This window comes from Phymastichus coffea, unplaced genomic scaffold (genome assembly GCF_024137745.1).
Source record: "Phymastichus coffea isolate CEN01 unplaced genomic scaffold, Cenicafe_Pcof_1.1 PCOF00005, whole genome shotgun sequence".
Lineage (NCBI taxonomy): Eukaryota > Metazoa > Arthropoda > Insecta > Hymenoptera > Eulophidae > Phymastichus > Phymastichus coffea.
Window position 1 is genome coordinate 6931183 of NW_026706816.1, and position 288358 is coordinate 7219540.

The window sequence follows — 288358 nt, forward strand, 5'->3', positions numbered from 1 at the left end:
ATTTCACGCCATATTAGTGATGTAAGTTTTACAATTAAGTCTTACGATTAGCTAAACTTATTTCCTACAAATATCTAGGATGAAGAAATGCTGTAAATTGAATTCATGCCTGAGATAGAGCTATCTTTAATAGAAGAAGTTAGGTTCAACATTCTATGCCGTCAGATTTTTTGGCCTTTCATAACAATACTCCATGTTTGTCCTAGTTTTATTGTAAAACACTTAAAACCAATAGTGTAATTAATCATTTTACACTTTTTGTCATAAAATATTTAAAAACTAATAACGTTAAGGAAGCCTACTTCGATAAGCAGTTGTACTATTTTTAAGTATGCCACTGACATTTTCAATAAAATGTTTCTTCTGAAATATTAGCTTGTTATTTAATAAAAATTTTCTGTTACAGCACCTGAACAGTTCAACGTTTTCAACTAATAATTTGTATATCCGAAGGACTTGATTTCAACTTTCATGTGATAATATTATGAAAACTCGATGTCCTATAATATGATATGATAATGGTTTGATAATGATATGATATGATTATGATAATAAGTTATTTATAAGAGATTCCTGTCATTTGAATCTTTTAATAAAAATAGTAACTCATCTTTGAAATTCTGAAAAAACTGAGCACAGTCTAGTGAGTGGTTTCAGCTTCAACTGAAAATGAAACATAGATTATTGAAAACTTATATTCAGGGTGCATGAGAGAAAAACATAATATTTCCCTTTTGATTTATAAGTTTTTCGATTTAATATGAGATTTTAGATTACTACATATTTACGATTAATCCTACAAACTAAAAATGAATTCACTTCAGAAGCTTAGCAGATTTTTCTAATTTACGTATTGTATTTTGTATCTGCTGTATTGGTTTTTAAATAAATGTTGAATTAATGAATGTTAAATTTTGTTGTTAATATTTTAAAATAATATAAAATTTTATGAAACTATGAATTAGTGTTTTATCTTTTAACTAGATTTTATTTTTTGAACTAGTATTTTATCCTTATGTCACTTTCATTTTTTTAATCATAATTATGAAAAGATAGACGATAAATGAGATAAATATTTATCATATAATATAAAGATTAAATATTTTGAAATAATAAAAACCACTTTCAGTATCATAGAAAAATAGCAATGAAAAAGTATTCAATAAAATTTAGCTAATTCTATAACTCGCTAAAAAATACATGTACATGATTTTATGCCATCACGAAGTAACGTGCTTTAATTGTTCTTCTTGTTTTTTAACTGCAACCGCCGCTTCAACTAAAATATGTAGACATTCAAATTTCTTTATATCATTGTCTAGGGAAGTAGAAGATTTTCCATGATCAATGGTTTTAATTTCTTTTTGCTCTTGAATATTGTAAATACCACGTGGTAGGTCACTGTTATATGGTTCATTCTTTTCTAGTTCTCTAGCAAAAGACTTTTGTATAAGCACAAGTGACGATTTCCTGAAACAAATTAATTTAACATAAAAACATTATGTAATTTACACTAGATGTAGCTATTTATTTTTAATTTATCCATTAACCCATTAAAATCTAAGCCAAGATATCCTCAAATTAACTATAGCAACCATGCAACCATGGCGTATCTGAAAAAAATTACCTATGGTTTTACTTTTGATATTTGCAATTGTTCATAAAAAATATGTAAACAAATTACCAAAAATTTATTTATTTAAAATAATGAATAGAGGAAATCGATTCCATGGGAAAAAATTTGTAAAGAAATTACCAAAAATTTATTTATTCAAAATAATGATTAGAGAAAATCGATTCCATGGGAAAAAATACGAAAAAAACCTTTGTAACACTTTCTTGTCATAGTTTAATTAGTTAGTGTTATATCGTTATAAACCATTTCATTTTATACAAATGATTCGAAACCCTTCGTATCTCAAACAAAATTTAACCAAGATAGTCATAAACTAACTATTGCATCTATGGAATAGCTAATAAATATTACCCATGTTTTTTCTATTGTTATTTGCTATTGTTTATAAAAATTTATTTTTTTACTTTTTACTATAAGCTTATTTATTTACTTTTTGTTTATAAAAAGTTATTGAAATAACTGTTCACAAAAAATTACAAATATGAAATTTTGAAAATTCTTCAAAATTTTCGGAAAATGAAATCATTTTTTCAACAGAAATATCTCCGGTTCTGTTCGTCTTAGGATAAAAATTCTGAAAGCAAATTAAAAGTGAGTAAGAATACTTTCTGTGATATGCAGTTTTTTACATGTATCACTTAGGGCTTATAATTATTTCGTGTTATATTGAAAAATGTAAAAAATAGAAGGTTAACAGCTCCAGAAATTAGAGCAGAATTAAACGAAAACAGAAATATATAAGTATTTTTTGTAACGGGGGCAGTTATCTAAAAAAATGAGAAATTTATTTGAGAACAAACTCCTACGATGCTGAACTAACCGCCGCTCAGTTAAACACGTATGATAGTACGTGTATTCGCCTTTACGTCAGATGATTATGCTTAATTGTCTTCTATCGAACAGAGTTGAACTCACCTTAAGTCACGTGCCTTGTGACACTCGATGAATCTTAGGCGACTTTACGCCCAATCCGCTTAATCCCCTAGATGTAATCGGATTAAAACCTAAGCCTTTTACAATTACTTAAGCTAATGGGAAAATTAAATGACGTAATTGACGAATAAATTTGACTGACTTTAATTAATAAAAAATAACTACAGTCTTTGTTGGGCCAAAAGACTAACGCACGCGAATAGGATTTTACAATGAATAATGTTCGGTGAGAGAGAGAGAGAGAGAGAGAAGATTTGAATTTTAACCGCGAACTAATGCTCGGCGCGAATACAGAAAAAATATCGCTATTACGATTGCTATTACGATCGCTATTACGCTACACGCGATAATGAAGGGAGGTGCACCTACCCTGCGGTGCAATTACGGTGATCAGCCGTAATTGTTGATGATTCTGAATCAACTCCCGCTGCCCTCCAAATTATCAGCTGCGCTGCCTAGATCTGCCTTTATCCGCTGCAATCTGCTGCTACCGTACCGCTGCTTGCTGCTGCAATACCGTCGTTGCACACACGCACGTAATTGTCCCAGTAAAACTTATAATCACTCGGCGAAACAAGGTGCAAAACAAAATCGACGGTATTAACACGTAAACAGCTGAGGCGTAATTGCTTATTCAAATGATCGCGCGCCCCCTCTCTCTCTCTTAATTGTTTTAACTAACGCGCGAGAAGCAGAATCGCGAACGGATCGATTAATTGAATAGACTACCGTTGCATTTAATAAAAATTATTGTTTGGCGGCTATATACAGCTGGTCAACTCCGTCGAGTCACTGCTAAAATCCACTTCTTCATAACATTGACCATAAAAAACTAAAACGTTTATATTATTGAGTTTGAACTCTAAGATACATTTGTAAATTATATTTTCAAGAGTAAGTAAGAAGTTGCCATATAATAATGTATACTTGAAATATCAAATAATAATTGTCTGTGACTTACTAGTAGTGATTGAAATAGTCTTATATTTACATCAACAATCAATTCTGAAACCTTTGAAAATTAATCAATCGAAGTCGAGCTGCGAGGATAACAACCCTCGGTGACTTGCGATAAAAAGTAAGTGGATTTTAAAGACAGTATGGAAATTTAATTATCACGCAATGAACAGAGTCTGATTCAAATCAGTTCAATATTTCGGTGTGTCCTTTAAATTTCTTTAATTTGAGTATTTTCGCATCTATCTAGGAAAGGCCACACAGCGCCACAACAAAAACTTAGCTGAGGTTCTAGGCTCTAATATTATAATAATTAAAAGAGATAGTCTAAGGCTACTTTTTCTCATAAGAGAAATGATCTTGTGAGTTGAGCTATCATGTAGCAAGGCTGACCTTTGAATAATGAATCTCAGGAAATAGCTAAGACCTAATTTCATGAGTACAGTGCTCGCGCTGCTAAGATCGGTAGGATTCCCTTTTTGCCGCAGCGACGAGCGAATTTATAATTGGCTAGCCTCTATAACGCTATTTTCGCCAACTTGCACAAACTTTAAACAAGTTTTATCGCGCATGCGAAGTGAAAAGTTTGTGATTTAGAAAATTGAGTTGAAAATGCTGAATTGTATGATATAAATTATTTCTTATGGAAAAATCGCCTCACAAAGTTATATACGACTAAAGTTAATTAAATGAATAACTTAAAATCTACATTAAAATTAGTAGAATTTTTTACACCAAAATATAATTTATGATACACGGAACATTATCCAAAATCAAAATTAACAATCGGAATTCAAATAATAATTAAATAATGAATTCGCAAATTGTTTCTTTTGCTATTATAAAATCAACAATCATATAACAATCGTTTTCAATAATTTTATAAGTATGTACAATTAGATCGCTACCTGACAACTTCATTTTAAATATTTAAATAAATTATAAATTTTTTATTTATTGATAACTCTGTTAAGAAATCAGTTATCAAAGTGTCGAATTCTTGCTTCTCTTTCTTAAGATGCTAATTTTGTTGTATCGTATTCCAATTCGTATCGTATTTGTTTTGTGACGGTAAATTCGGCACGCGAGCAGACAGAACGCGCGCGATTGAAAATGAACAAGTGAGGGACTAACCATCATTACGTTCGCCCGTGGTTACGACGCCAGCTACCGATACGCGAGCCGCCAAGACCGATATCGACAATAAAAGTGTCCGAACCAGAGACCGATACCAGTGACCGCTGCTATCGAGTTGTCCGGAGTGCTGACCTGAGCCAGCAGAAGCGGTGCCATTACCTGTGAAGCCGAACGTCGGCGTGCGACGTGTTTCGCCATCGAGGGCGAAACCACGTGTGCCCGTGTTCGCTGCCCGCGAGCAGGAAAAATCAGACTTTTCCTGCAGTGAGCGTGCGAACCATACTTTTCGCCTCCGTACGTCTGCTAAATAAAGGTAAGCTGGCCAGCTTAATTTCGCGGTCGCGATTCGAATATTACTCAACTAATCACTCGAAGCGAAACGTGCATGTAATAGCTCTACGGACAAAGAGCAACGAGCGTCCCGACACTGCATGTTGTTGTCGAGCGAGCGCCGATGTAAACATAAACACGCGGGCCGATTCTAATGTAGCATTTAAAAGATAATAAAGAGTTTTCGTACATGATATTAACAAGTAATTTCGAAGCGTTCTCTTTGTATTCGTAGTTAGTGGTTGACTGACACCTGTTTCCCCCTTGCTCTCCGACTTCCCTGTTTGATATAGGTGATTACGAACGTATTTACGCGATCGCCTCAATAAAATTAATCAAATGGTAAGCAACCCCGTTACAGTTTATTGTAAATTTGTTCGTGATATTTTCTTGTAAATTAAATTATGCTAAGTATTATCTAATAAATCATTATAATAAGTTTAAATTCGAAATTAGAACATTGAAGTTGATTGAAAAAATGCTTTTGTTCATTTTAAAAGCTTGCAATTGTCGATTTTGTATAATAAAAAATAAGTTTCTCATGCCTGTGACATTATGCCCATTATATGGTCTTGATTTTGATCAAGTCACCTAATACATCTAAGCGAATATGTAAAATCGCATCTTAGATTATATAGCGCTTTTTTTCAATTTCGAATATGTAGCGGGTTACCATTGCGCAGTGAAAAGCGAAAGAAAAGAACAGATCAGACTAGATCGTTACAGAACACTAATGTGGGCATATAAATATTAAAGTTAGACTTTTGAAGTTAGGAAAATTATTTTGTAGGCTGATGAATCAAAATTCGATCTTCAATAGTAAACAAAATGTGTACATTCGACGTATAGGTCAAATTCTCATGACCTTACCTTTGACCTTGGAGGTCATGTACTACTGAGGACAGTAGATAATTTTCATCGGAGAATCGAATTATGCATTCAAGGAGATGGAAATGTTTTTGAACAGTTACTGTAACAATTGACTAATTTAGTAAATAAATATAATAAATGTTATTTTGGTAAATAAATAATCACAATTATTTATTTACCAATTTGATTTTTGCCTATATTTGAGGTTATGTGGCACCACAACATTATCTATACGAGGTCTGTCCGGAAAGTATCGGGCCTACCTTTATATTTTCGTGCTAGCGTTATTCTTTATCATCTGGTGGGTGGCATCCTTCAAAGTAATCCCCACTTGATTGAATAACACGGTTCCATCGATGTTTCCACTTTTCAAAACAGTCCTGGAACTCACTTTTAGGGATAGCCTTAAGTACACTCGTCGCATTGTTTTCAGCCGTTGTTTTGTCATCGAATTGGTGTTCTTTGAGTGGTTTTCTTAGTTTTGGAAACAGCCAAAAGCCACAAGGGGTTGGGCTATGTCGGGACTGTATGGAGGTTGTCGAAGCAATGCGATATTGTGTTTGATTAAAAGCTGCTGCACAAGATTGGATGAATGCACTGGCGCATTATCGTGATGGAGAAGCCAGTCACCACTTTCCCAAAAGTGCGGCCGTTTCCTTCTTACTGCATCACGCAAACGTTTCAAAAGTATTCTTTATTGATTGTCTGACCTGTTGGTACATATTTGTGATGTACAACACCTTCACAATCGAAAAAAATAATCAACATTGACTTAACATTGCTCCGACTTTGACGTGCTTTTGTTGGTCTTGGCGATTCAAAATGCTTCCACTGTGAAGATTGTTGTTTTGTTTCAGGATCATAACCATAAACCCATGATTCATCACCTGTAATAACTTTTCTAAGCACATTATCGTCATTATTGACCATTTCCAGATTGTCCAGAGCGATTTCTAAGCGAATGTTCTTCTGCTCTGCTGTGAGCAATTTTGGGATGAATTTCGCACACACGCGTTTCATTCCTAAATTTTCGGTTAAAATTTCTGAAATGATAGTTTTTGGTATCCCAAGGTCTTCTTCTAGTTCTCGCACAGTCATAGGACGATCTTGTTCGATTGGAACTCGCACCCGCTCAATATTATCTGCGGTTTCTGTCGTCGAAGGTCGGCCGGAACGAGAATCACTATCGACAGAAGTGCGACCAGCCTCGAACCGTTTATATCACTCTTTTATTCGTGTTTTGCTCACATACTCGCTTCCGAAGGCCTTTTGCATCATTTCAATAGTTTCCGAACTAGTTTTTCCGAGTTGAAAGCAAAATTTGATGCAAATTCGTTGATCTTGTTTTTCAGTCATTTTTGACAATATCAAAATCCGATGAACGCGAAAAAGGCACTGTAAACAAAGACACGCTGCGCATGAACTATATGTCCGGCAGGTGTCAGTAAGTAACCAATAAACCAAACGACATCTTAAAGAGCCTAGCCCTTTCAAATGCCGTTGAGTTTGCTCAAATAGCATTTTTTTTCTTTGAGATAATGCATTTAAAATTTTTACGATTTCATGAATATTGTACCTTTCAAAACATATGGCTTTGAACGTTTTGACGCCGAATTTTATGTCAAGCAATTTCAATCAACTACTGTTCTATCAGAAAATTAAGATATATACAAAAGATAGGCTAACCCATCTTTAACCTAAATTACATCATCCCCACAAACCTTTACAATTCTTATAAACTACCCCTACTAAGTCCCCAAGTTAACCCAACGTACCCTGAGTAGACCGATTTTAAACAATTGTTTTTCTACAAGAAAATTAGAATCTCAACCACAGATAAGCTAACCCATTTTAACCATGATATACCTCATCTCCGCAAACCCTTACAATCCTTATAAACCACCCCTACCTGAGGAGGGGTATAACAGAGACAATGTCAATGAGATATTCATTTTATTACAGAAAAGCAGTTAATCAAACTCGCTTTACCAAGGGTTAGGTGGGTTAGCCTGCTTAGGAGTTGGTCGGGGTAGTTTATAAGAGTTGTAAAGGTTTGTGGGGATTATGTAATTTAGGTTAAAGATGGGTTAGCCTATCTATTGTATATATCTTAATTTTCTGGTACAACAGTAGTTGATTGAAGTCGCTTGACACAAAATTCGACGTCGAAACGTTCAAAGCCATATGTTCTGAGAGGTATAATATTCATGAAATCGTAAAAATTTAAAATGCATTATCTCAAAGAAAAAGTATGCTACTTGAGCAAACTCAACGGCATTTGAAAGGGCTAGGCTGCTTCTTTAAGATGTCGTTTGTAGTTTTTGTGTATAGGTAATGTTGTAGTGCCACATAACCTCAAATATAGGCAAAAATCGCCATTTTCGCACTTTTAGGTTTGGTATCTCAAAATTCTGACGTGCTGAAGAAATTCTGAGGTCGAATTCAGTTTCAGCGCCAAAAATTCTTCCGGGAACCATGGGTGGTTTGCTTGTGCAAAAATCTTGTCGGACTGTGTAATCAATCAAATTGTTTCTTAAATATAATTTTCATCAGAAGTGTACACTATAACGAGTGCGTTATCACTCGTTATGTCTCTCTCTCCCCTACATAACAATAAATATATCATTTGATTACATAATTTATCCCATTATCATGTGACCCTACTTTCAGCAGCCAAGAGCAGGCAAGTGGGACAGAGAGCGCGAGCTAAGAAGCCCGCGAGGAAGAAAGGGAGAGAGAGAGAGCTACGCGCCCTGCGCGCGTCATTGGCCAATCACGCATCGCGACATTCCGCGGCACGCGCGAGGGCGCGAGAAAGCGCCGACCGGCCGAAAAGCCGGCAGAACAGAGAGCGACCTTCCGAGCGAGCGCACGTGCCTGCCTCGGTCGGAGAGGACCTCGCCGACGCACAACCGATCGCCTCGCGACCACGCCGTCACGCTCTCCCCACGACCAAAACCGAGCTTGTGCTTGCACGTGCGTGTGTGGACGGTGACCGTGACGTGTTACCGCGGACCAGCTTTTGCTGCCCGCTTCCTGCCAGCTTTTACTGCCGCCGATCTAGCCAAGGCCACCGAGCAACGCTTCGACCTGTAAGTGCTAGCTCGTACCTTTCTCTCTCTTGTGCTCGCTGAATGCTTCTCTCTCTCTCTCTCTCTCTCTCTCTCTCTCGCTTGCGCTGCGCTGCGCCTTTGTATTCTACTACTATTCGCTCATTAAAGCTTGTACTATTTAACGCGACGACTTTCGTTCAAGCTAAAACCTAGCCCTCAGCCTTTCCCACGTACTCCCTTTGCACGCCGCAGGGAACTTTCGTGCCCTCAGCCCGGTCGTATCCACGACGCCGCCGCGGACCCATCGGCCTTGACGCCGAGTAAGCGGCAGAAACTGCGCTATCGGGCCGGGCTTCGCACAGCCCTCAAGGAGCCCGCAACTCGCTGCTCGTCGCCGAAAGATTATTCGCACGCCCTCCCTCTTCCTTGTTTAACGGGGAAATCGCGAAGGCGCATACAAATCCCCGTTATAACACTACAAAATAAGTGTGGGAAAATTTCTAACATGGGGGTCACGGAATTTCTAATCCACGCCACACGTATCCATACACGTCTTCACCAACTGCATTCTTACTGCCACGCGTTCAGAGATTTCGGTGTGAACCCAGACTCACCGACGTGTGAGTAACAATTGACGTGCAGGACAGCAGCCAGATCGTCACAATAACTGAACGAGTGAGTACCACCATTTCCTTGTCTTGGTACGTCGATTGTGATCATACGCTTGTGCCAATCCTTTTTATTTTGATGTGTCATATACAAGCTACACATCCTCGACTCTCTGTTGCTCTCTCTCTCATTCACCTTTTGATTACGTCGGCTGCTGGTACGTTGAATACTTATACGATTGTATATAAAGGATATTGACATAATTTATATAAATGATATTGATTATATGAAGGTAGAGAGAGACATAACGAGTTTAGAAATGAACTCGTTATATATTATAGTTTCTCTATTATTCAACCAGGTATTTCTTTTTTTCATGTACAACCCTTTCACACCCGTAGATCAAAACTAATAAGGTGCATGAATTACTTTTCATCGTTATTACGCAAACACACATTTCGTAGCTAAAGAACAATCTGGTCTGAATGATAGAAAATAGTTTTCGTTACAGTAGTTTTTTCGTAGTACAGAATAAACACTCGGCTGAGAAGTTATCGATGCACACTAATATCAACAAGCATTCGCATTTGTTGATCACGCGACAAGTAACGAGAAAAAGAAAAAAAGAAAGAGAACAAAAAATACGTTGTTTTAATTTAATCGTACAACAGCTTACTGATATCGTTCACAGAAAGGGAAAATAGGCGTCTTTCTACCTTTTTCCTGGTACAGGTGCTGCAGACAACCATGCCACTGATGACTGCACAAGAGTGAAGGTGGTATTGATTATTCTAAAAGTAATTCTCATTAATTATTCCAAAAGTATTCTATACCGTTACATTTTCTCCTCCCTGTTTTACAGTAAGCGTAAGACATTCCTTTAAAAACCTTATATCGTGGTTAAAATGGGTTAGTTTATCTGTGGTTGTGATTCTAATTTTCATATAGAAAAGCAATTGATTAAACTCGTTCTACCCAGGGTTAGGTAGGTTAGCCACCATTAATCTATGGTATATATCTTAATTTTCTTGTAGAACAGTAACTGATTGAAGTCACTTGACACAAAATTCGATGTCGAAACGTTCAAAGTCGTATGTTCTGAAAGGTACAATATTCATGAAATCGAAAAATTTAAAAATGCAATATCTCAAAGAAAAAATAAGCTATTTGAGCAAACTCAACGGCAATCGAAAGGGATAGACTGCTTCTTTATGTTTGTAGTTTTTTGTGTATAGATAATGTCGTAGTGCTACATAACCTCAAATATAGACAAAAATCGCCATTTTCGCACTTTTAGGTTTGGTATCTTAAAATTTTGACGTGCTCAAGAAATTCTGAGGCCGTATTCGATTGCAGCGCTAAAAATTCTTCGAGAAACCATGTACGGATTGCTTGTGCAAAAAATGGAGGTATTTTTGTAGGAGTGTGTTATTTAAGAAAAGTTTAATTTTCTTGTTAGTCTTCTTTTTCAGAGTCGATTGATATGAATTCATTTTTCAGTTCAAACTTTGTAACGAAGAAATACGACTGATAACATGGAGGGTTATACCCGTGGCCGTCCATATAATTTTTTTAAAAAGGAATGGATTCGGGAGACGTGAACGCTTAGATGGCTAAATAAAATACCAGAGGTGTATATTAATCGTGTGTAAAACTAATGCTAGGACAGTGATTGGTAATAGGCGAATGACGATATCACTCAGTTAAATGAAAATCTTTAATTACAAAAAAAGAAAAAGAAAAGTATTAAAATAGAGGGGATTAAAGCAGCGACGATAATCTGTTTAATCGCGTTGATAGGATTACCAGCAATATGCTCGGTAATCTTTTCTTTCTTTGTCTGACGAACACACGACTGACGGCTTGTCAGTCACAAACACATGAACGCGATATTCGAACACACGCAAAAAGAGAGAGAAAGAGAAAGAAAAACATGGGCACCGACCTTCGCGACCAGGTGATCACCTCCTGGGTGCTGCTCTTCCTGCTGTTCTCACTATCGCTACCACTGTTACTATCAGTTGATGTTCTTGCTGCTCGCATCCAGTTGCTGGCCGTTGCCACTCTCTGTCCACAGATAGGTCGCACGCACCCTCTGCATGGATTCTCATCGGAATTCTCATACGCCCAGATCATCAGATGTGAGTCCGTAAACGTACAAATAAAAAATCTGACGAGGTCTCGCCCAAAAACGGAACTCAAAAACTCGTCGAAAAATTGGCGGCGCGCCCTATCCGTTTGTCTAGCTCGAACTCAATCCCCAATTCTCTCTCTCATCGACTCTTTAATCTCGATCCCACGTTCACCATCTCTCTTCATTTGCAGCTATAATCAATCATTCCATTGCCGCATCTCGAATAGAGAAAATCGGCATGACAGAGCATATTTACATTTTCGAGCTACTAAATGAATTGGGTTCATTGAACAAACCGTGATTATCTATTATGTATAATCTAATTTTTGGACCAAATATTGGAATATTTAGTTGAAAATATTACAAATCTTAGCTGTATATTATACCTATTCATTCTTCAATTGTGTAATTATCTAATAAAATACGTATTAAACCAATACGTAATGAGATTAGAGTTTGCTGTCTCTACCTCAAGAAATTTTGTTTTCGTTTTCTCTGTTCACATGTATCAATTCCGATGAGTTTGCTCATTTATATATATTTGAAATTTATATAAATTCTCAATTTTACTCGGAATAATAGTCGAACACATAAATACTTACGTAATAATTATTTCGTTGGGGTTGTTAATAATTTATATTTCATGTTTTTACTCGAATATTTGAAATTCTATCGGTAAGTGGAAACCAACAATACCACAGATTCTCCTCACTACTATTACCATATTGTTTCTAACTTATTGAAATTTCAATTGTCTCGATTTAACCTGAGACATCTACTCCTTTCTCTCCTCTTTGCTCTTGAATGGTAAACGTGGAAATCTAGAGTCCTTTTTGAAAATCTTACTCTTATGACTCATTAATATGATCTTGGCTCATATAAATAAGTCATATAAATGAGTCATATAAATGGCTATTCATATGGCTCAATTTTCTGTTTCAGATAATCACTCCTTAGTTTCTAGTTGACTTCTTAACTATAACTCATTACACTCCTCACTCTTACTATCCTCCCTAGTTGCTAAACTGTGATAGCTGCTTCCACCTCATATTTACTTATTTAATACATTAGTTTAATTCCTTTTAACCGTAAATTAAAAACTCTAATTTTACTCTTTTGTTTGTTTTGCGTAGGTTAGAAATATTATTAAGTTTAGTCGACGTATTATTAAGAACACACGGATGGGTACAAAATTACATGATAAAATTCATTGTCGAAGGGATAACAATTTGTAAATTTCAGGGAGTTTATTTAAACACATTTATGATTTTTGATTTGGTATCAATTATTTAATTAACAAGAATTTTTCATTTGATTATCCCAATCCACATGTAACAGAGAATTTTAGTTATGCGTTTATATAATTTGTGATCATTTATTAACGCAGAAGACTAAAATAGCTAATTAATGTACGAGGTGTGTTCAAAAAGTAACGAGAATTTTTAAATTTCGCGGGTTTGGAGAGTCCGCTTGTATAAAATTTTTTTTTATTATGTTGGTACACATGCCCCTGAAGTACGATAAAATTTTCAGCAATATTCATTGCTTACTTTTTAAGTAGCAGCCGCTAACGTTAGACGTGTTTTTCGAGCTCGGCGATTTTCGTTTGTGAAAAAAAATGGATCAAAGAATTTGTATTAAATTTTGCGTAAAAAATTAAATAAAGTGTAGTAAAGTTTGTCAAATGTTAACAAAGGCATATAGTGAGTCTGCTATGAGTAAAGCAAGGATTTATGAGTGGTATAAGCGTTTCCAAGATGGCCACGAAAACGTTGAAGATGACGAACGACCCGGACGCCCAAGCACATCAACAACCGATGAAAACGTGAAAAAAGTGAAAGAAATGGTTATGAACGATCGCCGAATCACAATCAGAGAAGTCGCTGATGATGTTGGCATATCAGTTGGCTCATGCCATCAAATTTTTTCGAATGTTTTGGGTATGAAACGTGTGGTAGCAAAATTCGTTCCAAAATTGTTGAATTTCGAACAAAAACAACGGCGAATGGAAGTTGCTCAGGAGTCGCTAAATGAAGTCAATAACGATGCAGAACTACTAAAACGTGTTATAACAGGTGACGAAACATGGGTTTACGGATATGATGTCGAAACTAAGGCTCAATCGTCCCAGTGGAGGCATTCTGGATCGCCAAGACCGAAAAAGGCTCGACAAGTGCGGTCGAATGTGAAGGTTATGCTCACTATGTTCTTCGATTTTAATGGCATAGTGCATTATGAATTCTTGCCACAAGGTCAAACAATCAATAAGCAGTACTACCTACAAGTTCAACGTCGTTTGCGTGAAGCAATTCGAAAAAAACGCCCGGATTTGTGGCAAAACAATTCATGACTTTTGCACCACGATAATGCGCCTGCTCACACTTCATTGCTTGTTCGTGAATTTTTGGCCAAAAACGAAACTGTAACGATGCCTCAGCCTCCATATTCGCCAGATATGGCTCCATGTGACTTTTTTCTATTTCCAAAAATAAAGAGAACATTAAAAGGCCGTCGTTTTACAAGCATAGATGACATTAAAAGCGAATCGCTGAAAGAGCTAAAAGCTATTACAAAGATCGAGTTTCAAAAGTGTTTCGAGGATTGGAAAAAGCGTTGGCATAAGTGTATTGTATCCGAAGGGGACTACTTTGAAAGCGACAACATTAATGTAGATGAATAAATAAATATTTTTTTCATAAAACGAAAATTCTCGTTATTTTTTGAACACACCTCGTATGTTCCGAGCTCTCTTCTATCCTTCCACAGAATCTGCACTCACTTTCTTTATACCCTTTCGCCCGTTCTCTGCTTATGTTCCCACATCTTATTCTCGCCCATTGTTCTTTTATCCATCCCGGAGTCTTCTTGTCCCTCCAATAAGCCTCTTCCTCCACCGTCTCTTTCAATTTTTTATAAAGTTCGTTATATGTTAACCCGTCTATTTTGCCCCACAGGCTTTGTAGTTCTTGTTCTGCTTTTCTTTCTAACCCACTCTCTAATTTACCATTTATTTTTTCTACTTCTTTTTTGTCCCGTGTCATTTTTTAAATTTCCCCATTCCCTACCCCTTCGAACACTATTAGCACCCTCTTTCTCCATTTTGTCGGGTTCTTAATTAGTATGTTCCTTACTTCCTCCGCCAAACAAATTTTTGGCCATCTCCCTTCTTCCGTTTTTTCTATCTCAACTAAATACTCCATTGCCCTCCTTGCTGTCTGCAACTCCATCGACGTCCTACCTCCTTCAATGGCAACTATATAATTTGGCATGTTATTATTTAATCCCATGGCCATTTTTATAAACTTCCTTTGTACCTTCTCTAGAGTTTCCCATTTCTGCCACCTCCAATTCTCTACTCCATACAAACATCCCGCTTTTATTATACTGTCCATCAGATATAGCCTTTTCCTTAGATTTTCTATTTTTGCCCTTTTTAAAATATCCCACACCGCACTAATAGCCCTACTTGTTTTCTCTGTTATTTTATTTATATGTGTCGTATTTTCATTTTTTTGAGTAAACCAATACCCCAAGTACTTTAATTCCCTAACTACCTTCACCTTTTTGCCTTTGTATAAAAAGATTTTCTCTTTACCTATTTTTCCTTCACAACAAATCATTATCTTAGTTTTCTCTATATTAACTTCCATTCCTATTCTCTCACTGTAAATTTCCGTTTCTTTTAACATTTCTCTCATTCCTTCCTCGTTATCCGCCACGATTACAATGTCGTCCGCGAACTTTAAGCTATAGAATTTTTTCCCTCCCACTACCTTTCCTTCTATTTCTTTCTTTTCCCAAATATCAGCCATATCATCCATGAACAAACAAAATAGGTTAGGACTTAATGGGCACGCCTGCCTTACCCCCTGATGCGTCTCGAAACTCACTGATAGCCCCTCCCTAGTTATCACTTCATTCTTTGTTGATTTGTAAATTGTTTTTATCATTTGCAACATTTTCCCCTTTATCCCCTTCTTTTTTTGTTTTCCCAACATTTTATCTCTGTCTATTCTGTTGAATGCGTTTTTGAAATCAATGAATCCTAAGTACAATTTCCCTCCTTTCCTTTTTAGTTTATTGCCTATAATCGAGTTCAATACAAAAATGTGCTCCCTCGTCCCTCTTTTTCCTCTAAATTCTGCTTGACTTTCCCTAAATACCTTTCTGTTCTCTGCCCAATCACTGATTCTTTTGGCCATTATTTTCGCCGTTAGTTTATAGCTCACATCTAGTAGTGATACCCCCCTATAATTTTTAGCCCCCTCCTCCTCACCGTTTTTGAATATTAGGTAAATTCTTGCTATTTCCCATCTCGCTAAAATCTCGCTCCTGTCCCATAACACAGCTCCACAAAAAAAAATGAAAGTATTTTCCCCGATATCTGACTGTATGTTCTTTATGTTTTTGAGGTCGCTGAATCCGAATCCGGGGTCCGTTTGACTCCATCACGTCAGGGTTAAGGGCATTTGAAGGTCAAATTGCGAATCGACCCGTTAAAAAATTTAAAAAAAATTCATAATATATTTTTGGGATTCCTGATTCCAGTTCCAATCTTTTTTGAACCTCAACATGTCAGAATCAAGGTCAAACGGAGGTCAAATCATTCAAATCGGATGATACAATATTTTTGACTCCAGATTCTGAAAGAGCGGAAAATTTTACGTCCGAATACGTAGTAACTTTTTTTTTAAACCGACTTCTGTAGGTCGCGTTGCGGTTATCCAAAATAAGACTTAGATATCTATTTTTGGAATCTGTTGGCAGCGGTTTTTTCCATGTGTTTGCATCCAGGACACCTCCCCGTGGTGACGGCGGGCAACGGAGTTGTCTCGCTATCCGGCAAAGTTCCTGGGTCATGATACTCATACCGTCATGGCAAACACACCGGAAAAACTTACGATGCAGGGGGTCGGAACCCCAGTATCGGCGGCTGGTCAGGGTGAGAAAGCGGGCCCGCAGGCGTCGTCATCATGCGACCGTAGCTTTGTTAAGGTGGCTAACTTGGCCTTACCAAAGTATAAAGCTACAAGTATAGCCAGAACCTCTAGACATGAGCATGACAACCCGGAAAAACCAAATTATTTTTGTTACGTTTGTGCTGCATATGCACCACCATATAGCCGGAAAAATATCACTCGTGCTGTGCGTACTGCATACAGTTATTGTTTTTCATCAGAAATATTGAATCAAGATGAGAATTGGGTTCCACATGTCGTTTGTCTGCGCTGTCATAAAATGTTGCTGACATGTTATATGAAAAAGGACCTTTCAAAGTTGGACTACTCTGTATCAGTGACATGAAATATGCCAGAAGCAAAACAAGACTGTTTCTTCTGCAATACCATTACTCACGGATACAATAGGAAAAATAAATCAAAAATCAAATATATTTTTACCGATAAAGTAATTCCAGCTGTTTTGATTTCAAAAAATAGTGGTAATGCCAAGAATCCTGTTGTAGACGTCCTGGCCAATGAAGAAATAGGTACCGAAGAAGTACAAACAGAGGAAAGTGACAGCGAGATAGAGACAGACAAAGGAAGTGAAAGTGACGAAAACCAGGATGAAAGGAATAAGGAGCCTGAAAAATTTACGCAGAATGAATTGAGTAACTTAGGAAGAGAGTTAGGACTTTCAAAGGAAGCTCATGAACTTTTGGCTTCAAGGCTGAAACAAAAGAATCTTTTGGAAGAAGGTGTAAAGATTTCAATTTATAGGAACAGAGACCAAGAGTTTCGACGTTTCTTTACTAAAGATGATACAGTAGGATTGGTGTATTGCAATGATATCAACGGACTTATAAATAGTTTCAAAGTTAATGTCTACAAGCCGAATGAGTGGAGACTGTTTATAGATTCTTCTATTCGCAGTTTGAAAGTGATATTGCTCCACAATACGAATGTACTGGCTCCAATACCCATAGCTCACTCTACACTTCTCAAAGAATCTTACCAAAATATGAAAATTGTTTTAGAAAAAATCAATTACAAAGAACATCAATGGAGAATCTGTGGTGACCTCAAAATCATTGGAATTCTTCTTGGGATGCAGAGCGGGAATAGTAAATACCCTTGCTTCTTGTGCCTTTTTGACAGCAGGGATCGTCAAAATCACTACATCAAAAAGGAATGGCCAACGAGAAATTCTCTGCAGCCTGGATCGTCCAACGTCATTCAGCCGGCTCTTGTAGATACATTAAAAATTTTAATTCCTCCACTGCATCTCAAACTTGGTTTCATGAAGCAATTTGTCAGAGCTCTAGATAAAGATGGAGATTGCTTTAGATATATAGTGAAAAAAATGCCCAAACTCAGTGAAGCCAAGCTAAAGGCAGGCATTTTTGATGATCCACAATCCGAACGCTCTTCAATGATCCCAATTTTACATCTCAAATGACAAATTTAGAGAAAGCGGCATGGACTAGCTTCCATGCAGTTTCTAAGTATTTTTTTGGGAACAATAAAAGTCCGAATTATAAAAAACTAGTAGGTGTTATGATTGAAAACTATAAGAATTTAGGATGTAATATGAGCATCAAATTGCATTTTGTAGACTCTCATCTCGATTTCTTTCCAGAAAAATTAGGTGATTTCAGTGAAGAGCATGGAGAGAGATGTCATCAAGACATGAAAGATATGGAAAAGCGCTATCAAGGAACATGGGGTATAAATATGATGGCAGACTACTGCTTGAATTTAAAACGAGATATAGAAACAGTTCCAGTAACACCTAAAAGAAAACCATTACGTAGATCGTTTGAACAAAAGCAAGTCCGTTATCACAAACGGACATTAAATTAAACGGACATTACGATGTAGTAAAAAGGACTAGCTTCGTGATCAGTGACTCAAAAAACATGAAGATCAACTGTCTAAAGAACCAGAATTCTAATCTGCGTTCAATGTTCCGGCCAAAACTAGATATCCAAGTCTTATTTTGGATAACCGCAACGCGACCTACAGAAGTCGGTTTAAAAAAAAAGTTACTACGTATTCGGACGTAAAATTTTCCGCTCTTTCAGAATCTGGAGTCAAAAATATTGTATCATCCGATTTGAATGATTTGACCTCCGTTTGACCTTGATTCTGACATGTTGAGGTTCAAAAAAGATTGGATTTGGAATCAGGAATCCCAAAAATATATTATGAATTTTTTTTAAATTTTTTAACGGGTCGATTCGCAATTTGACCTTCAAATGCCCTTAACCCTGACATGATGGCGTCAAACGTACCCCGGATTCGGATTCAGCGACCTCAAAAACATTAAGAACATACAGTCAGATATCGGGGAAAATACTTTCATTTTTTTTTGTGGAGCTGTGTAATTCATTGAAAATTTCTATTATTGTTTCTATCCAATTATCCGATAGTCCCTTTATGAATTTAATGGAGAGTCCGTCCTGGCTCGCTGCTTTACCATTTTTCATTTGTTTCAAGGCATCTCTACATTCTTTCTCACTTATCCTCTTATTTAACCTGTCCTCAACCTCCTCCTCCTCTGATCCCTCATTCATTTCTCCCTCCTGGTTCGCGCTTCCTCTCTCATTCTCGCTCCTCCTCTCGTTCATGCTTCTCTCCCTGATCAGGTTCCTCGTCCCTTCCCCTGTTGTTCCTAGTAAATTCTTAAAGTGTTCGGCCCATTCCTCTTTTTTAATTGTTTTCCCCATTCTGCTTCTCTTTGGCCTTTCTTTATTTACTATCCTCCAAAATTCTCGCAAGTCCCTGCTCGCTGCCATGATTTCGATCTTTTTTCCGTTTTCCTTTCTTATTTTTCTCGCTATCATCTCTTTTAGTTTGTTTTTCCCTCTTTTCCATAACTCTCTATTTTCTACCGTTCTGTCTGCTCTCCATGCATTCAACTCTTCCCATACTTTCTTTTTTTGCCTCCTTATTTCACCATCCTTGTTTCTACTCAACCTCCCTCCCTCCCTTCCGCTACGTTTCATTTTCAATTTATCAGCTGATATCTTTATATTCATTACCAAATTATTCCATTTCTCCTGCGGTGATTTGCCCCTCATTTCTTCTATCCTCCATTTTTTCCCCATTGCAACCTCATATTCCTCTGCCTTATCTTTCTTCCATATAAGTTTTTCTCTAGCCTACCCTTCCCCTTCCTTCTCCCTTTATTCATTTTTACCCAACTCGACAATTACTGGTAGGTGGTCAGATTCTATCCTTGATACTATTTCTATCCCTGTCACTATCTTTGTTATCCCAATTCCTCCTTCTGTTATCAAATCTAGGACCGATGCACCCGTATCCCCAATAAAAGTAATTCTCCCCTTTTCGTCTCCTTTGCTACATCCGTTTTTTATTTCCGCGTTACAATATTTCAAACTTTGTATTAATTTTAATCCCTCCCGCGTCGTTTTTTTATCCTTCGAATTCCTCCTAGTGTCCCTGTTTAGCTGTTCGCTTCCCACCTTTACATTGAAGTCTCCAGCTATAATAAATTTCTTCCCTTCAACTAAACTCATCTCTATTACCTCTTTCAATTTGCTGCCCATTCTGCTCGTTTTCGCGTTGTTATAAATTGTTATAACATCATTTTTTTTTTCTCCATCCATATATTCCTTATTATTATTCCGTATTCCCATTCTTCTATCTCCGCGTTTTTACCTATCTCTCTCCTAATTCCTATTATAACCCCCCCCCCCCTCCCACTAGCTCTCCCCCTCGTTTTCTCTTTGATTGCTGCCTTCATTTCCCATCTATATTTTTTGTTCAGTTTTTTAATTAAATTTATTTCTTTCTTTTTTGATACCCATATCTCCTGTAATAAAATAATGTCAAACTTGTTTAAAAAATCTTTGCATTTTAATATATTTTTACTCCCTGCTACATTCCATGATACGCATTTATAACCTGTCCTTCTATGTTCGCCGGTCCCTCTGCTCGTCGTTGTTTCTCTTCTTACCCCTTCTGTTGATATGTCCTGGATCTTCCAATTGACACTTTCTTGTTCCTCAACTGTTGCTTCTTCACTCGTTCTGAAACCTATCGTAGAAATGTTCCGTGTTTGCTCGCCGTGGTGTCCCTCTTCATTCTCGCTGCTTCTCTTCTTGTCTTCTGCCCTGAAAAAAAATTCTCTGTTTTGCCTCTACGAGACCTCCTTTTCTCTTGTCCCATAAGCTTATTTTTCCGTTGATTTTTATTTTTAAGTAGCCCACTTGCACTTGTTTTTGTTTTTTCCTTTCTTGCTCTGCTACCAGCCCAATCCATTTTTGTACTTCTATCTCTCTGCATGTTCTATCTTCTTCCAAGCTTATTCCTGTTTTTTCAAAAATCTGCTCTTGTTCTATAAACGCCATTTTTTCTCTGAAATTTTCAAATGTCAAAAGTATTCCTCCTCTCATTGGCCGGATCCTTCTTATTCCGAACTGTCTTCTTGTCACTCCCATTATTATTTCTTCTGCTTCTTACTTCCATCTTCTTCCCGACGTCCTCACTCCTCTGATAAACACATTGTTCTTCCTATCTCTCCTCTCTCTCACCTTGAACTCGTATTCTGAGTTTTTTATCGCATCTGGTTTATTTCTTTCCAGTTCTTTCTCTCCCTCTACGTCGTTCTTGTCCACGCTCGCTTGTTGGTCTTCGTCTGCTCGCTGTACCGCTTCCTCTTCTTAACTTTCGCTGCTTTTGTCTTCTGCTCTTTTATTTATCTGCTCTCCTTCCTCCCTCCTACACTTGTTACATCTAACCGTTTTTTCTGTTTCCTCTTCTATCCTCTCTTTTTCTCCTACTTGTTTTATCAATTCTGACAATTTTCTATCTAACTTCTCTACTGCTACTCTTATCGCTTCTTTCGTCATTTCTACTGTTTGCGCATCGATTCTTCTTTGCTCTTCCATCTCCTCCATTCTAACCTGTAATTTCTCAAATAGCTCTCCTACTCTGTTTCTCTCTTTTTCTCTTGCGTCCGTGCTCTTGTCTGTGTTTATGTCCGTCTCTCGTTCTTCTACTTTCCTTGCCTCCTTTTCTTCCTTATCGGACTCCCCTTCTTTACCGTTCAGTTCCTGTGCGCCTTTTACCTCTTGTTGCTTCCGTATTCTCTCACCTTTGTCTTTCTTCGGGTTTTCTTCTTGTTTTTCTTCAACATCCTTCACATTCCTCGTTTCATCTTGATTAATTTCCTTTGTTACCTCTTCGTCGACGTCTTTTGTTTCCTCCAGCTGCTCAATTATTTTGCTGCGATTTTTTTCAACTTTACCGCACGTCCCCTCATCTAATTTCCTCGGTGGTGTGTGTACTAATTTAACACTTTTTGCGAATCCTATTTCCTTGTTTTCTTCTTCCTTTTGCCTGAACTTTCTTATATCTTTTTCTCCAACATTTTCCTTCTTCTCATTTTCTCCTTTCTTTGGTCTGCCCCGTCACTTTTTTGTCCACTCTTGCTCTCCGCTCTTCGTCTCATCCTTCCTGCTCATTACCACCATAACCGCACTTTTGCTGCTCTTCTTACTTTCACTCATTTTCTTCTTGCATGCCCTTATCTTTCACTTTTTTATCCCTTCTTCGTAGCTTACCTTTATACTCGATCTGTTAGTCCACTTTTCAATTGATTATTCTCTCTTTTATTTTTAATATCACTAACTTTATTGCTGTTCTACACCACACACGTCTTTCCCGTCTGAGCTCTTGACCGGAAGTCCCGTTTTGTAAGTATATATTTTTTCCATGTAAGCTTCCTATCTAGATGTATACATAAATATTAGAAATTGTTGCTTTGCGAAATGTACTTGGCGTTAAGTCTAATAGGTGGACAAGTGTCTTTTCGAAACGTAAACGTCGGATGTATTTATTTACTTTTATTTATTATTATACCTCACGAGTTGAGCCAATTTTGTAGATTGTTATCTATGTAATTTTGTATTAATTCAGATGCTATTGTTGCTTCTGGGTATAATGAGATTTATCACTTGTTTATTATGCTGTTATGATGTTTGGAAATTTGGGAAATCAGTGGTAAATAGCAAGTACAGTGTTGGCCTTAGTACGCTACTCTGCCGAAATTTTGTTTTCATTAGCTGTTGTTTTGATACCTTTTGATTTATTTTGACTTAAAATACTCTATTTTGTAAGCAGATTGAAGTAATTCAGAGTGGCTCTTTAGAAAACATCTTTTTCATTTATGTAGAAGTTCTTTATGCGATACTTTATCAAATGCATGTGCGACATCAAGGTATATACCGTTATAATATTACTTTTCTTCGATAGATTTCCTTGCAGCATCTAGCACTTTGTTTACTTGTTCAATCTTGGAGTGGTTATACTGTTACGTCTTACGACGCATCCTTTTTGTAACAACTGCACACTCGTGAAATTCAAAGCTTCTAAAACTATTCGCACGTCAGCAGAAAGCTGACGAAATGCGAGGTAAATGACACTCCGAAATAAAGTTGTTACACCTTGCGACACATTCTCTTTTGTAACAAATGCATATTCAGGAAATTCAAAACTGCTAAAGTATTCACACGTCAGCAGAAAGCTGACAAAACGCAAAACAAATAGCACTCCGAAATAAAGCCACCGAGCACAAGAATGTATATTCAGCAAAAAACAAAATGTCACAATTCAATACTGACCTGAAAATTAACATATAAAAAGCAATGAACATCATTACGAGTCAGTTGATCAGTAGTCAGTCAGTCAATAAGTACCTGTAAGACTCAACTCCGTACACACTGGTCCGACAATTGGTGATCATTTTACATAATAAACTCACGACTGTTACAAAGTAATATCGTGCAAGTATTATTCAACAACCTATCCTATTCAATTCAACAAGCAGTTAGAGCCTGCTACATTTTATCAACAATTAAAAGCTACAATTATCAAGGTAGTACAATCATCAGACATACATTTCCACACATATTTATAAGTGAGACATATCCGACCACTAGTCAACATATTGGAACGTCTCATTCATTAGCTATTCGTAGTTGATGCACGAGACGTAACAATTGGTTCCGGTACGAAAAATACATTCGATTGAGATAAAGGAAATTATTTTTATACATATTAAAACTTAGTTCTTATTAATGAATTAACGCATCAAACATAAAAGAAAGAGTTCGAAAACCGCGGATATACGAGTAGGCGTCGTATTACAGAAGTAAGCAGCACACGTCACTTTCTTTCATAGTAACCGAATTTCAAAATTGCAATTTTGCAAAATTATGAAACTAAGACAACAGCAGAAACAAGTGACCGAGAAATAATTTTCAGCCAGTAGGTCAAATACCATACGTAGATAGAATTTCCTTTTTTCTTTTCTTTTTCCCCTTTTATTTTTGTCATCTCAATAAGAAATTGTGTTTCCATATACTTCTACCATAATTTTTTGCTAACAATAATTTACCTTATTTTATATATTTTTCCTACTTCATCTATTTTGATTTTGTCGAATTCCCTTTGTTTATCCCGTTTATTACGAAAGTACAATAAATGAGCAAGAAGTCCAGCACAACGAAGGACACATCATCCATAATTAGGAAACTTACGCGATCACAAATCGACAAGAATCCAAAATTAGAAGATCTTTTAGAAAAAGGACTGGATGAGATAGCTTTCAAAAAGAGTAACAAGCTACAAAGATCGCCTATTAAGACCAAGACCCAAGAAGAAATCGTAAGAAAAGAGAAAAACACAGGAGCAATAAAGAAAATCATACCAACAGTTGACCAATTAGTTGATTTAACAGAAAAACAAACAAATAAAACCGACTACACTGATTCAGACAAATATTCACTATTAAACCAGACGTTTGACACGTTTGACTCAGAAAAACACGATAGATATTCAGACATTGGAGGATTTTTAGGTGAACAAAGCCTAATATTAGGGACACCAAAAGATATATTATTCAGCATAAACACAAACGAAGAATCTGTCTACACAAAATACTCATTACCAAAAAACTCTGACGAACCTATTAACCAACAACAGAACATCGAAAATTCAAAAAAAGACATTAGAAAAACAAACAAAACACAATACATAAACGAAAAGGAGAGTGAAAGAAACACTCAGCAAATTCAAAGACAAATTCAAGAAAACCAACGTATCACAAGTCCAGCAACAAACCCAATAAACATGGCAAATTCACACCCAATCAAATTATCACTTAAAGAATTGGTAAATTATGTTCCGGACTTCGATGGCAAAAATATGCCACCCGCAAAGTACATCAGAAGATTACGACGAGTAAAAAATTTAGTAGAAGACCAAGATGAACATAATGTAGTAGAACTATTGAAAGTGAGAATGAAGGGAGAGGCAGAAGAAGCTTTAGGAAACAGCTGTGTAGAAACAATAGACGAATTAATTACAGCAATACGAAGTCTATACCCCATTCAAGAAGACATACACGAACTGCGTGCTAGGATACGAAAAATAACACAAGGAACTACAGAATCAATTATCCAATACACAAATAGATTATGTCAATTGGTATTAGAAATAAAAGAAATATATAAAATACAAGAAACAAATGAAATAGCCAGGAAGAATTTCTACGAAGAATTAGATGCGGACGCAGCAAAATGTTTCAAAAAAGGAATGCGAACGGAAATAAAATACGAACTGGGTAATGAGACAACATTACAAGAAATATCCAAAAAAGCCATAGAAATTGAAAATGACATAAATATTAGAAAAACAACAGATAGTATAACAATTAATAACACATATGCAGAATACAATGATTATTATAGACCTGAATTACCAAAAAAAATCATGATATGTCAAATTTGCCATGACCCCCAACACGAAGCACTATTTTGCCATTCTGCAGCATGCGTCTATTGTAAGGGATCAGATCACTTTTCTAATAAATGTAAAAATTCATTAGACAAAATCAATTTGATATGCAAATACTGCAGCCAAAAAGGACACTCAATAAGCGCTTGCCCCCTGAATAAACGAAGAAATATCCATTGCCAATACTGTCAAGAATTAGGACATGAGGTAGGTCAATGCCCCTACATTGCCGACTACATAAAATGCTGGAAATGTGGAGAAACAGGACATGAAGCCATTAAGTGTAAAAACAAGATCACACAAAAGGTAAATAAATGCGATATTTGTGACGAAGGAAGTCATTCAACGCAAGAATGCCCTGAGGTCTTTTGTAAAAAATGCAATAAAAAAGGTCACTCTATCAAATTTTGCACAACAGGTAAAAATAGATCACCTTATAGAATATGCACCCTATGCCAAGAACAGGGACACGAAGAACAAGATTGTGAAGAAGCGCGAATATATTTCACAGAACAAAGAAATAAATCAAGTTACAAATGCCGATTATGTGATCAATTAGGTCACACAGCAAAGTACTGCAGAAAAATCGCGAATACACAACAATCTGCAAACCCTCAGCAAAATCAGCAAAACTATAACACTTACAATAGAAACCACAACAACGGATACAGAAACAATTTTAACAATGATCAAAGAAAAAAATTCTGCGCTTATTGCAAAAATATAGGTCACATAGCAAGTGAATGTAGGAAATTACAAGCACTAAAAAATTATCCAACTCAAAATATTTCAATCACATGCGAAGGTTGCAACGAAACTGGACATGACATAGATAACTGTGAAAAAATTAAAAGATTACAAGAAGAAAGAATATTTTGCAGAATCTGTAAAGGTGTCGGTCATACAACAGAACAATGTCGCAAACATGGGACAAACTCGGAAAACTCTGGAGCTCCTTTGGGAAGGAACGCCTAAAGAATGAGCAGACAATAAAAACGTTCCAGGACAAAACACTCACTCTCCCAACACAAACAAAACATCACATAGATACATACAGCAAATTCAAAGAAAATATAAAGGAAATAGAGAGTACCATGCTACAGACAGATATAGCTAAAAATAGCACTGATATTAACCAACAAATTACAAATGACTGTACCAAAATATACATTATTAAACTAAAAAACCTGCTCAAGTACATAGAAATAGCCGAACCAAATTCGAATAATAAACAGCAACTACTAGTAGACAGTGGAGCACAACTAAATATTATCAAAAATAGCAGCATTCCACAAAAGCAGTTAAACAGAAATGAACAAATATCTATATCAGGAATCACAGAAGACGCAATAAGAACAATAGGTTCAACACAAATGTATATTGCAGATGAACCATTTGATTTCCATGTAGCACCGGATAACTTCTCTATTCCTTACGATGGAATAATAGGAATAAATGCCTTATCCAAACACAAATTAAGATTAGACAGAGGATACTTGGAAATAAATAATCAAAAAGTGCCATTAAAAGAAATCACTAGCAGAAATCAAACAAACACATTTACAATACAAACCTCAAAAGAAATTAATGAACATCATGACACATGGAAACCCATAGCATTTGATAAAAGATACATAGTAAGCAAAAATGATATTGAAATAAATACGATTACACACAGCAAAGAAGTATCAATACATAAAGATGTAATTCCAATCCTAAATATAATAAGCGACATACAAGAAGAAACGAAAAATAGTACGAATGATCAAATATATGGGAATCCAGAAACAAAAATATCTCAACCTAACTATAACTCAAGCGTAACACAATTTATTGGAAACATTAATAAAGTCCTGGAAGACGAATCCAATGAAACCAAGGAGAACTATACTATTAATGATTATTCAAATTTTTGCGACACATTGAGAGATAACGTTGCAGGAGAGATCGATAGAAAATATGACAAAATGACGAACCTTCACATTATAAATGATATAGAAAATAACTTCAAAAACATCAATGAAAAATTCACACCTAAAGAAACTAATTTAAAACCAGCACATATATTTACAACTACGCACAACGAAATTACACAAAAAGAGACACAAGAACATGAAATAACAATACGACGAAAGCAACTGATAGATACAATAAATTTAGAACACCTGACTCAACGAAAAAAAGAAAACATAAAAAATTTAATACTGTCATTTGAAGACATATGCTGGTTAGAAGGAGATAAACTTGGCCAATGCAACATAGAAGAACACGAAATTAATTTAACTGATGATAAACCAGTATATGTTAAACAATTTCCTCTGCCATATACACTCAAGCAAATCGCATGTGATGAGACAAAAAAGCTAATTACAAATAACTTAATTAGACCTTCAACAAGTGCATTTAACGCGCCAGTATGGATTGTGCCAAAAAAGGGATTAACAAAAGACGGAAAGAAAAAATGGAGAATGGTGATAGATTATCGAAAATTGAATGCAAAAACTATTCCAGATCCATATCTTATACCCAATATATTGGAAATTTTCGACTGCATAGGAAAAAACAAAGTTTTTACCACTATCGATATGGTTTCCGGATTTCATCAACTAAAAATGAAAGAGTCAGATATACATAAAACGGCATTTAGTATCCCTGGCATGGGACGTTTTGAATTCAAAGTATTACCTTTCGGACTAATAAATTCACCTAGAGTCTTCCAAAGAGCACTAACAAAAGTACTCGGAGACCTATTGGAAAAAGGGTTCTGCTACCTATACATCGATGATATAATTATCGTTGCAAATACGGTTGAAGAACATAATGAAAGATTCAAACTCATAGCAGAAAAATTAAGAATAGCAGGATTAAAAATTGAAACGAGTAAATGCAAATTTTTCCAAAAGGAAGTAGAATTCTTAGGCCACATTATAAGTGAAGAAGGTATCAAAACAGACCCAAAGAAAATAGAAGCAATAAAGAAATTTCCTATCCCGAAAACTATCAAAAATATCAGAGAATTTTTAGGCCTAACAAGCTATTATAGACGCTTTATTGGACACTTTTCACAAATAGCAAAACCTATCATAGATTTACTACAAAAAGAACAACCATTTATTTGGACTGAAGAAAGACAAGAAGCTTTTGAAAAATTAAAAAACGCCCTATGCAGAACTCCAGTTCTTCAATACCCAGATATGGAAAAACCATTCATCATTACAACAGACGCTTCAAACTACGCGCTGGGTTGTGTACTCTCTCAAGGAGAGATCGGTGACGACAAACCAATAGCATTCGCATCAAGAATCTTAAAATCAGCAGAGAAAAAATACCATACATACGAAAAAGAAGCACTTGGCATAGTATTCGCAATAAAAACATTTAAGAATTACATATATGGAAACAAATTTACCGTCGTTAGTGATCATAAACCATTGTTATCCTTTAAATCAGCAGACAACAATTCAAGAGTACAAAAATGGAGACTAAAACTGGCAGATTACACAGGACCACAAATGGGAACCGGAAAAAGTCCTTCGGCAAAATTGATACTCTATATGTATTTCGACGCGCTGATTCCAAATCCGAGGTCCACATAACCCCAGCACGTCGTGTTCAAGGACATTTGATGGTCAAACGCATTTACTACGGGAAAACATAAAATCTGACCACGGATTCGGAAAGAGCGGGAAATTTTACGTCCAAATATGTATTTTCTATTTTTTCCAACATGACCCTCCAAGGTCATCTGAGGGTCAAATGACTCACCGATAGATCAAATTCGTATTTCCCACATACATCATCACAACTAAAGACATGCGTACAAATGAGTCAGGTATCTTTAGGTTTCTCGATGCGCTGAATCCAAATCCGAGGTCCACATAACCCCAGCACGTCGTGTTCAAGGACATTTGAAGCTCAAACGCATTTACTACGGAAAAACATAAAATCTGACCACGGATTCGGAAAGAGCGGGAAATTTTACGTCCAAATATGTATTTTCTATTTTTTCCAACATGACCCTCCAAGGTCATCTGAGGGTCAAATGACTCACCGATCGATAAAATTCATGTATTCCATATACATCATTACACTACAGATTTTTAACTATAATTTGGTCACGTATCTTTAGGTATTTCGACGCGCTAAATCAAAATCTGAGGATCCTCGGTCTCAAATTCAAATATGAGTTACGGTGAGAACTTAGTTCATGGTTGTGTTAGCTCTCTTTATGGTTTTCTCGCGCGGATATTGCCAATCGATTCCAGCAATTAAAATTCACCTAGCTTGATATATAGACTTGATTTCAGATAGTGATGTCGATCAAAAAGATTTACGAATGACGCGTTCTTTTATTAGCAAACGATCTGCGGAGCGCTTTTCTTTTGTGTGGAGTAGTAGTGTCTCTTTTAAGAGACCAACAATAGTCTGACATCATGTTCACATCCCAATAGCCTTGATATCTTCTTTCGATGTCTTTGAAGTCTTGGTGGAATCTCTCTCCTTGCTCCTCGCTAAAGTCTCCTAAATTTTCAGGAAAGTAATCAAGATGAGAATGAAGAAAATGAATTTTCAAATTCATCAAGCAACCCATTATTTTGTAATTACCCAACATCTCATTTACTATATCTTCGTAATCGTCGTCTTTATTATTTCCTAAAAATTTATGCTGAACTTCTCTAAAGCTTTGCCACGCGTTGCGTTCCTTTATCGTCATTCTTCTTTCAAATTCTTCATCTCGTAATAGTTCTCTTATTTGTGGACCATCAAAGACTCCTTCGTTGATCTTTGCTTCCGAAAGTTTTGGAAATTTCTCGAAGAGATACATAAAAGCGTTGCTTTCGTCTTGTGAATTTTTCATTGCTTTAATGAACTGTTTGACCAAACCAAGCTTAATATGCAAGGGTGGGAGGATGACTTTATTTGCAGGTATAAGACTTTCGTGTAAAACATTTTTATTACCTGGGGTCAAATTTTGTCGAAGTGGCCATTCTTTTCTCACATAGTGTTAAAAAACATACACTGGACTGAAATAGAAAACATTCTAGCGACAACATTCGAAAACTCTAAAATTAAAATTATCATTTGCCTAAATTACATCGACTACGTAAAACTCACAGCCTGAGACAATATATTCGACCAATATCACTCAAGCGCACTAGGAGGACATTCGGGAATCAACAGAACATGGAATAGAATAAAGAACAAATACTATTGGGAAAATCTGAAAACTGATATAGAGAACCGTATTAAAAATTGTGAAATTTGTCAAAGAAACAAACTAAAAAGAATAAAAACTAGACAACCAATGATAATAACGGATACTCCCATGAAAACATTCGACAAAATCGCAATGGACATAGTAGGACCTCTAAACGTTACTAATAATCAAAATAAATACATTCTTTCTATCCAAGACCTCCTCTCAAAATTCATAATAGTTGTTCCACTCAGTGATCAAACGGCAGAAACAATTGCAGATGCCCTAATTAAAAGATTTATATGTATTTTCAGTTCACCAAAAGTAGTCCTCACCGACAGAGGAGCAAACTTTACAAGTAAAATTTTAAAAGCCATTGCTCGTAGATTTAAATTTGCAAAAATAGAAACCACCGCATTTTCACCACAATCAAACGGCTCCCTAGAAAGAGCACATCACCCCCTTTGTGAATATTTAAAAAATTTTTCTAGTAAAAAAATTGAATGGGATAATTTATTAGAATTAGCCCAATTTCATTACAATACAAGCATTCACAACTCACATAGATTTACTCCGCATGAACTGGTCTTCGCTTATCCACCACGATTACCATCTAGTGAACCATTAAAAACTTCAGAACAATTGCCAACATTTAATAATTATCTATCCACACTTATACAAAACATGCAGGATATTGCATGCTTAGCGCGGGAAAACCTCATAATAGCTAAAGAAAGATCAAAAAAATATTATGATCGCCACATAAACCCTTGCAATTTCAAAATAGGAGATCAAGTGTGGCTCATTAAAGAACCTAAACCGGGAAAATTAGAAAAGAATCAAAACCTGGGTCCTTTTGAAATATTAAATATCACAGACAAACATAATGTAACAATAAATAAGGGTGGAAAACCGAATACAGTTCATGCAAATAAATTAATATTACACAAAAGTATATAAAATGATAAACCTTTCTCTGTTTTAGGACAAACAAATCATGTATTCAAAAATAACGTTATTCATTACATTTTTTCAAATTACTTATGCATACATTGGATATCACTGCGGCACCACAAACACAAACATCACAACATTCTCTCTACTGGACGCTGACGAATGCGACTTTAAAACCGAAACAATAAACTCAACAATAGCAAATATAGAACTTATCCAAGCAGCCGAATTTAGAAATATTCCAGTACATCAATGCAAAATTGAAATCCATCGGACAGTATACCAATGCGGACTATTCGGACGCCTCGAACCTGAACAAAATGGAGAACAGGAATACTTGTATGAATTGAGCCATGAACAATGCCAAACTATCCACGAAACGAGAATTTTTAAGTATGACAATTTTCATACGATTGCTGATTTAAAAATAAACGCCACAACAACCAAAGGCATAGACTTCGCTGGCGATGCAGGAAGCTGCAGCGGCGTAGCCTACGCAGATAGGTTCGGATCATGGAGTAAGGTACTTGTTCAAGGCACAATTAAAATCACATTAATACAAGCCTATGCGAAAATTAGTCTGAATAATGATAAATTACATTTAAGCTCAGGAACGATATGTAAATTTTCAGACACAACTTGCGTAGACTCTGACGGGGGTTATACATTTTGGGACATTTTACCTCAGGAAGAATGTTTTACTAACACTTACGATATTTTATATAAAGGTCCAGTAACAAAATACTTTAACACACACAATGACGACATAATATACATGGTAAACACTAGCGACACGACCTTTGCTTTAACAGCTAAAGACAAAATATTGAAATGCTACAGAGAGTTCACTAGAACAGAACACCCAAAACTCTTTATCGCGGAAGAAAATAATAACTTCAACAGATACAAATTCGATAAAGATACGGTTACTAGCAAAAGCAAGGTTAACATCGATTTATTCACATACGTAAATTCTAAATTTGTATATGTCGAAAAGCATTTGGGCAGACAACTGAACGATCTTTACAGAAAAATCATTACAGATAGGTGTGAAGTAGAGAGGAAAACATTACAAAACTCCCTATCCCTTGCAACCCTCTCCCCTGACGAATTCGCATACAATATCATGAAAAGACCTGGATACATTGCCAGGATCGCAGGAGAAGCAGTTCATATCATAAAATGCATCCCTACTGTAGTGAAGGCACAGCACCTTAGCGAATGCTACAGCGAATTACCAGTAATTTCAGGCAATGAAACCTGGTTTCTTACTCCAAAAACGCATATCCTCAAAAGAAGAGGTACTCCAATGAACTGCAACTCCATCATACCTACATACTACAAAGTAAATAACAAATGGATAAAACTAACACCGAAACCAACGGAAACAATATCACCACAAACACTCAAACCAAACACAAACATAAATTGAAAATTTGAATCCATAGAGTCATTAGCAACTAGCGGCATATACTCACAACAAGAATTAGATCAACTACAACAACAAATAATGTTCCCCATGGAAAAAGCATCTCTGCTAAATATTATAGCTAAAGTGATATCAGGAGAAGGAACAACAGGGAATATTTTTACAGAAAATACACTTGCAAAATTGGCAGAAAGCACATGGAATCACATGTTCAACAAGCTAGTCATGTGCGGATCAATCTCATCAGTAATCATCATGATATTAATAATACTGCAAATAACAAAATTGACAATTGACACCATCATCAGAGGATATACGCTGCACATGGTTTATGGCTGGTCTATGAACCTACTATGGGCCTTCTTTAGCTCAATAACCCACCTGTTAGTGACACTAGGACGACAAAACCACAACAGTATGACAAAAATTAATAAACAAAATGCAGAAATTGAACTAGACACAATACACACAAACCTGAACGACACAGACGTCAAGATACAAATCTACCCTGATACCCACTGTCCTATTCCTCAACAAAACTTACCTCTCGAAACAACAATAATCAAATACAAACATGACCTATTTTCAACAAAAATCTAATTGTCATGTCGTTCAGTACCCCAAATGCTTTACGTCATGGCCACATTTTAAGCGGGGAGGGAAGCGAGATATTCGCTCTAGGATATTAGGCTGAGATGACAAAGGAATTGAAATAAAAAAAAAACAAAGATTTGTTCTTTTTATCTAAAAACAGAAAAAAATATATATTTATTTTTACAAAATTACAAGCATATTCGCAAATATAATCACACTCAGATACAATTGCAATTATACCGGTGGTCCACACTTGGACCTACAATCACATTATAAAAATCACTAAACACTTCTACGCATACCCTACGGAAACCATTGCAATAAACTAACAAACCATAAAAAAATAAGTCACGAAGACCCCAAGTATCTTCGTCTGGCCCATACTCCCCCAGGAAGAAGGCCGTGCGCGTCACTCGGTCGCAATGCCGTAGCGTCCGCACCAATTACCATCTCTGAAACTAACAAAGCAAATAGGAAACAAATTAATCCATATATATAAAAATGAATGTGCCGTGAATGCTGCCAATCCGCAAACTAAAAAAGAAAAAAAAATATATATATATATAACAAAAAAAAAAAAAAAAAAAAAAAAAAAAGCATGGCAACAAGAATTACAATCAATCTTTAATACTTACACAGACCATGAAATAACGTTTCCTTGGGAACCCGAACATCGTAAACTGAAAAACTTGAACTGTACAAAGTCGAGCAACTGCACTCCTTATATACTAAATAAAATGTACATACCACAAAATCTCTGTATCAACCGCAAACTAGTAGCTTTGAATTTCAGAAGTATTTTTATGCAAAACATTGCAATCATATTGCAATGTCTTAGGCCCTGGGGTGTTACGTCTTACGACGCATCCTTTTTGTAACAACTGCACACTCGTGAAATTCAAAGCTTCTAAAACTATTCGCACGTCAGCAGAAAGCTGACGAAACGCGAGGTAAATGACACTCCGAAATAAAGTTGTTACACCTTGCGACACATCCTCTTTTGTAACAAATGCATATTCAGGAAATTCAAAACTGCTAAAATATTCACACGTCAGCAGAAAGCTGACAAAACGCAAAACAAATAGCACTCCGAAATAAAGCCACCGAGCACAAGAATGTATATTCAGCAAAAAACAAAATGTCACAATTCAATACTGACCTGAAAATTAACATATAAAAAGCAATGAACATCATTACGAGTCAGTTGATCAGTAGTCAGTCAGTCAATAAGTACCTGTAAGACTCAACTCCGTACACACTGGTCCGACAATTGGTGATCATTTTACTTAATAAACTCACGACTGTTACAAAGTAATATCGTGCAAGTATTATTCAACAACCTATCCTATTCAATTCAACAAGCAGTTAGAGCCTGCTACACTCATACAATCCAACAAGCAGTTAGAGCCTGCTACATTTTATCAACAATTAAAAGCTACAATTATCAAGGTAGTACAATCATCAGACATACATTTCCACACATATTTATAAGTGAGACATATCCGACCACTAGTCAACATATTGGAACGTCTCATTCATTAGCTATTCGTAGTTGATGCACGAGACGTAACAATACCTTAAACTAAATTAATGATCTGGAATAAGTTCTATTTATTATTACTGGCTACAATTAATTTTTCATAAATTTTTGAAAGTACTGGTAAATGTCTAATCGGTTTTTATAATGTCACTAATTCAGTCACTTTACCAGGTTTCCTGGCTTAGAAATTAATAAAATCTCTGCTACAATCCATTAACCCATTTCTTCCCAAGGCGCCATTTTATAGTCGATTTTTTTTTGACCGAGGAAAACCTCAAAATAATCGAAAATGTATACTAGAAGTCACTTTTCTATTGTAAAATTTCCCGCTCTTTACGAATCTGCAGTCAGAATTAGGATATTTTTCACGGAAAATTACAAAATGGCGTCTTGAATGTTGATGAAAATTAAGTATTACATTAGAATTTTTCTTTCAGAAATTAGTTTCTGAAATTTATAGAATCAGGATGAAAATGTAGATTTACATTGAAAATGTTAGTTCTTTGATAAACCTAGGCATTACGAATTTTCCTGGAACATTTTTCTAAGATGGCGGCCAGCAACAGGTTGACAAGCGGGGAAATCTAAAATTTTCTAAATAAAAGCCGATTTAGAGAATGAATATATACTACTTATACTTTCGATGTCGTTGAATACAATGCTAGTGTCAATTTCAATTTTAAAAAATGGCGGATCCAATATGGCGTCGGTAATACCAAAATCAGTTTGTGTTGATAAAATCGCAAATCTAAATGCTACATTTTGTCTTGAATTTTTAGCACTTTTTCTAGTATTTTCCAAAATAATTGATGCAATAGTGGAAGAAATTATTCATCAAGCGTACCTGTTTTTTCAAGATGGTAAGAGTCAAAACAATTTGCACATAGATACTCTTGACATTGTTCGCAATAAATATTCGTACGTTTCTTGCAGTCATTGCTAGCTTTGCATATTCTTTGTGAAGATTTTGTGGATTTATTGTGGATATGATGATACTCTCTGAAACAAGTATCACAGAAATGAGTTTTGCACTCATAGCAATAAAATATTGTTCTTATGGTACACTTTATACACATTCGTCTACGATCAGGTATTGTGAGTTTCAAATGCTTTGATAACTTTTCAATCGGTTGCTCTAAATAAGACTTTGCAAAACTTTTTGCAAAATCTTTACTAGACATTCTCTTTTTATTCACCACATTGTACAAAATCAAAGCATTTGTCAGTGAAGACTCGATCAATCTACATAAAATAACCCATGTCCATTTCTTTGAACCAATATTCGTTTTTAGATCACTGCAGTATTGATCATGAAGATCAACTCCTCCCATAAATTTGTTGTATGTCTTGAATGCTCCAGGAAATTCAATTGGTACTTTACGTTTAGCTGTTTTATCGAATCGTTCCATTGGAATAGTAGGTGTAACGCCAATGGCTGTAGATAATATGGACACTGGTTTCGAGTCCATTACCGTAATTTAATTTATACCACTGGTTTTATCATGACTTACAACATAAGATCTTCTAACAGCTTTCTTTTTATCTAGTTTATGTTTATCTATCAATGTCTTCTGTTCGGGATTTTTGACCAATGTTTTCGAGTTTTTACTTGATTTATCCAACACTTTTGGAAACATCTCCTTTGTAAAAACACGATCATCTCTAACCGTACCTGTTGCACGCAGGTTTTGTTTTTTCAAGTGTACCAGTAAATCAGGGGATGTGAAAAATCTATCAAAATATAGATAATATTTAGCTACATCATTCTTATCGACCGATGTTAGAAAAACATGAAGCATATTCATCACTGCCAGAGATCCTAAACTGCATTTAGAGAACTTCGTGTCACTTTGACAATCATTTTTTCCACAATAGATATCTATTTCTAAAACAAATCCATTAGAAGTACAAAGGGCCCATAATTTTATTCCAAAACGTATTGGTTTGTCTTTGATGAATTATTTTAGAAGCGTGCGACCGAAAAATTTAATCATCATTTTATCTATTGATAAAGAAGAGCAAAAAAATCCAAACTGTTTTACATTTTCTCTGAAAATGTTTAAAATTACACGAACTTTCCAAACTTTGTCATTATCAGTCTTATCCGAATTTTTCGAAGTTTTCAAATTAGACTTAATTTTTTTAAACAAATTTCTATTCATCGTTTCTGAAACAACATCGGAATGCTATATTTCTTCAGTCGACCAGTAATCTCTATAGCTTTTACGAATATTGGAAGTGGAAAAAATGATAATACCTAAAAATTTGTTGAAATGATCTGGATCTAATTCAAATCCATTTTCAGTTATCGCTTCAATAATGCAATCTCTCATTCTATCACAAAAAAACATTTCAAATAATTCTCGAGGTTCCTTTCCTAGTACATTTTGTTTTATTGCTTCAAAATTATATATTTCTGATTAAAGTTGAACATCGTATGGTCTTTCTTGATCTATCCATTCGTATTTATGTGAGGCTTCTAACTTTTTCTCGTTCGCGGAAAAATTTTGATACACTTCTTCATAAGATAAGGCTACTGCATCAGTGAATCTAGAAGTTCCATCAGCTTCTCCGTCATTATCGAGACCTTCTACGTCACTATTATCATCATCGGGTACCCACATAACTTCATGATCATTTTCATCTTCATCACTATGATCATTGTTTTCTACAACACTACTATCAACACTGGCATTCCTCATCGACTTACGTTTCGGCATGATTTTGCCAGTTTTATGAAACTTCTTTTAGAGTCCGAATCTGATAAATATTTATCTTGAAAAAATACTCGTTGAACAGTAAAGCTCGCCAATTATCCTGAAAAGGACTATTGGAGAGACAGCCGAAGAAAAGAGTGAATATGCTCCAACTATCTTGAAAAAGACCGTTAGAGAAATACGCACTTTTCAATCCTTCACAAGATGGAAAATCTCGCCAATTATCCTGAAAAGGACTATTGGAGAGACAGCCGAAGAAAAAGAGTGACTATGCTCCAACTATCTTGAAAAAGACCGTTAGAGAAATACGCACTTTTCAATCCTCCACAAGATGGGAAAGTTCGCCAATTATCCTGAAAAAGACTATTGGAGAGACAGCCGAAGAAAAGAGTGAATATGCTCCAACTATCTTGAAAAAGACCGTTAGAGAAATACGCATTTTTCAATCCTCCACAAGATGGAAAATCTCGCCAACTATCCTGAAAAGGACTATTGGAGAGACAGCCGAAGAAAAAGAGTGACTATGCTCCAACTATCTTGAAAAAGACCGTTAGAGAAATACGCACTTTTCAATCCTCCACAAGATGGGAAAGTTCGCCAATTATCCTGAAAAGGACTATTGGAGAGGCAGCCGAAGAAAATATGAATATGCTCTAACTATCTTGAAAATACCGTTATAAAATACACACTTTACAATACTCGAGAAGACAAAGGATTTATCCAACTGTAGGGACAAAGAATCCAGAAAAAATATAGTAATTAGATTCGCAATTTTATCAACATTACCTGATTTTGGTACTACCGACGCCATATTAGATCCGCTATTTTGTAAAATTGAAAACGGACATTAGCATTGTATTCAGCGATATTGAAAACATAAGAATTGAGTACCCACTCACTGGTGCTCATCATTTTGGTATTAACGACGCCATATTGGATCCGCCATTTTGTAAAATTGAAATTGACATTAGCATTGTATTCAGCGACATCGAAAGTATAGGTAGTATATATTCATTCTCTAAATCAACTTTTATTTAGAAAATTTTAGATTTCCCCGCTTGTCAACATGTTGCTGGCCGCCATCTTAGAAAAATGTTCCAGGAAAATTCGTAATGCCTAGGTTTATCAAAGAACTAACATTTTCAATGTAAATCTACATTTTCATCCTGATTCTATAAATTTCAGCAACTAATTTTTGAAAGAAAAATTCTAATGTAATACTAAATTTTCATCAACATTCAAGACGCCATTTTGTAATTTTCCGTGAAAAATATCCTAATTCTGACTGCAGATTCGTAAAGAGCGGGAAATTTTACAATAGAAAAGTGACTTCTAGTATACATTTTCGATTATTTTGAGGTTTTCCTCGGTCAAAAAAAAATCGACTATAAAATGGCGCCTTGGGAAGAAATGGGTTAAGTAGGAAAATAGGGTAGACGAAGACAAGCATTAAAATCAATTGTTAAGTATCTTATTGCTATTATAGATCATTTTTTGATTGTTACCTGGAATATTATTAAAATTGGAATATTATTAAAATCGGATGTCTTTTTATTATTAATATTTATGATTAATTGTAATATTTCCTTCATTTTAACTGCTTTAATTGGTAAAATTTAGACCTACAGAATTTATTATAAAGTGTATTTTTTTAATGTTTCTAATGCAATTGTTGGTTCGGTGTGTTTTGTTAGAATTGCTGTGTCATCTGCATATGTTACTGTTTGAATGTTTATGGATTTCGATAGGTCCAAGGTGTATAGCAAATAGTGTTGGGCTAAGAACACTGCCCTGCGATACTTCTGCTTTTATAAGCTGGCATCTTGATTTATTTTTATTTATTTTTATCTGAAAGACTCTGTTTTTTAGATACGACTGTAATATTTTGTAGTGGTGTTTAGGATAAATACTTTTGAGCTCATGCAGTAGACCTTTATGCCAAACCAAAGGCCTAAGCAACATCGAGAAATATGCCAGTGCAATACTGTTTCTCTTCAATAGCATTCCTCATAACGAATACTATTCTATTTACTTGTTCTATAGTGGCATGATTACACTTGAATCCGAATGGATGATCTAGGATAAGTTTTTTTTACTATTATTGGGTTAATTTTTCAAGGATTTTGGAAAACATTGGTAGTAGGCTAATTGGTCTATATGAGATCACAAGTTCTGATTCTTTACCAGGTTTAAGAATCAAGATAATCTCTGCTATTTTCCACTATGTGCTATTCTGGGTAACATTATAATTATTTAGCTGGTAATATTATCATATTCGGGTGCTTTCTTATTTTTAATACTATTAATTATTTGTAATACTTCCTTAATTTTGATTGATTTGATATTTGTACTATCTTGGACCTCTGCATTTTTTCGTAGGTGTGAATTCTGTACAAAGATGATTTGAAAGCGATTTAGCTTTTTCTTCGTCGGATTTTGCCCATTTTTCTGAAGGCCTTCTGATAGGTGGCATAAATGTAACTGTTCTCTTGATTCGTTATGTACTTAGCTTTCCATAGTGAATAAACTGTTGTTTCTGTCAGGCTTAGAGTTTTGAGATATTCTTGCATTTGTATGTTTTTTTTTTTCATATAACATTTTCTTCAGTTCTTTGGATGCTTTGTTTACTATTGTCTTATATTGAGTCGATATGATTTCTGGTATCTTTTTCTCAATGATCTTTTTTCTTAGATTTTTGGACTATTACATTGGAATTGATTTGCTGTATTTTATTGTTATTTATATTAGTAAAACATTTGTGAATAGCTTCAGTTAGAATTAAGTTGAGTGAATCGATATTACTCTCTATGTTATAGGCTGATTTAAGAGAAACATTACACGATATGCATTCCTCGCTGAAGCGAGTATATTTTTTCCGGTCGATTTTAGCGTGACTGTTTAGAGTATTAATTATCTGAGAGGTTGGAGTAATTAATATCGGCGAGTGATCTGAATTTAAGTCTAAACATGATGACACTTTAAAATAATTTTTATTAATTCGTTTTACTATTGCAAAGTCAATCAAATCCGGAAGCTTGTTTAAGTCTGTTGGACGGTATGTTGGTTCGTCAGTGGATATTGAAATATAGTTGTTTATTTGTAATATTTCGTATAGTACTTTGGTAGTATAGGCTATAAAGGTTCTAAGCCACTTTTACCATGCGAGTATTTATTCTTTCCTCATCAGCAATCGGTAACATTATCAATCCTGTGTTATCGACCAATGGGATGTTTTATAGGCAGATTTTTTATCAGCGGTTTCCATTGTAGCCGACCGTTGTGAGTGTGTGTGCCGATATGCAGGCTCCGACGGTCGGTGGTTAGTGACGTGGATAGATGATGCCCCCCCCCGCCCGGCCCCATGCCCCCCTTCCCACCCCCGATGATCGATAAGAGTCAGATTGAAAAAAAAAAAATGATTAATGGTACATCGACGGCGGCGTACTGGCATGATGCCCAGTCGGTATATCTCGTGGAAAGTTCCGGATTTACCGGCGTACTACTCGTGCGCATGCCCCGTGGGATAAGGTTTATTATTATTGGAAAATCAACAAAAAAATCACCAAAATTTTAAATACGTTTAAAATTAAAAAAAAACTATTACTTGATAAAAAAGTATAATTGGCTATTATATTGTAATACTTAAGCTTAACAATTCTTTTTGCACGTTGACTGAGCAGTGTATTGTACGATTCCGGGTTCGCAATGAAATGTTCGTTTAGTTTGTTGGGAAGGAAAATGTCAAACTCAGCCTCCAGTTCGACGACGTCTCTTGTTCTGAAGTTTGTTTGAATTTTTTTCATGCTAGTGACTGTGTAAAGGATTGAAGGACTCAATCCTTTTAATTTCTTCCCTGGCAAGTAGGATGGGGTACGAGCTACAGCGTTGATAGTTTCCATGATGAAGATTGATACCTGCGACATGTAAAATTCCAAATATAAAAAATGAAAAAATCCTATGAGTAATAGTTGACATACAGTTTTTGATTAAAAAGAATATTCAAGCTATACGAGGTCTGTCCGGAAAGTATCGGGCCTACTTTTATATCTTCGCGCCATAGTGTTCGAGCGACCTCTACCGGACAGAAACGTCAACAGTAAAGCCTCACGAATCTATTGGTTACTTACTGACACCTGCCAGACATATAGTTCATGCGCAGCGTGTCTTTGTTTACAGTGCCTTTTTCGCGTTCGTCGGATTTTGATATTGTCAAAAATGACTGAAAAACAAGATCAACGAATTTGCATCAAATTTTGCTTTCAACTCGGAAAAACGAGTTCGGAAACTATTGAAATGATACAAAAGGCCTTCGGAAGCGAGTGTATGAACAAAACACGAATAGAAGAGTGGTATAAATGGTTCAAGGATGGTCGCACTTCTGTCGATAGTGATTCTCGTTCCGGCCGACCTTCGACGACAAAAACCGCAGATAATATTGAGCGGGTGCGACTTGCAATCGAACAAGATCGTCGTATGACTGTTAGAGAACTAGAAGAAGACCTTAGGATACCAAAAACTATCATTTCAGAAATTTTAACCGAAAATTTAGGAATGAAACGCGTGTGTGCGAAATTCATCCCAAAGTTGCTCACAGCAGAGCAGAAGAACATTCGCTTAGAAATCGGTTTGGACAATCTGGAAATGGTCTATAATAATGATAATGTGCTTAGAAAAATTATTACAGGTGATGAATCATGGGTTTATGGTTATGATCCTGAAACAAAACAACGATCTTCACAGTGAAAGCATTCTGAATCGCCAAGACCAAAAAAAGCACGCCAAAGATGGAGCAATGTTAAGTCAATGTTGATTGTTTTTTTTGATTGTGAAGGTGTTGTACATCACGAATATGCACCAACAAGTTAGACAATCAATAAAAAATACTGCGTTCAAATTTTGAAACGTTTGTGTGATGCAGTAAGAAGAAAACGGTGGCACTTTTGGGAAAGTGGTGACTGGCTTCTCCACCACGATAATGCGCCAGCGCATTCATCCAATCTTGTGCAGCAGTTTTTGAGCAAACGCAATATTCCTTTGCTTCGACAACCTCCATACAGTCCCGACATAGCCCCTTGTGACTATTGGCTATTTCCAAAACTAAAAAAACCACTCAAAGGACACCGATTCGATGAAAAAAAAAAACGGTTGAAAACAATGCGACGAGTGTACTTAAGGCTATCCCTAAAAGTGAGTTCCAGGACTGTTTTGAAAAGTGGAAACATCGATGGAACCTGTTATTCAATCAAGTGGGGATTACTTTGAAGGATGTCACCCACCAGATGATAAAGAATAACGCTAGCACGAAAATATAAAGGTAGGCTCGATACTTTCCGGACAGACCTCGTAGCAGTATCTACTGTGAGGGTAGACGAGTCAATGAATCCGTACCTTGATGCTGTCGCATATATAGGGTTAAACCGCTCATTTTAATTGAAGGTGTTGTATCAATCCCTACCTCCACTTCATCTTCCTCATTCTCTAAATAGACATTTTTAGTTTGACGTTGAAGAATTACTGTCAGAAGGGTTGCAAGTCTGACTTAATTGTCGACTATAACTGTTTTTCAACCAGTTTTTAAGAGCCACGACATTTTGAAGTGCATCAATGCTCATGATGATAATGAACTTGAAAGCTAACTATGACTATTAATATATCATTTCAGCTTCTCTTAATTCTTCGATTTTAGACTGAATTTCATTCACATGATTTTGATTGCCTGCTGATGATTCTGCAATTAATAATCTGAGGCGTTCTACAAGCTCATTGGGAACATTCCAATATACGAGTATATAATCCGTACGATTATTAGGTTGTGCAATTTTATAAGGTGACTTCAAAGAAAACTCTCTGCCACTTGGTGAATTATAAGGTGTAACTCTGATCAACTGAGATATAATATCTCGAAATTTTTCATGTGATTGATAGCCTATTTCCTCATCAGGTTAGTAATGCTTTTTATATGTATTCGTTTTATTTAAAATACGACCGACCACGGTGATCGTTTAAAGACTTTAGGTTTACCTGAAATGACGAAAAATTTTGAGTATAGTATTCTATGGTAATTGACCCGTAGAATCCAAAAATAAATGTCCCGAAATCGCATCTGCTCCCCTTTCAAAGAAATATTCAAAAATATCATTTTTTCTTATTTTTGATCAAAAATTGTACATTTGACAGAGGAAAATGAAGTACACTACTTAATTTTGATATAAATAGCAAACATTTTTATTATTCTCGTACAATTCAGTGTTTTATAAATGAAACGAAGAAAATTCTATAACAGCATCTTTCAATCTTTAAGGGTAGGACAAGTCACTTATCAAATTAATTTCCTTTTCTCCCAAAATCGCAAAAATTCTCTGTGTGCAGATTCGCCAGCTTGTTCTGACCATAGTCCTAAACCTTCTGAATGTTCGAAAAATGTTAAATAATCTTTAAGATGCTCAAACAAAACATGTAGTTTCAAAGTGATCGAGACATCTGTTGCCATTACTGCGTTTGCTAGTTCTTTAAGTAATTTGTCTAGCTCATTTATATTCCCAATTTTTCTTGTAGAAAAGCAAAAATCGACTACTTTATTCATGGCCTTGAATGCACTTACGTAAGGTATCAAAACAAATTGACCTACATCTCTATAAATATTAGGAACCAGTAATTCATCGGGTTCTTTTAGTAATTTTCTGCATGTATTACCTTCAAAAACTTCACCGTGATAATTTTTGGATATTAATTTCAGTTTTATTGGCCAGAGTAGTGCTCTTTCTCGACCAAGTAGCGGTACTAGACCGTCCCAAAAAAGATGGTTGACAAACCCTTGCAGAATATGTAGCTCAGGTATAATGCATTTTTCCAGTATACATAAATCATTTTCCTCTACAAACAGTGGCTCATTTACTGTACTGTGGCAATTTTTTGAGAATTTAGTTTTACAACCTAAAGTAGTAACATATTTCTTTCTATCTCTTTTCAAATCTCCATATGTTTTCAGAGCATAACGTTTGTCTCTATCAGTATTATTGATTCTTTCTTTATTGGCTCTCATGTCTGATAAACTAATAAAACAATAAGGAGACGGAAATGTTGCTGTCGCTGTTTGTTGGCCATTTACCATCAATAATACTTTGAAATCTGATGTGAATTTGAACGAAATATCATTTATTTTTATCAAATCAAAAAGAATTTTAATATTTGCATGTGATTCTTTTATTTCTGGCCCAATACAAACTATTATCAACTTTTTAACACTAGTTTAGTTATTGATGGGATTTATTTCATTATAAACTACTTTTCTTCTTTTTTCTAATGGAGGATCTGTAGATACACCAGATATCACGGACATGCAAATTATAAAAAAGCCTTGCCCACCATCAGCCATAATTTTAACACGGTAATCGCTGATAATATTGCGCTTTTCTACTACATGCTTTAATAATTCTTCAGCATTTGCAAAAACTACAGGCAATTTAGTTTTATCATTATTTTTTCCAGTTTCAAACTCTAAAACCTCACTTTTATATAAATCTTTCAACAACTTCGATCGTTCAGTTACATGCATTGCATAATTTGCCGGTATAGCTTTTCTCCCTACAGATTTACGAATCAAGCCAGTCATTTTTTTCATGTGATTGTTGGATACACCTGTGGTAGTTTGAAATTCATCTAAGCTTGCAGCAATAAATACGTTTCTAGGCTAATTTTTTTTTAGCGTTGAGGCATATTTCGATGGGCTTTCCTAAAGTATGAAGCTCTACTGTCTTATGTGCACTTGTATTTCTTTTTTTGTCAATTTTGTTTTTTATTATTTTAGAAGCAATTTGCTCTTGATTTTTATCTGACAGCTTATCTACTAAATTTATGAAATTTTTATATGCAGCTGATGATGAAGTAGTACAAACGTGATTTTTATCTTTGCCTATATTTTTCAAACACACTTTACATAATTGAATTACTTTTTGAGATTTAGATGTAGAATTCTTACATTTTTTAAGCTGTGTTACTTTTGACTTACATGAGCCATACAAACCATTTGATTCGTTTATCTTGTTTCGTTTATCTCGTTTATCCAGTATTTCTTTCTTTCTTGATTTTGCATGATCAGTGCACTTAGCAGTTACGCAGATGTAACAATTACAGTTACCATTCACAGAAGATGTTTGAGCTCGAGTATCTTTCGCCAAGACTATATCTTTATAGTTTGGTATTTGTGAAATTTGTCTTTGAAAATTTCCTTTTTTTCGCTCTTGAAGGGCAAGACGACATGAGACACGAATACTCAGGGGAAATCTTGCATCACTTAGATCATAATTTTTATTACAATACTCTCTTACTAATTTTACAACATTGTCATTAATTAAAAAACTATTCACAGTTTTGTTTCGAAAAACAACTTTTTGCCCACAAGGGCCACACACCTTTTTTCTATTATCTTCATGGTTGCATTTATTCACAGGCATAATTTCAATAAAAAAAGTAAATAAGTCACCGACGAAAATGCTTTTTAAGCCGTCTTAACTACACAGCGAAACAGCGAGCAATGTAAACATAAACACAGCCGATCCCAGAGATAAATAACTAGGAGTATTTGTTTTATATACGGTGATTGAATATGTTGGTATTTAATGTATAACCAATATATTAACAAATATAGTACCTTAAAAATTGTCTAAATTTCCTGCGAACGTTTTTTTAACAATATTGATCAAATATTACCATGTAATAAAAATGTTTACTATTTGCATCAAAATTAAGTAGTGTACTTCATTTTCCTATGTCAAATGTACAATTTTTGATCAAAAATAAGAAAAAATGATATTTTTGAATATTTCTTTGAAAGAGGAGCAGATGCGATTTCGGGACATTTATTTTTGGATTCTACGGGTCAATTACAATAGAATACCATACTTGTAACGGTCCTATATATGAGCTATTTATTAAATCACTGAATGACTGCAACTAGTCTAACGTATCTATCTGTTTAGTCAAAACAATACATTAAGCGGCGCTACCTCACTGTTTACGCGACTGTATACAAATAAAAGTCGAATCAAAATAAACAGCGTGACGTCACAAAATAATAGACATAGATATAATGATTCATGATATTAAGAAAAATATGTTAATTATAGATAATTTTAATATAACAAAGTATCGATTATATAGATTTTAGCATGTAGATTAATAATATTATAACAAAAATCTCATTCAACTATTAAATAATCATGAATATCAAAATGCAAAGTTGATTTATTTATTAACATATGAAATATTAGAAAAATGTAAATAAGTTATATGCAAAATGAATAAGCATAGAACATGAGTAAGAGTTGGTTTCATTAATAACAGCTGAATGACAACTGTTATTAATAAATAAACAATTAATAATTTATTTAAACAATAAGCTATATATAGAACGAAAATATTAAGTTAATACTTGATAATGATAACTTTATGATTTAGAAATCTTAGATAATTAATCTAATAATCACATATTAAGATTAGAAAAAACCGTTACAAATATGAAAAATTAGTCATAATTCAAATGTTATTAATTAATTTAAATAATTAATTTTGGAAAATACTTCCAAAATTAATCAACTATAAAGTTATATGAAATTTTAATAATTTTCTATTGTAAATAATGTAATATCACGTTAATTAACTTTATTAGTTAATAACTTTTGACGACACTATTGGCGATAATTGTATATTGTATAAAATCAACAAATAACAAATTCTGTAAAATTTACATGTGTTAAAAACTTAATATTAATGGTTATTTACTTGTAAATTAAGAAAACTTATTTCTCAAAATTCACGAATGTCTCTCGAATTTTCGATGAAATCTCTCCTGCAATAATAAGCGGGAAAATCTGTGTATAAATAGGCCTACCTTTGCACAGGCTAGCATTCACTTCTAGCCTTGCAAGGTGAGCGCATGAGTCTGAATAAACTTGGATTAATACCTAAGTTCTTTCTCTCATTGTGATTAACTAAGCAAGACTATCCTTTCCTTATAATTTGAGCTCGACTTATAGAACATCTCGCGCTATAAGAAACTTGGGCCGAATTATATCCTATCAAAGAAAGACTTTAGCTCTGCTTATGGGACAATTCGCACCATAAGAAACTAGGGCATTGTCTGACTTTCCTCGATATATTGCACTTACTTATGTATATTTGATTTACTTATTTATTATACTTGATTCATTTATCTATTTTCTTGACAATTAGAGTAAAATCATTGGAAACAAATTCTTACTCATTAGCTAGATTACGAGAGTTCGAATTATTTTATTTATAAGTGATACGAACATCACATACTCAAAATTTTTCGTCATTTCAGGTAAACCTAAAGTCTTTAAACGATCACCGTCGGTAGGTACCTAAATCGTCTTGAGTTACAATGGAGCTATCAGGCTTTTTTTTGAATAACAGTTAAATCAATCCAGGACTTTTTCCAGAAGTATCTTTATCTATAATAATTTTATTATTTTCAAAATTCAATGACAAATCACCAATCTTAAGAGCACCATCTTTAATTTGACGTACTCCACAGATAGTATCTAATGTTGCTACTTGATTTTTCCGCAACATTGATAAATACTTTTTAAGTGAATCACTTTCAGGAGTATGCAATACATCAATATCATTATTTTTCAGTTGTTCATTAGCATTCAATGCTTCTTTCAATCCACTACCATGTAATTTTTCAAATGGCTTTTCCTCTTTTTTAGATAATTCTCGTATGTCATAGCTATCTTTTTCTTCTTTTTTAGGTTGCAGTAATTTTTTACGTTTGGTTTTTCTCTGCTGACTAACAAGGAAACCCCCCCAACCCGACCTCACCGATTTCAATAATCTTTTGATATGTTATAGTTCATCAAAAAATAAGACATACGTATTTTTTTTTATCGGCGGAAAAACACTTTGAGGGGGTGAAAACAACCCTCAAAGTTCACCCCCAAAAATAGATTTTCCAATGTATCTCAGCATCTAATTGATATTTTACGACCAAACAAATTTCATATCACTTCTCATGTGAAAAGCAATCTAGCACATGCAATTCCGACCACAAGGAATGCAACCCTTATTTTTTTTATTTAAAATACTATCTATTTCATGGCTATTTTTATGAAAAAAATTAAAATAACCCGAAAAAAATTGGAAAAAATATTACCCTACATAAAATACAAAAATAAAGTTAATCTATTCAAGCTTTTTTTCAAACTACTCCCTTAAAGTTGAAAAACCACCCCTAAAAAATTGTTTTCAATACATTACAGGTGGTGTTGATAATTTAGTGTAAAATACGTTAAGCATCATTTATACTGTACAAACACAACTATCTCGTGCAGTTTCGACCACAAGGGTTGCAACCCCTAATTTCTGTCATCGAAATTTTTACCTTCTTTGTACCTATTTTTGAAGAAAAGTTCATAATGAGCTTAAAAAAATTAGAAAAAATATTACCATGGATAGAATAAGAAAAAAAAATTTACTTCTCATTTTTAAAACCACCCCTAATTTCGAAAAACCACCCCCAAAAAATTGTTTCCAATACATTACAGGTCCTGTTGATAATTTACTGTAAAATACGTTGTTCATCACTTATAATGCACAAACACATTTATCTCGTGCAGTTTCGACCACGAGGGTTGCAACCTCTAATTTATGTCATCGAAATTTTTACCTTCTCCATTCCTATTTTTGAAAAAAAGTTCATAATGAGCTTAAAAAATTGGAAAAATTATTATCGTGGATAGAATACGAAAAATATGTACCAATTCAAGATTATATCACCCAACAAGACCCAGAACTGGGACAACGTTTTTCCAAAGTATTTTGTTGCGCCGATTCCGAATCTGTCCGGATAAATGATCCATCACCCAGTAGCAATTTCTAAAACTCCCCTTATATCCCAATGGCAATTTCCCGTACTAACCCGCACTATCAGAATGCTTACAACCCCCCCTAATAACCCCCTAAAAACCTCCAATGAAAATGCCGTTAGCCCCCCACTAATAGCCCGAAGACATAGCTGAGCCCCCTTGCAACCTTATGGCAATGCTTGCAACCCACCGAATAACATAATGGCAACGTTATCAACCCTGCTAACTACTGGGGTTATTAGGGGGTTATTAGGGGGAGGGTCTTATTGGGGGGGGGGGAGTTATTAGGAGGTTAATGGGGGGTTATAAGCAATGCCATTGGGGGATATTAGGAGGGTTATTAGGGGGAGGTTTATTACCATCGCCATTCGGTGATTAGGAGGGTTGATAGCATTGCCATTGTTTTTGTTGGTTGAGTTTTTCTCCTTTCTTGTGACTAAAATTGTAAACTGCCAAGTAATATATATTTAATTGATTTTTATATGCGTTACTATAATTCATTCAGTTACCAATTAAAAACAATCAAAAAAATTAGGACGGATTTATTGTTCATACTTCTTACAATAATGATATTCTTCATAGAAGTGCTCGAAACATAATGATTTTTTGCACCAACCGCAACGTTGTCATGCGAACTAATAATAAAATAATATAGTTATCTCCTGTAGCTAAGAACATATGTTATACACGCGTATTCGTTGCACACGCGGGCCGACTGAAGTAGAAGACATAAGAAAGGCCGAAACAAACAAACTGTACGCGGTAAATACATGATAGACCAGAAATGAAATAGAACATAGACAGCTGCAAACCTAAATAAACAATTAAGCGATATGACTCTCTCGGTTCCCAGGATATACTTATTCCTGAAGGAAGTGGTAGGGACTTATCTTAAGTTTGTGAGCCCCCGAGAGGGACAAGCGCAGGCAGTCCTGTACACGATCTCGCCTTGTAAAGACATCTCTCTGGAGCTCTGTCACTTTATAATAAAAGTATTATTATATAACTGCCGACTTCGACGCCTAGATTCCTGCAAGTACCCACACGCGCCTTATAACTCGACTATCGCTACCGCAGCGTGTAAAACTTGCCGTGACATTCATCAAAATTGGATGAAATTTGGTGGCAGCAAGGGTGGAATAAAGAAAAAACGGTTAGAAAAAAAAACTACCAGTAGTATAACCGGACCGTTTAGTCAAGAGGCAGTATAGAGATCGCTCGACTCCGGATTATAACTCAGTTCCCAGAGAAGAGGACAGTCCGAACGCACATTCTCGGCTGATATTGATTGGTGCAGCAGTTCTCAGAGAAGCAGCCGACATCGTTCATCAGCCTACACGCACAAATCGTTGCCGATTCAGGAGTCTCGCAGTTGCCAGGGGAGCAGCTCAACTTCAGCGCACGTTGTGCTCACGGATATATTCAGTGCTACCGTTTTTACGGCCCAACAGGGAGGTCCAAAGGACTCAAGGTACGCAAAAATAAATTTTAATAAGTTCAAAAAGTAAAGAACTTATTGCGCCGCGTTATATTTTGTAAACTGAAGTCTATGATTGAGATATTACAGAGAAAGTTGGCCCCACTTTGTCTGTCGTATCAGTGAGGTTATTTACCTTTCAATCATAAACGCAGTCGTAATTAATAAGCTTTCACACGTGTACATTCACATCACTACACTCGCGCTTGAAAAATAGGTTACACTTATATGCTAGGTCGCGATACTTTTTGTAACTATCGAACTGTCGATAACGAGAGTACAGACTCTGACAAAACTTCCGGAACACAATCCTTAACAGACGTAACTGACCACTCACACGATAATCAGCGACATTCAAACATTTACTTACGACCTTCAAAAATGGATGCTCTTAGTAAATTCACGAAGAAAATAAGCTCAAGCGAAGATATTACCGAATCAGATAAAGAATCACAGCTGAAGAAGGAGCTTTTGTTACAACGTGAAAAAAATGAACGACAGCAGGTGCAAATTGACAATCTATCGAAACAACTCAACGAGCTTATGCAAAGTATACGGAAGGATGAAGTAATAATACCGGCAGCGCGAAGACAGCAGGGAAATTCAGCAGTTGAGCCGCCTTTGCCTTCAAATAATATTTCCACGGGGCAAGATACGTCCACGCGACTACATGTTTACACAGGAATGCTTCGACGGGAAGATCATCAATTTATTCGTGAATTGTTGACTGAAATAAGGGAGTACGACGGATCAACTGACGTATCTGCATTTATAGATCAAATTATAAGAACAAGTAGGCAATTAGACTCTGATCCAGCAATTTCTGCACTAATTAGGAAAGTTTGTGCATCAAAATTAAAAGGAAGAGCCCAGCAGGTAGTAGAAAGACACCAGGTAACCACTGCCGTGCAACTGAAAGAATGCTTAGAAACACACTTTGGCAAGTTAGAGCTTGAATACGATCAACTGTCTGAAATCAGAAATGCTATGAGGCAAAAATCCGGCGAGCCTGTAAAAAATTATGTATATCGCTATAATAATATAAATATGCGAATACAAGTTGCGATAGACGGAGAAGGTGGCGATTATAAAGAAATGCATCGCGTTTATGAGTCCAACAAAGCGATAGAAAAATTCGTACGCGGATTATACCCAGAGGGATTACGACTCGCCGTCCAACAAAAAAATCCGCACACTCTTCCTATAGCATATCAACAAGCCATGTATGAAGAACAACGGAGAAATGAAGATGATAGGCTACGCGCTAAAAATCGTATCGATGCTACGTACGAATACGCCGATCAAAGAAAAGAGCGAGAGAAAAGGGAAAGTCGGCCTAAAGACAGGTATGCGCGCCCAAATAAACACTACTCCAAAGATAGATACGACTCAGCACCAAGGGAAAGATATTATAGTGATAAAAGGGAAGATAATCATCATAGTAGCTCACGAGAACAGTCAACAGACCGCTACCAATCTCGCGATAGAACGCCTCCAAAGGTTACGTTCGAGAAACAAGATAGGCCTCCAAAGCCTACGTGCTCACACTGTGGAGTATATGGCCATGATAAATCTAATTGTTATAGATTAAAAAATGCACAAGGCAAAAATTTTCCGAGACCAGCCTCAAGTCAACACTTGATGAAAGAAGAGAACGCCTCATGGACCGAGGACGACCCGCCACAATGCTTTTGGAACGACATGCAGACGCAATATATCCCTCAAATGGACGACACTGGCATCTATGGCTTAAGCCAACAGGCACAAGAAGACGAATATTAAAATTTTTAGTAGACACCGGAGCAGGCCTCTCAATAATCAAAGACTCAGTACTGGATAAAAAAACTTGTAATCCCATTAAACAGCCGATGCATGAGAGAAAAACAATTCAAATAGTGAATGGACCACATACAATGTACGGCCAATGCAAACTCAAAACTTTCGGAAAGGACTTTATTTACAATGTAGCTGCAGACTCATTTCCGCTTGACGCCGACGGACTTTTAGGCAGAGATTGGCTCAAAAACTATCAGGCTATAATAAATACTACAGACGAAATAATAGAAATCAAAGACGAACACAAAAACATATTAAGTTTTAAGTTTAATAGAGAACTCACACCGCTTCAACCTGGAATAAATATTCTTACTGTCAAAATTAATGAGCCGGACGGAGATTATATCATTACAGATCAAAAAAACATAGTGACGCCTGTAATTTATAACATAAGGGATGGAAAAGCGAAGTTAAGTTGCATAAATAATTCAGAGAAACAAGTCAATATATACACTGACTTACACATAGAACAATTCAAAGAAAACATTTCAATATTAAACAATAACATTCCTAACGACCAGAGGAAAGCGCTTCTACAACAGTTCTATTCTCAAGAAAGTAATATCTATGCAACGCAGGATAGGGACAAACTTATTACTGAAAATACACGGGTTTCACACCTGCCGCAAGAACAAGCCAATGCTATCTTAACACTTGTTAGAGCTTTCTCGGATATATTTCAACTTGAAGGAGATGCCGCCCCTTCACTCGATGACGTATATCACCGAATAGATTTAACTACAGCTCAGCCTATCAGTTCAAAACTATATCGACACCCGATGGCATTGCATAAAGAAATTGATAAACAAATCACGGACCTTGAAGAAAGAGGAGTAATAGTGAAGTCAAATTCGCCCTTCCTTTCGCCCGTATGGTGTGTACCTAAGAAAATGGATGCCTCAGGGGTACAGAAGTATAGAGTAGTAATTGACTTTCGGAAATTAAATGAATACACACTCCACGACAACTATCCGCTACCCTCAATAGATGAAATCTTAGATCAATTAGGAGAAACAAGATACTTTAGCGCGTTTGACCTTTTTAGCGGTTTTTATCAGGTCCCTGTATTACCAGAGCACCGCGAACGAACAGCATTCAGCACCCACAAAGGACATTGGGAATTTAAACAGATGCCAATGGGACTCAAAAATGCACCCGCGACTTTTCAGCGCATAATGAATTTAAAATTGCAAGGCTTAATTGGCACAATATGCTTTGTATATCTAGACGATATCATATATTCAAAAACATTTGAAGAGCACCTGCAAAATTTACAAACTTTATTTCAACGACTGAGGAAGACAAAATTAAAACTACAACCAGATAAATGCGAATACGTAAAGGCAGAATTAGAATACCTTGGACACTTAATTACAAAAGAAGGAGTTTTACCGAACCCAAGTAAGATAGACTGTATAAGGAACTACAAACAACCCGTTAATCAAAAAGAAGTACGCCAGCTATTAGGTCTATGCGGATATTATAGAAAATTCATCAAAAACTACGGTAAAATAATCGTACCTTTAAATAAGCTCATGTGTAAGGACCAAAAGTTTGAATTTACTCATGAATGCCAAGAGGCCTTCAAAACATTGAAAGAAAAATTAACCTCAGCGCCTATATTACGTTACCCAAACCTCGAAGAATTATTTATACTCACAACCGATGCAAGTAACGAAGGACTCGGAGCAATATTAAGTCAAGGAGATTACAAAAAGGGAAAAGATTTACCTTGTGCATACGCATCACGAGCACTTAATAGCGCAGAGAAAAACTACTCGACCACTGAGAAAGAATTGCTCGGAGCCGTCTGGGCTATAAGGCATTTTAGACACTTTTTATATGGAAAGCCATTTATTTTCATAACCGACCATGCACCTTTGGCAGGACTAATCAAGACCAAGTCACCCGAAATCGGATCGAGGATATTTAAACTACTTCTTAAAATAGCTGACTTTCAGCCAATGGTTGAATATAAAAAGGGTAGATTAAATACTAACGCCGACGCACTTAGCCGAGCATTTTGCACTGAAACTCTTTGCAGCATTGTATGGACGCGAGACAGTTACCCTGCTCTCACTATCACAAAGGACAAATGGCAATCGACGCCAGCAACAAAATTATTGAAGGAGTCGACCGAAAAGGGGACTAAAGCGTTAGAATTTAGTGAAGATTTTACCCTACAGGAGGTTGAGAACTCGATCAGTCACCTAAGAATGGTAGCAACATCAAACGGCATTAATCGGCTCTACATAAAAAGGAAACATCGTTATGAAAAACCAGTTGATGCAAACAAAACTATCAAGTCTGCTCCCCTAGCTGACCCGGATATAGCTAGTGAGCAACCTAAGACTACGGCAAGACCATTATCGCCAATAACAAACGATGTTGAAGATTCAGATCTGCCTTTAAAACAACGACTACCTCGCCAGCGAGGAAGGCCAAAAATAAAGTCGCAAGTTATTATGAATAATAAATGTAAAGGAGACGTAATTTTGGAACCTTCTGAAGAGCTTATAACTAATCCACTGCCCGTAGTAATAGACATTCTTAATAAACTCAAAGCTGATGAAACTCTAGAATTCAGAAAAATCGATCACAGTACATCTCAAAAATTAATTCAGAAATTTGCTGAAATGGCCAAGAAAATGAGGCGGCCAACTCTCTACATTAAAAGCACAGAGCAGCAACACGTGAATAATGAAGCTACACAAAAAACACTACTAGGTAGGGCACACGGTGAAACACACTGGAAGCAAGATAAAATGACAATTGAGCTTAGAAAATACTGTTGGGAAACAAAAACAGAGGATATAAGAAATTGGATCGATTCGTGTGAACATTGTCGTAATGAGGAGATAAAGAAACGATTCCGAGCGCCAGGCACACTCATTGAAGCACCCTCAGATATCAACGAAATCTGGTACATAGACCATGCGCAACCAAAGAAATATTTATATTTATTTGTAATCGAAGCACTATCAAGATATGTAAAGGTCATAATTCTAAATAGTTTCGATGAAACCACAGATGCCCTTAAAAACCTATTCTGTGAATGGGGGACGCCTAAAAAAATAATATCCGATAACGGCTCATTTCAAAAGCTATTAGAACAATATGGAGTAAGCCACTATCCAGTTACGCCTCTACACCCTCAATCGAATGGAATTTGCGAGAGAGTTATTGGCACACTCAAAAATAAAGTTACTCGAGCGCTAGAAAACAACCGATCACACATACCTACAGTAATGAGCTACAACAATACAATACACCCAAGCACAGGATTTTCACCTTACGAACTCTTTTATGCCCGTGCACCACGTGAAATGATAACCGGTCCTCTGCTACGAGATATTATCGAAGGAAGATTCCACAAAGCCAATCGAGATAAAATCACCGCAAAAGTAAAGATCGATAAAAGTAAACAGAGAAATAAAAAATTAGTGGACTCACGACAAGCATTAAAATTTAAACCAGAATTACAGCAACAAGTGATGTTCAAGTTAGGGAACGAATATCAAGGGCCGGGAACAATACTTACAATAAATCGAAATGCTAATACCACACAGATATTATATAATAATGCTTTATTTAGACGACATTTCAATCAATTAAAGCCATTGCCTGACGTTTTTATTTCAGATGAGGGAACTCTTAGTGCTACTCAACATATTCATTAATGTACAAGGAAAAATCAGTATAACACATCAATCTGTACCATTGCTGAGACAGAATTTCGGCACTGCTTTTCTTTACGAAGATACTTGGACCATAGTCAATCATATTAACTTGACTGTACTCCTACTTAACGGAAGAGAAATTGAACAGCATTTAGATCTCATAACTACCACGTGTAGTGGCCACAAGTGTCAAGCTAAAGATTTCATTGCACACCAGAAACGCCGATTACGCAGTATAACGCAGAAGTTATCGCTTTTTCAGCCACACCCTGTAGAAGCCAAAAACAGAAAAAAAAGAGGCATATTTAACTTTGTCGGATCAGTCAACAAATTTCTTTTTGGTACAATGGACGCAAATGACGCAGAGTACTATAATCAAGAAATCGACAAACTATATAACCATACAGGGAAAGCCCTGCTAGCAGTAAGAAATCAAACAATATTTATGCAGGATACTTTTAATGAATTTTCGAAAGAATTTCATACATTCAAGAATAACGAGCAGGAATTGTTAAATTGGAGTAGGAAAATGAAATCTGTATTTACAGACTATCAGGCAAACACAATGATACATCTATCACTTGAAGAAATCGACGTAGCGATTGAGGAATACGATAATTATATTACAGAGTTATTTACGGCTATAAACATTGCTCGAAACGGCTTATTATCACCAGCACTTATGAAGCCAGAAACACTCATACAAGGTCTACGTGAAGCATATGAACAAAATGTATATATCGACATACTTTTACCACCTCACATAAATAATTATTTCTCTATTATACAGTCCATGACATTTTCATCATACATATCCAAAGCAGGACTTACAATAGTTACTAAATACCCCATTGCACATGCAGATCCTTATGAAATTCTAAAGTTACGAGCACTACCTTTTGAAAGTCGCTTAAACGTACTTGGATTGTTCGATGTAACACAGCAATACATACTCGTATCAAAGGATAACACTAAATACACGACTATTGATGACGTTAACACATGCTCACGCAATGATCAAGGAAGACTATGCCCAATTCAGTTCTTTCCAAAACGCCTGCAGTCACTAGATAATTGTGAAAGACTTCTCTTTGACGATGTAACGAAATGCCCGCCAAAGTACTTTGCATTATCGCAACCCTTCATACAAAGATTAAACAACACCAGCTTTTACATACTACCTACCGCTGTGATGCAGTTTAGTCTCTTCTGTCGTTCTTATATAAAGGATTTACAAATAGAGCAACCAACTGTTGTACAACTATCTGACGGATGTTTTCTTACTAATGTTGATTACAGACTCGAAATCACACATGACGTACGTACTCACACTGAAAGCTACCCAAAAATAGACATTCCATCACTTCCACAAAATACCTCATCCGTGATTCCTACATTAACCTTACAAACGCACCACTTAGAGAATTTACACACATAAGCGTCAAATTTAAAACAAATCGAGGAGGAGCTTGAATTATTATCAAAGGAACAACGTCATCACTCCTATATCGCTACCGCCGTAGATTACCTGCACTACGCTGGATACATTGCGCTCGCACTTATAGCAATTTATATTAGTTATAAGATAGGGTTGTTTAGTGCCATAGCTGTATTCTTACGATATATTTTTAGACGTCTTACAGGACATTGTTGTTGTCATCATCGTGCATCCACTTCAGATATAGTTACCTACACTCGTTGCTCTAACGTTAAAGCTGTTGTCGATCCGATTAATAATGATATTGTCTGTAACTCTTTTATGTTGCACAAAGTGCCACCACAGGTTGCGAACATATTGTGAGATTCTTGAGGACAAGAAACAGCTTAAGGAAGGGATTGTCATGCGAACTAATAATAAAATAATATAGTTATCTCCTGTAGCTAAGAACATATGTTATACACGCGTATTCGTTGCACACGCGGGCCGACTGAAGTAGAAGACATAAGAAAGGCCGAAACAAACAAACTGTACGCGGTAAATACATGATAGACCAGAAATGAAATAGAACATAGACAGCTGCAAACCTAAATAAACAATTAAGCGATATGACTCTCTCGGTTCCCAGGATATACTTATTCCTGAAGGAAGTGGTAGGGACTTATCTTAAGTTTGTGAGCCCCCGAGAGGGACAAGCGCAGGCAGTCCTGTACACGATCTCGCCTTGTAAAGACATCTCTCTGGAGCTCTGTCACTTTATAATAAAAGTATTATTATATAACTGCCGACTTCGACGCCTAGATTCCTGAAAGTACCCACACGCGCCTTATAACTCGACTATCGCTACCGCAGCGTGTAAAACTTGCCGTGACATTCATCAAAATTGGATGACAACGTATAATAGCCACATTTTTGCATCCTTCTATGTCACAATGTGTATTGCAGGAATCTCCAAAACTGTAAGCAACAGGATTGTCAAAATTTTCTGGTTTTTTAGTGAGGTAACCACTCTTGAACCAGGAATATTTAAAAAGATTAGTATATCTTGGTGAAGATAATTGATTGTGGACTAACGACTGAAGTTTAATGATGTTGTTTCTTTTATGTAAATCCAAATCATAATTCATCAAAATTATGGTATCTGAAAATTGGCGGACAAAGTTCTACCATATGCGAAATCCAAAAACATCAAGTGGCTGAATTTTTCCCGTTGTGCCAGTCGGTATTTTTTTACAATTTATAATTTTATCACGTGGAGTTACAGTTTCTATGGCACTGTCACAATGACCGCTCCAGGAGTCAAGCAACAGCATCGTATTGGAACCTACATTAGGGAAATATACTTTTTGCAGCCATATTTTAAAGAGATCTAAAATTAAAAATCTTATTTGTAAAATCATTTATAATGATATTAATTGTAACTAGATGGGATTATGTATACCTGTAGTCAACTTTCCAGATTTAGATGCTTCTACGTAAACATTTTCGGGTCTAAATAAAGTGGTTTCAACAATGGGTCCAAACTCACCGCTAGATTCCTTCAAAACTAAAAAGAGTGGTGACAGTAATTCTCCTGCGGCTGATATGAGTGGCTGTATAGTATAACTGTGGGTTGTTGAAGAAACTGACTGTACTAAACACTGTATCTGCTTTTCTCCTTCAACCACTAGCGTTCTTCCGGAGTACATTTCCAGTTGGAATCCGCTCTGATCAGAATTAAACACATTATGAATTCCAATTATTCTTATGCCTGCTTTAACATCAGCAATAAAAGTATTTGCTTTAATCGTTAGTTCTGAATTACTTTCTAGTGTTTTCTTGGTTATAAACTTATTTATTTTCCGGGATACTATTCTATGAGCTTTCTTGAATTTACAAAGCCAGTTATCCGAAGCTTTGAATCTTACATCTTCTGATCCTATAATCTTTTGAGCTTGCAATGCCCATCGACGTAGGTCACGATCATGAATGATGTAACCAGCGTCTACTGCTGCTTTAAAATTATCAAAAGTGTACTGACAAATTCTTGCAATTTTTTCTCTATATGTACCACCTTTGTTGACTGTATGAGCCCAACGTTTCAACTGACTCACAGATGAAACTTTCTTAAATTTTTGACGTACACTTTCAACACTTAAATTTTTTTTTTTGCCACTTCTCCAGTATTCTACGGCTCTTTGCTTATATTCAAAACTGACATCTTCATTGTCTTTGGTACAATGGTCGGTGGGTGCTTCGAAATCGTCAGGAAAATGGTGTTGAACTTCATCTTCTACTATTTTTGCAGCATGATCTTTGTAATCTTCTTGAAAATCAAATGTATCTTCAACGATCATATCTACTTCATTGAAATCATTCACGGAATCTATTAAAATGCTTTTAATTCTTTCCGACAATTGAATCTCTTTAAAATTTGTCTCACTTTCAGGTATTTGTAGAGTTTGAAAGTAAGCTAATAATAAATTTAAAACGTTCAGAGCGTTAACTTTCATTTTTTAATCTGAAATAAAAAAAAATATATATATATATATCTTATATATCTTCTATTATATTAAACAGAAGACGCGAAATTCTCCGTGCGTCCGTCCATCCATGCGTCCCCTTTTTTTCCTTATTTTTCCTCTGTATAGGTCTCTTCTGATATCGCTGGGGAATAAGAAATAAACTGAATAACAAATAAACAAATTAGGATAAAAACAAATAAATAAACAAATTGATAAGTAAACAATAGTGATAAACAAACTTATAGAAAACATTCATGAAAAAAATTAATTAATAAATTAAAAAGTAAACATATTAATTAATAAACAATAATAATAAACAAATCAATAAGTAACCAATAATTATAAACATCATTAATTAATAAATCCTCATAATCAGTGTAATTTCAATTTTTTTAATAACAAATATTAAAAAGCCGTAAAATTATTTGCATATAAAAAATAACACAGGCCGACAGAATTTGACAAAAATATTTTACCAAGAACCCGAGTATAGTTTTCCGAAGGTTTTTTGCGCGCTGAATCCGAATCCGAGCTCAGAATTACTCTGGTGGCTCCGGTTTTCGAGATATCCTAACCTTAAAGTGCAAAAAACGCGATTTTTGCCTATATTTGAGGTTATGTAGCAAAGAAAAGAAATTTTTTTTCAAAAAACTGTATACATCAAATTAAAGTATGAGTTTTCTTCTTTCAAATGCCGTTGAGTATGCTCGGATATCTTTTTTTTTCACGAAGTTACACAAATTTGAAAATTTCAAATTTTATGAATTTAAAAAGCACCACATCATTCAGCCCAAGCTATCTAACAAGTAACCATATTAAAGAGCCACTCACCAATTTAAACCAAACTTGGAAATATGACAAAACACTAAAAAATATTGTGAGCATCGTGCTTCTATTTACAAAATGCTCTCTTACGGGTAGAAACCACCCCTGCCAACCCCTAAACAGGCTCACCCACATAACCCTGGGTAGAGCAAGTTTAATTAACTGCTTTTTGATAAAAAAACTCATTTTCTAATCACAGGTATGCGTACTAATATGATCTAGATAGGCCTCATCCCCAAATACCTCCTCAACCCTTTAAAACCAGCCCTCCCAACCCCTAAGCAGGCACACCCACATGACGCTGGGTAGAGCAAGTTAGCCAAGTGCTTTTTATTTCAAATTTGTGTAACTTCGTGAAAAAAAAAGATATCCGAGCATACTCAACGGCATTTGAAAGAAGAAAACTCATACTTTAATTTGATGTATACAGTTTTTTGAAAAAAAATTTCTTTTCTTTGCTACATAACCTCAAATATAGGCAAAAATCGCGTTTTTTGCACTTTAAGGTTAGGATATCTTGAAAACCGGAGCCACCAGAGTAATTCTGACCTCGGATTCGGATTCAGCGCGCAAAAAACCTTCGGAAAACTATACTCGGGTTCTTGGTAAAATTTTTTGTCGGCCTGTGTAATTTTATAGTTATACTTACGTAGTAGGTACTACGAAATACGAATTAACGAAATAGTATCTTATTATTATTTGTACTTATAATCTTATATTCTTATTACTATTTATTATGCTGTTAGTTCAATAGTCGATACAATACGTCCAACAACAAGAAAGTTGTGTTGGCTACTGATGAAGAATTACTTACTCATATTTATCAATCATGAAAATAACAGACAATCGTCAGAGACGCTGATAGTAGGACGTAAATAAAATTCTGATAATACTATCATTCATATACCAAAATTTTTGCGCATCCGAGAAACTATACTTATCTTCTAGGTATACTTATAATATTATATTATTCTTGACTTGTTTTTTTATATAATAAAAGTTATTTATTTTTTGATAGAATTAATAAACGATAGAACGTAAAAAATTTAAAAGAGAGCAACAAAATAGCTATGGAATCATAGCTTATTTGATTTAGAAGAGATTGCAACGATATGTCAGAAACTTTTTTTAGGATGGTTTTTCAACATTGAGGGTGGTTTTGAAAATAAGTTTGAACAGGTAAATTTTTTATTCTTATTCTATCAACGGTAATATTTTTTCCAATTTTTTTAAGCTCATTATGAACTTTTTTTCAAAAATAGGAATGGAGAAGGTAAAAATTTCGATGACATAAATTAGGGGTTGCAACCCTCGTGGTCGAAACTGCACGAGATAAATGTGTTTGTACATTATAAGTGATGAGCAACGTATTTTACAGTAAATTATCAACAGGACCTGTAATGTATTGGAAACAATTTTTGGGGGTGGTTTTTCAACATTAGGGGTGGTTTTAAAAATGAGAAGTAAATTTTTTTTTCTTATTCTATCCATGGTAATATTTTTTCTAATTTTTTTAAGCTCATTATGAACTTTTCTTAAAAAATAGGTACAAAGAAGGTAAAAATTTCGATGACAGAAATTAGGGGTTGCAACCCTTGTGGTCGAAACTGCACGAGATAGTTGTGTTTGTACAGTATAAATGATGCTTAACGTATTTTACACTAAATTATCAACACCACCTGTAATGTATTGAAAACAATTTTTTAGGGGTGGTTTTTCAACTTTAAGGGGGTAGTTTGAAAAAAAGCTTGAATAGATTAACTTTATTTTTGTATTTTATGTAGGGTAATATTTTTTCCAATTTTTTTCGGGTTATTTTAATTTTTTTCATAAAAATAGCCATGAAATAGATAGTATTTTAAATAAAAAAAATAAGGGTTGCATCCCTTGTGGTTGGAATTGCATGTGCTAGTTTGCTTTTCACATGAGAAGTGATATGAAATTTGTTTGGTCGTAAAATATCAATTAGATGCTGAGATACATTGGAAAATCTATTTTTGGGGGTGAACTTTGAGGGTTGTTTTCACCCCCTCAAAGTGTTTTTCCGCCGATAAAAAAAAATACGTATGTCTTATTTTTTGATGAACTATAACATATCAAAAGATTATTGAAATCGGTCAGGTCGGGTTGGGGGGGTTTCCTTGTAAGTGTTGTTTCATCAACCGATTTTTCAAGTGGTTCAATCACAGGCTTGAAAGTCTCTTTGACAAATTTTTCAGTTGCTAATTTGTCAGACTTTAACAAATTATATTTATGTTTTATTGCTTCACGAGCTTTTTCCACTTGACGAAGAATACCAATCTGTTAACTCAATCATGTTGTCAATCTGTAATCTTGTTGCCTACTGTCGATTTTGTGTTGAATGATTTGCATTTATAATGAACTTATCAAAACCTTTTCTGAATCTGCCAGCATCTATTTTTCGATCCTTGTCAATTAAAAGAAAGCTGTAATCTTCTTTTCAACACGAAGAACAAATTTCTGTAAAACATTGGTATGACATATCAATAGTCACATGATCATTATAGATATGACTTAAATTCATATCATCTTGGCGGAAAATTATTAAAAAATTCACATTATCTCTCACTAAGTGTTTGGGTACTTGAGCATATGATTGACATAAGTAAAAGTAATCAACATTTCTATGACTTTCCATACAATAAAAAGCTTTCAAATTATCTTGCTTCTTACAAGCAATGTCATCAAAAATCATAATGAAGTTTGGACGTGCTTCACCTAGTAATACAATGAGATCAGGCTCGCTAAAAGGAAGTAGTCAACACCTTTAATGGGTTCTAGAAGTTGCTCAAGAAATTTGTATTTTGGTTGATTAAGTAACTTAGAATATATGTAAATATTTTCAAACTTTAAACCATTAGAATGAGTTAAACAAGCTAAGAGCGCATTCGTCTTACCACAATTAAATGCACTACAGCATACTGCACGTATGCTGTCTGGCAATAGATCTCCATATCTTTTACTTTCCTTTCACTTTTGTCTGTCAACGTATCAAAATTTATCACAAGAATCTTGAGAGACAGTTCCTCTACATCTATTTCACTCTAAACTTCGAATCAGAACTGATAATCGATGCTATGAAAGAGTGTATTTATAAGTTTTTGCGCATTCACTACTAAACACTCGACCATGGTCGCCCACGAGTGAAAAAAGAAAAGGAAGACTAGTAGAGGTTTAGTAAATAACTTGATAAATAATCTACCCTTTGAGGCTCACATACCAGGTTATCAATATTGCGGACTTGGTACAAAACTATATAAGCTCGAGGAGACATGGTACAAAACTATATACGATTAGCTCGAGGAGACCCTGGCATTAATCCTCTGGACGCTGCATGTAAAGATGATAAAGATCACGACATTGTTTACTCTAAAAATAAGGATATTCAAGCACGAAACATTGCAGACAAAGTATTGTCTGAAAAAGTTTGGCAACGTGTACATAGTTCTGACGCTAACTTAAGTGAAAGAGCTGCAGCATATGCCGTTACAACCATCATGAAAGCAAAATCAATGTTCGGAAAGGGACTTAGCAAGAAGCGTTCTAAGAAAAGGAAGACTTCGTCAAAAAAAAGTTCTAAAAAAAGAAAGACTATAACAATGAAAAAACTTATCAGCATGACAAAAAAATGTATAACTCCTAGAAATGATTCGAAAATTGTTATCAAGAATGCTTTAAACGCAGGACGAAAAACCATAAAAAATGTTGGTGGAAAGAAAAATATTAATTTACCAAGAATACTTCCAATCCCTAAAGTTGGAGGTTTCTTATCAGCATTCGTTCGAGTTTTCGTGGGACTTAGCGCACTTGGATCATTGGCAGGTGGTGCAGCAGGAATAGCATAAGCTGTAAACCGAGCGAACGCTGCTAAAAAACAATTAGAAGAACAGTCGAGGCATAACAAACGTGTTGAAGCTTTAGCTCTTGGTAAAGGTTTATATTTGAGACCATATCAAAAAGGTTTTGGTTTAGCCTTCAGTACAAATAGTAAAGTCAAGAAGCCTAAAAATAAAGTTATTAAGAAAAAAAAATTACAAAGACAACAAAAAAACTTTGATTTAAAACTGCCACGTCGTCCTTTAACAGATTACGATATAAAAAAGTATGCTCATTAATTACGAATATTAAACTTTTGTGGTGTTTTTATGAGAAACTTTACCCACGCGACCACGCGTCAACGAGTGTGCAGTTATAAACCTTGATGATAATTCTGGACCAGGTACACATTGAGTGTCATACCGAAAAAATGGTAAAAATTTCTTCTACTTTGATAGTTTTGGTGATTTACGCCCACCTTTAGACTTCTTGAAATATTTCAAAGTTGATCAAATCAAGTACAATTATAACAAATATTAAAATTATAATACTTACACCTGTGGCTATTTATGTTTAAAATTTTTATGTAATTTGTTAGAACGTTATGAAAATTATCATTTGTATAAATAGTAAGATTGCGAATAAAGAATTCAGTTTTGTACAATCACTCAAAATGGTTAAATCATTGACACTCAGTTTGTCTGGTACATCATGTATACTAGAAACATACTATTTTCCACCTATAGAACTGAATAAGGATAAAACTTATACTCTTGGTTTGGTAGAATTACTTACATTTAATTCGATACAAATATTGATGTCGGATACAATAAGTTCAAAGTTGATGACATTGAAATTGAACTACCTACAGGCAGTTATGAAATTGGGGACCTAGATCGACATTTGAAAGAAAAGTTATAGCCAACAGATATAAAAATTGAAATAAAGCCTAATAACAATACTTTATGCAGTGAAATAATTTGCAATGACCTTGTCAATTTTCGACCACCTAACTCTATAGGACGTTTATTATAATAATTATAATTGACCAAGACGGTAATTTAATAAACCTTAGTAGAGAAGTAATCACGATTTGTTTACATATAAAGAGAGTATAATGGGAATAGTTTATAATGGTAAAGTAGGGAGTGGCTATATAACAACACCGTCATGCGCTTAAAAAGTCAGTCATCGACGGATAGTCAGAGGTCTAACACGTCGAAACATTTAGTTCCTGACAAGTCTCGGGCTGAACATCGTTCGAAACGTCGCATCAAAAAGAAGAAAAAGAAACATCAATAGTTTAAAAAATTAACGTGTATATTTGTATGTTGTTGTCATTTCAAAGATGGAAGAAATACTTACAAGGAAAGTACTCCAGGTGTCCCTCTCCGATTTCAGTAATACTGAGATATGTTGTAGTGCATCAAAAAATGAAAGACACGTATTTTTTTTATCGGCGGATATACACTTTAAGGGGGTAAAAACCACCCCCAAAAGTCACCCTCAAAATCGCATTTTTTTCAATATCATCGGTTCTATTCAACATTTTCAATAAAACAAAATGGAACAGAATTGCCATGAAAAACGCAACAACAGCATATAGGTTTTGATGATAAGGGTTGCAACCCTTAGATTTAATAGGGGTAAATCTGTATTTTTCTAGTATTTTTTTTGAGTAAAATTTTACAGAACTGTTACAAAAATATAAAAAAATGTTTTTCAAATAAAAATGACAAAAAAAAGTTCACGTGTTTCGGTGTTTCCACATAAACTTTTGCTACGAGGATAAACTACTCCTAAACCCTATTATAAAGAAATGTGGATAAATAATACAATAAACGAATCCTCGATTTTGATAAAATTGTGTTATGTTACAGAGCACTGAAAAGTAGGGAATACGTATCTTTAATCAGCTAATATTCACTGCTAGGGGACAAAAACCACCCCCGAAAGTTACCCCCAAAATCATGTTTCTATCAATATATTCGGCTCTATTCAACATTTATCAATAAAATAAAATGGAAAAGAATTGCCATGAAAAACGCAACAACAGTATATTGGTTTCGATAATAAGAGTTACAACCCTTAGATTTAATAAAGGTAAAACTGTATTTTCCTAGTATTTTTTTCGTGTAAAATTTTATAGAACTGTTACAAAAATATAAAAAAATGTTTTTTAAATACAAAATGACAAAAACAAGGTGACCTGTTTTAGTTCGGTTTCAGGAGGGGTCGATCAACGATTGGAGCGATGTGGTCGACTCTTTCCTGGAACTAGACAGACACTGCTACGCAGCACGACCTACAGTGTTACTGGCGACGCTCGACATTAGGAAAGCTTTTAACTCGGCCAGGTGGAAGGATATCTTGGAGGCGCTGAAAAGAAACTTCGGGATCCTACCATACCTGCTTTGGAAGATTATCTAAAAATAGACGGATAACGTACGAGTCGATCGAAGGACAAGTAACGAGATAGGTTAGGGAACGTTCATAAACCACGTAGCCTGACCAGCGGGGGGGGGGGTCCGCAGAAATACTACGATGTGCTACGCGGGGGGGAGGGGTGGTCTTGATCTGAAGTACGTGGTTTTATATTGCTACTTCCTACGCTTGTTTTGCTTTCTAAAAGTCCGCGAAAAATCGGAACCTGCAAGTCCGAGAATGAGCAAGAGAGAGAGAGAGAGAGAGAGAGAGAGAGAGAGAGAGAGAGAGAGAGAGAGAGAGAGAGAGAGAGAGAGAGAGAGAGAGAGAGAGAGAGAGAGGGGAGAGAGACACAGACAGATAGAGACCATACATGCGCAAGCAGGTTGAGATATGCGCCAACACCCCCTCCCTTAGACTCTCTGTTTTGCTTGTATCCACTTGTTTGGCATTTTTAACGTGATTCGGAAAAGCATGCGATGGTCGTTGCGTCTGTTTCAATCGCGTGAGTATCGAGCAGCATTTCACTCGTTCAGTAGCACTCATTCTTTTATACAGTGAGTTTAAGTGTAGTTTGTTAATATTATGTCATTGTACATGAAGCTATTCGAAGCGTATCGAAAATGTCATTCAATCATATCACAACGGTAATTTTATATATTTTCATAAGAACGTATAAATATTAAGAGTATTTTTCTCGTAGATCTCTGGAACAGGTAACTCTGGGTGCTAGTCAAGTAGCTGTAATATCGCAAGACGATAAAAGTAGAGTACCGATTGGTATTACAGCTGCTAATAAACAAGCTCCCTTGTTGATGCATCTTGAATACAAAGTAAGATTGCAAGATCATGACTGGGCTGTGGCACCAAGTCATAAACTCATTCCTAGCGTATATGTAGGTATTAAAATTACTGATGGAAAAATTGGAGATGCCAAAACAGTTAGTTATTCTGGACCAACTTATGTAGCTATTAGAAGTGCCAAGCATTCCTCAAACTCAGCTTCAACGCATGCTTTCGATTTTCGAACAATCTTAAATTAGAATCATTCAAAAAAATACTATATGGTATGCGATCGAAAATTTTAATATATATCAATAAAAAAAAATTGGTAATAAATTGAATTTCATAAATTTTTTATTTTTAGAAAACAATGAAGAAAATACAAATTTTTTACCCTAAAAAAGCTACGTACCTCGTCGATAGGGGGGGGGGGTCGATAAAAAAGCTACGATAAGCCACGTTAGGGGGGGGGGGGGTTAAAAACTGGTTGAAATTAGGCTAAGTGGTTTATGAACGTTCCCTTACCGCTGGGGTGGCACAGGGGTCGATACTGGGACCTGACTTCTAGAATGGCTTATACTATAGCTTGCTTTGACTTGGGATGCCGCTCGGAGTGGCCCTCGTTACCTACGCTGATAACGTGGCGGCGGTGATTACAGAGAGATGTACCGAGCTAGCGGCTGGCGTTGAACCAGATTATAAGACGAGTCGGACGATGGATGACAGACCACGGACTACAACTCGCAACAGAAAAAACGGAACTGATGTTTCTTACGAGAAGACGCATACAGACGATACTACACATGAGGGTGGGGACATGCGAGATGGAGACCAAGAAAGAAGTTAAGTACCTTGGGGTAACCCTCGATATACGAAGATGACCTTCTGGCCTCATATACAGAAAACAACCCAGAAAGCGGCAGAGATGATAGCATCCTTGAGTCGCCTGATGGCAAATACGACGGGACCGAGATCGGGGAAATGACGACTGTTAATGCCGACAGCTCACTCGATCTTTCTATAAATATGGGCAGACTCCCTGAAGACAAAGAAATACTGTAAAACGATGATGATACAGAGACAGGGCGCACTACGAATCGCTTGCTCCTACCGAATAGTTTCTGCGCAGGCTGTTTTGGTGGTGGCTGGCGTAATACCCGTGGATCTTTTGGCCTTTGAACGCAAAAGGATCTACAGGACCAGCACGGACATAGGACGAAAAAACGCAGCAATCGCTGAGCGTGATAAGACAATTGACATATGTCAAGGCAGATGGACAGAGAAACGAGGTGGTAACTGGACGAGACGGGATTTGACTAATACGGGACTTAAGGCTGTGGCTCGGAAGGAAATTTGGTGATGTAAATTTCTACGTCACCCAGCTCTTAACAGGCCACGGGTACTTCCGACGGTACATTTACAATATGAACAGAGTACGAACACTCGACTGTAAGTACTGTGGACACGAACGAGTCGACGCGGAACACACGTTTTCGGCGTGTGACCGCTGGACAAGACTCAGACAGGAACTGGAAGGAACGGTCGGCAGCATCACCCCCGATAACATTGTGGCCGTGATGCTGCGTGAACCCGAATGATGGCGCTTAGTCGCTACCTATACGGAAACTATACTGAGACGTAAGAACGCGGACGGGTGCCTGACAGATGACTGAGCAGACGAAGTGACGCGACGTAACGAGATACGGAGGAACGACACGAACGGACAAACACAGACAGAACCTCCAGTCAGAAGTAATATCAACATAGTCCCTGGGTAGGGGAAGGACACCAAGAACCACGCCGGAGTCCTCACAAAAGAGGCCACCGATGATTGAACCGACCAAGGACTGGCAGACAGTAACACGAAAACGATCAAACAAGACGAAAAAGAAAACGGACGTAAAGAATCGGCCTGACAGAGGGGGACCGGCCCACCGGAAAAGGGGTCTGGCTGTCCTGATCAGGCCGGGCACGGACGCGACGTACTCTGATATAGTACGGAAAATACGGATGACGATCGACCCGAAGAAGAGCCACATGCAGGTGACAACCCAGAGGAAGACGAAGAACGGCTCAGACGAGAGACGGGACGAGACACGGACTTCCGAGTCCACATTTTCGGTCCAAACCGCGCTGAGCAGTATATGGCGGTCTGCGAATTAGAATCGCGGGAAGCCGACGCATTGCTTCGGCGTAGTCGGATCGGAATTGGCTGGGTGCATTGCCGCGTTCGGAAACGACTGACGGTGACAAAATGTTTCAGATGCCTGGGCTTCGGCCATGTAAAAGCTGAATGCACAGGCAAGGATAGGACGAAATGCTGCCGCAAATGCGGCGCATCCGGACATTACGCGACGGAATGCAAAGGAGAACCGGTCTGCCCACTGTGCTCCGAGGCCGGGCATGGAAGCGTCGCCCACCTCGCTGGAAACGGCAGGTGTGCCGTGTTTTGGGCCGCGCAGGAGGAGTGCAGGAGGCGTGCCGGAAGACGGACAGAGTAGTACAAGGAAACCTGAAGAGAAGTAGGACTGCAGACATGCTCCTACCGCGGATAGCCGACGAACATGACGCGGATATTTTGATCCTGTGTGAACCATACAGGAAAAGGATGTCCCAGACATACATTACAACAGAGACCACTGCTATCTGGGTAAGGGGCACCGCTCAATTTAGAGTCTCTAACCGCGGAGTCGGGGACGATTACGTCTGGGCTACAGTCGGCGCTGTCACTTATGTCAGCGTCTACTTGACACCCAACTGCACCGCGGCGGAGTTTGAAAGGAAGGCGACGTTGTTAGAAGACGGGATCAGGGACCTGCCCGGAGATGTCATCGTTGCGGGGGATTTCAATGCGAGGGCGATCGAGTGGGGAATGAACGAAACGAACCAACCGACGTGGACGACTGCTGCTGGAAATGGCCGCAAGGTTGGACCTAGCAGTAGTAAATACGGGACACACGCCGACGTACAGACGACCAGGAATTGGAGACTCCATCCCTGACGTGACGATGACGTCGGACAGAATCCTGCCACGGCTGAGGGGGTGGCGGGTGGTCGAGGACTATACAGCCAGCGACCATCAATACATCGTCTTCGAAGTGGCGGGACGAACAGAAACGAGACAAACGAGAATCCACCAACCCCCGCGGTGGAACCTTAACAAACTTGACCGACAAAAATTTTCGGAGGAGTTGATGGCGGCATCAGCTCCAAGGTCGAAGATTCCTCCTGAGCTAACGGGCCGGCGAAGAACGGAAAGACTGATAGACGAGACGGCGAAATTAATAAACAGCTTGTGCACCAGCACAATGCCGAAACGACGACAGATACAAAAAAGACGGCCACAATACTGGTGGACGGACGAAATTTGCCTGGCAAATCGGCGACGTGCGACGATGGCTGGAGGTGGACCCGAAAGGAAAAACCTTCAGGCCGCGTACAAGACAACACGAAAGACGCTGACGCAAGCAATACAAGACAGCAAGACGCGATGCTGGAGGAAGCTCTGCGAGGGGGTGAACAAGGATCCCTGGGGGACAGGATACAAAATTGTGACCGGCAAACTAGGGGTCCGAGTTGCACCCGAACTCAAAGATGCCGAAACAACAGGACGGATCGTTGACGAACTATTTCCGATGCATCCGATTCGGAAGAACGTGACGGACGACGCTGACGCATCGGTGCCCCCCGTCTTTGCCGCTGAGGACCTCATCATAGCAGCGAATGCAATGAAGACGGGCAAGGCCCCGGGACCAGACGGAATACCGGCCGAGATTCTCCGGCTCGTGGCTCGTCTACGGCCGGAGATACTTCTCGACCTGTACAATATGTGCTTGACGACAGGAACGTTCAGCGATCGGTGGTAAGAGGCGAGGCTCGTTCTTATTCCAAAAGGGAACGGCGACCCTGGCACGCCTTCGGCCTACCGACCGTTGAGTTTACTTGACACTACTGGTAAACTCTTTGAACAATTACTCAGACCGAGACTGACGGACGCGATACAGGCCGGAGGGGTCTCTCAGATTTGCAATTCGGCTTCAGGAGGGGTCGGTCGACGATTGGTGCGATCCAAAAGGTGATTGATTCTTTCCTGGAACTAGACAGACACTGTCATGCGGCTCGACCCATTGTGCTGCTAGCGACGCTCGACATCAGAAATGCTTTTAACTCGGCCAGGTGGGTGGATATCTTGGAGGCGTTGAAAAGCAACTTTCGGATCCCACCGTACCTGGTTCGGGTTGTGGAGGATTATCTGAGAAACAGACGAATAACGTACGAGACGATCAAAGGACAGGTAACGAGACAGGTCACCGCTGGGGTGGCTCAGGGGTCGATACTGGGACCCGACTTTTGGAATGGTCTATACGATAGTCTGCTTCGGCTTGGGATACCACTCGGAGTGACCCTCGTCGCCTACGCTGATGACGTGGCGGCGGTGATCACGGAGAGATCTCCCGAGCTGGCGCAGCTGACGTTGAACCAGACCATGAGACGAGTTGGACGATGGATGACAGAACACGGACTGCAACTCGCAACAGAAAAGACGGAACTTATGCTTCTCACGAGAAGACGCATACAGACGATACTACCCATGAGAGTGGGAAGGCTGTCCTGGTGGTGGCGAGCGTAATACCCGTGGATCTTCTTGCCTCTGAACGCAAAAGGATCTATAGGAGCAGCGCAGACACAGGACGAAAGAACGCGGCAATCGTTGAACGCGAAAGGACGATCGACATGTGGCAAGACCGATGGACAGAAGAACGAGGTAGCAAATGGACGAGACGACTGATACAGGACGTGAGACCGTGGCTTGGAAGGAATTTTGGTGATGTGAATTTTCTCGTCACCCAGCTCTTGACGGGCCACGGGTACTTTCGACGGTACCTCCACAATATGAACAGAGTACGAACACCCGACTGCAAGTATTGCGGACACGAACGAGACGACGCGGAACACACGTTTTTCGGGTGCGACCGCTGGACAAGACTCAGACGAGAACTAGAGACAACAGTTGGCAACATCACCCCCGATAACATTGTAGAGGTGATGCTGCATAAACCCGAATGGTGGCGTTTAGTCGCTATCTATACGGAAACCATACTAAGACGTAAGAACGCGGACGACTATCTGAAGGACGACTAAGCAGACGGATTGACGCGACGTAACGGCGCACGGTGAAACGATACGAACGAACGAACACAGACAGAACCCCCAGTCAGAAGTAATATCAACATAGTCCCTGGCTGGGGGAAGGACAACAAGGAGATGGCGGTTTAGTGGGTAGGCCTGTCTTTTTTTTGGGGAGTCCCACATACCTCCTTAGATATCAAGACTAAGGGGAATCCGCAAAAAGGATTCCGCAACTCCTTGTAAAAAAAAAAAAAAAAAAACAGTAATACTGATAATAGCAATGATAATGAAAAATAATAATAATGAGAATAATATCACAGGCCTGCAAGGTTTTGTTCTTTTGCAACTGAGGGTCATTTTCGAAGTAATTTTTGGCGTAGAATTAGAATCCGTCGTCAGAATTGCTTCATCACGTCAGGTTTTTGAGTAATCGTCCCCTAAAGGTCGAAAAAACACGTTTTTTGGCCATATTAAAGGCTTGATTACATCGTGAGTTTATATTCTTTTCAAAAACGGTTGACGGCATCTTAAATAAGCACTCTTACCCTTCAAAACCCATTTTTCAAATTTAAGATATCATTTTTTTTCATCAAGATATCATCAATGGAAATTTGCCATTGTTGAGGTTTCACCATGAGCTTAAAAGTTCGGCCAATTTTCCTGGAAGAATACGATATATTTCTATACGAAGAAATATATCGTATTCTTCCTTTATAATGATTCTAGAATCATTATAAAAAAAACTAAGAAATATATCGTATTCTTCCAGGAAAATTGGCCGAACTTTTAAGCTCATGGTGAAACCTCAAAAATGGCAAATTTCCATTGATGATATCTTGATGAAAAAAATGATATCTTAAATTTGAAAAATGGGTTTTGAAGGGTAAGAGTGCTTCTTTAAGATGCCGTCAACCGTTTTTGAAAAGAATATAAACTCACGATGTAATCAAGCCTTGAATATGGCCAAAAAACGTGTTTTTTCGACCTTTAGGGGACGATTACTCAAAAACCTGACGTGATGAAGCAATTCTGACGACGGATTCTAATTCTACGCCAAAAATTACTTCGGAAATGACCGTAAGTTGTAAAAGAACAGTGACGACTCTCTATTTTGCAGGCCTGTGTATTTATTATTGAATTTAGATTTTTTGATACATTCATTAAATCGTATCAAATAGTATTATTATGGAATTCCAGACTGTAAATAATTTACTATAAATAGAATAATCATTAGATCGAGAATTCATCTAAAAAACTTTTGACTTACGAAATAATTATAACAATGAAAAACTCTTAAGTTTGACAACATTAAAATTTATTACAAAACGCAAAAGAGGTTGATAAACTAATTTTATTAACCTATGTTTTTTCATTTGCAAAAAAGTATGGACTTTTTGAATTTATAAAATTATATAATTATGAAATTTATGAAACACTTTATAATTTATGAAATTACTATTGAAATAATGCTAATTTATAAAAGCAGAAAAATAAATATTCTTTGATTGAAACATAAAACGATACGTTATTTGTTACATACAAAATGATTGAATAAAATATCGGTAATATGTCTATACTCGTGTCTACGGTAAAGTATAGGCCTTCGGCCTGTCTGGAGATTAGGGATTTGGAGTCGTTTGGTTAAAAAGCACAACCATTTAGCCTATTTGTTGTTTAGGGGTTTAAGGTTTAAGGCTCTTTAGTTCACATGTATAGGCTACAAAGATCACACATTTGTAAACAAGTTTTTATGAAAGTTAAAATTTATTTTCGATATTTCCGACCGCCATATTGGTTCCGCAATTTTTAATTTTGGAAATCTGATAACAGATTTGTAAAGAGCGATCTCGAAAACCCCTATATACAAACCTTCTACAAAATATTATGGATTGAAGTATACTTATAGTTATTTTGTGTTAGGGGTGGTTTACCCCCTTAGGGGTAGTATCTATGAAAAAACCAAAAAAATTAATTTGTTTATTATAGATGTTTATAAAGGGTCTATCCGGGTAAAATGGTCAAAATGCCCTTTGAGCCGTTCGGAAAAGTACATAGGTCATCATGTTTGGTATGTATAGAAACTCATTTTCTCAAATTTTCAGACCCCTAGACCCACTCGTTGCGTGGGGGCCCTATTTTGTGTTTTTCGGTTTTTCGACGATATCTCGATCAATTTTTGAGCTAGGAAAAATTTTTTTTTTGGTTTGGTGGGGTTTTTGAGACCCCATCAAACCGTCCAAACGAAAAAATTTTTGGCGCTAAATTCAAATTTTTATAACGTTCTAAATATTTCAAAAATTTTCTTTTCGAAAATGAAGATATACTCCACCGTGGAAAAAATATATATTGTGTAATTATCTTCTAGAAATACGCCTATATTTTTTTCAAATTTTTAAAATATGTAGAACACCCCTAAAAAAATTAAATTCCATGAAAACATGGTTTTTCGCTTCTAGCGCCGTACATTTAAATTATACGTTAAAATAATTAGCGCCGTCAGATTCTACGTCAAAAAATACATCGGAAACATGTATCACGCATATATCATTAGCACCATTACATCATGAGAAATGAATGGAGTTCCGTCGCGTAGAAACTAAGCCAGGAGAAGGCGCCACGTAATTAGAAAAAATTAACGTGATTAGGATACCTATATACATATTGGCTTAACTATACCCAACAGAAACTATAGCTTTAGTGCATGTTATGTCGCGACTACGTAGCCGTGATGTGTAGTTTTAGAATATGTATGATCATTCATTTATTAGTAATTATTATAGTGACAGGAACTTACCTGGGTTATTATTTGGAGTTAAATTGGCTGCTTAGCTCTATAGCGATGAAATATATATGAGGTCGGTCGGTAATGATGCACGAACACTCGATTCAAGTAATTATTTATTTATTCAAAGACAGAAATGATTTCTCAAAAATAACAATAAGTGAATTATACGTTATTCGGCTGTCGCGCGTCGCGAATCAGCTCGTAAGAACTGTAACAAATTTTAATGTTATTGAGTAGTCGCGCGTCGCGAATCAACTGCCGAAAAGTCGAGTCTTCTGTTTTTATATTGACTCTTTGGCACATATTAATGTGTTGAGTAATCAAAAAATCAAAATGTCGGGCGCCCCAAATTTTCCGACTACTCATCTTTTAATTTCGCTGAGTTTGTATTTTGTAAAAAATGCCGTTCGTCGTTTATACATTATTTCGTTTTTTAATTGATTGCTGATGAAATCAAAATGAAGAAATAGTTACGTCTCGGGACGTAACACCTCCGTGGCTAGATCGTTGTATATCGGTGTGATATCAACGCAAAATAAACAGAGAGAAATGAGAGAGAGAAAAAATAAATAAATAAATAAATGAATAAATAAATGTGCGTTACTCTTAGTTATTCGGCAATCGATTGAAAACGCTTTAATTTTATCTTAATAGTACTTTTAATGTTACGCGGACAATAATACTCCGTATCACGGTATAGTAGAGCTTCATTTCAGGATTCGATATGTATATATATAACGGATTTGTGTTTTTAACTAATGTGATTCTAATGTGAAAATTGGGATATGTTGCTTCTTTCTGGTGGAAATTTCTTTAGGAGTAGGGACGGGGGGTGTGGTGTTTGAGGTCTGATTCGTGAATGGGGTTATTGCTTGTGGGTTCTCATTTTTTTGTTTGTCTATTACTATTTCATCCAATGCATATTCTTCCTCTTTCGATGGAGTTTGGTTTCTCTGTTTGAGTAGTGGTTTGTTTAGTGCCACCAGTAATTGTGTTATTGAACTAAATATGGCTCCTAGCAAATATGCAGAAATTCCATATATAGAGTGTAGAGTATAGCCTCTGATTATTACATTGATTAAACTTTTACCGCATTGAAATATAATGGCCGTCATTATGATGGCAGAACTTATAGAACCAAATTTAGTTAGTTTTGTGATGAACTTATTCCATGTGCTTCCAGCGATGTTGGTTAATGTTTGTTCTGTCAGTATTAGGTTACATACTAATCCTCCCTCTACACTTTCGTCGCCTCGCATACTTCTCGCGATTACGTTGAGGAGTGATGCTTTCTCCATGGGAAAGAGGATGTGATTTTGTAGTTTTTGTAGGTCTTCTTGGGAGTAGATCCCACTGGTTGCCAATGATTCTAGTTCCGTCGGTTTCCATGTTATTTTGGTGGTCGGTTTCAAGGTCAGAACTGCGTTGGTTGTTCTTCTCGGAGTTGGTATCAAATTTATCCATTCGTTTCCTATTTTGTAGTATTGGGGAATGATTGTGTTGCAGTTTATTTCTGTTCCTGTTTTCATTAAGATGTGTGTTTTTGGTGTGAGGTAAAATGTTTCGTTTCTTGAAATGACTGGAAGTTGCGAGAAACATTTGTCTGTATGAAGTAGTTGAACTTCTGTAGGCGTACATTGTATAATATGTACGGCTTCCCCTGCCAGGCGAGCTATGTACCCGGGCTTCTCCATGATGTTGTACGCAAATTCATCTGGTGAGAGGGATGCCAGGGATAAGGAGTTATATAGGACTCCTTTCCAATTCACATTTTTGTTGCAATATATCTATATAGAGGTTTTTTGTTTCGACCCTGAAATGCTTTTCTACATACACAAATTTGCTATTGAAGTACGTGAATAGATCATAGCTAAGTATTCCTTGCTTCGTTTGAATATCATTGTCGTACAAAATATTGAATTGGGTTCGTTCATATATAAAAAGTTTTGGATGTTCAGTTGTTATTAAGATTCTGTTGCAAAAACTCATGTTCCCTCTAGTTGACAATGCAAAGGATACTTCGTTCGTACTTATGCTAAAAATGGTTTCATGATCGGGTGAGCTTATTTTAGTGACCGTTCCCCTATACAGTATATCGTATTGATTTTTGAAACAGTCTTCGTGCGGTAGTAATGACCGTAATAACAGTCTTAATGCGGTAGTAATAAAGGTGTAACCTCCTTCCATATCGATACAATGTTGGTCCGAAAACTTACATACTGTACCCGAATGTAATCTTAATCTATCATTGTTTAATTCGACTGCTGCATAGCTTTCTAATAAGGTTATTTTTATAAGTCCCTGTACGAGAACATCGCTCCACGTACCAAATCGGTCGGCGTAGGCTGCCCCTGAACAAGTTTTACCCTTAACGTTTCCTGCTAGATCTAAACCTACACTTTTTGTCGAGTTAATCCTTAGGTCGGCTATTGTGTGTGCGTTATCATATTTAAAAATACCCGTATCATGTATAGCTTTACAGTTGTCGTGTGATATTTTGTAAATGTATTCTTGGATTGCATTTTCGGTTGGGCCTAAATGACTAAACATACCGCAATGAAAAATTGCTCGCCTTATTTCTATTTTACATTGTATAATTTTCATTGATTTGAATTCCGTTTTTTGTAATAGTTCGATAGTGGCTTGTGTGTTATTTACTTGAATTTCTTGAAAATCGCATTCCTCTGCATCCAAGAGTGAGTATGTTGTAATGGTAGGGTTCGTTGAGCCGCAATTGAAGCCAATAAGTCCTTTGCTTGTTGAAAAGAAGGTGATTATGATTAAGATAGTCATTGATTGTTGCGCCATTGTGTTTCCTGGAAATAGAATAAGATTACTATGCTTGTTTTGCTACGCTTAATTTATTGGCATGAATTGTTTTTGGTTTTCCATTGTAATCGATTACAACACTGCCTTTTTCAGTTATTTTTAATACTTCAAAAGCTCCTAAATATTTATTTTTCTCTAATTTCCCCGGTTTTGGTTCTTTCATGAATCATACTTTATCTCCAATTTTAAAATTTACTGGATTTGTAAATCGGTCATAATAATTTTTTGATTTTTGTTTTGAGATTATTAGATTTTCTCTAGCCATGTGTGATATTATATTCATGTTTTTTATTAAATTCTCTAGGTATCCATTGAAAGTTGGTAATTGTTCGGATTTTTTTAATGGTACGCTAGATGGTAATTTAGCTGGAAAAGCAAAAACTAATTCATGTGGTGTGAAATTGTGATTAGTGTGTATGCTGGTGTTGTAATTGAATTGGGCCAACTCTAGGAGTTCGTCCCAATCATATTTTTTTGATATAAATTGTTTGATGTATTCGCAAAGCGGATGGTTAGCCCTTTCGACAGATCCATTAGATTGAGGTGAAAATAATGTTGTTTCAATTTTTTCGAAATGAAATCTTTTGGCAATTTGCTTTAACATTTTGCTTCTGTAGTTTTGTGCTCTGTCCGTTAGTACTATTTTTGGAGTTCCGAAAGTACAAATAAACCTTTTTATAAAAGCTTCGCTTACAGCTTCCGCTGTTTGGTCTTTTAATGCTACTAATGTGATAAATTTTGAAAGTTGGTCTTGAATTGAAAGTATGTACCGATTATTACTTTTTGTAATATCGAATGGCCCCATTATATCCATGGCAACTTTATCAAAAGTTTTGAAAGGTGTATCTGTTATAATCATTGGTTGTCGTGTAGGTTTACGTTTTAATTTGTTTTTTTGACATTCTATACACATGGAAATTCTTTTTTGTATGTCGTTCTTTAGGTTTTCCCAACAGTATTTATCTTTAATTCTATTATAAGTTCGATTCACTCCCGAATGACCTCCTAATCTCGAAGAATGATATATTTCAAAAATTTTATTTCTCTGGTCTAACTCACATATATATTCAACATGATTCATACAAACAATAGTCTTGATGTTAGTTCCTATGAAAGTATCATTTATGATTTCTTCTATTTCTCACCATTGTATGTTTCTTATGTCAATGTTTTTTGAAATACTCAGCATAGAGATCTTATTTTGTAATAGAAGTCTTTTCAAATTTTTGAACAATTCGGCTAAATCTTGTTTTACTGTTTCCGTCGCTGCGGCAGTGTTCAGGCACAAAATAAATATTTTTCGTTTACTGTAGTTTAATGTTTCCAAATTATTACTGGATAAATTTTTGTTTATTTTCAAACTTTTCTCTGCAAGTATGTTACTCGTATTTTTGTCTAGCCCTTCATGTTTTTCAGAGATTAAATGGATAATGTTATCATTACGAAGTTGTATAGAACTTTTGCTATAAATGACATGACCTCTATTATAATCATTATTAATGCTACTATTTTTTATACATTTTTTATCTATATTGTTGGATTTGTATGTATGTTTCTGTTTGCTCTTTTTTTGAATGCATGCGTGATTTGTAATTTGTTCCTTTTTGTCAACATTTAATGATTTTGTCTGTACTACCTCCTCTAAGTTCTCGGTTCTTTTTCTTTGTGCTCGTGTCATAACACTAATTTTTGGTTCTACCGCAATCCGCGATAAACAGTCAGCTGGACCGTTTTCTTTGCCTGGACGATAAATTATGTCAAAGTCGTAATCAACTAGTTTTAGTCGCCATTTTTGTACTCTACTATTATTATCAGCCGACTTTAATGAAAGTAAAGGTTTGTGGTCTGTTACTACCGTAAATTTATTTCCGAATAAGTATGTTCTAAATGTTTTAATAGCGAAAATTATTGCAAGAGCCTCTCTTTCATAAGTCATATAATTTTGTTCTGTTTTGTTCAAAACCCTTGAAGCGTATGCGATGGGTCTATCGTACCCTAATTCTCCCTGGGAAAGGACCGCGCCCAAACTATGATTCGACGCGTCTGTTCTAACGATGTAAGGTTTGTTAAATTGTGGATATTGTAGGATAGGTGCTTCGCATAGTAGTTTTTTTAATTTATTTAAAGCTTCCTGTTGTTCATTGTTCCAGAAGAATTTTGTGTTTTTATGTAAGAGTATAGTTAATGGTTTTGTTACTTCTGCAAAATTTGGGATAAAACGTCTATAATAATTGCATAGCCCTAAGAACTCTCTAACGTTTTTCGTAATTGTCGGTGTCGGAAAAGCTTCAACAGCTTGTACTTTTTTTTTATCTGGTTTCATTCCATATTCACTGATAATATGTCCCAAAAAGGATACTTCTGTTTTGAGCCAATCGCATTTTTGAGGTTCAAGTTTTAGGTTAGCTTCTCTTAGTTTTTGAGTTATTTCAGAAAAACGTTTATTGACCTCATCCACTGTTTCTCCAAAGATGATTATATCGTCAATAAAAACAAAGCATGTATTGGCGATTAAGTCCCCCAAAATTGTATTAAGAATTCTTTGAAATGTTCTAGGCGAGTTTACTAGTCCGAATGGTAAAACGAGAAATTCAAATCTTCCTAATGGATGTATGCTAAATGCTGTTTTGAAGATATCTTTCGGGTGCATTGCTACCTGATGGAAACCGGATTTTAGATCGACAACATGATAAAATTTGGCTTTCCCGAGTTGATCAAATGTTTCTGTTATGTTTGGAATTAGATATGGGTCAAGAACAGTTTTTTCATTCAATTTCCTGTAATCAATTACTAATCGCCATCTAGCTTTCCCGTCTGCTAAGCTCTTTTTCTTCACTACCCATGTTGGTGCATTAAAAGCACTTTTCGATTTCCTTATTAAACTATTAGATATCAATGATTTTACTTCTTCAATAGCAATGTCCCGTAATTTGTGTGGCAAGGGAAATTGTTTGACGTAAACCGGTTTGTTGTCTGTTAAATTAATTTCATGTTGTTCTATATTACATGTACCTAATCTGTCGCCATCGGCCCAAAATATATCTTCGTTTTCCTCAATAAGTTCTTTCATTATCTTATAGTTGTTTCCGACTAAATCTCTCAAATTTATTTTTTCTAATACTTTTTCCTTGTGGCTTAATTGATTTCCTTCAATTTTTTCTTGTTCTTCTCCTAAAAAATTTATGCTCCCCGCGTATACAATTTCATTTTCATTGACGTTGAAATCTATATTTTCCGTTAGTTCAATACTGTTTGGAAAGTTTTCTAAGTCGAAAAATAAATATTGATATGTTTGGATTTCTTCTGAAACAGTATTTTCCGAAGGGAATTCTATTCCTATATTTTCTTTTATAACCGATATAAATTGTTTATAATCGTAATTGTCTGCATAATCATCCTTTGTGTTAGTCATTTCATCAGTACTCATTTCTACATTTATATCGGTAATCGTGTGTTCTATTTTGGAAGGGTCTTTCTCTAATTCAGCTTCCAAGTTCGTTATTCCGTTGGAAGAAAAAGGTATTAGTAATGAGTTTTTACAATTTTCGATCTCGCGTTCTACTTTTAAATCTTTGGCAGTCATTATTTCATTCTTTATTTTATCCGTTGTTGTTGTGCAAGGAAATGTAACAGATTCGGGGTCCTCTAGTATATTTTCTCTTTCTAGTGGATGAAATTTGTTATTTTCCTCAAAGATTTTCGATTCTTCGTAGTGTTTTTCTTTTTCGTTTTATGTTTTATTTTCCTTATTAATGCCATGTAAAATTTTACTTAAAAATCCCTTTTGTTCTTCTGTTATCCTTGATTCCTCTTTCTTTTTGTTTTCGGTAAAAACGATTGAGTTCATTTGAGTTAACGGTATTGATACAAGTTTTATTTTCCTACTATTTATTTCCAAATAACCTTCATCTAATCTTAACTTATTTTCTTTCAGAACAGGTATGCCAAGAATGCCATCATAAGGGATTGAAAATTCTCTTGGTACAATATGAAAATCAATTAACAACCCATTAATTGTTATTTTTATCAAACCTAATGTTTGAATTGTTTTATCAGTAATACCGGATAATGAAATTTTTTCTGTGTCCAAAATAGCATTTGATGGTATACAATCGCTTTTTATGATATTGATTTGAGCTCCGCTATCTATAAGTAAATTAAAATTAACACCCGAAAACGAATTCGGTACCTGTATGTATTGTAACAAATTTTTTAACTTTAGGAAATACATTGGCATTTTAGTTTCAATGATACTTGTAAGTTCTATATTGCCATTACATTCATTATAGAGTTTCTTTTGTTTGTCATTTCGGAGGCATACTTTATTATTTTTTTCCGTTTTGGTTTGCGACTCATATTGTCTTGTTAAATTTAATGCGTGAGTTTCATTTTGGTCATCAATGTCCATTTTTCGTGTTGTCGTTATTTCGTCTCTTAATTCTGCAGCGAGTGACTTTTTATTTATTTCCTCCGTGCACTCATGTTCGGAAGAATCTATTCGTTTCCCTGATTATTACGTCTGAAACAAGTCGACTCTGTATGATCGGTACGTTTACAAATTGTACAAAATTTTTCTTGGTTATTTTCTAGTGATTTTATAATTGGACATGATTCGACTTTATGACCTGATTCCTTGCAATAAGTACAAATACTTATTTTTTTTTTGCGTTTTTGCGTTTTTTTCTAAAGCTCTCAATTTCAAACAATTGTCAATTACATGATTATTCATGTGGCAATAATCACACCTAGTGTCATTATTTCTTTTCCCAAAATTATTGAATCGTGAGGGTCCGTTATCGTGATTAAAATTTCCATTTCTGCGTTTATTGTCACTAGAATTTGTATTTGAACTGATTTTATTATCGTTACTTCTATTGTTCTTACTATAGCTAACCAGGATTCTTGCCAATTCACAATTATTTGCTTCATGATCTTTTTCTTTACAGATTGTACATATTGCAAATCTACATTCTTTCGTTTCGTCCGCGTTTGGGCAATATTTTACTGAGTGACCGATTTCATTGCAACGCCTGCATGTCCGCTTTCCTTACATTTCCAACATACTTCAAATTCTATAATAAATGGGCATTGTGTAACCGTATGACCCATCACCTGACAATATTGACAATGATTTCCTTTAACTCTGTTAAATTTGCAACCGTCTATAGAATGCCCCTGAGCATTACAGAATTTACATATCAATTCGATCTTTTTATTTACAATTTTACAATTGTTTGACAGGTGATCTTTGTTCTTACAATATACACAAGCTCCTTTGTAACAAAATAAAGCTTCATGGTTATAGTCCTGACAAATTTGACAATTATATATGTGAGTAACATTTGTTGAAGCAGTAACCGAGTCTACATTACTATGAAAGGGACTAGCGATATCGCCCCTCAATAATCTTTGTTTTTTTAAATTTGTTTCAATTTCAATAGCGTCTTGTAAAGCAGTGCCCAAATTAATGTGATTTCCTAATTCCAGACGAATGTCTTGTTGTAAACCTTGTTTAAAAATTTTTAACGCGTCAGATTTAATACTGTTTCATACGTTTTGAAATCTTCGTCAGTTACATCTGCTTCTAACTTTTTCATTTCTTTAATTTGCAAAACTATTTCCTGTAAACGGTTTGCATATGCTAAGACGGGTTCATTTGGTTTTTGGATGATTTCCGTAAATTTCCCATATAAACTATGAATATTGTCAAAGGAGGGAAATAGCTGCCTTATCACTTTGATATAATCATTTATCTTATCTATTTTGATGTTTACTAATGCTTTATAAACTTCTCCGCCCAATTTAATTTTCAGAATTGATATTAAACTTGGTTCATCTAACTCAGAAACAATTGTTTTTACGTGTTTCAATTTTTCAATATATTCATTAGTTGTCATATTTTTTCCATCGAACTTTGGAACTAAATCTGCAACGTATTTAAGTGGTAAACGTAACGGTTGCGTCATTTTGTTGCCTGTTTCTATACCGTCGTTATCGACTTGTTCAAAGTTATTTGTTTGGATAATTCGATTATAGAGTGCTACTTGTCTGGTCGTTCCGTTCGTATTTATTGTACGTTTCGCGTCTTTGCAAATACTCTCTTCGTTACAAATACCACCAATGTCTATGTATTCGTTATTATTAAATGAAAATTCGTAGTTCTGATCAAGAGTAAAGTCCAAATCTAATGATGAATTTGAGTGTTCAAAATTTTGTGTTAATCGTTTAAGTGGATTTTCTACAGAGTTGTTTACGTCCAATGTATTAAATACTTGCACTTCTTGTAACGTGTTTTTGTTAGGTGTTACTATATTATTTAATGCTTTTTCCGTATTTTCCCTACTAATTCCTTTAGGAGGAGAGTGTACCAATTTCCTTGATCGTTTGAAAGGATCTACAACGGATGTGCTCGGTTGCACTATATCACTTTCCAACTCTGGTTTATTTTTTACCTGAAGCCGCGTCAGTCGTTTTGCTTCAATAGGGCTAGAGAGGTTTTTGTTACTCATTAAAATGTGATTTCATTTAGAATGTTATTTTATATAAAACAAACACCCATTTAGTACCGGAACCAATTTGTTATGTCGCGACTACGTAGCCGTGACGTGTAGTTTTAGGATATGTATGATCATTCATTTATTAGTAATTATTATAGTGACAGGAACTTACCTGGGTTATTATTTGGAGTTAAATTGGCTGCTTAGCTCTATCTCGATGAAATATATATGAGGTCGGTCGGTAATGATGCACGAACACTCGATTCAAGTAATTATTTATTTATTCAAAGACAGAAATGATTTCTCAAAAATAACAATAAGTGAATTATACGTTATTCGGCTGTCGCGCGTCGCGAATCAGCTCGTAAGAACTGTAACAAATTTTAATGTTATTGAGTAGTCGCGCGTCGTGAATCAACTGCCGAAAAGTCGAGTCTTCTGTTTTTATATTGACTCTTTGGCCCATATTAATGTGTTGAGTAATCAAAAAATCAAAATGTCGGGCGCCCCAAATTTTCGGACTACTCATCTTTTAATTTCGCTGAGTTTGTATTTTGTAAAAAATGCCGTTCGTCGTTTATACATTATTTGGTTTTTTAATTGATTGCTGATGAAATCAAAATGAAGAAATAGTTACGTCTCGGGACGTAACAGCATGTAGGTATATATTCACTTGTTAATTTATTCTAATTAATTGGCGCCCTCTCGTGGCTTGGTTTCCTTGTGACGAAATCCACAATCCGGAACTGCATTCCCAAAGGGCCGAAGTTAGACGATTCAGGTTCAGGCGTTCCCCTCATTTGAACTGCTAAACGGACGCTTGCTAATCAAAAATACTCTCTTAGATTGTAGACAAAAGTATTAGTAAATATTAATTGCTAAATATTCAGAATTTTATTAATATATGCACACCAACAGTCGAATTAGAAATTGCATTGATCTTCAAAAGTGGGATAGTTAAGAAATGTTGGTAGTATATCACGTAAATATTTATATTTATTTCAATCTACAATAACATGAGTCCAATCCTGTGTAAATAATGTGATGTGCTAATCTTATGAAAAGACTTTATTGATGGGAATTAACAATACCTCAAATACATTGTTCTATGTTGATGTACTTATTGTTGTCACTCAGTGGTACAGCCAAATTTTTTTAGCGTGTGCTAGACATTTCAAAAGGTAAGCTGTGAAACATTTTAAACATGCATTAGGTATATTTCTAGCAATATATACTAATTTTATTTCATGAAAATGTTACAGTAAATTATGGCATGAAAATTAAAAGGATTGCTCGCTTGTTAAAGTTCTGTTTTATTATGTATTTTTCAAAACAAATTCTTCTGTAATGTAATAATTCTTACAAAGTCAAATGCAAGGTTTACTATACTGATCAGTAGATGATAAGAATTTTACGCTAGAATTTAATCAGCGATTATTGCTTAGTAGTAAAACTATTATGTAGAGCTGTTTATTGGAATACAAATTTTCAAAACATTCTGTACAAGGTATATTAATCTAATTACTCTTGTAAGATAATATTTTTATGATAAATGAAAATTAGAAAAAAAATTTTTTTCATTTGTTTTTTATGAATCAAAAATTCTTAAGATCAAAGTGAAAGAATCTAGGTAATATTGAATGTTTGATGATCTTGATTATAAATGTAATTCTTTATAAAAGACGAGTATTTTAGCATTCATTTAAGATTTCAATTCGTTATTTAACACGTTTCGTTTACGATTCTAAATTTTTTATAAACTCATTATATTATAATTTTTCAAGATTTTTTGAACATTTAAAAATTATTACATAATAAAATAAAAAGCAGGACAAAAATTGACGAATCAAATGTATTATAAATAATTATTTGTCAATATTATCAGAAAATAAATAAAAAAACAATAATATTTATTAGAATAACATGCTCAACTCAGTTTTCGAAGTGACGCTTTTTTTCGAATATTTGTAAAAATCACCTCTGTTACCAACCACCTGACTTTTAGCCAATCAGGCATCGGCATTTCGACAGATACTATATGCTGACCTCTATATACCTATTTACAAACCCTATACATCGTATTGTGTTCTCATTTCTCAGCACATTCAAATATGTACAAAAGTTTTCAAATAAAAAATTATGAGAATTCGTTTTGTTAGTGTAAAATCGTTATAAATAATTTCCAAGCCAGATATTTTTTAGCAGTAAATTTTTATAACGATTTTAAACCACCAAAACAAATTCTCATAAAAAAACGCTAAATAAATTTTCTTCACAATTTTTTCCATAGAGATAGGTATAATTCGTTTTACAAAATTACAAAATTTTTTTAAATTTTCACTTGTTTATAACGGTTTTACACTTAAATAGCTTCTTATAAACAATTTGAAAGACAACAGAAAGAACTACGAGTATTTTTTTTTCGTTTCTATACCGTATTCAATAGTTAATTTGATGCTTCGGTCAACAGTTTTGGCCTCTGAGCTTTATGGAATTAATTATTAATTGTAATCACATTAATTATATTAATTAATTTATTAACTACAATCACATTCTTGTGATAGAAAACTGAAGTTTTTAAAAAGATTTTGTTTATTATAATAAAATAAACGTGTCAGATATTTATTGTAAATACATACTTTGATACTCCCTTAATCAGTTTTGTCCTGGACCTTACTAACTTTTATTTTTTATAACAGTTTTCTATTATTCAAAACGATACCAGTGTCATGCAATACCTTTATAGAGTGTTTTTCATGACGAGTACTCCAAAACATAGTCGATGAAGTCCGTCTTTTCTTTCCGTATTAGCTACTAGCGAAATTGACACACTGAGTCTGCCAAACTGGCGCACTCGGTGCGCCAAACTCACGAGGGCGCTGCTGGCCGTAGTGCCGTAGTGGCTCCCAGAAATTGTTTTCCGTGCAGTTGGAAAATCAAAATAAATATACCATGCAGTTTTCGTTTATATTTTTTACAACAATCGCATAATAATAGATCCTTCAATTATTTTAAAGGCAAATCGATTCTCCTCTATTGTCGGCTGGATTATTTTTCTGAAATTCTTTCATTACTATTTTGCATCACTAAAATAGATATATTTGTTGAAAAGCAAAATATTGATTGTTTATTTGTTCTTTACGGATCAAAAACGTGTGAAATCGTTGTATTGAATGTTTTAAGTTTTTCTTTACTGAATTCTAGGAATAATCGTTAAATATTTTATATTTCAGGTGTCATTATGGCTACTTCAACTATTTATAAAAAATGCCCTGGTTGCGGGTTATCCGAAAACAGGATGGTTGGGGGCAAACAAATAATTGAAACAGATGATGAAGCTATTTCCTTGTTCGACTATTTTGCAACAAACGTTGAACTTGGAGATATTTTATGTCAAAAGTGCAGCGGTATGTCACGTTTAACAAAGTCAAAACAACGTAAAATTGAAGAAGCAGAAAAAGTGATAAATACGCCACCGTCCGACAGCCAAGAATTCTCATCATCTTCAGATCCATCATCACAGACTTCAGTTTATAGCCCACCGAAAACTCAAGCTACTGACAATGAGAAAGAAATAATTGAGTTACCTTTCAAAAGAGTTGTTTGTACTCATGATTATTGCTGCCTGTGTCGAAGTAAAACAGGAATTATTAATGTTCCATTTGAAGCCCGGCGACAAGCTTTTGTTGAAAGGGAAATATTTATCCCAGATAGTAACCGATGTTGCCAAAAACACTTGATAAAGAAACGATTTTATGTTGAAGACTTGAATAATTTAAAAGTACATGCGTATTTGTGTACTACAACAGCTGAAGATATTACTAAATTACTCAAAGCTATGAACATCACTTCAGATAGAGAATTACACAACAGAATTGGTGACTTTTCTATCTCTGAACAAAAAATTCGCGCATTCACAGGATATTCGTGGGAACAGATAATACAATTAAAAGAAATGATGGTTTCTTTAAGGAATACCAATAATCGGACGGTCACACAAGCTCTTGTTGTGTTTCTTTTCAGATTACGAACCGGTAATTCAAATGAGATCATATGTTCCATACTTGGACTTGAGCGTCGTCAGCAAGTCTTTGAGTTTTCAAAGTTTATTTTGAACTCCTTTGATAGAGATGTTTTACGTTCGCGCTTTGGCTTAAAAGCCATCAATCGAGAAGATTTGATTCTTAATCATTCAACAATTCTCCTTCAAAAACTTCATAACGTAAGTGACAATAATCTTGCACCGGTTGCTGATGGTACTTACATGAAACATCAAAAGAGCTCTAATAACGAATACCAACGAAAATCTTATTCAATGCACAAAAAACTTCCTCTCTGTAAGCCGTTCACTATATGCACTACAGATGGCCTTGTTATTGATTTATTAGGACCATATTATGCCAAAGAAAATGACGCAACGATTTTGAAAAAGATTTCGGATGACAATGATAGTAGTCTCAAGAAGTTAATGTGTAAAAAAATGATGTTTTCATACTTGATCGGGGCTTTCGTAAGGTAAAATCGCAGTTAGAAAATAATGGATATAGGGTACTTATGCCATCTTTGAAAGACAAAAATGAGAAACAGTTGTCAGCGGAGCACTCAAACAAATCTCGACTCGTTACTATACTTCGTTGGGTAGTTGAAGCTGTGCATGGTAATGTAGCTCAAAAACACAAGTTTTTTCATCATCAATTGGACAATCGCTATCTTCCTGCAGCTGGTCTATACTGCAGAATAATTTGTTTTTCAGTAAATCAATTTGGAAAATGACTCATTACCACTGCATCTACAGAGAATGAGATATTAGGTTATATACTTGACAAAAATTCTAAAGAAAATAGCTTAGCCATAGAAGTAAAATCAGGAAAATATAGTCGAAAAAAATGTTTATTTGTGAAAATAAAATCTACTGATATACAAGATTTTCCTGAAATGACATTAAATGATTTAACAAAATTATTCACTGGAACATATCAAATGAAGCAGGCCATATCCTACTTGACTGAAATGATGGGGGACACAAATGAGTTTGCTATAGGCTATTGTAAAATATCATCTGATCTTCTCAAGGTAGAAGTAAAATCAAGACACAAGGAAAGTACAGTGTATAAATGCTACATCCATTATAAACCAGACACTCTAGGCTGTGCTGGTATTTTACGCTATTACTGTGAGTGCCTTAATGGCGAGAGAACGATCGATTGTTGTTCTCGCGTAGCCGCCGTTATTTACTATTTATCTTAGGCTAGAATGCAATCATACATTGTAAAACCCGCAGAACATCTCAAAAAAACTTATGAACAAGATAATACGATCCCTGTTATCGCAGAAGATAATGATGAGGATTAATATAGATCAATATATTTTTTCATTGTTGTAAAAAGGTGATAAAGTATTTCATTATTAAAAAAATTGTTTATAGAAGATTATATTGGTTATCTTATTATCAATTGAGCATTTTATTAATAAACCCTAAGATAAGGAGAATACTATTTTCTAGTGGACTTTCACTCTCAGCGTTTAGTGAGTAAGTTATATGGCAAATGCATAACAGCATGACATTCAACGTGAAAAAATATATAGAAAAATATATTATAGTTTCATCGTTCGGGCAATTATACGAGTATAAATCGATGATCCAATTCGCCAACTTTGATTTCCAAGTGTACCACATGGGTATACGGTTCCGTCGCAAGGAAACTAAGCCACTAGAGGGCGCCACGTAAATAATAGGAATTAACAAGTGAATATATGGGTAATTCTTGGCTATTTCGATTGACTTGTAACCCTTAGGTTACGGATTTTTTTTTCATTTGGCACAATTGTTGTACACATAAAACTGAGATTTTTCCCAAATTTTGGAGACGATACATTAATTATATCAAAAGTTATTAACAATTAAAGAAAAATGATAAGAAATTTTCAAACGGCTATATTTTAAAAACTAATAAAGATATCGAAGTCGGATTTTTTTCAAAATACTTATAATGCCTTAAAATTTCGAAATAATTACAACAATAAACAATAAAAAATTTTTTTCGAAAGTTATTAACTTTTTGTTTAACAATTGCTAATATCTCAAAAAGTATATTTTTTTTTTGAAAAATTCTTGCTCCTACGTATTCCTGAGGATTTTTGCTATCGAAATCAATCATAAAATTCAAGGGCCCGACATATCGGAAAGCGTAGCCCTAATCAAAAGAAGACGCCTCGGCGTAAAGCTGCGGTAGCGCTCCAGCGGACTCACGGTCGAAAGCAATCTGACACCGAGGCATCTTCTTTTGATTAGGGCTACGCTTTCCGATATGTCGGGCCCTTGAATTTTATGATTGATTTCGATAGCAAAAATCCTCAGGAATACGTAGGAGCAAGAATTTTTCAAAAAAAAAAATATACTTTTTGAGATATTAGCAATTGTTTAAACAAAAAGTTAATAACTTTCGAAAAAAATTTTTTATTGTTTATTGTTGTAATTATTTCGAAATTTTAAGGCATTATAAGTATTTTGAAAAAAATCCGACTTCGATATCTTTATTAGTTTTTAAAATATAGCCGTTTGAAAATTTTTTATCATTTTTCTTTAATTGTTAATAACTTTTGATATAATTGTATCGTCTCCAACATTTGGGAAAAATCTCAGTTTTATGTGTACAACAATTGTGCCAAATGAAAAAAAAATCCGTAACCTAAGGGTTACAAGTCAATCGAAATAGCCAAGAATTACCCATATACCTACATGCACTAAAGCTATAGTTTCTGTTAGGTATAGTTAAGCCAATATGTATATAGGTATCCTAATTACGTTAATTTTTTCTAATTACGTGGCGTCCTCTCCTGGCTTAGTTTCCACGCGACGGAACTCCATTCATTTCTCATGATGTAATGGTGCTAATGATATATGTGTGATATATGTTTTCGATGTATTTTTTGACGTAGAATCTGACGGCGCTAATTATTTTAACGTATAATTTAAATGTACGGCGCTAGAAGCGAAAAACCATGTTTTCATGGAATTTAATTTTTTTAGGGGTGTTCTACATATTTTAAAAATTTGAAAAAAATATAAGCGTATTTCTAGAAGATAATTACACAATATATATTTTTTCCACGGTGGAGTATATCTTCATTTTCGAAAAGAAAATTTTTGAAATATTTAGAACGTTATAAAAATTTGAATTTGGCGCCAAAAATTTTTTCATTTGGACGGTTTGATGGGGTCTCAAAAACCCCACCAAACCAAAAAACAATTTTTTCCTAGCTCAAAAATTGATTGAGGTATCGTTGAAAAACCAAAAAACATAAAATGGGGCCCCCCACGCAACGAGTGGGTCTAGGGGTCTGTAAATTTGAGAAAATGAGTTTCTATACATACCAAACATAATGTACTTTTCCGAACGGCTCAAAGGGCATTTTGACCATCTTACCCGGCTAGACCCTTTTTTCCAATTTTTTAAGTCGTTTAAAACTTTTTTATTATATAAAATTTTTTTTTCGATATTTCTGGCCGCCATATTGGTTCCGCCATTTTTAATTTTGGAAATCTGATAACAGATTTGTAATCAGCGACCTCGAAAATCTCTATATACAAACTTTCTACGAAATATTATGTATTGAATTACATATTTACAGTTATTTTGTGTTAGGAGTGGTTTACCTCCCTTAGGGGTAATATTTATTAAAACATCGAAAGACGTCAACTAAATTTTGTTATTTGGATGTTTAAACATTTTTTCCATTTTTTTTAGTCGGTTTAAACTTTTTTATTATAAAATTATGCCAAAAAATATGTTTTCAATCCCTAAAAAAATAGGGGATGCTACCCTTACTCTTCAAATCACCATGAAATACTTGCTCCTTTTGTAAGAAATAACCTCCAATTTGTTTCACTGAAAAATATTAAATTTAAGCCGAGACATTAAAAAAAAACGCTTTTTGGGGGTTAACTTTAGGGGAGGTTTTTACCCCTTAAAAGTAAAAATTAGTCGATAAAAAAAAGACGTGTCTCTTTTTTTTTTATGTTCTACAATATGTATCAAAATTATCAAAATCGGTGAGTTTCGGTTGGGTACCTTTCTAAGAACGTCGAAGCAAGAGAAAAGAAACTCTATAAAAGATTCTAGTCTGTTAAAATGATACCTAATACTAGAGGTTATCATAGGTTTGAATCAATTAATAAAGATCAAATTGTAACGGTCAAGTGTGATTTGCTCGATTAAAGCATCTGTATGAAGATAGCATGCTCATCGTTTAATGTAAAAAAGTATTAAGGCTCAGAGCATCTTGGACTTTACATAACATAAACAGATGGTCAACTCATATCCAAATAAGAAGCGTGACGTCATAGGTAGCCAGAGCTTTAAACTGGCGACACAGTTTTCAAAACAAAGACCCTTTAATTGAATGGAAATATTATCGTAAGCCTTTAAAGGGACTTATAATTATCTTACTCCCAAAATGGATATAATTTGAACACCTGAATTTTATTAAACGATGATATTTTAACGTAAAAGCATAATAACTAATAATTTAGCGCAACTTATCAAAATAACTATAGCAAAGAAAATTCATTTCTGTTTGACGAACTAAAAGATAGATTGAATTTCATACAATAATAAAGAAACATAGTAAAATGTGCTCAATGGAACAAAACTATTTTAGACCTACAATTAGATATGAATAATTTATAACTTCTATGATAATTCATATTGACAATTTTACTGAAATAAATATTTGTACGAAATAGGATTTTCTCCAGGCTAAAAATCCTATTTCTCCTAAGCAGCTAATATGAGTTAATAAATGTTATGCGTACTGGCGAGGTAGCGGAGATAACCTAAAGTAAATAGCTCCGACTCGCACCTATAAATATGCTCGTCGTATTTGTCTCGAGGAAGTCTGAGCCCGAGGCTTCACCGAGTAGTGGTACGAGCTCTGTTTGAATAAAAATCTAGCTAACACCCATGATGAATAATTCTTTATCAGTTGCAGGCCTTACTTGTCACCTTATCCTATCCTTCATGATTTCGAGCTCAACTTAATAGAGGAATAAATCTCTTAAGCAAAAGTAGCCGAATCATATGTTTCACGCTCCCCAAGTACAATTTTTACTATACACGTCTGTAAGAATTGATAGCGACGCTACTGAGCTCAGCTCAGTAGACGCATCAGTTTCTTTGGCACTTTGCTAAACATATGGTAATAAACGAAATAGAAAGTCTATTTGGAAGACCACATAGTTCCATTAAGCATATTTCACTATTAGAAGAAATAAGAGAAAAGCATAAGGTCAAATAGCTGAATAACAGAGAATCTGATCACTGTTTCAATAACGTTTTTGTTCTAATGTACGATTCTGGATGACATGAGAAAGTGACGTTTCAAAATGATAGTGAGGCCATTTTCTAATGGTACAGATGTTACCATCGTCAAGATAACACAATATCAAATACACCTTCTAATCATTAATTTTTAGAATGAAAAATGTCAATAATGAAGAGATATTAATTAATAATATATTTTTTCATCACTAATTATTTTTCTTATGAAAATTCTACTAACAGCATTATTTCATAAAAAAGATCATTTTTTCTTCTATTAATTTTCATTATATGTTTTCATATTATACTAATAATCTATAATAAATAAATGAAAAAATCTTTACTACTGTCATAGATAAACTCTTAATATAAAAGTAAAAATTATTTTTGATCACATATAGAAATAGGTGATTGTTTTCAAATACTCTCATAGAATATAAATGAATAGAAATAAATCTTTTGGTTTCATAAAAAAAAAAAAAAATAAATGAAAAATCTGCACTTCAAAAAGATTATTATTAGATCCCGTAAAAAGGAACAAAACAAAAGTTTTAAATTTTAAATTTTATTTAATGCTAGAAATGGAAAAATGTATATTTGTGTAAGATTAAACTTTAACCCTTAATTTGCACATCTCATTTTGGCCTCGTAACTGCTCGGTGGGGTAAATCTACCCCAGCCCGAAAAACATCGAATAAATCAGAGAATTTTAGATATTTTGCTATGAAAATTTTTTCTAGTATATTTCAAACCTTTTACTACAAAAAAAATATTCAGGTTAATAATTTTTATTGTTACATACACTGAAAAAAATTGTTGAAAAAAAAAAAAAAATAAATAAATTTTATTTATTGTTAAAAATTGTCTGGGGTAAATCTACCCCACATAGCAGTTAAGGGTTAAGTATAAATTTTTTTTTCTGAAACTATGTTACAAAAAACATTATTTGTAGTATTCGGTAGATAAAACTTGCTCGGATTTAATTAACAAGGGGACATCACAATCTCCGGGTAATCGATTTCACTCAAACTACGTTAGTGACCTTCTTTTATATAGAAATGAAGAATCCTCAAAGGTTCCTCAAATACTCATAGGCCTTCGTTTGAGAGTTATCGGCACTTAACATACTTAATATACGTTAGGTCGCAAGTTTATGCCCCTCTTTTAACGTTAATATCTCTTGGAGAAATAAATCTATTAAGAAAAAGTTTGTTGAAAAATATTGTATTATTGCAAAATTATATCATATATAAGTTTATGAATAAAATCTTAAGTAAAATGCTAATATCTGAAGCAGCTTATTATTTAGTTTATTATTTGACCAAATTTTGTTGCAACATAACTTTAGAACGGTTCAATCTTCTCAAATAATTTTTTTTAATAGAAGGATTTAATCTTAGCTTTCTATTGGAAAATTATTCTATTTTTCTAAGAGTTTAAAAAGGAATTTGAATTGGCGACCTATTATGTATATGGATCAATAACTTCCCAAACAAACTCTATGGCGATAAATTCTTTAAGGATTTTTCATTTCTATTTCTACACAAAAGAAGACCACATACTAAGTTTGAAAGAAATCCATTACCCGGAGAGTGTAATGTCTCTTTGTAAGCTGACTATATAATTCAACATGTTTACATTAAAGAAATCACATATTATTCAGCTAACACACAAAAAACTGATTTGGTACTTTTTTTCAGTATAATTTAAAGAATATTTGGTTAAATTTTAGCTAATTTGGAGTTACCAGAAAAGTTTTATCGCTGTCGAATATTGCTAAAACGGCCATTTTTTATTTTTTCGACCTCCTTTAACAAATCGTTACTCTGTCAATTTTTTACATTATTCATTGCACAAAAGCTTATTATTTTCATCTTGAAAAGACATAAATAATGAGCTTGAGTACGTTCAAAAATATTCATAATTGAAAATTGTGCCGGGCTTCGAAAAGGCGAAAATAGAATAAAATGCTCTTAGTTACTGGCAGTTGAGCAGCTTTCTAATTACATAAACTTATTTGTAATAATGTTTTAGTAAAGGTAAAATACTGACTTGTAATCAAAATCTTCATATCGAGTGCTGAGATTAACAGGAGTTTTCACAGAAATTACACTATTTGAAGATTCCCACGTTCTACAAGATCTTGAAATAAATTCTCCGTTTTCATTAGAAATGTTCGAAATTTTTTTATTTCGACGAGATAATGTATATTTGTGAGGATCATTTCCTTCTTTTCTAATTATCTCTGGTAAAATACGCCGTCTTGCATTGATAAACCAATTGCAAACCTGAAGAAAAAATCATAATAGATAATGTTAGCATCTTTATATATGTATGTATGTGTGTATATATATATTGTGACGGTAAACGTCTTGTTTGCGCTATCGTCTCAATCACGCAGCTGCCTACGAGGGTAGCACCTACCGGCCGGGGAAAACGAAAAACGGGAACTCGGTATGAGACGGGACGGAACGCGCGCGAAGGTAAAAAAACCAGTCGAGGATTAGCCATCCGAACATCTAGCAGCCCAGGAGAGAAAAATACGAATACAAATAGCAAAAGAGTGCGGAAGCAAACCAGCTAATAGTTTACATCGAAATTTTCTCGGTTGTTGCCATTGGGAGTGCGCGTGAAACAGTGCCATCGTAGGCTAACCACGAGATTGTGGAACCCCACGACAGAAGAAACATTTCATAGAGAGAGAGAGAGAGAGACAATAACCTGAGATACCGGAAGCGGCAATACTGATTTGTTCCCCCCTGATAGTGCGACCGTATATCTAAAGTAAGCTGGCCAGCTTTACATCGCGATTTCTAACAAACGACAGCGCTTAATTGCTATCCCCTTGTACCGGCGATTCTGTCAAAATCGGTAGCGTGCATGTGAATTAACATTGCGAACAAAGAACTGTAAGCGAACTAACGATGCATGTTATTGATGCGCGCGCCGTATAAACATAAACACGCTCACAGAAAATAAACTAACTCATGTTTAATTGAAACGGAAATTTATTGTTATCATTATTAATAAGTTGGTTGACTGATCCTCGTTCCCTCCTGCTTTCCGGTTAGCAAACGTGAATATTTCGATTTCGCTGCGCGCATTCCGGTACAATTGCGCGTTGAGCGAAACAAAGAAATAAAACGGATTCCCACCCCGTTACAAAACACACACACAGACACACACACACACAAATAACATTATAATAGGTAAACAAGGAGGTATTTCATATACATCAAAGTAAACATTTCTTCATCTTGTACGCTGTAAATACTAAATCTATCATCAACTGAGATTGAAGACCTTTTTCATAAGTAACTGATGTCGGCGATTTTGGACGGCCATATAGTTGAGATGATTAATGTTCAGATAATATTACACTGACTACCAATGTACACTGATTTATATGACTTATCTCATAAAGAAAAACTGAGCCAATTAATTAGAGCTGAGACATGAAAAAAACAAGTTAATAACTGTAACGTTGCATCGTTTAATTTAGCGAAAATGTTTTTTTTTTGTGTGTGTCTAACGTGTAACTTAAGTTTTAATCTGGAAGTAAATATCAGGAGAGCATTTCGAGCTGAAATAAAGAAAGGCAAAGATTTCAAAGTCGAAACAAATGCTCTTTTTATCCCGCACGTTCTGATTTTTCTCCGAAAAGTCGTAAAGTTTTTTTGAGTAGGTTTAGATATAGAGCAAGGAGGCTGCGGAATTTTATCTACATACTGTGACACGATTTCTCCCAAGAGTTTTCACTTTTAGAAGCCAAAAAATTTCTCATAGGAAAGAAAATTAGACAATAATTTTTAAATAAATGAATAAAGAAAATAACAGAATGATAGGAAAAATTCGCAGCTCCCTGAAACCTCCCGCATATTTTTTGATTAGAGACATAATTTTAGCACAATTAATGAAAATATCCGAAAGTTTTGAAACTACTTTGCCTAAATAAATTAGAAAACTTAATAAATAGGAGGTTAAATTTCACTCGAGGGGAGTGTGGACGTGTCTTGGATGTTAGCGCGAGTTTTGGTGAGAAAGTTAAAGAGGAAAAGTGTTTGAGGAGAGAAATAGAGGTGAAAAGAGCGTGGAGGCGGAGGAGGAGTGGAGAAGAGCAGGAAAAAGCAGATAGAGAGGAATAAAGAAAAAAATAAAGGTTGAGGTTAAGAGAGAAAATCAGAAAGCGGGAAAGGCAGGCAGAGAGGAGGGGCGGTAAGAAGTAAAGGCAGAGACAGAAAAGGTAAAACAGGGAATAAAGGTGGGGTCACGGGTAGATATAGAGAGTCGAATTAAGGCGTACGGGATAGAATGGAAAGATTTGTGACAACAGAAAAGTTAAGAGATAAAGGTGGAAGGTTGAATTAGAAAGGCCTAGAGGAGGAAAAGAAGAAAAGAGTAAAGGTGGTGAGGGGGAGAGAGAGCGGGCAGGGGTTGAGGGAGAATATTAGAGGAGAAATGAGAGAGGCAAAGAGATGCAAGAGTGAGAGCGAGGGAAGCGAGATGGATGGGGATGGGGGAGAAGGATTGGACAACACGATAAGAAAGTGGGAAAAAGTAGTGGTGCAGGAGATATAATGGAAAAGATACGGACAGATATAAGGGAATTAAGAGAGGTATGGGAGGAGGAAAGGAAAGAACGGACAGAAATGTTTAAAGAAATAATGGGAAAAATGGAAAAAATGGAGGCAGAGGGGAAAAGAAGAGAAGAAAGATGGGTGAAGGAAATAGGAAAAGTTAGGAAAGAACAAGAGAGAGAGAAAGAAGAAAGAAAGAAAGAGACGAAAGAAGAAAGGGAAAAAGCAGAACGTAGAGAAAAGAAACTGCAGGAAAAATGGGGAGAGAGGATGGACCAGTTGGAAGAGGAGTGCGTGAAACTAAAAGAAAGCAAGAAGGAGGAAACAAGAAGCAAAGAGGAACAGAAGTAAACAATAAGGAAGAATTAGAGCATATGAGAGAAAAAATGGATAGAGAATGTAGGTTAAACAATATAATAGTGACAGACTTAGAGGGTGAGTTAAGATGGGAAAAGAAGGAAGAGGCAGAGGTCTGGTCAAGGAAGGTACTAGAAATGAAAGGAGAGATAATGAATCTGAGAAGAATAGGAGGAACAGCGAAGAGCGATGATCGAAGAGAAAGAAGGAAAAACATGTGGCAAATTAGATGCGCTTCATGGGAACAAAAAGTAGGAATTATGAAGAAAAAGAATCTGGCACAGAAAAAGATATACATAGATCAGGACTGGACGTGGAAGCAGAGAAGGATAAGAGAGGAAGTAAAAAGGAAAGCGAAAGAAATAAAAAGTAAAGGTAAAGAGGTAAAGATGTGGCATAACGGGGTGAAGTCAGAGGAAGAAGAATGATGGTGGAGCGAGAGAGAGGGAAAAATGGTAGGAAAGGGGGTGGAAGGGTTTCGAAAACAATAGAGATAAAAGAGAGAGAGAGGAGAGAAGGGAGAGAGAGGGGAGAAAGGCAGTAAAAATACTATTCTGGAACGTGGCGGGGGTGAGGAGCATGGAGGAAGACGACTGGGAATATGTTAGGGAATTCGACATAATAGGGCTAACGGAAACCTGGGTGAAGAGACAAGGGGCAAGAACTGGTGTGAAGAAACAACCGAAAGGGTATAGCATAGAGTGGAGGGACTCAAGAAGGGAAGGAAGAAGGGGGAGAGAAATAGGGGGAGGAATAATGGCGGTAAGAGAGAGGAAAGGGATGAGTAAGATTGAATGGAAGAAAGAAAGGACAAGTAAGGTAATAGTAGGAGAGATAAAGATCGGAGGGAGGGAACACATGATAGCATCGGTGTATATGCAACATGAGAAGAAGGAAAACTATGAATACCTAAGCGAAGAGATAGAGGAGAACAGAGGAAAAACAATAATTATAGGAGGAGACTTCAACGCAAGAACAGGAAACGAAGGAAGAGAATGGGAGACAGAAGAAAACCTAGAGGAAATAAAGGCCAAGGATAAAGTGATAAACGCAGAGGGAGAAGAAATGATAAAATGGCTAGGAGAAATGGGCTTAGTGATAACGAATGGGAGAAAAGAAGGAGATGAAGAGGGAGAAATAACATATATAGGAGCGAGAGGAACGTTAACAATAGACTATGTAGTAGGTAACGAGGAAGGTGATGAGGCGATAAAAAGGGTTCAAATAAAGGAAAGGGTAAAGTCGGACCACTTACCAATAGAGGTGGAATTGGGAGACAAAATAGCGGAAGAAAGAAAAGAAGAGGAAGAAAGAATGATAGACGACTGGAGCGAAGAAGGTATAAGGGAGTATCAGAGATGGATAGGCGCAATAGAGGGAACAGAAAAATGGAAAGATATAAAAAATAGAGTGAAGAACGCAGTTGTAAAAAAGAAGATAAGGAAAAAAAGGATAAAAAAAAACTGGTGGAGAAATGAATGTAAGGCAAAAAGGGATAGGGTGATGGCAGAGTTAAATAAGGTAAGAAAAGGGAAGGAGACAGAGGCAGATACTTAGAAGCAAAGAGAGAATACAGAGAGGAAATAAGAAAAGTAAAAGAAGAAGAGTGGCAGAAGAAATAAGAAAAGATAAGACGAGAAGAAAATTCTGGGATAAAGTGAATGGCAATAGGAAGAAAAGAATTGGATTAGATGAAAATATAGGAAAAGAAGAGTGGTTAAAGCACTTCAAGGGACAACTGGGAGAGAAAGAAAAGGAAGAAAGCAAAGGGGAAGAAACCGAAGACAGCGAAAGAGGAGAAGGTGAAGAAATTAAAGAAAGAGAAGTAAAAGAGGTAATAAGAAAAATGAAAAAGAAAAAGGCGACAGGAGAAGATGGTATAGCAAATGAAGCGTGGGTGGAAGGTACGGAAGGCTTGATAAAAGATATGACAAAATGCTTAAACGGAATATGGAACGGAGAAGGATATCCGGAAGAATGGAGGAAGGGAATAATAGTACTAATATATAAGAAAGGGAGGAAAAAAGAAGTAGGAAACTATAGAGGAATAACGCTGATGGATACGGGATATAAAATATATGCGGAAATACTGAGGAAAAAGCTGGAAAGAGAACTAGAAGCTAAATAAACGCTAAGTCATACGCAGATGGGATTTAGGAAGAAAAGAGGAACAATGGACGCAATATATATATTAAAAACAATAATAGGGAAGGAAATAAGGGAAAAAGGAGGAAAACTGTTCGTATTCTTTGCAGACATGAAGGCCGCTTTTGATAAAATAAAGAGGAAGAAAATATGGCAAACAATGAAAGAGAAAGGGATACATAGAAAAAGTAGGAAAAGAATAGAAGAAATATACAAGAAAACAGGGAGTAAGGTAAAAGTTGGAGGAGAAATAATTAGGGAGTTTGAGACTTACAAAGGCGTAAGACAAGGGTGCTCTTTGAGCACCACGCTATTTAATCTTGCCTTCGCCGACCTGGAAGTGAAGATCAAGCAGGTGCAGGAAGGAGGGGTAGTAATAGGAAGGAAGAAAATATGGACAATAGGATACGCAGATGATATAGTGATGATGGCAAAGAGTGAAAGTGGAATGAAAGCAATGCTGAAAAAATTAAAAAGATACCTGGTAGAAAGGGGATTAGAGTTAAATGTAGGAAAATCAAAGATGATGAAATGCAGAAGAGGAAGAGGAAGGGGGAAGGAAGAAGAATTCGAATGGGAAGGTGAGAGGATGGAGATGGTTAAAGAGTACAACTACTTGGGATATGTGATAAGCAGAAATAACGTAAATAAAAAGAGATAAAGAAGGTAGAAGGGAAAATAAATATGGGACTCGGAAAGCTATGGGGGGCTAGGAGAAAAGCTATTTAGAGAAAACTGGGAGCTAAGGATGAACCTGTTCGATGCTCTGGCCAAAAGCGTGATTATGTATTGAGCAGAAATCTGGGGATGGAAGAGATATGAGGAAATAGAGAGACTACAACTAAAATACATAAAGTGGGTATTAGGATTAGATAGAAACACGCCAAGTTACCTAATACGATGGGAAACAGGAAGACAAGAAATGAAAGAAACAGCATTAGAAAGAGCAATGAAGTATGAAAACAAAATAAGAGAAGAAAGAGATGGCTCAATAAAAAAAGAAGCATGGAGAGAATTAAAGAAAAGGGAAAGAAATGAAAAAGATAAAAAGGGTAAGAAGGAGGAGAGAGAGGAAAGGCTGGAAAAAAGTAAAATATACAGAGAGTGGGAAGAGGGAGATGAAATGAGGGAAGAGTTTTGGGAAGAAATAAGAGATGAGCTAAACAAAAAAGATGAAAAAGAACTAGAAGAAAAACTAGAAAAATCAAGATACATAAATGAGTGGAAAGAGCTGAAAGAAGAAATGAAAAGGTATAGTTTAAAGGAAATTCAAGGAGAGAGAAGAATATAAGGCCTGCAAATAAGGGAAAGGTTTAAAATAGGTAATGAAACGAGAGGAAGCAGGTATTGGGAAAAAGAAGAAAATAAGAGATGCAGAATGTGTATGAAAGAGGAAGAAAATTGGAAGCACATGGTAGAAAAATGTGAAGAAAGCAGAAAGGAAGGGGAAGAATGGGAAAAAATAATAATAGGAAGCAAAGAAAAGATAGCGTGGATGATGGAGATAAAATGGAAAAGAAGAAGAAACGAAGAGAAGAAAGAAAATGAAAAGCAAGAAGACGAAGCTGCAAGACCCTAAGGAGAGACGGAAACAGAAGACAGAGAAGCAAGACTCGCAGACACATCTACACACACACACACATACACACACATACGCACAAAACACGAACATACGCGCAAACATAAACATACACATGCATACACACACACACACAAGACACAAGTAACAGCAACTACACAAGCGAGAGGAAGCAGGTATTGGAGGATGGAGCAAAATGGAAAAGAAGAAGAATCGAAGAAGAGAAAGAAAAAGGTAAGCTAGAAGACAAATCATAAGATACTAAGGAAAAATAAGTGAGATTGAGGAAAGGAAAGGCAGAGGGAGCAATAGGAAACAAGAATAAAGGTGTCAAAGCCTTAATAAGGAGAAAGATAGATGAAATGATTAGCAAGAAGGAGAGCAGAAGAAAAGGAAAGGCAAAGGTGAAAAGGCAAAAGAAAGTAATAAAGGAAAAGCTGAAAAGAAAATATGCAATAAAGAGAAAAAAACAAAAACAGAAGAGCGGAAAAGGCAGATCTTGGACAGAGAAAGAGGAAGAGAACATTAATCAGAAGAAAAATGAGAAGAAAAGAGGAACCGGCAGGCGCAGAAGACAGGGACACAAGAGTTGCAGACACACCTACAAATGCACATATTTACACAACACACACACACGCACGCGCGGACTCACACACACACACACACACACACACACACACACACAAAACATATACATAATCAACCACACAAACAGGATACGAGACACAAATAGTAATACAAGAAATGTAAACCAAATGTAACATATAAGTTGTAAATAAATAAACTAACTAAACTAAACTTAATAAATATTCAAGAGATAATTACATTAATAAACAGAAGTATATTAATCCACTATGCAACACAAGTTAAAATTGTGTATATAATGAACAAAATTGATTTCGATGAATAAAATAACGTAAAATAACTTTTTAACGATTTTTTATGTCCAACATTTAAAATAAACTGTGCAGAAATTAAGTAAATCAAAGGGCCAGCAAAACTCGAAAACACAATCTCTGAACAATAAATTAATTAGATAGTTTATACTCGATAATTAATATGAGTTAGGAATATACCAAGTTTTATGTAGACAATTCTGGTCATTTCTGCCATAAAGTTTTGCCACTGCTCCATAACGGTTACGACACTCTCCTAGAATTAGAATCATATCAATTGTCTTTAGGAGCTTAACCGGCCATATTCAAAATTTTAATTTAGAGATAGAATATTCTGTACGAATAGAATTTTTGGTAATTAATCAAAAAATGCTACACCACACATTCAAAACAATATTATTAAAATGAAATGTACATATTCTAGGAAATCTATAAAATTTGTAGGAAAGTGAATGTAAGATTTTTATATGAGATTCTGCAATCTATTATCCATAGAAATTGCCAATTAAATGTTTTTATTTGTTAAAGATATAAAAAAAACTGTAATATAGTATATAATGTTATATCCAATGGTTGCAAAAATAATATAAAAATGCTAAAGAAATCTTTGAGTATCTTAAATATTAAAAGAAAATTAGTTTGCAACGAAATCAAAATGTACTTTTCAGTAATTTCTAGAAAATACTACGTTTATTTGCAAAAAAATAGCCTGAAATAAAAAACTAATACTAAATATGAAACTAATATAAACTTAATATAAAACTCACTTTCCCGTTTTAAAATAATTTTTTTAAAAAAAGATACTCGAGATATTCAGATTTCTTTCGCATTTTTATATTATTTTCACAATCATTGGATATTACATTATGTTATGTGACGGACCTTTTTTTATATGTGCCGAAATAAATTTATAGAGAGGGAATTCGCCTGCGAGAGCTTCGTTTGCGTCGTGCCAAGACCAAGAGCATAGCAATAATATGCTATAGTTAGCAGGATGTGTTCACGCCTCGGTGAGAATGAGTAGAAAAGACCGCGTGTACTGCTGTAGCATGTTGCAGTCAGCGTGTTTGCTGAGGACTAAAGCAGCGATTAAAAACGCGTAACTCGAGAGAGAGAGAGAGAGAGAGAGAGAGAGAATATAATTTCTCTCTCTCTCTCTGAATTAACGTGAGAGTGTGGAGTGTTGTGAGTGACGGCCTCCTGCCACCAGCGCCAGCCTATTCGGGCGTATAGATTATTAACTGCCGTTTGTTTGTTTAGGGCAGCAACTTGTGTGTACCACTGCGTACCTTTCTCTCTCTCTCCCAATTCAGCTTCATGCTTTCTCTATCTCCTTTTGTATCGCCGCTCTTATATTATTTTTGTTAACATTTATTCGTTATTCTAATAAATAACACGCTTGTTTTCTTAACGCGCGTTCTCTTTATTCCGTCCTTCCATCTATCTCTCGACCTTTTAATCTCGCGTTTAGGCCTGCGAGTTTTACGCCGCGACCTGGCATTGGAGCCACGACGCCCCGACAACACCTGACGAGCCGAGCTGTTCCTGCCTAACCGAGCCTGGATTCTTTACTTACATTATCCGCATATCCTCATATATTAACTTTTATGTCAACGGAACAGTTCCCCGATACAATATGTTTGGGTAACATTTTTTTCAGATGTTTTTTCAAAAATAATTTTTTAAACTCATTTTTTGTATATGATTGAAAATTAATCAAATTTTGTAAACTAATTAACATATCCCAGTATTATTTATAATACGGATTTTCCAGCCAGTTTGGTTAAAAATATAAAGTTTTTCTATTTAAAAAAACTATCCCTTGACACCCGTAACTTTGACGGGTTTCATCCCTTAAAAATATTAATCCGCAGATAAAAAACACGTATGTCTCATTTTTTATAAAATATTAAAATATGTTTATATTTCAAAAAAAGATCCCAATTTTATAATGATACGTGGTAAAAGATTTGAAAGTTGGTTACCCCCCTTGAAAAATTCTGTTTAGAAAAAATACATAAATACGTTAACTGAGATATGTATTCATATGAAAAAACATATTTATTTCAGTTTTTTTTTGCTCAAAATTAACTTCTTTAAATCGTTTTTGACGTAATTTTTTATAAATAAATTGTTTATTTATATTTAAAAATTTTGTCAACAAAACAACATTTTTCATCTCTTTCAGTAACATAAATTTGCCATAGGGTTTGGTTTAAAAGTATTAAGTTTTTCTATTAAAAATCCTTAAACCACCCCGCGATTAAAATTTTAATGGTCTGTCTCATGTCCTAGAAAGCTTTCTTCGCTGATAAAAAAAACGTGTGTTATTTTTCAATATTATACAACATACGAAAAAAGACAACAAAATTCTTATTGTATTTCTTATCACGAGAACACTATTACTGGCAGATTTCATTGTTGATCGGTCAATCAAGCTGGGACAACTGTGAAAACTTTTGAGCACGCTATTCTAGCTACTACTTCCTTAGATACAGGTGCGCGCTGTAAACACACATGTTTACAATACTGCTATGTCCTTATCGTATGTATACTATTAATAAACACTGATATTTATATATACATGTGTTTCTCCATTAATATGATTGTGTATGGGAGAATAGAGAGATAAAAATTATTAAAAACAGTCAATAAATAAAAAAAAATTAATTTTCAAAATGCTGGTGTTGAATTTTTTATTATTAAATGTGCATCTGTGGAAATATCGAAAAAATATTGATTTATTTATTAATACCATCAACCACAACCAAAATTATTTTTTTATTTTTTTTGTTTGATAAAAATTTTTAAAAATCGATTTTTTCAAAAAGGGCTCAGGGATTTTTTTTAATTCTTTCTGGGATCTTCTAATTATTAATATTTTTACCGAAATATGCAAAAAAATTGGAACCTGCTTTCAATTTTATTTAAATGTCGCTCAGACCCACCGTGTTCTTGTTAGATAAACTAAATAAAATAGAATCATTCAAGCTCCGTAAATGATTCAATATGAAAGATCATGATGAATGTAGAAATATGATTTATAACAATTACTGAGTTTTTCTGGTAAAAATGTGTTCAATACATGTTCCAAATGGATATCAACTAATATTATAATAGATCGTTACAAGATAAGCCGTAATAGAAATAGTCCAAAATAATATTTAAGTTGTATACAGGGTGGTCAATTTTAATCGTCCTACTAAAGTATCTCGATTAATAAGCTTTTTCTCGAAAAAAGTTTCAGACAAAAATTGTTTAACCTTGAGGGGGCCATGTTTTGGTGATATTGCATTTGACCTTGAACATGCTTTTCCAAGGTTATTTCAAGGCCAATGTTGTTTTTTAAATAGGAGCACCTATTTTCGATGGCTGATTTGGATTCGGCGGAAAATTTTACGTTTACGTAATGTTAGGTAATGTGTGGGGATCTATGAGATCCTCATCCCATTCCCAAGATGATTTCTTGGTCAGCCTTTTATTTCAACGGGAATTCCTATTCTTGATCAAATATTCGCACTCTAGGTTCATTACTACGTTTAGACAAGGTCATTTCTGTGATGTTATAACGTGTGATAAACCACTCGTTATGTCTCTCTCTCTCAAACAACCACTCTTATATATATACTTATATACTTATATTTATATTAATTTATGTAATTTTATGTACAAAGCCTAGAAGTGGCAGCCGCAGCAGACAATAGAGTACGAGGTAAGAGAGAGAGAGAATACTTAATTTGCAACGCGAACTAGCGAGAGGAAGGATAAGCTCGTGCAGATCCGAACCGAAGGCGCGCTGACGTGCGAGAGAGAGACGGCCGCGCGACAGGAACCGACTTAGGTTCGACAGAGTAGGGGAGAGAGAGTGGGGAACGCTCCCGCGACATTAGCTTGGGAATTGCGTCCGAAACGACACGTGCTCCTGCCGGCCGGCTTTCGCAGAGAAGTCCAGATATTACGTATCTTCATTTAGACGTTTGGTTTGGCCCTGCGGCAGTTAAAAGGAGACTTCCCACTGTAATTAGTCTAGAAGAAAGTTACCTATTAAAGATTAAAAATCAAAATCAAAATGAAAGTTTAATTAAAAATTAAAAACAAGAAAATCTTTAAATCAAATTAAATCAAAATCAAAATCAAAACCAAAATCAAAATCAAAACAGATTAAAAGCTAGAAAAATAACTAGCTAATCAATCAAATGTAAATAATAGAGCCACGGGAAACCATGGAGAAATCCGAAAAGGTAACAAAGCTCAAGCTCAAGTCAACACGCACACGCACAAGTACTCACTGCTCGCACTCGAACGCCACTTGCTTTATTGAACGCGCACGTTAACGCCAGGACTAAAATCGAAAGCCACCCTCCAGAATCGCCAGCAGCGATCCCAAAGGAGGAAAAATATAACTAGACATTGCGTTGTACCTTGAAAGCGATATGGTCAACCACTCCAGGTATAACAAGGCGAGGCAACGTAAGCAGGAGACGACCGTTGAGAAACCAGAGCACTGCTCTAACACTCCGGTATCAACTCAGTTTCCCTCGCAACCAAACAATGACGAAAGCAAAGACGATTGCCCATCAGTTAAAAGGTTTAAATTGAACGCACAACAAAACCCCGAACTGGGCCCGAAATTGAGGATCATACAATTGAACCTCAACAAAAGGAAAGTAGCCAACGATGAGCTGGGAGAAATCATGACAGACAGAAATCTTGACATACAGGTGGCACTGGTGCAAGAACCATATCACTGGAATAACGCGATTTTAGGTATGGGCAGCATCGCAGCTATTCATGGAGCCAAAAAAGGCGAAAAGATTCAAGCTGCGATACTTTACAATCCGCACAAAGTCACTGCTACCAAGATTTCTAATCTGTGTGACTCCTACTGTGTTTGTGCACAAGTAGTCGGAGTCTTTGGTGAAATTTATTTCATAAGCATCTACTGCCAGTTTAGCCACAGCAGGAAGACCTATCTTGACAAACTAGCTAAGACTCTCAAGCAATTGAAAGGCAAAAGAGTCTTAGTTGGAATGGACGCAAATGACAAGTCAAAGATCTGGTCTAATACACAGGACAAGAATGGAACAGTCATTGAAGAATTCATAGACCAATACGGGCTAATAGTGGCCAACAGGAGGGGCCAACTTCCAACGTGCCGTAGCACAAGGGGCGAGACGGATATCGACGTAACTTTACATACGTCAAATCTGTCAAACTTCTTAGCTAGCTAGGCGGTGAAAGAATGGACCACCAGTGACCACAGGCCCATAGTGATCGAACTGGATTTTGCCTCACAACCAGCCAGACTCATACGAACCGAAGAAACACTAGAACAAAGGTTTAACATGAGAAAAGCTGATTGGGAGAAATTCGGCAAACTTTGTAAAGTCGAGAAAGAGAACCTAGCTAAACTCCCTTTAAGAATCTCTGAAGACATTGAAACATATGTTTCAAAACTTGAAGAGGTCTTAGTAAGGGCAGCAAGGAACTCTATTCCACCAAAAAAGAGAAGAACGCGCTCTCTACCCTGGTGGAACCCTGACTTGCGAAGTAAGAAGCGAGCGATACAAAAAGAACGCAAAATCGTCGCTCTGAAAGACAAGGAAGGATCGAACAGAAAACAAAGGAAAGCCCTCCAGAGATCACTTGAGAAATTACGTCAAATGAAATCCGAATATGCAATGTCCATTAAAAAAGCCAAACGTAACAGCTGGAGAGACTTCTGCACTATCGAAAGCGAAAAGAATGCTTGGGCGTATCCATACAAACGAGCATCCAACAAAGTCAGAATCTCAAAAGCAATGTGCACGGTTAACTGTAATGGTTCTGTCACAAAAGATTGGAAAGAAACAAGCATGACTATACTAGAAGAATTAATGCCTGATGACGACCCAAGCTGCGAAAATGATACACATGCAAAGATTCGCAGAGATATGCGGGAGGTTCCAGTAACCGGCAACGCAAAGCCTTTCCTAATAAGGGAAGTTGAAATGGCCCTTAAAGCGAACAAGGCAGGGAAATCACCAGGCAAAGATAGAATAGAGTAGGAAATACTTGTCAACGCAAAACCATTACACCGGGAACTGACACGACTTTTTAACGCCTGCCTAAAATGCGGAGTGTTCCCCAGAAGATGGAAAAGTGGAATGCTAATCACGTTGCTCAAAGGGGCTGAAAAACCCGAGAACGAGATTAAATCATATAGACCCGCATGTCTTCTCCCCATAGCCGGGAAGACACTCGAGAGGCTTGTGATTCAAAGAATTTCCAACATTCTAAACAGCTCGGACTGGTCTTCGGAGGATCAATTTGGCTTTAAGGCAAACAGATCCACAGAGGACGCCATCAGAAGACTATATGAAATAGTAGAAGAGGCAGAATCTGATCCGTCGATCAAGTACGTAGCCGCTATTCCACTGGACGTTTCAGGAGCATTCGATGCCTTATGGTGGCCAAGCCTGCTCTCCCAATTGAAAGAAAGAAACTGCCCGAGAAACATCTATAAGCTCCTCCAGAGTTACTTCAGTGATCGAGAAGTAGGCATATATGCCCACTTCGAAGAAATACTGAAAACAGTGACGAAGGGGTGCCTCCAGGGTTCAGTTTTCGGACGGGTAGGCTGGAAAGTCATCTTTGACAAACCACTCCGGTCAATCAGGGACGCAGGATACGAAGTACTAGCCTACGCAGACGACGTGCTTCTTATCATTAAGGCAAAAACACGCATTGACTTTGAAAGACAAGCCCAAGAAATCATTAATATAATGATGGACTGGTACAAGTCTGACAAAATGAACTTGGCAGTACAAAAGTCAGCACTAATATGGCTAAAAGGCCAACTAAGCGAGAGTAGAAACCCTACAGTCAAAATTGGGAAAGACAACTTTAGAACGCACAAAACAGTCAAGTACCTAGGAATCACAATCTCGAAAGGCTTCTGATTGGAAGAACATATTCGAAACGTGATTCAAGACTGCAACAGTATCTACTTCGAGCTAAGTAAAATAGCAAAAGTAAATTGTGGCCTAAAATTCAATTCTATGAAAGAGATATATAATGGCTTCTTAGTATCGAAAGTTACATATGCCGCTGCGGGCTGGTGGCAAAGGACCAACATCAAACAGCAATCTGCTTTAGAAAGATTGCAACGATCGGTCCTTTGCAAAACACTCAAAGCCTACAGATCGATCTCTCATGAAGCAGCACACGTGCTTGCAGCCTCCCGACCGATATCTCTAGAGCTTGACGCGAGAGTTGCAAAGTACTGCGTCAGGAAGAGGGAGATCGATTAAAATGCACGGCATCCAAATTAAATCGGAGGAACTTCGATCGGGCAGACTAAAAATCTCAAAAGCCATACAACTCATCAACGATGAAATCGAAAGGGTATGGCAAGAGAGATGGCAGTCAGCCATAAATGGCAGGAGAACGTACTGCTATTTCCTAGTAATCAAAGACAGATTAAAGAAGAGGTGGCTAAACCCTAACCACTACACAGTACAGTTCATGACTGGACATGGTGCTTTTAAGTCATACCTCCATAAAAGAGGATTATGCGAAGACCAACTGTGTAGCTGTGGAGAAATAGAAAGCGAAAGCCATATTCTCTTTAACTGTGAAGAATTAAGGGAACTAAGAAAGCCATTAATAGAGGCTGTTGAAGAAGAAGGCCACATATGGCCTTGCCCAGAATCAGCCCTAGTATCCAGCAGGAAAATCTACAAAGCCTTTGGAGACTTTGCTAGAAAAGTCATAGAGCCCAGGGAAGGAGTACCCATAAAGAGGAGGAAGCGAAGAAATGTAGTTACAAACTACGGTAGAAAGATGCCGCCTCTTACAAGGTCCCTAACCAAAGGACAAAAACTCGCACAATAATCTAATTTTTGAACCCAGACAAGCTCATAAAGCTTGAAATTTTGAACGATAATTTTTGAACATCAACTTCAGAACTAAATTCTGAAGTTTGAATACTTGAACGCGATGAACCCCGTTTTGACCCAACGACAGAGTTTTGAACCGAATGCGTGGCATGACAGGCAAGAATACTGAAAACTGCCTGGGGAGTCGCCTTGTCGGCTAGACGAGACCCCGCCCTGACATAACAGTCAAAAACCAAATCGAAAGAGCAAATATCAGTATCAGCCAAGTCATAAAACCATTCTTTAGAAAGCGAGATCTGACTTTGGGACAAAACGGGGTAATAACAACCTTTCGAATGACGGATACCCACCAGCGTGAGCGGGGATGACCGAAACGCAATGGGGAGACATACCTTGGTACGTCGAAGCGATGGACCTGTGAGTCGTGGGAGAAATCCCTTAATACAAGTACGCAAGGTAGGATGTTTTTCGAACGCGAGCCCAGGAGGGGGACTTAGTTGGTTGATCGTCTTAGGAATCTTCCTCTGGCTGTCCTGGCTGAGTCTCCATTCTGACATCCCAACTAGGGTTGGCCTCTGCGGGGTAATGGTACCAGGTCAAGCAAATCTCGTAAGATTTGTACACTGCGTGCTTCCGACGCAGTAGACGTTGGGGCAACTAGAGTCCCGTCGCGCCGAAACCGAGGGTCAAGCCTTCAGTTCCGCTCTCCTTGAGCGTCGAACCGTGAAAAGATCGGTACTCCTTTCGAGGAGGTCGCCGCCTTAGATCGAAAAGGTTCCGACTCACTGAGTGCGCCAGGGATGTCGTAGCAAACTTGACTTCCGGATCCCCAATGTACTTGAAAGCGAAGGGGTGAAAGACAGTGGGCTATGCCAACTTATTGGCGCCCAGAGAGAGGGGTGGAAATGTCTTGAGTACGCTATACCACCTTCAAAACGAAAAAGTGTGAAACAACGCATACACTAGCTGTAATTAGTGTAGAGTGTTGCGAGATAGTGTGTGGGAATATTCCAGTGCAAGCTTGCCGATTGTCCCTTTGTATCCGAGCGTTTGATAAGGCTCATCCGTGGCCTCGTACGCATTTGTAAGTACCTTCTTGTGTACCTTGTTTCTCTCTCGCTAGCTAGTTACTCTCTCTCTTTATTGCCGCGCTGTTTTCTATGTAAACTTACAAGCTGTATAAATATCGTTTATTTTATGTAACCCTTTTTCTTATTTACACCTGACTCTACAACTTTCCACGCTTTCCCCGTCGGTGAATTAACTCGAAGACTAGCTGCTGAATCCACGACGCTCCCGCGGGCCTTAAGACGTAACTAAGCATCCGGGCATAGTTTAGCGCGGTTATTGTACACCCCCATCGAGCTGTATAATATATTTATTGATCTCTCGCGAAATAACGCGGGCAAATATCTACCCCGTTATAATGTTTAACAAGTACTTGTAAGTGATTACTACCCCATTCCCAAGGCCATTTTAAGGTCAATCTATGAAAACGATATTCGCAGCCTACATCCATTTTTGCGATTAGACAAGGTAATATGTGTGGGGTACAAGTGACCCCAACTTCATTCCCAAGATCATTTCGAGGTCAACCTACAGTGGAAAATCCTATTTTGAAAACCACTATATGGATTATTCTTGGCTATTTCGACTGACTTATATCCGTAACCCTTAGGTTACGGATTTTTTTTTAATTTGGCACAATTGTTGTACACATGAAAGTGAAATTTTTCCCAAAGTTTGATGTCGATACATTAATTATATTAAAAGTTATGAACAATTAAAGAAAAATGATAAAAAATTATCAAACGGCATTATTTTAAAAACTAATAAAGATATCGAAATCGGATTTTTTTTCATAATACTTATAATGCCTTAAAAGTTCGAAATAATTACAACAATAAACAATAAACAATTTTTTCGGAAGTTATTAACTTTTTGTTTAAACAATTGCTAATATCTCAAAAAGTATATTATTTTTTTTTTGAAAAATTCTTGCTCCTGCGTGTTCCTGAGGATTTTTGCTATCGAAATCAATCATAAAATTCGAGGGCCCGACATATCGGAAGGTGTAGCCCTAATTAGAAGAAAATGCCTCAGCGTAAGACCAAGAAGACGTCCCGCTGCCATTACGACATACACCGAAGCATCCTCTTTTGATTAGGGTTGCAACCCTTACTTTTTATAAGGGTGGAAGTGATTTTTTTCCTACATTTTTGTCTGCCAAAATTGTGAATTTAATTCAATCCTTTTCTAACTTTTTTTATTTAGAACGTCATTAAGAATCAAAGTTGACGTATTTTTTATTTTTTTCTAATTTAAGATTAAACTATTCCTAAATTAATTGTTTTATTTTTATTGAAACTAAGCGCTTTGAGGTAACTGTATGAATGAAATTGATGTAACTAACATTGAATCTGTTCAATGTACTATGCACGACTAACAAAAAGCCAGAAGTATTCATTCATCGGGAGAAGAAACCATTTAAGGGATGGAAACTACTCATCACGTTCACCCCCAAGAACTGTTCTTCTTTCAGTATATTTCCTTTTCTATAAAACATTTTTTCTTGAAACCAACTGAAAATTATTTGTTACCATGTCACAAAGTTATAAGTTATACCACGGATCCAGGGGGTTTTATCTTTTATTTGTCACAAGGGTGAAAGTATTTTTTTTTAATTTTATTCTTGCAAACTAAATGAAACTCCTTTTATTTGGAAGGACATTGAAAACTACAGGTAATGTATTTTAAATTTTCTTTTTAAATTATATATTAGAGGGTAAAGAGTTAAATATTTATTTGAACATTTATTTATTATCCATCCTCTCCAGTTAAATATTCATTTTTATTACAATAGATAGCTACGATAAGCAAGTAGAATTAAATTTTAATAATACACTAGATGATATTCCATATTACTTCTTATTGTTGGGAAACTTATCTATCAACATTATTAATTTTTTTAAATAAAAAAATTTCTTTCAAAATGCATTGAGAATATCGATATAAACTTATGGATTATAAGCAGAGCAATAATGATATTCTTCAAAAAAATGCTTGAAACATAGAGATTTCTTACACCAACCGCAAGGAATAATAGCCACGTTATTACAACCGTCTATTTCACAATGCGTTCCACATGAATCTCCGAAACTGAAATCTACGGAATTTTCAAATGCCTTTGGTTTATCTACAAGATATCCACTTTTATATCACGCATACCTGAATAGATTCTTATGACGTAAAGATGAAAACTGGTTATGAACTAGTGACTGTAATTTGATAATGTTATTTCGTTTGTGCAACTCTAAATCATGATCTATATACATAATATTATCTGAAAATTGCTTAACAAAATTTTTCCAAACACGGAACCCAAAAACATCTAATGGCTGAATATTTCCAGTGGTTCCTGTAGGTATTCGTTCCAGATGGACCGTTTTATCACATGGCGTGGCATGATGCAGAGCCTCTGGACAGTGTCCGCTCTACGAATCAAGTAATAGCATTGTTGTAGATTCAAAATTTGGAAAATATATTTCCCTTAACCATGTCTTGAAGAGATCTGTGAATTTGTCCTTCTTGAATTGCTATATTTACAAGTATGTGAAACATGATTTCACCTGAAATCATTTTTCCAGACTTTGAAGCGGCAACATACACATTCGGAGGCTTAAATATTTTTTGTGAGACAGTTGATCCAAAATCTCCGGTTCGTTCTTATAAAATTAAGAATGAAGGTAATAATAACTGTCCCTATGCTGATATCGTTGGCTGTACTGTATAGCTGTGTGTAGTTGACGAGACAGATTGTACAAGACACTGTACTGGCGTTTCTCCTTCAAGAGCTAAAGTACGACCAGAATGCATTTCTAATTGAAAACCACTCTGATCTGAATTAAAGGTATTCGCAAGACCAATTTGTTTTATTAATTGATTGAAGTCTGTTATAAATTCCATCTCTTTTCCGTGCAATTCATCTCTATTTTCTATGCTTTGTTTTGTTACAAATTTGTTAATTTTTCTAGAAACGATTCTATGGGCTTCTTTAAATTTTTCAACCCAACCTTTAGAAGCTCTAAATTGCACGTCCTCGTTCCCAATCAATTTTGTGCTTATAAAGCCCACCTTCTCAAGTCATTATCATGAATTATAAATCTAGATTGAAGAGCCGCGTTAAAGTTTTCCCAGGTGTAATCGCAAAATCTTTCAATTTTTTCCCGGCACGTACCACCATTGTTAATTTGGTGAGTCCAGCGATGTATCTGTGTTTAAGATGTGACTTTATGAAACCGATTTTGTACTGTTTTAAGAGATAAAATTTCGCTTTTCTTTTCTGCTCCTCCAATACTCCACAGCTTTTTTCTTGTATTCGAAACTCAATGGCTCACTTTGGCTCTCGCAATCATCTGTCGGAAATTCAGGATCAATATCCTCGACAATAATAGCATTAGGTTCCTTCTTGGAAATCTAAAGTAATTTCTACAATCAAATTAACGTTATTACTTGAGTCCATCAAATCTAATAATATTGACTGAAAAAGACCTTTAATTTCCACTTTCTTAATATTGTAATTACTTTCTTCAATAGGTAGTTGTTGAAAATAAGTGAGTAGCATATTTATCACGTTTAGACGATTGATTTTTATTCAGAATGTTAAAATAAACATGAAATGCTGGTAAAAAAAATTATAAATAAAAGAAAAATCTTCAACTTATCTTATCTAGGCTCATAATTAGTCGATGAAGAATATTATATTTACGCATATACTCCATAAAGAATTTAACTAGAAAATAACTTGAAGAGAAAATATTAAAAATAAACTTACATTATATATAAATTAATAAAAAAGAATTATTCACACAAACAGAGAAAAACAAAAATTTTTTGAGAAAAAGATTGTTGAAAATCAAACATGAATACGAAAGTTATTTTCAATACGAACATATAGAATGCCTCATTCAGTTCATTTATTTCTACGCATATTCCAATTCAAAATCCATATGTAGCATTCTCGCATCAATATAATATTTTTCACATGGCTGAAATACTCGTATATGACCTAAAACTTACATGCGTTACTATTCTTAAAATTTTTTTGAGACTTGAAATAATATAAATATGTATATATATTTTTTGAACGTTTCGCAAGAATTTCTTTCGTAGAATAGCACCGACTCACAAAATATTCGATTGACTGGCACCGAATAAAAATATACGTGGTAAGGACATGATGATGAAACTTGCTCATTTTTAGCAGATAAACAAGTTGAAAACATTCCAGTGACTCACACTAGAAAATTCGTTTCTTCCGAATATAAAACTTATGTTAATAATAATATTAATGTAATGCAACCTATGGTCGTAATAATGTTGGAGTAATTAATTGTTCGCGTAAATAATTGTAAACGTAATTATTATTAACTTTACTGCTTTTTTACAATTATAATATTCAAAGAATGTAGAATATTTTTGGCTACAAAATGAGACCTTTCTTTTTAAATATTTAATTTAAAGAAATTAATAACTATTTAAGTGATCAAAAACATATTTTTATTATTTTTGAATATGTTGAATGATACGAATAACTAATTTTTATGTATTGTTTCAATTCGAGAAAGCTTCGTTATGATGAAACAAATTTTTTAGAAAAGCATCATCGTATAAGTATAGTGTATGTAACGGAGAATTAGCGACCATTCCCGTCTGGGTAGCTCGCGACCGTCTGCACAAATTATTTATTCTGGGATTCGGGAAGCAAAAGACGTTCCCACGACTAAATAACGCGTCGAGCATAAACACGTTAAAGGCACAGATTCGAAGTCGGGATGAGGAGTGATACAGCGGCGAATAAACACAACAGCGGATTAACACACTAATCTTTTACTTGTCAACAATCGATTACAATACGGCGATCTTACGCCTATAACTATACGCCTATACTACAAGCGGCACAAATAACAAATGCGAATGCGAAGATGAATCGGTGGCTGGTCAGCCTGTCGATTCCCTTGTTATAACTAAATGTTATAATAAATGCCCGACTAAATACTTTTCACCGTTACTCTATCAATGGGGTAGCCAGCAGATCTCCCGTGCTACCACCCATAAGCTGGCGCCCAAATATGCACGAGAGAGAGAAACAAGAGGAAAACACAGCACCGACCTCGACCTTCAGCCTCGCCGACGGCTGTAACATTCTACAGTGTGACGTCACTGGTGCGCTCCTTCTCGCTGACCGTCTCGCTGGTGTTTGTTGTGGTAGCTGTTGATCTTCTTGCTCGTCCTCTCGCTCGCTCCACAATACTGCTGCCTCAATCCGTTGTTTCGCTCAATGATTGCTGTTGTCGTTGTCTCCGCCGCCTCTCTGTTGCTCGGTACTGCAGCAGGTCTAAACTGTTCGCGCGCGTACCCGCACACCTAGCTAGTTACCCACACGCACCGGTGCCGGGTATCCTTCGGGACACGGCTGGGTGCGACCCAGCCTCACACTCTAATACTCGTCCGTGCACCGGGCATGCCTCCGAAAACGAACAATCGTCGACGACGTCGCGGGGCCAACTCCGGAAAACCGTGACCTTCGGTTCAATCCGCGAGCGCGATTTCCTCTGCCCAAAGCCCAGCAGAGGCTCTCTAATTTTCCGCGATCATCCGCGATTCAAGCGCTCTTTCTCTCTCTTTCTCTCTCCTTCTCTCACTCTCCTTTCTTCTGCGCCATCTCCATCACTCCAGTTGTTAGCTCAACCCGTGTACAGCATCTCGTAAATAAAAATCCAAGCATGAGTGTGTGTACCACACGCACACACTCTCAGCTTGGCGCGGCGCACGGACATTTGCGAGAGCCAGACGGACGAAATCGGCCTAGCCAAGATTCTCCGTTACATGTTCGAGGGTCGTTTGAAAAGTCCGTGCAAAGTTAGAAAGATGGCGTTACTAGTGCGTATCAAGGTTATTTTCAGTTAGTGGCATATCTTGGAAGAGCACACACCAAGTTTCAGCCAGATCGGCCAATTACTTTGCGTTTTACATTCGTTTCAATCAAAGAAATCGAGTGGTTGTAAAAAAATGGACGAAAAAGAATTTCGTGTATTAATTAAACATATTACTTTTTCAAAGGCAAAACACCTCAGGAGATTAAACAGAAGTTTGATAAACATTATGGTGATTTGCACCTTCGATTAGAATGGTTTATAAGTGGTTTCAAAATTTTCGGATTGACCATATGAGCACAAAAGACACTGTACGTTCTGGATGCCCTGTTGAGATTACCACTTCAGAAATCATTGATAAAATCCATGATATGGTGATGGCTGACAGAAGAGTGAAGGTGCGTGAGATTGCTAGTACTGTAGGCATCTCGAGCGAACGGATACATAATATTTTGCACCAACATTTGGACATGAAAAAGCTATCCGCTGGGTGCCGCGATTGCTCACGATTGACCAAAAACGAGATCGTGTGAAGTGTTGCAAGAATGGTTTGCAGCTGTTCCAGCAAAATCCGCAAGACTTTAAGCGTCGTTTCATCACTATAGATGAAATATGGATACATCACTACACTCCTCAGACCAAAGAACAGTCTAAACAATGGGTTACCAAGGGGGAATCTGCTCCGAAAAAGGCGAAGACAATTCCTTCGGCCGGGAAGGTTATGGTGACTGTCTTTTGGGATTCGCAAGGAATAAACTTCATCGACTATCTGGAAAAGGATAAAACCATTACAGGCGAATATTATTCATCGTTATTGGATCGTTTGAAAACCGAGTTGCTAGAAAAACGTCCACGATTGGCCCACAAAAAAGTCCTCGACAATGCGCCAGCTCACGCCTGAGTAGTTGTGGCCGCAAAACTGATGGAGATAGGGTTCCAACTCGTTTCATATCCCCCTTATTCTCTAGACTTGGCTCCGTCAGACTACTATTTGTTCCCTAATATGAAAAAATGGCTGGCGGGGAAAAGATTTTATTCAAACGAGGAGGTGATTGCAGAAACGAATGCCTAATTTACAGACTTGGACAAATCCTATTATTTGGAAGGGATTAACAAACTAGAGCAGCGTTGAATGAAGTGTATAAGCCTAAAAGGAGACTATATTGAAAAATAAAAAAGATTTATTAAAAAAAATCAAGGAGTTTGTATTTTTGCACGGATTTTTCAAACGACCATCGTACTTAAGGATTTATAAAATATTCTATAGAAATGGAGTAATCTTATGAAAATCTGATTTTAGAAGTGAAATTTGATGGTAGTTTTTACTGCTTTGAATGCTATTGGCATATAACGATATACATTTCTCATTATTTTAGGCCTTATTTAGATTGAAATTTCATTCAAAGCGGTTATCATAGCTTTTTGTTAAAAGGAAACTATATATTTAACTGAAGAAGGGCTTATCCTCTTATACGAGGTCTGTCCGGAAAGTATCGGGCCTACCTTTACATTTTCGTGCTAGAGTATTTCTTTATCATCTGGTGAGTGACATCCTTCAAAGTAATCCCCACTTGATTGAATAACACGGTTCCTACGATGTTTCCACTTTTCAAAACAGTCGTGGAACTCACTTTGAGGGATAGCCTTAAGTACACTCGTCGCATTGTTTTCAACCGTTGTTTTGTCATCGAATCGGTGTCCTTCGAGTGGTTTTTTCAGTTTTGGAAACAGCCAAAAGTCACAAGGGGCTATGACGGGACTGTAAGGAGATTGTCGAAGCAATGCGATATTGGGTTTGCTCAAAAACTGCTGCAAAAGATTGGATGAATGCGCTGGCGCATTATCATTATCGTGATGGAAAAGCCAGTCACCACTTTCCCAAAAGTGCGGCCGTTTTCTTCTTACTGCATCACGTAAACGTTTCAAAATTTGTACGTAGTATTCTTTATTGATTGTCTGACCTGTTGGTGCATATTCGTGATGTACAACACCTTCACAATCGAAAAAAACAATCAACATTGACTTAACATTGCTCCGACTTTGACGTGCTTTTATTGGTCTTGGCGATTCAGAATGCTTCCTCTGTGAAGATTGTTGTTTTGTTTCAGGATCATAACCATAAACCCATGATTCATCACCTGTAATAACTTTTCTAAGCACATTATCATCATTATTAACCATTTCCAGATTGTCCAGAGCGATTTCTAAGCGAATGGTATTCTGCTCTGCTGTGAGAAATTTTGGGATGAATTTCGCACAGACGCGTTTCATTCCGAAATTTTCGATTAAAATTTCTGAAATGATAGTTTTCGGTATCCCAAGGTCTTCTTCTAGTTCTCGCACTGTCATTAGACGATCTTGTTCGATTGCAACTCGCACCCGCTCAATAGTATCTGCGGTTTTTGCCGTCGAAGGTCAGCCGGAACGAGAATCACTATCGACAGAAGTACGACCATCCTTGAACCGTTTATACCACTCTTTTATTCGTGTTTTCCTCATACACTCGCTTCCGAAGGCCTTTTGTATCATTTCAATAGTTTCCGAACTCGTTTTTCCGAGTTGAAAGCAAAATTTGATGCAAATTCGTTGATCTTGTTTTTCAGTCATTTTTGATAATATCAAAATCCGACGAACACGAAAAAGGCACTGTAAACAAAGACACGCTGCGCATGAACTATACGTCCGGCAGGTGTCAGTAAGTAACTAATAGATTCGTGAGGCTTTACTGTTGACGTTTCTGTCCGGTAGAGGTCGCTCGAACACTATGGCGCGAAGATATAAACGTAGGCCCGATACTTTCCGGACAGTCCTCGTATATACGAGCAATTTAAAAAGAAAATTCGAAATACATTACCTGTAGTTTTCAATGTCCTTCCGAATAAAAGAAGTTTCATTTAGTTTGCAAGAATAAAATTTAAAAAAAAATACTTTCACCCTTGTCAAAAATAAGAGATGCAACCCCCTGGATCTGTGGTATAACTTATAATATTATGGCATTGTAACAAATAATTTTCAGTTGGTTTCAAGAAAAAGTGTTTTGTAGAAAAGGAGATATACTGAAAGAACGGTTCTTGGGGGTGAACGTGATGAGTAGTTTCTACCCCTTAAATGGTTTCTTTGCCTCACGAATGAATACTTCTGGCTTTTTGTTAGTTGTGCATAGTATATTGAACAAATTCAATGTTAATTACATCAATTTCATTTATACAGTTAACTCAAAGCGCTTAGTTTGAATGAAAATAACAAAATTAATTTAAGAGTAGTTTAATCTTAAATTAGAAAAAATAAAAAATACGTCAACTTTGATTCTAAATACCCTTCTAAATAAAAAAAGTTAGAAAAGGATTGAATTAAATTCACAATTTTGGTAGACAAAAATATAAGAAAAAAATCACTACCACCCGAAATCGGTTACTTAGACTTGGTGTACCTTCCTTGTTAGTCCAAGACTGAAGACAAAATCTTATTGCTATGCATATCAACTTCTGTCAATGGGCTTTGAATCTGATACAAGAAAATTCTAATTTTTTTAAATTTGTACTTTTCTCTAATGAGGCGAAGTTCTGCAGCGATGGTCAACTTAACAGACATCACTATCATTATTAGTCAGATACAAATCCTCATTGGTATAGATCGATGAAGTCTCATAGTATGGTGTGGTATAGTAAACGGTTATTTGATCGGACCTTATTTCTTCGATTGAAACGTTCATGCATACAGATATTTAGAATTGATAAAGTATAGGTTACCAAAAATGTTAGAAGACGTTGATCTAGAAACAAGGAAAAGATTATGGTTCCATCAGGACGACACGCCTGCTCATTTCGCACGTATTGTTCGTAATTTTTGGACGTGACGTATAGAAAATAATGGATAAGACGAGGAGTTCAGTCGACTGGCCTCCATGTTCACAGGATCTCACATTGCCAGATTTTTATTTGTGGGGATATCTCCAGAACGTTGTTTATGCATATCGGCTAACAACGAGAGGGGATATGATGGTTCGCATCCGCCAAGCTTATAGAGCTATTCCACGGGCAACGTTGTTAAGAACAGTTGAGAATTTCCAGAGACATTTGAATCTGTACCTCGAAGCAAATGGCGGCCACTTTAAATAGGCAATTCGTGGATAAGAAGTGAGAGGCAGAGAGACTCGCAGTAAACAAGAACCCCATTGAGAGGCACGGGAACTCATGGTAAATTAGCACCTCTTACTGAAACTCCTGAATATTATTTACCTAGGTTGACCTCGAAATGACCTTGAGAATGAGGTTGGAGTCACTTGAAACTCACACGTATTACCTTATCTAAACGCAAAAATGGATGTAGGCTGCGAATATCGTTTTCCTAGGTTGACCTCAAAATGACCTTGGTCATGGGGTAGGAGTCACTTAGACACCACAGACATGACCTTGTCTAAACGTAGAAATGAACGTTGAGTGCGAATATTTGATAAAGAATAGGAATTCCCGTTGAAACAAAAGGTTGACCAAGAATTCATCTTGGGAATGGTATGAGGATCTCATGGATCCCCACACATGGAACATTACTTAAATGTAAAATTTCCCGCCGAATCCAGATCTCCCATCAAAAATAGGTGTTCCTATTTACAACATTGATCTTGAAATAACCTTGCAAAAACATGTTCAAGGACAAATGCATTATCACCTAAACGTTGTCCCCTCAAAGTTAAACAACTTTTGTCTGAAACTATATTCGAGAAAAAGCTTAATAATCGAGATATCTTAGTAGGGTGATTTAAATTGGCCACCCTGTATAATAAATCAGAAATCGATTTCTAAAATTTTGATATTGATTTAATTAAATTTTTCTATATTATGCACTACGTAGAAGACTTACTAGTTAAGAATAATGATTATAATTTAAATATTGAAAACGATGTAATTGAAAACAATTACAATATTAGAGTGAAAAGTAATGAGTCGGAAATTAAATATGAAAATTTTAATATTGAAATTGAATTATTTTAACAAATAATAAGTAGTATTCTGAAATATCAATATCTGAAAAATCGAAAAAAAAATATGTCGATATATTGACGCCATACGAGAAATAAAAAAAATGTTCGCTAACAAGTATCGACATCAATACCATTCGAGAAATAAAAAAAAATATATTAAGGTATGATAAAAGAAATAATACTTCCGACAGTACTTCAGTAGACTAGATCTACAGAGAATACCACTACAAAAAGAAAAAAAAACGCATTATGATATTTACCTCCGTGATGGTGTTGAAAAAATATCAATTATACATATTTTTAATGTAATATTTAAATAATTTTATTAAATCTTTATTCAATTGAAAACATATAACTAAAAAATATAGTTAAACAGTAGGGTAGTCAGCGGGAAAGCGGAGCGGAGTCCGACAAGTGTACTATATATAATATATTTAATGGTATTTATATTTAGTATTGTTAGGTTAATTTAATTTATGATCATTAGAGTATCTTACTAGATTTAGATGAAAATTCCATTAGAGTACATGCATAAACAAGAAAGAGTGTTAAATTGTTTGTACAAGTGTGTGCGTCCGTTTAATGATTGGGCATATGCCGGCTACAGTCTCGTATCGTTCTTATTAGTTATCTTATGCGTTGTATTAATTTTCATGTTGTCGCTAGAGTGACATCATGCATGCCATTTGAATAAATAATGTGTCTTGTTTCTACAACTCCAGTATTACTTACATTACCTGTTACTTATAGATGCTCTATCGACCAACAGGAAACAATATGTAGAACTTTATGCAGATACATGTTTACTCGCACGCGACTTGCTATTGTAATTCTTGATTTTATAACTCACTAGAATATGTAATAATATAAAAATTTAAATGTTATCGGTGTAAATAATTTTTACCTGTAGAATAGTTAAGTTAGCCTCTTGACTTAATATGAGTTTCTCCGAATCACTAGGATAAGCATTATATCTGTGCTCGTAAAGCCATCGCTTTAAGATTTTTACTGAATGTTTAGGTAAATTACCTCGGCGCTTTGTAATAGATTTGAAATTTCCATGATTGAATGAATCAGATTCTTTGTTTTTTGGTAATACAAAACTATGATCAACATCAGAGCTACATTGATCTTCATCGGTACTACTAGGTGAAAAAATCCTTTTATGATCTGAAAATGAAGGTAAAAAAACAATTACTATATTTTATCAATAATAGAAATAATAATAAAAATCAAAACGAGTTTAATAATAATATTAGTCGATACGTGATTTATCCCGAGTAGAAAAAATACATATAATTAAATTAGTTAATTAATACATACAATTAAATTAGTTCATTTATTTTAGTTGTTAAATATTCCATTAAAGTTGCAGAAATCTTTCTTGAGATCTAAGACTTAAATCTATTGTAACGATCCTATCAATGAGCTATTTTCATAACTCACTGAATAACTGCAACCCACTAAACTCATCAATCTGCTTACATTAATTAGCATATTAAACGGCGCCACCTCACATTATTTGATTGTCTCAGTACAAGAGTCAAATTTCATGACTATATAAGGGAAGTGACGTTATATACTTATAGATGTAGATATAATAGTTTTTGTTACTTGATGAAAATATGTTAATTAAGAGTAATTTTGATGAAACAAAGCATTTTTTATATAGATTTTAGAACATAGATTTAGATTATAATAATTTTAATTGCGTTTAATTATTAAATTATATTAAATTTTAATATGCAAAGTTAATTTGTTTATTACATTGTAAATAGTAATTATTAGAATAATGCGAATACTCTAAATTCATAATGAATATCTTAGAAACATGAGTAAGAATTGGTTTCATTGATAACAGTTTAATTATAACTGTTATCAATAAATAAATAATTAATAATTTATTTAAACATAAAGTTGTATATAGATCGAAAGCGTTAATTTTGTACATAATAATGACAGCTTTATAATTTATAAATCTTAATTAATCTAGTAATTACATTATAAGATTATAGAAAAAACCGTTATAAATATGAACATTTATTATAATTCAAATGTTATTAACTAATTTGAATATTTCTATTTGGAAATTACTTCTACAATTGATAAACTATTAATTTTTATAAAATTTTATTAATGTTTTATTGTAAATATTGTACTATTACATTAATTAACTTTTGACGATACTATTTACGATAATTGTAAATCATACTATAACGATCAATAACTACTTTTGTATAATTTACATGTTTTAAAATTTCAGTATTACTGTTTATTTACTTGTAAATTTAGAAAATTCATTTCTCAAAATTGCGTACACAACTCGAAGAGAGCTGTCCTGCGAAAATAGGCGGGAAAATCGGTGTATAATTACGCTGATTTTTGTACAGGTTAGCATTTACTCCTAGCCTTGCAAAGTGAGCGCGTGAGATTGAATAAACTTAGCTAATACCTAAGTTCTTTCTCTCATTGTAATTAACTGAGCAAATTCTCTCTTTTCCTATTGTTATTCATGCCCGACTCATAGAACTCTTTGAATACATCGACGAAGCATTTAGTATTTTTTAGTAACTGTTCTTTGGTTTTTATAAAAAAAATTTAAAGAAATGAATAGTACACAAATAATTAGTACAATAAATGCCATGATTATTTTCATGGTTAATGTAAGTATTTTATGTATATGGGTAATTCTTGGCTATTTCGATTGACTTGTAACCCTTAGGTTACGGATTTTTTTTTTAATTTGGCACAATTGTTGTACACATAAAACTGAGATTTTTCCCAAATTTTGGAGACAATACATTAATTATATCGAAAGTTATTAACAATTAAAGAAAAATGATAAAAAATTTTCAAACGGCTATATTTTAAAAACTAATAAAGATATCGAAGTCGGATTTTTTTCAAAATACTTATAATGCCTTAAAATTTCGAAATAATAACAACAATAAACAATAAAAAATTTTTTTCGAAAGTTATTAACTTTTTGTTTAAACAATTGCTAATATCTCAAAAAGTATTTTTTTTTTTTTTAAATTCTTGCTCCTACGTATTCCTGAGGATTTTTGCTATCGAAATCAATCATAAAATTCAAGGGCCCGACATATCAGAAAGCGTAGCCCTAATCAAAAGAAGACGCCTCGGCGTAAGGCTGCGGTAGCGCTCCAGCGGACTCACGGTCGAAAGCGACCTGACACCGAGGCATCTTCTTTTGATTAGGGCTACGCTTTCCGATATGTCGGGCCCTTGAATTTTATGATTGATTTCGATAGCAAAAATCCTCAGGAATACGTAGGAGCAAGAATTTTTCAAAAAAAAAAATATACTTTTTGAGATATTAGCAATTGTTTAAACAAAAAGTTAATAACTTTCGAAAAAAATTTTTTATTGTTTATTGTTGTAATTATTTCGAAAGTTCAAGGTATTATAAGTAATTTGGGAAAAATCCGATTCGGTATCTTTATTAGTTTTTTAGATTAAAGCTAAAGTACCTTTCGACCGTGAGTCCGCTGGAGCGCTACCGCAGCCTTACGCCGAGGCGTCTTCTTTTGATTAGGGCTACGCTTTCCGATATGTCGGGCCCTTGAATTTTATGAATGATTTCGATAGCAAAAATCCTCAGGAATACGTAGGAGCAAGAATTTTTCAAAAAAAAAATATACTTTTTGAGATATTAGCAATTGTTTAAACAAAAAGTTAATAACTTTCGAAAAAAATTTTTTATTGTTTATTGTTGTAATTATTTCGAAAGTTCAAGGTATTATAAGTAATTTGGGAAAAATCCGATTCGGTATCTTTATTAGTTTTTTAGATTAAAGCTAAAGTACCTTTCGACCGTGAGTCCGCTGGAGCGCTACCGCAGCCTTACGCCGAGGCGTCTTCTTTTGATTAGGGCTACGCTTTCCGATATGTCGGGCCCTTGAATTTTATGAATGATTTCGATAGCAAAAATCCTCAGGAATACGTAGGAGCAAGAATTTTTCAAAAAAAAAATATACTTTTTGAGATATTAGCAATTGTTTAAACAAAAAGTTAATAACTTTCGAAAAAAATTTTTTATTGTTTATTGTTGTAATTATTTCGAAATTTTAAGGCATTATAAGTATTTTGAAAAAAATCCGACTTCGATATCTTTATTAGTTTTTAAAATATAGCCGTTTGAAAATTTTTTATCATTTTTCTTTAATTGTTAATAACTTTTGATATAATTAATGTATCGTCTCCAACATTTGGGAAAAATCTCAGTTTTATGTGTACAACAATTGTGCCAAATGAAAAAAAAATCCGTAACCTAAGGGTTACAAGTCAATCGAAATAGCCAAGAATTACCCATATATAAATAATTATATTTAAATAAGTATATTTAAATAAGTATATATATATATTTTTTCTTAGTTACAGAACGACGTTGAGAGAATAGAAAGGGTTGCGGCCGAAAGAGCTGCGGCCGAAAGAGCAGCGGCCGAAAGAGCTGCATCCGAAAGGGCCGCAAGCGAAAGGGCTGCAGCGCTCGAAAGGGTGGCGACTGAAAGGACAGTAAAGGCCGCAAAATATATAGCTGATAGGGCTGCTAAAGCTACAGCCGAGAAGACGGCGAGGGCTGCTAAAGCTACAGCCGAGAAGACGGCGAGGGCTGCAACGTCTGCAGCCGAAAAGGCTGCGAGGGCTGCGACCGAAACAACAGCCGTAAAAGCAGCCAAAAAAAGATGTGTAAACGCTGTTCCATTAGCAGCGTTTACATCTCTTCCACCAAAGAAGAAATTTCTTAAAGTAAGATTATTTATTGGTATAGAAAAATACATTTTTTTATTTAATAACTAAATTTTTAAAAATGAATATTATTTTTTAGATGAATGTTGCTACTGATGCTATGGATAGACATCCCATGAGTAGCATCGAAAATTCCCTTCCAACGGTAATCATCGCTACCAGCAACAGCAGCAGCAGCAGCATGATTTTTACTACCACTAATACCACGAGCACGCAGAAAGTGTCACCGAAGGTGAAATCTATTGAAAGCATCACGGACCCTAGTGTATTTTCTTGTTTCAATAGGAAACCTACACGACCTACCAAACTATGTAGTAGGAAAAACAATTAAAAAATTAAAAAAAATTTTTGTAATTTAATAAAATTGTATATTTAATAAAATGTATTCATATTAATTAAATAAATTGATTTAAATTACAAAAAAAAAATATCTCTCTCCCTCTCCCTCCTGCCCTTCCTCACTCACTCTCCTTCGAAAGTAGGGTACTCAGTAAACATGCTGACTAGGTGCAAGTCCTAAGATAGGGGGTAGCGTCTCTAGCTGCTTGCTAGGATCGTGCACTGTATAGCCCTTGGAGAGGGGGTAGCGTCTCTAGCAGGTTGCTAGGAGCGTGCGCCGTATAGCCCTTGAAAAGGGGGATAGCGACTCTAGCGTGCTAGACGCATACGCTGTATAGTGTGGATGCTGCTCTCTCTCTCTCTCTCTCTCTCTCTCTGTCTCGCTCTCCTTCGAAAGTAGGGCATGTGGGCCCTTGGAGAGAGGGTAGCATATAGCTTGGTAAGCTATATGCTGCTCTATCTCTCTCTCTCTCTCCCTTTTTTCTCTAAGCAAGCGCTACAGTAGTTTCATTAGATTTCGGGAATCTTTCAACCTCACAGTTGATTTTATTTGAATATTAATTAATAAAACTTATAGAATTTTCGTTTAATTATTAATTTATTGTTCATTCAACTATACATTAAATATAATACAGACTGTCTATAATCTTTATTTTCAGTAGTTGACATCGCTATATTGAAATATTGAGTTGAATTTTTATATGTAATATTGTCAACTTCATCAATACCTTCCATTTCAGATTGCTTTCGTCTAGCTTTTATCCATAAAAACAATCTTTGTGCATCAGTAACGGCACATGCAAAGTTAGCTGGTTTATTGTAATGATATGTACATATTGTTTATGATGGGTAAGGTAATACGCTCATTGGTGGACATCTCATCGCTTTCAAGTTCTAAAATTTTTCTAAAAAAGGAAAAAAATTTTTAATTAATAATGATTTTAATTTCAAACAAAAAAATAAAAATACTTACTTTTCAGATAAAATTTTTTGTAACCATCGTTTCTTTTTTAATCCTTTTACATAAATATTTCTAGAATTATTTAAATGATTGTTTAGTACACGTGCTAAATTTTTATATTGAATATGACCGGATTTCTATAATAAACCATGATGACAGGTTTCTAAGAAATGATTCACTTTTCGACACTTGAAAGGAAGTTGAAACCAATGATATGTTGGTTCGAAGAAAAACACAGTTGGAACAGTATCTACATCTAATGGTAGATATGCGAGATCTTTACAAATAAAAGTCTCGTTTAAACTTTGAAAGCCTTGAAAATCTATTTCGAAATCCATTTGAAAAGATGCTAAAGTTAATGTGAACTCTACTAGTTCTTAAAACCGTTATGAGAGTAGAGGCACGTTTTTGTTCTATATAAAGCCTATACCTCACTATTCGAAAGTAGAGGGCGTCATAGTCACCATACCTCATTATTCGAAAATATAGGGCGTCATAGTTACAATATAGTATCAGTATAGGTAGTTTTTATTAAATTCCAACAATATATATATATTTATTTTCTTTTTTATTGAAAAGCATTGTATACATTGATTACATAATGTCTTGTTCATTTCAAACTAATTTTTTAACATCACCACTAATTGGGTTATATTGTACAATACGGTTGTGTAATATTAAGCAGTAGGCTGCAGTATTTTCAGGAAAATCAGTCCGAGTTTCAAGTTCTAGGCGAACATCGACTGGCGCGCTCTTTAATGTTTCATTTTATTTGAAGCAGTCTATAACTATTAGCGGCACTTTATTAATGAAATCTTTTTTATTGAGTAACGGCTCGTTTTCTTTACCATAATAAGGGTTTTGAAAATTAGTATACATATCGTAGAGAACGGCATACTGATTTTGATTGATATTTAAATTGAGATTTTCATACGGATAGCATTGTGAATTGAGGAATAGCTTCACATTACTAATATTACAATGATCAAAATTACTACAATTAACACTCGCTGAACTTTAACGTTTAGTTTGAAAAGCTAAAATAACAAAGCGAAGCTTCTCCAATTGATTGGAAGTCTTAACACTCCAAACATGCTTTGATGTGCGTGGTAATTTTGGATACTCATACATTTCCCAAGTACGATAACTCATTGTAATTGCACGATCTCGTCCAATCTGATTGAGTAATTTGATTTTTTCTTTGTCTGCAACCATCACATATGACATCAACCATTCAACCTTAGTTGAAGTAATTTTTGATTTTTCTGAAGCATCAGGATTCCTTACTGGAATACTTAAAATAGCATTCAAATCATCTCTTGATCTTGTGAGAATAAGTTCATGCTTGACATTGACTACAATTTTCCGATAATCTTCAGCAAAGCCCATCAACATACTGAGAGGTATAGTAACATCAAAAAAACCTAGAGCATTACATATTAAAACTTTATTGTTATCACCATTCCATCCGGCATTTTCAGCGATAGAGCTCTGACATGGATTGAGTGAAAGCCAATTTTTCATGAGAGTTGTTAAGCCTACATTTTTCACTTTATCAATTTCAATAGCATTTATTTCATATCGTATTTCCTCGAACAAATGACAGAGGGCGTTGTTGACTAATAAAGTGTTCTCCACTGGCGTAGTACCGTCCGCCTTGGAAAACCTACCACAAATATGAATCATACTGCGCGATGGAAGCAGAGATAAATCTTGATGTTGAATTGCTATATGAATTTTATCGCTATTATTGAAACATGATAATGAATAAGGCTGATGCGCATGAACTTCATAATGAGCTATAGACTCATCGAAAGTGACAGCTGAATGAATGTCTAGAATTCCCTCCATATTGTTAATGTTGTTGTTGTTGTTGTTGTTGTTGTTGTTTTATACAACACACTAATATGCACAATATTTTCTTCCACGATTTTCGACGACTTCTAGTCTCAAGCTTTTCAGGAATTGAATGTTCTGAGGTGTGAGCGGTCTGATAGCTCGCTGTTGACTGGTTGCTGTTCGACATTTTTGTCTTTTAATATAGCCTCGGCCGCTCTTTATATTGTAAATGATACCCATTACTAAGATATGGTCTTTATATGTACTCGCACTGTGATGACTTCTCCTCGAAAGTTAACTAGGTTTCCGTCTTGATCAACTATACGAATTTGAAAATGATCAATGCTCCTCACAGTGACTGGAAGGTAAATGACGTGAGAGGGAACTTCTATAATCTTATATCCAGGTGAGACTGATGGGAAAAATTCATGTATAGTATGTACTTTGCGATCGTTTATGTAAGAGCCTGTAGTAATATTACACTCTACACGTAAAGTGTTAATTTTGAGTATAGTGACGGGTAAGTCTGAACTATGTATTTCGTTTTCAATGAGCATGCGTTTAGTGAAGCCTAAAATTGATCCAATAGAATCTTTTGGTTCAAAATGTATTTTTTGACTGCACTGAATGGCACTACGTAAAGTATTATTATTTGGTTTCAGGCTAAACGATATACCTTTAGGTACTAATGCTTCTTTGAGAAAGCTTTCAATATCTTCTATTTCGTAGCTACCAGTCGGTAAAGTGATAGCTTCTTGACCTTCAATGTAAAATTTATTATAGCCAACGTCAATGTTTAGTATTGAATTAAATGTTAATAGCTCAACTAGACCAAAAACGTATTTTTTGTTTGGTATCAATTCGATCGGTGGAAAATAATATGATTCGAGTAAGGATGATGTTCCCGAGAGACTCAATGTTAGTGTATTGTCCATGACAGATTCATATCAAATGACAGTCATTCATCGAATGAGTATTTTTTATACTAGTTATATTTTCTATAGTTTGTATAAAAGAAATTTGAGACAAAGATGGCCGCAACTATATATATTAAAATCTTGATATCTAATATAATTACACATGATTCTATTAACCTTGAGATGAAGCAATAGATCTATAGGCGTCTGTAGATTACCAAAACTATAAAAATACATAACCTCATCACCTTTCTTTTTATATGCTACCCAATGAGTACCTGGTCCCCGTTTATAATATAAATTTACAATAGCTGTCTCTTGATATCGAGGTCCATCGGTAGAGCATCACGCATAAAAACACCTCGAAAATTTGCAGTTTTTAGTAGTTAGTTAGTTAGTTTATTTATTTACAACTTATATGTTACATTTGGTTTACATTTCTTATATTACTATTTGTGTCTCGTATCCAGTTTGTATTGTTGATTATGTATGTGTTTTGTGTGTGTGTGTGTGTGAGTGCGCGCGTGCGTGTGCGTGTGTGTGTTGTGTAAATATGTGCATTTGTAGGTGTGTCTGCAACTCTTGTGTCCCTGTCTTCTGCGCCTGCCTGTTCCTTTTTTCTTCTCATTTTTTTTCTGATTAATCTTCTGTTCCTCTTTCTCTCTCCAAGATCTGCCTTTTCCGCTCTTCTGTTTTTTTTTCTCCTTCATGCATATTTTCTTTTCAGCTTTTCCTTTATTACTTTCTTTTGCCTTTTCACCTTTGCCTTTCCTTTGCTTTTGCTCTCCTTCTTGCTAATCATTTCATCTATCTTTCTCCTTATTAAGGCTTTGACACCTTTTTCTTGTTTCCTATTGCTCCCTCTGCCTTTCCTTTCCTCAACCTCACTTATTTTTCCTTAGTATCTTATGATTTGTCTTCTAGCTTACCTTTTTCTTTTTCTTCTACGATTCTTCTTCTTTTCCATTTTGCTCCATCCTCCAATACCTGCTTCCTCTCGCTTGTGTAGTTGCTGTTACTTGTGTCTTGTGTGTGTGTGTGCATGTGTATGTTTATTTTTGCGCGTATGTTCGTATTTTGTGCGTATGTGTGTGTATGTGTGTGTGTGTAGATGTGTCTGCGAGTCTTGCTTCTCTGTCTTCTGTTTCCGCCTCTCCTTAGGGTCTTGCAGCTTCGTCTTCTTGCTTTTCTTTTTCTTTCTTCTCTTCGTTTCTTCTTCTTTTCCATTTTATCTCCATCATCCACGCTATCTTTTCTTTGTTCCTATTATTATTTTTTCCCATTCTTCACCTTCCTTTCTGCTTTTCTGCCATGTGCTTCCAATTTTCTTCCTCTTTCATACACATTCTGCATCTCTTATTTTCCTGCTTCCTCTCGATTCATTGCCTAACCTAAACCTTTCCTTATTTGCAGGCCTTTTATTCTTCCCTCTCCTTGAATTTCCTTTAACCTATACCTTTTCATTTCTTCTTTCAGCTCTTTCCACTCATTTATGTATCTTGATTTTTCTAGTTTTTTTTCTAGTTCTTTTTCATCTTTTTTCTTTAGCTCATCTCTTATTTCTTCCCAAATCTCTTCCTTCATTTCATCTCCCTCTTCCCTCTCTCTGTATATTTTACTTTTTTCCAGCCTTTCCTCTCTCTCTCTTCCTTCTTACCCTTTTTATCTTTTTCATTTCTTTCCCTTTTCTTTAATTCTCTCCATGCTTTTTTTTTATTGAGCCATCTCTTTCTACTCTTATTTTGTTTTCGTACTTCATTGCTCTTTCTAATGCTGTTTCTTTCATTTCTTGTCTTCCTTTTTCCCATCGTATTAGGTAACTTGGCGTGTTTCTATCTAATCCTAATACCCACTTTATGTATTTTAGTTGTAGTCTCTCTATTTCCTCATATCTCTTCCATCCCCAGATTTCTGCTCCATACATAATCACGCTTTTCGCCAGAGCATCGAACAGGTTCATCCTTAGCTCCCAATTTTCTCTAAATAGCTTTTTTTCTAGCCCCCATAGCTTTCGGAGTTCCATATTTATTTTCCCTTCTACCTTCTTTATCTGCTTTTTATTTCCGTTATTTCTGCTTATCACATATTCCAAGTAGTTGTACTCTTTCAGCATCTCTATCCTCTCACCTTCCCATTCAAATTCTTTTTTACAACTGCGTTCTTCACTCTATTTTTTATATCTTTCCATTTTTCTGTTCCCTCTATTGCGTCTATCCATCTCTGATACTCCCTTATACCTTCTTCGTTCCAGTCGTCTATCATTCATTCTTCCTCTTCTTTTCTTTCTTCCGCTATTTTGTCTCCCAATTCCACCTCTATTGGTAAGTGGTCCGACTTTACCCTCTCCTTTATTTGAACCCATTTTATCGCCTCATCACCTTCCTCGTTACCTACTACATAGTCTATCGTTGACATTCCTGTCGCTCCTATATATGTTATTTCTTCCTCATCATCTCCTTCTTTTCGCCCATTCGTTATCACTAAGCCCATTTCTCCTAGCTATTTCATCATTTCTTCTCCCTCTGCGCATAACACTTTATCCTTGGTCTTTATTTCCTCTAGTTTCTTGCAGTCTATTTCCTTTAGTTTCTTTTTCCTGCAGTTTCTTTTCTCTACGTTCTGCTTTTTCCCTTTCTTCTTTCGTCTCTTTCTTTCTTTCTTCTCTCTCTCTTGTTCTTTCCTAACTTTTCCTATTTCCTTCTCCCATCTTTCTTCTCTTCTTTTCCCCTCTGCCTCCATTCATTCCATTTTTCTCATTATTTCTTTAAACATTTCTGTCCATTCTTTCCTTTCCTTCTCCCATACCTCTCTTAATTCCCTTATATCTGTCCGTAGCTTCTCCATTATATCTTCTGCACCACTACTTTTTCCCACTTCTCTTATCGTGTTGTCCAATCCTTCTCCCCCCTCTCCATCCATCTCGCTTCCCTCGCTCTCACTCTTGCATCTCTTTGCATCTCTCATTTCTCCTCTAATATTCTCCCTCAGCCCCTCCCCGCTCTCTCACCCCCTCATCACCTTTACTCTTTTCTTCTTTTCCTCCTCTGGGCCTTTCTTATCCAACCTTCCACCTTTATCTCTTAATTTTTCTATTGTCACAAATCTTTCCATCCTATCTCGTACGCCTTAATTCGATTCTCTATAACTACCCGTGATCCCACCTTTAATCCCTGTCTTACCTTTTCTGTCTCTGCCTTTACTTCTTACCGCCCCTCCTCTCTGCCTGTCTTTCCCGCTGTCTGATTTTCTCGCTTAACCTCAACTTTTATTATTTTTCTTTATTCCTCTCTCTCTGCTTTTTCCTGCTCTTCTCCAGGCCTCTCTCTCTCTTCTCCACTCCTCCTCCGCCTCCACGCTCTTTTCACCTCTATTTCTCTCCTCAAACACTTTTCCTCTTTAACTTTCTCACCAAAACTCGTGCTCACATCCAAGACACGTCCACATTCCCCTCGAGTGAAATCTCCAGTTTTTAGTATTTTAGCATATTTTCTTATATCATGATCTGTCAGTGATCGATTAGGTAAAGTTACTTCGAGAATTTTTTTTAAACCTTTTCCACTTGAATATGGTTTCAGATGAAGACCATAACCTTTACGAGGTCTGTCCGGAAAGTATCAGGCCTACGTTTATATCTTCGCGCCATAGTGTTGGAGCGACCTCTACCGGACAGAAACGTCAACAGTAAAGCCTCACGAATCTATTGGTTACTTACTGACACCTGCCGGACGTATAGTTCATGCGCAGCGTGTCTTTGTTTACAGTGCCTTTTTCGTGTTCGTCGGATTTTGATATCCCTCTATAAAAAAGAGAACCGAAAAAAGTGATTCCAGTTTATTCGTGATCTGATTGGCTGACAGTAGTCACGTGGAATATGACATAGCGTAGTCGGTAGTAGTAGTGACAGGCGTTTGAATATATTGCAGCTAACGTCAATGTACTATAGTTAATGCGGATGTGTGCATTGTGTCTCATTTTATTGCCGGCTGTTTATAACTTCTATCCAGATTTATAATCAACATCTGCAGTTCAAGGTAATTATAAAAATATTGCACTAATTTAGAATATTTGCTAAAATGTTTTTATTAAAAGATTTTCTGTATTAGAAATTTTATCGTTTCTGTATTAGAAATTTTATCGACTTAAAAAAAAGGTTATGTTATTACGACCACGTGTTTCAAATTTTTAACTGAAAAAAATAAAAGTTTAAGTGTCACGACCACATGCTTTTTTACTTTTAATAATTTTCAAATGAGATTTTCATTATAGTTTTTTATTTGCAGATGGACAGTGAGAAAGAATACGTTTTATCTGACAATGAGCTGTTTGATGACCTTATTGACAAAGATAAGACAACGTAAGAGGCTAATTTTAATTTGTATCTAATCAATCAATTTCTTTATATTTCTTTTTATTTTTTGTTTCTATTTTTATAGTGAAATCGTTGGCTACGTCATCGAAACTCAAGCTCCAAGGGACGTGGGTCAAACAAAACAATTTAGATTGTTTAAATTTGTCCTCACAAATGGAGAAAAAAAAATTTCATGCTGTGTTTGGAATGATGAAATTCCAAAATACGAAAATGAAGTACAACATCATCGTGTAAGTATCTATTAGTATGCAATTTTAGTATTTCAATTTTTTAATCTTTTTTTTATTTTACAGGTTTTGCATATTACAGGGGGATTGACCAAACATGTAAAGTCAAATTACATTAAGTTGAATGAAGGTTTCGTTCCATTTGAAATTACCATTGTGGCCAGCACCGATGTGGAGTATATGGGCTACCATAACGACAATCCAAGCAGAGTACAAAATGGTCCAGTAGCACCCATTCCCATCACTTTTGAAACGGCGAGAAAGCACAAAAAAGCTTTAGTTGGTATGTGATCAGACTTTCTTTTATTATATACAATAAATTATCTAATCTTAATATTCTATTTCAGTCATCACAGGCTTTTTAAAACAAACTTTCCGTATTGTTAGAAGCCGATATGGCGATATGAGTTTTGGAAGTGGTGCCTTATGTGACGGAACTTACAAAATTAATTTGATTATTTCAAATTTTGCGGAAAGCGATATAGCACTTGGTGAAAATATTACTGTCACTGGGGAAATAACTGAAGAAGGTATGTTCAATATATATATATATATATATATTATTAAAATTTCAAAATCGTTTTTTCAGGTGGACTAACTACGATTACTTGCTGGGACATGACATGCATTGAGCGAAATAATAATGTGGATAACATGCCACTTGCTCAATTGAGCAAAGCAACCAAGTTCCCAAAACGAAGAGCTGAGTAAGCACATTTTTTTTTTTTAAATAGTAACTTTTGATAGTCGATTGCTTTCTTTGTCATTTGAAGAAATTATTTTCATTCCTTATGGCTATTCATTATGTTTTTTAACCTCAGTCGACTCTTTAATTTTTTTTTATTGTTTCTTTTAGAAAAAAGTACAAGGGGAAATTGGAGATAAAAATTGCTTGAACTGGTGTTTAGCAAGCAATTTAGTTTGCCAAATTTAACCATTATTACTAAGTATACAATTTTCCATGATCAGAACAGAGTTTCTTACAAAAAAGTTTAAGTTTTCAATTTTTTAAAATTTCAGTTTTCAAAATTAATAAAATATATAAACTCTATTATGTGCATGTTTGTACGTTACATCTTTTGTGACAGTCTGATTATAAAATCATATATTTTTAAGTGACAAGCTGTAAACATTTGTGATTTGTTAGTATTAATCGACCAATTCATTCCATGTTTGGTAATCGCCTGTGACTCTCTAAATAAGATATTATGGATATGTAATGTACATAAATATTTTTATAATTTTCCAATGGTATTAGGTTTACATATTAAGATATGTACTACTTGAATAAGAGGCTTTTTTTAGGTATTAAAATTAAGATTACATTCACACTAAACGTGAGCCACCAGTATGTAATTGTGCCAGTAATATTTTATTGTAGTTAGCGTTCTTTACTCTTACATTATTTTTAAAAAGAAAGATGATTAAGACTGTTTAATCGCATTAATTTATTAATAAATAAATATAGCAAGAGCTTTCTATTGAAAAAATGTTTCCTTTGCTAACATATATATGGTAAGGCCTCTGAACATAAAGATATGATTATTATTGTGGTGAATAAGTGCTCTTATATATGTAATAAGTTTGTAATACGCACATTGATATTTCATAAGGTACTAGATAATGTTTAGACTCGAATGTTAATTTGATTTTTCAAATATTTAAACTGCGTTGAGTGTTGTAAAACGTTATAAATATTGTAGTCCGATTTCAAGTGTTATCCTGTACAATGTGCACTTCATATACATGTGAAACTATACATACTTTCAGTTATGCTCGATAAAAAGCACTCATACTCAAATTGTAAGGAAAAATATTTGTGTTTAATTGTCATCTAATGTAAACTACGTATGATATGTGTAAAATTTAATAAAAATAAAGACTCCTTCCCAATATGCCAATGAATAAAATTTGTTTGTGAATTGAAATTTGTTTCTTTTATATTTCATTATTATTACCATGCAACTTTTAATGAACCTACTATGAAAATCTACTTTAATCCATGAATATATTTTTACATAAAATAGTTCCTTCCCATTCAAAATTGGATTCTATATAAAAAAAATTAATGTTTGCATTGAATACATTTAGATTAGTGCAGACAATTTATGTGTCAAGCTCATGGGTAAAAAGTATATTGTTACGGTATAGAGAACGCAGCGTATGCATGACATCACAATACGGCTCTAGCTGGTGATCACGTTTTCATAAAAAATAATTCGAGGACATTGCACATTAGCAGTTATTTACTAAACACTATTTATTTTCACGATTAGTACTATTTGTACAAAAAAGCTGAATAGTGAGTGAGGCAGAAAATAAAGCTTTCACTGTAAGTATTCATAGAATATCAATTTCATTATTATCCGAGGTATTTATAACCTCAATTAATTATTTATTTTATTTAAAGAGCATTGCTTATCGAGTGTTTAGATTTTTTCATAGACAATATTTACTGATGATGATTGATACATGATTTCATTATGAGTAAACACACAAAATAAAAGGATGCTATCACTTTCATTTACAGATATTCCTTTACTTAAACAAGATAAGAAGAGCATAAGCAAGTGAGACGAATAGACGTTTGAATAAATTGTTGGAATTCACATGGATGACTCGACAATCAAATCTTCTTGATAAGGTACTTTGAAATTATCCTTTTTATTTGTTTTCAATACATCATTTTCTAATAATCAGATTCTCTAAATATTATGAACTTCATTTTATTTTCTCTGTCATACTTTTTTAATGATGAAGTTATAAGTCAACATTGATAAATCTTGATATAAAATTACTCTTTCTTGATTATTCAAGGTGAGTTTCTGGTGAAATTTTGTATTTTTTGTTTCAACACATGTTTAAATATATTTCAATTTCTCAATATACAGTTTCCAAATTTCTTTACTTATTCTGCTTCAGTAAAAGGATATTTTAATACCCATTTGATTCCATTAGTACAATTCTGTATATATATATACTACAATATATATATATACATATATATAGTATATATGTGTGTAATATATTTATATGTAATATAAAAATATATATATATTGTATATATATACAATATATAGTATATGTGTGTGTGTGTGTGTGTGTGTGTGTGTGTGTGTGTGTGTGTGTAATTTGTTTTTGTTAATAAATGTTCCATACGCATACTACTTTCATTTCTTCGAGGGCTCATTTTCGTTGATGAAGGAAGTGTTTCAATGCTTACTTGACATTTTTTACTAAAACCATCCAATCGTAAATTGAAATAAACCATGAAATGTGAAGCAATAAATTAATATTTCACTGATTTTTTCTATTTTAATCATATTTCACAGTTTATTTCAATTTAAGATAGGTTTTAGTAAAAAATGTCAAGTAAGCATTGAAACACTTCCTTCATCAAAGAAAATGAGCCCTTGAAGAAATAAAAGTAGTATGCGTATGGAACATTTATTAACAAAAACAAATTACACACACACACACAGACATATATATATATATATATACACAGAATTGTACTAATAGAATCAAATGGGTATTAAAATATCCTTTTAATGGAGCAGAATAAGTAAAGAAATTTGTTAGGTCATAATATTTATACGTCATAAAATAGTATACGCATTGAATATTTTAAAATTAAGCTTAAGAAAACCCTTATGCTTATAAAATAGACTTTTGACCATTAATAAAATTTTGACAGGTCTCAAACATTCTATTTTTCAAATATATAATATGTTATAAAAATTATGGAAAGCTAGGTACAATTTTACCAGAAACCTACCTTCAGAGTGTAGATGAATAACATAAATCTGGTTATGATCGTAATCTCATAAAAATATTAATATTTCGTTTATCAGCTATACCTGCCTCATTGTATGAATATAAAAATTTGTAGAAAGATGTAATATAACCAGATTTGCAAATATTATAAAGTAATATGTTCATAAAATAATAATTATGTTTTTTTACAGGTTGCTGGAAAATAATCAATATTTATTTTACTGAAATACAGTTACACATTTTTAAATAAATACCAGACAGTAATTAATTGATAATTTGTTATTTATTATTATTGCCTACTGATCTTTATTAGTATATATTTCAATTCTTAATTATTTATCAATAATATTGTATTGTTTGCCGAAATACAAAAACCAAACCAAAGCCAAACGTAAGCCAAATCCAACTATAAGCCAAACCAAATCCAAGTATAAGCCAAACCATATCCAAACATATGCCAAACCAAATCTAAACGTAAGCCAAACCAAATCCAAACGTAAGCCAAACCAAAGCAAAATTAGAAGCCAAACCTAACAATATCGAATACAAAAATAACATTACTAAATTCAATGATTATTAAATATCAATTTAGTTAGAAAAATGAATATTTATAACTAAATTGATATTTCATAATTACGTTAATTGAAAACTTTATATCATACTACTTTCAGCCAATCAGATCACGAATAAACTGAAATCACTTTTATCGGTTCTCTTTTTTATAAACGGGATAAGTTCTGGTGTAATAGAATATTTTTGAACCTTGAAAATATTGGAATAATAGGTTACGTGCTTTAAACACACATTACGATTACAAAAGAGGTAATAACTATCGTTTCCTACTCTGATCAAGTTGATCTATCGTTCATCCGATTAAAATGGGTAGAAAAAAAATAGTACGTACTCTAGACGAAGAAATACTTTATCAAATTCAGAGACGTTCGAGGAAAGCAGAAACGCTGAGACTGCGTCGTCAAGTTGCACGTCAGTCTGTACATGATCAACGTCGAAATACTGTACTAGGGCAAGATTATTTAGGAAAAATGGATTTTTTATGTATGCATTGTAATGCAAAACACTTTGAGTCGGAAAAAGTTGCAAAGAAAGATTTGTCTTTTAATGATTGTTGTTCCCACGGGGCAGTAGTTTTAGATGATACACCAATTTTTCCTGAAGAACTTTCTTCTTTATTTAATGGCAATCATCAAAATTCAAATAATTTTTTTGAAAACATTCGTTATTATAATAACTCATTATCATTCGCATCGTTTAACGCTAATTTAGTTAACTTCCAATCTCGCCGTCTGGGACCATATTGCTTCAAAATTCATGGACAAATTTATTATCAAATTAACACAGCTTTGTATCCTTGCGAAAATGAAAACCCTGCATATGGACAACTTTTTTTCATCGATCAAGATGAAGCTCTTGATGTTAGATTTTCTCAAAATCCTCATCTTAATCATGAAATAATGTTAACGTTGGACATGATAATACGAGAAAATAACATTTTTGCACAATCTTACGCAATGATGAAACAAGAAATAAACGAACAGCGATTAATAATGAATTCTGATAATGAACCTGAATTGCAATTATTATTTTCTTTAAGACCAGGAACTGATAGGCGAAGATTCAATTTTCAGCGAACAAATGAGGTTGCTGCTATTTTCTCAACAACAGCTGATGGTGAAATTCCAGAATCCTATGTAACTATTAGAAACAAAAATACAAAAGTATTACAATGTGTTAGCACTATGGATCCGAACGTGGAACCATGGATATATCCACTTTTTTATCCTTATGGATCACGAGGATGGCATAGAAATTTGGAACGTATTAAGATCAACGATAATGATCCAAGTCGACGAGTAACGCGATTGGCATATACAAAATATAAAATTGCTGCAAGGCCAGATGAATTCAACCCTATTTTATTAGGCCGTCGATTATTTCAGCAATGGGTAGTAGACTCTTATGTTAAAATTGAGAAAGATAGAATTCAGTGGTGCAAAGATCATCAAAATGAAATCAAAGCAGATACGTATCGAGGATTACACGATTATTTACAAAATTCTGCTAATGAAATTGAGGGACAAGTAGGTAATACTGTTATTTTACCATCAACATTTTTAGGTTCGCCTCGACACATGCAACAAAGTTATCAAGATGCAATGGCCTTAGTCGCTAAAACTGGTAAACCAGACATTTTTCTTACAATGACTTGCAATCCGAGATGGAAAGAAATTCAAGAAAATCTTTTACCGGGACAACAAGCATGTGATAAATCCGATATTGTAGCTCGTGTATTTCATTTGAAAAAAAATCGATTACTTGACGTAGTCATAAAAAATAGTTTTTTTGGAGAAGTAGCATCTTATGTTTACGTTGTAGAATTTCAAAAACGTGGTTTACCACATATGCATTTATTAATAACTTTAAAGCACGCTTATAAAATAACTACACCTGATTTGGTTGATAAATTTATATCAGCTGAACTTCCTGATAAAGAAATTGATCCTATTTTATATGAAACAGTAGTTCAAAACATGACACATGGACCTTGTGGTGACTGGTGTATGGTAGATAATAAATGTTCAAAAAAATTTCCAAAAGATTTTAAAAATGAAACCGTTATGGATGAAAATGGTTATCCTCATTATCAAAGGAGAAATAATGGTGTTACTCACGAACTGCCTAATGGCCATGTAATTGATAACCGATGGGTTGTACCACATTGCCGTAAATTATTGGAAATGTTTGATTGTCACATTAATGTAGAAATTGTTTCAAGTGTACGAGCTGTTAAATATTTATATAAATATATTTACAAAGGTCATGATGCAGCTACTGTGACTATTGGAAATGAAAATCTATCTGGAAATTACATCAATCATGACGAAGTTAAGGACTTCATAGAAACTCGATATGTAGGACCCGTTGAAGCATGTTATCGGATTCTTAGTAAACCATTGCAAGATAAAAGTCACTCTATTGAACGATTACCAGTTCATTTGCCAAATCAGCAGTGCGTTATAATTTCCAATAATGCAAATAACTTTGCAGGAAATCTCAGTCGAGTAAGTAGTAAGTTACTTGATTATTTCAAATTAAATACTGAAAATGAAATGGCACGTCAGTATTTATATAGCGATATTCCATCATTTTTTACTTACAAAAAACAAAAAATTAACGTCATTATGGTAAGCAAATGGTCAACACGTAAAAAACATTTCAAATGCATCGGATGAATGTATTCGGTGAGTCCAACACAGCCAGAGTTATTTCACTTACATTATTATTACTACATGTAAGAGGAGCTACAAGCTTTGAATCATTAAAAACAATTAATGGTATTGTACAGCCATCATTTACCGCAGCTTGCCTAGAATTAGGACTGATAGAAGACGACCAAGCAATGGGCTAAAGCAATGGAAGAAGCAATAATATGGATGATGCCACGCAGGCTTCGACAATTATTTGTTCGAATTCTAATACACTGCCAACCAATACATCCAGAACAATTATGGGATAAATTTAAAGACGCATTATCGGAAGATTTCTCACGAAATTTCGATATTGTTATAAGTCATCAAATGGCATACGCTGAAATAAATAATTTGCTGAATTATGAAGGTAAGAGTTTGTCTAACTATCCATCTGTGGATCAAAGAATAGTCACTCATTTAACATTAGAAAACAATGATGAATTATTGCACATAAATTTTGGAGAAGTTGGTGAACGAAAATACCAGTTGTTGAATGAACAACAAAAAGAAATTGTTGATGTTATTGTGGATAGAGCAGCTGGTACTAATAATAATGTCAATAATTGTATATATATTAATGGCCCAGGAGGATCTGGAAAAACATTTATCTATACAACCGTTTATAATTTATTGTGTTCAAAAAATATTGAAGTATCTTTAATGGCCTTCACGGGTATTGCTGCAGTATTACTTCCAAAAGGAAAAACAGTGCACAAGACATTCGGACTTCCTGTACCTATGTTTAGTGATTCATCGTCAAGTATTACAGCACAGTCTAAACAAGGTATTCTTCTAAAAAAAACACAAGTTTTCATTTGGGATGAAGCGCCAAGGGCTCCAAGATATGCATTAGAAATAGTGAACAGAACACTTCAAAATATTATAAACAATACTTTGCCTTTTGGTGGTAAAGTTATGGTTCTAGGAGGCGATTTCAGACAACTTTTACCGATTAGAATCAATGGAACTAGAACGGAAACATTAAACCTTTCCATTAAATATAGTGAATTATGGAAATATTTTATCAAATATAATCTCACCGTTAATATGAGAGTATCACCTGACGAAGTCGATTTTGCAAAATTTTTAATATTAGTTGGTGATGGTACTCTCAATGATCAATGTGACAATTTAACTTTACCTGATCACTGTATTCTGAGCAAGAATGATGATGTCGTCCGGAGTGTATTTCATAAACTAATCATAGAAAAAAATTATGATGCAATGAGTAAATGTGCAATTTTATCTGCTAGAAACGTTGATGTAGATGAATTGAACAAATTAATTACTGATTTACTAGATATAACTACAGAACATATCTATACTGCAATTGATAGTACTGATAATTGCGACAATGGTGAATTTCAAGAAATCGTTTTACCTGAGTATTTAAATACATTACATCCTTCCAGTTTGCCTCCATATGAATTAAGATTAAGGAAAAATTGCATTGTTATGCTCATTAGAAATATAAGTATACATGAAGGTTTGTGCAATGGTACACGTTTACGAGTATTAGATTTTTCGAATCACTTATTAAAATGTCAAGTTTTAACAGGAGATAAATCGGACAATATAGTTTTTTTAAACCGTATCTCATTATTTTGTTCAAATGAGTATCCGTTTACGTTTAAAAGACGTCAATTTCCAGTAAAGTTAGCATTTGCGATGACAATAAATAAGGCTCAAGGTCAAACTTTTGATAATATTGCTGTTGATCTTCGAAGAGATGTCTTTAATCATGGACAATTGTACGTAGCAATGTCAAGAGTACGGTCATGGAATACGCTAAAAATATACCTTGGAAATCATGAGCGACACAGTAAAACCGTTAAGAACTATGTTTACAAGGAGCTCTATTCATAACAAAAATTATAATTGAAAATTAATTGATTACAAGTAAATTTTCACAATTATTATTTATACACTTTGCCACAGACGTATTGTCGGTTAAATTGGAGAGAAAAATGAAAATTTTCAACATAAATTGTGATATAAACAATGTAGAGAATACCAAAAGTCCTAGTTATCAAAAATGACTTAAAAACAAGATCAACAAATTTGCATCAAATTTTGCTTTCAACTCGGAAAAACGAGTTCGGAAACTATTGAAATGATGCAAAAGGCCTTCAGAAGCGAGTGTATGAGCAAAACACGAATAAAAGAGTGGTATAAACGGTTCAAGGATGGTCGTACTTCTGTCGATAGTGATTCTCGTTCCGGCTGACCTTCGACGACAAAAACCGCAGATACTATTGAGCGGGTGCGAGTTCCAATCGAACAAGATCATCTTATGACAGTGCGAGAACTAGAAGAAGACCTTGGGATACCGAAAACTATCATTTCAGAAATTTTAATCGAAAATTTCGGAATGAAACGCGTCTGTGCGAAATTCATCTCAAAATTTCTCACAGCAGAGCAGAATACCATTCGCTTAGAAATCGTTCTGGTCAATCTGGAAATGGTTAATAATGATGATAATGTGCTTAGAAAAGTTATTACAGGTGATGAATCATGGGTTTATGGTTATGATCCTGAAACAAAACAACAATCTTCACAGAGGAAGCATTCTGAATCGCCAAGACCAATAAAAGCACGTCAAAGTCGGAGCAATGTTAAGTCAGTGTTGATTGTTTTTTTCGATTGTGAAGGTGTTGTACATCACGAATATGCACCAACAGGTCAGACAATCAATAAAGAATACTACGTTCAAATTATGAAACGTTTGCGTGATGCAGTAAGAAGAAAACGGCCGCACTTTTGGGAAAGTGGTGACTGGCTTCTCTATCACGATAATGCGCCAGCGCATTCATCCAATCTTGTGCAGCAGTTTTTGAGCAAATACAATATCGCACTGCTTCGACAACCTCCATACAGTCCCGATATAGCCCCTTGTGACTTTTGGCTGATTCCAAAACTAAAAAAACCACTCAAAAGAAACCGATTCGATGACAAAACAACAGTTGAAAACAATGCGACCATTGTACTTAAGGCTATCCCTAAAAGTGAGTTCCAGGACTGATTTGAAAAGTGGAAACATCGATGGAACTGTGTTATTCAATCAAGTGGGGATTACTTTGAAGGATGTCATCCACCAGATGATAAAGAATAACGCTAGCACGAAAATATAAAGGTAGGCCCGATACTTTCCGTACAGACCTCGTACGATGTGGTTTCAAATAAAGTTCTTTAACAATAGCAATAGCTTCCATAGTTTTTTTGTGTCTATGAGCTTCTTTTAATTGATTTTGAGCGGCCTTAGCACTGTTAACGGCTCTTGCTATTGAAGCAGCTCCTCCAGCTAAAGCTCCAGTGGCGCTCAAAGCGGCAAATAATAGAATTAAAAAAGGAAGAGCTCCACCCACTTTACTAGGAATTGGTAGAATACGAGACATATTTATTTTTCTTCTTCCTCAAGCCTTCTTCACAGCTTCTTTATCGCCTTTTATAGCCGAATGAATGACAAAGAGTAATTTATTACTAGGTACAACATTTCTCGAGGCAGCGTTAATAATTTTTTTCAATGCAATTGATAGATTTTTACTTTTTACATGTGTCTTTCGTCGCTGTCGTTGTTGACGATTTTTTAATCCCTTACCACGTTTCTTTCCTCGTTTTAAAATTTTAACACCCATACCAAGTTTACTTTTAACTTTCATTATGTTGGCTACAGCAAACGCAGCAACTTTCTCACCAAAACTACTATCTTTCGCTTGCACACTATCCCAAGCCTGTTTAGCTAGAATTTTGTCGGCTTCGTTTCTCGTCTCAATGTTCTCTCGGTTCTAAGAATAAACAATATCGTGATCTTTACAAGCAGCGTCTAGCGGATTTTTTCCAGGATCATCACGAGCAAGTCGTTTTTTCAATTTAGTTCCCGGCCCGCAATACTGATAACCAGGAAAATGAGCTTTGAACGGTAAGTTATTAATGATCTTATTCACTAAGCCAGCACCACCAGTCTTTCTTTTGTGACAAATGATCATACCTCATCAGAAGACAAAGTCTTAATGAAACTAAAAAATATATAAACAGTCTTTTTATAGTTAGTAGTCTCATTCGTCGTTCGATCGATGACTATAAAACAATATGAACTTCAAAGAGCAACAACTTAAGTTGCAAGTCATAAATTTTGCTAGTGTGATTGAAACGGAAAAACCAGAAAAAAGACATGGTGAACTACTGCCTGACAGTATACGAGCAGTTTTCTGTGGTCCTAGTAACTGTGGGAAAACTAACTGTTTGCTAACACTAATCACACATCCTAATGGACTTAGATTCGAAAACGTTTATGTTTATTCAAAGTCCCTCAATCGACCAAAGTATAAGTTTTAAAAGATTTATTGGAACCGATTGATGGTATACAGTATTATGCATTCAGCGAGCATGAGGCAGTTGTTTCACCGGATAAAGCTAATCCAAATTCCATCATGATTTTTGACGATATAGTCACTGGAAAGTAGGACAACGTGAGAGCATTCTTCTGTATGGGAAGACATAAAAAAGTAGATAGTTTCTATCTCTGTCAATCATACGCTCGCATACCGAAGCATCTCATTCGAGATAATGTGAATTTACTAGTTTTATTTCGACAAGATGACGTGAATATTAAACATATTTACAACGATCATGTCAACTGAGATTTGACTTTTGAGAAATTTAAAGCAATTTGTTTAAAATGTTGGAGAGACGATAGTCATGGATTTATAGTTATTGATAGAGATAGACTAATCAATCATGGTCGATATAGAAAAGGATTCGATTCTTTTGCTATAAATATAGCGGAGTGAACGAATGAAGATTATTTAACTTTAGAAATTACAAGCGTCAACACGGCTAATTTTGAAAAAGAAAAGAAGATGCTCGAGCAGTTATCTGAGATTCGTGATACCGTCAGACATAAGTATCAACTAATAAAACGTGACAAAGCTGATTTAGAAAATACATTGAATGAAACTTTTAAACTTATGGTTGATCCATTGAAGAAACTTGTAGAGGTAGCTATTGATAAAACTAACGATAATACTGAACAGGAAACGAACAAGGAGAAGAAAATTACGTTCGATAAAGTTTTCAAGTCAAAAATAACAGCTGACACTCCCTATAAATCTCGATATTTCAATAGTACTATTAATGACTTAAATTCTACATTACATCCGCTTGATTCTAACAAGGATTCATTTGAATCCGCTATGTCTACTGCTGATGCTGCTAATGATGGTGTTGATAATGCTGATGAAGACGAATTTAGTAAGACTAGTGAATCATCACTTGCTAGAACTGTAATAAATTTAGACAATGTTAGTTCAAATGTAATTACAAAACAACAAAAACAGCTATTGAATGACTCGATTGTAGGAAACTATATTCGACTATTGCATGAACCGCAACAGAAAAGTAATTTAGACAAGACAGTTGGCGTTCGCTTGCATGATTCGGCCATACGAGCGCTGACTCGGTTTGCAAAGCGACGAGGGTTTCCGCGACATCTATACAGCGACAACGGGACAAATTTCGTTAAAGCGAGCAAAGAGCTTAAAGACGCCATCGAAATCATGACGAAGAAAGACACGGGTCAAGTGAACAAGAAAAAACGATTCGCAAAAGAAAATCGGTTCGAATGGCATTTTAATCCGCCGACCGCGTCTCACATGGGGGGAGCGTGGGAACGTTTGATAAGGTCAGTCAAAAACGCGCTGTATCATGCGCTGGACTACTCGGTAAACGATCCGCAAGAGATTAAACCCGCCCCCACCGGAGAAGTACTGCATACGCTTTTAATAGAAATCGAGCACATGGTGAACTCGCGGCCGCTGACGCATGTATCCGTAGATCCGCGAGATGAAGAAGCGCTTACACCTAATCACTTTCTCATGGGTTGTTCGTCCGGAGACTTACCATTTGAAAAATACCATGTAGAGATTACCTGCCCGCGGCGAGCTTTCGTGATGGCGCAGAATCTAGCCGATCGCTTCTGGACAAGGTGGTTACGCGATTATCTGCCATCGTTAATGCGACGTCCGAAATGGCATCAGTCGACCAAGCCATTAAAAATCGGGGACATTGTTCTATTAGTCGATTATCAAGCGCCGCGAAACACGTGGAGAACCGGAAAAGTCATAGAACTATACCCGAATAAGACCGACAAAATCGTGCGAGTCGTGAAATTACATGTAGGAGACAAAGAGTTTGTTCGGCCAGTAAACAAGTTAATAAAGATTTTTAGCGATCTTGATTAGGAGCCTAAGATTACGCGCGTTCTTAGACTCGGGGGAGGTTGTTGAGAACGCTAAAAATATATTCGCCCGCGAGTGAGCAGCAGGCTGACTGCCACATGGGTCAGTCCTGCATATAAATAAAAAAAAGAAAGGCTCGTTCGACAGCGAAGCGCAAATCTTTTTTTTTTTTTTTTTTTATTTATTACTTTAGAAAGCGGGACTCGAGTTCGGGTGCTCGATCGTACAGATGTTCGACAGGACACGTTCAGGTCGGGAAAATGTGTACGCGCGCGGCTGTTCTCCAAATGAAACACAGTTATTTACGACCTCGAGACAATGTGTCGCAATAGCCGGAGAGAAGATTGGGTTCAAAAACAAAAAAAATTAATTAGCCTGCGTGTTAATTTGTCGTTGAATGGTGTGTCTGCGTGGTGTATCTGTGTGGTGTATTTGTGTGGTATGCTGTATGTGTGAGGCCTTCGGGGCTCCTCTCGATACTTGAGTTGACGTATTGCGGGACGAGGCGCCTGATGAGTGTTGCTCGTCGCCGCATAAGCCACCAATACAGATCCGTGCGCACCCGGAGGCTGCAGACCCCTCGAGGAAGCTTAGCTTCCTGAACATGTGGGTCACCCTGGAGGCGGGAAGGGCAAGTCACATGGGACTTGCTCTAGACCGATCGGCTGTCGTACGAGAGCGAGAGAGAGAGCAAGAAGGGTGAAAGAGCGGGGGCGTGAACGACAGCGCGTGCGCCTACGAGACCCTGCAATGCAGCGGTGGGGAGGGGCCTGGAAAATTTGGTCTTCGGCGTACGAGAGTGAAGTAGTAGCCAGTTCGACACCACCTTCGTCTCCAGGAAGTAGCCTTTGTCGAAAGAATTTGTTTCGCGCGATTTACCTGCAAATAAACTTTCTGTATCGTGTGCCTTAATAAAGATAAGAATAATAAATATTCCACCACTGAATTCCTACTCAACCTCACCCCTAAATAACAGATAATGTGATTGTGAATGATAAAGCATTCTGCAAGACGCCTGGATTAATGGAACTTCTCTTTCATAAAGAACCTAATTCTAAATTAATCAGTTCATCGGATATTGAAAATTATATAAAAATTCTTGAAATCACTAACGTTCATCATAAGAGATATGAAACAAATGGAGAATATCGCAATAAGCGTGTAAATAAATTCAAAAAGTATATTGATCCAAATTTATCTTTAAGTTGTAGTGCTAAGAATTAAAAATTGACTATTGATGAAAGAGGTCTTTTTCCTAACTATAAAACAGCAAGAAAAGGAACATTATTTGATTATGTATATTGGGATGATCCAAACGAGCTTGTTAATCGATTGAGATTGCTTATCAGCGAACAAACCGCTGGTAATCCTAGTCATATTAATGAAATTCATTCAATCATTGAAGAATTACGTGAAGCTGGCTATATATATTAAGAGAATCCTAAATATTCCTCAGTAATAAAATGAGTGTTGATGTGTTTGTACGTATATTGAATAAAAAGGAGGGTAATCGAGGTCCTCCTGGTGTAGGGTATAAAATTACTAAAGACGGACAATACGACGTGGATAACAAAAGAATTTCTAATATAGCTGATCCTCAGGACAGAAACGATGCTGTAAACTTACGAACGTTGCAAAAAACTAGTGAAGCTAACGTTGCTACGCTTACGACTACAATAAATAATCTGCAAAAACTAGTGAAGCTAACGTCGATACGCTTACGACTACAATAAATAATCTTAAAAAATCTTTACATATAATAAGAATACAGTTACGATCGTATGGAGAAGCGATTCAATATTTACAAACAAATAGTAATGATAATAATAAGGAGAAAGAAATAAAGATTACGGCGTCTGACTTTTCATTCAATTATAATAAATAGATTGAAAAAATGAAACATCAAACAGTAGTGGATGAGTTACACAAACCAGCACGTCGAAACTATCCTCGTCGAAAAGTGGAATAGATGAGACGTGGCTACTAGAATATAATTAGAAAGCTACTCGTATACAAGAAACTTACTTTTAAGAGAGAATCTAGAAGTCGAATAGGAAGAGAGACTACTGCTGTTACTTCAACCTACTGCTGAATAACTGCGACGGACTGAGGTGTGTTCTCCGGTTTGTACCATGCGTCCCCTCTCTGAGAACTCGAGCTGTCGTAATTTTCCTCTCTTTTCGCCTTATCCCCACTTGAGTAATTTCTCATATGATTCCATTGCCCATACTCCTCCGACTTCAGTCGCCATATCTGCCGTTGTCCCCCCCACTCTACCGTTATCCCCACTCCCTCACTATTCTATCCTTAATCTTTTCCTAACTAAGCTTTCTTCCTCCCTACTATTACTACTCTGTTCTAAGCGACTTCTATCGGAAGTTGGAGGAAGTTTACAACTTTCTTGAGGATTTTCTTCTATTTCTATGATTTTTCTTTTCCTTCGTTGTTCCGCACTCTTGATTTTAAGCTTTGACGTTTCAATAGTTTTGTAATGACCCCATGGAATTGTATCAGGATTTTTATCGAATATACATCGTTTATCATCATATAGACTTCGTGCTAATTTCTGCACTCTTTTTGTTCTTACTTGATGCAATACACTTCGTATATTGCATTGCTCACGCCTAATAATTTCTAATTCCAATAAACAGTTTCGAAAATCTTCATGATCTATTATTTTTATGACAGTATGTGTTTTTACGCCTTTTGCTTTCTTTATTGCTTGATGGTTTTCTATTAGTATACTATACCTTTTTCTTCGAAGTCCAATGAATTCTCTCATAATATTACAATTGCATTCACCTATCATAATACCGATAACTTTTTTATTAATTAACGGCATATTAAACTGATTATTTTCTGAGTTATCTGATGTATCAAATTTTTTGATATCTTCTTTCATTATTTCATATACATCAACATCTTGAAATTTATATACGAGGCTATCTGTATCAGTATAAAGTAATTTTGCTTTATGAGGTAGTCTTTCTTTTATGTACCATAGTGGAAGTCATAAAGTAATGTTTTTGAGAGATCTAACACACAAAGTCCAATGTATATTGGTTTTTTAATACTAATAGACGTCCATGTTAACTGTATTTCTACTAAATCTTCATCAAAGATTGAACTACTATGAAAGTTGGTTTGGGCGATCCGTGCTTCTGCTCCATATCTGCCACTCCATGCACTAATTAATTTAACGTCTTCTCGTTTCCTTTCATCCTCCATAGTCTTTCCATATAGCATTAATCATGAGTTTATAGAATAACTTTTCAAATTCATTTTTAGCTTGTTTTCTTTTTTTTCTGGATTCAAATCTACATGAGTTTTAAGCCACGGCTTTTGATTAAACTGAAGTGCTCTGTGTATTTGTTTTATTTTGAGTCCGTATTTAATAACCTGCTTTAGCGCTCTATAATGAATAACATACCATTCTTTATTATACAGTGTTGTTAAAAGTTTTTTTTGTCTTGATCCGGGTGGTGTGTTATGTTTAGAACAAAGTAGAAGGTCCTTATGTTCGTCGTGTAGTTTTTTTGGACTCTAGATCAACTTCTAAAATATATCCAACCTCATTATTATCGGAAACATTGAAAAAAGGAGGCTCATAGATGTTAGAGACCCACTTAAAATTTTTATATTGTAATGATTACGTCATCGCCCATCCATATAAATTATTAACATCAAAGTACTCAATCTTGCTAGGTTCTTTTTCATTATATTCTGAGCCCATATATTGATTATTAGCTTTTGAATATCTATTACAGCATTGACTAATACCTCGAATACCGTTTTAGATGAATAAAACCACGTCTATATGGGTTAAAAGTTCTAGCTCAATTTTTGTACACTTTAACATAGCATCCCATGTTAATCCAGGAGTAGTATAATAGTGTGCTGGGTCGAGTTGATACGCATCCATACAAGTTTTACGAAAATTTTCAAAAATATCGGACAAGACTAATATGTCAGTTTTTAAATATAAATCAGAATACTGTCCTAAATCAATGATGTCAAATGCATTCCACACTTTTTGTGCATGCTCATAGTCAGTTTCAGAGATGTTGCTATACGAGTATATCACTTGACTATGAAAATCGTCTATAGGTGGTAATTGAGTCTGTTTTAATCTTTCAAAACTGTTAACATACTCATATGGAAAAACGCCTTTTCTCTTCAATAATTCTATTTATGTTTTTGTATATTTATCTATCTTGAATTCATGCTCTACGATATTTAGTTTGGTTAAGTATGAAGCCAGTTTTTCGAGAGATTATGGCATAAAACGAAACGAATCAATAAATCAAAAATTTATAGTACTACCGTCCACGTGTTTTGTGAAAGCTATATATCATTCTTTGTTTTCAGCTAAAACAGTCACATTTCCCTCAAGATCAGAGCTAGTAGCTATTTCTTTTATTATAAAATGAGAATTATATACAGTAAAGTTGTGGAAGACGACTGGTATAAAATAAGGATTCTTATAATTTAAATTACGGGATGCGTGAGCAGCACCTCTAAATCGGCCCGTCAAATGACAATGATCTCTAACTCTTGTTTCATCTCGTTGAAAATATTTTCTACAAATATGAAACACTTTGCTCATCTTGAAATCCATTTAATTACGCCATGAAAGATTAATTTCTATTGCATTCTTATATATTTGATCCATTTCATCTAACAAAATCTGAAATTGTTTGATAATCCATTGTGCGGGTGATTGTTCTTCATTCAGTTTTTTTTTATACATCTTAAAGACTGATTTGGAATCATCATAACTACATTTTATATAAAGCCCCACACTAAAGGCTACATGATCTTGGAAGGATCGTCCATTATTTACTGGTTTCAATAAGCACTCTAAATCAGCATAGATAATAAACGGAACCATTTCTTTTCGATCATAATGATTAAATTTCAGAAGAGGAAAATTAGGTAGATTAACTCTATATTTATTTAATTTTGAACAATCTATCTCATGAATATTCAATTTTTTTTTATTATTAAAATAGTGGAGACAGCGTTCACATAGATAAATTTGTGCAGTATGTTTCGTTACTTGACTTCTAACAAGAGCAGATAAGTTTTTAATCCATACATAGTGGAATTTTAATTTGAAATTATCATTATTATTTGATCTATTAGATTTTTCTTTTTTATTCTCATCAATAGAATCGCTTTGTAGTAACAAAAGATTTACATGCTTATCTTGTTTTAAAGTTGATATATAATAAGGCGAGACTTCAAATTTAAAACCGCATTTTTTTAGTATGTATGGATTTATTGAAATACTATTTAATTTTTCAAATTTAGGAATATTCTTTACCTCAACAGGAAAGTTTTTATCATCGAATTTCAATTCATTCGCAAAGGGCATATAATTTTAAACTCTTTCACTATGAAATCTAGCTGGATGAAGACAAGCAAGTACAGCCCTTTGAAACATTCATTATCTGTATTTTGAACGTTGGTAATTGTTTTTTCATCTGTTATTTGTTTTGGTAGTTGAATATATGAGCCAGGTTTGAAAGGATTATATTTATTTATATTAATAGTAATACCGATGATAGTTTTTAATGTCCAACCGGAATCTTTTCTTGAAATTCTTCTAAATTTTTAAGTATAACATCTTCAATATTTTCTGTAAACCATAATTTAAGATCTGTCGTTCTATAAATAGAAACATTTTCGGCGTTGAAATACTTTACTTGAATGTCCTCTACATTATCTTTTATTACGGTAAATTAAGCTGACATTTCTATATTTATTTTTAGAGTATTATGAATTGAAAGATATTTTGGTATTTGTAATTGTAATAGTTTATTTGCTGCTTTTAAGAATAACTTTATATCTGTATGTTCTTGATTGGCTATGAATGCACATATCCGTTATACATTGGCGGCACCCTTTGTCGGCTCCTTTGTGTCCCAGAACATACATTGCTTATCTACTTATAACAATTATGATGTATACTCCCGGTCAAAAGACCCAAACACTAAATCACTAAAATTTCAAAGATTTACGAGTATATCTTAGTTCGATTCGATTCATTTTATTGACAAAAATAAAATACAGCCATAAACGGGTAGACACCATATTTTCTTACAAAGGTAAACAAGTTATTTATATGCACGTTGACTACAACAATAAAGATATAAAAAGAAAAACTTAATATCTAACCTTAAACTAATACGTTTTCTATAAATCATATGTCATTATTTATTCATTCTATTTAATGACATCCATATTAACCATTAACTTGCACACCTCATTTTGGCCACGTAACTGCTCGGTGGGGTAAATCTACCCCAACCCGAAAAACATCGAATAAATCAGAGAATTTTAGATATTTTGCTATGAAATTTTTTTCTAGTATATTTCAAACCTTCTACTACAAAAAAAATATTCAGGTTAACAATTTTTAATGTTACACACACTGAAAAAAATTGTTGAAAAAAAATATTTTATTTATTGTTAAAAATTGTCTGGGGTAAATCTACCCCACACAGCAGTTATGGGTTAAAAATTATGTTCGTGTTATCTCAAATTTATTTTGTAAGTTAGCGTATACTGCTATTTTTTTATAATTAGGATTTTCATTTCTCTGACAAATTTTCTCTAAATTTTAATAACTCGATGTCGGTGACTCCGCAAAGTTAATAATTTGGTTGAATCCTATATCACTATTTTATTTCTTTTGGTCTTCGTGGAGCAGTTATATTCAGCAGCTTAGATGTATTAATTTTTTTTTAACAGCTTCTAATAGAAAAGATTCCCTATGAGAAAGTAGGATTGTCAGTTTTCTTATTTTCTGCGTAAGGTTTTCACTAATTTATTCTGTAATTTTTACGTATTATTTATAACGTTACTGTAAGCTTCACCCTAAACACTCATTCAGTGGCAATGTTCTGGAATGTGCATGATAGATTGTCATATAAGTTTCTATATCCACGAACTTTCGTAGTTTTGCCGTTACTTATTATTTGTATTTGGATCATTTACTCGTACAATATAATGATTTAAAGTTATTTCTAGGTCATAAGATATGACTGTAATATTTAATGCAGATTGATATATTCAATATCTCGAAAGACTAAAACGAAACCCTCCCCAAAAAGGTGACGAATGGAACATCGTGAATTAGTGATTCGGAAAAATGTCCAACATCTGTTGAAATTTCTTATTGTCGTTTTGTTTCAACAAATTAAGAGCTTTACCATAACTGACAATCGTCAGTCCTTTGCGAAATATATTACTGAAGTCCAAAAATTACTACGAGCATAACTTCATAACATGTAGAGAGGAGTTTGTGATAGTTTAAATGGATTTAAGTAATAACTATTTATCGGTAGCTCTCTTCTCTTAATATTCTGGAAAAATATTAGATTCCAAAGAAAACTATATAACATCATATAAATATGTGTATACCAAAACATATGTGAAGTAGGCATGTTCTTTGAGCACTATGATCTTCAAGCTCATAACCGAAGTCATGTTGAAGCATATTCAAGTGACTAGACAAAACTACATGATCAAAGACCGTCGCATAGTTAGCATTACCTATACAGATGAGAATACGATCCATTTAAAATTTACTGACGCAATAAGGCTATGGATGCTATTAAAAAATTTATCTAACTTTTTAAGATATAACCAACGTGGTAATCTCATTTGAGTCTTGAATCTATAACCCAATATATTTCTTAGAAAGTACCCTACTGAGTAACTTATTGTTGATATAAATGTTTAGGTAATTTGGAACCTTCAAATAATAAGAACCAAAGGCTGTACATACCGTTTGATTTACATCAAGGGATAATCATCTCTCACTAGATATATATTCATTTTAGTTTCAAGGCTTGATCAATTTTGCTTAATACTGATAATTATGATATTGTATTATTTGATTATATAGGAAAATTTTGTAGGAATTTTATTAGGAAAATCATTTCATTTTTGCATATTTTTTGTAATTTTCTTTGAGCTTTAAATTAAATAGTACTCTTCTACATTTCATATATATTTTTTTAATTTTGCAGGAAACCATTATTTTCTCGGTAATTTAAGATTTTCTCTTGTTTTTCTTTTTTATATTTAACGTAAATTTAATAATAATACTTTTAATAACCTACTCATCTCACTGATCAAAGTGTGGCAAGCTATTTCTGGTGCATCAACGGTTATCATTTTATTTCGCTCTATCTTTTAGGCAAAATCCATTAATTTTGTGTAATCAAAACGTTTCATATTTATAAATTCATTTAAATTCACATTATTAATTCCTGAATCAACAATTAACGGATAATGATTAGTAAAAGTCGTATTTCCTTTAATTGAATGAAGTGTAATATCAGTCTTAGCATATACGTTATTAACAAAAGACCCGATTTTTGTGTTGTTAAAATTCGATCTAGTAAGTTTATTGAATAGAGTTTATGGAAGTTTATGGAATACTTGTATTCCATTATGTTCAGTAGTAAATATTATGCATTATTATTCTGTTTTATCAAGTCAATGTTAAAATCTCCTATAATATAATGATTTTTAATAGTTTTGTTTAGTAATAAATATTCATTTACAATTTGTATGAATATTTTTCTGTCACAATTATGATATCTATAAATTCCAGTTACTTTTATTTTAACATTATTCTCAAAAAAGATTTTACAACTCACAGTATTTAATAAATCAGTACATTCATACTGTTATGTATTCTCCTCTAATTCCGAACGAAATACGTTGCTAAGCGATTTTGTTTGTTTGTTTCGTTCGCTTTGTTTTCTGACAGAGCATGTTTTGCATTGAGACGATAAACATATAACTGTGGTTATTTTTTTAAATAAATACATTCTTGTTCTCTTTATAACAAAGTTATTATTATTATTATCTTGTGTGAGTGCACGTGTGAGTGTAACATTTTTGGGGACTCAGCCGGGATTATTCGAGATGTCAGGAAAAACGTTGTGCTTCTTAACAATGACACCGCTGCTCCTATTGAACATCGACCGGAAAAACAAACAAGACCTACTAAAAATACAGGTACTGTTGCTCGCACTAATACTAAAATTGCTCATGTCGATTCAGGAGACGACTCGACGGCTGACGGCTCGCGCTCAGGAAGTAATGTCCGGGTAGTGACTGCGGAGGTTTGGCCAACGCCGTCGACGGTCGCAGATGCCTCGGGTGTTCTGACCGATGAGTTGCGGGCGGTGACTGAACCCGTCTTTACGCCTACGGTGACCGATATCCCGTTGCCACAAGCTACTCTCCAGGAAGCACTGTTAGCACTCAACGATACAAGGGTTGAACTCGATAAGTACCGACGACAACTGGAGGTTATGCAAACCGAACGAGAGGCCGAGCGAACATATAGTAGACAATTGGAAGAAAGATTACAACATCGCAGCGTCGACGAACAGAACATTACGACGGAGCTTCGTCTACGCGATGCTACTGTTGTCGATCATCATCGAACCATTGAGAATCTACAGTCACAACAATGTCTTCTTGAACAACAACTGATCCAGTTCCGTCAACAACTAAACCAGATGAGCTCCTCTTCCTACCTTACTACACAAATTACACCAACAACAAATACAGCGACATTAACAACAAATACAAGTAACACGTGTACACAACAGTGGGGTTAGATAATAGAACAAATAGGGAGGTAAATACACCTATTGCAAACTCAACCAGATCAATTGAAGTAGGGTTAGGCTATAACTTCAAACCTGACACTTATGATGGCACAACTCCTCTATGTGAATACTTAAATCAATTTAATTTAATTGCAAGAGCTAACGGGTGGAATGATGAAAAGAAAATGATAGCATTAGCAGCTTCGTTACGTGATAAGGCAAAAGGTGTATTGAGTAGCTTTACCGATATGGAAGTTTTGGATTTAAAATCATTATTGAAGAAACAAGAAGCACGATTCGGTGAACATTTAGAATCGAATAGTTATTTCTTGTTTCAAAATAGAAGACAGAAGATAGGCGAAGATCTTCCAACATTAGCTGCTGATACCGAGAAACTGGCATCGTTAGCTTATCCTGAATGTTCATTAGAGATTCGCGACAAAATTGCTTATGCTCAATTTATTATAGGTATCTATCATACTGGGATTAGGGAAGTCCTTCAATTAGAGCGTATCACTTCTTTGAAAATAGCTTTAGCTCACGCTCTAGAAGTGAAATCGATCAAAGAAAGAAACAAGATTCCCGTTTTTTGAAATGCTCGAAATTTTCAAAATAACCACAGTTATATGTTTATCGTCTCAATGCAAAACATGCTCTGTCAGAAAACAAAGCGAACGAAACAAACAAACAAAATCGCTTAGCAACGTATTTCGTTCGGAATCAGAGGAGAATACATAACATTGAGTGCACGTGTGAGTGTAACAATACATAACGTTATTATTAAGATTACCATTTATATATATTAGAACTCCATCTGATACTACTCTGTTAGAGGAAGAAAGGTAGAGAATCTGAGAAAAATCTCAGGGAGGAAGATGGACATGAACCTTGCTTTCCGAAACATAAATAAATGGACAAATAATATAAAAAGCATAAGTAAGTATGAAACTAGAAGAATACTAGGAATATCTACTGGACTTTTCGAGCTTCACTGTTATACTCACAAAACAAAATGACACAGTAACCTGTATAGATGATGCGAGGAAGAGGAGGAAACACTACTTCACTTCTTATGTAAGTGCCCAGGGATGGCTAAGAGACAGAAGTGGATAGGTAGGGAGGGTACTGTATCTCGAGTTATTTGAGAAGGATCTGAGAACTATATCTGCAGTTTGCAGAACGATAGGGATTGTTAATTAGATGACATTAGGGGGATAGATATAAATGGTGAAAACTAAGTGCCCCTGAACAGATTTTCTACACCTCAGTTTTTATTATTATCATTATTATTATTATTATTATTAATCCTTAATATTGACGTTCCATTTTCTTGACATCTTAATGAAATCATTTACCCTGTTCTTCGCTGTAGTCTCTGAGGTTTTTTAAGAAGTAATCAAAGCGAGAATATAGAAAGTGCAATTTTATTCATTAAACAACCCAACTTATTGAAGTTTTCCAATAAATTGTCAACCAAAGATTCATAATATTCACTTTTCTGATTTTCCAAGAAAATTCTCTACATTTTTGAAACTTGACCATGCAGACAATTCTGTAGGGGTCATTTTTGTGACAAAATCGTCATCTCTGAATAAAGTGCGGATTTGAGGACGTCAAAAACACCTTTTATATAGGCATAATTTCCATCTGGAAACTTCTCTCCTAAATGTTCCAAACATTTTTCATCCTTGTCTGAAGCTTTAAGAATGTACTTCATGTGTTTGTTTTAAGGAGTGGAAGCAAAATTTCTGTAAGAGTTCTTAAAGGTTCATGGAAGATGTTTTTTACCTCTGGGATAAAAACTGATATCTTTGGTCACTCTTTCTACACATAGTGATTTTTTCTATCTTTACTATCTCACAAGATACAGGGATATCTTGTAATGCCTAACTACTGTTCCAGAATTATAGTTCAAATTTTAAGATCACTGTAAACTTTTATGGGTATTCAATGTAATTAATATTCCCCAATACTATTTTTAAATTCTCATACGTTTCCGTAATTTTTATTGGAAACTGCAGTCCAAGAATCTATGAAAGTTGACAAGTCATTGGCACCAAAAAAATGGAAGTTATTGAACCATTAAATGAAGAATGTGACAGTGAAGAAGATTAATAATTACCAGGTCTTATCAAGTAGCTGTTTTTGTTGTAGCGAACATTATGAAAATGAAAAGTAAATCTGACATGGAAATAAAAATGTCTGAAAAAGGCAAGATAAAGGTATCAAAGAACGGCAATCACGAAAGAAATGTAGAAAAAGTAAAAAACAAATGATATCATTGAAAGAAATCGTAAAAGCTGCTGCGGAAAAATCTATACCTAGTAACCGTTCATTTTTAGTTATTCGCTCTGCTATAAAGGGTGCTAACAAAGCAGTAAAAAAGTTTGGAGGTAGAAGTAAAATACCTATACCACGTATTTTACCAATTCCAAAAGCTGTAGGTGGAGCTCTTCCTTTTTTAATTCCCTTATTTACCGTTTTGAGCGCTACTGATACTCTCGCTGGAGGCGCTGCTTCAATAGTGAAAGCTATCGACAATGCTAAGACCGCTCAAAATGAATTTATAGAGGCTCATAGACATAATAAGACTATGGAAGCAATTGCTATAGATAAGGTATTTACTTAAAGCCACATAATAAAGGTTATGGTATGTATCTCTAGCCGTATACCAATGGGAGAGGTCTTAAAAAAAAGCTTGAAGTATCTTTACCTAATTGTGTACTGACAGATCTAAATATAAATAAATATGCTCAATTAATGAACATTGATGATTTTCGAGGAGTTTTTATGTGTAATGCCTTGCCAGCTAATGGACGTTGCTATTAAAAGTTGGCTATTGTGAATTTGGATGATAAAAATCTTCCAGGTACTCATTAGGTAGCCTACAAAAAGAGAGGAGATGAAGTTACGTATATACTTTGATAGTTTTGGTGACCTTCAAAGACCTATAAATGTATTACTTTATCTCGGAATTGATTGAGTATTAATAGTCATATACTCATAATCTACAAGATATACAGATTATTTGCAAAATATTTTCAATAGTACAATAATAACTATAATAGCATTTAGACGAGAAACTAAATCAGTAACGTAAATTAGTATTCAATAGACAAATGTTACCGCATAACACAGTCGAGAATACAGTCTGAATCAAATTTAATGTAATTTTAATTCAATTAACAAATAAGAGAGTAATACAAATTAAGATATAAGCTCATCCTAATCAATAAAATTTTGCTATATGGTAATATTAACATTACTAGAGAAGAAAATGAGGTGGAGACACAATTATTGAGTAAGGAGAGCATAACTAAATATAACTGGCAATCTTGCAATGACCTGTAAGCCGCTGAATTTTGGGAAAATTGTTGTTTTAATAATAGGTACCCTAATTTGGGGAGAGATTAAGTGACTACGTCTACTGGGATGAAGCAAATGAGCTTGTTGATTGACTGAGATTACTTATAGCTGAACGAGCAGCTGGTAATCCTAGTCATATTAATGAAATTCACTCTATCATTCAAGAATTACGTGAATGAGGTTATATATATTAAGAGAGAACTCTAACTATCTATCAATGAACCAAAAAAAGGGCTCTCGCGGTCCTCCCGACATAGGGTATAAAATCATTGTAGGTGGTTAGTTGAATGCAGAAGGAAAAAAGATCTGTAATATTGTGTACCTTTAGCAAGCTGAAGACGCAGTGAATTCATATTTTGACCCTCAATTATTTCTGGCTAAGGTTTGAAATGTTAACGAAAAAATTGCTTAAGTACAAGAGGAATTGGAGTATGAGTCTGCAATAGTAAATTGTGTAATAGACCATCCGTTGATAAAATGGAATAAAATTCTAGAAAAGAATAAAAATTATATCTAAATCATCAATAAAATAATTATCAAATCATAAAACATGGAACATAAAAGAATCGTTGATGAAGTATACAGACTAGCACGTCGTTACTATCAACGTCGAAAAGTTGATGTACGTGGAATAGATGATACAAAGCAAGCTGATTTTGTAGAAATGCAAAACGATTCGAGAGATAACAAAGGTTTTCGATATTTATTCACTGTCATTAATATATTTAAGTTAAGTTATTTATGTACTTAAACTTACTAAAATAAATATTATAAATTATTATAAACGCGCTTAAATGTATCCGTATGCTTCCCCGTAATATTAAAAAAAATTTCTATTACATTCTTTTTTATATAAACGAGCGCAAATGTATATACGTCTGATTGAATGTCTTATGATCGCGGTATCGGGCGCCGGATTAAGATTAATAGGGATTTGATTATTGACGCGCGAACGGGCCGGAGTGCCCGAAACTCTGACTGCCGCCCGAGTCAAAGGCTGCTCGGCTGTTGAAAGGCTTACATACGGGACAAATTCACCTTGCGCGAATTGTCACTTATCAATATGTTCACCATAAATTTTTTATGGTTTCTTCAAAATATTCGATAGAAGGCATTTTATATAGATATAATAATAGAAATTTAAGATACAAAATATAGAATATTATACCAATATGTTATGTTCTAGTAAAATATTTACGAGATCAGTTCTCAGTTGAGCGACTCAAAAGACTGCTTTATCTGCGAAAGAATCTTAGTTTTTATGGAAGATGATGGTGCTATAAGCAGCGGTTTCGGGGCTGCTTATCTTGAATGGTAATTTAAAGAGGTGAAAGATTTAGAAAAGTTGAAGTTTAAACTGCTACCAGCGCTACTGACAAAGGAACCACCCCAACCCGACCTCACCGATTTGAATGATTTTTGGATGTGTTGTAGTACTTGAAAAAAAATTAGATACGTGTTTTTTTTTATCGGCCCATAAGGGCTTTAAGGGATGAAATCCACCCCGAAAATCAACTCCTAAAATAAGTTTTTTAATATTTCTCAGCATCAAATGAATATTTTTCAGTAAACTAAACATTAAAAAATTTCTTATAAAAAGGCGCTTTTAAGGACATAACATTTATACCGAAGGGTTGAAACCCCCTTTTTAATAGGGGTAAATACACTATTTTTTGTACTGTTTTACGACATATAATATAGTACATCAGTTCGAGTGATTGCAACGGTAGTCGATTCAATTAATCGCACCGTTTGCGATTCTGAATTTCGCGCGTTAGTTCTAAGTATAGAGAGAGAGGGGGCGCGCGATCTTTTAAATTAGCAGTTACGTCTCAGCTGTTGTGACGAGTAGATATCGCCGAATTTTTTTGCACTGTTTTTTTTTTCGCCGAGTAATAGTTTTCCTGGGACAATTTCGTGCGTGAGTGTGATAGCGATATTACAGCAAGTACGGGGCTTCGGAAGCAGTTTGCAGCTGATAAGCAGAGTGAGGCAGCGCAGTCAATTATTCATAGGACAGAGGCAATTGATAATTTGCTGACATCAACAATTACGGCTGATCACCGTAATTGCACCGCAGGGTAGGTGCACCTCCCTTAATTATCGCGAGACAAAATATATTAAGTATTTTGTTCAACCGTTTAGCGTTAATTTTTTTGTATTCGCGCCGAGCGTTAGATCGCGCCAATATTCGAATCTTCTCTCTCTCTCTTTCTCACCGGAAAATTATTTAATTGTAAATCCTATTCGCGTGCGTCAGTCTTTCGGCTCGACAAAGACTGTATAGATTTTTTATGAATAAACTTTGTTAAACTTATTCGCCGATTTCGTCATATGATTTTCCAAATAGTTTAAGAAATTGAAATAGGCTTAGGTGTTAATCCTATTACGTCTAGGGGATTAAGCGGAGAAGGAGTAAAGTCGCTCACACTTCAAACTCATCGAGTGTCACGATACATGTGACTTAAGGTGAGTTCAACTCCGTTTGATAGAAGACAACAAAGAGAAATCATCTGACGTTAAAGCGAATACACGTAATTACATACGTGATTAACGGAGCGGCGGTTTGCTCTGCATCGTGGGAGTTTGCTTATAAATAAATTTCTCATTTTTTGCAAGATCCCCCCCGTTACATGATTTAAAAATCGCACTGATAATAAGAAAATACTAAAATTAAATTCACGTGTTTCCGGATTTAAAAAGAAAATATGTTCAAGGGGGGTTTCACCCCCTAGAAACTACTCCCGTCAAACTATCAGCAGGTTAATCCACCTAACCCTGGGATAAACAAGTTTAGTCGTTTGTTATTTCTTCAAAAAATTTAATCCTATGCATGAGCGACCTACCTCAACTAACCAACCCACCTCGAACTTACCAAACCCCATTAAACCACCCTTACCGAACCACATGTAGGCTAACCCACCTAATCCTGGAAAAAGCAATTTTAGTCGTTTGTTATTTCTTGAAATAATTGAATTTTACACCATAAGCGAGTTATCGCAGCTGAATCACATACCTCTTATCCACCTACCCCTAACTTATTTAACCCCCCACCCTTATAAACCACCCTTACCGAACCACATGCAGGTTAACCTTATATAAATAGCGAAAAATAAATGTATTTCTTGAATAACATTCGTGTTACATAACAATATGTCCCAAGGATAACAAATTTTATGTAATAATTATTATTTTTCTTTCATTATAAATATAAAAAAGATAAAAATATTTAAGAACGGCTTATAAATATAAGATTTGAGACAAAAATAAATTGTAAATAATTATTAACTATTTCGTTTTTTTGAAATTAAGAATAACAGTTATAGTAACAGTTTTTTTTTAAATATTATTTGCATTGTATCACATATAGCTGTGTATGAAAGAGTAATTATTAATATAAGAGTTATTATTTTTTAAACGTAAAGTTAATTCGCAATAAAGAAAAATAACAAGTAATAACAGTTAAAAATTATTAATTTCAAAAGTGGAAGTTTAATGTAGTTATTATTTCTTTTTTAATCATTTACAATTTGTCAATGAGAAAAGAAATTATAACAAATAATTGATTATATTAATAGTTATAATTAGTTATTATAGTCTCAATTCCTATACTTATAAACTGTTTAATTTTTTCAATTTTCACTTGCGGTTTAGTTTACATTTTGTTGGTACTTTACTTTGCTGTACACTTTATCTTATTTACAATTTTGTTTTATCAATGGCTCGAAGAAGATAAGTTATATCAAATCTACGCCCTTTACGATAATAAGACATCCGATACATATTTCATTATTTATAGTGTGACGGTAAACGTCAAGTTAGCGCTAACTACGTGACCTTATCGTTGTCCGTGAGGGCAGCACCTTCCGGGGGGACAAAAATATGTAATAAAGGAATTCGGCACGCGAGCAGACGGAACGCGCGCGAACGAATTTGAACGAGTGGAGCCGAGACCATCCTGGAGTCCGCCCGCTATCGTTGCTATCGTCGCTAATTCCCGTGTCCTCGCCATACACACGCTTTAAAAAACAGCCGAAACTCGTGATTCAGGAGTGCTGCCGCTAAGGAGCTGCCCAGCTGTGAGCCAGAGACGAGAACGAGAGAGAGAGAGTGCGAAAGGTTTCGCCATCGAGGGCGAAACCAGTGCGTGCGCGCGTCCGCGACTCGCGAACACCAAAGGAAAAAGAAACAATAACAGAACTGTGTCGTGTTGTGCGGAGTACCCGTTGTTTCTCCTCGATCGCCTGCAAGTAAAAGGTAAGCTGGCCAGCTTAATTTCGCGACCGCGACTACGTAAATAATAATTCGATCTTAACATTTAATGCGTGCATGTAATGGCTCTCGTAACGAAGAGCGGCGAGCGTACCGGCAAAGCATGTTGTCGATGAGCGAGCGTGCGTGTAAACAAACGCGCGGGCCGACCTTTGTGAGTTAGAAAGATAATAAAGCATCCGATCTATAATACTAACAAGTGTTTTCGTTGATTCTCTCCTCACATGGCTTCCACTCAATTTAGTTAGGTTATAGACGATAATCTGTTGACCGGCGTATGCTCTCTCGTGCTCTCCCGTATTAGTAGTGAGCATTAACGATTCACGCGTGTCCCCTTAGCATAATCACGCGGCATAATTATTAAACGGTTTTAACCCGTTACAATAGTAGTTGAAGAAAAGTCAAGTATTTAAGTTAAAGTTTTTTTATAGTGCTGGATTTATAAATAAACTTATTTCTATATTTACATACAAATTTCCCGAACACGAAAATACAGTACATAACAAGAAGAAAAGTTTTTGTCTACTACGTAAGTATTTATGTCACTTATTATATCTAATTTTATTTAAATATTTTGATTTGTAAACATGTGAAATATAACTGTTAAAAACCTATGATCGAATTCTATCTATAGACTAGGTTTTCTTTTGTCTTTTGTAAAATTATTCAACTACAAAAAAGAGTATTTATATCTTGATTTTGTTTTAGATCAAAACATGAAGATCAATCCTTTAAACGTAGTCAATTTATCATTAGCATATTTTCAAAGTTTACAAATACCAGATAGCGAGATTTATTTCAAAGAAATTAAATTGTCAGAAAAGTTGAAAGAAATATTAATAGATGCCGTGTATGAGTTTAATGATATTGATATGATTGTTGAAGAGACGTTAGATTTTCATGAGGATTATAAAGATACTGATGCTAAAATAATCGAAGGTGAAGTTCAACATCACTTTCCTGATCCTGATTTAGCACCAACAAATCAGTGCACAAATGCTGATGAAGAAATCACATTTGATTATAAACAAAGAGCCGTAGAATTTTGAAGGAGCGGAAAAAACAAAAACTTAAAACTAGATACTGTATAACATAGATTCAACAAAGTTTCATCGATAAGTCAACTTAAACTATGGGCGAAAACAATTAATAAAAATGGAACTGACCAAGAAAAAATTGCGCAAATCTGCCAATACACGTTTGATAATATAAAAGCCGCTATTGCAGCTGGTACGATAGTGCATGATCGAGATATACGGAAATGGGCATTGCAAGCTCAAAAAATTGTTGGCCATGAAGATATAAGATTTAAGGCTTCTCAAAATTGGCTACTAAAATTTGAAAAAGCTCATAGAACAGTATCTAGAAAAATAAGTAAATTTATCACCAAAATACCAATAGAATGTAAAGAAGAACTACAAACTAATGCTGATGCTTTTGTAGCTGATATTAAATCATGTATACCAGAAATCGGCATTGCAAACTTTTATAATTCAGATCAGAGTGGTTTCCAATTAGAAATGCACTCGAGAAGAACATTAGCAGTTGAAGGAGAAAAGCAGGTGCAATGTCTGGCACAGTCGGTTTCATCGACAACGCATAGTTATACAATTCAGCCAACTATATCAGCAACCGGGAAACTTTTATCACCACTTTTTATAGTATGAAAAGAAAAAAGTGGTCTATTCGGTTCCATAGTGGAATATTCATTATTTAGACCAGAAAATGTGCATGTGGAAGCATCTAAATATGCAAAATTAACGACAAGTTAGTATATTTTTGTTTATTATAATTCAATGACATAAAAAAATTTTGACATTTTTTTATTTTAGATCATTTTAAAATTTCGTTGAAAGAAGTTTTTGACCCAAATGTTGGACCTTAATCTGTATTTTTACTCGACTCTTGGAGTGGACATTGCGATAAAACTGTAAGGGAATCGATGCCGACAAAAAAAATTGTTAATATAAAAAAAATTCCCACAGGAACGACAGGGAACATCCAACCACTCGATGTTTATCGATTTCGTATCTGGAAAAACTTCGTTCGACGTTTATCAGATCAAGTAATTTTGATGGACTATGAAATGACTATGATTAAATCTACATTTAAGAAATAACATCATAAAAATGCAGTCTCTTGTCCATAACCAGCTTTCTTCACAAAGATATACAAATATTTTTAAACACGCTTGGTATAAAAGCGGCTACATTACTGAAAAACCAGCTAAAATAGATAACCCTGTTGATTTTAGTTTTGGAGATTCTTGCAATATACATTGCGAAGTAGAAGCATGTAAAAATGTTGCTATAATACGGTGAGGTTGGTGTAAAAGATCATTATGTTTCACACTTTTTCGATAATTATCATTTCTGTAAGGAATTCATTGAAAGATACATTTTAATTTACCAATAAATAAAAAAAAGAAAAAGATGAAAATTATTATGAAAAATCAAAATAAATGTAGTATCGCGTACGATTGCTCTTATGTAAAGATATTTATGTATCTACATACGAATATAAATATATATGTACTCGTATAGATCTATAAATGATATTTAGACCTCGTGTTATTCTCGTGTTTATTTTTAAGAGATATTTCTCGCCATTTTAGTACTATTAAAATAAAATGTATTAAATATATTTTTATTTATCATAAATTATGTTTGAGCTACAGATATATTTTATCAAAAAAAAAATGGGATACCCCGCGTACGGTGTAGAAATCAATTATTTTAAGAAAAAGCAACTGATAAACTCCATTCTCCCAAAGTTAGGTCTATTAGCCTACATTTGGTTGGGTAAGGGTGGTTTATGGGGGTTTGGTGGGTTAGAGGCAGATTGGTTAGTTGAGGTAGCTCAGTCAGGCGTAGGATTAAATTATTTCAGGAAATAACAAACGACTTAACTCGTGATTCCCAGGGTTAGGAGGTTTAGCCTGCTTGTGTTTCAGTAAGGGTGGTTTATAAGGGTGGGCGTTAGATAGGTTAAGGGTAGGTGGATAAGAGGTATGTTATATAGCTGGGATAACTCGCTTATGGTGTAAAATTCAATTATTTCAAGAAATAACAACCGACTAAAGTTGCTTTGCACAGGATTAAGTGGGTTAGCCTGCATGTGGTTCGGTAAGGATGGTTTATGGGGGTTTGGTGGGTTAGAGGCAGGTTGATTAGTTGAGGTAGCTCGCTCATGCATAGGATTAAATTATTTCAAGAAATAACAAACGACTAAACTTGTTTATCCCAGGGTTAGGTGGATGAACCTGCTGATAGTTTGACGGGAGTAGATTCTAGGGGGTGAAACCCCCCTTGAACATATTTTCTTTTTAAATCCGGAAACACGTAAATTTAATTTTAGTATTTTCTTATTATCAGTGCGATTTTTAAATCACTCGAACTGATTTACTATATTACATGTCGTAAAACAGTACAAAAAATAGTGTATTTACCCCTATTAAAAAGGGGGTTGCAACCCTTCGATATAAATGTTATGTCCTTAAAAGCGCCTTTTTATAAGAAATTTTTTAACGTTTAGTTTACTGAAAAATATTCATTTGATGCTGAGAAGTATTAAAAAAACTGATTTTAGTGGTTGATTTTCAGGGTGGATTGTACCCCTTAAAAGCCCTTATGGGCCGATAAAAAAAACATGTATCTAATTTTTTTTCAAGTACTACAACATATTCCAAAATCATTCATATCAGTGAGGTCGGGTTGGGGTGGTTCCCTTGTGAGTCAGTATTTAACACTATAAAATATGGTGAAGGGTGGGGGTGAACTTACGGTGTATATATTGTAACGGGGTGGATTAACTGATACAAAATGGGTTTATTAAAGAACAAATTCCCATGATGCAGAACTAACCACCGCTCCGTTAAACACGTAAGAGTATACGTGTATTCGCCTATACGTTTGATACTTTCGTTCAGATGTCTCCTTCCCAACAGATTTGAACTCACCTTAAGTCACCTGACTTGTGACACTCGATCTATCTTCGGTGTGAGTGACCTAATGTTTATTCGAAATATACCCTAGATGAAATCGGTTTAAAATTTAACCGGTGAAGGAGCCGTTAAACAAAAAGGGAACGAAATAACGTAATGCGACGAATAAAATTGATGTCGTTTATGATTAGAAAACTACAGTCCTCGATGGGCCGAAAGACTTACGCACACGAATAGGATTTACAATTTTCAATAATACGGGGGGGGGAGAGAGAGATATATATATATAGAGAGAGAGAGAGAGAATTCTAAATTCGACCACGAAAACTAACGCTCGGCGCGAACACAAAAAACGGTCGCGATAGACAAAATATTTTCGTAAATATTTTGTCGCGTAGAAAAAGGGAGGTGCACCTACCCCGCGGTGCCATTACGGTGATCAGCCGTAATTGTTGAAGAGAAATAACTGGTGGTGCTCCTCTGGAACTAGCTACGCTGCCTCGATCACGAAGACTGGTGACTGCTGCAATTAATGCTGCTTTTCGCTGCTGCTGCGTTTTGCCGCTATTTCTATTGTCCGCGATCACTCGCGCACGTATCCAAAAGAACCTAGGTAGATAACTTTCATCAGCAAAACGGCAAAACACAGTAGAAAGTAATTTGGCGGTACTCTTACAAGCAACAGCTTAGGCTTAACTGAAACTTTGAACTCTCGCGCGCCCCCTGTCTCTCTTAGACGCTCGCTTTAGCATTGCGAGTGCTACCGAATCGAGAACGTATCGATTGATCGAATCGACTATCGTTGCAATATACAGGGTGAGGAAAAAGTATGGAAACCCCGAAAAATTCGTAAAACCGCATGAGGTTAGTCATGAAACAAAGGTCATACTCTATGTAACTTTCAACGAGGAACCCAACGGTGACCTCTGATTTGACCTTGAACCTCATTTTCAAGGTTATTTTAAGGTCAACCTCATTTTTTCATTTAGGAACCCCTATTTTTTATACTAGAATCAAAAAGAGCGATAAATTTTACGGGTGGGAACGATTCAAGTCCGAAGATATCGTAACTCCTAATCCTCCTTTTAGCGTTATCCAGGAACAACGACGTGGACGTAGAAGAAATCTGTTCCCTTCGGGGTGCTTTTTTATAGTGAGTTCCCCTTACCTCTTACTTTGGGGTGCTTTTTAATAGTGAGTTCCCCTTGCCTCTTACTTCGGGGTATTTTTTAATAGTGAGTTCCTCTTGCCTTTCACGTAAATGAATTTACAACAGATGTTCGAATAGCTCTCCATTCGCTTCTTAACAGTAACCAATCCTATTGTAGAATGATTGAGTTACATTTTGGATCATCTGCCGTGCAATGGCATTAATTTCTTGAACTATTCTACGTACGTTTCAATTCTTCAAGATTTTGTAGATTACTTCTGTATACCCGATCTTTTAAATACCCCCACAAAAAATAGTCCAAAGGGCTTAAATCTGGAGATCTTGGAATCCACTCTACTGTACCTCTTGTACCTATCCATCTATCAAAAAATGTTTCATTTTTGTATTCTCTGACATTTACGCCGTAATGAGCTGGAGCACCATCTTGCTGAAACTATGTATTTTCAAAATCATCACCTCATAAGGCCTAGATAGCTGGAACTATTTGATTTCGCAAAAGTTGATCATAACTTACAGCGTTTAAAATTCCTTCGATAAAAAAAGGACCTATTATTGTATCGCCTACTATTCCTGCCTACACGTTTAATTTTTTAGGATATTGAGTGTGACTTTCTCTCATCCAATGAGGATTTGTGTTGGACCAATGTCTAAAGTTATGACAATTGTTTTCGCCATTTAATTGAAATGTCGCTTGGTCTGAAAATACAATATTTTGTAAAAATGACCTTTGTTTCATGACCAACCTCATGCGGTTTTCCGAATTTTCTGGGGTTTCCATACTTTTTCCGCACCCTGTAGAATACTCTAATGAAACTGCTCATAATAAATTGAGACGAGTGGATAATTGAGTATATATCAAATCTAAATGGAAATGGATTACATTGTGAATATACAAAACCGTCATAGTCTAAAATATCATTTTATTTGCAAGGAGATCGCTTTTTTCATTGTACGGGATCTTAATTTGCGACCTAGTATACTTTTTTTGGAGCCAACATATCATTGATTTTAACTACCTATGAAATATCAAAATGTAAACTCATAGATCGAGAAACATCATCATGGTAATTATTTTATATTTTCAGTATAATAATAAAATTGAAATTGCAAATTAATTATTCTCAACTTTCTTATAGATATGCTACGGAGATCGGGTGCTATACCATACAACAAATTAATAGAAACGATACAGCACTATTTTCAAAATAATCAAAATATTTAGACGAAGGGACTAGGATATAAGCGCTGGTTAAAACAATGTTCAAGAGAAATTTGAATAATCAAACTTTATGTAACCAACACAATTTTACTTTATGTAAAAAACACGTAATCTTGTATGTGCAATGAAAAACATTTATAAATTAAATAAACGGTTGATTGAACGCAAGCAACAAAATATATCTGAAGCAATTCATACAGTCGACCTATGGAGTGGTGATAACAGTTTATATAAAAATCATTGAAATATTTTGAAATAGTTATGTCAACAACCAAACATAAAGATCATCGACAAAGTGTTTTATACTCAATGATAATTAATTTATATAAAAAAAGAAATATAAATATATCAAATAAATATTAAAATAAAATATATATCATTGCATTAATTAATTTATATAATTTTGTATTAAATATGAAATCAATGATATTTATATAAATCAGAATGGAGAAGGGAGAGAATGAACATTACTGAGACTAGTGAGGGCTTCCTTGGGAGCTATCACTAGTCGCAGCAGTGGTAGTCGATCAACTGCACTTCGCTCTCTCTCTCTCATCTTTCTACAACGTAGTAGCGCTACTAGCATCCCTCTTCCCTCTCCATCCTGTCTAGTATAGGACCCCGCACGCTATAGGTATACTCACGCTATGCTACGCAGCGTCCTCCTCCCTGATGAAGCTCCGTAATGCTACGCACTATAGGTATACTCACACTAAGCTTGCTGCATAAACGTGCCATCACATTGTTATCAAGCTATCAATCTATTCATAATAATTAATAATGCAACTGATTAATCCATACTTAAGTGATAGTAGGACCGATTAACTCCTATACATAATTCATTGTAGGACTATAGTCCTAATATAAATTTTTCATTACGTCATCCGCTAGCTTCCCTCCAGCGTGACGTTTCTTGCTATCTCCCCGGTGACATTGACATCATCCGCCAGAATAAACATAGCTATACTACTAACGTTTTATGTTTAAAATCAATTTATATATATTTCCGTGGGGTCATTATAAAACTATTGAGACAGCAAAACTCAAAAAAAACGCTGTAGCACAGCGCAGATAGAGAAACACTTAGGATATTTCTGGAGAAAATATATTTTTGACTGTAGTGATCAGATTCTCCAACCGCTGGCAGAAGTAGCTTAAAACAAGCTATTTGCGGTAAGGAGGAAAAAGAGCATATTGTGAAGCGCATAAGGTTGAAAATAACGAAGAAGGAAGAGAAGAAAAAGCCGGTAACGAAACCGACAATTCGCTCCAGTCTAGCACAATTGTGCAACAATCACTTGAAGCAGCAGTCACATTCTCATCCTTTTCCTTTTGTAATTCTCCAATAATCCTCTAGTAGAAGTAAGTTTTATACACATTGAATTTATTTTGTTGTAGAATAAATTACATAGGCCAACAAAATTTGACAAAAGTCAAGAACCTGAAACCAGACATATAATAGATTTTCATGCGCTGACTTTTAATCTGGGCTTTGAATTGCTCTATCACCCTTGGTTGCCCTCTCTCTCTCTCTCTTCTATATCTTGCTCTTTATAGGCAACATGACTAAGGAAGAAGACAAGGATACTAATATATTACTACTGTTTCTTACCAATTCTTCTAATAGACTGACTTAGGTCTAAGTTTTTCGACGTTTATTTTAGGACGTAACCCTACTACTAAGCTTTTTCAAGCTTTAATAGGATTTACAAATTTTTACAATAATACGGAGAGAGAGAGAGAGAGAGAGAGAGAGAATTCAAATTTCTACCGCGAAAACTAACGGTCGGCGCGAATACAAAAACGGTCGCGTTTGACAAAATACTTTCGCAAGTATTTTGTTGCGCAGAAAAAGGGAGGTGCACCTACCCTGCGGTGCAATTATGGTGATCAGCCGTAATTGTTATTCTGCAAAACTACAGGTGCTCCTGTGGAACCAGTTACGCTGCCTCACTCACGAAGATCGGTTGTTGCTCCAATAAATGCTGCTATTTTGCTGCTGCTTTAGTTGCTGCTGCTGTGGTTGCTGCTACCTTTTCTAGCACCTCGCTATCACTCGCGCACGTATCCAAAAAACCAGAAAAACAACTTTTAGAAAACGACAAGAATACAGTGGAAAATATTTAGTGGTACTCTGAATAACAGCTGAGGCTTAACTGAAAAATTGAACTCTCGCGCACTCACTCTCTCTCCTAGACGTTCTCTTTAGCATCGCGAGTGCTACCGAATCGCGAATGTATCGATTAATCGAATCGACTACCGTTGCAGCATATATACAGGGTGTCCAAAAAGTTCCGAGACACCCCAGTAAGTCCTGAGATATAACTATTTCCGAGGAGATTAAGGTCATTCCTTTAGTAACTTTGAACGAGGAATCCAGTGGTGACCTTGGTTTTGACCTTGAGCTTGAACTTCAAGGTCATTTCAAGGTCAACTTTTTTTTTCAAATGGGAACCCCTATTTTTGACAACGGCAATCGAAAGAGCGGGAAATTTTACCTCCAAAACGGTATTTTTAAATTTTTTTTTCATGGCCTTGAGAAGGTCGATTTAAGGTCAAATGCTTGAAAAACTGCCTAAAAGCGTTTTTTTAAAAATTTTCAAGATATCGAAAAATGACCTTTACAAAATTTGTTCAGACCAGAGTGGGCCACCCAATGCACCAAAAACCTTTGACCGTTAACCTCATTTTGAAGCTCATTTCAAGGTCGAAGTGTTTTTTGTAATGGAAACCCCTATTTTTGACCCCGGATTCGCACGTAGCGCGAAATCAGAAAGAAACATTCAAAACGCAGTGAGTGGAAAAAACTTATCCGGCAAAAAAACTGTACCTATGTCTCTGCTTGCTCCTCATTTAAAACAACTTAACTTTCGGTTTGGATAACCCGTTACTTTATTATTCAAACAATCAAAGGTGACCTTGAAATAACCTTAAAATGATCTTGAAGGTCAAAGATAAGGTCACTGTAACATGCTCCCAGTAGAATTTAATAAATTTAGCCCGAAACATTTTGTAAATGTTTCGCGAATAATATTGGATCTGAATTTCACATGACCTTAGCGATGAACGTCGTGGATCAATCGAAACTCAACATAATACCTTATCCAAACGTCGGATTTCGCGCTATGTGCGAATCCGGTGTCAAAAAGAGGGGTTTCCATTACAAAAAACACTTCGACCTTGAAATGACCTTCAAAATGAGGTTAAAGGTCAAAGGTTTTTGGTGCATTGAGTGGCCCACTTTGTTCTGAACAAATTTTCTAGAGGTCATTTTTCGATATCTTAAAAATTTTTTAAAAAACGCTTTTAGGCAGTTTTTCAAGCATTTGACCTTAAATCGACCTTCTCAAGGCAATGAAAAAAAATTTTAAAATACCGTTTTGGACGTAAAATTTCCCGCTCTTTCGATTGCCGTTGTCAAAAATAGGGGTTCCCATTTGAAAAAAAAAGTTGACCTTGAAATGACCTCGAAGTTCAAGCTCAAGGTCAAAACCAAGGTCACCACTGGATTCCTCGTTCAAAGTTACTAAAGGAATGACCTTAATCTCCTCGGAAATAGTTATATCTCAGGACTTACTAGGGTGTCTCGGAACTTTTTGGACACCATGTATATATTCTCATATAAGAATATAACTATCATGAAAGAATAAGTTGATATAAATTATAAAAAAATTTTCAATTTATTTGTTCATATAAAGAGTTGAACATGTTATATGTAGATGGTTTAAAGTTTTTTATATCCTTCTGAGTTTGGTATAGATTTGGTGTTGGTTGAATAATTTTCAGTGTATGATTTTCCTTGCAAAGATGATTTTGTTTTCTTATCATTTGCATTGGAACTTTTACTAATGTCGGGAAGACGCGATTAAGGTACACTATTTTTCTGCCCCATTCTGATGAAAAATGATTCAAATAAGCAAAGCACGTTATATTGATAGTTTAATCTTTAAAGATCAACCGCCGATAATTTTTTAAATACTTGTAGTGTCATCAAATTCTAATAATTGACTAAAGCGTTTACTAAAAATTTGTTGCCTTCTAAAGTCGATTATTTTGAATGGATAGAAAATTAGGGAAGTAGGAGCAGGGAAGGGGGGGGGAGTAATTTTCACCTAGCCCATCTGCTACTCGTGGTATAAAAATGGACTGAAACTCAGTGACAGTCGCATTTGGTTATACGCATCAAGCGTGTTAGTGTTAAAAAAAAGAAGTGGTAAGAGCTTTCTGTAACACAAAGTTCTCGTGTGATAAAGTGATACTCTGCAGCGATTATGAGCAACAAAGTGATGGACTACAGGTAATTATTTCATATTCGGAATTAATTTACATAATTTCTTTTCATCACATGCATTTTTATCTAGATTTGAACAAACGAGGTTGGATAGCTTCACCTATGGATAGTCTTGCAAGCATGTGCAAACAACAGATCTAGCCGCATCTGGCTTTAATTATACAGGACAGATTGATCGGGTGCGCTGCTTTGAATGTCGCATAGAAATATGTGGCTAGAAATAAGATAATAATCCTATGACAAAACATCAACGACGGGCTGGTCGATGTCGTTTTATTCACAATAAGGTCTGCGATAATGTGCCAATCCGATCAAGCAATGTACGCATACCGCCATAAAGAGGTAGGGATGTTTGTGGAATGTATGAGTTCGAGTATCAGTTTGGGGTATCAGGACAATCAGAGCGCGCAAAGAGCAGCATAACTACAGAGAACATAAATGAAATCAGCCCAGCTACAGCTAGCACAAGTACAGCAACAGCCTAGCCAACTTTAGCATCAGTAAATGACATCACGAAGGTGTTTGCTGAGTTAAATGTAATAGAAAAAATGACGAATGCAATAGTTAGAATAGCAACTGTTTGTCAATAACTTATATGTATTAGTTTTAAAACAATAAAGATATGGAAAGTCATTAAAAAATCAGAACAAGATACAACTGATATCTTACGACAGCTGGAACGCACATGTTGTTTCATGCGGTGCATGTGCAGTAATACTCAATGACTGTCCTATATGTCGCCAAGTAATTACGAGACGTGTTCATGCTCATTTTGTATAAATTTTCTTTAATAAAACATTTGCTATTTAAACTGTACGTATGTATTTTTTACTATCAATCACTCAATTAATTTTCTCAAAAAGGATTAAATATTTCAAATTGTTTATATTAACATATTCATCTCATGATTAAAATCATGTCGAAAAGACTTTTTTTTTAATAAATCAGTATTCATTTTGATTTTAATTTAATTTATATAAACTCTAATACATAAAATAACAGTGTAATTATTAATGATAACTAATTGTATTTTTCACGAGCAAGCATCCATTTCGTGATATCCATGTGGCAAGTGCGTTTTTGTCGATACACGATCGATTTGAGCGACACTTGATGTAGTTACTGCATAAAGAAAAAGTTTGGCTCGGTACGTAACATACTGTCTTAATTCCCTTACAGTTTTCTTAAATGATAAAATTTGGCATATAATTATATGTACATGTGTGTACTTGATTTCTTTCCTAGTCAAATTATTATAGGCTAAAACGAATAGCTCGTAGCCAATCACGTTACAATACAGTACGAAATCAAGTATTTCAACACATATATATATCCTTCATCTATTATCCCTTCCTCATCGATCTTAATAGAGGCTTACAGATATGCCATTAAAATTACATTTGTAACTTCATTGTTAATAATTTGATGTTTTTCTGTTATTAAAGCCTGAAGAGGTCAGCAAATATGCTAACGAAACGTTGCTGAATATAATTAAAAATTAAGTGAATTTCCAGCTCACACATTATAACAAATTTTATCATTTGTAACTTTTTCAGCATAACGTCACAACGCAAGAGCTGTGAAGATTGGTTGTCAAAGTTTGCATTAAACCTTATGAGAATCGGTATAAAAAAATTTGTTAAAAAATAATTTTGTTATTAGTTTACAAATTTTGTGATGAATAAAAAATTTACTTATTAAAAAACAATAAAAATATAAGTAATAATAGGTTCGATACAATAATCAATAAAAAAGTCATTTCTGTAATATGAATGTAGCTTAAGTCTCAAGATATAAACAGAGAACTAGGGTTCTGAATAAGAAAGATAATACTATATAATAATGCACATTTATTTATTAAGAACAGAAATTTTTCTTTATAAAAATATTTTTTAGAAAAATATGTATTGTGAAATAAGAAGTTTTACTCATCGGCAAAACTTTTAGTTTTAGCAAACTTAAAAAACTATTTCATATCATTATCAACCGACGTAAAGAACAGATATATTAACAAAATCAATCTAATTAATAATTTTGATCTCTATACGTTTATGATGTACAGCTCACAACATAACAACTAAACATTGTATAAACTTTGTGAAGGTAAACGTCCGGTTTGCGCTAACGTCTCGATCGCGGGGCTGCCTACTAGGGCAGCACCTATTGGCCGGGGAAAGTAAAAAGGCAACTCGGTCCAAAATGGGGCGGAACGAAGAAAGAAAGACCAGTAAGAGAGTACCTCTGGCATCGGTAATAGCGTGAAGGAATAAGAGAGTACCTCTAGCATCGGCAACAGCGTGAGGGTGTGCGAGAACTGTATCCAGAGATCAAAGAGTGCAGATAGTATACGAACTCGTGGATTGCTAATAATCTGTTGTTGCTTCTATCACGGTAGGATAGCTCATACGCTATCGTAGGCTGACTACGGGATCGGAGGGATTGGTCCGACGGAAGCAGTAGGGCGATTGAGAAGGCCTCGTGTTTAGTGTGGAAAAGCAGTAACCTGAGCCACGTGTCGAGAAACGACGACGAATTGCTCCCCCTGATAGCGCAACTAGTCATATAAGGTAATATAGCGTCATGATTTTTGTTAAACAACCGCGCGTAATGTCTCAGCTCTCCCCTCACGTCTGCAAATATTAAGAAACCAGTAGCGAGCGAGCGTACGAGCGAATTGAATACGCGGTGTCGAGTAAATGACGGCATGCAACGCTATCGTATGTTTAGAATAAATGCTCTCGCGCGGGCCAAATCTTTGTAAGAATAGTTCAAATAAACGATTCTGTATTAACAAAACGATAATTCACTTTCGTCCCTTGTTGTTATTTAGTTGGTTGGCCGATACCCGGCCTTCCCTACTCCTCGATTAGTTAAAGATTGCTTATTTCGTTCTCATCGCGCGCAACCCGGCATGACTGCGCACTAGGTGAGACGTAGGAATTAATACACGGAAATCATACCCCGTTACAACTTATAAATAAATGTTATAAAACTGCTATATACAGATACCAAACCAACAGTCAATTTTTATATAATCAATTCATACAATAATAAATATTTTTCTAATAAATTGTTTGAATTATTATGTGTTATAAAATAAAACTAACCTAGATTTACATGGGATCAATGAATTTTATTAATTATTGATTTGATCATTTATTACTTATTTTTGTTATAGTTTTATAACAAATAAACTTTTTATTTACTAAAAAGTTTAAAATTATTAAAAATAATATCAAAATTTTTTTTAACAAATTTCATTATACCGATTCCCATAAGACTCATTGCAAACTTTGACCACTATGTTTGGAAGCAAAATGGAGGAGACTGCGCACATATCGGGAACGGGGGCTTTACCGGACTACGCTGGAGGAGCATCGAAAGCAGACCTAAAATGATAGAAATACTACAAACTAATTCACGCAGATGTAAGGCTACCCAGTTTTTGGTTTCATTAATAGCAAAAGAAATTTCTGATACTGAGCAAACAATTATGGGACTTACGAGCATAATATAGCTAGTTTTTAAATACTTCTGGCATGTCGGCTATATAAATAAGAGGGAAATCGGCAAGAAGAATACAGAAATTTGCAAGGGGGCAGGATTGCGAGTGGGTGAGGGCGGATATCATCATTTACACCCTTAGAGACCTCTCGGAAGACGTCGTCGTTACGTGTGATATGAACTCCAGGACGATAGAACGGGGCATGCGAACGACCAACAAATGCGGTAGGCTACTTCCAGAGATGAGTGCAAGGCTCGGTTTAGAAGTGGTCAACTAATGAATGACGCCGATATACAAACTCCCGGGCTTCGGGTACTTAACACCCAATGTGGCAATGATTTTAGGCAAAATCTCGTCGCGGATAAGAAGATAGCGAGTGATCGAAGACTACATAGCCAGCCATCATCAGCACATATTCTTTGAGGTGATGGATCAAGCAACGGCTCACCGTAACGTAAAAACAGATACGTTAAATAATTATGCGAATATGTAGAATGAAACCCCTTGGGACTGGATTACAAAACTGTGATGAAGAAACTAGGACTCCTAGGCTCTTCAGAGCTAATAGACAGAGAAATAGTTGACGGGCTCTTCCCGAACCAGGCAGTGACGGAACACACCACGGACAATCAGAAGCTGAGTGTGTCAGGGTTTACAGAGGCGGAGCATTATGGACCATTTTTTTTGAGTGTGAAAAAATCAAATATCAAATATCAATTCTATGCATATAATAGAACCATCGTTTCTATAGTATTTTTCTCGGATGTACATCATTCTCGGTTTCATTTGCTTTCCGGCTCATATTTTTAGCTTTACTTAGAGCCGAGATATTTGATTTTTTCACACTCTAAAAAAATGGTCCATAGTGCGGAGCTCACACGAGCTGCATTCACACTTAAGCCCGAAACTAGATAGTATACCAGGGAAAATCCTTCAACAGGTTACGGTTGCACTGCCAGGACTTCTTCCGAACTTGCATGATGCGAACATATGGGTTGGCATCTTCCTCAAGTGTTGGAGGATGGCTAGACTGGTTGTTCTGAATAAAGGAAGAGTCTTCCTACAGGCCCCTGAATCTTCTAGACAAAGCGGGTAAAATATACGAAGTGTTACTGAAACCAAGATTTACGAACGCGATAACAACAAGAGGAGGACTGACAGACAACCAGCACGAATTCCGAAGGAGCTGCTCAACAATACGGGTGTTACGAGAATTTACGAATGTTTGCCTAAGCACGAGGCGAATTTGCTAATAGTGCTTTTCGCGATACTTGACGTCAGAAATGTCATCAACAACACTGGGGTCATTCTAGATGCACTTTAAATTTTCAGTGTACCCTTTACCTGATGTAAACGATGAAGAAATACCTACGTGATAGATGGATTACGGAAACCAAACTCGTGATTTACAAAAAAATGTGGAAGATTAAAAATCTGGAGATGATAATGTTGATTTAGAGGATGATAGATGTTTTGATAAAAATGAAGGACCTCGATTGTTCACGCAATCTCAGTTAAATGATTTAGTTCGAAAATTAAAGCTTCCTAAAAATAAATCAAAACTAATAGGTTCTAAGTTACAAGAAAAGAATGTGATTGCTTCTGGAGTTACTTTTTCTTGGTAAAGAAATAGAGAAAATGAATATCTCCAATTTTTCGCAGAAACCGATGGTCTTACTTAATGAACGGATATTTTAATTTTAATGACAAAATTAGGTTTATCGTATCATCAAATCAATGGCACCTTTTTATAAACTCTTCCAAAAAAAACTTAAAAGCAGTCCTTCTGCACAATGGTAATAAGTATGTTTCTAATCCAGTTGCCCATTTAGAATCTAGGAAGGAATCATACGAGAGTATGAAGGAACTTCTTGACAAGATCAAATATCATGAACATAATTGGCTTATATGTGGAGATTTTAAAGTCGTAGATATCTTGCTTGGGCAACAATCAGGTTATACTAAAAATCCATGTTATATTTGTATATGGGATAGTCGCCACAGAGAGAAACGTTGGAAGAAAACCAGCTGGACCTTACGTAAATCTTTAGAGCCAGGATCGTGTAATATTTTAAATGAACCTCTTGTCGATCCAAAAAAAAATTCTACTTCCACTCTTACACATCAAGGTAGGATTAATAAAGCAATTTGTGAAAGCTCTTGATCAGAGTAAACCATGTTTTCAGTACTTGTCGCGACATTTTTCATCTTTATTAGCTGCTGAAATTAAGGAGGGAATCTTTACTGGTCCATACATAAGAAGTCTAATGAAATCTGCTGATTTTAAAAAAACAATGACCAATGAAGAAAAATCCGCTAGGGTAGATTTCAAAAAAGTTACAAAGAGATTTTTAGGAAACAATAAAGATACTAATTATAAGGTTCTCGTAAGCAATATGCTTAACAGTTTTGAAAAATTAGGTTGCAATATGAACCTAAAAATCCATTCTTTTAAATCGCATTTGGACAAATTTCCTGAAAATCTCGGAAACTTCAGTGAGGAACAAGGAGAAAGGTTTTATCAGGATTCAAAAGAAATGGAAAGAAGGTACCAAGGCTGGTGGAACACAAATTTGTTAGCTGACTATTGTTGGAATTTGAAGCGTGATGAAGTAGGTGTAAAACACTAAAGAATGTCAGGGATTAGAAGCATTGAACCAACAAACAAAGGACCTCGTAAATCATAAAAGATGAAGATGCCACTCTTAATCGTGAGAAGTAAGAGAACTCACGATAATCTAGCATCCCGATCGTGAGAGGCAAAGGGACTCACGCTAATCAAGCACCTCGATCGTGATTTTGAAAAATTGAAATTCTAATGGCAGATTCGTATGTAACGAACTTGAAAAGTCCCGAGTTACTATTTCTAGAATACAATTTATGATTTGAAAATTTTTTCATTCGGACATTTTGAATTCGCCATCTTGGATTTTGAAAAAGGGTTAATAGTTTTTCGAATTTTGAGAAATTCATAAATATAAACATTTCAAAATGCGATATCTCGGCAAAAAAAGGTATTTATTTGGGCAAACTCAACGGCATTTGAAAGGGACAGATTTGTACTATAAGATGGCTTAAATAGTTTTTTATAAAAAAATTTATTTACGATGCTACATAACTTCAAATATATCAAAAAAACAGTGGTTTTTGCACTTTTAGGTTAGGATATCTAAAAAAGCTTACGTGATGGAACAATTCTGAAGCCAGACTTGGATTCAGCGCACCAAAATCCTTCGCAAATACTATAGCTTGCTTGTGATATAAAATCTTGTATACCTGTGTTATCGCAGGTGTCACCCAGGCATTCATCATGGGCCTAGATTTCCGGAACATACTGTATGACGCACTTCTGAAACTGACGATACCACCGGAGGTAAAGCTGGTGGCCTACGTCGACGATATGGCAGTGATGATAACAGTATGAACCCCGGAACTGACACAATTATTGCTGAACTGCGCGATGTTACGAATCAACAGATGGATGACTGAACCTGACCCTAGCTAAGATGGAACTTATCCTTCTGACAGAAAGCAGGATTAATATCCTTATTTCAGTGTCAGTTGGAAAGATACAGACGCAAACCACGAAAACCTGACCTGGCCGCACATATAAGAGATAGTTAAAAGGGCGACGGAACGGAAGAGCGTATATGAATAAAACCGAAATGTAACAAAGACAGAAGATGAGAAAGAGCAAAGAACACAAGGCGATGACAGAATGGAATAATTAATGGACGAGACGTCTCATGGATGATCTGAGATTGTGGACAGGTAGGAGATTCAGGGAAGTAAACTTGTTTCTGACCTAGTTTTTTATTGGTCACGGGGTACTTAAGGAAATACTTACACGACAGAGGAAAAGTAAACAGACAAAATTGTAAATACTGTAAACACAAACGAGATGACGTAGAGCACACATTTTTTGAGTGCAACCAGTGAAATGCGGAAAGACGATGACTGGAGAGAAGAATAGGTAGTATTACATTAGAAAATAAAGTGGCACAGATACTGCAAGACAAAAACAGCTGGTCAATAACTCTGATGTACGTTGAGGACATCCTAAGAGGGAAAAAGGCAGATGAATACTTCAAAGTCGAGCAAATAACGAAAGTATGAGAGTGTGCAATTACATGAATGAATGAATGGAAAAATGTACACTAACGAATAAGACAATAAACGAGGTACTGGACCAGACGACAGATGGAAATCGCGACAAGATTTTTTTCAAAATAGACAATGGTAGATATTATTACTCTTTCTCGAGTGATTCTCAGTTTGACGAAAGAGAAGCAGGTTTTGGACGATCAGCTGGACTTCGATAACCCGGAGGTTCCTCATAATCAAGTGATATATGAACTACCACAGGCCGATCTGAGAGGATTAGCCAATCTCGCCACACGGCAGACAAGTGGATAAACAGGTAGCTCTGATGAATTGACATCACACTAAGTTCAACATGATCCGTGAGGATTTTACCTGATTTTCGACCACCAAAAAAACACAAAAAAATGACTTTCATACTTGTTTGACTTTAAGATCAAAATGTTCAATCTTTGACTCTTACGCCATCAAGAATCTGAAATAACAACTTTTGGACGGATTTTCAATATTTGATCTTGATTTCACCTTGTAAACTTTATTATAAAAGTTTTTAAGCTATCAATTTGGACGTAAAATTTCTCTCTTTTCAACTTTAGCGTAAAATAATTAAGTTTCCCATTAAAAAAACTTTTGACCTTGAAGATTGACACCAATGTCATGGTCATTGTTGCAAATAGACGATTCTCTTTATTCTGAATAACTACTGTCTGAAAATCTTTTTTATTCAGCTTAGAAAAAGAAATATTCGGGTGCGTCTATTAAAATGAGTCACCCTGCATAATATCACATAATAGTTGATCATTCTTCTGTTACGTCTTACGACGCATCCTTTTTGTAACAAATGCACATTCGTGAAATCCAAAGCTGCTAAACTACTCGCAGGTCAGCTGACGAAACGCGAGGTGAATGACACTCCGAAACAAAGTTGTTACGTCTTACGACGCATCCCTTTTGTAACAAATGCACATTCCTAAAATTCAAAGCTGCTAAACTATTCGCACGTCAGCAAAAAGCTGACGAAACGCGAGGTAAATGACACTCCGAAATAAAGTCACCGAACGCAAGAATTTATATTCAGCAAAAACAAAATGTCAACCATATCGCAACACTGAGCTGAAAAGAGCTTTAAAAGATATAAAAAGAAATGAACAAAATGACTTACGGCAGTTGATCAGTAGTCCGTCAGTCAGTCAATAAGTACCTGTAAGACTCAACTCCGTACACACCGGTCCAACAATTGGTGATTACTTTACTTTATAAACTCGCGACTGTTACAAAGTAATATCGTGCAAGTATTATTCAACGACCTATCCAATATAATTCAACAAGCAGTTAGAGCCTGCTACATTTCTATCAACACTTAAAAACTACGATTATCAAGGTAGTGCAATTATCATACATACATATTTACATTTCCATATAGATTTACTATAAGTGAGACATATCCAACCACTAGTCAACATATTAGAACGTCTCATTCATTAGCTATTCGTAGTTGATGCACGAAACGTAACAATTGGTTCCGGTACGAAAATCAAACAATATATATATTATTATTTATCTAACAATTTCATTGTTACAATTTTTTTTTTTTTGCCATCTCAATAAGTAATTGGGCTTCTATATATTTCTACCATATCTTTTTTTTTTGCTAACAATAATTTTTCTTATATTTTCCCTGCTTCACTCTATTTTGATTTTGTCGAATTCCCTTTGTTTCTAACAAAAAAAAAAAAAAAATGCCCAAATGAGCAAGAAGTCCAGCACAACGAAGGACACATCATCCGTAATTAGGAAACTTACGCGATCACAAATTGACAAGAATCCAAAATTAGAAGACCTTTTAGAAAAAGGACTGGATGAATTAGCTTTCAAAAAGAGTAACAAACTAGGAAGATAGCCGACTAAGACCAAAGAAAAAATCGCAGAAAAAGAGAAAATCACATAGATTTACTATAAGTGAGACATATCCAACCACTAGTCAATATATTAGAACGTCTCATTCATTAGCTATTCGTAGTTGATGCACGAGACGTAACACTTCGACCAATCAAATCAGGAATAAACTGTCTTCACTTTCCAGGCCATCACTTTTTTTTAAGAAAAGATTATTTCGTAGTCTAATATCTTTAAATCAGAATTATGCAATACAAAACAAGCAACGCAAAACAAAAATCTATTAACAAAAATATTAATAATGCAGCATTAATTATTAGGTAAAGTACGCGATACTCTACTAAACATACATTTCATTTTTTTCATGAGTCTAATTTATAACCGTGTAACGGTCCTATTTATGAGCTATTTGGCCCATTCTCGCTTACGGCGAATGCCTCCAGACCTATATGTCATCGATTTTCATGAAACTTGGTAGGATGATTGTTTATATGAAGAACAATATCCGTACAAATTTTTAGGTCAATATATTAATTATTCAAAAAGTTATTAACAATTAAAAAATTTCAACGAATTTTTTTTTCTATTCATATCTCGCTAACCGCAAAAGCTATCGACACGAATGTTTTTTTAAAATACGCACAAAACTACATACTTTTAAGATAATAATATAGAAAACCATTTTTTTTATTTTTTCAAATGTTATTAACTTTGGAATATAAAAAGTAAATTTTTTTCGATGACGGTAGTCTTGGATTTCAAAAATTCTTTTTCCATTGTATTCCTTGGCCCTTTTTCTATGAAAAACCGTTTCAACATTTTTGTAATCGGCACTTCCAGCCTCGTAATAAACAATAAACTAGTGACGGCGCCGACGCGTCGTTCGGACGGCCGCAGAGGCTCGAGCGGCACACTAACCGATTGTAGCTTTCTTGTTGTATTTGTATTTTTTTTTTACTACAATTTGGTCTTTATTACCTCTATTTTATTATACTATTGTTAACCTAATATCAAATTCAGCTTTTATATTAATAATGAAAATGGGGAAAGCTCTAAATAAAATATTCACTTTAATTTTTGTTTTATTTTGAATAAATACATTTGTACATTTATTATAGATATAACAATGGAATTATAATTAAATAACTACAACACGTTCTGTACAATAAATTCATTAGAATATGATACTTTCTTAATTTCTATCTGTTTTTCATTAAGCGGAATAAAAGCATGAGACATTTGTGTTCCACTAATAGTCTTAGCTTTTGCGAAATCTAGTTTTAGTTCTTCTGTTATTTTTGCGTGCTTTTCGTTTGTACAATACGCAAAAGTCATATTCGGTAATGCTGACACTACACACTCGTACAATTCTACAGCATTGCTTATATATTTGCCTCTTAAACTAGCTCGGAGGGCTAATCTTTTCACAGTTCCGCCTACTCCATCACACGGACTTTTTCCGTGGTAACTTGCAAAAAAGTGCCACTCTGCATGGATACAATACTTCTGATGATGATGGGCTAAATTAAAAAAATTGTATCGATTCTTGTACTGACTCGCAGCTCCATCAGACACATAAAAAATTTTGTGTACATTGTAGTTCTTACTTTTGATATAATTAATAAGTTTTTCTTGAAACAACGACACTGCTTGTACGTTGTGTTGAAGGTTTTCGGAAATTATCACAAATGATTCCTTCTCTACCTTACCATTTACTTTTCTATAAATAAAAATGGATGTACCGTTACTTGAGTGTAACGCCAGTGAGCAGCTTGGACTTCATCTTGATGGGTGCAAACATAATTTTCTGCAAAGTCTGACATCACAACTATTTCATCTTCACTCAAATTTTCTATTGTTTTTCTTACAAAGTCACCCTGACTTTTAGCGATATAATTGTGCAGTCTAAACTCTTTCATAAATTTTTGTCGGAAATGTTGAATGAATTCATTTTTTGTATACTGCACATCAATTAATTGACATCTATTGTCAGTAATAGCCCATTGCTTAAATTCAAGTGTCTCTATTGAATGTGATTGAAGTACATCGAGGATCTTACATAGTATATTATTTACACCAGGACAGTCAAAACATTCATCATAGTGAGATGCTTCCGTTGTCTCTGAACATAATGCTTCATCTAAAATTTGTCGATAATTGAAAGGAATGTGGTCTTGCAATTTGAATTTTCTACATATTTTAAGTATAGGTTCTAGTAGCAGTTTAATATTTTGATGACTGATGCAAACACAAACATTATGAAAACGTTTTGATTCGTCTACTAAAATACATTGCGGAGGGCGATATCGACAAAATGTAGAAAACCCAAGGAACTTACCGTGTTCCTCAGTAAAAAGAGCAAAAATTTCTTTCATACTGTGTAGCAGTAAACGTTTTTGGAGCTTTTCTGATGACTGTCCTAGTTTTACAGTTTTGGTATCCCTCATACCAGGACATTCTCTACTTATTTCAAAATTGAAGAAAAAATCTTTTACCATCTTGATTTAAACATCTGTTAGAGCTGATGACCTATTGCGTTGCACGGGCTGATAAAATATAGTTTCAGTTTCACGAATTTTTTTTGACTCACGAGCAGCATACATTGTACAACCTATTTTTTTCTGCATTTCAGATAGATTCCAAGTAGAAGGTGCAAATAACAAAATGTTAATTTTTTCTGAATAATTTTCAGCTTTATGGTACTTTAATTTTAAATCCTGCGTAAATTTTGTTTCAAAATCACTTTGATTATCTGTAATGGCATTTTTGGAGTCTTTGAGGAATAACTTACTGAGACTTAATGTGACAGTATGTAGCTTTTTCTGTATAACTTCAAAATTTTTCTTATCGGCTGTGCTTATAATATCTATGTTCAATTGTTTGCACAATTTATTCACTGTTTCAAGCACTTCATTTTGTTGCTGACACAAACTTAAACTAAAATCTTCGTCTCTAGTGCCATTAGTATCAATGAATGGATTTTGAAATGATTCCGAATCGCACGAGTCTAACTCCATCGGCTCACCTTCCTGGCCTACTGGAGAAACAGATCTATTAATTTCTGATTCAATTTTGCTCTGCTTTTCTTGCTGTATATTTCTCACATAATCTTCTATCGAACGTGGAGTCTGATTATTATTGATCAGATTTTTTCGTTCTTTCATGATCCGATAACATACTACTCGGCAACTTTCACACAAAAATTCACCACTTTGCAAAAATGAAGAAAAGGCAGCATAGATCCCATCTGACAATTTTTTGAAATTCCCTCTACGGGCTTTTTCATGTTTATCAAAAATATTTTTGCAATATTTAATGCTTATGGGGCTCGTTCTTACCATTTTAAAAGCACAAAACTTCACTGGAATGACAGACACAACCTTCTACGTGAACGTTCACGAGAAAACTAAATTTGGAGGACGAACCTCAGAGACTTATCTTTCGGCCAGCCTACCTCACACCTACAAATTTTCTTAATAATAAATATTGTCACTTTCACCTACACTATCTATGAGGCCATAAATTAGAACTGTCATTAGTGCGGCACAGCTAATTGCCAGGTACTTAAGCCTGACGCCAATAAGCTGTCCAACCGGCGCGTTTTAGGGCCCTTAATTATTATAGATTTGTATCACTAACACAAAAGCTGAATTTATTTGATATTAGGTTAACAATAGTATAATAAAATAGAGGTAATAAAGACCAAATTGTAGTAAAAAAAAATACAAATACAACAAGAAAGCTACAATCGGTTAGTGTGCCGCTCGAGCCTCTGCGGCCGTCCGAACGACGCGTCGGCGCCGTCACTAGTTTATTGTTTATTACGAGGCTGGAAGTGCCGATTACAAAAATGTTGAAACGGTTTTTCATAGAAAAAGGGCCAAGGAATACAATGGAAAAAGAATTTTTGAAATCCAAGACTACCGTCATCGAAAAAAATTTACTTTTTATATTCCAAAGTTAATAACATTTGAAAAAATAAAAAAAATGGTTTTCTATATTATTATCTTAAAAGTATGTAGTTTTGTGCGTATTTTAAAAAACCATTCGTGTCGATAGCTTTTGCGGTTAGCGAGATATGAATAGAAAAAAAAAATTCGTTGAAATTTTTTAATTGTTAATAACTTTTTAAATAATTAATATATTGACCTAAAAATTTGTACGGATATTGTTCTTCATATAAACAATCATCCTACCAAGTTTCATGAAAATCGATGACATATAGGTCTAGAGGCATTCGCCGTAAGCGAGAATGGGCCATTTATTAAATCACTGAATTTCTGCAACTAGTCTAACGTATCTATCTGTTTATTCAAATTAATACATTAAGCGGCGCTACCTCAATGTTTACTCGATTGTATACATATAAGAGTCAAATCAAAATAAATAGCGTGACGTTACAAAGTAATAGATATAGATATAGTGATTTTTATTATTAAGAAAAATTTGTTAGTTAGAGGTAATTTTAATATAACAAAGTATTTATTATATATTTTTTAGTACATAGATTTAGAATATAGTAACACAAATTGCATTTAATTATGAAATAATAATGAATTTCAATATGGAAAGTTGATTTATTTATTACGCTAACAATATGAAATATTAGAAAAATGTAAATAATCCAGCAAAATGAATAAGTATAGTATATGAGTAAGAATTGGTTTCAATAATAACAGCTGTATAATAACTGTTATTAGTAAATAAACAATTAATAATTTATTTAAACAATAAGCTGTATATAAAACGATAGTATTAATTTTATACTTAATAATGATAGCTTTATGATTTAGGAATCTTAGATAATTAAATAAATCTAATAATTGCATTATAAGATTAGGAAAAACCGTTACAAATATGAAAAATTAGTTATAATTCAAATGTTATTAACTAATTTAAATATTTATTTTTAGAAAATACTTCCAAATTTAATCAACTATAAAGTTATATAAAAATTTATTAATTTTCTATTGTAAATATTATAATATCACGTTAATTAACTTTATTAGTTAATAACTTTTGACGAAACTACTTGCGCTAATTGTATATTGTATAAAATCAACAAATAACAAATTTTGTAAAGTTTACATATGTTAAAAGCTTAATATTAATGATTATTTACTTGTAAATTAAGAAAACTCATTACTCAAAATTCGCGAATGTATCTCGAATGTTCGATGACATCTCTCCTGCAAAAATAAGCGGGAAAATCTGTATATAAATAGGCCCACCTTTGCACAGGCTAGCATTCACTTCTAGCCTTGCAAGGTGAGCGCATGAGTCTGAATAAACTTGGCTAATACCTAAGTTCTTTCTCTCATTGTGATTAACTCAGCAAGACTGTTCCTTCCTTATAATTCGAGCTCGACTTATAGAACATGTCGCGCTATAAGAAACTTGGGCCGAATTATATCCTATCCAAGAAAGACTTTAGCTCTGCTTATGGGACAATTCGCACCATAAGAAACTAGGGCATCGTCTGACTTTCCCTGAAACATTGTACTTATTTATATATATTTGATCTATTTATTATTATTAGAGTACATTTGATTTATCTATTTATTTTATTGACAAGTAGAGTAAAATTATTAGAAACAAATTCTTACTCATTAGCTAGATACGAGAGTTCGAATTATTATTATTATTTATAAGTGATACGAACATCACAACCGAGTGATGATTTGAATATTAATTGTTACATTTGTATCGATTTAAATATAAATTTTTAAAATTTGAAGAAAATGAAGAAAATCTAAATAATAGTTTCAAGTTATAATGATATAGACATTCGATTACTTACATCAATTTGTACTTCGTATCGTTTGAAGGTTTATAGCCTAAATATACTTAGCCAAAAATGATATAAAATTTAATTTGCCTGATTTCTTAAAAAGTTACTAGAACAAATAATAATATCATTTGTGAGTGTATTCTATATGAGTTTGTGCAAACTGATTTGGGATATTTTGTGAAACATAAAAGTCATAACAGAATGAGAACACAGTGATTCAGGTAAAGTTATTTCATTATCTCAAAAGCCCGGAAAGCCTCTAAGAATAGAACTATTTCCTAAAGCTAATCGTAAAACAATATCTGCAACATATATATTATACTTACAAACATAATATAGATTGAGTACTAATTAATAAAAAATTCAAAGAATAGAAAATTTGATCCGTATAGCGCTGAAAGATGGGAATTGTACGAGGGTGGTCCGATAAGTACTTAGCCTACAAAAGAAAAACGAAAATTTTGGAAAAGTGGCGTTTTATTTTTCAACATAGTCTCGTTCTAGTTCGATACACTTGACCCAGCGATGCTCCAACTTCTTTAACCCGTCTGAAAAATACGTTTCCTCGAGGTCTGAAAAGTAGACTTCCGTGGCAGCGATTACCTCCTCATACGACTCAAATTTCTGCTCGGCAAGTGACTTTTTTTCAAGTTTGGAAACAAAAAGAAGTCGCACGAGGCTAAATCTGGAGAATACGATGGATGAGGCAGCAGTTCGTAGCCTAATTCGACCAATTTAGCTATGGCGACGGCGGAGGTGTGAGCCGGAGCGTTGTCATGGTGGAAGAGCACTTTTTTCTTCGCCAAAAGGGGCCGTTTTTTCTGCAATTCAACATCAAATCGGCCCAATAATTTGGCATAGTACAGCCCTGTGACCGTTTTGCCCCTCTCCAGGTAGTCGATGTAGATCACAACTTGCGAATCCCAGAAAACGGTGGCCATCACTTTTCTGGCCGATGGGGCAGTTTTCGCCTTCTTCGGAACACTTTCGCCGGGTAAAGTCCACTGTTTCGACTGTTCCTTGGTTTCTGGTGTATACCAGTGGATCCATGTTTCGACGACTGTCACGAAACGACGCAGAAACTCCTTCGGATTGCGCTTAAACAGCGTCAGACATTGCTCTGAAGTTGTCTCACGGTTGCGCTTGTTGTTCGGAGTGAGCAAACGCGGCACCCATCGCGCTGACAGCTTTCTCATGTCCAAAATTTCATGCAGGACATGACCCAGGCGGTTTTTTGAGATGCCTACGATCTTAGCTATCTCGCGCACCTTCAATCGTCGATCTGCCAATACGAGATCGTGAATTTTTGTCACGTTATCCTCCGTGGTAACCGTTTTCGGAGCACCTGGACGCGGCTCTTCAAACATCGACGTGCGACCACGTTGAAACTCGTTAAACCAATTTTTGACGGTCGCCATCAAAGGAGAAGAGTCACCGTACACAGCATCCAAGCGCTTTTTGATTTCTCTGCGCGATTTCCCTTCCAAAAACAAGAATCGAATCACCGACAGATACTACTCTTTTTCCATTTTTCAAAAATCAACGGACACACTTGCTTTCACACGCTCTCAAAAATAAACTATATCTCCGATCCGGCTGAAATCTTGACAATAACCATCGAGAAGGTTGTACTACGTGATAGCATATTTCTTTTGCGAGAGTGGCGCCATCGGGTGGTGAGGCTAAGTACTTATCGGACCACCCTCGTATAAAGAAAGATTGAAAACGTAAATTTAACATTCTAAATCAATGACTTGGTGAGTACTCTTCTATCGCAAAAGCTAAATTCACTACAACAACAGGCAAACTAAAAACATCGGAACATATACAATTTATTTTCTGTAACGTATGTAATTCAGTACATTACGAGGCCTTTCCTGAGCGTTGCATTATTTGCAACACCTCAAAAAAGCCATTCTCGTCCCTTGCCACCCCGTAACCAGTTACACAAAATGAAAACAAATGCGCCCTATTAGAAATAATTAACCTTTTTCATGCCCGAACAACCACACCGGAGATATTGGTGAAACAAGCTCGACGAAGGCGATCCGACGGACACTCAAAAGAAAATAAAAAGGAGCGCACGCACACACTCACGACCACATGTTGCCGACTGGCGAAAGAAACACGGAAACTTCACTGGGAAATGCAACGGAAATGCATGTTGATGACACATGCAGATCTGTTACACTCCCAGGCACTAACACCAACAGTCACGAAACACTGAAACAACTGGGGCGAGCAGAAAATCGCCGATGAAGTGGCAGCCGGCAATCAGCTGTGTCGGGCTGCCGAACACCATCAGCGACATCCTGAGCGCCACACACACTCACGACGGTAACCACACACATACACCCGGGAACACGTCACCTGACCGACACGGGAGCGCCCCAAGAGGCGCTCCAAAGACCGTTACGAGAACACGAGGTGTACGCGCGAGAGAGTGAGCGGCCATTTTGAAGCGCCGAGATAAACTGAGCATGAGCGAGCTAGCGAGAGACTGAGAGCGAGCGAGCGAGCGAGCGAGACAGAGCGAGCGAAATAGTCTAAACAAGAGCGAGTGAGACAAATTATATGAAATCATGAATAGAATTATATGTAAATGCGAAGATGGGGGTGCTACAATTGAGATGACTTACATTATATATTTATTCACAACTAACTAAAATTAAAATTAAAAGTGAATAAGAAAGAAATACCGAATTATGAAAATTCACCTGCGACCGACACACTCGTTATTATAATAGCAAGCGATAACTACTCCGATAAATTTAAACGATAAATTAACCGACAGAATTCGAACTTCTGACGAAATTAGCTAATGACGTCACGACCAATAAGCAAATTAGAATAAAATTTGATTTTCGTTCGCATTGAAAAATAGATAAGAGTAGGGGTAGATCTTTCCCATCAATTAATGCTAGTTAACTTAGTGGGGGGTGAGAGAGGGTAAATAACGACGAAAGTAGGAGAATCAAGGAGGGCGCTGTATCCTTCTAATTTACATGCGGACCAATGATGAAATATTCGAAGGGCGCTATCGATATCCGAATTAGCATACCGAGCAATAATAATATTTCTTCTCGGAAAGAGGAGAAGAAAAGCGATCTTTGACCGCGAAAAGCCGATTCTCGTCCATTTTGCCGCTGTTCTAGCCAGGAGTGCTTGTGCCAGATACTCTCGTTACGCAGGATTAATTGCACTAGACACCTTTTTTTATTTTTTTTTTTTTCACGCTAATTTCGTTCGCCGAAACTCAGCAGGATAACCCGTAAATAGGCAAAGTGCTACTCATTAGTATTAATCGCGGAGTGCGGGAGAGGATTTTTCGGTGCAATAGGTCGTCGCGACGCGTGGATCCGTCGATACCGGTGCCTATTAATTCGCGCTAACCTTTCCGCCATTTCGTAGAATCGAACGTGAGTGTTAAGATCGGACGAAGAAAACCAGTAACTAGTTGATTCGCGCTGACCTTTCGCTAATAGTACTTTGTCAAGGATGTTGGAAGTATGCGATTTAAAATCCGAGATGTAATTATTTGCGCTGACCTTTCACCAAACTATTAGATATTACGAGTGTCAGGATCAGACAAAGAGAATCCGTGATTTAGTTATTTGCATTGACCTTTCACCAAGATTAGCTATTGCGAGTGTTAGGATCAGACGAATTAAAATCTGTGATTAAGTTATTTGCGCTGACCTTTCGCCAAGATATTAGTTATTGCGAATGTTAGGCTTAGACGAATAAAATCTGTTAAAAATGACTGGGATAAAAGAACGATTGAGTTTGTTTTTAAATAAAATATAATGTCATGCAAATATGTACAAAGTGGGTCTCATAGTTAGAGACACGGTCTGCCTCAAGCAAACGCTCTCTTTCGACTGTGCTCATAGATACATACAGATATATCTCGCCGTGTACTTATGCGCTTTTGCGCATGCGCTACTACATACATCTTTTACTCTTGAAATATTAATTCATATATTTTAACATACCTCCTTGAATTTATATTTCTTAACAGTAAACATTTTCAAAAAAAATCCATAATATTCACAGGTTTCAGAAAAATCTTACATTCTTTCTCTTACAATTCGTTATACAATATTTAAATCTTTCCTGAACATTTCGAACTTATTTTTACCTAGTGCTTTTGTAAATATATCCGCAATATTCTTTTCGCTCTCAACTTTTACAATATCAATTTCATTTCTTACGTAGTTTTCGTTAATAAAATGAAAATGTGTTTCTATGTATTTAGATTTCTTTGTGAGATTACCATATTTGGCAATAGCAATTGCACCAGAGTTATCTTCATAGATCTTTATAGGCTTAACAATATTTACGTCTAAATCTTTTAATACATTTTTATTACTTTTACCTCGCTAACAACATCAGATAAAGCTACATATTCTGCTGCTGTAGAAGATTTAGCTACACTACTTTGTTTCTTTACTTTCCAAAAAATCGTATTTCTATAATAACGTATAACAAAACCTGTCGTTGACTGTCTACTATTTTTGTCACCTGCCCAATCAGCATCAACATAACAATCTATAATATTATTATTATTCGATTTTCTTATAAAATTCAATTTTTTTTCTTTGGTTAAATACAAATATTTCAGTACTCTTAAAGCATATTTATAATGAGTTTTATCATAACAATTTTGAAACCTACTCAAATAATTTACACTATAGCTTATATCTGGTCGAGTACATGTACTGATATACAAAAGTGCTCCAATTAAATTTCTATATTTGATTTCATTAGATGCTGATTGTGCTGGAGGTATATGTAACCTTTCCTCCATAGGTGTTGAGTACAGTTTAGTATTTTCTAAATTAAAAACATTCCCTAATGAATTTATATAATCAGTTTGATCAAGGCTCAATTTTCCTTTTTCGAGATCATATTCAACATTAATTCCTAAATACGTTTTTATTTTACCTAGATCTTTCATAGCAAATCTTTTCATTAATTTCTTTTTAATTTTATCAATGACAGTTTGATTTTTTGAACAAACTAGCAAATCATCAACAAATAATAATATATAAATTTTTTCTCCATTCTCAGTTTTATAATATAAACAATAGTCGCTTTCGCTTCTTTTGAAATTCATACTATTAATAAAATTATCAAAACATTCGTACCAAGCTCTAGGACTTTCTCTTAAGCCATACAAAGCTTTTTCTAAATTTAAAACTTTATCAGAATTCTCATTAACATTTTCATAACCTTGTGGTATTTTCACATAAATTTCAGATTTTACTTTTCCATTCAAAAACGCTGTTTCAACATCCATTTGTTCAATATAAAATTCATTTTGGTTACAGTAAGCTAAAAGTAATTTCAAAGTTTGCAGTCTAGCTACTGGTGAATATATGTCTTCAATTATTTGATCTTGTTGGTATCCACGTACTACAAGTCTCGCCTTTTTTCTACCATCAGATTTATTTGTGTAAACCCATCTTAAATCTAAAATTTTTTTATCTATTGGTTTGTCAACTTTTGTCCAAGTTTTATTTTTTTCTATACTTTGAATTTCTTTTGCCATAGCATCATTCCACAAAGCAGAATCATTACAATTTACTGCGTCATTATAAGTCTTAGGTGAATCAGTACTAACAGTATTTACATAAATAAAACTTGTCACTGGTTGACCGTACCAACTAGGTTTTCTTTTCTCTCGCGTTGACTCTCTCCTTTCAAACTTTAAGTTTACTTTTTCATTATCATTGCCACTTGAATTTGGGCTAGATTTTTTTCTTTTATTAAATTTGTTTTCTTTCTTAATTTTCTCATTATCATAAAATACTTCATCATCACTCATACTTTCATAACTCGTTTCAGATTCACTTTCACTCTCATTATCAGTATCTATTCCTATCCATTTCACATCATCTTCAACTACTTCTACGTGTCTAGCAATTATAATTCTACCATTCATTAAAACTCTATAACCTACGTTATCATATCCAACCAAAATTCCCATATCAGCTTTTCTGTCCTATTTTGAATGTCTTTTTTCTTCCGGAGTTTTTACAAAGATTTTACTTCCAAAAATTCTTAAATACTTCATACTCGGTCTTTTTCCAAAAAATATCTCGTAAGGTGTCTTATTAAGAAGTGTATTTGCAATTGAACGATTTTTTAAATACGCTGCAGTTTTTACTGCTTCAGGCCAATATCTAATATTTAACTTTGCTTCCGATAATAAACATCTAGCGGTATCCATGACCGTTCTATTGTATCTCTCCGCTGTTCCATTTAGTGGATGAACATACGGTGGGCAAGGTTCAAGATATATACCTTTATATCTGATCAAGTTAAAAACATTGTTATTTATGTATTCTTTACCATTATCGCACCTCAATTTTTTAATCTTTTTACCTGTTAAATTTTCTACTAAATTTATGTATTCAAGAAAACATTGATATACTTCAGTTTTACTTTGAATTGGAAAAATCAATGTACATTTGCTAAAGTCGTCAATAAATGTGAGAAAATATTTTGAACCTTCGTACCCCGAATTTCTGTGTGGGCCATTTAAGTCAGTATGAACTAATTGAAGGATTTCTGTTGCTTTTGTCCTATTGTTTTCAAAACGTAAATTATGCATTTTGTTTTTGATACAAATTCCACATTTCATATATTCTTTTTCTAAGTTTTTTGGAAGTCCTTCGATTAATTCATATTTGCAAAGTTTTTCTAACTAATTAAAATTTACATGACCAAGAATCCTATGCAATTTTTCTTTTTGACTTATTATTCCAGAATTATTTACGCTAATATTTCTTTTATCAACATATGACGAAATTTTATATAGACCATTATCATTATACGCAGTACAAATTATATTATTGTTTTTATCGTAAATTTGAGATCGATTTCCTTGAGATAAGATTTTAAAATTTTTATTATTTGTAATTCTTGCTTGACTTATTAAATTTCTATCCAATTCTTTTACATAAAAAACTTTTGTCATAATTATTTCTGTTCTAAAACTTTTTTGATAAAATGATGTTATAATATTTCCAACTTTTTCACACTTTATTTTTCTACCGTCTGCAATAGTTACATAAATTGGTCTTTCTAATCTTTTAAAATCTGAGAAATAAGAATCATCGTTTATAATGTGGTCTGTACAGCCACTATCGAAGATCCAATTAATTTGTGTACTTTGACTGTGATTTATGTAATTTACTCTACTATTAAAATTTTCAACATCAATATTTGCATGCAAATAAAACGTTTGTGGTGTATTATCGTAATACCTATCATTATAACTATAGCGCGCGTCGTGTTGACCTTCTTACTGAAAACTTCGTTGATTGTTAAACTCTCGGTGACCTCCTCGTTGACCGTAACCTCGATTGTTGTTGTTATTGTATCCTCTGTTATTGCTGTAGCCTCTGTAGTTGCCGTAACCTCTATTGTTGTTTGTATAACCTCTGTTGTTGTTGTTTTGGTAATTTTCTTCTTGATTGTAGCTGCCCCTTTGACCGCTTCCACGAAAGTTGTTGCCTCGCCAGCTGCCTCGGGTTATAGCACCTCCTCGCCAATTTGCTCGGAAATTCGGAAAGGCATTAGTTTTACAATCTTTTTTTGTATGCCCTTTTTTGTGGCAAATGAAGCATTCAATGTCCTTCTTTTCGACTTTAAATAAATTTGACTTTTTACTATTATCTTGGCTATGTTGAATTTCATACATTTTAATTTTGTTTTTTATATAACTGCAATTTTTATCTTTATCTTGCAAAGTATCGACTAAATCTCCAATGTATGCAAATGAATCAGGTAGAGTTTTTAATATATAATCTAATTTTTCTTGTTCTTTTATATCTGCTCCAGCACTTTTCAATTCATTAATTAATTTCTCAAATTCACTAAAGAAACTATCGGCATTTTCAAAATCTTTTAGTTTTAATTTATCCAGTCTATTTCTCAAAACTATTTGTAAAGAAGTTGATTTTTTTAAGTATATTTCATCAAACTTATTCAATATATCAATTGCTGTTTTTTCATCACATACAAATTCCAATTGTTCATTTGAAATACTAGAATATATTAAGTTCATAGCTTTACAATTATTCTTTTCCCAATCAGTATCTTTCATTTGTTTTTCGTGTGTGACTACCTCATCACACGTTCTAAATTTCAGTAAAAGTAATAATCTTTTTTTCCAAAGGTTGTAATCTTTGCTATCAAAAATAGGAATTTTCATATCCATATCAGAGGCCATTCTATACTCTACAACTTTCAAACACAATTTTTCACAACTTTACTCAACGTTCTCGTTCATGCACGTATATCTATCTTTATATATCTATCTTTATATATCTTTATATATCTATCTTTATATATCTTTATATATCTATCTTTATATATCTTTATATATCTATCTTTATATATCTTTATATATCTATCTTTATATATCTAATAAAATATTTATTACTTCTTGTTGATATGTTATTAAGCTTCAATGCTTTAACTTTATTTTTGTTTCTAATTGTTTATTATTGTTTCAAACAACTTCATTTTTCGATAAAAGATTTATTACCTTGATATTTACAGTATACTTATCAATATCCTCGGTGTTTCATTACGTTGAGTACTATATTATCTTATTTCTACTCATATTTAGTCATATAGCCTCAAATTGCCATGTGTTCTTTCCAAGCACCGCATGACGGCAAAATTCAAAATCGTATCCACTTGCATCTTCTTGATCATTCAATAAATTTTTTTTACTTTCGCATTTTATACACTTATTTTTCAACTTTAAAAACAAATTTCAGACAACATTCATTCCTATTTTCTTCATTCACTTTGTCAACCATACACACAATCAACCTCACTTTTAATCGATCACACTATTAAGTAACCACGCTCTGCTACCATGTTAAAAATGACTGGGATAAAAGAACGATTGAGTTTGTTTTTAAATAAAATATAATGTCATGCAAATATGTACAAAGTGGGTCTCATAGTTAGAGACACGGTCTGCCTCAAGCAAACGCTCTCTTTCGACTGTGCTCATAGATACATACAGATATATCTCGCCGTGTACTTATGCGCTTTTGCGCATGCGCTACTACATACATCTTTTACTCTTGAAATATTAATTCATATATTTTAACAAAATCAGTGACCCAATTATTTGCGCTGACCATTGCGCTATTTTCGTCAAAGACCAACCGGGAGGGAATATTAGCATTTCTACTATTTCGTGTCCTTGCTGTTTCGTATAATTATGCAGAGTCATACTGACCCTAATTAATCCGACCACATGCGTATGAATTATGAAATAAGTCAATAAAAGTGATTAATTGTTCTTTATATAAATTTTGACTGCTTGTTACCCTGCCTTATTTGCATGCTGATTATTTTCAGTCGCGAACGGTTATAATCAGGTAACGCTGATTCGTTATATTTTCGGTTTCCTCGATAGGTATCATACGCGCGAATTCGAACGGACTTTCGACCTGAAACAAGGAGTCATCATCTGAGCTGTCGGCATACCATAAACGAGGAGACAAAGAGGAATCGAATTGTTGGACACCGAGGCCTGGAATGGAGGAGATCGCGACTACCCATCCGTTTGCTCACCCTGTGCAGTCGCCGTGAAAGCAAACCGGGATACGCGACAACCTTTAGGCCCCATCCCCGACGATCGCCTTAGTTAAACGGCGGTCTGGCGCCCTAAATAACCGGGGGTAAAGGGTAACCAGGCCTTGTGACGGACGAGATTCGGTAGCGCGGTTAAGACCCCCGAAATTCCCCGCCACACGCTGTTGAACTATATCAAACTATAGAAAAAGAAAAATGCAACGCTTGTTCAATCAGTCAGTGATGTTAAATAAGAATACACTATTTATTTAAATAATTCCAATTTGTTTTACAATATAGTCCCTTTATAATTCTACATGTATTATAACGGTTGCTCAAGCTTTCTTACACTTTCTAAAAAGTCAATTTTATCAAACTTCTCAAAATACTCATTTGCCGCAGCAATTATCTCTTCATTGGATGAACATTTTTTACCCAAAAACCAAATTTTCTTGTCAGTAAACAAAAAATAATCGAAAAGCCAAATTCGGAGAATAAGATGGATGAGGAATTATTTCGTAGCGTAAATCAAATAATCTAGCCCTTGCAATAATGAGGTCTACCTGTAATAGTTCTTCCATTCTGTTGGTAATCGATTAATATTATACCACTTGAGTCCTAAAAATTTGTAGCTATGACTTTTCCGGCTTATCATAGCGTCTTCGCTTTTTTCGGTGGGAGATTCACCTGGCCTAGTTCATATTTTTGACTGATTTTTCTTTTCTGGCATATAATAATGTATCCATATTTCGTCAACAGTAACGTAGCGTCGTAAATAATCTTTTGAATTACGATAAAACATGCTCAAACATTGTTCTGATGCAACCACACGAGCTCGATTATTATCATGTGTGAGCAAGCGCAGCGCCCCACTATAGGAATTTTCGCCCAACTTTGAACGAAATCAAATAACTCAAGATCTAAAAGGGTTAGAGAAAATCGGGGAACGGCATTTTGAAGCTTTTGTTAAGTAGATTAAGGGAAAAATAGTCCCATTCGAGAAAAAAAAAATTTTGAGCTCCAAATCGAAGGTCAAAACACGAGTTTTTAGGAAAATAAAGCTTTTTTATTTTTTCTAACATACTTACACCATGAAATTTGAAAAAGCAATGCAACAGAAGTGTAGCTCTTGAAAAAACAAGGCAGATAGCATTTTTTGTTTTTTTTTTTTACTTCAAGGTCAACGAAGTAATATTCGTCAAATCATCCACTTACCTATCGTGAGTGATTTAATTGACTTAACACAGTTTTTAGTTCTAGTACGGGTTACGAAGCTCTTGATGTGTGGCAAAAGTTCAAGAAACCATTAATAATAATTTGAAAGTCATTAATACGTTGAAGTACACACACAATTTGAGATAGCTACATTTTTTTACATGAAATAATTTGTTACAAATTCTCGAAACTCGTTGCTCATAAGACTGCGCGCCTGTAATGAACTTATAACCCTATTCATCTTCAGTGTCAGAGTATTCGTCGGAATCTACAATTTCAATTGATGACTTGAGAAGACTGGAAATCATATTTATTCATTCATTTATTGTTTCCATAAAAGTATTGTATCTCTGATTCAATGTTTGATACTCACTTCTCTTGAATATACTTTCGAATATTTGCTGGGATTCCATGTTTTCTGAGAATGGCCTTTCTTCTGATTATTCTCTTCTTTATGCCCATCAGAGATATTGCAGGATCACTCATTTCAATTGCTCTATTGTATAAATCTTGGGTACGATTTTCACGAGAACTTTGACGACAATGATGAGTTGTGTTTGATCTGAAGTATTTATGCCATGATTCCAAACCATCTTCAGCAAAATATGCGATTGGAAGAGGAAAATTTTCTGCTATTTGACATCCATGAATCAATAACTTGTGCGTAGTTGGATTCATTTTTGCCCAGGGGTACAGCGAATAGTATAATTTGTAAGTATCGAAAGTAAAATTTTTCATTTTATCTAAATCGAGTACTTTTTTACTTTTGAATGCGGCAAGAACAGTTGCTATATTTTCGACTAATTTTTCGTCGAGTTCTAAGGCTTCTGCGAACGCTGCTGGATTTCCAAAGCATATCCTAGCTAAATTTCCAGTATTTGTCGTTCCAGTACCTTGGAGCAATTGATCCGCTCGAATCGTTAACTTTTTGTACAAGTTTTCTTTGACAACATTTTCTCTGTCCTTGTATTTATCTGTAAAATAATAGTATTTCATTGCTAGCAATCTGCTTTACAAAACTATTAATCTGTATGTAATCTGGAGAGTGCTAAATGACTCGTGACTTTTTCCATCAATTATAAAGTTTAAGTCATGTTAAACAGTGAAACGCTGCCCCAAAATATTGAAAACTTATTTATGATAAAAAATACACGTACCTTTGTCTTTGTCGATTCTTTCCCACTGTTGAAAAGGCTTGCGGTAACTCAGATTCATCAAATGCTCAAATGCTTTTATTTGACAGTGTAAAATACCTAATCCGAAATTTAGTGTATCTCCTTTTGATGTAAATTTATTCTTCAAATTACTAAATGTAGATGTTGTGAGCTGACAGCAAGGGCATCTTGACGCAGATGGATTGTTAGTAATAATATTCAAACACTTTCCATCGAACAAAGTAGGGTACACTTCAAACTTGACACGAACTTGTTTTTCATTTGATAAAATGAATTTATGAGCAGTGAGAAATTGTATCTCTTTGATCAACCGATCATACTCGACTTTCACGCTATCAGTAGTTTCTTGTTGATAACAAATTCTCACTGGTCTAAAAAATCTCACACTCATGGGAGTTGGATTTATCCAACTGTGCTCGCCATTTTTCGAGTCAAAAAGCTGAATTACTCCGATGCACGTTACGAATAGTGACAGTTGAGCATTTTTGTTTTCTAATTCTCCATTTTCAAATTTTTGTTGAGGATTTTTATGACCCGAAGAGCTGTCAAAGCCTATCGATACACGCATGTGTAAGTTGCGATATGTATTATTAGGCCATCCGAGCGCTACAGCTTCACATAATCGCTCAGCAGTTATATTGAGTAGCTCTTGCAAACGTACACAAACCTCAATGTCACTCTCAACTTGATAAGCTCGCGGATGACACTTTTTTTTCTCTTGCAGTAGTGCTTGATAGCTGGGATAAATATCGTATCCTAAGCTTTTTGTATCAGATATTAATGCTTCGTATTGATTTTTACTGTAGTCATTTTCTAAAAAAAAACCCAAAGCCGAACTTATTTATGTTTTCTTTATAAATAAAACATATGTATTTTATATATATATAAAATATATATATAAAATATGTATTTTATATATATATTTTATATATATATATAAAATATATATATATGTTTTCTTGTATATTTTCTTGCCAGTACTTCTTTTTCTCCTTCTTCTTCTGTCTGATCTTCTATGATCTTTTTTGCATTCATCTTTTCTGCCATCGATATCACTTCATCATTGTACTTGGGATCATTCAACAAATCTTTAGCTCGATTTCTTAAAGTAGTTCTTGAAACACGCATCTCACGCACATTGATTTTTTTCCGACCACTGTTAATGACATCTCGTCGGACTTTTTTTGGTCTGCCTCTTCCTTTCGGTTGTTTATTTTTATTCTTTCGGCCCATGGTGAGTTACTACTTATTTGAAAAAAGTCGTGTCTTGAAATACCTGGTGATGTAAGTTTCGTATCGTACAATATTCAGAATACTCATCACGAATTTTCCATTCGTTTACCGTATTACGAGCAGATTTCTTACACGAGATTGGCGAATAAAAATCATAGAAACGCTAATTTAAACTTACCATCAGTTTATGAAACGTCAAATTAGACCATACAATTTTACGGAATTATTACACTCTATTGAACACTGGAAATTATTGATAATCGCAGTTCAATCGTAATGAATATACGTGCTGTAAAACTATTCTCGTACAAGTTACTCACTTGAATGAATGTAAAATGTCTTACATCAGTTTCATCAGGACAGAGGTGAATGATAAAGTCAAGCATGTAAACATTGTATACATTACGATTTCATTCTACTGACCTACTGTTGTACAGTGAAAGAGTTTCTAAGAGAAACTATATAGATATACATTTTTTCAGTAATTTATTTTTCTATTATAAATCTTTCAATTATAAATATCAGTCTATATTTTATGAATCAGGTTTTCAACTATTATTTCAATACTCATTTCGATAGCATCATATAATTTTGTGTATTTTGTAAATCTAAAATTATAGTTTATGCAAGATTTGAAAATGATAGGAGTTTGTGAGTTTGAGATATTTTTTTGATCAAATTAAAAAAAAATTAAAAGTGGTTCAATAAAGGTTCGAATTTCGAGAATTTGTAACAAATTATTTCATGTAAAAAAATGTAGCTATCTCAAATTGTGTGTGTACTTCAACGTATTAATGACTTTCAAATTATTATTAATGGTTTCTTGAACTTTTGCCACACATCAAGAGCTTCGTAACCCGTACTAGAACTAAAAACTGTGTTAAGTCAATTAAATCACTCACGATAGGTAAGTGGATGATTTGACGAATATTACTTCGTTGACCTTGAAGTAAAAAAAAAAAACAAAAAATGCTATCTGCCTTGTTTTTTCAAGAGCTACACTTCTGTTGCATTGCTTTTTCAAATTTCATGGTGTAAGTATGTTAGAAAAAATAAAAAAGCTTTATTTTCCTAAAAACTCGTGTTTTGACCTTCGATTTGGAGCTCAAAATTTTTTTTTTCTCAAATTGGACTATTTTTCCCTTAATCTACTTAACAAAAGCTTCAAAATGCCGTTCCCCGATTTTCTCTAACCCTTTTAGATCTTGAGTTATTTGATTTCGTTCAAAGTTGGGCGAAAATTCCTATAGTGCGCCCATCTTGCAGACAACTTTCTCATACCCAAACATTCATGTAAAATTTTCCATGTGCATCCTACTGAAATGTTAAGAGCCTCACAAATCTGACGCACTTTCCATCTACTATCGGCGCGTACAATATAATGAACTTTATCGATCATGTCTTACGTAGTCACCTTTTTTGGACGGCCAGAACTCTCAGCATCACTCTTAAGGCCATAACAAAATTCCCGTAGGAAATAATGTTTTATAAGCACACGAAACTCATTTTTTCTCTAAAATGACTGTAAGAAATTTTCAAACCAACGTACTGATTTGAAACTCTGTACGCGTACTAACACTAGATGGGACTCACTTACAGTGTAAAATACATTATGATAATATCACCATCTTGCGAGAAGTCACGGACTTATTGAACGACCCTCGTAGATAATCAATTGTTCATAAAAAGTTGGAATAAACGAAGGTGGCAGTTTTCTGAAAGTTTATATTTCTTTAATAGACAATAATGAAATTGATGCAAAAATTAAAAAAAAATTCTAACAAATTACGTCAGTCATATAAAGATGGTATAGATATAAAGTTTTTGAGTTCTAGTGGAAAGAAATTTTTCATAATTGGTTTACTGGAATCAACTTAGAAAATTTTTGCAAATATTTCTTTACTATGGATATTATTGAACCTCGATATACTTGATTTCATACTTACGACTGATTTAAAATCAGCAAATATTTTGATAGATGTTATGACAGATACCAGCAAATATCCTAGTACTTGGTGCACAACTTTTAGTGATGAATTACATACGAGTACATGCGGTATTGTCCATACACTCGCCGATTACTTAAAAAGTATAAAAGCTTATATAAAAGACGGAAATAAGAAAGAATATGCTAAACTTTGCAAAAACTGTGTAAATAAATTTCTATTTAATAATTATGAAAAAGATACGGAAATTAGAGATCTTATTCCACCTCCGGAACTGCACCGTTACTCAGCGTTGTAAATAAGTTATGTGAATGCTTAGTACTAGAATTTGAAAATGATAGTTCACAATGGGTAAAAGAACACCAAGTAGATCGAGAAATATATCATGGAAAACGTACTTTTAATGACAGCTCTTGTAGAAAATTACTAAAATGTCTCGACATTTTACGAAGAATCTTTGAAAAATATGTTGGAAGGTGTATGAAATATGTTGAGTATTTTTAAGACTTTTGCCACGTAGTTGACTCTTTCTTCTTTAATAAACTTGAGCCGCAGTTCAAAGTAAAGATAAATAATTGTAGAAAGAAATGAGTAGTTTTAAGGTTATATTAGTATCACCCCTAAAGTGCATGTGGTTATTAAACATATACCATGATTTTGATCAAAGGGGACTTGACTTTTATAAGAACAAGCGATGGAATCTATCTATGTGAATATCAAGAAGACCATAAAGAGTAGCTTGTAACTCGTTATATTTCTCTCTTCCCGAAGCCAGTAATTGAAAAATGTTGTACTTATTCCTGTACATTAATTTATAAAGTGTTTATAGCACAGAGTAAGCGTTAGCGAACTGGTAAGTGACGAACCCAACCCTTTAATCGATTATCGATTGCAAATACGCGACGTGGACCTCGCGAAGAAGCGACTATCTCGAGACGGAAAAAATAATAGGCGCGATAGTTATTAAGCAACCGAATGGCAATAAGTCTATAAGTTACGATGCTAAACCAAGAAAGAAAAGAGTCTCTGCGACTTTACACTAAAAGCGATCAGAAAACTGACTTAAAATCAACAGATTCGTACGTAGATAAGCGATTACGCTACGTATTTGGAGAGGCGTTAACGTTACGGCCAAGGAGGCAAAAGTATTGTGTAAAGCGTGCGCGTTACCGAAATTCGATGAATGATGAAGCACTGTAAACACTAGTTCGTAACTTGGCTTTTCTCTCCTCTAGCTTATATTTCATTTATGTTTCGCTTGTCACCTCGATTTTTCTCTGTTTCTTTGTTTATTAGCACCGCGTTTTGATATTCGCAGCACTGTATTTCGCAATTGTAGTTAGGTTAAATGCGTCCACTCGCTCTTTCGTATACCGCGCGACGGTTCGCTTCCTACCATTGTTTGCTGCATTTCACAACGCAGCGTGCGCTTGCATTGCGTCTGCCTGCACGACGCGAGCACAATATACTTTTTTAGGTGCACGACTGCCCTAGTGTTTGCATAGCACTAACCTGTGCTACGCATACGAAGTAATTTTTTTGTATGTCGAAAATTTCTTACTCTTTTGTTTGTTTTCTCTTTGTTAAATACATCGGTTTATTTATCTTGAAGATCACGTATTTTATTGTGTTACCGCTCCTGCTTTTCCCTCATTGCTCGGCAACTTTATCGTTTGCAGATACATTTCTCTTAGTTATTCTTCACTTTATTAACACGTAGCTCACGATCTCCGCGGGCCGATTTTTCCTATTAAGGAAGAAGTCATTTTGAGACAGCTGAAACCAGGCAACGTCTACGTAGGAATACACAGTCGCTCTGGAGAGTACCACCAACTGTAACAAACCCAGTTTCAAGACATAGTGTAAATAAAAATTAACAAATCACATCCTGAATATTCGACAAATTTATTAAAAGCTGTTTGTTAATATGACAGCAGCCATATTTAAGTTAAAAAGTACAGTAAAAAATTACGTAATAATTGAGAAAAGATATTAATCTGAGGTTTATATGAATATTGTACGAGGGTCGTTCAGTAAGTCAGTGACTTCTCGGAAGATGGTGGTTTCATTGTAACGCATTTTACACTGTAAGAGAGACCCACCTAGTGTAAGTGCGTATACAAAGCTTCTAGTTAGTACGTTGGTTTGGAAATTTCTTACAGTCATTTTAGGGAAAAAATGAGTTTCATGTGCTTATTAAACATTATTTCCTACGGGAAAAATCAATCAAAGAAACTAAAGAAAAGCTCAGGGAATATTACAGAGACTACTTCATCGCATGGCATGGTTTAAAAATGGTTTACTGAATTCTATTATGGTCTTAAGAGCATAAGTGATGCTGAGAGTTCTGGCCGTCCAAAAAAGGTGACTACGCAAGACATGATCGATAAAGTTCATTATATTATACGCGCCGATAGTCGATGGAAAGTGCGTCAAATTTGTGAGGCTCTTAACATTTCAGTAGGATGTACATGGAAAATTTTACTTGAATGTTTGGGTATGAGAAAGTTGTTTGCATGGGTGCCGCGCTTACTCACAGATGATAATAATCGAGCTCGTATGGTTGCATCAGAACAATGTTTGAGCATGTTTTATCGTAATTCAAAAGATTATTTACGACGCTACGTTACTGTTGACGAAATATAGATACATTATTATATGCCAGAAACGAAAAATCAGTCGAAAATATGAACTAGGCCAGGTGAATCTTCGCCGAAAAAAGTGAAAACGCTACGATCAGCCGGAAAAGCCATAGCTACAAATTTTCAGGACTCAAGTGGTATAATATTAATCGATTACCTACAGAATGGATGAAATATTACAGGAGAATATTATGCCTCATTATTTGACCAATATGATACCATACTGAAGAAAAATCAGCCCCATATGGCGAAAAATAAAGTTATTTTCCATCATGATATTGCACCAGCTCACACGAGTTCCATTGGAACGGCTAAATTATTTGATTTACGCTACGAAAAATTCCTCATCCACCTTATTTTCGGGATTTGGCCTTTCGATTATTTTTTGTTTACTGACATGAAAATATGGCTTGGAGGTAAAAAATTTTCACCCTATGAAGAGATATCTGCTGCGACAAATAAGCATTTTGAGGAGTTTGATAAAAATTACTTATTAGGAAGTATAAGAAAGCTTGAGCACCGCTATTATAAATGTAGAGTTAAAAAGGGACTATATTTTAAAACAAATTGGAATTCTTTAAATAAATAATGTATTCTTATTTAATGTCATGGACTAATTGAATGATCTCGTCTATAGATACATTTTAAATATACTATAATCTATAAAATATGCAATTTTAATTGGAATTTTTTTTTTAAATGTACGAAATGATTAAAATTTTAAAAAATACAGAAAAACATTTATATGTACTCCTTAACCTATTTTTAATACTTTTTGTACTTAGTAATTTTTTCGTGAAATTCTTTGTTCTAAATTCTTATCACCAGGCAATTAAAAAGTGATCTTAGAAAGTGTTTTCGTCGGAAACAAAGTATTTTATAATGAATAAAAAGTGTTTAGAATCAGCCAAAAAGTATATCTAAATTTTTTTCGAAACGATTCAAAAGATTTATTGCGATTTATCAAAAATTAACTATTTACAAAATTAAAAAAGTTAATTGTAACTTTTCGAAAACAATTCAATTGTATTATTTAGCCAATTCTACGCAATTTTTATTTAAAAAAATTTTTTGGTAAAGTGCTTCGTTTCCGAGAAAGAAATTCATGAATATTTCGGCAAAAGTATTACACTTGGGACGCCATTTTGAAATGTCTAATTGGTCAAACTGTCGTCAACATCCCATATTTTTTAGATTTAGACATAGATCGCGTCCATTATCTAGACTGGTTGGAAGTTGATTTCAAGCCGGTATCTCCTTGAAAACTTGAATTTAAAAAAAGTTATCTTCGATAATAATGATGTTTTTGTTCTAAACAATCTTTTTGAGCATAAAAATGAAGTTCTTCGATAATTTGTATAGTTGCACCAGAAAGAGCACGCTTCAAACTATAAAAATACACCTATTGCGATTTTTTCACCTCGAAAGGCAATAGTTATGAGCGCTGAAAGAGAGGTGTACAAAATGTGTCCAGCTAGACGTTTAACCAAGCAAAAAAAGGGATATTGATGAATTAGAAGAATGTAATACGTCTCATGCAGGATTTGTAAGCGATAAAAAAATTAATTAAATTGAAGAATATATGTTAAGGAGGTACCTAACCAAATAGATTAAACGTTGTAAAAAATCTGATAATTTTTATATATTAAGATTTACACCTAAAATAGATGTGGTTAAAGTTTGGAGACCTGGGGTTAGTTTTTTAACGAGATATTAACAATTCTTTTTTGTCGCATTTAACACTGTCTCTTATGGAAACTTCTTTCTGAACTAGTATTATGGAATGAAACGATTAATAGCATTGAAACTTTTTTAACATGTACGAAATATTTAAAGGATTATTTTCCGATTTTAATAATATCGTTTCATTGATTATTAGTCAATGAAAAAAAAATATTATAGAAAACAACGTTATTGTTGGCATACCCTACGCTTGGAAACGTCGCAATAATATTTAGATATACGTTGTCATGCAACAGCTGTATACGCGTGCAGCGCGCATGATGCAAATTCAAGCTACATTTTTCAGATGTGGTGCAGGAAAAACAGTTTGGACTAGCATCAGTATTTTCAATAAAGTGTGACAAATGTCAGTTTATTTCTGATGTTACTTCTGATAAGCAACATACTACTAGTAGCAACAAAAAGCATTATGATACAAATACAAAAGCTGTCATCGGTTAATATGTTAAAAATTCATTTTTTTAAAAGTACAATTTTTTAATTTTTAAATGTTAAGAATCAGTTTTTAAAAATAATTGGAAGTGTAGTTTTAATTATTATAAAAATATTATTTTAGGCGCACTGAATGCTGGGATAGGCACTACACATTTAAATAAAATTCTTGCTGCTTTGAATATGGCAACATTATCTTGGCCAACATTCAAAGACCATGAAAAAGAGGTAGGAATTTGTGTTGAAGAGATGGCTGATGAAAGCTGTAAAGAAGCAATTTTGGAAGAAAAGAGATTATCGATTGAGAATCTTGACGTAGTTGAAAAATTATTGTAAGTTTTAGATTTTAATGTCTTTTACGCTTGAATTGTATATAACTATTGTGAACTAAAAATATCTATTACGCTTGAATAGTAAATAATTATTGGTAACTTATAATATGTTTATACGACATAATTGTAAATATTTATAACATATTTCTATAATATCTGTTACACCATGTATATATTTAACGTATTTAGCATGCAGTAATTGAATGGAACTGCACAATAATTTTAAAGATTTTTTATTACATCGTACTTCTAATCGATTGGATATTAATTAATACTAAAATTTTTATTACAGAAAATGTTTTCAAAATTGTCATGCAATTTTTGCTCAACAATTATAAAAATCATTTGCATCGATTATACGTCATTGTTTAACTATAGTTTCATTATATTTAGTGAATAATGGAATTTATTGTACTCTGCTAAGTATGATGGTATAATTATCGACATGTACGTTTATTGGTATATATTTTATATTTGAACGATTGCATGTACACAAACACACGCACACACGCTTACACAAAGATACGCACATGCGTGCGCGCGCGCGCGCGTGTGTGTGTGTGTGCATATATTAAGTGAAGCAAAATATTATACAATATTCTAAAAATAATCGTTCACTTGTAGTTTGAAAAATAATTTTATTTTCAATACGTACGAGTTTATCGTATGTGTTTATGCAATGATTTTAGAGCTAATCATGAATTATGGTATATTTTTTCTAGATTTATACATGTAAAATGACAAATAAAATGTGACTCAACATAATTTGTCTTGATTTATTGTTTTTTATATTTCATTTTTTTCAGGCCATCGCACCTGAAACTTAATTTAATATTTCCAAGTTTACGTGAAGACTTTGATTTCTTCAAAAATGTAGATGTCGATTACTTAATGAAACAGCGTGTTTACTTATTCGTACTTTTTAATACGAGCTGGAAAACTAAAGGTTCAGGTAGAAGTTACGACAGTCTGTCTGGTACTGGTAGTTTTATTGGAGTCTTTACCAAAAAAGTACTTGCTTATATAAATCTCAATAGAAAGTGTAAATGCTGTGTTAACAATGTTCCTCTTGACGAACATTTTTGCCGAAAAAACTTCGAAAGATCAGCGAAATCCATGGAACCCTATGCTGCTAGTTAATTCTTAAATAATGAAATATTTAAAGAATGTTTAGTTGAAGTTGGTGGTGTTGGAGCCGATAAGGATAGCTGTGCTATAAAGGCTATGAGAGAAGCTTGTGATCATGAAATTTTTAAGCATTCAGATAAAAATCACACTACTAAAGGAGTAGTTAGTGAATTGTATAGACAAAGAGTCAGCACAAGAATTAAATAGTAACGAAATTAATTACTTAAAAAGTGTTTTAATTACTGCGTGCCTTAATCTAAAGGTGATGCCTCTGCTATGGCAAAAAGTTTAAATAATATACCTTATCATTGTTATAATATTTACACTAATTGTAGCGATTGATGTGGGTATCTCAAAAATCCAGATACGTATTAACACTTAGTTATTGGTGAAGGTTTTAGTGATTAAAAATTATTTGAAGATTTGAAATGTTTGGTACTTTAGTGAGAAAAGCAGCAGAATTGTGTAACTTGATTTCAACTAATCCAAACGAGAGCTTACATAATAGTATTTGTAGTTATGCTCCAAAATCACGGCTGTATAGAATGTCTGCATCAGGAAGTCAACGTACTGCATGTGCGATAAATAAAAAAAGTGATGGTGAAAAGTACTCCGTTGATGTAACCGTCAATTTGATTTTGTCTCCTAGTGGGTATACCAAACGATATGCCGAAAAAGTAGACGCTTTCAGAGAAAGAAGATATAGAAAGCAGTCGACAGTTGAAGCTAAAGACGTCGTTTAAAAAATAAAAAATTAAGGAATCAATTGAAAAATGCAAAATAATTGTCAGAAGATACTACGTATGAAAGCAATGTTGGTTGATTCGAGATTTGAATGTGCAACCACCTGTGCAATTTAGTAATATTAATAAGGATGCACCTTATATTAATGTATTATTTGACTTGGAAACCAGCGGATTCGGATATGAGGCGGATATATTACAAATTGCAGCAAAGTATAAGGACTTTCAATTTTCAGCATACATTAATAATTCTCCAAGAAAAATGATTTCAGCTGAAGCAAGCTTAGTTCACCATTTGACGTATGTAAAAAATAATTTGCAGTGCAAAAATAAAAATGTGATAGCATTTAGTCTGAAAGATGGCATGCTTGCATTTTATACATTCTTGTGTAGTTTTAAGAATAAATGTATTCTGACTGCACATAACTGTTGTTTTGACAGAACTAAGTTAATTAGAGCAGCGAAACTAGTCTCAATGGAAGAGAATTTCAAAAGTATCGTAGCTGGATTTGGTGATACATTACTTATAATAAGAAAAATTAGTGGTAGGAAAGGGAAGGGTGCAAATGCTCTGGGAACTTTAGCATTTATTGAAAATATAGTTATATCTGAAGCTCATAATGCTGTGAGTGATGTGATAGTTTTAGAACAATTAATTATTAGTCAAAATGAACATTACAAGTGAAGATATTATAAAATTTCATGTAAACTGGGATGATGTTGGAAAGAAAACAAAAGGAAAAATTGCCAGTCTGAAAAGGCAAGAAAAAAAAGAAAAAAAACTGCTCTACAAGAATTACATTTATTAGATGATTGTACATTAACCCATTAACGTCCAAAATGTCAAAATTTCTTGCACGTTTTCAAAGTGATTTTTTCCTATGTAATTGGCGTTGAAAAAATTCTTGAACCACATATTCTGATGTAAAATTGCATGCTCTTTCAGAATCCGTTGCCAGAATCATGATATAACTCACAGAAAAAGAGATATGCTCGATTGAAACATAAAAAACACCTAAATTTTCAAAAAAAAATTTTTAGGATTTTTTTTCGAAGTGTTACGGTGAAGATATCACCTTGCGACCGTGATCAAAGGTGATCATGGGATTTGAAGTTTAACAGGGAATTTTTTTGTTTACCTTGAACCATCGCTTCTTTACAAAATGGTGGAAAAAACGAATTTTTTTTTTTCAATCTTCATCAACTTTTTTCTCAAAATCTATGGTCTTTAGAAAAAAATTCATAAAAACAAAAATGCCTTAGAATCGCTCGAGGAACATTCTCAAATTTTTTCAGAATTTTTTGAGACAATTTTTGATTTTTCGGGAAACTTGGGAAATGGAATTTTCAAAAATGTCTCCAAAAATTCTGAAAAAATTTTAAGATATTTCTCGAGTGATTCTAAGACATTTTTGTTCTTATGAATTTTTTTCTAAAGTCCATAGATTTCGAGAAAAAAATTGATAAATTGAACATAGCGGCCGAAACGAATTTTTATTTTTTCAACTTTATCAATTTTTTTCTCGAAATCTATGGACTTTAGAAAAAAATTCATAAGAACAAAAATGTCTTAGAATCACTCGAGAAATATCTTAAAATTTTTTCAGAATTTTTGGAGACATTTTTGAAAATTCCATTTGCCAAGTTTCCCGGAAAATCAAAAATTGTCTCAAAAAATTCTGAAAAAATTTGAGAATGTTCCTCGAGCGATTCTAAGGCATTTTTGTTTTTATGAATTTTTTTCTAAAGACCATAGATTTTGAGAAAAAAGTTGATGAAGATTGAAAAAAAAAAATTCTTTTTTTCCGCCATTTTGTAAAGAAGCGATGGTTCAAGGTAAACAAAAAAATTTCCTGTTAAACTTCAAATCCCATGATCACCTTTGATCACGGTCGCAAGGTGATATCTTCACCGTAACACTTCGAAAAAAAATCCTAAAAATTTTTTTTTTTCGAAAATTTAGGTGTTTTTTATGTTTTAATCGAGCATATCTCTTTTCCTGTGAGTTTTATCATGATTCTGGCAACGGATTCTGAAAGAGCATGCAATTTTACATCAGAATATGTGGTTCAAGAATTTTTTTAACGCCAATTACATAGGAAAAAATCACTTTGAAAACGTGCAAGAAATTTTGACATTTTGGACGTTAATGGGTTAAGAGCAATACGATTAAAAATCGTCTCTGCTAAAATAACGTACTCCACGATTCTTGATGCTTTCAAAGAAAGTAAATATTTGGGAATTGCTCAACTTTTAGGCGAAGATGAAAACCAAATTCTGAAAGTAACAAAAAGTAAAAGTCTTGAAAATAATATATGAATGTTTGAATAAAAATTCTGTTTGAATGAAAGTTTGTGCATTTAATTTTTTACGTTTATTTCATTCCATCCTACCATCTTCGTAGTTCGTACGAAATAATTTAAAAGAAAATAATTAACTACGATGAATAAGTATTGCCTACAATTTTGATCTCGTAGCTTTCAAAACCGCGCGAAGTAACTCGTACAGCGTTGCCACATCTACTACTACGCAAACTATACGACAACTACATTCTGCTTTGACTTACTGAATTGGTTAGGTACGTCCATAATACAAATGATGAAATGTATGATCTTTTCCTGAAAAATTATCATTTTCATGTGATCCAAAACATAATGTAAGTATTACAAAATACATTAATGTGTAAACAAAATATCTCGTAAAGAATAATAATTTATTATATATGAAAGATCGGAAATTGAAAAGTAATGTGACAATGAAACATTTATTATATTGAACAATTTGTTATTTTTTGACAGCATTAAATAATAACTAAGATTTATTAATATATTAGGAAACAAAAGTCATTAGTAACGTAGTAGTGTTCTGTAAATCAGTAGATAGTGACACATTTATATTAAATCAATTCTTTCTGAAGTAATATACTACAAATCTTAACAAGTAACAGTAGAGACTATGGTTAGTTATCTAATCGCTTTATTTCATTAATGAGCAAATATTTGAAAAAAATAGTTTTCTACTTAAAATAATAAATATACACTGAAACTAATATTACTGTTAATCAGGCATACTGTATACGTAAATGTATGAATTATTTCAAAATTCAACTTTCTCCATTATAAAAATCACGATCTAAAGTTGGTTTCCTTTTTTACGATATATTTATTATTTAAAAGATTTAGTTTGGGACATAAAATTAAACATTAGATTTCTTAAACAATTGTTATTTTAAAGATTATTTTTGAGGGTTTATTTTCTCGATTAGAATCTACATTCAAATTTAAGCTGGACAATTTTTTACATTGATTGTTTTTGATTAAGAAACAATTACGAATGATTTTCTCCGTGAGTTTTGCAAAAATAAATATCACATTTTGAACAACAATATTCAGTCAATACTGAACAATTTTCGTTGTCACACATTCTACGTTTCCCAACCTTTATCTGATGTTCCTCTGTCGGAGTTTTAACTTTTTTCTGTCGTTTGGGTCGATGAGTATTTTCGAGTTTTTGAATATAATATTCACAAACTTCTTCCACAATATCTTTTGAACCTTTCTCCTCATCTGGATGGAGTTTATTGTAAATAACAGTAGCATTAGCTAATGAAGCTTGAATAAGTCTCATGAAGAGACACCACGTTCATTTTTTGCTTCGGATTGTAGGCATAAGTGCATTACAATGCTGGTCGTGTAAGTCTACTCCACCCATGTACCTATTATACATTGAGAAAGCTTGAGGAAAGAGAATTTTTTGTTTAGTTTTATTATGCCATCTTTTCATTTCAACTTTCGGTTCATCTCCGTATTTAGTTGAGAGAACTGATACGGGTTTTGAGACCATCACCGTTATGTAATTCAGTTTTGAATTGGCTTCATGAACTGAGATAGTTGTTCCTCTATCAGCTTTCTTTGACACATCGATTTTTGCTTTGACGCGATTTTGACGAACAGTTCCTGTAGCCGATAATCAAATATTTCTTAAGTGAATCATGAGATCTGAAGATGTAAAGAAGTTATCAAAAAACAAATGATATTTTGCCAGATTTTCATTTTTAATCGTCTCCAGGAACCTTTGAAGTAATTTGATAACCACTCTCGATCCCAAACAAACAAAAGCTAAAGGATTTTCAGATTCAGTACCAAACTTGCCCGTATATATATCTAAATCATATATATATTCATCTGAAGAACATAGTGCCTATAGCTTTATCCCAAATCTTATAGGTTTGTTCCTAATGCATTGCTTGATGCTGAATCTTCCAAAATATTTGACCATAACTTCGTCAATTGACAAATTATAATCAAAAAATCCATATCTCATACAATTTTCCCTAAATAATTCAAATAAATATCTGACTTTCCAGACTGTATCTTTTTCATCTTTGTCTTGAAGTTTATAAAACCTAATGTTTTTTTTTATTTTTACAAATTTTTCCCTTGGCATAAGTTCTTTTATTATTGGACACTGCTTGTTGTTGGACCAATGCTTTTCCCTAGAATTGACTATAGTAATTATAATGATCACGATGAATCGGTCTAAATCATCATTGGTCAATTCAAAGTGGTTTTCGGAAGTAGCTTCTATAATAAAGTTTTTCATTGATTGAGAAAAAAAGAGTTCAAACAATTCCAAAGAACTTTTTGAGTAAAATGATGAAATAGATGAAAGATCATAGTCATCATCTGGAAGATCGTCATAATTCAAAGCATTATCATGCCAATCATACTTATGATTCGGTTCTAGTAACTTCTGGTCACTAGTATAAGAACTCTTTATATGTTCATACGATCCTGTAGGAAGCGGCCGAAGTGAAGTATATTCTTCTTCTTCATTACTTGAACCTTCATCTGAGCTCTCATGCTCTGTTGGAAGAAATGCAATATCAACATGATGGTCACCATCTATATCATCACCGTCAACCATCTCATTCAAATCAGCAATTCTTCGCCTCGTCATGGTATTACAGTTTTATATTGAAGTATATAAAAAGAACAAAATTAGTAATTTATTCAATATAATAGAATAGACTTCTATTTCACTGAGTGACAAGCTATCGTCGAAATAGTATATGACACCGAACTATTTATTCGATTTACATTTGAAATGAAGATAGGAATGAAAATTAGAAAGAATTATAAAATTATGAGGAATTTCTACTGATGGTGTGATTATTTCAGTACAACCGTAGAAAATCTTTTTCAAGTTATTTTTAGTTCACATTCGGTTCGTAAAATTCAAATGATGGAAACTGCTTTATGATTTCTAATTACAATTGTATGATAAAAGACTAAAGAGGTTTTCGCCTTGGTTTTTCCCGTAGAATCGATTGCCGTAAATAGTTTTTCAAAAAACTAAAACTTTTGTCAATTTGTTTAAATAACTTTTTATAAACAATTGGAAATGCAAAAAGAAAAAACACGTGTAAATTATTTTTGAGCTATAACATGAACTCAATAGTTATTTCAAGGCTATCTATCTCTACCAGATTCGGCTTGGGTATTAATGGGTTAAGAAATCAGTTACACAACTTTTTCAATTATTGTAAAATAAAAGCAATAATTTTTTTTTAATTTTAAACCCTAACATTCACAAATTGATTTTAATTATAAAATAAACTATTAAAAATTATTTTTATTAATTTTGGTATTCAGAATTGTGAACCGTGTTAAATTGTGGTAAGTAAATATTTTGCGAAGTAAAAGGTTATTTTTTGTAAATCACTCAAATTTGATTTTCAGATCAATAATAGAAACGATGCTAGCTTTTACGAGTACTTGAAGATAGAAAATATAACATTTATATTTTTATGTTATATATGGGTAAAATTCAAAAAATTGTAAATACATGTTTTTGGGCCCTAAGTTTTTTATGGAAACTATATCCACATGTCTACTTGATATAGTTCGTTAACAACAACCCTAAACAACTTGTTCAGATACTAAAACATTATTTAAAACACTAATTTTGGTCTGCATGACCGAAAAACAAGCAAAAATGTCCTCGTGTCACGCGTCGTGGGCGCAGAAGTATTTGTTTTTCAAAGAAAAATGTATTCAAATAAATATTTATTAAAAATCTACTACAATGATTTTTGAAGGTCTTACAACAAGGAATCGAATGATGGGGCGCAGAAATGCAATAACTTAATAAATAGTGTTCAAAATTAAGCTTAAAGTTATGTTTTTTTTTGTCCTCGTGTCACACTTTCGACATTTTATGGTATAAATATTTAAGAAGTCAAAAATTCAATGCTAAATGATTTCAAATATTAACATTTGTTTATTTTCTATCAATTGAAGAGGTTATTGGTATGATAAGTTGTATGTTAGGTGAAAAAATACACTTAAATAAGATCGTAAAAAAACGTACCTTTTCTCATGTCCTCGTATCACGCTTACTTTTTTTACGAAAAAAAAATATTATCGCGATCGAGTAGCGGGGAAAAGAAAGTACACGCCAAGAGCTTGAAAATGACTATAAAGTATATATTATTATTATATGTATCGATTACAACGTAACAACATTGAATAAAAAAAAGAAATATAAATGTCCTCGTGTCACGCTTTTAAAGTTTAGTATTTCAAGAACTGTTTGAATTTGAAATAATTGAACGGCATTTTAAAGGCGACAGCAAATACTGCAATTTTATGTATTTCAATATTACATAGTATATTTTATAATTTTTTAACTTTATTTATTTATGGTAAAAATTTCCAAGTAAAAAATTGTAACTCCAAAAAAATAAAGTAAAAAGTATTAAAAATATTTTAAAATGCAGAAAATAATAGTATTTACCCGTACCTTTCGAATGCCGTTGGATTTCTTTAAATTCATCAAGTCGTTCCTGAGATATTTAATTTTAAACTTGAAACTCTAAAAAAAAGAAATTAAAAAACTTTTTTATGCCGCCGTTTTTAAAAGAATTCAAAAATAGCTCGCCCATTCTTGTTTTCTTTTTATTTATGATATATATAAACATATAAAAAGATGTAAAGTAAAATTAAAAAAATTTTTTTTTCATTTTTAAAAAATGTCATTTTAGCAATTTTTTGAATTTTACCCATATATATATGTATACGCACATGCGTGTGTGTATGTGCGTGTGTGTTTGTGTCATTTATATAATCTTATAGAAGATTATATAAAAGCCGTCACAGGAGCCATCAATCTACAAGCTAGGTGAAATAGTCTTCTTTTGTTCACACTAATTTAGTATGAAAATGCATAGCAAATATAACAGTGGATCTACATTCATTCTCATATGTATACGAGGGTGATCCGATAAGTACTTAGCCTCACCGCCCGATGGCGCCACTCTCGCAAAAGAAATATTCTATCATGTAGTACAACCTTCTCGATGGTTACTGTCAAGATTTCAGCCGGATCGGAGTCGTAGTTTATTTTTGAGAGCGTGTGAAAGCAAGTGTGTCCGTTGATTTTTGAAAAATGGAAAAAGAGCAGTATCTGCCGATGATTCGATTCTTGTTTTTGGAAGGGAAATCGCGCAGCGAAATCAAAAAGCGCTTGGATGCTGTGTACTGTGACTCTTCTCCTTCGATGGCGACCGTCAAAAATTGGTTTAACGAGTTTCAACGTGGTCGCACGTCGATGTTTGAAGAGCCACGTCCAAGTACTCCGAAAACTGCTACCAGGGAGGATAACGTGACAAAAATTCACGATCTCGTATTGGCAGATCGACGATTTAAGGTGCGCGAGATAGCTAAGATCGTAGGCATCTCAAAAAACCGCGTGGGTCATGTCCTGCATGAAATTTGGGACATGAGAAAGCTGTCATCGCGATGGGTGCCGCGTTTGCTTACTCCGGACAACAAGCGCAACCGTGAGACAACTTCAGAGCAATGTCTGAAGTTGTTTAAGCGCAATCCGAAGGAGTTTCTGCGTCGTTTTGTGATAGTCGACGAAACATGGATCTACTGGTATACACCAGAAACCAAGGAACAGTCGAAACAGCGGACTTTACTCGGCGAAAGTGCTCCGAAGAAGGCCAAGACTGCCCCATCGGCGGAAAGGTGATGGCCACCGTTTTCTGGGATTCACAAGGTGTGATCTACATCGACTACCTAGAGAGGGGCAAAACGATCCTAGGGCTGTACTATGCCGAATTATTGGGCCGATTCGACGTCGAATTGCAGAAAAAACGGTCCCATTTGGCGAAAAAAAAAGTGCTTGTCTACCATGACAACGCACCGGCTCACACCTCCGCCGTCGTCATGGCCAAATTAGTCGAATTAGGCTACGAACTGCTGCCCCATCCACCGTATTCTCCAGATTTAGCCCCGTGCGACTTCTTTTTGTTTTCAAACTTGAAAAAGTCGCTCGCCGGGCAGAAATTTGAGTCGAATGAGGAGGTAATCGCTGCTAATAAAATTTAATAAAATCAGCTTTTCTCTTATGTACCGAATGTAAAACTAACAACAACTATATACGTAAAATAAAAGCTATAGAAGACTCCATACCTAGTCGAACAGTCATATTGATATTCATTTATGATTAAATAAATGAAAATTAATGAACAGATATATGTCGATTTTAGTTTACCCTACGTAAACACAAGAAAAACAATAATATACGTTTCATCACAATATGAGAAGTATCAACAAGAAAATATTGAAGCGCGGTTCCTATTATTTTTTTGTAACTGTAAAAACTTCTGCACTACAAAAAATATAGAAAATATTAAATGACTACTAAAAAAATAATTATCCATAAATATTTACCAATTAAGCTATCAATTTCTCCTTATATATGAACTAAAAGTTCTGCTATAACTTTTAAATTTTTCTCATCCATAACAATGAATGATATTCTCATTGAAATGAACCAAAGTTAAAATATGTACTAATGAAAATTTAACTTTACAAATTGATTAGACTTAATAGTATTTGTCACCGCCATTTCAATATTTAAAAAATATTATCTAATTAATCAATTTCGACAATTTCAAACAAATATTTGCCAAAAAGGAATGGATCCATTCAATGAAAAAATGTAAACACAAACGGGAACCACAGAATCAGAACCAGCAGTATACTGTAATATCCTCGACCGATTGTACGGCGGAAATGCTTGTTGATTAATTTCTATAAATTGAGAATACCGTGGCACGAATAAGCAATTGTAAAATGTTTAGTGAATCGGTGGCATTTATTTATTAATGTTCACAGGAAGTAGGAATAGGTTCACCCGACCACACCGATTTTAATGATTTTTAGATATGTTGTAATCCTCGAAAAAATGTTCGACGCGTTTTTTTTTTATCGGTTGACACCCACTTTTAAGAGGTGAAATCCAACCCTGAAAGCTATCCAAAAAAATGGGTTTTTAATATATCTCTACGTCTAATAAATATTTTTAAATAAAATCAGTGCCAAAATTTTCTTATAAATAGGTGCTTCTACTGATATGATTTTATTTCGAAATATTTATTAGATGCAGATCTTAAAAAACCATTTTTTAAAGTAGTTTTCAGAAGTGGATTTCATCCCTTAAAAGTGGATGTCAGTCGATAAAAAAAACGTGTCGAATATTTTTTTTAATATTACAACATATCCAAAAATCATTAAAATCGCTGAAGTCGGATTGGGGTGGTTCCCTTGTTAGACTTAAACTTAAGGTATTAACTTGGACTTAGCTACTTATAAATTCTGGTTCTAGGAACATAATCGCTCTAAGCCCTAAAGATAATCCACGTTCGATTTCATTTGAAATTGTGACGTGTTTTACTCCCTTAACCCTTAAGTGATCGTTCTACATTTTAATGTTAGTCAATCAATAGATTTAAAGTTTAATGCGTTACTTCTCATACTACTCTATATTTAAACGTTATATGATGACAGGTAAAATTTATTGGTCCATAACAATATGAATGGTGACCGTAGAAAAAAAAAACTTTTTAGAAGGACATTGGAATTTTCATCATTGAATAAGTTCCGATGATATATAGATGGCGTCATATTAGGTAAATTAATTCATTACGTTGCTCGTATCTTCCAAGCAAATGAAGCAGCAACTGTAATATTTATACACAGTGTTTATGGAAATTAAACATGAGCATTGTCAGTTTAGGCATAGAAAACGCACAGCCTGAGCATGACGATGTTAAGCCTTATTAAAAATATCAATGTAATTGTCGATAAATTCTAATACAAGTTCTTTTGCAAGAATTTACTCTGTATATTAGTTTTATAGATCGAAAAACATCTCATAAATTTTACGTTAGAACTTAAATCAATTCTTAAACATCATCTTTTTTAGGAGGGTACAGTTCTCTATATTGCCCTCTATAACTGAATACTTGCTTATTTTCTTTAAGATCGTGTATATTTATGACGAGCAGCAACAATTTTTGAAAAATATTTCTGTAACATACGTTTTGCAACATCTTCAACATTTCCGGCAACCAGCAAAAATATTACGGAAATGTTGCAACAACGTTCAAAATGTCCGCCTTTGTTTCTAGACGTTCGAGAAATCATTTTTTTTTATAGAAACCATCATTCCCATAACACTCTTAAAACATTTTTGCAGTTGAGTATAAAATGTTGACTTAACGTCGTGGGCACACTTCTAGAACAAATGAATTTTAGGCCTGTAATAAATATTTTTACAATAAGCAAAAATGATTTGTTTTAGGAGAGTTACGATGAGTAACATTTTATATTTGATTGTAAAAATGTTGCAGAAATGTTGGGTAAAGTTAATCTTTAGGAAAAAAAATACCCTTTGTAATATTAAGAAAATATAATAGCAATGTTTCACGAACTTGGTATAAAAATATTATAGAAATATTACATAAAGACTGCCTCACAAAAAAAAAAATTACAACTAGCATTCCCGAAACCTTTTGGTAACTATTATTCTGAAAACAAAAACGGACATTTTAAACGTTGTGTCAATATTTCTACAACAGTTTTGTTGGTTGCTAGAAATGTTGAAGATGTTGCAAAATGTATGCTGCAGCAAAATTTTTGGAATAATTCTTGTCACTTGGAAACCAAACAACCCACGCGTATTAGCCCTTAAAATATTAATGCAGTTCTTGTCGTTTTACTAAACATTTAATATGTTCTACGAATTCGAAGCAATTTTAGTAAATGAATATTGATAAAAAATTTGTAATAATATACATTGGTTTTTTGCAGTGCTCTATATTTAAGACTTTATTGACGGTTATAGTATTTTCTTTCTATTTATAAAAATTATCATTTCAGTTGTCTAATTTAATTCAAATTTTATAGTAATATTTTACTTTCTGATAAACTAAAAAATATTAATTGCAATATAAGTCTAAATTATTATTATTATTATTATTATTATTATTATTATTATTATTATTATTATTGATGTTATAAAAGAAATAAAAAAATATCGTAAAAAATTTCTTTTAATTTTTTAACGGGGTTTTCAAAAGTAACATCATGGATCACCCTCGTGCATGCTACGTAATACTCGTGAAGAGGCTTAGAGAATATTTAATATAACATATATACTTTATTAATCACAATGACTTTTTAATTCATTATTACCTGTCATTTGAAGAGTAATTCTACAAGAATATTCGTCATCCTGAATTTTCTCATTCATAATGTATTCCGGAATCGGAAAAGTATTTGAAGTACGCTGTTGCAAATAATAATGCTCCTGATGCATTTGTAAATAATCTCGGCATGTTACGCCAATTTCTTTTCTATTTATCAATTGCATACTACATTGTCATTTCACATTTGCTGAAGTATATTAAAAAGCATTTAAACAATCATATACTTATGCATTTTTAAAGCTTATTAATCATTGGAAAGTTTGAACTGAGAGCATTTAATTTTAATACGTAATAATACAACTGTGTAAACATCACAACGAATTTTCAATAGTAAAATCCTGATAATTTCATTTCCTAATTTTATTTAAACCATCGCAAATTATTTTTACATACGTACCAAAAAATAACATAAGATCTTTAATCATTTTTGGACATATTTATCAACCGTACAATTTGATTGGTACTAACTGATAAAAATTGATACTACTGACAGTAGTAAAAGTATCAAAATGACAATAACAGTGCCGGTCAATCTACTTACGCCGCTCCAAGCGAACTAAACCAAGTATAAACTGAATTTATCCCTACTCCTGCATTTCAATTTTGATGGTCCCAATAGAATTAATTGCTATATCTATAGATATTTCGTGTACCTTTAGCTCTCTTTATCATGATTTGTTACATTTTAATGAATTATATTACTACCTTGTATTTATTTTGTTTTATTATTTATTTATAGGGCATTAAATAATATAACGGACTTATGACACAAGATTATGACAAACTATAAAAGTTTTAGGCAGTTTAAACCCGCTTTGAGCGCCTTATACATATTATCGTGTTATTAATCCTTTATAATAATTATGGCCGGAGATAAAGCGAAGTTTTGACAATTCCATAATAGTTTTATACACACTATATCCACTCCATTTAGCACTCCATCGTTATCCAAATTCATCTACAATTTAATTTTATCCTGAGTTAATGAAAGAAATATAAGTTATTCGGAATAGTTATATATTTTGATAAAGTTCCATGATTGAATAATATAATTAATATGTATTTCTTACTTGAAAATTAAATATCAACCATATGTAAATTAAAATGATTAAAATATAACTAATTGTATAGGTATACAGAATTTGTTTTTTTAAATGTTACTAAAAATATCGTGTTTTATTTCTCTCCACAGATTGTAGCTTGCCGAAATACTGTAGGAATGTTTTTGATATAACTAAAAATAATTCTGTGGGATTTTCTACGTCATATTCTTAAAATATTGCAGAAACGGTTCAGTGCAATATCCATTGACAATAATCAACATTTTTAACAAATCTTGCAGAAACATTACGATCATTATCTTATAAAAGTTTGGCAGTGTTTCTCGATACGTTTCATGATACATTATCAAAAATTTCCAGAAATTATTTATGGAATATTTTTATCATTTGGTTTGATAATACGGTTGAAACATGTTCATGTAATATTCCTCGAAATATTGATAAAAAGATTCTTAACATAAATTACTAAAATATTTGAAGAAGTTTTCTAAAACTCCTCAGATGAATATTAATTTAGATAATAAAATTAAGAAGAGAATATTCCTCAGAAACTTCGTTAAAAATATTCCTCACAACCCGGTTGAAAATAATAACGTTATTTCCTGACGTCATTCGATGACATCAAGATGACGTTATTTGATGTCAGAAATTGGAACATTTCTGACGTTATTTTTCAAAAATATTTTTTCCTGATTTTTCTCCTTAAAAATGACGTCATTTCTTAAAATCTTTGTGGATCGCTGTGTCGCCTACGATGACGTCATTTTTCAAAACCTTTTTGAATCACTTTGTCCCTTATAATGACGTTATTTTTATATAACCTTTTTTTAACCGCTTTACCATCGAGAATAACGTCATTTTAAAAGAATAACGTCATTTTAAAAAACGTTTTATTGTCGTTTCGTATCTGAAAATGACGTCAAGTGCAAACTTTTTGTTTTTCATACACAGGTCAACAATGATGTGATTTTACAAAATCATTTTTTTCTATCAAAATTTATTAAATTTTTTTAATGAAAATACATTTTTTAGTGGTATGTAGAAAAATTGCCAGTAGTCAATAGCAATTACAAAAATTATAGTTTATAACTAAATTGCAACTTGAACTTGCTCAGTACAAATGAAATGCAAGTTTGTAAAAACTACGTAATGGAAATAATATGTTCACATTTTCTCCGAACCTTTTAAAACGCTCTGAAAACTCTTTATTTTTATCACTACTTCCGTAATCGCGGTAACTATACGCATAAACCACTAACAGAATAATAAAAATATGGATTGCATCGGAGAAAACAAGTAAAAATGGAATCGAGTTAACATTTGTCGCAAACGTTAAACAGCTGAAAATAAAATATTTTATATTTTATAGAGAGCGAAAGAGCCTTATTGCATTGTAGTACATATATCATATCAGTCCTATACGAATGTATGATATTAGATTTTTTTTGTTCAACTTGAACTGAGACTTCTGCTACAAAAAACATTCTTGGAAAAGTTGTTAAAAAAATGAAATGGAATGCGAATTTACATTAACTAATTATAACTGAAAGACGCTTCATATTTGTCAAATTATAGAATTACAGTATCGATTTTTTTTTCGTCTACTTCTAGTTAAAATAATAAAAAAGTATAACATCCTCCACATAAAATAGAAATAATATTCATCGCACTAAAACAACAAAATATGGAATTTTTTTACTGGTATCAAGAAAAACGGTATTTCACACGAAACGGAGAGAGGAAGAAGCACAGGCATCAATATCGATTACAAAAATCTTAAATTTCAAAATATAAACTCTAATTTGATGTTTCATCAACTCGAAAATAAATAAATATAAATAAATACATGAAAAAATGTGATTAAGCATCAATGTCACGTGGATCACCTTCTTCTTCTTCATTGTTGTCACGATTACAAAATTCGTGCAGCAAACCATTTTTTTCCGCGGCGAAATAATCCGTACGAATTTGGCTTATAACTATGCCCAGTTGACGACCAAATCCTTTTATAATCTGTTCACGTTTTGCATCTTCTTGAGTATTGGTTCTTCTAGCCGTTATAATTTTTGCTTTTACCAGATACTGAAGCCAAACTTCTGAAAATTAATAAAAAAAATTTCATTATTATTGAAAATACGACTTAATTTTAAGATAAAAAAGGTCTTACTATAGAGAACATTGTATTCTCTTGACGGCACATATTTACGGCCAGATGCTACTTGGGTTCGGTTAGGTTGTATAGCTAAGGTAATACACTCTTCTGGGTCAAACATCTGAAGCATAAGATTCTTCAAAAACAGCTTGTGTGTTTTCTCCTGCAAAGCGCTACGCCAACCAGTTACTTTAACTGAAACGCCATAATGAAGGTGAATCATGTCAGTCTGAAATAATAAGAAAGAAGTTATATATTTCAAACAAAGAATTGGAACGGTTATCATTACGTGATAATGGATACTTACATTAGTTTCTTTATTGGTATCTGGATTCACAGTTTGCTTGGTCCATGGAGACATGGATTCACGAATTTGTACGCCCGCCTTTTTGTAATCATCCAATGTATACGTGAAATCGTGTTTTTTTTTTAACGTACTTTGCTGTCTTAGGCTTCTTGACTTTGGGCTCATATGCATTTTCTTCAAGTTTCACTTGTACCTCTGCCGATGGACTTTTCGTCTGGACGTTGATGTTGTCTCGTGGTTTGACAATATCAGCTACATTTAGAATTGGGCTATTCTGTGTCGATAATCTTGGACTTCTTCTTGTCGGAGTCATTGCTGCAACAAACAATTGATGTCAAGTAAATACGAAAATAAATATATTGATATAGGAAACTTACAGTATCCTGGCGACAGGGATGAAGTTGTCGCTTCCACCGTGCTGTCATTGTTTTCAGATGTATTTTTCACATTTCGAGGGCTTCTTCGAGAAGGAGGAGTTCCTGCAATGAAGAAGATCGAATGAAAATCAAATATTATTGAATAGAATCACAGTTAGATAATGTGTAACATACCCAACAGTAACTTCTTTGGTGTTAGACAAGACCGACGTCCACCTGTTGATTTGCTGTATGTATCATAATTGCTGCCTTTTTTCGGAGCTGAACTCCTTCCAACAGCACTGCTTGTCATATTTCGATTTTTCTCTCGCTCTTTCTGTAATTCTTTCATCAGTAAATCTATTTGTGCATCTTTATCTGCCAATTCTAGAGCAAGACGCTCATCTTCCTTCACGTTTTGTGCAGTACCAAAGTCCAAATCTTTATCAGGTATTCTACCATGGCAATCTTTCAGTGCTTCTCCGAAATTAGAAGGAACTGCCGGTATCTACGGCACATAGAAACGCAAAGAAATGAATATTACGAAATTCTAATATGGTTATAATATATATTTTGTTTTGTTTTACTTGTGACGAAGTTGAACATATTTCCTAAGTACTGGTTGTGGAAGCAATCCTTTCATCACCTTTGCGTTTGGTCGATTTGCTCTTTTCCCGTACCTGCACTTCATCAACTATCACATTGTTGAGAGTCAATTGTTGTAAAACTTCACTTTTTCTCAGATTTGGTTTTCGCCATCTTAGTTGCCTAGTTTCCAACTCCGTTTTGTCGTCTAAAAATGTGAAAAGAAATTTTCAATATATATACAAACATATACAAGTATTTTGATGTAAACTTTACAGTAAAGTTATCATTTTACTAACTTGATACACCAAGAACATCACCAGGTTCATACACAATGTTCTTATCCTCATCCTCGCCATTGGCAATGAAAGCAACATATGGGAAGTCTTTACGTTCTGGATCGAATTCTTTTATGTCTTGAACAGAAATAAATCGGACATTTCGATTTCCAATGTAAATTCGTATTGCAGCGTACAATACTTGTGCGGCTCCTTCATCGGTTTTCTATGCAGCGTCAGATTCGTTGTCCGAATAGCCACTTTCCGCTTTTGCTGACATGATTACCTACTATAATAACGGAAAGACACAGGTAAGTAACTTGTTATTACCTTTCGATTGTATTATTTGATTCCCTAACATATGAATTTCAATTTTTTTTCCATTCTTTCACATTGTCATGACTATTTCTATTTCACTCTAAAATCAATTCATATAATTTTGTAAATGACACTTATCACATTTTTTTACAAAAGTATTTCCACGAACAGCCTCATTGATAATTTTTTTGGCAAAAAGGTGGATTTACCTCTATTGGAAAAATCAATTATGATTTAAGGTGGGTTTCTACCTAAAATTCTATTTTCTTTAAATTCTAATTTCCCATTAAATAAGCATATTAAGCTGTTTTTCAAGCCTAATTTCAAAATGTTCCATGCGCATACTACTTTGACCAAAATAATTGTTAGTGGGCTTATTTTGTTCGATGAAGCAAACCTTACAAAAGTTACTTAAAATTTTTCATCGAAACCCATCTCCAATTGAAATAAGTCATAAAATCTGAATTTAATCTGAAAAATTAGTAAAAAATTAACATTTATCTCACATTTCATGGCTTATTTCAGTTGGAGATGGGTTTCGATGAAAAATTTTAAGTTTTAAGTAACTTTTGTGAGGCTTGCTTCGTCGAACAAAATAAGTCCACAAACAACGATTTTGATAAAAATAGTATGCGCATGGAACATTCTCAATGAAAAAAGATATAGTCAAACTAATATATATATATAACTCAGGACAGAAATATATTAATAGGTTGCATTTGGTCTCAAAAGACTTGTATTATGAAATAAAATCAGTGATCAAAATTTGAGAATTCTACATGAAGGACTTCAATTTCTATCCTTGAATAAGTGTCAGGCAAAAAATATGGGAATTATGACTAGAAACCCACCTTAAAAAATCAATGCAGAGTTTCTACGTAGAGACTGAAAATACTTGAAATATTACCTGGCAAATTATCTCCAATGTCCACAGAAATTCAACTTTGAGCTGTCAACGAAGAGTATAGATCGATACTTGAAACAAAACAGCCACTCGTGCCCTAGGCTGTAGTAAAAAAAAAGAGATTCCAAAAAGGCTCCTGTCAACAGTTATACCTGCAGAAAACAACAATACATATTAGAGAGAATGTTTGAATATAAAAGTATATATTTATGCATGCTTGCAATTCAGCTATGCATCAAAATTTCAAATAAACTCAAGTAAACTCAAATAAACTAAAAATCAAATAAACTCAATTTATTTGATACTCTAAAAATCATATCACTATTAATAGTTAACATTTTACCTGCAATAGTATGAACAGAACTCCTTTCAATAACAACAGATCTTGAATACTCGATAAGAAAGCCTTTGCAAAATTCCCTACAGCTTCTTGTTGGTGGTTCAGAAGTTGGTGGTTCGAATGTCACTGTGGGCTCTGGACAGCGGCTAAAGTCTCTCTTGCATCACCATTCTCTGCACACAATAAAATTATATGTGAGACATAACTAGAATTTTGAAAAGATAAAGGTAATTTGACAACATTGGTTACATATACACAATTTCTACGTATGGAATCTTTATGTTTATGTATGTTTTATGTATACACTGAATTTTATCGCCAACAAATACAAAAATTATATTGTGAGAATTTCTGCACAAAAATTAATCTATTCTATTATTTTATAAATCAGTTGATTATGATAGTCTCAATATAATTAAAGTTGATTTTATGAAAAAGTATTAATAACATTTATGAAGGTTATGTTATTGACGTGTAGCATTTTGTAATAGTTGCCATTGCCTCGTCGAAAATAATTGTTGTAATAAAGATTCGTTACGTTAAAAACTAGAATTCAATTAAAAGCATAAATTTGTTTTTCGGAGGTTATGTTTGTGATTTTGCCTTTGATAAGCATTAGACAAAATTGCTTAAATTATTCGTACTTACATTATCGGAGACACGGATTTGTTATGTTACACGTTCGCGTATATGCTGGGGATCTAATTTTTAAGTATGAACAGGAAAAACAAATTAAACTCACCCATAAGAATGTACCGGCATTCTGGATGTGTAATGATGTGCGACCGGCGACACGTGAATGTGAACAATGGAAAGGTCGGAAAGGAAGTGGACGTTCAATCGCCAGATGATGACAGAGTCTGGACAGATGAATCGTCAGGAGAGACAATACTTGAATTGGAGGTAGGCTGATTGATTCACTGGTAATATTAAGTTTGCGGTGAAATTCGAGAACAGGCGCTATGTCAAAGTGGCAAGCGAAAGATCATGCGTGTGACAGAGACGCTTGTTGAATAACGTTTTGCAAACAATGACGTTATTTTATGTAACCCATGAAGGCCCAAGTCAAAAGTGGATGAGAAAGCGCCAAACTAACTATGCCAGGGGTATTTTTTTCCACTTATGCTATGAATGGCATAGTAAGTTTGGCGCTATCTTATCCAGTTTTTGGCTTGGGCCTCGATGGGTTAATTCAGGAAATCCAATTAATATTATGAATATAGTTTGAATAATATAGTTCGAACCAAAAATTTCTTAAATCAACACTATTGTTTATTGAATTTTGTCTGAAACTTTGATTAAGAATAATGTACTTTTGAATAACGTAATTGTACAATTGTTAAACGTTGAATATATGTTCAAGGAAGCAAGAGTCGACTTGCATGATTTATTACTAAATCAATTATGCCAGCGAAGAAGATCTCTTCGATTATCAAGAAATAATAGATGACCCCCTCTTACAACAGAACGGTCCCGGAAACCGACTGCTTAACATATTAGCCGATGAAGCAGCTAACAATTTTGTGGACGCGCGAATTAATGTATCTAAAGTAGAAATTATGCTGTGTATATTGAAATTCGCGTTGAATTATAATTTACCACAAACGGCGATTGCTGATTTATTTAAAATGCAGAACTTGTTTAATGGTACATCTGATTTGCCGCAATCTCGATATCTAATAGATAAAATTTTCAATTGCAATAGTCATGTGGATTATTTTGCATTATGTCCTCGTTGTAAAATTTTTGTGAGAAGATTTGATCCCGAACTAGATCGTAATGCTTTCTGTGGTCCTTGCAATTTACGATTTTCTCTGAAAAATCCGACGTATACAGCTTTTTTTTCTTTAACGACCCCGAATGGGAGATAGCTCATTATCTGGAAGATAATTGGTCTCATTATGAGTCTGTTGTTAGGGCTCGATCACGCGATTCCCAAGACATAAATGAATTTCACAATGGACTCGTTTCGAAAAAATTGCGACAGTGGTTACCTTTTCATAAAAAAGATCGATTTGCAACTGTTATGTTCAATAGTGATGCTTCGCCGATATTTGAAAGCTCTGCTTTTTCTGTAACGCCGATCCAAATAATGCTTATGGAGCTACCATTCAAAACGAGACACTTGAACCCCATTGTTTGCGGTTTCTATTTTGGAAAGTCTAAAATAGACATGAACGTCTTTTTTAGTCCGTTCGTGGAAAAAATTAATGTATTCGCTGATCGAGGGATATCTTGTAAAGTTAATGGTATTATTCATACTGTGTACGTATATGCAATATGCTGTTGCGTCGATTCAGTAGCTCGCGCTCCAATGCAAGGAGTCACCTAATTTAATGGCTATTTTGGATAACTGGTGCTTACATCCTGGATATTACATTGCTGTAGGTAGAGGCGGTAGTGTGAAGTACGTAGTAATAAATGATGAAATACCTGATAGAACTGACGCGAGAACTCGAGAACATATGAGAGAAGCTGTTGAGTCTGGAACTACTGTATTCGGCGTTAATAATGAATCGATACTTGCACTTTTAACTTTTTACAATATTGTATTTGGATTTGTTCCTGATCCACTGCATTTCATTGATTTAGGATTTGCTAAACAAAATGTCAAATATTTTATAGATAGTAGACATTTACATTGTTCGTTGACTAATGCAGAAATTGAAGCGATAGACAATATTCTTCGAAGCTTTTTAGTTCCAACAAGCTTAGTTCGTAATTCTTGCTCTATTAGGGATCGTAAATTTTGGAAAGGAAGAGAATATCAGAATTGGCTTTTGTATTTCAGCACTGCTGTTCTTTTAACAATACCCCGGGTGCGAGTATACGTTATACATTGGTGTCATTTAATAAGAGCTTATTATATTCTACTGCAGGAAAATATTACAAGAGATGAATTACGTGAAGCACATCGCCTACTAACAATTTTTTTATCGTTGACTGAATTTTTTTATGGAAGATCTGCAATGGCATTCAATATGCACCAACTCATTCATGTTGTACAAAGCGTTATAAACTTTGGTTCCTTGTATCATCATTCGGGGTATGGCTTTGAACATGGAAACGGATTAATTGTAAAACAGGTGCATGCTGCGAAAGGTGTTTTACACCAGTTGTGTAGAAATATTGGTATGCGTAAAAGCTTGTTACTTATGAAAAATTCCTTGACGCAAAGAGATCCGCATTCTAATGCACTTAGTTTCGTCCAATCCTTAGAAATAAACAAGTGTGCCAAATTACGGAAAACTAACGTTGGAAGGTATTTCGGAGCACCTGCACGTCCAACAGATAACATGATTAGAGAATTTAATTTATCAGACTCTGCCGTAGTTTACTATATTTCAAATTAGTAAAACATGAATGTACTTACCTGTCTTGCAGGAAAATGCGATTGCGATCCGATAATTCTTATGCAAAGACAACTGATAACAAATATGTACACATTTATTATTTCATCATAGATACACTGTACAACACCGAATATACTGTATGTAAGAATATTGTAGTTGGAAATATTGCGGACGTTGAATCGTATGTGCCAAACTTTCAAATGAAAAGAATATTACTTGTAGAAGAAAACTTGCAAATTGTAAATACTAACACTATCGATAAAATCTGCGTTTACATGGATTGTGGTAATGACACATATATTTGTCCAGTTCCCAATGTATACTCGTACTAAAAGTGTATTTATAAAAATATGTATGAATCATCAATTGTATAAATTTTATAGAAATTGTAAATAATCATAAAATACGTTCTTTTATAAATAACATTAATAAATCAAAGTGAAGTCATTGCACAATGACATTCTTTTGTAATATAATGATCTCAATAAAACACAAATCGATATTTAACTTATTGATAATATTGTTAATTCTAATATAATTTATTTGTTGAAGGGGATACTTATAAGCTGTTTTCTTTGGTGTACATCATTAAAAATAATATCAATACCATGTGAAATAAAAAATTTGATTTTCTAAACTACGTCATTGCTGGGCCGTGAATATGGACAAGAAATGACGTCATTCTTTTGATGATAAAATGCAATAAAGAAAGTTTTATAAAATAACGTCATTTGCCTCACGAAAAATGTAGAATAGTTTTTTTAAATGACGTTATTCTCGAGGGCAAAGCGGTTAAAAAAAGGTTATTTAAAAATAACGTCATTATAAGGGACAAAGTGATTCAAAAAGGTTTTGAGAAAATGACGTCATCGTAGGCGACACAGCGATCCACAAAGATTTTAAGAAATGACGTCATTTTTAAAGAGAAAATCAGGAAAAAATATGTTTGAAAAATAACGTCAGAAATGTTCCAATTTCTGACATCAAATAACGTCATCTTGATGTCATCGAATGACGTCAGGAAATAACGTTATTATTTTCAACCGGGAAACTTTATGGAAAGTTTGAAAAAACATTAGGATGACTATATCTCGTGAAAGATTTCTGCAATATTGCTTGAAACGTTTCCCAACATATTGTCACAATTTTTCAAAGATTATTTGTGGAATATTTCAATTATTACTGATACATTGCGGAAATCTTGCAGAATCATAGCTATCCAATATCTCGTTAAAAATTTTTGTAGCGCCACTTAAGCGTTTCGTAAAACATTATCACAAGTTTTCAGAAACTATTTGTGGAACATTCCTATCATTTAGTTTCAAAATACTGTTACAACTTTTCGAATAATGTTTTTCGAAATATTAATGAAAAGATTATTAACATAAGTTACTGATAAAATATTTTAAAATGATTTCTAGAACTCTTCAGTCGAATATAAATTTCGATAATACAGTTCATAACATAACATCCCCAGAAACTTGGCTGAAAACTTGCAGAAACATTTCATTTAAATATTAAATTTGATAACAAATGAGAAGAAAATATTTCGCACAAACTTTGTGAAAACTTTGCTGAAACATTGTAATTATTATTCCAGGAAATATTTGAAGTAATGTTGTCTAAAACGTTTCACGAAACATTATTATAATTTCCTAGTAACTATTTTTGGAATACTTTATAATACTTAATTACAAACTACTGCTGCAATCTTTTGTATAATGTTGCTTGAAATATCGAAAAGATTTATAACAGAAGTCATTCAAATATTTTAAAAACATTTGTAAAACTTGATACAGGATCCTTCATTCATACATGTTTCTCAAATGTTTCAGCGACGTTCTAAATAACTATCCTCAAAAAGAATGCAAAAAACTATCTAAAATGTAACACTAAAGTATTTGAGAAGCTATTTTCTAATATTTCACTAAAGTATTAATTTTACAAAAGAAAGGAGAAGAAAACCTTTTATACAAACTCTAATAAACTTGCAAATATATTTCAAATCATATATTATTTAACCTATTATTACCCAAGCAAATTCCAAGTCAGAAAATACCAAACTAACCATGCGATTACTGTTTAAAAAATTAACCCGTGCTTTTTTTTCTTTTTGCGATTCTTATTACTTATGCCAAATTATTAAAACAAATTTTTAAAAAATGTTGTGATTTCAAAAAACTGAAATGCCAATCGATTCTACAAGAGAAAAGGCATCGAAAACCTCTATATTATCATCTTTCTGTCAGATTCTATTTTCTTAAAGTATTATGGTTAGAAAATAAATTACTTAGCTTCATTTGAAAATGAAGATTTTCTTCTAACCAATTACACGGAACATTTAGGCATGATATTTTAAGTAACAGATTATATGTGTACAAGAAAGTTCTAAAAAGTTTTTCTACTTGTTTTTCCGCATAGAATAGATAGGTATGATCAGTTTTTTGAAATTGCAAAGCTTTTTGTAATTTATTTAAATAATTTCGTATAAACAATTCGAATCGCAAAAAGAAAAACACGAATTATTTTTTTTGCGTGTAAAGAGTGGTCCAACAGTTAGTGATACTAATTACCGTAGATTCGGCTTAGGGTAAGAAAAAGTACGCAGCATCTCCCATTGGGATGTCATTGTTTATAATGATAATACACTAAAAAACTAGAATTTGACAGAAAAATGATATAAAGGTTTTTAATGTGTTTTTTTAAGTTATAACAACTTAAAATTTTTTTAATTTGTCTGAATAATTTCTCACAATCAATTAGAATCGCAAAAAGAAAAAACACGGGTAAATTTTTTTTTTCGTTTGGACAGTAATTTTGATATTATTTGACCTGGATTTTGCTTGGATAGTAATAGGTTTATTTTAATACTGTTAATGGAAACAGGAAATAGTGATAGTAACATTTTGACTATTGTATTACAATGATTCAAAAATATTCCTGTATAAGAAAGTGATGGTCTGAAAAGTGAAGGCATTTTATTCATGATCTGATTAGCTGAAAAAGCTCAGTCGTATCGATTACAATCATGTGGCAATATTTATGTATATGTATATTTACGTGTTTTAAACTTAGTATAACAATACATTATTAGTATAGTAGATGACATATTAAGCGATTTTGTACTAATAAATACGATCGAGTCATTTACATTAATTTTATGTTCATCGATTGAGTGTATAAAAAATAAATAAGAGACTTCGTAGTAGGTATCAAAATAGAATAACGTCCACATTTGCTCAACAGTCTAATCCTAAAATAATAGGAAAAAATAATTTCAATGCTCTTAAATTATATTTTTTCTGAAGACACATAAATTTATCAAATATCTCTGTTACAAAGTTTAGCTACGAATAAATATCATTAAAGATGAAGAGAAACAGAAATCGCTAGATTATTGTATAAATAAAATACTGTGAACGAACTTCGCCTCGTATAATGTAGTAATTTATTCAAAATTTTTTAAATTAAACTTATAAATGTAAATATAACCTTAAGATTGTTACGGATGAATTGATTAACATAATAAAGAATATAATTATATTGCTGAAAGTAAAAATTTTGAAATAGAGTTTGCGAAAAGTACTAACTTCAAATAAACCTAAATTCGAAAGAGGAAATATCTGTTCATATATTAAGACATACTACAAAAAGTTTTAAATCGTAGACAAATATTAAAAAAAAAAAAAAATTAAATTGTAAGGTGCAGCTGACAGTACCAGATATTTAGAAAAAGACGAAACCCTACAGAAAAAAGTCACATGATTTGTTACGTGATATATCACGTGTCAATCTAGGAAGATAGAAATGGTATGTGATATCGCATGATTTAATGATATCACATAATTAATTTCTAGGTCCCGGTTGATGGAAAGGCTACGTGATTTCAGGTAATATGACATGATTATTTGCTGTGACCCGGTAGATGGATAGGGTATCGTTCCTTTTAATGTTTTGTTGAATTGGCTCAAATAAATGACAATAAAATTATTATTGATAAGTAAATGTTTTATTGATAAGTTAAATGATAACAAAATTATTATTGATAAGTTGATTGTCTATGTAATTTGATTTGATTCAAGCTTGAAATTCGATATTAATACAAACAAATGATGAGCGCATGATTCACGCTTGACAACACAAGTAGACTTAAAATTTTCAATTAACATTCTTCAAAATTTTCTAAAAATATATATGCAAATACGACTCTTGAGTATATTGGAAATTTTTCATAAATAATTCAATGAAATATGTATAGATACTAGCATTATTTAATGGCTTTTATTTTTTTGTTATTTATTGCATTATATGATCTTTTACTTGCTATCTTTGAATATCTAAGAGGATATTTCCCGGCAATTTTCGAATTCTCTCTCTCTCTCTCTCTCACCGAATTATAATCTATAATTGTGAATCCTATTCGCGTGCGTTAGTTTTTCGGCCCATAAAAGACTGTAGTTTTTATTAATTAAACTTTGTTAATTTTATTCGCCATTTACATCATTTCGTTTTCTAATAGTTAATAGATCTATAAAGGCTTAAGTCTTAATCCGATTTCGTCTAGGGGATTAGGCGGATTAGGCATTAAGTCATTCATATTGAAGATAGATCGAGTGTCACAAGTCAAGTGACTTAAGGTGAGTTCAACTCGGTTGAAAAGCAGACACTAAAACGAAAGTATCAAACGTAAACACGTATAACCATACGTGTTTAACGGTGCGGCGGTTAGCTCTGCATCGTAGGAGTTTGTGCGTTAATAAATTTCTCATTTTGTAGGATACCCATCCCGTTATAATAAGTTTATTTCTATAAAAATGAAGATTTCACACATTTTGCAAAATTTCACAAATTTTACAAAATTTAAGAGAAATATTTCGTGAAATCTTCCTGTACGTTATTTTTGTAATTTTTGTTGCACAGACATATACACACACACACATATATATATATATATATATACAGGGTGAGTCATTTTAATTTCCCCAGTCTAATAACTTTTGAAACAAGCAAATTACGCAAAAATGTTTCAGACCAAAGTTGTAGGGGTTCAAGGGGGACATCTAGGGGTGACTTTGAAATTGACCTTGAGCTTGACCTTGACGGTTTTCTCAAGGTCATTTCTATTTTTTTAATGGAAACCCCTATTTCTGATCTCAGGATCAGAAAGAGCGGGAAATTTTACGTTCAAGTATCTATTTAGTTTTTTTTCATAAGAACATAAACAATATTTCAGTTTTTACTTAAGAAATTGAAGCCGCTTTCAAACATCAAAAGGTTTAACGAGCATCGAAGACCTTTGTCGTACTTCTATTCTCAATGTGAAGCAAAGGTCAAATTCTTGAAAATTCTCTTATTTTTGTTACATTTCGAGGCGAAGCTTTTATCGCATATGACCGTTGTTAAATAAACTTCCAAAGAATAAGGGACTGGCCATGTACTAACGATGCTGATGTTTAAGATCATAAACTTCCTATCTTTAGCACTACCCAGGAACAACGACGTGGACGTAATAGGATTATGTTCCCTCTGGGGTGCTTTATTAACGTGAGTCCCCTTGCCTCTCACGATTCGGGGTGCTTTATTAACGTGAATCCCCTTGCCTCTCACGATTTGGGGTGCTTTATTAATGTGAGTCCCCTTGCCTCTCACAATTCGTGATGAAACTAGAATAAACTTATTTCCTATCGGTTTTGCTCGAAATTATTACCATTTACGTCGATGCATTGCCTGAGCCTCTGTTCGAAGCTTTCAATAGTGCGCAGTAAGATATCTCTAGAGATTTGTCTACATGCAACTCTAATCCTTTCTATCATATTCTCCCTTGTTGTGGGCGCTTCGGCGAACACAGTATTTTTTAAGTATCCCCAAAGGAAGAAATCTGGGGAAGTTAAGTCCGGTGATCGTGCAGGCCAAGCAACTGGACCACCTCTTCCAATCCACCTTTGTTGGAAATTTCTATTTAAAAACTCTCTTACAATTAAAGCGAAATGCGGTCCTGCACCATCCAGTTGTATCCACATTCGACGTCTAGTCTCAAGATCTACGTCTTCAAGTAAAAGTGGGAGATGATCCCTTAAAAGTTCTAAAATAGCATTGCCGTTGACGTTTTCTTCAAAAAAGAATGGCCCGATGAGATGACCATTAACTATTCCACACCATACATTTACACTCCAACGATGTTGATTATCGACTGGTCTGTACCAGTGAGGATTCTGATCAGACCAATAATGACTGTTGTGACGATTCAATTGGCCAGTACTATGAAACGTAGCTTCATCAGAAAAAAGGACATAATTAAAAAAATTCGGATCCTGCAAAATCATCTGTAGAGCCCACCGACAGAAATTTACTCTGTTTCTCATATCATTAGCGTTTAATGCTTGCGTTAAGGTAATATGATACGGATGATATCTATTACTTCTTAAAATTCTAATAACGGTTCTCTGAGGTATTCCTGTTTCTCTCTCTATTTATCGGCTGCTGATATGAGGATTTAGGTGAACCAATCCTAAGACAACCAAAACCCTAGCATCTCTATCATCATACTCATGTCTTGGTCGACTTCTTCGTAGATGCCCTTGTCGAGCTCTTTCTTCAAGACGATGAATGGTACGGTGATCAGGATGGCGCCTTTGTGGGTATCGAATTCGATACAACCTTGACGCTTCACGGTAATTACCTCTACATTCTCCTAAAATCCAAATCATATCAACTATCTCTGTTGGGGTAAAATCAGCCATATTTAAAAGATTTTTTCAAAAAACCTCAATACAAATCAACAAAGGCAAAGATCATAGAAAGATGATACAAATTAAATATTACTGAAAACAGAGGCAATATTGTCCAAATTAGATTTCATATGATCGATGGCAATAAGAAAGGTCTCTTATTCAAATATGAAGAAATAATGATAGTGATACAATGAACACAAGCATGGTTAAAACAAAAGTAATATTTAAAGCTTTTTCAAAATTGAAATCACGACTGAACGTATTGCGATTACTTTCTAAACGACTTCCAAATGTAATAGATTCTTCATTGAACATGAAATTTATCCTTATGTATGTAACTTTTACTCTTATTTCTTTGCAGAACATCAGATTGATACTGAAATAGTTTCATTAATTTAATAGACTCGTAATAGCAAATTATTAGCAACAACTTCCAATAGTTGAAATTTATTAATAATAATCATACAGTCCGGTGAAAAATAAAAAAGGATAGGGAACGGAAACAAGAATAGTCCCGTAAAATTAAAAAAAATTAAATTTAAAAAATTTTTAAATTAAAAAAATTTAAATCCTGTAAAATTTCCTGCTCTTTCCGATTCCGAGGTCAGAAATAAGGGTTCCCAATAAAAAAATAGACTTGACCTTGAGAAAGCCGTCAAGGTCAAGCTCAAGGTCAATTTCAAAGTCACCCCTAGACGTCCCCCTTGAACTCCTACAACTTTTTTCTGAGTCATTTTTTCGTATTTTGCTTACATTGTTCGATTCTTGTTCCAGGATAGTTTTGACCTTAGCATGACCTTAAGGGTTTATTTTGACCCATGTTAAAAGATATTATCTGGATGTAAAATTTCCCGCTCTTTCCGATTCCGAGGTCAGAAATAGGGGTTCCCAATAAAAAAATAGACTTGACCTTGAGAAAGCCGTCAAGGTCAAGCTCAAGGTCAATTTTAAAGTCACCCCTAGATGTCCCCCTTGAACCCCTACAACTTTGGTCTGAAACATTTTTGCGTAATTTGCTTGTTTCAAAAGTTATTAGACTGGGGAAATTAAAATGACTCACCCTGTATATATATATAATCGTATAAAGTATCCCGAAAGTCACGAGATCGTCCAAAAACTGCAAAAAAACGTGTTATCAGAAAAAAAATGTAAATAAAGTTTATAGTTTTGTCATTGACAAACCTGATGATGACCTTGTGATGATGCGTCATCACAGAAAAATCTATGCTACCTTATACTAGCCCCGCTCCTGCTAGAAACGTGCGGCCTAACAGCTGTTGCCGCATACGCCCGCCCACGCATGTCCGAGATCTCGCGACCTATGGTGCCCTGAAGTCTTCCCGACCGATGCGCACGACCCTTACGCTTGCGTACAACCCCTCGCGCACTCACGACCCGGTTCGACACTCCCCCAGGACGCCCGTAAAGATTCCAGCTGGGATCAGCTGATCGCAAGCCCCCGTTAACTAAGGCAGACCTGGCTAGACCGAAGTAGGGACAACCGAGCGCGTGAGAGCGAGCGAGACAACCGATACGAGACCGATCGGACGCGAGCGAGGGGAATCGGTAAGACCAACGAGCGACTGATAGACAAGGATAGGCAAACGACGCTAACAGTCTAGCCAATCGGCATCAGCTTAGGGGTAGCTAGACAAATGAAGTAAAACCGACACTATCTTCGCAATCAGTAGGGAAATTAGGCGCCAAGACTCGACCAATGACGAAATTATGCGGGCAAGTAATACCGATATAGACGGCGGTGACATCCGGCTTAGCAACAAGCCGACCAATCACATAATCGTTAAGGGGAAGTACGTAAAAGAAGTGGCACATCGCCGAAAAACGCGGCAGCAGTATCCACTGAACATCGAAGCCGACCTGACACCTGAACCCGAGAAGCCGCGAGTGAGTGACTAGCAACAACAGCAGCAGCAGCAGCCATAACAAGCAACAGCAGCAGCAGCAGCCATAGCAAGCAACAGCAGCAGCAGCAGCCATAGCAACAACAGCAGCAGCAGCAGCAGCCATAGCAACGGCAAGAGCAACAGCAACAACAGTAGCGGTAGCTACAGCGGCGTTAGCGGCGTTAGCGGCGTTAGCGGCGGTAGCCGCAGTCGCGTTCATATCAAAAAGGCGCCCGAGTAAGTACGCTCATCCCTTTATTTAATCGCGTGTTTGTTGAACATCCGCGCTTTCGGGAGTGCCGTATGACCTTCGCGCGTCCAACCGATCTACTTGCGCGCATTTTCGTCGCTGACCTTTCGGGCGAAGTTCTTTGTTGCGCCGTTGCCGTTTAATGTTCGAAGGCGAATTTTTCACGCACGCGTGAAAATATGCCGTAAAACCTTCGCCTAACCTTAACGAGTTGCCGATTAATAACAAGCCTTTTCCGTTTTATGAGTAAAGTAATTGTCCGCGTCCGCGTAGTTATTGCCGATTTCTTGGAACGATTTCCCGCATAAGTTGCCGTCCGATTAGACAAAGCTTGACCTTTACGTGACCAGCCGATTCACCCGTGTATGCTAGTTGTTGTGGATTCCTTTTGCAATTGTCCGTTGATTGCCGAACGACCTTCGCGCGGGTGACAAGTCGTATACGTGCGTTGACGAATTCCTTGGTGTGAAGCCGATCGGATATATATATTGCGTGAGTCGCGACTGACCTTCGCGCGACCGATCGATTCCGCTCGTGTGTTCACTTGAATAAATTCCGGAGCTTTAGTGCGCGAGATAACTAGTTTGAATGTTGCATAGTAATCTCGCGCGTTCGTAATCTAATCGAGATCGTCCGCATCAGCCATCGTCCGGCCAAGTCGACGTCGAGTTGTGGTGCGCCACTCGTTCCCCTACTGGACTAGATCAGGTAGACCATCGCGAGCGATTGACCTTGGGTTGACCCGGGGATTTTTCTTGAATTGGTATAATAAACTCGAGTCTGTATTAATTTAACTGTTATTATTGACTTCGCCCGTTTAACCACCTCATCCCCCGTAGCTTTCGCGATCGGTCCCGAGATTAACGATCGCACGCGCGCTTATGATTCGATTGCCATTCAGTTTGATAATGGTTATCGTCGCGCGAACCACGCCACCATTCGATGACGAACCGGAGGGAACTTCTCTCCTATCTACTAGCCCGTTAACGAGGCGTTCCCGAGACAACCCTCGATGTACCCGCTCCCGAGGCGAGAGCCTCGTGCCCCGAGTAACACCGACTAACCGACGAGCCGCAGCCGTGGGCGGTTAAAAACCACCCGTTGTCCCCTTTCTCTTTCGTTCGGAATCCTCTCTAACGACTTATGTGTAGGATATCGCGCTCCCACCTTCATCTCCCACAGGTGATCGCCCGCGCGAGTTCGGCGTACGACGACGACTTTGACGAGGAAGGAGACAACGGGGAAACCATCCGATAAAACCCCAGCGACCAAGAAGGGAACGCTGATCGACCATCACAGTATCGTCATTCTCCGTTTTTCACTCACGACAGCCGATGTTGCACCGCTACTTGTTCTCCTAACGGTAGCTGACGCCCAACTCAAATAAATAAAAGCTGCAAACATTTATCGGCTGACTGCGCCGCTGGCGACAGGTCGAGGCGTGAAAAAAATTGTCGTCTTTAGTACCTTTATTGGTTTTCCCCTCCCTCTCCCTCGTCGCAACCTTGCCTTTAACATTAAGATTATTTTTAAAGGTTATTTCAAGTAGTATAGGCTATAAGGGTTCTAAGTCACTTTTAACATGTGAGTATTCATTCCTTCCTTACCAGCAGTCGGTAACATGATTAATCTTGCATTACCGGCCACTGAAATGTTTTATCGGCCGATTTTGTATTGACAGTTTGCCTTGTAGCCGACCGAGCATGTGCACGTGCATGTGTGTATGTGTGTATGCTCGGTCGGTAGGTAGTTATCGACGTGGGTGATGCCCCCCCCCCCCGCAGGCCCCATACCCCCTGCCCCATGGCCCCCTCCCGATGATTGATCGATGATGTGTCAGATTGATGGAAAAAAGATATATGAGGGTGGTCCGATAAGTACTTAGCCTACAAAAGAGGCTTAGCTTACACTCCCTACTTTAGCATTATAAACTATTCCCATTATACTCTCTTTATATGTAAACAAATCGTGATTACTTCTCCACGAAAGTTTATTAAATTACCGTCTTGGTCAATTAGAAGTAGCTGTAAGTGATCAATAACTCTGATAGTTAGAGGTAAATATATAATCTGTTTAGGAACTTCAATGATCTTATATCCTGGTGGTACAGCTGGAAAGAATTCATGAATGATATGACCTCTATTTTGATTAATACAAGCTCCAGATGTTATATTACATTCAACGCGTAGAACGTTTTTACTTTGAGAATGGTTACAGGCATGTCGGAGACATTATTTATATTGGTTGGCAACAATCGTTTAGTGAAACCTAATAAACGTCCTATAGAGTTAGTTGGTCGAAAATCGACAAGTTCATTGCAAATTATTTCACTGCATAAAGTATTGTTATTATGTTTTATTTCAATTTTTATATCTGTTGACTTTAACTTTTCTTTCAAATATCGATCTATGTTATTAATTTCATAACTACCTGTAGGTAGTTCAATTTCAATATCACCAACTTTGAATTTATTGTGTACGACGTCAATATTTGGTATCGAATTAAATGTAAGTAATTCTACCAAACAAAGAGTATAAGTTTTATCTTTATCCAGTTCTATAGGTGGAAAATAGTATACTTTTAGTACAGATGATGTACCAGACAAATTAAGGGTCAATGATTTAACCATGTCGAGTGATTGTACAGAACTGAATTCTTTATTCGCAATTCTTACTATTTATACAAATGATAATTGTCATGATGTTCTAACAAATTACATAAAAATTTTAAACATAAATGGCCACAGGTGTAAGTATTATAATTTTGATATTTGTTATAATTGTACTTGATTTGATCAACTTTGAAATATTTCAAGAAGTCTAGAGGTGGTCGTAAATCACCAAAACTATCAAAGTAGAAGACATTTTTACCATTTTTTCGGTATGCTACCCAATGTGTACCTGGTCCAGAATTATCATTAAGGTTTACAACTGCTTGGCGTTGTCGCGTGGTTGATGCGTGGTCGCGCGGATAGAGAGTTTCTCATAAAAACACCACGAAAGTTTAGTATTCGTAATTCATGAGCATACTTTTTTATATTGTAATCTGTTAAAGGATGACGTGGCAGTTTTAAATCAAAGTTTTTTGTTAATGTCTTTGTAATTTTTTTTTCTTAATAACTTTATTTTTAGGCTTCTTGACTTTACTATTTGTACTGAAGGCTAAACCAAAACCTTTTTGATATGGTCTCAAATATAATACCTTTACCAAGAGCTAAAGCTTCAACACGTTTGTTATGCCTCGACTGTTCTTCTAATTATTTTTTAGCAGTGTTCGCTCGGTTTACAGCTTATGCTATTTACGACGGTTACGGTTTTTCAAAGTTGGCCTCGCGACCTCGTCGACGATCGTTCGTTTTGGAGACACGCCCGGTGCGCGGACGAGTATTGGAGCGTGAGGCTGGGTCGCGCCCAGCCGTGCCCGAAGTATATCCGGCACCGGTGCGTGTGAGTTACCGGCGAGGTGCGCGGGTGCGCGCGCGAGCAGTCAGGACGTGCTGTAGTCCAGAACGATAAAGAGGCGGCGAAGACAACAGCAACAACAATCAACGAGCGAGTTGCGAGTGAGGCAGCAGTATTGGGGAGCGAACGAGAGGACGAGAAGGAGGAAGATAGCGACGACAAAAGAAAATACCAGCGAGACGATCAGCGAGGAGCACACCAGTGACGTCACGGTGCAGAGCGCTCCAGCCGTCGGAGACGCTGAAGGTCGAGGACGGTGCCGTGTTTTTCTCTTGTCTCTCTCTCTTCCATGTTTGGGCTTCAGTCTATGGCTGGTAGCACAGCAGACCTGCTGGCTACCCGTTGATAGTCTATCAGCGAAAAGTGTTTGTCGGGCATTTATTATAATATTTAGTTTTTATAAGGGAATCGGCAGGCTGACCAGCCACCGATTCACCTTCGCGTTCGCGTTTGTTATTGTGCCGCTCGTAGTGTATAAGTCCGAAGTTGCCGTATTGTAATCGCTTGTTGACAATTAAAAGACTAGCGTATTAATCCGCTGTTGTGTTTATTCGCCGCTGTATCACTCCTCATCCCGACTTCGAGGTGGCCACTTTGACGGCCGCCAGCAACCCAGACGGGTACGGCCGGAATTCTCCGTTACAACATTTGTAGATGAGCTTCATAAGCCAGCTCGTCGTAATTATTTAAGAAGATCATTTGACATTCGTGATATTGACGAGACATGGCAAATCGATCTTGTTAAAATGATACCATATCAACGAGAAAATAAAAATTACAAGAACTCGTATATCTTGTGCGCTATTGACTGCCTTTGCAAGTACGCTTGGTGTGAGGCAGTCAAACAAAAAACTGGTCAAAATGTTGCAAAGGCTATGAAAACCATACTTGAAAAAGGACGTGTGCCAAAAAAGATATGTCATGACAGAGGTCGTGAATTTTATAGTAAAGATTTTATAATAAAGATTTAGAAAGTTTAATGACCAAATATAAAATTCATATGTATTCTACATATAGTAAATTAAAAGCATCAATTTGTGAACGATTTAATAGAACTTTGAAAAATAAAATGTTGAAAATGTTCTCACAGAATGGTAATCATAAATCGTTGGATATACTACCTGATCTAGTTTCACAATACAATAACTCCAAACATCGAACAATTGGAATGAAACCTATTGAAGTAACTACTGCTAGAGTTTTAGAAATATTGAAACGACTGTCTGCGAAGAAAACTCTACCTTTAACGAAACGTGCAAAATTCAAAGTTGGTGACAAAGTACGAGTAAGCAAAAGTAAACAGATTTTTGAGAAAGGCTATACAGCGAATTGGTCAACAGAAATTTTTACAGTTTATAAAGTTATGAAAACAGTTCCATTTACTTATCGTTTGAAAGATTATCAAGACAAACCTATCGCTGGTGGCTTTTACGAAGAAGAATTACTCAAGACAAAATATCCGGATATTTATTTGATAGAAAAAGTTGTAAAAAAACATGGTGATCATTATTATGTAAAATGGTTAGGATTTGACGAATCACATAATAGTTATGTTTATAAAGATGATATGTAAACGGTATTAAATAAATAAAATGATAAAATATATTCTGTTTTTTTTATTTTTTCATTTCTATACATTTTTTTACGAGTACAGGTGTAATAATTTCACTCAAACGATTGATTCTCATTTTAAACCGCTCTCTATCACGAGCCATCTGCATCCATTCTCTATGACGAGCAGTTCGATGTGCGTATGCCCATGTAATCATCTCATGTATTTGAATTTTTTCTTGAAAACGTACAGACTTGGACGGTTTCTTTTTCTGGTTCAATCTGAATTTAAACAACACTGATTAAGACTAATTACGCATCTGTTCCATGATTATATATTAAAAAAAATATTAATGTTTTTTGACTTACCTAATTTTGTAATGTCCATGTGCTAGAGTGTCAGTACTGTTAGGTAATAGATAACTCTTGTAATCATAAGGATTCAATGCAATTTTTCTTTTTCATCTTGACCTTCTTCATCTGATTCTTCTGATCTTCTTCATCTTGACCTTTTCTTGTACACTACACTTATTTATTTGTTTACAGTTCCTTTCATGTGCAACGAGTTTCTCTGAGATGTGAAAATAATGCAAACATTGATCACAAATAAATTTTTTAGTTTTGCAGCGCGATAAACTGCTTCCTACTAATATTGCAAGGTCTTTTATATAAATTTAATGATAATTATTTGATCTTTCATCATTTTCAAAAAAAGATTGACATGATTTAATTTTTTATCATCTGTATGATAAAGTCTCCAATATACTTGCTAAGTCCTAATATGTTCGCGCGCGACTAAGTTCCTACATATCAATCAATGCATAGCAAAAGAAAAAAAATGATTGAAAATAATTTAATTTTCAAAAAGTTTCAAGTGAGGGTATTAAAACTTGTAATTTATCAATCAATGCATAGCAAAAGAAAAAATTTTAATTTTCAAAAATTGTCAAAGTCAAGTGAGGATATTGACACTTGTAATATATCGTAAGTCTCGAATATGCTTGTATGTAACTAAGTCCTAATATGTTCGCGCGCGACTAAGTCCCTACATATCAATCAATGCATAGGAAGTCAAAGGCTACTTCAGGGAGTAAGAGAGAAGGAGGCACAACTCATATGGCCGCTGAGCCAGAAAGCGGGACGATTTTGTCGGCGAAGATCGCGACGGAATAGCCTACCCCTCGCTAGTTTCAGACCCCCCTCGTGGTTGACGCTCGTACTATATTAGCGAGCTGTTTGACCGATAATTTACCTACTAAACTCGTATGCATTACCTTTATTTTCAGAGCACACACAGTTTGTTTAAACGTCACTATGTAATATTAGACAATCGCAGTTAATTTATAACAATTATACAAAGCCTAAGCACCTTTAACCTAAACCTATAAACTTAATCACAAGCTCCCACCGGGGATCCGCAACTTAAATATAACCTTCAACCTTTGTATAGTGATGAAGACACGTTAGCCGTAAGGCTAAGGTTTCTGCTCCGTGATCACAAGATCACGGGGTCGAATCCTGGTATAATTTTTTTTTTTAGTTTTTTGGCATTTATGAATCATTACCAGTAATATAACCAAGCAATTTAATACTTATTGTCGATGACCAAATTATATACTGTAATACCTTAATTCTCGTTTATGAAATGGGATTTGTTTTGTACACAACAATTTCATAGCATTTATTTAAACATTAAATTCTGAATTCTTTTTAGTTGGTAAATGGTTTTTGTATTTTACGCACAAAATAAAATTAAATATTAATTAACACATAGAATACAATTAGAAACCTATTCTTTATGTAGAAAATTCGACTGGAAATTATATAATAATAACAACTGAATATTTGCAACAATGCAAAAAAAAGCAATTGCAAATGGCAAAATAAAAAACTTGTCAATACTGTATTTAACAATGAATTTATCGAATATTTATAGTTTTTATTTGAGAAGAAAGGAAAAAGTATTGATAATAGAGTATTTTTTCATATTAATATTTAATTGTCAATAATATTTGAATTTGTTATTTTCAATGTAGAATTGAATTATTCAAAAAGAATTTGATATTATCGATTAATGAAAAATAATTAAATACGAAGTTGTCACTTCTTTTATTAATTATTATTTATTAAGGTCATACTTATTCATAAATTATATAACAGTAAACAAGAATATACGTAAATATGGGTTCATTCAACCAATAGATGTCGAGTATTTTTTTTAAACGCTGTAAAAATCATATAATTTTTCTTTTAATAACAAACTGATGGAAAAAAGACAATGTTAGATACAAAGTCAAAAAGTAATTTCACTGTAGTGCATAATATTTTATGACAATTATGTATGTAAACGACGTGATTTGTGTAATTGCGACACCATTTCTACATGATTAGAATTAATTCAATCTTTAAATTTTGTTATATTAACAGAGCAAAATTAATACCAGTTTCATTGAATAACTAAATATTATTTATCATCATAACTTTATACACAGTGATTTTTTTAAACGATATAATCGTGCTTTTGATCGTTTTTTAATTTTGGACAGGGGCATATAATTCATGCAAATATGTAAATATTAATTTATATTATTATTAATATTGTTATTATTATTATTATTACTGTTCCTCAAACATTCTGTGCAGATTAATTTTCATTGTATTTTTTATAGAAAAATGAGTTTTATCAAACGAATTCTATTTATTTCTTAAATATAATTACCAACTAAAAAGAATTAAGAATTTGATGTTTAAATAAATGCTATGAAATTGTTGTGTACAAAACCAATTCCATTTCATAAACGAGAATTAAAGTATTACAGTATATAATTTGGTCATCGACAATAAGTATTAAATTGCTTGGTTATATTACTGGTAATGATTCATAAATGCCAAAAAACTAAAAAAAAAAATTATACCAGGATTCGACCCCGTGATCTTGTGATCACGGAGCAGAAACCTTAGCCTTACGGCTAACGTGTCTTCATCACTATACAAAGGTTGAAGGTTATATTTAAGTTGCGGATCCCCGGTGGGAGCTTGTGATTAAGTTTATAGGTTTAGGTTAAAGGTGCTTAGGCTTTGTATAATTGTTATAAATTAACTGCGATTGTCTAATATTACATAGTGACGTTTAAACAAACTGTGTGTGCTCTGAAAATAAAGGTAATGCATACGAGTTTAGTAGGTAAATTGCCGGTCAAACAGCTCGCTAATATAGTACGGGCGTCAACCACGAGGGGGGTCTGAAACTAGCGAGGGGTAGGCTATTCCGTCGCGATCTTCGCCGACAAAATCGTCCCACTTTTTGTATACGGAGTTGTGCCTCCTTCTCTCTTACTCCCTGGGCTACTTCAGGATGGAGAGCTCCACGCAGAGTCATTTAACTCTGAACTCTCGCAGCGAGAGGATGAGGTTATTCGGTTGTGGACTTAGAAAATTTTCGTGCTTAGTGTTTATGCTCGCTCGCGCAACTAAGACCATTTATACTCACGCGCGTGGCTATGTTCTTTCATGCGTGCACGCGCAGAGTCATTTAAATCTGAGCTCTCGCAGCGAGAGGATGAAGTCATACGGTTGACTTAGAAAATTTTCGTGCAGCCGGTTGTGGACTTAGAAAATTTTCGTGCAGTTTATGCTCGCGCAATTAAGACCACTTATACTCGCACGCGTGGCTATGTCCTTTCATGCGTGCACGCTTCTAACTATCACGCTAACTACTTTTTTCATTAATTTCAAAAAAATTTTCAAGACCAGATACATTACATTTAATGCAATGAATTCTTGAAAATTTTTTTCATAGTTAAAATGAGCACGTTGAATTGAGAGAGAGAGAGAGAGCGCACGCACAGCTCGTAGCCACGCGCTACATGGCTAACTATTGGGAGAGGGGAGAGTGTGATGCATCGCACTGCTCCACGGCAAAGACCATATTACGTTCATACGTGTAAGTTCTCATATGACCGAAAACTTATCTTTTTCAGCGTGCGACAAAGCTAATGGAGCTATGTCACTTCGCAGGCGCACGATTTTAAATTTTTTGAACGCTGTAGAGACTAAGTGTCGATAGCAGAGAGAGAAATGAAACTTAGCCGCGTGCGCATTGGAAAGAAAGGCTATAGTATAAGTCATCTAGCGTCAGCTCGTTTAAAGGGATTTAACTTTATTCGCTCGGAGCTAGAGTTCTTGCAGCATATAAAAAGAACTTAGCCGCATTCATTTTAAAGGGACTTAATTATATTCGCTCGGAGCTAGAGTTTTTGTAGCATATAAAAAGTCGAGCACTCATCGGTTCGAGCGATCATGGCACATTGCAGTCCCTTAACAAGGTATTGAATAAATCAATGAACTAACATATGATTTAAACTATATTTCCGTCTAATATTTTTTATTTCATTGTAGATTTGGCATGGAAATCATCGTTGATATACAAGCTTTTAAGAACGATGATCAACCAGTTTTTAAAGAACTTGCAATGATAAATCTCAATGACGATATAAAACCCGCTCATTGGATTTTCAAGCCACCATGTCCTTGGGAAGAACTTCCCAGTCATTCAAAACGTGAAAATTCATGGCTTACAAATAACTATCATGGGCTTGATTGGAATACAGGAAACTTACCATACAATTGCCATCCGCTTATTATACAAGACCTATGTCGCTTAGCAGCTGACAATAACAAAGTTCTTATTTATGTAAAGGGACGTCAAAAAGTGGAGTGGCTCACTAGACTTATTGATCATGTCTTCGATCTCGAAGATCTGGGTTGCCCTTCCTTACATCAACCAGGATTTTGCGAATCTATAGTTTGCAAATATCATCCTCCAGGCTGAACAGAAAACTGCGCGCTTCAAAATGTCGTGGCTCTTAAAAATTGGTTGAAAAATCGTTATAGTCGATAATTATGTCAGACTTGCGACCTCCCTGACAGCGATTCTTCAACGTCAGAGTCGAATAATGATAATGATAATGATTATGATTATGATTATGATGTGATCAGCAAATTAAAAATGTTAGATTTAGAGGATGAGGAAGATGAAGTAGAGGTGGGGGATTGGTATAAAGCCTTCAATTAAAATGATCGGTTTAACCCTACAATAGCATCAAGGTACGGATTCATTCGCTCGACTGCGTCCACAGTAGACACTTCATATACGATGTGTGATCAAAAAGTAAGGTGAATTTTTATTTTTCTCAAAAAATATTTATTTATTCATCAATTTTTATTTTATCTCCTTCAAAGTAATCCCCCTCGGATATAATGCACTTGTGCCAACGCTCTTTCCAATCCTCAAAGCATTTCAAAAAATCATTTTTTGTGATCTTGTTTAGTTCATCCTTCGATGCCGTCTTTATCTCCTCAATCGTGGCAAAATGCCGTCCTTTCATGGGCCTCTTCAGTTTTGGGAACAAGAAGAAGTCACAGGGGGCCAGATCTGGGGAATACGGTGCCTGTGGCATCGTTACTGTGTTGGTTTTAGCCAAAAATTCGCGCACAAGCAACGATGTGTGAGCAGGGGCGTTATCATGGTGCAAAAGCCAATTTTTATTTTTCCACAAATTCGGACGTTTCTGGCGGATTGCTTCGCGCAAATTGCGCATAACTTGCAGGTAATATTCCTTATTTACTGTTCTACCCTGTGGCAAGAACTCATGATGCACCACGCCCCTGCAGTCAAAGAAAACTGTAAGCAAAACCTTTACATTTGATCGAACTTGGCGTGCTTTTTTTGGTCTTGGTGATCCAGAATGCCTCCACTGGGACGATTGAGTCTTAGTCTCGACGTCATAACCGTATACCCATGTTTCGTCACCTGTTATAACCCTGTTGAGTAAATCTGGATCATCGTTGACGTCATTGAGTAGCTCTTGGGCGATGCTCATGCGACGTTTCTTTTGGTTGAAATTGAGCAATTTCGGAACAAATTTCGCTGACACACGTCTCATGTCTAAAACACTCGTCAAAATTGATTGGCACGAACCAAATGAGATGCCAATATCATCAGCAATTTCCCTAATGATAATTCGACGATTTCCCAACACTATTTTCTTCACTTCTTCAACATTCTCATCAGTTGTTGATGTGCTGGGGCGTCCAGAACGAGGTTCGTCGTCGGTGTCTTCTCGGCCTTCTTGGAAGAGTTTATACCACTTGTAAACATTTTTTTGGCTTAAAGTAGACTCACCGTATGCCACTTTCAGCATTTCAAGTGTTTTGGAACATTTGATTCCATTTTTCACACAAAATTTAATGCAAACTCTTTGATCCATGTTTTTAGACAGCAGCAAATCGTGGAGCACGCAAAACACTTCTAACCTTGATGCCTCTCACAAACAAACCAAACATACTACAAAGCTGAAATTTGGAACGTATGTTCTAGACGAGTGTACCGACATAACCAAATAAAAAAGTCGAAGATCGCACGGACGTAGCCCGCTAAATTTCTAAATTCACCTTACTTTTTGATCACACCTCGTAGCTTGAATACTATTTTTAATCAAAAATTGTATGTCAACTGTTACTCATAGAATTTTTCATTTTTTATATTTGAAATTTTACATGTCGTAGGTATCAATCTTCATTATGGAAGCTATTAACGTACCCCATCCTACTTGCCAACGAAAAAATTAAAAAAATTGAATCCTTCAATCCTTTATACAGTCACTGGCATGAAAAAAGTTCAAACAAAATTCGGAGCAAGAGTCGTCGTCGAACTGGATGCTGAGTTTGACATTTTCCTTCCCAGCAAACTAAGCGAACATTTCATTGTGAACCCGGAATCCTACAATACTCTGCCCGGTCAACTTAAAAAAAGAATTGTTAAGATTAAGTATCTTGGCAGCAGCTTATTAGAATTTATATAAGTTACAATAATTCAATAAATATAAAAAAAACTTAAAGAAATTCAGCATTTTCAATTTACTATTTATCATTCATTCATTACCTTTTTTTATTCACTTTAACAATGAGCATTGATGTGTTTGGATGCAAGCTCAGAGGAGCTGACGAACTAAATTTGAAAACTTCACATGAGATTCTTTTAACAGAGATTGAAAATATTAAAGATTCTATTTTAAAATTGAAAGCTGAATTCAAAGAAACTTATTCATTGATTGATCTTCATCGAGAAGAACTTGATATGAAAATCATCGAAGTTTTATCTGACATTCATAAGTTGAATGAGTCAATTACCTTCTCCATGACGCAGTTGCCGTTACAAAAGAAGCGCGATTCATTCGCTGCAGCTCATTTGTCGTCTGCAGCAGCATCAGACACATTATGAATTCATTAAGTACCAACATTCGAAGTTGGGCTATAGCCTGCTTGCATGAATATCTTAGTAAACCGTACAATATAGATGATTCTATGATTCAAACAACGATGAATTATGTACAGTCACTCATTGACGAAGGTGCGGACCTGATACATTTTTCGAACATTTTCAACCTATCAACGCATGATCTCATAATAATTGAATATTCTATAGCCTTATTGCAAGGTATCTGGTACATGACAAAGGATAAGAAAACGAACAATTTATCTGAATATTCAATAGGTCTTTGTCGTAAATTTACTCAGGAAGATATTCCTAGTTCTTGAACTGATAGGTTAGCTACAAAAGTAGTGATCAATGTTAGTCATTCCATACTAAACGTTTTTATACAATATGTTGCTGAATGTGTTCGCATTAGCATTGACAATTATCTCCGAAATGAATTGGTTCTGGATGTACATTTTATATTCACAGTTTTATATCTACATCGTGAATATACCAATTCCAATCCCAAATTCAAAGTTAAACTTTTCAAAGTGAAATACATTCCTGTTTACTCGGCTTACACATATCGAAGATGGTTCTGCATTAAAATGCTACAACCTCTGAAAACCTAGATTAAAAATTATCAAACACAGAATCCAATTTACACTCTTGGCTGTGTAACTAACGTAATTGTCAGCTATTATAAATAAGACAACGCAAGGATCAGATTATTCATCAGCCAGCATTCGAATAAAATGGACCGTCAGTCAAGTTTCGCGTCTTCCCCAAGAAGACCCAGATAAAAAGAAAAAACAATGTACATGGAAACAAGTCACTTCCAAATTTTCAACCAACACTAGTAAATTTCCAGAACAAAAAGGCTACAAACAGTTCGACAATAAAAAGAAAAATACAAATAATCAGATTACAAAACTTGTATAAGTATTATAATATAATAAACATGTATACTTTTTTTATCAAATAAATGTCTTTTAAAATTTTTAAATGTATTCAATATTTTTAATAATAATAATAAACCCCTCCTTATTCCACGAGATATATCGACTGGGCGCATCATGCCTGTACGCCACCGTCGATATAATATTCCCCCTTTAATCATATATCTTTTTTTCCATCAATCTGACACATCATCGATCGATCATCGGGAGGGGGCCATGGGGCAGGGGGCATGGGGCTTGCGGGGGGGGGGGGGGGGAGGCGGGACCACCCACGTTGATAACTACCGACCGGCCGAGCATACACACACACACACACATGCACATGCACGTGCACATGCTCGGTCGGTTACAATGCAAACCGTCGATACAAAATCGGCCGATAAAACATTTCAGTTCAAAAAAAAATTAGGTCAAAGTATCAACATTTTCAACGAGTCTATAATCTCAGCACACAAGATAGAAAATATCTATAACAAGCATATTATATAGATTATTTCTATGTAATTTTTCCCGCTGAACACCACTCCGTAGTCAGAAGTGGCCTACCACGTTCTGTTATCATCTTTAATGCGAAATACTCCTTAAAATATGGCTAATTTGCGATTAAAAAATGAACGGAGCATTACGAAGCGATTCTACTTCAGGTTCAGATTCAGCGAATCAAAATATATAAATATATATAAGGTTATTTTATTTATGTAGAGGATTTCTTAGAGAAAAATAAACTAGAATTTGTTTCTCTGTAAACAAAGTTTATATATTTTTATTTAGTATTACATATTACTCTTATAATTATTTATTTACAACTGTCTTACCTGTAAACAAAGAAACGACAATTAAAGTTTATTATTTATCACTTCTCTATTTACTCTATTACAATTAATATTATAATTTCTCTAACTAACGTCTTTCCTATCTCTTTTATCTACTTTTCTCAACACGTACTTATCTCTCTTAACCTCTCTATATCTTCTGTCTCCTTCTCTCTTCCATTAGTCTTCGTGGTTCCCTCTATATACTTTTATCATCGTCTTATCTATAACCGCGCAATGCGCGGCAATATTTGAATTTAAAGAAGTACTATTTCTTTACATCTCCCCTCCCGCAGCGGAAATCAGTAATCGTATTGTTTTTTTTTTTTTTTTTTTTGTTTTTTGATCAGTTTTCTTCATCATTCTCCATTTCAATTGGTTGCAGTTTAGTTATATGGTAGAAGGTAGATTCAATTTTGTTTTTATTCGTATTTAGTTTGTAGATAGAATTTGATATTTTATCTATTATTCTAAAAGGTCCAATTTTTAACTCATCTAATTTTTTTCTATTTAGTCTGTGTCCGTTTTCTACGTAGACATAATCTCCTATATTAAATTCATAATTTTTACGATTTTTGTCGAATAAATTTTTGTTATAGTTATGCGATTTGATTGTGTTCTCTAATGCTTTCTTTCTATCTTCAATCCATTTTTCCTCAGTTGTTTTTATTTTTAATTCCGTCGGCAGTATACTTACATCTGTCCCGTCTAATAAATATTTTGGTGCAAAATTTGTGATTGAGTGATCTGTTTCATTATATTTATCTACATATTCTCGTGCTATTGTTGTCCAAGTTTTTTTTCCTTGTTTTTCATTCATTTTACATCTTATTTTGTTGACTAATGTTTGATTTAGTCTTTCATTCAAGCCATTCGAGAATGGTGAATTTACTGCTGTAAATATTAGTTTTACATTATTGTTATCTAAGAATTCTTTAAATTCCTTAGAATTAATACCTGGATATTGGTCTGCTAGAAGTATTCCTATTTCATCTGTTTCTAATACATACCTTAATAATTTAATAAAATCACTTGCATTTTGCGTTTTTGAGGTTATTATGAAGGCGTATCTGGTAAAGTGGTCAACCAGTAGGTGTAAATATTTTTTTGTTGATCTGGATCCTCCAAAACCGCCAATTGTGTCAAGAGACATTATTTCGAATGGTTTTGTTGCTGGGCCTAATTGCGACATTAGTCCAAATTTTTCTTGGCCTCTTGATTTATTTTTTTTACAAATTTCGCAATTTTTACAAATGTTGTTTATGTTTTTAGTTAGATTTTTCGCTGTATATATTGAGCTTATTTTTCTTTGCAGTTGTCTGATTCCGATGTGACACAAGTTCTCGTGCGTTGTTTTTATAATTTTTTTACTAAAATCTTCTGATAAAATAATTTTTTCATTGGATTTCGTTTTTTTATAGTAAATTTGGTTTCTTTTAATCCAGCCTTGTTTATTTTTTTGAATTTCATTTGTCAGTTGGTCTGACATTATATCTTTGATTTCTATTAAGTTCACAATTTTCAATAATTCATCTTTGTTTTCTTCAGCTTCTAATACCGGATTTCTACTTAAACAATCTGCTTCTAAATTTTCTTTACCTGGTATATATTTTATTACAAAATCATATTGAGATAAATAGTATGTTAGATCTCCTAACTCTTCATCCGTTCTGGCTTTTATGTTCATGTTTTCTAAAGGTTTGTGGTCTGAATATACTGTAAATTTTTTACCTATAAGCCAGTGTTGCCAGTATTGTACGGCTTCTTTTATTGCTAAACATTCTAGGTATATGGCTTTTTTCTTTTTTTGAGCTTTATTTAATTTTCTTGAAAAATATGCTACTGACTTATCTTTTTTATCTTTTTGTGTTTGCTTTAATACTGCTGCAACGCCCTCTAAAGATGCGTCTGTGTATATTTTTATCGGTAAATCTTTATCAAATATCTCTCTTATAGGCCGAGAGCATAGAAACTCTTTTATTGTATTAAATGATTTTTCACATTTTTCAGTCCAAATAAATTTTTCATTTTTCCTCAATAAATTATGTAATGGGTCTAATATTATTGCACAACTAATTTTTGTTCTTCACAAGTTAATTTTTCCTAGAAATTGCCTAATATTTTTTTGTGTTGTTGGGGTTGGAAAATTTTTTATTGAAATTAAATTATCTTTTAATGGCTGTACTGAATTATTTTTAATTATATGACTCAAATATTTCACCGAGTCTGAAGCGAATGTACATTTTTGAAATTTAAGTCTGAATCCTTCTTTTATTATTGCTTCTAGTACCCGTATTATATGTTGCGTGTGTTCGTCAAAAGAATGTGAATATATTAGTATATCATCAATGTAATTTACCGCAAATCCTGAGAGATTGTATTTCCTCAAGATGTTACTCAGTATCCTTTGGAAAATTGCTGGTGATGTTTTTAAGCCAAAAGGAAGACAGGTCCATTGAAAGTGTCCATCTTGTGTTACAAAACCTGTTTTTTTTCTGTCCTCGATCCGTAGTGGTATGGATCAAATGCTGAATTTATATCTAATGTAGTAAAATATTTGCAATTTCGTGTTTTGACTATTAAATCTTCTATTAATGGAAATGGTTGAGCCTGTGGAACAATAATTTTATTTAAGTCTCTAAAATCAATACATAACCTTGATCTTTTTCCATCATCTTTTTTATAGGCCAGTGTGACTGGAGCTGCAAAGGGGCTGTATGATTCTTCTATTAAATTTTTTTGTAGTAATGTAGATATTTGTTTTTCTATTTCTTCTCTATCTTCGATAGTGCATCTGTATGGCCTTTTACTGCAATATTTATCCACTAGCAAATCTATGTGGGCCTCATAGTCTTTGACGGTCCCAATATCATATTTATCCTTGGCGAATATTGTTTTGTATTCATTTAATATTTTATTTATTTCATTTTTCTTCTGATAGTTTAAATGGTCTATCTGTAATTCAAACTCTTCTGCTTTTATGTGTTCGTTAAAGTTTATCGAATACATTTTTATGTTTTTACTTTCGTTTTTTATTTTCCACGAATCTTTTTCGATATTTTTTGATATTTGAGTATCTGATTTTATTATTTGTTTTATTTTTAAATCTTTATTTTGGGTTAACCCAAACTTTTTTATTATATCTAATCCTATTATAAAATCATCAAAATCATTTTCTTCAAATACGTAAACATCTATTTTTTCTTCCTTTTCAAAAATTTTTGCTTTTATTGTTATCAAACCTTTTGTTTTCTTTACGCCATTAACTGTTTTCATGTATGCTGTATTCACGTTCTTTATATTTTTGTTTTTTATATTTATTAATTTTGAATTTATTAAAGAAATCTGCGAACCTGAATCGTAAATACCGCTCACTTCTAATTTATCTTCCAATAATAGTTTGATTTTTATTAGTGGCGTAATTTCTAGTTTTTTTGGTCTGTGTTTAATTCCACTTCTAAAAAGGAGTTTGTATTCACATTTTTAATTTGGTTTATTTTTTCATTTTCAAGTTGTTTTGATTTAAACCAACACAACTCCTCTGGATGATATCTATTTCCTTTATTCAAACTCTCACAAGATTTACAAGGTTTTTTTCCTTCAACTTTTTTTTTTATCTCAAATTTATTACTGTTTGGCCTTGTGAAGTGTTTTTTGTATATTATACCTTCATATTTTCTAATTTCATTGAACAAGTCCGTGCTATCTTTTAGATCATCTCTGTTTATTTTATTTAAAATAAATTCTGGTAGACCTGTTGCAATGAGGTCAAGTAGCGTTTTTTTATCAATTGATTTGTTTATATCTAGTATAAGTCTTTCTTTTCTCATTGCATAATCAATCAATAGTCCGTCTTTATATTTGAACGCAAATGCATATGTGACCATATTCCAACCTCTATTCGCAAATGATTCCAAAAATCTTTTTTTCCATTCGCTCCATGCAGAGTTCATTGTTAATTTTGTTGCCATTGAGCTATACCAGTCTAAACAAGATTTTTCTAAAAATAATCTTAAAATTTCTATTTGTAGTTGATCTGTTGTTATATCAAACCTTATACACTCTTTTTCAAAATTTTCCATCCATTGTGTTGCATTTGAATTTTTACTTGTAAATTTCTCCAATATAAATTTTTCTGAAACTTGTTTTAGGTTATGTTTGCCTTCTTTTTTTTCTGTTGTTTCAATCAATTTTCCGAGTATCTCTTTTAAGCCATCATTTTTTTTCTCTATTTGTTCTTCTACTATTTCTTCTAAATATTGTTCCATAAATTGTATATTTCCATCTTCATCTATGTATGTATTTTTCAGATTTCCATCTACAGTTATCCAAACTTTTCGGGTTTGATGTCTTTTTTTTAAACTATTTTTTATCTTTGAGAAGTTTGGTGTTTGTAGAATATCTTTATGATTGTTGACTGTTCTCAAGTCTTCTGGTATTGAATAGCATTTACCATCCTCAGTAGTGATGGAGGTTATGGCAAACACATTTGATTTCCCGTCTGGTGCTGCTATTACAGCAAATTCAAACTGGAGCTTTACCATTTTGGTGAATAGTGTTAAATGCTTGTGACAAAATTGTCGTTTTATAAGGTTATTTTATTTATGTAGAGGATTTCTTAGAGAAAAATAAACTAGAATTTGTTTCTCTGTAAACAAAGTTTATATATTTTTATTTAGTATTACATATTACTCTTATAATTATTTATTTACAACTGTCTTACCTGTAAACAAAGAAACGACAATTAAAGTTTATTATTTATCACTTCTCTATTTACTCTATTACAATTAATATTATAATTTCTCTAACTAACGTCTTTCCTATCTCTTTTATCTACTTTTCTCAACACGTGCTTATCTCTCTTAACCTCTCTATATCTTCTGTCTCCTTCTCTCTTCCATTAGTCTTCGTGGTTCCCTCTATATACTTTTATCATCGTCTTATCTATAACCGCGCAATGCGCGGCAATATTTGAATTTAAAGAAGTACTATTTCTTTACATATACTTAATCAATTAACTGCTTATTACATTTTTATTACTAAACTATCTTTTTTAAATAAAATAATCTGTTTTTTTTGTTCCACCTATTTCACCTCTAGCATGAGACTCATAGATTTTGAATATATAACTACCTCGTTAATCGTAATCACTATAAGAATCTTCAAAATTGAAAACATCGTCAATTGTGCAATCCAAAGGATCTTTTAAGCTTCGATCCTCGATATTATCTTTATTTTGAATTGTTACAGTACTACAAATTATAAATCATTTCATAGATTTAAATAATATAAGTTAATAATTTATTAATATCACAATCGTAGAAAAAAATACCTTATAAAAAAACTTTCAATTTTTTCTGGATAACATTGAGTTTGCTTTCGTGACTGTAAACGTTCTCCAAGATGTAAGAGTGATATTTTTGGATCTGATAAGTACATGGCTCGATTAAATACATCCAAAAGTCTATGTTGTCGACTGTCTTGGCGAGCCCTATGTATCATATTCCTCCTGTTAAATTTATGCCATGCTTCACTCGAATCTTCGGAGTAATATGCTATAGGCAAAGAATTAGAGTTATGACGAAAAAAATGTATATTGCTGTTGCCCAAGAAAAAAGTTTCACCTAAACTTATTGTTTTTACTTTCTACTAGGAAACCTCTTGGTACGGATCAATTCAATCGACATAGGAATTTGTTTCAAAATTCCTGCGTAACTAAAAGGGCGTTTGGATCGCCATCAATGGCGGGCTAATTCTTTGAATTTGTAATGCAAATTCACGTGTTTTTTTGTTTTTACGTTCGATAGCGTCGTGACAAACTATTTGTCTTTTAAATTTGTCTTGACTGCCATGACAATAGTTCAGTTTGACAACTTCTAGGAAGTTCTTCAGCGATTTTTTTTTTAAATCTTGTAAATGTTTCCTTCTTACGAGGGGGAGTCAATAAGTCTTTACAAAATCCAAGAGATGGCGCTCGTCATTCTTAAATTATGATGTTTTTGGCAAGCAATGCTACTAACTAGATATCGTACAAAGTTTCAGCTCGATTCATCAAGTCATTTTTTTGTGAGCGTTGATTGAACAAAAAGTTATTGGTTTATCTGAAAAATGGAAAATCAGAGTTTCGAGCGGTGATAAAACATTTTCATTTGAAATGCCTTACACCAAAAGAAATCACAGTTGAGTTGAATACCGTTCATGGCAAGTCTACCCCTGTGTTTAAGGCTGTTTATAACTGGGTAAATGAATTTAAACGCGGCCGTACAACAAACAAAAGATGAACCTCGTTCAGGACGCCCCGTAGAAGTGAGTACGCCCGAAATGGTCAACAAAATCCACGATATGGTGTTGAGTGATAGAAGATTAAAATTGCGAGAATTAGTTGAGGCCATAGGGGTATCAAAGGGTACAATCATTTCAATTTTGCATGAAAAATTGGGGATGAAAAAAATATCAGCAAGATGGGTGCTACGTTTGCTCACTGTTGAAAACAAACGAACCCGCGTGGTCACCTCTGAGGCTCTTTTGGCACGTAAACGTGGTAATCCGGAAGACTTTTGGCGTCGACTCGTAACTGTAGACGAAAGATGGGTACATCACTACACTCCTGAAACCAAACAACAGTCCAAACAATGGATTACCGCAGGAGAACCAGCCCCAAAGAAGGCAAAGACAGTAAAGTCAGCTGGCGAGATGATGGCCACGGTTTTCTGGGATGCGTATGGAATCATCTACATCGACTACTTGGAAAAGGGCCAGACGATCACTGGATAATATTATGCGTCATTATTAAGTCAAATGAAAGAAAAAATCAGAGAAAAACGTCCTCACTTGAACAAAAAAAATGCATCTTTCTTCAAGACAATGCTCGAGTTCGCACTGTGCAGTTGCGATGGCAAAACTTAACGGTTTAAAGTTCGAATTAATTGACCATCTACCATATTCGCCTGATTTGGCTCCCAGTGATATTTTCTTATTTCCTAAACTCAAAAAATGTCTTGCCGGACAGAGATTCACGTCGAATGAAGAAGTCATCGCCGAAACAAATGCCTATTTTGAGGGTTTTCAGAAATCATATTTTTCTGATGGCTTAAAAAAACTGGAAGGCCGTTTAATAAAATGTATCGACCTTCAAGGAGATTATGTTGAAAAATAAAAAAAAATTACATACGCAAAACTGTTTTTTCTTTCTTTTTGTAAAGATTTATAGACCCCCCACCCCCTTGTACTACTACTAGTAGAAAATATACAATATTTTTACAGTATGTACAATTTTTCAATTTTTAGTTGAATTAATTTATAAGTTTTATTATAAGTATACTGACTATTTGACCTACTCTATTCGGCAATTTCATATATTTTAATTAATTTTTTATTTTCCAGTATTTCAACATCATAATTCAAGATGCCTCGATCACCTGTAAGGTCAAATAAAAAAATTTTGGACGAGTTGTCAAAACTTCAAATTTTTTCAAAAAATAAGGAACTGAAAAAAGAACGTCACAAATCTCCATCCGGTTATGAAGCCTGTGTTGAAGCACAAAAGAAATTAGGACCAATGTCGAAGCACAACATTTATAACTACGTCTGCATGAATCACAAGGGCATTCTACAATCACTCTTACAACGTCATTTTCCGGAAACGGTACATATAACCAACTCCTGTCAACAGGAATAATTGCAGAAGTCATTTGTTGCAACGAAATCAAATTACCCAGACAAATACGAAAATTTATTGAAACTAAAAATTTTACGTAGATTATGAGAATATGATTCGGGAGATTTCAATAATGCCTTTTTCCTTAATATTCTGGTCATTGTCGCAGTTGACTCTTTATCGAGATATAGTAAAAGAAAATCATTCTATTAGTATAATAATACTACATATTGTAAAGCCTACGTTTAAGCTTAAAAATTATCTTAGTACAAACAACGATATTGTATCTATTACCACTATGCTAGAAGGTCGTTCTGTGCACTTCGGACATCTGATATCTGAAAATGTTTATGCTTATCAAATAGCCTATTTTTTTGAGAACTTCATTGATAATGAAAATACAACTCTGCCGCGAATACAATATAATAAATATGTCTTAGATACAACGTGCTTGTTATCGAAGAGTTTTGTAATTTTCTGAATGAATGCTCTTTTTTCATTATAATACTATTATTTTGTCTCGTATTATAGTTAAAAATGATACAAAAAATGAAAAGACTGAATACGAAGAAGTGCCGGAAGTACCTGATTACCGCCTGTGCGTCTACAATTGATTTAATGAGTAAACTAATTTTCGTGTTAAATTCTGAGTACATGTAGAAGAAACAGTCTGAAATTTAGTTATTCTACATGAAATGTTTTATTTATTTGAGTATGATTATAAATTGAGATGACTTCGAACATAGCTTTGAAGCTTTTTTATTTTAATACTTTACCCGACGTATGAAAAATTAGTCGAAGAAAAACAAACAGACTTACAAGAGAAGTGTGAGAAAGAGGAAGTCGGTAAAATTTACAATGAATTAGTTGAATACGCAAATACGAGGGGTGTTCAAAAAGTAAGTTGACTTTATGGTTTTCTCAAAAATATTTATTTATTGATCATGATTTATGTTGTCCCCTTCAGAGTAATCCCTGTTAGATATAATACTCTTGTGCCTGCGCTTTTTCCAATCATCAAAGCACTTTTGACAATCATTTTGAGGTATAGCCTTAAGTTCTTTCAGCGATGCAGTTTTTATCTCCTCAATCGTTGAAAATCCATGTCCTTTCATGTGTTTCTTAAGTTTTAGAAAATGAAAAAAGTCACTGGGAGTCAAATCAGATGAATATGAAGGCTAAAGCATGACTGTGGTGTTGGTTTTGGCCAAAAAATCTCTCACAAGCAACGATGAATGAGCAGGTGCATTATCGTGATACAAAATCCACGAATTTTTTTTCCAAAGTTCTAAACGTTTTTTGCGTATTGCCTCTCGCAAACGACGCATAACTTTAAGGTAATACTTCTTATTATAAAAAATTCTTATGTTTTCACAACTGATATTTGATGATTTTATTTTATTAAATTTCTGATCTTAGGAGTTATCCCTGTAAATAATTACACACCTTGTTTTTCTTGTAAACGTTTCGCAATTCAATTTATTGCCACCTCAGTATACATCTGTTGAATATATAAAATGAATAATTTCAAATCAAATATAGTAATAAATTAAATATAAACCTACGTTTTTTAATATGCTTTGTACTGCAATGTTGATTAAAATAAAAATTATTTCCTCACATATATAACGTCAATATAAAATTATAACATCAATTAAATAAAACAATAATTTTTTGTCAGTACGGTATAAACACATCATGTCCAAGCAAATTAAAATAAAACTGATAGAATACGTTTGTATATGCTCCTAGTAAGTCACTCACGCTGTATAAGAATAGAAAGAGAAAGATTGAATGGTCTAATAAGAGAGATATGAAGAGTGGGGAATACAAAAGAGGAAAAGAAAGATCAGATCATGTTAATCTCATAATACTATTACTAGACTTAATGATGTTAAATATTCTCGAATATTGGTTGCTGAGATATTTTGTATCTTCTTGTGAATTAATGGTATTATCCGTAATTTTAATGTGTACTGATTCTGCGATGCATCTTTTTTTGTAATTCTGTTCTACATGTATAATTTTTGTGTTATCCCAATCAAATTCATGTTTCGGATTATTCACTATATGAGCTGGTATAGGTAGATGTCTAAATCTAGAGTTACTTGGATCTTGAATCGTTTTTTTTACCGAATATTTATGTTCATTGATTCTAGTTTTTAGAGCTCTTTTGCTTTCGCCTATGTAGTTAGATGTACATTGTTTACATTGAACATTATAAACTATACCTGTTTTTTCATATTTTATTAATTTATCTTTACCTAGAACAATAATATTGGATAACTTGTTAGTCATTTTTGGTATGCAAACAAGGTTACTCTTCTTTAATGTTGATTTACATTTATAGAAGAATTCTTTTTCGAATGGAATTGGAAAGTATATTGTCTGTTTTTTGTTATTGTTTTTATTTTGTGTAATGTTATGACTATATTTGTATTTTCTAATGCGATCTTTAATGCACGAATTTACAAATTCTTCAGGATAGTCATTATTATATAATATGTTTTTTACAATAGATATATTATTGCTATGGTAACTTTCATCAGACAACAATATCGATCTATCTACCAGGTTATTAACAATGTTCTTTTTTTGTTTTAATGTGTGGTTTGAGTTATAATTTAAAATACGTCCCGACATAGTTGGTTTTTGGTACCAGTTTGTAATAATTGTATTATTTCTTCTAGTAAGCGATAAATCTAGAAAATCAATAGAACCATTAACCTCTGTCTCGTAGGTAAATTTTAAATGTGAATTATAATCATTAAATGTTCCAAAAACACGATCAAAATCCATGCTATTAATGCATATTAATGTGTCATCCACATATCGGTAATAAAAAATTGGGTTGATATTAATTTTATATATTTCTGAAGGAGGAATTTAGAAGGCTCTTCTTGGGTCTTTCATTGAGACGATTGGACTTTAGTTTCGATATCATAACTTTATATGCACGATTCATCACCAGTTATAACCCTTTTGAGAAAATCAGAATCTATATTGACTTTGTTCAACATCTCCTAAGTGATGGTCACGCGACGGTTCTTTTGATTAAAATTAAGCAATTTCGGAACGAACTTCACTGACACACGTCTCATGCCCAAAACATCCGAAAGAATATCATGGCATAAGTCAACCGATATGCTAATATCTTTTGTAACTTCGCTGATGGTGATTCAATGAATTTTTAACACAATTTCTTTCACTGCTTCAACGTTTTCATCTGTTGTTGATGTGCTGGGACGTCAAGGGCGAGATTCGTCTTCAACATTCTCTCGGCCTTCTTGGAACAGCTTATACCACTTATACACATTTTTCTTACTCCGAGTAGACACACCGTATGCAATTGTCAACATTTCAAGAGCTTTGTAGTACTGGATTCCATTTTTCACACAAAATTTAATGCAAACTCTTTGCTCCATTCTTTTCGACAGAATATAACCGCCAAGTACACCAAACATTTCTAACCTCTAACGCCTCTGCCAGAAAAGTAGAAAAATAACACGTGCTATATAGTTAAAACTGTGAATATATGATCGTTTTTGGAAGGGAAATCGCGCAGCGAAATCAAAAAGCGCGTGGATGCTGTATACGGTGACTCTTCTCCTTCGATGGCGACCGTCAAAAATTGGTTTAATGAGTTTCAACGTGGTCACACGTCGATTTTTGAAGAGCCACGTCCGGGTGCTCCGAAAACGGCTACCACGGAGGATAACGTGACAACAATTCACGATCTCGTATTAGCTGATCGACGATTGAAGGTGAGCGAGATAGCTAAGATCGTAGGCATCTTAAAAGTCATGTCCTGCATGAAATTTTGGGCATGAGAAAGCTGTGGACGCGATGGGTGCCGCGTTTGCTCACTCCGGACAACAAGTGCAACCGTGAGACAATTTCAGAGCAATGTTTGACGCTGTTTAAGCGCAATCCGAAGGAGTTTCTGCGTCGTTTTGTGATAGTCGACGAAACATTGATCCACTAGTATACACCAGAGACCAAGGAACAGTCGAAACAGTGGACTTTACCCGGTGAAAGTGCTCCGAAGAAGGCGAAGACTGCCCCATCGGCCGGAAAGGTGATGGCCACCGTTTTCTGGGATTCACAAGGTGTGATCTACATCGACTACCTGGAAAGGGGCAAAACGGCACAGAGCTGTACTATGCCGAATTATTGGGCCGATTCGACGTCGAATTGCCATTTGGCGAAGAAAAAAGTGCTGTTTCACCATGACAACGCACCGGCTCACACCTCCGTCGTCGCCATGACCTTGAAATTGGTCGAATTAGGCTACGAACTGCTGCTCCATCCACCGTATTCTCCACATTTAGCCCCGTGCGACTTCTTTTTGTTTCCAAACTTGAAAAAGTCACTTGCCGGGCAGAAATTTGAGTCGAATGAGGAGGTAATCGCTGCCACGGAAGCCTACTTTTCAGACCTCGAGGAAACGTATTTTTCAGACGGGTTAAAGAAGTTGGAGCATCGCTGGGCCAAGTGTATCGAATTAAAAGGAGACTATGTTGAAAAATAAAACGCCACTTTTCCAAAATTTTCGTTTTTCTTTTGTAGGCTAAGTACTTATCGGACCACCCTCGTAATGTTAGGAGTGCTAGTTCTAATAATAGATTGCAAAGAAAAAATAATAGAACAACTACGTTGTACTTGGCAAAATCAGTTAATGTTTATAATGACAATTTGAAAAGAAAGAACCAATGTTATAAACAATTCCCAGATCTATTTATCAAGCCCGAAAGTAAGGACTCAAATATGCATGTTGCGTCGGAGTTATTAAAATGTAACGATCAAAATACAATTATAAATTAATCAAAGACAATTAATAATCAAAAGACTAAGATTGTTACATGTTCGCGTGAAGATGTAGATGTTATTGCTAGTAAAGATAGTCAATCAATAAATAAACTTGATTGTGCTAATAAAGCTAATGAAACTCGTATACTTCCTAGACAAGAAGTAAATAAAAACACACTATATGACATTTTTAAAGGTATCGAGTAAGTAAATGCTTGTGATTATGATAAAAATAATAGTATTCAGTCAAATCACAATTTTCATCCTGTATCGAATTCTTCATTACAAGAAGATAGTTTTAATGATAACAATCAATCGCTGCCAGCAGTATTCTCTAATCACGATTATTCATTACCGAGTACTATTGAGACGAGAAAAATCTGTCCATAGATATTTAATGTAACTGACAAATTGACGTTGCCGTCATCTCATCAACAAAAAAAATGATAAATTCTCTGATGTTATTGAATTTGAATCAAATGAATCAGATGAATATACACTGCCAGTCACGTATTTTTGCCCTCCCCCCCAAGAGCAAAACTAGTCATACTTCAAAATCATGTATCTCTGACCAAAATTGATATACAGAGTCGAATTTTGTCTTATTTAGAAATCCAATCAAACGTTTTTTCTAATTTTTTCAAACGATTATTCGACGTTGAAAATTATAAATAAAGTAAATTATCGAAATCGAGATGATGGTTTTGGTGTATGTACGTGTGTACTGCACATGAAGTGGTCTAGAGAATCAAGGCCGCGTTCATAATGCGTTGATTACCCGGGAAACATCGGACTACCATGAAAATTATAAATATTTATGTCAATTTTTGAACGCTCGCCAAATCTTTAAAACTTGTCGCACAGAAATTTAAAGTACACTATCTTGTAGCTCTTTCAGAGACCTATTCAAATCATGTATTACATATTTATTATCCCTAAATATCACGCGCGTACCGGCAATTTTTCCAAAAATTGACATATGGTTTTATCTTGTGACGGCGGACCATTTTTTTCTTAAAATTTTAATATTTCTGTATAGCATTTAAGACAAGCGGAGAAACGAGAACAGTCGCTCAAAAGCGAGGGGGACCGAAACAAGTTATTAGAATTTTTCCCCGAAAAACAATAAAACCGCGACTGCATCCGAGCCAGCGTTCTCCAACGCATGCAAAGAGCGTGTAGCCCCTTGTATGTGTTTAACACATGTCAACATGTCGATGAGAGGAGAGAGTCATAAAACTGCGACTAACATCCTGTAAGCCACTTTTCCAACGGATTTTTCCTCCTTTTAGAATGCTCAAAAATTTACCATTGAAATGAAATAAAATTAAAATTATCTAAATACAATTGTTTCATTATCGCAATACATCCCGGATAATTATGACTTCTCTAACCTCTCATCGAGTTCTCATTTCGAAGCTAGGATTAGTTAGAAAATAAGAAAAACAGAGAAAAATCCAAGAAAAAATTATTATATACGCGCACTATATTGTTAAACGGATTTTTATTGTAAGAAATTAGGAGATAATCGCCTTGTTAAGTTACATAAGTTTTTGTATTAATACTCCGATTAAAACTGAAATAGAATTGTATGATTAGTGAAAAATTTAATACAATATTGTTCCTAGCACTAAGTAGCTTGTAAGTTATCGAGTTTATAAAAAAAAAATAATTTTTAAATTATTGTAAATCCGCTTATTGGATAAATCTTAGTTGAGAATGGTACTCGAGGAGCTATCTCACGAGCCAAGGCCTGTACCTCTGCGTCCGCTCCTCCGATTTTCTCCACGCCCCCGCTCCAATTAGGGCCCGAAAAATCAGTGAGGAAAATGAGAAGAGACAAATGGGCCAATGAAAGCATCATCGCTTACTCCACTCCTCCCAAAGCCAAGACGCTGAGAGAGGGACTTACCACCCAGCCACCCCCAGTGTATAAAAAGAGATGTACGAGCTTCGAGCGACAGTCGTGGAAAAAAATCAAGACAAGAAAATTCAACATTGTACTATCAGTGAAGAAGCAGAGAGCCAAGCAGCCAAATAATAGAATAAATCTGGAATTGGACAAGGAGAAGACATCCAACACCAAACTCAACAAAACTTCTTAATAAAAAAAAGACAGTAAGCGAATAAGAAAAATCCTTTATTTCTATACTTTCCTCTCTCTTTTCTCTAGCGAAGTAATAGCTCGTGTTTCCCCTTTTTTTTATTAGCTGGAGACTACTTTTGATAGGCTCCAGGTACTAATATTATTAGAAAATCCGGGTACTACTATTGATAGGACCCGTGGTGCTTCTAGCTCAAAGATTACGACTTTCGATCGGAATCTGAGAGCGGAAGTATAGGCTCTGTGGCACTTCCCCCCTCGATTTAGACAATTTCTTGACGAGTGATCCACGCCAGTTTAGGCGAGAAATCGCAGTTCTGGCGACAACGAATCCTGAGACTGCGCTAAGCCTCAGGCGCACCTGAGCTGTGTCGTTGCCACGACGTCACAATCTTGTCATATCTCCGTTAATATTCATAATAAAAAAAAAATGAATGGGAAAGAAAATGTTTGTTTTTTTAATTAGAATACTATGGAATTTTTTCAGATTTTTTTTGTAAAAAAAAATTTTGCAACTTTTTTGATCCTACAGTGGTTTTTTCTAAAAAAGTTCAATTATTAAACAAACAATTAATTATTAATTATTATTTTAAAGAAATTGCAATTTTTCTTAATAATTTTTTGCCTATGAGTAAAAATAGGAGTTTTTATGTTTTAGCAAATTTATTGAACTTTTATTGAACTTCGAGATTAACCCATTAAGGCCCATGCCAAAACAGCATGTGACAGCGCCCAAACTAACTATGTCATTCATAGCATAAGTGAAAAAAAGTACCCGTGTTTTTTCTTTTGCCATTTGCAATTGTTTATAAAAAATTATTTAAACAAATTACCAAAAAAGTTAATATTTTTAAAAACTGATTGCGGCAAACGATTCTACGGGAAAAAATATGAAAAAAACGTTCATAACGTTTTCTGGTCAGACTTCAAATTGTTAGTGTAAAATTGCAATAAACAATTGCAGGCCGGACAGGCTCACCTGTATACGCCAAATCCCAAGAAAAATCCATGGCCTATACCGTCAAACTATCTATGTCGTTCATAGCATATGTGAAAAAAATTACCTATATTTTTTCTTTTGCCATTTCCAATTGTTTATAAAAAATTATTTAAATAAATTACCAAAAAAGTTAAAATATTTATTCAGTTTCTTCCATGTGTTCATCTTGATGTTTTCTACACAGAGCTATAGAACATTTTTGGCAAAATAATTCAGTTCTTGTTACACACGATGCTGATGAACATTTCTTGTACAGACCTTGTATCATATTGTGTGCATTGAACGATAGATCACTGGACTTCTTTCGGTTGTTAGAACGTTTACTCGTAAACTTCTGAAGATAGTATTCGCAAACCTCTTTCACAATTTGCTTAGAAAATTTTTTCGAATCATCCACCCAACCATTAGGTTATAGTATATTTATAACCACCGGTATCAAACTTTCGGTTGGATAGACTTTATAGTCATTTCCTAGCGTCAACTTTTTTTTTTCACTTATGCTATGAATGGCATAGTTAGATTTACGGTATAGGCCACGGATTTTGCTTGGGATTTGGCGTATACAGGTGAGCCTGTCCGGCCTGCAATTGTTTATTGCAGTTTTACACTAACAATTTGAAGTTTGAAAAGAAAATGTTATATACATTTTTGTCATATTTTTTCCCGTAGAATCGATTACCGCAATCAGTTTTTAAAAATATTAACTTTTTTGGTAATTTGTTTAAATAATTTTTTATAAAAAATTGCAAATGGCAAAAGAAAAAACATGGGTACTTTTGTTTGTCTCATGCTGTTTTGGCATGGGCGTTAATGGGAGCAATAACTCCGATGTAAAAATATTTTTTCACTCACGATTCATTAAGAAAACATTTCCAACAGCAACAAGCTTTTATAAATTGAGCTCTATCCCTTCTTATCAAGCACCATGGTTGCGAATCAATAAGACCCAATAAATATACGTGACAACGATTCTAATGGGTAAAATAATAACAGTTGTTGAATGCCTTGCAAGCAGCTATTAATAAAGCTAAACTACAATCTAACACTACCTCTCTCGGACACTTGGCTCCACTTGTTATCCATGTCTTAAGCTAATCGATTATTCTCGAAGCATCCTGAGCACTTGACAAGATTTGGCAAATGTTATATGCTGCTGCAAATGTATGGTAATATTATAGAGCATGATTTCTGCGCTATGGTTGTTTTCCACAAGGGTAACGGTACGTGACATTGACCTCGTTGAATCAATGGAAATTGAGACGTGAAAATATTCATTAGCTTCATTTCATAATGAATTCTAATTGTCGAACCAATAGTAGATAATGACCTATAGTACTGAAATGCGACGAATGCAATAATGATCTTTTATCATGGTAATAGCTGTCATGGTATCACCTGAATACTTGTCGATTCCAGTGATTTCTTTTTTGAATTCCTGCCTTGCTGTAGGCGCGACAGTTTCTGACATGTAGAATGATGACTTGGTGCTACTATCATTTAAGACTTTAGCGCCTAACTCGTCTATATACCTTTTTGGTTTAGTAGATAATAATTTTGACTTTTCCGCAGCTCTGCGTTCACAAGCTAGATTGATGCTTGTCTCATGCAGAACTTCTTTTGTGTTGAATGTGTTAATAAGAATTATTTTAGGAATATCTCAATCGCCGTCCTCTCTATGTAATCGTCGATCACATTTCCACATTCATGACAATCTCCGTAAAATTTAACTTCTGGAAACGAATCTTTCTGGTAAAATTTGTGATTTTTGAATGCGTAAGGACATGGTATACCATAATCCGTTCAAAGTCTACAAATGATAAAATCGGTCCATCCTCTTTGAAATGTTTTTGTCTTTCGATCTTTATGTTGAATTGAAATTGGCATCTGAAGGTCATTGCCCTTATTTATGCGGAATGATGAATTTCAATCACATACTAAAAAAATAGAACTATTACTTAGTTAAAGGGCTTCAATATATTTCCAAACGTGACCTATCGTGGTTCTTTTACGTAAGCCCTAGTTATACCTTCATCCGCCCTTCAGATACAGTATTCACAAATCCGAAAGTCTAATTTCATAACTTTTAAGTCTCAAATTTCTTCACTCTTAACCATCATACATCGACCAAGAACTGAACTCTCAAGTTTCCATCTCCGTAGGTTTAATTTCAGATTTTTTCAAATCTCAAACATTTTCATCCCTAAAAAACCCGATGTAATAAAACAAGTTCTGAACATTCACTATATTTGAATATATCTAAGACTGATTTTTGTAAGTATTTTATAAATCGCAATATTCTCTACTTAACATTTATCAAATGGTTTTCTTTCTTATTTTCCGATCATTTTTTTCCAGGCGTATTAAGTACTCTGCATCAATGTCCATTTGTAAAGGAAGGGATACTTTCTGCATTGTTTGTGGAAAATATGTGATTTCCGAACAAAGAAGGAGTTTCACAACTAATGTGTAAGAAAATTATGAAAAATGTTTTAATCGTATACCATTCGACACTCTTGACTACATGTGGGCGCCAAAAATCACATTTTACAAATGTCACGTGTATCTTTCTAACTTAGCTAAAGATGCAACTTATGAAAAATGGGTTCTTAGTTCAATGCTTTGAAGAGAACCTCTTGATCGTAGCACAGATTGTTATTTTTGTTTGTGTAAAACAGTAGGCTACAACAAAAGAATCAAAAACTCTATACAATGTCCTGATGTTCGATCCGTCACTTTCCCTATCTTGGCTAACCAGCATATTGACTCAGTAGCAAATAGTAGGCGATCTCAAGACACCAATGAATTTGAAAGCAAGGAATATTTACAGGATGAACAGCTATCAAAAAGTACTTCCAATTAGCATGAATTAAGTGATTTGATCCAAGACTTAGGACTTTCGAAAGAAAATGCAGAGTTGTTAGCATCCAGATTGAAAGAAAAAAATTGCTTGTCCCACAAAATAAAACCGACATTTTATCGCACACGAGATGAACCATTCAGAACATTTTTTTCTGAAGATAACAATTTAGTTTACTGCAATAATGTCCAAGCTTTAGTTAAGGAATTTGGAATAACTTATGATGCCAATGAATCGTGACTTTTCTTGATTCATCAGCAAGAAGATTGAAGGCAGTTTTGTTACATAATGTATGTGCTCCTATTCCGATAGCGCATTCTATTGTTTTAAAAGAAGAATATACAAATCTTCAATTTGTATTGCTAAAATTACAATATGATAAGCACAATTGGTTATTGTGTGGAGACCTGAAAATTATATCCATTATATTAGGGCAACAAAGTGGTAATACCAAGTATCCGTGTTTCTTGTGCGAATGGGATAGTCGTGCCCGTAAGCAACACTACATCAGAAAAGAGTGGCCTTATCGAGTGAATTCAGAACCTGGTTCCAAGAACATAGTACGTAAAAGTTTGATACCTAAAAATAAAGTATTACTTCCCCCACTTCACATCAAATTAGTATTGGTTAAACAATTTGTGAAGGCTATGAAAAAACAAGATAGTCAAGCATTCAAGTATCTTTTTTTTTAAATTTCCCAAGCTTTCTGAAGCTAAAATAAATGAAGGAGTGTTCGACGGTCCGCAAATAAGAACCCTGTTGACGGACGAAACTTTTAAACAAAAAATGACTGAAAAAGAAAAGCTGCATGGCGAAGTTTCAAAGAAGTAACTGAAAAATTCCTGGGAAATACAAAGGACTCAAATTATAAAAATATTGTCGAAATAATGGTAGCTGCGTTCAACGATGTTGGCTGTTTGATGTATTCGAAACTCCACTTCTTGGATTCTCATGTAGAATATTTTCCTGAAATTCTCAGACACTTTTTCGACGAACAAGGTGAGAGGTTTCATCAAGATTTAAAAGATGTTGAGAACAGATATCAAGGAGTTTGGAATGAGCACATGTTATCGAACTATTGCTGGGGCTTGAAGAGAGACACTCCATTGGCACATAAAAGAAAGGCCATCCGTCGAAATTTTATATTCAAAAAAATACTCCATTCATAAAGCATAACGTGTATTTAAAATATATGTACATAATGTATATAGAATTACTTTATAATAAATTGTTATTTTTTCGTATTTTTATGCGTATTTTTTAGTATATTCCTAGATGTCTTTTGAAGCGGATATTCTCAACAAAGACTTTGACCTCTTCCAACTTTATGTCTGTACAGTATCCATGGTATTGATCACTCCCTGTAAATAAGGGCAATGACCTTCAGATGATCTTGAACCTGAGTTGATAAGGTCAAACGGAGATCAGCATCGGTAGTAGTTCGTTAAAATATATGAAATATGTAAATATGGTAGAGCATGGATAGTTTCGTCTTTTTTGCCTGTATTGTACTCTCAGCATTTGACCTTCATATGACCTTCAAGTATCATTTTGAAAAAAGTATACCAGCTAATCTGACTATAAACTGACCGCTCTTTCCGAAGCTAAAGTCAAATATTAGATTGATCGTAAAATAAAAATTTGACCTTCAAATGACCTTGAACCTGACGTGCTGGAGTCAAACTGAGGTCAGATTCGGATTTAGCGCATCCAAAAACATAAGGCTATGGAAGTGGTTTCTTTGTCTTTTTTAGGTTGCATTTTGTGGTTCTATGTTATTCACAGTAGCAGAAATACAGTTGATCTAGCAATCACACAGTGCTTCAGCAACAAGTATTGTAATCAATGCAAGATAATAATTCAGAAGTATAATAAAAAAAATGCCAATGAATGTTTTAATAAATTGCAACAATCCATCTGATATAACGGTATATTATAATGTAAATTTACAGTGAATGATTTATACAGTGATCATAGCGGATATCTTCGAATAAGTGGCATATAGTATTATTTACGAATTTTGTCCCAGTAACAGCATTACCATCTCGTCTTCTTATTTTTTTTACAATGTGTAGAGAACTTTTCGATGGTAAGAGATATAAATCTTGATGTTGTATTAATATACGAATTTTATCGCTATTATTGAATGTTTGTGAATTGTAACACATGGATCAATAAATCCCGAGACTAACACCGAGTTTCATGTTCTGATAAAACATTGTTTTTTAATGGGTAAAAACACCGTGCAAGCGAAACAATGGATTGAAAAATGTTACCCGGACTCTTGCCCATCAAAAGCAACGATTTGTCGGTGGTTTGCCGAGTTTAAACGTGGTCGTACCGACACAAATGACGCGGAACGCTCGGGTAGACCTGTGAAAGCCGTTACACCGGAAAATGTGAGTGAAGTGACAAAAATTATAATGAAAGATCGTAAAGTGAAGCTCCGTGAGATTGCTGAGATGACACAGATATCATATGAAAGTGTATTTACTATCCTTCATGAAAAATTGAGCATGAAAAAGATTTTTTCCAAGTGGGTGCCGCGATTGCTTTCGATGGAACAAAAACAGCAACGAGTCGATGATTCAGAAAGCTGTTTATCGCTATTTACTCGCAACAAAAAAGATTTCTTGCGTCGTTACGTGACCATGGACGAAACATGGATACATCACTACACTCCAGAGTCGAAGCGGCAGTCATCTAAGTGGCGTACAGCTGGCGAAAGCCGTCCGAAACGTCCGAAAACGCAGCAGTCAGCTGGCAAAGTCATGGCGTCAGTTTTTTGGGATACGCATGGCGTGATTTTCATTGACTACCTCGAAAAAGGTAAATCGATCAACAGTGATTATTATATTGACTTACTGGTGCGTTTGAAGGAGGAAATCGCAAAAAAACGACCGCACATGCAGAGAAAAAAAATCCTTTTTCACCAAGACAATGCACCCTGCCATAAGTCGATGAAAACAATGGCAAAATTGAACGAATTGGGCTTTGATCTGCTTCCCCACCCCCATACTCGCAAGATTTAGCCCCCAGTGACTACTGGCTCTTTGCTGATCTTAAAAAAATGCTGCAGGGAAAAAGATTTGGCTCAAATGAGGAGGTCATCGCTGAAACTGAAGCTTATTTTGAAGCGAAAGATAAATTTTTTTATAAACATGGTATTGAAAAATTGGAAAAGCGTTGGAACTATTGTATCACCTTAAAAGGTGATTATGTTGATGAATAAAAAAAAATTTTGCAAAAAAATGTTGTTTTCACTGTTAGTCTCGGGACTTATTGATCCATGTGTTAAGATTGATGTGCATGAACTTCATCGTGAGCTATAGATTCATCAAAGATGATAGGTACTTGTACACTAAGTATTTCTTCCATCTTTAAAATGACAACAACATACAAATAAACACGTTAATTTTTCAAACTGTTGACGTTTCTTTTTTTTCTTTTTATTGCGACATTTGTAACCGAGAATCTCGGCTAGGCCGTTCGGCTCTCGCAAATGTCCGTGCGCCGCGCCAGGCTGAGAGTGTGTGCGTTTGGAACACACACTCACGCTTGGACCTTTTGTTTACGAGGTGCTGAATACGGGCTAAGCTGACGACTGCAGCGATGCAGATGGCGCAGAAGAAAAGAGAGAGAGAGAGCGCTCGAATTGCGGATCGCCGCGGAAAATTCGGAGAGTCTCTGCTAAGCTATAAGCAAAGGAAGTCGCGCGCGCGGATAAAACCGACGGTTACGGTTTTTCCAAGTTGGCATCGCGACCTCGTCGACGATCGTTGGTTTCGGAGACACGCCCGGTGCGTGGACGAGTATTGGAGCGTAAGGCTGGGTCGCGCCCAGCCGTGTCCCGAAGTATACCCGGCACCGGTGCCTGTGGGTAACCGGCGAGGTGCGCGGGTGCGCGTGCGAGCAGTCTGGACGTGCTGCAGTACCGAACGATAAAGAGGCGGCGAAGACAACAGCAACAACAATCAACGAGTGAGTTACGGGTTGAGGCAGCAGCATTGTGGAGCGAACGAGAGGACAAGAAGGAGGAAGATAGCGACGACAAAAGAAAATACCAGCGAGACGGTCAGCGAGGAGCACACTAGTGACGTCACAGTGTAGAGCGGTCTAGCCGTCGGAGAGGCTGAAGGTTGAGGTCGGTGCCGTGTTTTTCTCTTGTCTCTCTCTCTTGCATGTTTGGGCGCCAGCTTATGGCTGGTAGCACGGCAGACCTGCTGGCTACCCGTTGGTAGACTATCGGCGGAAAGTGTTTGTCGGGCATATATTGTTATAATATTTAGTTTTTACAAGGGAATCGGCAGGCTGACCAGCCACCGATTCACCTTCGCGTTCGTGTTTGTTATTGTGCCGCTCGTAGTATATAAGTCCGAGTTCGCCGTATTGTAATCGATTGTTGACAATTAAATGATTAGTGTGTTAATCCGCTGTTGTGTTTATTCGCCGCTGTATCACTCCTCATCCCGACTTCGAATCTGTGCGTTTAACGTGTTTATGCTCGACGCGTTATTCAGTCGTGGGAACGTCTTTTGCTTCCCGAATCCCCGAATAAATAATTTGTGCGGACGATCGCGAGCAACCCAGACGGGTACGGCCGGAATTCTCCGTTACACATTTCAAACGATCTTCAGCTCGAGACTTTTCAGGAACTGAATGTTTCGAGGTGTTAGACCTCTGACTATTCGTCGATGACTGACTTTTTGAGCGTATGACGGTGTTGTTATATAGCCACTCCCAATTTTAGCATTATAAACTATTCCCATTATACTCTCTTCATATGTAAACGAATCGTGATTACTTCTCCACGAAAGTTTATTAAATTACCGTCTTGATCAATTAGTCGTAGCTGTAAATGATCAATAACTCTGACAGTTAGAGGTAAATATATAATCTGTTTAGGAACTTTAATAATCTTATATCCTGATGGTACAGCTGAAAAGAATTCACGAATGATATGACCTCTATTTTAATTAATATAAGCTCCAGATGTTATATTACATTCAACGTGTAGAGCGTTTACTTTGAGAATGATTATAGGCATGTCAAAGCCATTATTTATATGGGTTTATGACACGATATTTTTACATTTTCAATTTTTCGCGAACCGCGTAAAAAGGGAGAAAGTTCGGAAGACGTACTTGCTTCATCGCGACAAAGTGCCGATGAGCTCCCGTCATCCGACAATCCGAATAATCGCGATTAATTAAGAGAGAGAAAACAAGGATGTACAAAATGATGTCCTTTCACTCATATTTACACTTTCCTTTATTAATTTATTTTTACATATGTGCTACGATTCTAAACGTATCGAACAAAGGCTAGGCTAGCCTGTCTCGTGCGAGTGAACGTATCAGAGACAAAGCGTCGCCTTACACTATAACTACTCCTCGTGGATGCGATATGGATCGAATGCACTTACAGCCACTCGTCCAAGTCCCGCCGATACGATGCTGAGAGAGAGAAATCGAAGTGCATCAAAAGAAAGGGGTACCTAACCTTAGGGGGGAGCGCCGTAGACGGACGTCCGCGTCTGTCTGCTCGGCCGCTGTCCTTGTATCGCAGACGTATGTCTTGAGCGTTGTCAATCCTCCCTTATCCTCTATGAAGGATCCTTCTTGGCGAGAGCTGGTCGTCACACTTGGTACAATCACTATCATTGGTCTTTTTGTTCGAGAGTCAAATTTTAGCTAACAAACGCTAGGCTGGTTAAAATCATATTAATCACCCCTCGCGTTTTCCGCGGCGTCTTCCCCACCCTACCTATAGGTTTTCGAAAATGACCGAGCGCCGCAGGCTACTATCGACACCGATCAGGAATCAGACCTAAAACAAAGCCACATCGTGCGTCGATACTTTGTTCAAATTGACCAAGACCGATGTGGCAGCGGCGAAAGGGGAAGGCACGCAGAAGAGAGAGAGAAAGAGGCGAACAGGGTGAGCGATCTCAACGGTCGCTCTCCTCGTCACAGGTTGGCAACAATCGTTTAGTGATACCTAATAAACGTCCTATAGAGTTAGTGGGTGGAAAATCGACTAGTTCATTGCAAATTATTTCAATGCATAAAGTATTGTTATTAGGTTTTATTTTAATTTTTATACTGTTGACTTTAACTTTTCTTTAAAATATCGATCTATGTTCCCAATTTCATAACTACCTGTAGCTAGTTCAATTTCAATGTCATCAATTTTGAACTTATTCTGTCCGGCATCAATATTTGGTATCGAATTAAATGTAATTAATTCCTCCAAAACAAGGGTATAAGTTTTATCCTTATCCAGTTCTATAGGTGGAAAATAGTATATTTTTAGTACAGATGATGTACCAGACAAACTAAGGGTCAATGATTTAACCATGTTCTTTATTCTTTATTCCCAATTCTTACTATTTATACAAATGATAATTGTCACGATGTTCTAACAAATTATATAAAAGTTATATATAAATGGCCATAGGTGTAAGTATTGTAATTTTGATATTTGTTATAATTGTACTTGATTTGATCAACTTTGAAATATTTCAAGAGAGAGAAGTGGTTAGAGGTGATCGCAAATTATCAAAACTATAAAAGTAGAAGACATTTTTACCATTTTTTCGGTATGCCACCCAATGTGTACCTGGTCCAGAATTATCATTAAGGTTTACAACTGCTTGGCGTTGTCGCGTGGTTGATGCGTGGTCGCGCGGATAGAGAGTTTCTCATAAAAACACCACGATAGTTTAGTATTCGTAATTCATGAGCATACTTTTTTATATTGTAATCTGTTAAAGGATGACGTGGCAGTTTTAAATCAAAGTTTTTTGTTAATGTCTTTGTAATTTTTTTTTCTTAATAACTTTATTTTTAGGCTTCTTGACTTTACTATTTGTACTGAAGGTTAAACCAAAACCTTTTTGGTATGGTATTAAATATAAACCTTTACCAAGAGCTAAAGCTTCAACACATTTGTTGTGCTACGACTGTTCTTCTAATTATTTTTTAGCAGCGTTCGCTCGGTTTACAGCTTGTGCTATCCCTGCTGCATCACCTGCCAAAGATCCAAGTGCACTAAGTCCCGTGAAAATAGAAACGAGTGCTGGCAGGAAACCTCCAACTTTGGGAATTGGAAATATTCTTGGAAAATTAATATTTTTCATTCCATCAACATTTTTTATGGTTTTTCGTGCTGCGTTTAAAGCATTCTTAATAACAATTTTTGAGTCATTGCTAGGAGTTATACATTTTTTTGTCATGCTGATAAGTTTTTTCATTGTTAAGGACGTTCTCCGGTAAAATAATTTTCTGAGAATTTGTTTGAAACATTCAGAATATGTTCAATTAAACGTGTTTTATACATAAGCAAAATTTCAGTACCCCTTGCGGTATTCAAATTTGACATATCCAGATTCAAAATTCTAACTTTTAACATGGAATCCCTATGCTGAGCTCTCTTGACACGAACATTTTAATAAATAGTAATCATAATTCTCTTAGAATTTTCTTCAAAAAGGAGTATAACATGTGTTATATTAATAGTAATATGTTGCATCGAAGATTTTCGCCTTTTACATTTACATTTACGACGGAGTGAGATCACTGAGATTTGGCAACGTTGCTGCCGCGGCGACCTATAGGTAAAGTAGATAACGCCAAAATCTTAATATACATACATACGAGGTCTGTCCAGAAAGTATCGGGCCTACCTTTATATTTTCGTGCTAGCGTTATTCTTTATCATCTGGTGGGTGGCATCCTTCAAAGTAATCCCCACTTGATTGAATAACACAGTTCCATCGATGTTTCCACTTTTCAAAACAGTCCTGGAACTCACTTTTAGGGATAGCCTTAAGTACACTCGTCGCATTGTTTTCAACCGTTGTTTTATCATCGAATCGGTGTTCTTTGAGTGGTTTTTTTCGTTTTGGAAACAACCAAAAGTCACAAGGGGCTATGTCGGGACTGTATGGAGGTTGTCGAAGCAATGCGATATTGTGTTTGCTCAAAAACTGCTGCACAAGATTGGATGAATGCGCTGGCGCATTATCGTGGTGGAGAAACCAGTCACCACTTTCCCAAAAGTGCGGCCGTTTTCTTCTTACTGCATCACGCGAACCTTTCAAAATTTGAAAGTAGTATTCCTTATTGATTGTCCTACCTGTTGGTGCATATTCGTGATGTACAACACCTTCACAATCGAAAAAAACAATCAACATTGACTTAACATTGCTCCGACTTTGACGTGCTTTTTTTGGTCTTGGCGATTCAGAATGCTTCCACTGTGAAGATTGTCGTTTTGTTTCAGGATCATAACCATAAACCCATGATTCATCACCTATAATAACTTTTCTAAGCAGATTATCATCATTATTGACCATTTCCAGATTGTCCAAACCGATTTCTAAGCGAATGTTCTTCTGCTCTGCTGTGAGCAATTTTGGGATGAATTTCGCACACACGCGTTTCATTCCTAAATTTTCGGTTAAAATTTCTGAAATGATAGTTTTTTGTATCCCAAGGTCTTCTTCTAGTTCTCGCCTAGTCATACGACGATCCTGTTCGATTGCAAGTCGCACCCGCTCAATATTATCTGCGGTTTTTGTCGTCGAAGGTCGGCCGGAACGAGAATCATTATCGACAGAAGTGCGACCATCCTTGAACCGTTTATACCACTCTTTTATTCGTGTTTTGCTCATACACGCGCTTCCGAAGGCCTTTTGCATCATTTCAATAGTTTCCGAACTCGTTTTTCCAAGTTGAAAGCAAAATTTGATGCAAATTCGTTGATATTGTTTTTCAGTCATTTTTGACAATATCAAAATCCGATGAACGCTAAAAAGGCACTGTAAACAAAGACACGCTGCGTATGAATTATACGTCAGGCAGGTGTCAGTAAGTAACCAATAGATTCATGAGGCTTTACTGTTGTCGTTTCTGTCCGGTAGAGGTCGCTCGAACACTATGGCGCGAAGATATAAACGTAGGCCCGATACTTTCCGGACAGACCTATAATATTCTTTGAATGGAGCGTAATTTGTTTTCTTTCTGGTCCATTGTGAATAATGTTTAATATATGTATAATAGATTTATTATGGGCATTAGAGAAATTAAATAAAAATAAAGTAAATTTGTATTCAGTCGAATTTATTAATTAATTTAATAATAGTATAAACAGTTATAATGTTTTATTCATTAACAATATGTTTCATTTAGAGAATACATATTTATCACAGCAATTAAAAATTGCAAG

At 34.7% G+C, this 288358-nt stretch overlaps 1 protein-coding gene across 2 annotated transcripts; it reads right to left on the reverse strand.

The window, feature by feature from the left end:
- Positions 1-862: 862 nt before the first annotated feature.
- On the reverse strand, positions 863-228660 carry LOC131667646 (homeobox protein 4-like). Of its 2 annotated transcripts, XM_058941214.1 has the most exons (5): positions 228518-228658; positions 228107-228307; positions 125364-125629; positions 97162-97397; positions 867-1470 (listed from the first exon to the last, which is right to left on the reverse strand). In XM_058941214.1, exons 2-5 carry the CDS (start codon positions 228282-228284, stop codon positions 1221-1223), a joined length of 930 nt encoding a protein of 309 aa, XP_058797197.1. In that variant the 5' UTR covers positions 228285-228307; positions 228518-228658; the 3' UTR covers positions 867-1220. The 2 variants fall into 2 exon arrangements, with proteins under 2 accessions (XP_058797206.1, XP_058797197.1); XM_058941223.1 differs by lacking the exon at positions 228107-228307 and having other exon boundaries at positions 863-1470; positions 228518-228660.
- Positions 228661-288358: the final 59698 nt, after the last annotated feature.

Bases quoted from the DNA above. Each gene is read 5' to 3' on its own strand.
- LOC131667646 (XM_058941214.1), bottom strand. From the start codon at position 228,284: ATGCAATTGATAAATAGAAAAGAAATTGGCGTAACATGCCGAGATTAT. The intron at 125,630-228,106 runs GTAATAATGAAT...CTTCATTTTCAG, and splicing joins AATTACTCTTCAAATGACAG to ATCATAAAAGGATTTTTTCA. The intron at 1,471-97,161 runs GTCAGTATTTTA...AATTTGTTTCAG, and splicing joins TATGAAGATTTTGATTACAA to GAAATCGTCACTTGTGCTTA.